Source organism: Heteronotia binoei, chromosome 13, assembly GCF_032191835.1.
Source record: "Heteronotia binoei isolate CCM8104 ecotype False Entrance Well chromosome 13, APGP_CSIRO_Hbin_v1, whole genome shotgun sequence".
Classification (NCBI taxonomy): Eukaryota; Metazoa; Chordata; class Lepidosauria; order Squamata; family Gekkonidae; genus Heteronotia; species Heteronotia binoei.
The window spans coordinates 59,106,416-59,391,124 of NC_083235.1; the positions used below are offsets into that span (position 1 = coordinate 59,106,416).

The 284,709-nt window shown below is 44.9% G+C and overlaps 4 protein-coding genes, 1 long non-coding RNA gene and 1 other non-coding gene across 8 annotated transcripts; 2 read left to right on the forward strand and 4 right to left on the reverse strand.

The window, feature by feature from the left end:
- Window positions 1-11,287: 11,287 nt before the first annotated feature.
- On the reverse strand, window positions 11,288-45,129 carry ENDOV (endonuclease V). Of its 3 annotated transcripts, XM_060252458.1 has the most exons (9): window positions 44,822-45,129; window positions 37,731-37,902; window positions 36,237-36,371; window positions 34,943-34,982; window positions 34,546-34,658; window positions 33,012-33,080; window positions 30,189-30,317; window positions 16,137-16,210; window positions 11,288-11,883 (listed from the first exon to the last, which is right to left on the reverse strand). In XM_060252458.1, exons 1-9 carry the CDS (start codon window positions 44,884-44,886, stop codon window positions 11,853-11,855), a joined length of 828 nt encoding a protein of 275 aa, XP_060108441.1. In that variant the 5' UTR covers window positions 44,887-45,129; the 3' UTR covers window positions 11,288-11,852. The 3 variants fall into 3 exon arrangements, with proteins under 3 accessions (XP_060108441.1, XP_060108443.1, XP_060108442.1); XM_060252460.1 differs by lacking the exon at window positions 36,237-36,371 and having other exon boundaries at window positions 44,822-44,913; XM_060252459.1 differs by lacking the exon at window positions 33,012-33,080 and having other exon boundaries at window positions 11,821-11,883; window positions 44,822-44,913.
- Window positions 45,130-49,235: 4,106 nt separating this feature from the next.
- On the reverse strand, window positions 49,236-236,833 carry LOC132581012 (E3 ubiquitin-protein ligase RNF213-like). The gene is made up of 67 exons (XM_060252031.1): window positions 236,571-236,833; window positions 232,310-232,451; window positions 229,884-230,074; window positions 223,068-223,700; window positions 222,167-222,324; window positions 218,962-219,120; window positions 214,283-214,479; window positions 212,932-213,212; window positions 211,577-211,830; window positions 210,899-211,108; window positions 197,106-197,298; window positions 189,564-189,619; window positions 183,013-183,166; window positions 181,927-182,079; window positions 178,658-178,756; window positions 176,355-176,483; window positions 174,410-174,593; window positions 170,586-170,759; window positions 164,370-164,528; window positions 163,248-163,849; window positions 154,518-154,683; window positions 147,098-147,315; window positions 143,971-144,111; window positions 143,110-143,271; window positions 138,684-139,824; window positions 130,520-130,713; window positions 129,601-129,753; window positions 125,540-129,130; window positions 124,122-124,258; window positions 123,733-123,828; window positions 123,276-123,394; window positions 120,504-120,638; window positions 120,240-120,322; window positions 119,364-119,511; window positions 117,159-117,294; window positions 116,271-116,462; window positions 115,651-115,790; window positions 114,258-114,412; window positions 112,032-112,250; window positions 108,389-108,570; window positions 107,105-107,225; window positions 103,352-103,452; window positions 102,614-102,796; window positions 102,283-102,455; window positions 102,091-102,199; window positions 101,493-101,604; window positions 100,513-100,723; window positions 83,356-83,546; window positions 80,557-80,679; window positions 72,318-72,428; window positions 71,778-72,020; window positions 71,450-71,531; window positions 70,583-70,617; window positions 70,220-70,314; window positions 69,609-69,768; window positions 68,545-68,725; window positions 66,382-66,473; window positions 60,161-60,412; window positions 56,461-56,593; window positions 54,843-54,926; window positions 54,281-54,461; window positions 53,967-54,168; window positions 53,757-53,834; window positions 53,203-53,400; window positions 51,966-52,055; window positions 51,683-51,861; window positions 49,236-51,509 (listed from the first exon to the last, which is right to left on the reverse strand). The coding sequence occupies exons 3-67, from the start codon at window positions 230,049-230,051 to the stop codon at window positions 51,302-51,304; spliced, it is 15,399 nt and encodes a 5,132-aa protein (XP_060108014.1). The 5' UTR covers window positions 230,052-230,074; window positions 232,310-232,451; window positions 236,571-236,833; the 3' UTR covers window positions 49,236-51,301.
- LOC132582019 (U2 spliceosomal RNA) lies at window positions 80,928-81,123 on the forward strand. Its single transcript, XR_009556157.1, has one exon. It is a non-coding gene; the product is annotated as a U2 spliceosomal RNA (small nuclear RNA).
- A 7,901-nt stretch (window positions 236,834-244,734) lies between the features above and the next one.
- On the reverse strand, window positions 244,735-246,658 carry LOC132581017 (uncharacterized). The gene is made up of 3 exons (XR_009556107.1): window positions 246,492-246,658; window positions 245,304-245,437; window positions 244,735-244,804 (listed from the first exon to the last, which is right to left on the reverse strand). It is a non-coding gene; the product is annotated as an uncharacterized LOC132581017 (long non-coding RNA).
- Window positions 246,659-247,443: 785 nt separating this feature from the next.
- Window positions 247,444-250,681, forward strand: LOC132581015 (caspase recruitment domain-containing protein 14-like). The gene is made up of 5 exons (XM_060252035.1): window positions 247,444-247,568; window positions 248,039-248,212; window positions 249,671-249,774; window positions 249,932-250,047; window positions 250,474-250,681. The coding sequence occupies exons 1-5, from the start codon at window positions 247,532-247,534 to the stop codon at window positions 250,679-250,681; spliced, it is 639 nt and encodes a 212-aa protein (XP_060108018.1). The 5' UTR covers window positions 247,444-247,531.
- A 3,577-nt stretch (window positions 250,682-254,258) lies between these two features.
- On the reverse strand, window positions 254,259-283,148 carry LOC132581014 (N-sulphoglucosamine sulphohydrolase-like). Its single transcript, XM_060252033.1, has 9 exons — window positions 282,980-283,148; window positions 281,397-281,557; window positions 281,132-281,237; window positions 279,376-279,526; window positions 275,934-276,090; window positions 275,615-275,696; window positions 263,269-263,472; window positions 261,493-262,196; window positions 254,259-255,115 (listed from the first exon to the last, which is right to left on the reverse strand). Exons 1-8 carry the CDS (start codon window positions 283,077-283,079, stop codon window positions 261,637-261,639), a joined length of 1,521 nt encoding a protein of 506 aa, XP_060108016.1. The 5' UTR covers window positions 283,080-283,148; the 3' UTR covers window positions 254,259-255,115; window positions 261,493-261,636.
- Window positions 283,149-284,709: the final 1,561 nt, after the last annotated feature.

Sequence of the window (284,709 nt, forward strand, 5' to 3'; positions counted from 1 at the left end):
CTTTGGAGGAGTAGACACAGTTTTCTTTTTGTAACAGGATTGCTACCTTTTCCTCTAGTACCTCTGTGCCCTTAATAGCTGCATGATAAGCAAAAAGGCAACAGGTGGAGTGTATGAACACATGAAGCTGCCCTGTACTGGTTAGTGGCCTCTCAAGTCACTATTGGCTGCTCAGAGTGGCAACAGCTCTCCAGGGTCACAGGAAGAGTTCTTTCACATTTCCTGTTACCTGATTTTTTTGACTGGAGATGCCAGAGACTGAACCTGGTTGCAACACAGGTGCTTTACCACTGAGCCGCAGCCCCCCCTCCCCTTTTCTTGGACTCAAGATCTAGTAAGAGGGAATGAGGGGTGGAATGAGGGGTGGAAAGTAGCATGGTATAGCCCAATTTCATCATATCTTGGAAGCTAAGCAGGGTCAATACTTGGGAAGCGAAACCACTGAGGAAGACTGAAGAGGAAGGCAATGACAAGCCACCTCTGCTTCTTCTTTGCCTTGGAAGCCCCTTGCTGGGGGTCACCACGAGTCGGCTCTGACTTGATGGCACTTTACACACACAAAAGGGGACGCTGCATCTGTTGAGTTTTCCCATCCATCAAGTGTTAAAGCCAAAGAACATTATAAAAAAAAAACCAGTTACCTGGAGCCTGTCTCTCATTTGATTCTGTGCAGAGCCTGGAAAGCCAGGCTTGAACGGTCTCCCTGGCACAGCTTATCTTGGAACTGAGAGCATGATGCTACCCAGCTGCCTTGGCTAGCTCTCCTCCTGCCCAGTGGATCCTTGAGTTATTCCTCATTTTAATTACTAGTTTTCCAGCTGAAAGAGCACGCACGCTGTGCAGCTGTGGTTCAAAGAATCCAGAGGGAAGCCACATGGGTATGTCTTGAATATCCTGGTGAAGAGTGCAGCATAACATGCAGGGGGAGGCTGCATAGCTAAGACCAGGTGGGTTTGATTCATTCCAAGAACAGGCAGCTGAGTGCAAACAGTGATAATTCCAAACTGAATCCCAGTGGCCTTCCTCCATGTCTGACTTCAAACAGAGACAGCTGTGCTCCATATTAATTTTGCAATCCCAAGGTTTCTAGCCTGGGGCATAACAGCAAAGGTGCTGGTGCCTCGTAGGCAAACACTTCATCCTAATCATATCCAAACAGGGAATGAATGCCTTTTTTTTTTTTGTTAGAAGAGGCATCTAACCAGGCAAGATCACCAGTGTTAACAACCAGACTTGTTAGTTGTACCTTCCTCTGTGGGCTAGGAGCAGTTAAAGTGACAGGACTGGCTTTGCGCGTTATAATCTGCCAACCAAATTGATAAGTGAAAATAAACAAAAATAAATCTTGACGCTGTTTGAACACAAATATTCCATCTCTTCCTATTATCGGCATAAATCCAGTGTCTCCCTTCTACTAATCCACTCTCTGTCAAGAAGACTGGGGGTCTGTGCATTTTTTATAAACTGGCAATTTAATACTGTTATATCATAATAAATAAAGTGAGGAGTACGGTTTCACTGGACAATGCTTTGCTCAACTGGAGCAAAGTTCCTCCCGCTGGGAGGAAGTCGTTGGCTCTATGCTGCTGCTATTATTAATTTTAATTAGTGCTTTAATAATTTCAAACCACAGAAAAATGTCTGCCCTCTCATTCAGCATCAATTAAAAATTAGTAATATTATGAATAGTACTAATATTGAACTGGCTGGTACTGCAGAGGTAGATTAGGTTCATTCTGTATATGAGACTGTGATCCTGCCAATAAGGTCTCTCCTTTGCCACCATCATATTGCTGAATGTGCATTCACAAGGAGCCAGACACCTATTAGTTGGAAGGCAGGCAATACACCTAGGCCTATTATGCCCAGGTATTTACCCACACTTTCACTGTGTAGGTTCATTGGGTTTTCTCTGTTGTTCTGCATTGGTTTTCCTCCCTTCAGTGCTCACTGTTCCCTTCAGTTTTCTGAAAGTGCTTTTGTGCCAATTTTTCCCTTGTTTTGCTTCCAAGCTGAAGGTAATTCAGAAGCATACAAAGTCCTTTGGATTCCCCCCACCCTTTGGCCATCCTCTGAAGATTGACTTCCTGCCCAAATCAAGGTCATTCTGCCCTCTCTGCAACTGCTGCCATCTTCCCTCTTCATTGGTGTACAGGCTCCATTTCCCCCTTATTTTAAAATTTGTATTTACAAGCAGCATGAATCTAGCAATATGAAACTATTGCTAATTAAGATAACTGAATACAAAATTAAAGGAAAGGAAAGGTCCCCTGTGCAAGCACCAGTCGTTTCTGACTCTGGGGTGGCGTTGCTTTCACAACGTTTTCATGGCAGACTTTTTACGAGGTGGTTTGCCATTGCCTTCCCCAGTCATCTACGTTTTTCCCCCAGCAAGCTGGGTCCTCATTTTACTGACCTCAGAAGGATGGAAGGCTGAGTCAACCTTGAGCCAGTTACCTGAACCCAGCTTCCACCGGGATCGAACTCAGGTCGTAAGCAGAGCTTAGTACTGCAGTACTGCAGATTTAACACTCTGTGCCTCAGGGCTCTTCAACAAAATTAAAACAACAATGCATATCTGGAAGTAAATGCAAAGTAAAGGAACTCTTAACATGTAAGAGAGGCCTTTAGGTAGGGTTGCCAAATCCAATTCAAGAAATATCTGGGGACTTTGGGGGTGGAGTCAGGAGACTTTGCGGGTGGAGCCAGGAGACATTAGGGGTGGAGCCAGGAGCAAGGTTGTGACAAGCATAATTGAACTCCAAAGGGAGTTCTGGCCATCACATTTAAAGGGACGGCACACCTTTTCAATTCCTTCCTTCCATAGGAAATAATGAAGGATAGGGGCACCTTCTTTTGGGGCTCATAGAATTGGACCCCCTGGTCCAATCTTTTTGAAACTTAGGGGGTATTTTGGGGAGGGGCACTAGATGCTATACTGAAAATTTGGTACCTCTAGCACAAAAAACAGCCCCCCCAGAGCCCCAGATACCCGTGGGTCAATTCTCCATGATTTTCTATGGGAATAAATCTCCATAGGGAATAATAGAGTTCCCACCAGAAATTTCCCTCCCCTCCCCCCGCTTTCTGACAACCCTGAAGCGGGGGGAGGGCCTCCAAACCGGGGGATCCCCTGCCCCCACCTGGGGATTGGCAACCCTACCTTTAGGGTCCTTGCAGACCAGCTTTTTGCAGCCTGAGAGTGTGTGGGAAAGAGAAGAATGAGGAAGGAAGCACCGCCCAATCAAAGTGGCCATCCAATAGTTCACTTGTTAGGGAACCAGAGGGTTGTCTCACCAGGCATCATGGAGGATATTAACTTCAACTTGAATGCCAACACCAAAGTGTGGAAACTGCAGGAGCTGGTGAAGAAGCTGAAGAAGCAGAATGAGCAGCTTCATATTAGTAGCACCGTTGGAGCTCCCAGAGGCATCCTTAAGTGGCTTCTCAGCAACAACAGTCAGCAGAGGGTCAGATGCTTACATGCCGCCACTGCTACTTAAACCAGCAGTGGCTTCAGCAGTCCAGGGAACAACTGCCATCCCCACCACTATCCCCACCCCACTGTTGCTGCCACCTTCATTGTCCCCCACCTCCAGGAGCAGCCAGCTGCCTCTGGGGATCAAGAACCACTGCCTCAGCCCCAAGGCTGGGCCCAGGCAGCCTCTGTCAAGTGAGGAGAATGTAGGAGATGGCAGCTCAGTGGTGGATATTGCAAGAGTGGCTAGGGAAAATGCCAGTGGCCTCCTGGCTGAAGTAGAAGCAATGAGGCCCAACAAACTAGAGTGGCTGGTGGGCTGCGAGGAAGATGAGACAGGGTGGTTATATACCTCACCAAAGAAAATTGTAGCTGCAGAATAAATATACCAGAGGAAAAAGAATGGTGTGTAAAGTGGGCACAGAATCTGAAGTCAAAATTAAAAGTTTACTGCTCTGATAATCTATGGTGAGATGTACATAGGCCCTAGTCTTGGGAAAGCATTCCCTGTGTGTCTTTCACTGTGAAGGCTGCAGTGTCATGTGTCAAATCACAGTAATTTTAATGTTCCTTACTTCTAAACCTATTAAGATAAATACCTGGCTAATCCTCCACTGTAACCAGAAGGACATGAATGGAGACCAAACAATTAGCTTTTGGTACTGAGAAGGCTTAATATAGCTAGTTACTTAATCTTATTTTACTTCAAGAAAACATTTACTTGCAGAATTTGATCACGCTCATTTTAATTAGGAGCAACATAGGGAATAATCGTATCAAGAATTTATGGAGCATGTTAAAAGAGATGACAAGAATGTAAGTGATGGGGAGAGAGTAGCACATTCCACTTGTTGATTTACTGGAAAATCTCCCAGGCTCCTCTCTAGTTTTCTCTTACTTCATAGAAGTTTTCAATAGCCTTGATCCTCAGCCAGGAAGGTTGAAAGCTTATTCCACCAGCTGGGGCATATACACCCTTAATGATCTCTTAGTTGCTTTTGTCCATTGTTTAATTGAGTCCATCTCTTTGTTAACTACTGCTTTTTTTATTAGGGTTTGTAGAATCTTTCGGGCTCAAGTGCCGTGTTCTACTGGAGAAAGTTTTCCTTCCAGACATTTCATTCTCAGCTGCGGAGAACATCCTCAGTGGCGTTGCAGCCGGAGCAGGCGCTCTGACCTTCTTGGCTGCTGTGCATTGCATTGCACAGCAGCCAAGAAGGTCAGAGCGCCTGCTCCGGCTGCAACACCACTGAGGATGTTCTCTGCAGCTGAGAACGAAACGTCTGGAAGGAAAACTTTCTCCAGTAGAACACGGCACTTGAGCCCGAAAGATTCTACAAACCCTAATGATGTTACCAGCCGTGAAAACCTGAAATCTTTGATACTGTTTTTTTTTATTTTATAAAAACAATACAAACACTGAGAAAGGTAAGATAAGATAGAAATACAACAGTGTTCATTTATGCATAAATAGTCATATTTTGGTCTACAAAGGCATAAAAATCAATGAATGAAACCATCATTTATAATCATCAGTATTGTCTAATAAATTGTAACAAATAACATTTTTCTATCTATAAAGTTGTTGAACAGATCTTACTTCGTTATGTACAGATTACTTATATACTTTTGTTTTGGTCTGGTCTACAAACAATCACATTTTGATTCTTAACATTTCTGACCTTGGGTCATTGTAAGCAAAAACATTATCCATCCATCCATCCATCCATCCATCCATCCATCCATCCATCCATCCATCCATCCAACTTGTATCCCGTCCTCCACACCAAAGCAGGCTCAGGGTGGCCTACATACCCATAAAATCACATAGAACCAATTTAAAACAGAGACAGATGAAATGCATTAAAAACATTAAAATATTTCTGGTGCTATAACAGTTTTACAATGGTAGTATATCATGGTGGATAGCTGCCTATACATTCTGTATCTGATTTCAATGTCAGCTGTTACAAACAGGTCAGGCCTGTGCTTTAGGTGGTTCAGATCACTTTATTCTTATTGTAGTCTCCAATCTTAAATATATGTTGCTCAAGTCTGTCTCTCAATCCTTCTGGACCTTATAATTTTATTCTTATTTTTCTTTTTAAAGCTTTTCAACCTAATTTTGATCAATATATGCAAAATATATTCAATTTTTCTTGAAATTTGGATTCTGGTCTGTTGTGCAATTAAGGTGTTAGCTTTGCCATTGTCATATAATCAGTTAATTTATTTTTCCAATCAATTCTGGGCATATTTCAGTTTTCCATTTAGATGCAAATACCACTCTTGCTGCTGTCACCGTGTATTTAAATAATTTGTTATGAATTTTTGATATATTAGATGGTAATATATTTAGTAGCATGTTTTTTGGATTTATTGGGAACTTAGCTTTTAATATCTTTGGTATCTCTTCATGAATCCTTATCTAATATTTTTTTTGTTTTGTTGCAGGACCACCACATCTGACAGAATGTTGAATCTGTACTCTCTTTCATGTTGTAATTGTGGTTTCAAAAGTCTCTGCTGAGTCGCAGGAGTTTAGTGCTTATAAGCCTTGTTGTAGCGTATGGCTGTTGCAGAAGCAACATGGCTATATGAGGACAGGTGCAGGGTTTTTTTTTGTAGCAGGAACTCTTTTACATATTAGGCCACACACCCCTCATGTAACCAGTCATCAAAGAGTGTACAGGGCTTTTAGTACAGGGTCTACTGTAAGCTCTTGGAGGATTGGCTGCATCAAGGGTGTGTGGCCTGATATGCAAAGGAGTGCCTGCTACAAAAAAAAGCTCTGGACAGATACGTGGAGAACTAGAAGAGATTATTGGCTTGCATGCATGGCAAGTGGACACATCAGCTCCTCTCCAATAGAGATGCAGCTTCATCATCTTTACGAGGAATTGTGTGTTCCTCAGGTTAGGATAAATTTCTGAGTGTTGGGCCACAAATTCTTATAGCCAGGAGGACCCCCTCCCCCAGCTGTTTCAGGGAAGGAACCTCTGTACTGAAGTTCAAGAGCTTAAAGGATCGGTGGTACATAGCTATAATGCCTGTATGTTTCCATAACGAAGTAGAGCTATGACAGTATATTGCTGCTGACCAGGGAAACATAAAAGAAAGGTGCCTTCCTGTTATTTGTGGAGTCACACGCTCTAAAATTTTAGACATTCTAGTCTCTCATCATGACCAGAGGTGGTGGAGGTTAGTTTTTGTTTGCCTGATGTGCAAATGCTAAATGATGAAGAGAATTTACAATATTACTTTTTCTAAAGATGATGATGATATTGGATTTATATCCCGCCCTCCACTCCGAATCTCAGAGCGGCTCACAATCTCCTTTATCTTCTTCCCCACAACAGACACCCTGCGAGGTGGGTGGGGCTGAGAGGACTCTCACAGCAGCTGCCCTTTCAAGGACAGCTCCTATGAAAGTGATGAGTCTGTCCTTTGCCTCATTCCCACCCCTGGCAGGGCTGGTCCATTGCCTGTGGGGAGGCAGGTCAGTGACTGTCCCTTTAAGAGAGTCTCTGACTAAGACACAGCCTCATGCTGCAGCTGCCGTGGTTGAGAAATTACAAGCAAGCCAGGAACGCTTTAACCCAGGGCAGATGGGTGTGCGTTGGCTGGCTCCATCATGTGCTGTGAGGTTGTTGTTTTTTTGTCAACACCCCCCTCTCCCCGCTGCCCCTGTCAGGACAGGACATCCCTGGCTGCAAGTGGCATGGCACTCCTTCCCAAGTGCAATGAGTCTCTTTCTCTGTTTTGTAGATGCGAATTCAACAGAGAGGCTTCCATGTGTGGCAATTCAAACTCCGCCTCCCCTCTACTCAGAGTGGAGCTTTGTGCCCTGCAAGACATTCCAACTTCCAACTGGGATGCTGTTCTACTTGGTTCCTGCACAATGAAACCTTAGATGTGCAACTACTTTGTCTCTCCTGCTTGACTTCTGCTCCACTCTGCCCTTTTCCTCCCCCTCCTTCTGCCACTCTGTCAGTGGGCTCCCCAAGAGAATGTCTCAGCAGGCGAGCTCGCTTGTTTCTTGGGGAGGGGGCAGGGGGGAAACTATGAGCCACCTCGCTGCTGCTGGGCTGGACAGGGGGAGGTCTTTGCCCCATGCATCCCATGGAAGGGAGGGTGGCTTGTGTCAGGTGCTGCACCTCAGCCCGGCTGGCCCAACAGCCTGCCCAACCCCACGGGGCTGCTGTGCTCATAGCACAACCTACAGTGAGGGGGAGGGTCTATTGGAGTGGATGCATGGCTGGTGTCTCACACTCTGAGTTCTGCAGCCCCTGGGGGAGGAGTTCCGTGCACACAGCAGGGGGCATCAGGGCATCACAGGAGGTCTCTGAGTCTGTGTTTGGGGAAGGTTGCCTGCGGGACTTGGTGGCATGCTGGGATTCTGTCTGTTCGTTCCCATACACACATTCAGGCTTGTGTCTTTGGAAATGGACTCCTGTACTTTGTGCTTCCTGTTTATTTGTGGCTAGCCAGGGGGTTCATGCCTCTGCCCTTCTGCCTGCCATTGGCATGAGTCTCTGACAGCACCTCCCCTCCCGGTCATGTGCAACGGACTGGCCAATCCTGTGGTCCTGCACTGCCCTGTCCCTCCCCCCACCTCTGCTTCAGCAGCAAGCCAATAGGGCACATATGGGCGGGATCACCATGGCGAAAGCTTCTCTATCATGCCCGCTCTTCCAGCTGCACTCCCTTCTGCTTCTCACTTGGCATAACTTCTCCCCTTTGGAAGCTGACTAATGCTGCCTAAGTTAGTTCTACGCTCGGGCGGGCCTCCACAGCGGAACTCAGGATTGGTCTGTTAATCTCTTAGTGAGGTCTTGAAATGGAAAGAAAGTATGAACCTCCTCCTTGGTTCTGTCCAAGAGAATCAGGTAGTTTGCAAATGTCAGGTGTCACTTTTGGTGGCCCTTTGGCCTGAGAAGGGCTGTATTTAGGTCCAACTCCAATCCCATAACTATTTTGGGACCCAAGCCTGAGGTGACCAAATTTTGACAATTATGGAAGCTCCCCCCCCCCCACTCCCGCCAGCTGACCATATATCAGTTCTGTTTGTTCATCAAAGAGACTTTGTGGCTGATTCATCTTGAAAATGTCAACTGAGCCAAAAGCATGCAGGTTCAGGATGAAACCCAACCAAAATAAAATGAGGGCTTTGATTCAACACTGGATAAATAACAAAAAATCAAAACAAAGAATGAAAACAACCCCAGATAAAAGAAAGGAGAAGTTTACAAGTGAAAAGTTCAGAAAGAGGGAAGTTCTGTTTTTGCTGCTGCTGTTTCTAAAGGGCTGAGGAGAACTGAATATGAAGGTACTTGCCCCGCCTGTAGACACATGCAAGAGGCAGAAAACATCTAGCTGACAAGAGGGGTAAACAGCTTGCATCTTTCTCCAGGTAAGTCAGCAGATAGGATGGAGAATTAGCACCAAACGGACCTCTTGCATAGCCACTGAGAGGAGGGGTATTTGAGCTTGAAACTTTAAAATTGTATGTATTCTGGGTCCCAACTATCTCAGGGAGCATCTTCTCCCATAAAAAGCTTCCTAGGCCTGAGAAATCCATTAGAGTTGTACAGTTGTCTCTACTAGCAGCAAGGCCTTTCTGTGGTGGCTCTAGCATTGAAGATGATGGTTCCCTAAGAGGTCCATATTTGTCCTTTCTTGGTCTCTTTTTGTAGACAAATGAAAACATTTAACCAGCTGTTTAGGGAGTAATGCAGATTCTCCCTGATTTTATGTAGTTTTAACCTTTGATGTATATGAGTTTTACGGTATTGTTTTTCTGTTTTACATGGATTGTTTTAATGCATATGTTTTTTAAAATGGTTGTGCAAGATCCTGTGGTGTTCTATAATACTGTATATTCATAAACCTCCAGGGGCCGCCTCCTATGATCACAGGACAGCAAGGCGCAGAAGCCATTAAAGGGGAAGGAGGGTGTCCTTTTCCATCGCTTCTCAAGCCCGCAGTTGCACCTTCCTTCATCAGTATGGACTTCTGCCTTTCATTGCTGTATTTCTTCCCCTTCCCAACTGTACTCTCTTTCTCTGAGAAACAGACTATGCAAGAAAAACCCACTGTACCCCACCCATTTCTTTCTGACAAGTTCCAGACATTTTCTCAAATGCTGCTCCTGCACCATGATAAGAGCTCCTCCATTTCCACAGGCACACCAGAGCAAGGAGCAGTGGAACACTGGAGTGATGGATGGACCCATCTGGCTGATGGCCCAGGGGCTCCGGCACAGGCACCTCAACAGCTGCGCACAGACAGCACAGGCTCACTCAGCCATATTGAATTTACCTTTCGAGACAGAGTTCACTAATTATACTTTGCAGATCCTTCTCTGTAACAGATTGATTGGGCAGCAGAAACTGCTTTACCTACCACCCTCGTGCCTCCCACACAACTCGGAATCATAGTTGAGTTCCCCTTTCCACCCGGGGATCTGTGATCATGGTTCCTATCAAAAAAAATTTCCTGTGGCATCACTAGCTGCAAGGGCTTTGGAGTCCTGCTGGTGCCTTGTCAGTGCTGGGCCTTCATGCTGCTTGTTAAGTGGAAGAAGATAGCTGCCAGGGAAAGCTGGCAACAGCACGGATGTTTGGAACATGGCAGCCTCTTGGATTCTGTTGGGTGGGATATTCCTTAAGAATATCTGTGGGGAAACCCAGACTGCTGGAACAAGGAGGCAGTTACAGCTTGGGCTGGAGAAGAAGAAGAAGAAATAGTGACAGAGCTGAAACAGCAGGCTGGAAAGGAGGGGGTGAACCACGACCTGGGATAGCAGATGGTTTGTGTGGGATGGGATTGAACAAAGAGGAGCTAAGAACTAGGCTTAGCTACTGGGAGGGGGGCTGCTGCAGAATGCAGATGCAAACAAAGAGGCAGCAGCAAAATTCAAGATGGGGAACAGCAGGTGGGCAGTGGGATGGGATTGAAAGGTGTTAGCAAGTCTGAAGGGGAAACCCCATGGCTGAAGCTACTAATCATGGCTAAGTGGAACTGACAGCATTGGTGCAGAGTAGCTTTTGGGACCATAACAGACTGAGCTTTAAGAAGAATTAGCACACTGAGGAAGAAGAGCCTGACTGGGTGTTCTGTAGCAGACCCTATTGGGAAACTGATGTATTCCCTTGAGCTGCATAGACAGGCTTTCTTAATACCTGCAACCAGTGCAATAAGACACTTCCCTCCTGCAGTACGTGCAATGTGCTACTTGTAGCTGTCAAAAGACTACAGTGCAGGTCACTGCAGCACCAACTGAGAAACGGGAAACACCAGTGTTCATGTAGGCTGCGGCATTACCCAGGCATCAGGCAAGATTTAAAGCTCCTCAGCAGCCCAAATCTCAGCCCCAGCTTCAGAGCCTCCTACAAAACAAGGCAGCAGATTGTTGGCTTCCACAAGCTACACACCCACCCGATACACAAAGTCCTCTCTCCATCCATCTGCAGGGACCATCAGGAGTTTGGGATTTAGCATCTGTTCTACAGGGAGGTGTGAAAGTGACAGCAATGATCACGCAGACACAGAGTGGAGGGAGGACAAGCCAGGAGTCGGAGTGACTTGACAGCACAAAAGAAGCTTAAGCGAGAGAGACTGAAAGTCGGGGGTCTGGATTGACAGGGAGATGCCGCTTCACTCACTTGTAACTCTTACAATTCCATTCTTGGAACCCCCGTTTCTTATTTCCCAATGAGCTCAGCAGGCAGTTTTCTTACCACAATATAGATATGTGGATTTATATTTCCGGCCAGGAAATGCACGGGGTAAATCTACACACATTGATAAGGATTAACAGGAAAGGTTTATTTCCAGTGTTTCACTTATATCCTAAAATATCCAGCTCTCTCATCCAGAAGCCACAGATTCCTTCTGCCGTGCTGTTCTTGTGCTGTTAGCAAAGTATCAGAAGCTGGGGTTCAGCTGCCTTACCATGCTCTCCCCATCCCTACTGCTCTCTGCTTCCATTGATTTCATTAAGGCGACCACATTACATATTTAAAAGGCACTTCATATGTTAATACAAACATGCAATCGATGATCATACCAAACGCGCATCCTACACACTTCCAGGGAGCTGGGACTAGTTGTATCTCCCAGCCTGGTCTGCACCTGGTTGCTGATACAGATTTTCTGCCACAGGGAGTATGAAACAGCCTCCTGGTCAGCAAAGAAATGAATGAAGCTTGCCCAAGTGTAGCTCTTGGGTCCCTAGCGTGGCAGCTCCCAAATACCCCCTCAGGCCTACTTGCGTTTTCCCCGTGGGTAACAGTGGCAGTAAAAAGCTGTCCAGGGTGGGCTGTAACTCCTCTAGACTAAAAAAATCTTGTAGACTGTCACTGATGTCACATCACTGTTCAGAGTCTGCATCTTCACTCATCCTAGAGAGGTGGAGAAAAAAAAGAGCAAGGAAATTTCTAGGGCTGTCAACAAATTAAGAGAGGTTTTTTTTTTAGAGCTCATCAACTGCTTTGTTGTTAACCAATTAATTAGCCTGTTTGAGTAACATTTTCATTATCTCAACAAAGGTATTATTTGGAAATTATGTATTGACTAGGAATAAGCCCTGTTGTAATGAAAAATACAATGGGCTCTAGAAAGAGCCCCTCCACACTCACTGTCTTCCCACCCACCCAAGTGAAGGCGTTCACTCCCTCCACTCTTGGTGTCTTCCCATCTCCACCCAACTCACCCTCTCCAACTACCACCCATCCTAACCACCTCTTCCTCTCAACTTCCCCCGCACCGGTGCCGCTCCACTACTCCCTCCACCTCGTGACATTCACTCATCCACCACCCTTGCTGTCTACCCCACACACACTCCCAACCCTTGGCCTTCACTCATTTCTCTACGCCTGCTGTCTTCCCAAACACCCCCAACCATTGGCATTCACTCACCATCCCTCGCTGTCTTCCCACCCACCCTGCAGGTGAAATAGATGCTGGCTTCCCACTCCCCCCACTCCGTGTGTGTGTCCCCGTGTCTGTGGTGGCTCAAAGACCTGAAACAAGCCCAGAATAGAGAGAAGAAAGAATAATTATGGGGGATGTGTGTGGGTCATGTTGATGGTCACAGTTGTGTCTGGGTTTTCTGTGCATTGAGCATGCATTCAGAGACTCAGTGAGCTGTAGGGCTGAGCTTTGGACTTGCAATAACAATGGGAGCAGGATCCTAGTTCCTCTGCTCCTTGAACCAATCAGGATTTCCCCTGCTGGTTCAAATGGACATATGGTGTGCCAGTGCGGGAATCTGATATGCATATAGTTGTCCCCATTGGCCCATCAACTAGTTCTAGTTCTAACTGATATGCTGTAATCACAATAAATCGAGCTGATCACTATGCAACATGCCTCCTCGTGTATCGAACCCAGTATTTAACCGTCATGCACAGGGCTTTTTTTGATAGAAAAGGTGCAGCAGGAACTCATTTGCATATCAGGCCACACCCCTGGTGGCACCATTGCCTCACATAGGACTTTTCTGTAGAAAAAGCCCAGCAGGAATTCATTTGCATATTAGGCCACACGCTCTGACACCAAGCTAGCCGGAACTGTGTTCCTGTGCATTCCTGCAAAAAAAAAAGCACTGGTCACCCAGATACTGAAGCTCAGCATTCCTTCTGTTTGCAGTGCATTGTTGCTGTCTTTTCCTGACATATTCAGCCTTGCGGCATTTAGCATCAGCATGAGCTTGTGGCGTGATCTGCATTTTTAAGTCTGGCATGGTTGTGTTAAGGTATACCATAAAGTATGCACCTCAAGGCAGAAGTTTTCTGTAGGGGAACTGATCTGACTTCAGCTTTCCATCTGCTCCCCCCTCCCTGCAGCCTCTACCAAGGAAAAGTGCAGTCTTTCTCCGCAGTGTGGACTAAAGCCACTTACATCATTCTCCTCTCCCCCTTTTGATCTGCACAACAAGCCTGTGAGGTAGGTTAGGCTGCAAGTCTGTGACTTGGTTGCCTAGCAACAGCCTCTGGAAATCTAACAGACATATTCTGAACCTTGTTGGTCTTCTATGAATGTATTGGAAAAATTGGGTTCCAGTGATAAATAAGCCTCCAAACTGAAGGAGGATGAAACGTCCTAATATCTAGAACAGACATCTTTGGAAAGGCTTCCTTTAGTTCTTTGAACTAAATATTGGAATATTGTTACTCCTTTGTGATTGGAAAAACTGTTTTTGAACTGTTTTCTGTGAATGTCTTTTTTGCTACATGCTCTTGTCTATTTGAAGTTCTATGTGCAAGCTTTGTCAGAACACCACTGACCTCTACATTATACTGTCTTGTTGTTTAAAATTTATGGTGTCTCTTAGCATTTTTTTATTTACATAGCAACAGCCTCTGGCTAGCAGCTTCCCCAGTGTCCTAATCCTTGTCTGTCCTGGGGCAAGGCTGAGGGGAGGAGGGAGAGAGGAAGTGACAGGAAAGAGGTAGTAGGCATGGCCTCTGAGGAAACACTCCTGGTGGGCCAGGTCTTAATGCCTAGTTGCATTATAGGAAAGGAGGTGGCTCCCTGCCTATTTCAGTGGCCTTCAGAGTTTTTGTGTGTTGGGAGGCAATCTGTGTGGGCCATTGATGGGGCGGCAGAGGTTTTGTTGCTGGTGGTGGCTGTGACACCTTTCGTGAGGCCACTGTAGAGCAGCAGCCCTTGCTGAGGCTGGTTGACTGAGAGGACAGAGAGAAGTGCCAGAGATGTGTCTGTCTCTGAGGTAAGACTGTTTTGGTAGTTTGTTCAACATTCCTGGGCCTGCAGTAGGTGGAGCAGAGGAGTTAGCCAATGGGAGGCCAGAGACTCTGACTAAGCTGTGATGGGTCAATTTTTATGGAGTGCATGGAATGCACCCCTAAACCAGTGAGAGAGCTCCATTTGGACACCATAATAGGGCTTTTATATATAAAGGACTGTATTGGTTTTTACAGAAGAATTCTGCATTTGTAATTGGATGCTTTACTGCCTAGAGAAAAAGAGGCTGCATGCTTACGAGAAAGTAAGCCCCACTTAGTAGGACTGAAGTACTGGCTGGCTCTGAAAGCATCCTAAGTCATCAGGCACAGGAAGAAGGCAGTCTTGAAGCCTGCTCAGTTCCTGTTGGTTTGTGAATGTTCTTCTCTCTTGTGTGGGTGGCTGGGATGGGCACATAGATTGGGAAGCCATCACGAGGCAAGGGAGAGACTCACCTTGCATGTCTTTTGTGAGTCATGAAAGCCCAGAAGACCTTTGCAGAGTGGAAAAGTCTGATAAACTCAGATTATAGTGAATAGTTCATGAACCTTAACTGGTTCCACTTTTCTGCCTTCATAAACAAACACCCACTCCACTACACATACATATTGCATGTACAACATTAGATATTACCACAAGAATTAGGTGTAACAATTTTTTAGAGTATGCTTTTTTAAAAATGCATATTTGTCCATATGGAAATGCAGCTTCTAGGTCCCACAAGCAAGTTGTCCTTCGTTATGCAAAAGGGTTTTGAAAGGTGGGAGTTACTAGAAAGCATAGAAAATGGGGAGAATGGGACAGCTAGGTATGAGAAATTTTGTTTGGGTTAGCAAGTATGTCCCAAATGGAAAAACGAGGGATAGATCAGAGAGATATCTATCTATTCCTCATTTCTCCATTTGGGTGACTAAAATGGAGACCCTCTGGACTAAAGCAGGATCCTTCATATATCAGCTCTCAAAGAAGAAGAAGAATTTGCAAGGTATGCAGAGGAACGCTGCCTGCCCATTCAATTTCCATTATCTTTTTTTTTTTTTTGTCAATGCTAATAGCCTTTTGATCTGGCTGGCACTGGTTGTGCTCACTTACACACCAGCCTGCTGCTGCCAAGTCTCTGATCCAAGGGACTCAAGTCCTGAAGAACTGAAGGCAACTGAGAAGTTACAGAATGAATGAACCTTAACAGGCTTTTACTGAGTTTCCTGAATTATGGACAGAGGTGGCCATAAAACTGTTGATTGTATAGTTAAACAGGGTGGAAAAGATAGCGAAAGAATAAGAACAACTGAAAACAAATGCCTGCCCTAAGGCATGCATTATATTTGAATTGCAGATCTGGACTTAGAAATTCCAATAGAAATGAACTGGCAGGTTTCTTGGGAGCTGAGGTTGGAAGTTAAAATTGGGGGGTGGGGGGTGAGAAAGTTTGGCCTAAATGACTAAGGCTTACTTCATTTTCTAGGAGTTTAACACCACTAAGGTTACTGGGACAACTCCAGATTTATGACAACATAGATCACATGGTAGAACCAATGCAAGAGTTGCCAGAGCTCTCTGTGAACTTTGAGGACTCCCTGCTCCCCAGATTCTGAGAGTTCTGACTCCCATATCTTTGCACTGCTGGAATTAGCATTTGGGTTTATTTGGGCTCGACTAATAGTGAGTTTCCCAAAGCAATGCAACTCAAATGATCCTGGCATGCTTGGGCAAGTCATATGATTTGCAAAGAACACGGTGTGTGAGATGGGGTTAAGCCAGAAATAGCCACTCACAGGAGTTATGTGGGCCTCGTTGTGATTCTGCCTTGTTACCCTGGCTCTCCCTTTAATGCCATTACCAAAGAGCATTAAAAAAAACCAGATTGTCTCAAGGGGACGCACGGCCATTCAGCCACCCACATACCTACCTCACTGGCTGAGATAACGCAGCTGAAGTAGCCTCCACATGCTTCCGGATGTATTCTCTGGATCTTATGTCTGCCTAGAATCAGGGGGGAGAACAGAAGATGATTTGTTTAGACTAGCTGGTGCTGCAGCTTTATCTGGGGAAATGGGTGAAAAGTCCTTGTGCCCTGACATCATCAAACAAAAATAAAAACCCACCACCCAAATCCCAGCCTCACCCGCCAACCAAAAGCAGTTATTTAACACAGCAGGGGTCAAGAAAGACTATGGTCCCTATTCTGCACTGATAGGTAGCCCACCAGCCTACCCAGCCAGTGTTCCCTCTAAGCTGAGTTAGTGTGAGCTAACTCACAGTTTTATAGCCTCTGGCTCACACATTTTTGTCTGAGCTCAGGAAAAATGGCTCCAAAGCAAACTAATTTATGCAGTAGCTCACAAAGTAGAATTTTTGCTCACAAGATTCCACAGCTTAAAGGGAGGACTCAGCAAGTCTTAATTACTTCCAAACTACACCATAAACTGGCCAAAATATTCAACCAGAAAACCACGTCCTTGCCATCTACCTATTATGGACTGCAACTTATCGAAACTAGGGTTGCCAATCCCCAGGTGGGGGCAGGGGATCCTCCGGTTTGCAGACCCTCCCCCCTCTTCAGGGTCATCAGAAAGTGGGGGGAGGGGAGAGAAATGTCTGCTGGGAACTCTGTTATTCCCTATGGAGATTTATTCCCATAGAAAATCATGGAGAATTGATCCGTGAGTATCTGGGGCTCTGGGGGAGCTGTTTTTTGGGGTGGAGGCATCAAATTTCCAGTATAGCATCTAGTGCCTCTCCCCAAAATACCCCCCAAGTTTCAAAAAGATTGGACCAGGGGGTCCAATTCTATGTGCCCCCCAAAAAGGTACCCCTATCCTTCATTATTTCCTGTGGAAGGAAGGAATTGAAAAGGTGTGCCGTCCCTTTAAATGTGAGGGCCAGAACTCCCTTTGGAGTTCAATTATGCTTGTCACAGCCTTGATCTTGGCTCCACCCCAAAGCCTCCTGGCTCCACCCCCAAAGTCCCCAGATATTTCTTGAATTGGACTTGGCAACCCTAATCGAAACCAAGCGCTGAAAATCAAGCCAAGAGACACATCCATGCCTTGTCTCAGTGGGAGGACTAATTCTGAAAACCTCTTTTCAATAGCCTTGAATCTTCAAGAGCAATAAAGAGCTCTATAGCAGGGGGGAAATATACTATTCCCATCTCTCCTAGCCCAGCTTGCATTTGCCATCAACAGCTCAGCAGGCAAAGTACCATGGGCCACAAAAATTCCTAAGTGGACCGATGTCAATGGGACAAAATCTTTTTCATGGTTCCTTCCCCGCCTCCAAAACTACTGCCGAATGCTGGAATTATTTTTTATTTATTTACTGATTTCTTTATTAGTTTAGCGGCCCCGTGGCGCAGAGCGGTAAAGCAGCAGTACTGCAGTACTGTGGTCTGAGCTCTCTGCTCACGACCTGAGTTCGATTCCGGTGGAAGCTGGATTCAGGTAGCTGGCCCAAGGTTGACTCAGCCTTCCATCCTTCCAAGGTCGGTAAAATGAGTACCCAGCTTGCTGGGGGCAAAGTGTAAAAGACTGGGGAAGGCAATGGCAAACCACCCCGTAAAAAATCTGCCGTGAAAACGTGAAAGCAACGTCACCCCAGAGACGGAAACGACTGGTGCTTGCACAGGGAACCTTTCCTTTCCTTATTAGTTTGCCTTTTCTTTTGAAATTGAGAGCAGATTACAAAATATAAGAAACAGTTCAACTGGAGAATATAAAATATCTAATAAATAATGCAATAAGACTAGGATTACAGCACTAGAAAACAATGTAACAAAAATCTCATCAAGAGGAAAGCTGCAGGGGGGCAAGGTGAGCAGACAGAACCACATTGCTCTCAGTTCCTCTGTTTGGAGTTAAACTCCATCCCCTAGGGCAGGGGTGGCCAACGGTAGCTCTCCAGATGTTTTTTGCCTACAACTCCCATCAGCCCCAGCCATTGGCCATGCTGGCTGGGGCTGGTGGGAGTTGTAGGCAAAAAACATCTGGAGAGCTACCATTGGCCACCCCTGCCCTAAGCTGTTGTTTCATTTTCCTGTTAGTCTGAGGAAGTTGGTTGAAATGCAGCAGATGGTTATATTCAGCAGCTTGTGAGTAAATTGTCCAAGTGAGATCACAAAAGTGTGTGCTTGCTAACTGTGTTTATTTTGGCTGCTTTGTGAGAGTGTGTGTTCACTTTCATTTAGGAGAAATTTAGCTGCTGGGGGACAAAGAAATGAAGACTGTATTCAGCGGAACTGCACTGCTGTATTTTTATTTATTTATTTTAGGGAATGGAAAAGTCTCCAAGCTCCATCCCCAGATATTTTCTGAGTTGGACCTGGCAACCCTACCCTTAACTAAGTCAGTTGCTGTCTGCAGTGCCCCATCAAAGACCTCAGATTTCCCAACTTGCATCACCTCAGTCTTGTCGAGATTCAGTTTCAATTTGTACATCCTGCTGGGAACATAAGAGAAGCCATGTTGGATCAGGCCAATGGCCCATCCAGTCCAACACTCTGTGTCACATAAAAACATAAGAGAAGCCATGTTGGGTCAGGCCAATGACCCATCCAGTCCAACACTCTGTGTCACACAGTGGCAAAAAAACAAACAAACCCAAGTGCCATCAGAAGGTTCACAAGTGGGTCTAGAAGCCCTTCCACTTTGCCACCGCCCCCCCCCCAAGCACCAAGAATACAGAGCATCACTGCCCCAGACAGTTCCAATAATATACTGTGGCTAATAGCCACTGATGGACCTCTGCTCCATATTTTTATCCAATCCCCTCTTGAAGCTGTCTATGCTTGTAGCCGCCACCACCTCCCGTGGCAGTGAATTCCACATGTTAATCACCCTTTGGGTGAAGAAGTACTTCCTTTTATCCGTTCTAACCTGACTGCTCAGCAATTTCATTGAATGCCCACGAGTTCTTGTATTGTGAGAAAGGGAGAAAAGTACTTCTCTGGTTCTGGTAGGGTACTGGTTTTGGTAGGTCCAGATCCTTCTTTCGTTTAGCAAAGTGCACAAAGCTTCAATGCAGCAGCTGCTTGTATTGAGTCTGAATGGACCATGTGGTTGCAAAGTTACAAAGTTACACAGAGCCAGTTTCAAATTGAAACTAATGAATATCTACTTTATTCTAGAAATACTTGATAGTGGAAGATTATGAGAAAGAGGTAGATCCAAAGCTAACTATCTGGCAGATGGGAATGGATACATAGAGGAACATCCTGCAGCCCCATCTTGTGGGGGTGGAAGGAGGAAGGCGGGGCGGGGGGGGGGAAAGGAAGTTGCTTCTCCCTAGGAGTGTTCATTTGCACTTCAAAGGGCGACTGTGACAAGAGAGAGTAAACAGGAAGGAGATTAGTGTGTGCCTGCCTGCCTTGTCTATTCTATGGTCACTTGCTTCTTGAAGGTCTGAGACATGGGGACATCACATCAGGGACTTCCAACATCCCACACATCCTTGGCCATTTAACCTCAACAGTCAGGCAGCAGTTCAGGTTCTTTACAGCGTCATCAGTTGATTTAGATAAAGAAGAAGGGGAGAAGAGATTGGAAAGAGATTGGACTTTCCTTTTACTAGTAGTCTCAGAGCAGTTTACAATCTCCTTCCCTTCCTCTCCCCACAACAGATACCCTGTGAAGTAAGTGGGGCTGAGAGAGCGCTCAGAGAACTGCTCTTGAGAGAACGGCTCTGCTGAGAACTGTGGCTGACCCTAGGTTACCCAGCGGCTGCATGTGGAGGAGTGGGGAATCAAACCCAGTTCTGCCAGATTAGAGTCTGCATACTTAACCACTATACCAAAATGGCCAAACAAAAAAACACACATAGAATTGGGTGTTGTCAGCATATTGATGAAACCTACTGTAACACAATGAATTATTTCTCCTCAGGGCTTGACATAGAGATTAAATAGTATGGTGGATATGACTGAGCCCTGCGGAACCCCGCAAAACAAGTCCCACCCTGGTGACTGCTAGTCTTCGACAGCAATCCTCTGTTCTACCCATAGGAATGTTGGGCCTCAACAGGTCTATGGTTGAGGTAACTGGACATCCTCATCCCATTATACCATCTAACTGGCCTCCCAGCAATGACTGTCACTTCAATTGGGGCCAATACTGTTGACTAATTACCCCCCCCATGTGTTTAAACCATCCATGCCATCTTAAATAATTAATTTTAATTTATTGGCTTAACTGTTCTAACTATTCTGATGTTTTATTGTTGATTTTAATGTTTTAGCTTGATGGAATCCGCCCTGAGCCCTTTATGGGAAAGGGCGGACTATAAATGTACAAAATAAATAAAATAGGAATGATTTCAACCAATCCAAAGCACATCCTTTAATAATCCTTTACTTCTATCTCCAAATGCCTCAATAAGATGGCATGGTGCACAATATCAGAGGCTGGTGATAAATCCAGTAAGAGCAACAAGGAGGCACGGCCCTTGTCTATACTTAAACAGAGATGATTGACTAAAAGCATCAGCACTGTCTCTGGCCCCTAACCAAGCCTGAAGCCAGAATGAAAGTGGTCTAGAGCAGATGAATCACCCAGGAAAACCCAGTTGTTTTGCAACTGCTCTCTATCATCTTGTCCAAGAAGGGCACATTGGAGACCTGGCAATAATGGCTACATCACTCTTCTCTAGCAAAGTTTTTTTTTTTAATTTAGTGGACAGATGACTGCCTGTTTCACTGACCAAGGAATGGAGTCTGGAATCAGTGACTGATTTATGATGGATATCAGGGCCTCCTTTATGTAATTCTTACATGATTTCAGCAACCAGGGTGGATAAGAATCCAAAGTTCAAGTGGTGGCCAACACATATGCCATCAACATAGTAATTGGAGGGTAGACATGCCATAGTTTGTACTGAATACTGGCTGGGCTGAACACGCAGTGGATTGGGGGAGGGGCATTAATTGAATTCTGTGATGAGTTCTGTGGGTTTGGAAAATGTCCATGTTCTTCTAGGCCACAACAAACTTTCACACAAGGCTCTAGAGACTCTGGCACACACTGATGACATGTCCCAGAACTTAGCAGAGCCTACTGCTGTGTGCTGTAATGCATCTCAGACTCTTCCTGCCACCCCTTCTGAGTTATTAGGGAGAGGGGGAGGCAAGGAGGGTCTTAGTTTGCACCATTCAGACAGGAGGAGGCTTGGAGGATGATGCTCACACAAGTGCAGAAAACCACTGAGGCCTCCAAGCTTCCTGCAGCCCAACCCCTGAGATGACTGTATGGCGCCAGCAGGGAAGGCTCAGTCTGCATGGCAGAACCTTGATAACATACGAAGGCCTCTGGGTGCAGTCCAAGGTATGACATCTAGTAAATATCCCGTTTCAGAATCCTTCTAGGTCTCCCACCAACAGAGTAAAATGCCACCCCCATCCAATAAGTGCACTGTTCTGCAGAATGCTTTCAAGAGTCTGTCCACTTTTAGAGAGATTTGGATTTTGAATTACTATACGAAATCCAGCCCTCATTGCTCCTGACAGCACAGCACACAGTCACTCCTCTCACAAGCCATCTTGACTGTCTCCTTGGTCACACTGAGCCCTCAGCAGCTCCATTTGTTGGTGAGGCAGTTATGCTTTTTCATCCTCCAGGCTCCTCTGGGGTTGCCTTCCTCCCTCCCTTCACAAGTCCCTAATCCCCTCTGGACCCAAACTCTGTGTATAAGGCCTGAAGCAAAATCAGCTTGCTTGCCAGTTCTAGCCGGCAGTGCTGAAAGGAAAATTCTTTAATTTTCTCCTTCTGCAGCTGAGTTCCTCACTAATGTTCTGCAATATCACTGCAGCTAAACTAATGGTTTTGAGAGAGAAGCTCACAGATAGGCAGAGGCAGCTTTCACTGTCTTGCATTCAATGGAAATGGCAGCCAAAGAATGGCTGGACTGATTCAAATCAGCCTCCTGTCCCAGTTCCTCTCAGGACTTCCTCAAGAGTGGCACAACAGAGAGAACGCTGCAAGGTGTGTCTTTTCTCATCACAAATCCATGCCTGGCAGAATTCCCCATCTGACAAAGGGAGATTTGACTCTTGAAAGCACATGCTGCAAAAATCTTCTTTGGTGCTACTGGACTGGAATTTAGAATTCTGTATGCAATTCTTACAAGTTCTAGAGAGAGCTCTTTTGGGATCTGGCAACACTGTGCTCCCTTGGCTCACAATTTCTTAATCTCCAAAGCTTCAGCTAATGTTATTCTCTTTGCTTGTCCTATATTGTCCTCTACCTTTTCCATTTATTTATTTTACAGCATTTACAGTCCACCTTTTGTAAGAAAATATTCCTTCCTACTGGGTCTCCTGTCTCTAGGTACTTTGTGAAGTGCTCAATAGCCCCCCACCACTCAGCACTGCAGTCCCTTTTTCTTGGATCACATTCTCCTCTGCCTTCCAGGGGCTTCAGGTTCATCTTCTTTTCCTTCTCCCCAGTACTTGATTCTCAGTCCATTGATAATGCTGCCCCTTTTCTTCAGCCATTCATGGCTTGGTTATTCTTACCTCTTTAAACTGCTGGGATCTATTGCCACTCAGATTTGCAGTCCTCAGCTGCCATATTTACCCAACAAAGTCTGTTCAATTCCTGTTTTCCCAGACAAACTGATTTTTCCTCCCAGAAACTGAATAGTTTGTGAACATTCCATTAATGACTGTTTCACTATTTTGGCTGCTGTAATATTTTTGAACATTGTACAAAATCACAAAGAAGGGAAAGGGTGGATAAGGCAGGCTGGGATGTAGATGGAACTTGGATAAAAAGCAGTTTATACCCTATTATATAGGAGATTGGATTGGGGCTTTTATCAATTGTTGAATAATGCAAACTTCCTTATTACCTACTCTTTATTGTAGTAAGTGCAGACTCCATGTAGCCTGAGGCTCACATACTCCTACAACAGAAGGTGGGCCAACAAAAGGTATCACACCCCTTGCCTGTTTTGCATGTCTCTATTTTGCCTTTAGGAGCCCTGTGGCACAGTGGTAAGATGCAGCACTGCAGTTCAAGCTATGCTCATGACCTCGGCAGAAGCTGGGTTCAGATAGCTGGCTCATGGTTGACTTAGCCTTCCATCCTTCTGAAGTCAGTAAAATGAGTGCCCAGCTTGCCAGGGGTAAAGTGTAGATGACTGAGGAAGGCGACGGCAAACTACCCCGTAAAAAGTCTGCCATAAAAATGTTTTGATGCAATGTCACCCCAGAGTCAGAAACAACTGGTGCTTGCACAAGGGATTACCTTTACCTTTATTTTGCCTTTAGAACAAGGTTCTGTCTCACTGTGACAGATTTTCATAATTTTAATTCTACATCCATCTCCCATAACCAAAATCAGGCTCTATCTTTTAGATTATGAAGTGCCTCTAGCAGCAAGCAGAAGGAGTCAGTATGACTCCAAGCCAGCTACATGTTCAGGGCAAAGAAATATGCTTAGTGAAGAATCCAGATGTGTTATACTCTACTGTGAAAAGCTTCTTTTTTAAGCCCCCTGAGGAAATAGACTCCAGTAATCAATTCCTGCCCAGGCTAGCTGATCTTATCAGACTTGGAAGCTAAGCAGGGGCAGACCAGGTTAGTGGTATGGGAGATCACAGAGTCAGCTGTGACCTGATGGCAAAAAAAGCGTAAAAAACCCCCAGTTCCTTCCTATTAAAAAGGGAGGGGGAGTGCTGCTAGTGGAGTTGATTCATTTCTTAAACCCAACTGACAAATAACTTTGCTGCTTTGAAAAAGAGGAGGTTTTGAGATCAATTTCATAACCACAAAACTTTAGTACATTCCAATATATTTCAGTAAGCCTAGGACATTTCATATGTAGTTTCTTTTAAGAAACGTATTATGTGCTGCAACAAGAACGACTTTCAATTTAACTTAACTGAAGGAGGAAGGAAAGTCCCCAGATACAAGCTGATTGGATACACAGCAAAAAGTCCTCTTAGACTGCAAATGTCTCACCAGTCTTCACTGCTAACACTGTGCTAAGAGTCAGCTTAACCCAGTTTATTATACTGAGAGGCTAATCAATAAGATGGATCATGTTGCCTTAATAATCCCCCCCAGATTCCATCTATTTTTGGATTGGACTAGCAGCAGCATTAGAGATGGAGGTTATGGTAGGAGTGTTTGGGGAAGAGATTTGGATGACTGTAGCGGGGATGCAGGCCAGGGTAGGTGGTTCTGCCACAACACAGGGAAAAGCAAGCAGCTGCTTCTTCTGGGGGCTGATAAGCGTAGAGCTGGGGACCAAGAATTCCACCTGAGCTTCCCTCCTGACCCCTTTGCACAGGGGACTAGATACCAGCGAGAGCGGTGAAAAAAGTAGCCTGCTAGAACAAATGAGGCATACTGTAGCAATCGGAAGAAGAAGAAGAAGAAGAAGAAGAAGAAGAAGAAGAAGAAGAAGAAGAAGAAGAAGAAGAAGAAGAAGAAGAAGAAGAAGAAGAAGAAGAAGAAGAAGAAGAAGAAGAAGTTGGATTTATATCCCGCCCTCCACTCCGAAGAGTCTCAGAGCGGCTCACAATCTCCTTTACCTTCCTCCCCCACAACAGACACCCTGTGAGGTGGGTGGGGCTGGAGAGGGCTCTCACAGCAGCTGCCCTTTCAAGGACAGAGTCTCAGAGCGGCTCACAATCTCCTTTACCTTCCTCCCCCACAACAGACACCCTGTGAGGTGGGTAGGGCTGGAGAGGGCTCTCACAGCAGCTGCCCTTTCAAGGACAGAGTCTCAGAGCGGCTCACAATCTCCTTTCCCTTCCTCCCTCACAACAGACACCCTGTGAGGTGGGTGGGGCTGGAGAGGGCTCTCACAGCGGCTGCCCTTTAAAGGACAGAGTCTCAGAGCGGCTCACAATCTCCTTTACCTTCCTCCCCCACAACAGACACCCTGTGAGGTGGGTAGGGCTGGAGAGGGCTCTCACAGCAGCTGCCCTTTCAAGGACAGAGTCTCAGAGCTCCTTTCCCTTCCTCACCCACAACAGACACCCTGTGAGGTGGGTGGGGCTGGAGAGGGCTCTCACAGCAGCTGCCCTTTCAAGGACAGAGTCTCAGAGCGGCTCACAACCTCCTTTACCTTCCTCCCCCACAACAGACACCCTGTGAGGTGGGTGGGGCTGGAGAGGGCTCTCACAGCAGCTGCCCTTTCAAGGACAACCTCTGCCAGAGTTATGGCTGACCCAAGGCCATTCCAGCAGGTGCAAGTGGAGGAGTGGGGAATCAAACCCGGTTCTTCCAGATAAGAGTCCGCACACTTAACCACTACACCAAACTGGCTCTCCTGCAGAACTGCAGAACAGAGGAGGGCTCCTGATTTGTGTCAGAGCGAGCTTCCTAGCAGCCTGGTTCATACATGCATGTGTGTCACGTCATCACGAAACACTTGATGATTCACAGCAGGAAGGGTGAATTGGTTCAACTGAAAGCTATTATACCTGAACCCCTCATCTGATGAAGTGTGCTTAGAGAGCACATGAAAGCTTATGTGCTGAATAAAACTTGGCTGGTCTTAAAGGTACCACTTGACTCCTGCTTTGTTCAACTGTTTCAGACCAACACGGCTACCCGCTTGGATCTGAAAGCTATCATGGTCAGGGTAATGCAAGGGGACATGAAAGCTCTGTCTCTGTTATGGGGCTCCGGGATTGGAAGTACAAACAATTTTTTCTGCACTCTCTGATTTGTAATATGTCTATCAATAGACTGGGCGTTGTGACTCCACTGAGACCATGGCAAGGTCAGCTCTGATTTTCTCCCTCTTAGGTTTCCTTCAGAGCATTCTGCCTTTTCCTGAAACCGGGGGGCTGTTTTGTAGAAAAACAGGTGGTGGAGCTCATTAGCATAACTCATTAGAATATGCCATCCCCCACCAGCCAAAACCAACCTGATGCAAGAAAGGAGAGCCCCAGGCAACCAAGGCTTGCTTGGGCTGGCTAGAGGTCCAGACAGCCCAAGTAGGTCTCACTCACCTGGGGCTCTCCTGGGCTGCCCCCCCCCCGGTCCAAAGGCCAGCAAGCCACCCACCATCCAAGATCACATAAGAAGTGGAGAAAGGCTGGTGCAGGCTTCTCCAGGGGTTATTGAGGGCTGCTGGGGGCATGGCAATGCCCCTGGTGGCTGGCTAGCTGCTCACTCTCCTAATCTAGGGATTATTATGCAGCTACACCTACTATTCAATGGACAAGGCAGTGGGGAAAGAGGAGGGGGAACCCTCAGAAAGGTTCAGGAGCTGTGCTTCTGTGAGCTCCTGCTGAATTCAGGGCCTACCTCCAACTAGCTTGTGCAAGGAGTTCACACTTCAGCTGCATCTCACATCAGCAGGCTCCTGCTTGGCATGGCCTTCAGCCCGAGCTGGGGGACCAAAGGGGATGAAAACATTGGAGTAGGTTGCATGCTATTCCCCAAGGTGAGTTGTCACCACAAAAGATATATCCCAGCAGATTCTCACTCTTCAGCTCATAATCAGTCCAGTCTTCAGGGGAATGCTGGCAAGTAAAGCAGGGCTGATGGGGCGGGGACACAACTGCTCAGTCATGTCCCAGTTAGTGCTACAGTTCACTAAGAAGCCGCTGCTCTGGAACTTCTCCCTGCTTTTCAGTTATGAAAGGCCCGGCTGCACCCTTCAAGGCGGCCTGCTGCCCAGACGCTACATGCCAAAGCTCTCATTGCTCCTTGAGGTGCAGGTGTGTGGTCTCCTGCTGCCATCTTCTGACTGCATCCCAGGTTGGCAGCCTCCGCAGCCTCTTGCAGAGTTCTGAAAATACTCAAGAGATCAGCACTGCAGTCAATGCAAGAGCTGATTTGTCATTAAAGAATCAGCAGGACAAAGCTTCTCACTGGAACTGCTGCTGGCAAAGTACTTCTGTGCACTGAAAGTGGGATGAAGCCCAGGAAGAAAGAGGCTCAGTGGGAAGTAGGGCTGGGCAATTGCTTCCACATCTTGGTCTTTGGAGACCTGCTGATGGACATGTGTACTCAGTGGCAGGCTGCACCTGTACTGATCACACATGGTGGCATCATCTTGCAGTCAAAGAATACAACTCATACGAGTCCTTGACTGGGGAACCTTATACATCAACATGAAGCTTTCTCTTTTGATGCAGGAGTGTGACAGACAGAGAGATTGATACTTATGCTAAGATGCGGACTGAGGGACATGGCTTAGTAGTAAGGAAGAACATATACTTGTTGAGATATTTGCTGCCAATGGAAGAATCTTAACTAGCTAATGTTCTTGTGAAATTGGATCAGGAAGTGAGAACCTCATTTTTAAAATCAGTGTAGTATTCAAGGCAGAGCAAGCTGCTAAAAGGAAATAGAACTTTACAGAAGCAAATTAAGGACAATTTCTAGCAATCAAGGTGGACTATTTCTTAACTCACTACAGCATGCGTGTGGTGAGAAGGAGACACTGGTGTGGTAGCCCTGCTGGACCTGAACGCCTCATTTGGCTGAGGCTTACGGCATAAGATAAAATATTTATTTATTTATATTTATTTACATTATTTAAAGTCCGCCTTTCTCACTGGGATGGGACAGTCATAAATAACAAAATAAGTTTTACATTGTAGAACCTACCAGAAATGTAAAAAAACAGAACTGAAGCAAAGCGTTAACACGGAACATTAAATGATGCAAAGCTACATAACAGGATCCAACTTACAACAAAGTATGCACAATAGTATAGACCAGGGGTGGCCAATGGTAGCTCTCCAGATGTTTTTTGCATACAACTCCCATCAGCCCCAGCCATTGGCTGTGCTGGCTGGGGCTGATGGGAGTTGTAGGCAAAAAGCATCTGGAGAGCTACTGTTGGCCACTCCTGGTATAGACCACAGTCCATAATAATTTATCCACGTAACTTTGTGAATACTTTTGTACAATGCTACCCTATTGCCTGCATAGGAAAGGCCTCCTGAATAGTTCAGTTTTGCATAGTGTGTGGAAAGAAGGGAGAGCTTTTCTGGCTTCCTCAGGCAGGTCTTTCCACAAGGTAGGGGCCACAACAGAGAAAACAGGTGTATGGAGCAATTTTGATTTTGCCTACAAGATAATGCATGGGATGGAGAAAGTAGAGAAAGAAGTACTTTTCTCCCTTTCTCACAATACAAGAACTCGTGGGCATTCGATGAAATTGCTGAGCAGAAAGGTTAAAACGGATAAAAGGAAGTACTTCTTCACCCAAAGGGTGACTAACATGTGGAATTCACTGCCACAGGAGGTGGTGGCGGCCACAAGAATAGCCACCTTCAAGAGGGGTTTAGATAAAAATATGGAGCACAGGTCCATCAGTGGCTATTAGCCACAGTGTATGTGTGTATATAAAATTTTTTGCCACTGTGTGACACAGAGTGTTGGACTTGATGGGCCGTTGGCCTGATCCAACATGGCTTCTCTTATGTTCTTATGTTCTTACTTGCAGATGAGCCCTGCTCAGATGAGCCAAGCTGTCACAGCAGAGTGGAGGGAGGGGGGCAGACAGTGTCAAAGAGATGAGGGTCCAAGGCCATGCAGGACTTTGTATGCGATGGCCAATACTGTAAAATGAGCCCAGTAACTGATGAGCAGCTAGCAGAGTGACTGCAGAATGGGAGAAATATGCATGCTCCATCTAGCTCCTGATAATACCTGAGCTGCAGCATTCTGTGACAACTGGAGTTCCCAAACTGATTTTGAGAGGGGAGACCAATGTACACTGCATTACAGTAGTGTAATCTCAGTGTCACTGTGGCATGGGTCCAGGTGGCCAGATCAGCCGTATCAAGGTAAGTGACCATCGTTCAGGCAAGGCTGAGTTGGAAGAAAGCCTTTTTTTGCAACTGCATTCATTTGCTTCTCCAGCTGTAAAGTTGGGTCCAATATAACCCAGAGGCTTTTAACTGAGTTGGCGAGGGTCACATACTATTAACTGTGAACTCTTTGGGGGAAAAAACATGGAATACAAATGTGACAGAGAAAAGAAGTTGTCTAGGCAATGCCATTAAATCAAAGTCAGTAGGTTGTGAAAGGGGTAACACCAGATGCATGTTCAAGTCTTAGGGAAACCAGTTGATGTACCTCAAGATACTACTGACAATCCTGCCCTTATAGCAGAGATACAAGAGTCCCCCCCCCCCCCAGCCTTGAAGTAGCTTAGTACTTTCCCTTATGCTAGCACTCCTACTGGAGCTAAGTGATCTCCTTCAGGGCCCATGACATTCTCCTTGAAAGCTCTAGACCATCCTAGCAGGGCCCCACAATCACTGGTCCTCCCCTCAAACACTGTCATTCTTCCTCTCAGAATAGGAAAACACTAATTCACAGCCCCCCCAGAATCTCAGTTCTTTTAACATCCCATAATAATCCTCCACTACTTTTCATTCAGCCTCTTGAAGGAGCTGTCTGATTGCAACCGTCCTCCTCCACCAATTTTGCAACTATGCAAGAGTGTACAGCCTGCTGGAATGGAAGTGGGGTAACAGCAGTAGGCATGAAAAACTGCATCTTCTTCCATAGTCATTAGGTTAGAAAAGAGACAGGCTGGTTCTTTGGGTTGTGACGTGGCAATCCAGATCCTTCCTTTCCAGTCCCCAATTCTGTGGATATTGAGAAATGCTTTTCAGACTGCTACGTAGACTTAAGACAGATGAAGTCTCCTTTTACGCAACACATGGTTAATTGAATGGAATTTACTATCACAATATATGATGATAGCTGCTAGTATGAAGGGCTTTAAAAATGGATTAGACAAATTCACAGAGGACAGGCTATGATGCTTAATAAAGACTCAGCACACAGAAGATCTGGCTGCCAGATATACAGGTCAAAGAGCCAGGGCCTGTCATTTTCACGTCCCCAGATGCATCTGGCTGGCTACTGTTAGAAGTAGTAGGTTGCAATAGATTGACCTTTGTCTAATTGAGCAAGGCCGTTCTTATTTTCGGATCATTTAACCCCTAGGCTGAATCTGTTGATAATGCAGAACCTGTATACCTGACGGATGGGCTCAGGAACCCTGTACTTGCAGCAGGAATGGACAAGGCGCACAGCTGACCGAAGACTCATCTTGTGACCCACAGAGATGTACACAGGTTTTGTGCTCTTGGCGTAGCTGCGTAGCGCCTATACAGGTAAGAAAGATTTAATTATATTGCCACAGAACAACGCAAAGAGCTGGTGTGATCAAGAGTGGTGGGCTAGCAAGAACATAAATGCCAGATCTTTGGCTTCATCAACACCATTATACAAGTAACATCAGAGACGCAGGTGTGATGCTTTAGAAGGGCCACTATACTATGGGTAACAAGCTTGTCTTCTCTCTACTTTCCATTTCTCAGAACCTCCTCTTCTGCTTCCTTTTAGGGAAGCATGCACGTTTAGTTGTCCCAGGAAGAGGCAAAAATTCAGGCTAACTTGCAGAAAGGCTCAAGGCAAAAGGCTTTATTAACATTTATTAATTGCTTTTCTGCAAGCACCCATGCATACCAAGGTTGAAGGGAATGCAGGAAACAGCACAATTAAGAGAAGGCAGCAGAGCTGGTGGCTTCAAAGGTTGTGGAAGATTGGTGGTAGCAGTGGTGGAATGCAAATGCCCAGGGCCGGCCTGGCCACTAGGCAAACTAGGGTGCTGGGAGGGGTGCTGCCGACTTGGGCTCTCCCCTCTCCTGGCAACCAAGACAAATGCCTAATTGCCGTGGTTGCTGGCTTGCAGCGGCAGTTAGATGGCGGTGGCGGGTAGGCCATCTTCCCCACCCACCCCTCGGCGTGCTCAGAGGAGCAACGCCAGCCTTGTGCTTACCCGTTTCGGTGAGCATCAGTAGAGTACTCTTTCTTAACAGAGAGCAGAATGAGGCTTTGCTCCCCACTCCCTTCCTCTTCTGGAAGGGAGGGGTGAGTGAAGCCTCCTTCTGCTCTCTATTAAGAGAACGGTCTACTGCGATGCCTGCCGAAGTGGGTAAGGATGAGACTAGTGTTGCTCCTCTGAGTGCGCCGGGGGGGGGGCGAAGGTGGCCTGCCAACCCCCCCCCCCAGCACACTCAGAGCAGCAACACTAGTCTCATCCTTATCCGCTTGGGTAGGCATTGCAGTAGACTGTTCTCTTAATAGAGAGCAGGAGGAGGCTTCACTCACCCCACCCTTCTGGAACAGGAAGGGAGGGGGGAGCAAAGCCTTATTCTGCTCTCTGTTGAAAGCGCTTTATTGATGCCCGCCAAAGTGGGTAAGCATGAGGCTGATGTCACTCCTCTGAGCACACAGGGGGGCGGAGTGGAGAGTGGAGGGGTGGAGTAGAGAGAAGAGGGGAGGGGGGCGGCCCAGGGGTGCTGCTGCAAGGGGGGCGTGGGCAGCAAGTTGGCCTGGGGCAGCATGCACCCTAGGGCTGGCCCTACAACTGCCAAGCAGGGCCAGTGCGTGGGAGTTTGTGAGGTTGGCAGCTGCCTGGGGCACCACCTTGCTGCAGGGGCAGGGGGGTGGGTGCCCCCTCCTCATCCCTGCTCTTGGCAAAGGAAAAAAGACACAGCCATTGCCCGCAGTCCAGCCAGAGGGAGAGGGATGGGCAAGGGCAGCTGAGCGAGAATGCTTGGCCCGCCCTTGTCCAGCCCTCTTCCCTGCTGTGGAATCCCGTTCGCAGCGCCCACTGAACTTGGCGAGCGTTGGGGAGGGGAAGTGCTGACTCAGTGTTCTTTCTTGGTTTTAAGGGGTCGGAAGAGCTCCCCTGACCCCTTAAAGCCAAGAAAGGATGGCACTTCCAGTCTGCAGCGCCCGCCAAACTCAGCGATTGCTGGGGAGGGGACACGCTAAGTGCCCCCTGTGCAAACATGCTTTGTGTGCAAAAAAAATGCAGGTTGGGGTGTGTGCACGTTGGGGTTCTGCCTCAGGTGACAGAAACCCATGTGCTGGGCCTGGTACCGAGGATTTGGTAGGACTGAATAGGTGTTCCAAATAGTTGCTGCAGAATGAAAACTACTGTTCTTGGGATTGCCTCTAGAGGAACATCCCCACACAGTTTGATATCAGTGACTACTGTGACAAAAGTGGGCCTCAAGTACATGTTGGTGACTGAATGAGTCCGTGCCCCCCTTCAAATCCAAGAATTTGTGCCAAAATATTCCCTAGAGAATGCTGACAGTTCCAAAGTGCATCTCCAGACTCCTTACTTCCTAAGAGTGGTGCCCTCTGCAAGTCTTTGAGACTACATCCTTTCTAGAGACACTTCTACAGAAATGCTTCTTCCTTTGCATTCAGGAGGCCAGGACAAGTTTGTACAGCATCTATTCTATTCTAGGTGACAGCATGGTTTCATTATCCACCATGTGGGAATGCTCTGTCTGTTGGATCTCAGATGCAAGCTCACTGGCAGCAAACAAAGGATGGAGTACAATATAGGACCAATAAACACCTACTCCCCTTTGGGCTTATATATTTGGCAGTGGCTCTCTGCTTCTTAGTCTTCTCACTTAACATAAGAAGAGCTCTGCTGGATCAGACCAGAGGTCCATCTCATCCAGCATCCTGTCTCAAACAGTGGCCAACCAGTTCCTCTGGAGGGCCAACAACAGGACGTTGAGACCAAGACCTTCCCCGATTTTGCCTCCTGGCACTGCTATTCAGAGGTTCCTTGCCTCAAATGCCTTTTAAAATCATCTGTACTTGAGGCCATCACTATATTCTCTGCCAGTGAATTCCATATTTTAATCACACACAGAGTTAAGCAGAACTTCCTTTTGTCCATCCTGAATTTACTGCCGATCAACTTTATTGGGTGCCCCCCTCCATTCTTCATTGGATGCCCCTGAGATAAGTAAATAGCCTGCTTACCATACCCAGGGTTCTTCCTGAAGTACTTGTTAGTGAGAATGTGTCTCCTCCTGCCTGCAGGTCCTGGATCTGGGATGCAAGAAACAGAAGTGACAGGATGGGTGACAGTAGAAGAAGAAGAAGCTATTGGATTTATATCCCGCCCTCCACTCCAAAGAGTCTCAGAGCGGCTCACAATCTCCTTTACCTTCCTCCCCCACAACAGACACCCTGTGAGGTGGGTGGGGCTAAGAGAGCTCTTACAGCAGCTGCCCTTTCAAGGACAACCTCTGCCAGAGCTATGGCTGACCCAAGGCCATTCCAGCAGGTGCAAGTGGAGGAGTGGGGAATCAAACCTGGTTCCTCCAGACAAGAGTCCACACACTTAATTACTACACCAAACTGGCTCTCCAAGCGGCCAGTACTTGGATCAACCTTCCTACAACTAATCTTGATGGGAAAGACTGGGATCACAATAGCTAACGAGGTGGACTGGGTCATTAAAAAGCCCAGGAGTAAACCTAGTACACCCGTTTCCATTATTGCTGTTGCCCAGGTCCAAGTTGAGCAGACCCTGCAATGTTGGCAGCACAGCAATGGCCATTTGGCTCAGCTTGCACCTGGCCACCAGCAGCCCTCCAGGAACTTTCCCAATCAGTTAAACAGCCAGTCTACTCCTGCTAGTCAAGCATTTCAGTTGTGGTGCTCAGTGCAGCAATCACTGAATAAAGAGTCTGGGACCCAAGTGGCCAGAGTTGGAGTCTCACTTGTAGGTCTCACTCCCTGCAGAAAAGTACAACTTCTTATTCAAGAGCTACTTCTCAGGATGCATTGTTAATATGCATGTGCAAACTGCTTTGTACTGGCATGCAAAAATGTAACTGGTGCATGCAAGAAATGGGCACATGTAAAATGGGCACCTGTGCCAGGGTACCTGTGTCCTCACTGGTGGACCTCCTGATGGCACCTGGGTTTTGGCCACTGTGTGACACAGAATTGGGCTTGATAGGCCTGATCCAACATGGCTTCTGTTCCTATGAAGTCAGGACTATATGGTGGGCAATACACATTGCTTAATGTATGAACAGCCAAAGGGTGCCCCCCATCCTAAGCCAGCTTGGTGTAATAGTTAGAGTGCCAATAAAGGTTTTGTGACTGTGAGTGCTGTTCTAGGATCTAGGAGATCTGGATTCAAGACCCCACTCTGTTCTGATGGTTGCTGGATGACCTTAGGTCAATCACTCTGTTTTGTCCAGCCCACCTCACAGGGTTGCTGTGAGGAAAAAAGGGAGGAGAGGAGACCTGAGCTCCTTAGAGGAAAGGCAGGGTAAAAATGTGCTAGGATAAACAAATAAATGTCCCAAACTACCATCACTTTGATTTTCAATAGATCTCTGCTGCTAGAAATGGTTGGAACAGCAGTTGCACTCTCTCTCTCACACACATACCCTTCAACTTCTCCCATAACTACAAGGCTCCATTATGGGGAAAAAAGCACCAGCACAGCTCCCTCTACTCTGTAGCACAATTCAGAATATGAAATCCACAGACTTACTTGTTCCTTATGTAGCTCATCATTGGCTAGTCCATCAACTTGCAGGAGATTTTTAGCCACACCAATACAAGGCAGACCTGTGAGCACACCAAGATGGCACGCAATGCCAAACCCTGTCAAGGGAAAAAGTGCCAAAGAGATGAGGTAAAAGGAAAGCAGCCAGGAAAAAAAAGATATCTAAATTGCTCCAGGGAGAAAATTCAGGGTCTGTTCCTGAGACAAGGAGAGCTATAAGTGTCTAGAGGAGAAGGGAAGCAGGCTTGGAAGTGCTCTCAGCTCCACCAGTGAGAAACAAGTCTGGTGACTCCTCACGCTAATGTCTCCAGAGCTCTCAGGCAGGAACAGAAACCAAACAAAGAAACCTGACTGTGTCTAGATGATTGTTCAGGAGCCTTACCTCTATGATGCAGGATGCCGTTTCCATCTGCAAAGAGGACCTAGCAAAGCCACAGGACACAAAAGTGAGAGATGAAGTAGGGTGGGAGACTTTTAACATGATGGAATATTTTGCATGCAGATGTATGCGTACAAGGAGACAAACGCTCTTTTCCCAGTGGCAGAAAGATGTGAGACCAAGTACTAGTCTCATGTAGTGGTGCTTTGGCCTAGGACCTAGGAGATGCCTGTTGAGCCATGCTCTGCCATGGAAGCTGGCCAGGTGCCCTTGTGGCTGTCACACTCTAACCACCTTGTGGTCTAACCACCTTGTGGCTGTCACAGCCTAACCACCTCACCACCTGGCTGTTGCAAGGATAATGAGAGGAAAGGAGAATGACGTGTTAAGTTGCTTTGTGTCTCAGGGAGAAAAATGTGACACATACATACATGAATTAAGCAAGAATGTCTGTGAAACAAAAATCTGTCTTTGGGCCTTGGGTGAACACCTTTCACTTCCTGATGACTAAATTTATAAGCAAAAAGGATATGGAAGAGCTCTGAAGTATGGAACCTCAACTTCTAGTACAGGGGTGGCCAAGCTTGCTTAACATAAGAGCCACAGAGAATAAACATTAGATGTTTGAGAGCCACAAGGAAGGAAGGAAGGAAGGAAGGAAGGAAGGAAGGAAGGAAGGAAGGAAGGGGGAGGGAGGGAGGGAGGGAGAGGGGAAAGAAAACAACGTTAACTTTAAATGCATTCTCTAAGCCACCAGTTGGCTTGGCTTTGACAAATGATTTAGAGAGAAATGCCTTCTCCAAACTGGCTGACAGGGCAGTGGGGGCTTCAAGAGCCACACAATATGTGTGAAAGAGCCACATGTGGTTCCTGAGCCACAGTTTGACCACCCATATTCTAGTATAACCTGTTTTCAGCCTTATTTTTTATGTAAGGGAACTGTAATAGCATCTCTGGGTATCTCTAGTTCCCTCATCTTTTGAGACCACCTGGATCCCTTTAGTCAAGTTCTGGGATGAGAGACTGCTCTGTGGCTTTCTACACATGCTTTGCAAAACCACACTGACATTGCAACCACACAGACTGGTATTGATGACAGAGGCATCTGGCTGTTGGATCAGTCCTCTCCAAAAGCTAACAATTTTCATGCTGCTGTGTTGAGCTGGCAGCCTGCCTAACACTCCTGTAAAACAGATCCTGGCCATGGGCCCAGAGTAACTGGGAAAGGCATAATTTACAGACAGACATCCTTGGCGGCAAAAAAAACTTCCCATTAAAGAAATGGAAAACATCACACCTGAGGCCTGAGGCTAGGTTGGTGTTCTTCCAGCCGTTTCACAGCCTCCACAAGGAAAGGGGCTTCTCGGAAAGCCAGGAAGCCTGCCACATAGGGAGCATGAACTGCCACCATGTGGCAATCTTCATATAGCACCTAAGATGGAGGGAGAATGAGTGATTTTTCTGTTCAGGGTAACTACAAGTTAGGGGAAAAAAAGAACAATGACTTGGATTTAACAGAATATTTCTGTGTGCTGACGAGTTTCTGCCCACCAAGCACAACCTTTCTCTGCCTCCCTTCTCCCACTGCACTCCAAATGTTGCTGTTGTGGGCCTGGAACCCTTAGGAACAGCACTGGGAAGACATTTTGCCCACAGTAAGCGAGGGGTGGACTCTGTGGGTAGAACTGGAAGTGGGTGGAGTCACTGTTCAGGTATCACAGTCCAAATGGACTGATCTTGTCCATGAAACATGATGCTAAGTGGTCTGAGATCCATGAACCTCACAGATCAAACGGACCACCATTTTGCTGGACCATGCACATCCCTACCTAGCACTTTGTTTGTCTGACAGTCTGTTCTCTAGGCACTTCTTTACCCAGATTCTGGAGAGCATCTGACAGATAAAATAGAACAGAGAACAGACCACATTCTGGGTTATTTGCAGCTAAAGCTGCATGAAATAGTGCCCATTTTTCAGTCCTTTGATTGCTGAAAGAAATGAAAACCAAACAAAAGTTGCATTCACTTGCAGAATGCTAAACAAAACAAAATTATTGAGAAACAAATTTCTTCACAAAAATGATATATTTTTGAACTTAACGTTTGTCAGCTCATTTAAAACACATAAGGTGTTCAGTTTGGCAAACAACCAGAGGCAAAACAACAAGATGTATTTGGGGGGTGGGGGGTTCCAAAGGTTTAGTTTTAGAAAGAGTTGAGAACATTATTTTTTAAGTTATCATCCTTCTTATGGAGTTCCTTCCAAGCACCTGCCCAGCTTATTTTTGAACAAATTTTAAATCTGTGAAGAAAAACTTCCAGGGTTAAAATTGGTACTAACTCAAATTCATGGCAAAATAAGACAAACAAACCTGTAACTCCAGATTTTGGGAATTCTTATAAAATGAGACAGATTAAATTGTGCAGACACTTGCAAATGTTTGAAAATGCAACATCTTGGGGAATATCAACCTGATGAAAGGTCATTTCAGGGAACAGGCATGTGTCACTTGTAAGCAGAAGGCAGAATTTATAGTCATAAACTGCTTAATCCAGAGTGAATCCTAACCATTTTATCACAATCATCCTGCTGTTTTATTCCAGACTCACTGCTACCATTTTACCTTCGGCTCTGCTGTGTAAACAAGTATTTTCTATTGCCTTAATGTTTCAAGACAGGTACCTTAATGTTTCATTTCCCTGTCTATGCCAACTTTTCTTGCAGCCCTCCAGTTCCCAGAGATTCCTGGTTATGCCCTAGAGAACAATATCCCAATCTCAAGATGGCTACCTCAAGGTCTGGGTAGCTCAGTACTACTAGTGAAGCACAGGCACTTGTGTCATCTCCTTTGACGTAAGACAGGTCCACTCCTCCAACTCTTTCCAACCCAGCAAAGGAGGGATTCCTTTGCCATTCCTCTGTATCTTGCTCAATCACATCTGCCTTCAGCTGGGCCTGATCCCTAGGGAATGCAATAGAAGTAGTTTATTTCATGGGTAAGAACAGGGCTGGGGACATGTAAGCGAGTTTGTTTTTAACCAGAATGCTGGTGATAATGCTATAGAGGCATCCTTGCTGACTGTGTATGTACTCATCCCACTGTTGCCTCTGCTAGAGAAATTTTGCAGGGTTTTATGGTGCTTAAAAGAAGCTGTTGGATTAGATAGGACAAAGAAACAAAAGAACTGCAGGCTGGCATACAACAAAGGGAATGAAGTTTCTATCATATATCTTTCAGTTCTTTTTTAAAAAAGTCGTTGCATTGTCTGTCTCTAGTAAGAAAACCTCCACGGGCCCAGAAAGTTTATGCAGGCAATTTATTGTTGTTCCTCCAGTTGAGATTGAATTAGCAAGACGGTAACATGGTGTATGCATGTGCACTGTGGTTTGGTTGTTTCCCATATCCAAGGGAAGTGGTCATGGTTCATAAGAACATAAGAGAAGCCATGTTAGATCAGGCCAATGGCCCATCCAGTCCAACACTCTGTATCACACAGTGACAAAAAATTTTATATATACACACACACTGTGGCTAATAGCCACTGATGGACCTCTGCTCCATATTTTTATCTAAACCCCTCTTGAAGCTGGCTATGCTTGTGGCCGCCACCACCTCCTGTGGCAGTGAATTCCACATGTTAATCACCCTTTGGGTGAAGAAGTACTTCCTTTTATCCGTTTTAACCTGTCTGCTCAGCAATTTCATCGAATGCCCACGAGTTCTTGTATTGTGAGAAAGGGAGAAAAGTACTTCTTTCTCTACTTTCTCCATCCCATGCATTATCTTGTAAACCTCTATCATGTCACCCCGCAGTCGACGTTTCTCCAAGCTAAAGAGTTCCAAGCGTTTCAACCTTTCTTCATAGGGAAAGTGTTCCAGCCCTTTAATCATTCTAGTTGCCCTTTTCTGGACTTTCTCCAATGCTATAATATCCTTTTTGAGGTGCGGCGACCAGAACTGCACACAGTACTCCAAATGAGACCGCACCATCGATTTATACAAAGGCATTATGATACTGGCTGATTTGTTTTCAATTCCCTTCCTAATAATTCCCAGCATGGCATTGGCCTTTTTTATTGCAAACGCACACTGTCTTGACATTTTCAGTGAGTTATCTACCACGACCCCAAGATCTCTTTCTTGGTCAGTCTCTGCCAGTTCACACCCCATCAACTTGTATTTGTAGCTGGGATTCTTGGCCCCAATGTGCATTACTTTGCACTTGGCCACACTGAACCGTATCTGCCACGTTGACGCCCACTCACCCAGCCTCAACAGATCTCTTTGGAGTTCCTCACAATCCTCTCTGGTTCTCACCACCCTGAACAATTTAGTGTCATCCGCAAACTTGGCCACTTCACTGCTCACTCCCAACTCTAAATCATTTATGAACAAGTTAAAGAGCATGGGACCCAGTACCGAGCCCTGTGGCACCCCACTGCTTACCGTCCTCCACTGCGAAGACTGCCTGGAAGAAGTTGATGGAATTCTCTCCGCTGCTCGCCCAACAACATGCGATCTGGACCCTTGCCCCTCTTGGCTGATTAAATCTTGCCAGAGGGAGCTTAGATGTCCTTTACGGGACATCATAAATAGATCCCTCCTAGAGGGGCGTTTTCCAACGCCTCTGAAAGAGGCCTTGGTCCGCCCCCTCTTGAAAAAATCAACAGCAGACCCGGCCGAATTGGCGAACTATCGACCGGTGTCTAATTTACCATTTTTAGGTAAAATCATCGAGAGGGCAGTGGCGTTGCAGCTACAGAGATTTCTAGATGACGCCTCTGTCCTAGACCCGTGCCAGTCTGGCTTCCGACCGGGCCACAGGACGGAGACGGTCTTGGTCGCCTTAGCAGATGACCTCCAACGGCAACTGGATCGAGGCAGTGTAGCAGTGCTGATGTTATTAGATCTGTCGGCTGCATTTGATACGGTCGACCATCGGCTACTGATCCACCGCCTCGCCGACATTGGGGTTAAGGGGTCTGCTCTACAATGGCTCTCCTCTTTCCTCACGGGTCGGGGACAAAGGGTGGCGATCGGGGGTGAACGATCCCAGAGGCGCACACTAGATTGTGGGGTGCCTCAGGGAGCAGTCCTCTCCCCGATGTTATTTAACATCTATATGCGCCCCCTTGCCCAGATTGCCAGGAGGTTTGGGCTGGGCTGCCACCAATATGCAGATGACACCCAGCTCTATCTGCTGATGGACGGCCGGCCCGCCCCCCCCCGAAAGGCCTGGATCGGGCGTTACAGGCTATCGCAACGTGGCTTAGACTGAGTGGGCTGAAGCTGAATCCGGCAAAGACAGAGGTTCTCTGTGTGGGTCGCGGCGCTCCAGGGGGGGAAATATCCCTCCCGACCTTCGATGGTGTGCAGCTAAAGGCGGCGCAGCAGGTGAAGAGTCTGGGTGTTTTACTGGAGCCTTCATTATCAATGGAGGCCCAGATAACAGCCACTGCCAAGTCAGCATTCTTCCATCTGAGGCGGGCAAAGCAGTTGGCCCCTTTCCTGGAGCGTCGGGACCTAGCAACGGTGATCCATGCGACGGTCACCTCACGATTGGACTACTGTAATGCCCTCTACATGGGGCTGCCTCTGTGCCGGACCCGGAAGTTACAGCTAGTGCAGAACGCGGCGGCCAGGCTGTTGCTCGGTCTCCCAAGATGGGAACATGTACGGCCGGGGCTACGCGAACTGCACTGGTTACCGATTGTATACCGGGTCCAGTACAAAGTGCTGGTTATCACCTTTAAAGCCCTATATGGCCGAGGACCAGCCTACCTGAAGGACCGTCTCTCCCCGTATGAACCCCAGAGAGCACTGAGGTCAGTAGGAAAGAACAGACTGACTACCCCTGGGCCAAGACAAATCAAACTACAGAACACTCGCTCTCGGGCCTTTTCGGCCGCAGCCCCACATCTCTGGAACCAACTCCCAGAGGAGGTGCGGGCCCTGCGGAACCTTGATCAGTTCCGCAGGGCCTGCAAGACCACCCTTTTTAAATTAGCTTATGAATAACTGAATTATACCGACAACGAAGAAAATCCGCCATCAGCATCAACTAGAAGAGCGTCAAGGATAGCGTTATAATATGTTTTAGTTAATTGTTTTAATCAGGTTTTTAAGGTTAATTAATGTTTAATTTAATGTTTCTAATGTAACTGTTTTATTGTTGGTGCACCATTGGTCACCGTATTGTTAGCCGCCCTGAGCCTGCTTCGGCAGGGGAGGGCGGGGTACAAATAAAATTTATTATTATTATTATTATTATTTATACTCACTCTCTGCTTCCTATTACTCAGCCAGTTTTTGATCCACAAGAGGACCTGTCCTTTTACTCCATGACTCTCAAGCTTTCTAAGGAGCCTTTGATGAGGGACTTTATCAAAAAGCTTTCTGGAAGTCAAGGTAAACAACATCTATCGGGTCTCCTTTGTCCACATGTTTGTTCACCCCCTCAAAGAAATGTAACAGGTTAGTGAGGCAAGATCTTCCCTTACAGAACCCATGTTCAGTGATAGCTTCTTTGCATACAGAATGTCCCAACCCCTGTGTTGTACCAAAAATAAGAGGAAGTTCAAATTTGAAGCATTGGGTCAGTTTCTTTATTCATTACACACAGCTGCATGGGTTCAGTCTCCTAACAGCGAGAACACCACCTACCCCTGCATACAAGCCTTTTATCTATTTCATACTAGGAAATAATTAAAGTAAAAGCTGGTTAGATTTTTACTGTTACTGGGGCTCATGTTAGGTTTTGGACTGCCGGAACCTACGCAATAATCAGTCATCATGCTACATTTGACGCAATAGTCAGTCATCATGCTACATTAGAAACTCATTACTTAAGCCTGTTAACATTTTCAAAGCTTGATAAAACAGGCCAAGACTAGTTCCTGTATCAATCACCTAATTTCTTCTTCCACCTCCCTGAAAACTTGACAGTCTCGCTCATTAGAAATGAAGCTTTAAAAATGAAAGTGGCATCTACACATGGCATTGGCAGTTCAAAGACTCTTGGGTGGCCGGTGTTGTGAAAGCATGCTCTCTCTGCCCCCAGAGAGCCCCTACCAATCAGAATAGACACTACTGAGCTGAATGGACCAGTGATCTGACTCAGTGTAAGGTAGTTCCAAAGTTGCCATAAACAGGTTATTCCTCTCTTACTCATAAATTCAAGCCTTTTAATTGAGGGCCATCCTGTTTGGATTCACTTCTCAGAGCTCTCCCACATTCCCCACTGTGAGTACAAACAGGCTTACCAACCTCAAGGAGGGGTGTGGAGTTCTCCCACAATTAGAGCTCATCTCCACAAATAGAGGGATCTCTTCCTCTGGAGGAAATGGATGGTGGATTCTAAGGCATCACAGCCCCACTGAGCTCCCTTCCCAAACTGCCCCCAAGTCTCTAGCAATTTCCCAAACTTGAACTGCAACCCCAATTGCAAACCCTTTTCCATTTGTCCCTCTCAACGTTTGGAGGGCTGTGCTAAAATCAAGATAGCCCTTCAATATGAGGGGCTCGGGCTGGGGCATGAGCTTTGCATAGCATTAAATTACATAGCCCAAACACACCAGTAGCAAACATTTCTTGGAAAGGTCAAAGCAAGGTAAGCCATCCGGAGCTTTATGCAAATCTGTAAGATTTGCATTAATAAGTTTGACCAGCTATAATAGGGAACACTAGAATGATGCTATTTATTGTGTAGCAGAGAGACATTTAAGATTGCAATCTCAAACCCATTTTCTAGGACTCAGTGGGAGTCACTTCTTAGTAGTCATGTTTATAATCGCACTAGACTTCATTATTTAAGACAAGAAAGGATTTTCTTTCTCTCATGTTAGAAACTTAATAGGAAGCAGATTCTCAGACTTTTTGCTCCCCCGCCCCCATTTGTACTGGTGGTGGTAATGCCTTTGACTGATGCAAACAGAAAAGATATACAACAAGAGAGATGAGCAAAGTGTGAGCAGTCGTGTATGTGTGTCATTGAGAAAAGCTTGCGTAAGTATGACAAAATTTGCAATTAAGTTCGTGTTAATATCATATTAGTAATCGGCAGACAAAGACGTCGTATTCGTGACTGACTTGAGAGCCTTGAGTTAGTAACCCCTGAAACCAGGCCCATAGCTACAAGGGGGCCTGTGGGGGCACAGCCCCCCCCCCCCCGACTTCTGGAAGATGCCCCCTGATTCTGGGGCCCCAACCAGCCACTGGGGCCTCTGCCATGGCTCCAGGGCAGTGGAGAGGTCGCTTGTGGGGTGGGGGGGCATAAGCAGTCCCAGCCTCCGGCCTGAGTTAAAGTGCCAGGCAAACAGCTGTTTTCCAGGCCCTTTAAGTTGAGGGGGGGCTGGGGGCCCCTTTTGCTGCTGGCCCTGTGCGCTGTCTTAGTGGCAGGGAAGGGAGGGCTGTGGCGAGCTCACCGCCGCCCTCTCTTCCCCACCAGTAAAATAATGCGTGGGCTGGTGGCAGAAGCAGCCCCCAGCCCCATGCAAGTTAAGTATGAAACGGCGGGCCCTTTAACTGGCGCAGGGGCTGGGGGTTGCTTCTGCCACTGGCCCGCATGTTATTTTACTGGTGGGGAAGAGAAGGTGGCAGTGAGTTCGCTACAGTCCTCCCTTCCCTGCCACTAAAACAGTGCGTGGGCCAGCAGCAGTCACGGCGAGCGGGGGAAGGAGGGGCGGTGAGCGGGGGAGTGCTGCGGCAGCGGGGGGGGGGGGGTGAGTGAGCGGAGAGCCGTAGCATGGGGCAAGTGAGCAGAGTGCCGCGGCAGCGGGTAGTGGTGCTGGGGAGGGTCGCCTGCCTAGAGCCTATTCGCCCTAGAGCCACTCTTGGCAGCAGAAGCAGCCCCCAGCCCCCCCACTACTTAAAGGGCCCACGGATCAGCTATTTCACGGGCCCTTAACTCGCACAGGGGCCTGCTTCTGCTGCTGGCCCGTGCATTATTTTACTGGTGGGGAAGAGAGGGTGGTGGTGAGCTTGCTGCAACCCTCCATTCCCTGCCACAAAAACAGTGTGCGAGCTGGCAGCAGTCGCAGCGAGCGGGGGGGGGGGGGCAGCGAATGGGGGAGTGCCATGGAGGCAGCGGGTGGCAGTGGGGGGCGAGCGAGCAGAGCGCCGCGACAGCAGGTGGGGGTGAGCACAGCACAGCGGCTGCCCTAGAGCTTCTCCTGGCAGCAGAAGCAGCCCCCAGCTCCCCCTCACCCGCTACTTAAAGGGCCTGTGGATCAGCTGTTTCACCGGCCCTTAACTTGTGCAGGGGCCTACTTCTGCTGCCCACATGCCCGTTGCTTTATTGGTGAGGAAGAGAGGGCAATGGTGAGCTCCGTGCAGCCCTCTACTCCCTGCCACTAAAACAGCCCATGGGAGGGCAGCAGAAGCAGTCCCCAGCCCCCTAAATTAAAGGGCCCGCGAAACTGCTGATCCAGGGCCTGGGGGCTGCTTCTGCCCCCAGCCCCGAAGCATGTTGGTTGGGGGAGCGGGGAGGAGGGTGGCGAGAGAGTGAGGCAGGCAGGGAGTGAGTCTAGAGGGAAGGTCATTTGGGGCACTGGGCGGGGCATCAGTCCGGCCCCCCTCCCCCCCCAAATTTAAATGCCCCGACCTTTCGAATTCTGGCTACAGCCCTGCCTGCAACCCGCTCGTTTACTCAGAAGCAAGCCTTGATGCGTTCAACCATTTACAAATACGAGGGGATGCGGTCACAGCCTTTAAGCGCTCTAAGCACTAGGAGGACAGCTCAGGAGAAAAGCGCAAGGAAAGAGAAACCGCTGTAACAGCAGCAAAGGAAGCACCAGTCCCAGAGTCCACAGCGACAGGAAGTGCCTCCGCCGCAGTGCTTCTTGCTCCTTATGCCCTGCGTTGGGACGACTTTTTACATTACCGCTCCCAGCAGCGCAACGTCTCATTCTTCGGTAGCTGCACCTCCATTGAAGTCGCGGTAGCCATTGCGTAACTCCTACGTTTCTATTTCCGCATGGCAATTCTCCCTTCCCAGCAGCGCTGACCAAGACAGATGGTTCCAGTAGCCAAGATGACTGGGCAGGCAAACGACCCTCTCACTTGTCGCTGCCCACCAGGGTGATGCACTCCTAGGATAAAATTAGGGGGGGGCGGGAAAGTAGCAGAGTTGTTGAAGCTCTGGAAGGAGCAACTGTTTTTGCTTAAACCCTGTGGGGCTGTAGGGAAGGGAACTGCCCCCCCCCTTCCAATACTCCTGCCTAGGGTTGCCAGATCCAATTCAAGAAATAGCTGGGGGCTTTGGAGGTGGAGTCAGGAGCAAGACTGGGACAACTATGGTTGAACTCTGAAGGAAGTTCTGGCAATCACATTTAAAGGGACCGTACACCTTTTAAATGCGTTCCTTCCATTGGATGCGTTCTTTTGGGGCTCATAGAATTGGACCCCCTGGTCTAATCTTTTTGAAACTTGGAGGATGTCTTGGTAAGAGGCACTGGATGCTATGCTGTAAATTTGGTGCCTCTACCTCAAAAAAGCAACCCCCCAATCAGTTCTCCATAGGGAATAAATGGAATGCCCAGCAGACATTTCCCTCCCCCCCCCTGCTTTCTGATTACCCTGAGGTGGGGGGAGGGCCTCCAAACCAGGGGGGGGAGAGGGGGATCCCCTGCCGCCACCTGGGGATTGGCAACCCTACACTCACTGCCTACCCTTATGCTGATTCTTTTAACAGCTGCAGTACAATTTGGATCTACAATTATGGGGAAATCTCTGAATGACGTCTAAAACAAATGATTCTTATTTCAATACACATTCCCAATTGATGATTTTTGTGAAAGGAAATACAATTCCCAGTAATGGAGGGAAAATTCATAAGGCAGCTTCTGCGATCAGTTCAGAAATTACTACTAATTCCTCCATTCAGTTCAGTGTTGGCATGCTTTATCAATAATTGTACATATGCTGGGGAATGGACTTTTAAGGATGTAAGGCCCAGGCTTTGCAAAGATTGTAGCGGATTGTGTAAAGCTGAATTCTTCCAGCAAATGTTTATGGTTTGTGAATGGAGGTTGCTTATTTTTAATTTAATCACTGTACTTGATAAGGAGAACAGCATATTTTACATAAATAAATTTAGCCAACTGGCATCATAGAATATTGATTCCATTGCTTGTCAGTACAAAAAACCCCTCTTTAATTACCACATTGGAGTCTCTGCTCTCAGTAGCCCAAATGAAGGATGAGAAATCTTCATTACACTTTGTTTCACAGCTTTGAAGGGGAAAAAAAACTTGTTTGTTATGCTCCTCTTTGCTCTACAGGCAGGGCTTGTGCAATTGATTTTTGCAAGGCTTCCCCATTGGTTGGAGATAAATCCCAGTTCATGACTTGCCAACTACCAAGGAAAATAGGTTCACTTTTATTGTAGGGAAAAGAACCTGTTAATGAAAGAATATGCCTGAGGTCTGCCCCTAAGGGGAAAACAAAAGGAGACCCCCCCCCATCCCTCTGCTGCCAACAAGGATACTGTCCATTCCACTGATGAGAAGAAACCCTCTTGGCAAGTCATTTTTTTTCTTTAGCAGTGGAAGATTGATTGGCATATTGAAAAACTGCAGAATCGCAAATGAGACCAAGAAAGGAGGAATCGCTAGGGGACAGCGTTTTGGAGGACTCTACTGTGGCTCAGCAAAGGCATATGCATCTGAACTGCAATCCTTCATAAAGGTGGAGGCTGAAACCAGTATAAACTGTCCTACAGATTTGTGTGTTTGAAGATAAGAGCTGCTGAGGTAACAGCCACCTTGGTATAGTGGGCAGTGACTCCTGAAGATGCGGGATCTTGTATGCCAAGATGATGCAGGCTCTGTATGGCTATGGCCAACTTAGATTGCCTTCTTCCTATATTACCAGGAAAGGAAACAAACAAGGAAGCTGAAAGTTGGAAAGCCTCTTGTTTGCTTGGCTTGAGGTGAATGCAGACTGCCAGTGTCCTTCTGGCATCAAATTCTCTTGGTCCCTGTAGAACAGAGTATATCTTTGGTATGGTCTGTATGTAAGGTCACAGAATCCTTCTGGAGACAGCAGAATTTCCTTCCTGAGACGGCTGAGAGTCCTGAGACCTTCCTTGCAAATGTGAAGGGCATAAGGAAGGCTATCTTGAAGGACAGTGTCCTCAGAGGGGCTTAACTCAAAGGTTCAGGTTTGTGAAAGTACTGTGTAGATCCATTAGGGACATTTCTTGATTAGGAGGGTTAGATAAAGCTGCTTCTCTGAGAAACCTCTTGACACGTGTTCCCTCTAGGATGTTAGTGTGAGCTAGCTCACAGATTTTTAACCTCCAGCTCACACATTTTTGTCTTAGCTCACAAAAATGGCCCCAGAGCACAATAATGTATGCAGTAGCTCACAACTTTAATGCTAGTAGCTCACAAAGTAGAATTTTTGTTCACAAGACTCTGCAGCTTAGAGGGAACATTGCTCGACACACCTGTGCTTGGATCTGGATTGGCTCCTGGTGGGATGGGGAACTAAAAATAGGGCCTCAGCCTGATGGATGGTGTCCAGGCTTCAGTCCATCCTGCAGAGGGAAAAATACCTCCGGAACAGAACCCAAAGAGCTTTGACAATCTTCTGCAATGCTTTACCTTTCCATGTGGTCTTGTAGGTTGTTTGGAAGGTTGCCTGGAAGCCAAGCTAGAAGGGACAGAATGCCTGAGGCTGGGAGCCAAGGGGAGGGCTGATCTGGAGTGAATTGGTAGGCCTCGAAGAGCTTTTGGGGTGCCCGGCCCTCGGATAAGGAGAATAGGAACCAGGCTTCTCTGAAGACAGACACCTATCTGGACTCCACACACTTCCTACTCCTCTTTCTAGGTGGAAGGCAGGAGAAGAGAGATAAGGTTGAAAAGGAGCTCTCATCCTTTCATCTGTTGCGCCTCTTCCTTTCTCACTTTTTAAAAGTAGGGGGAGCCCTGTCTGGGGAATACCATGTGCAGAAATGTTTCCCTGGTCCGTACCTGCTGCTGTGGAGCCACCAGGAGTTGGGGGGAACACCCTTGTGGTGCAGTTATTTGCTAAGGCTCCTGAGGCATGGCTGGATGGTTCCATCGCTGGGCCTGTCTGCTGTCAGATCCTCAGCACTGGAGGAGGCCAGCTGCACACTCTGTGTTCCTATTGAAGCCTCAGAGTCAGAGCAGCTACTAAAGGGCCCTCTGGTGCTTTGGAGGCTTGAGTTGGGGAAGGTGTCACAGACATATTGGGCTGTAGCTACAGCTCAACTCCATAGGAAGCTAAGTGCTTACAATGGGAGCAAGCAGGCCTCTTCATTATTCCTGCTGTCCCTGCAAGTAGCTGGGCAGCAGAAGAGATAGTCTCAGCTTCTTTTATTTTCTATTATTCTTTTGCAAGTGAGTTGAGGAAGCCTGTTCAGCTGCAGAATGGGCAGGGCATGGATGCGTTTTGCCTCCAAGAGACAGGAAGCCTTGAAAAAATCATTTGCATTAGCCCTTCCAATGCTGCAAGGAGGCAGCACAACCCAGTCTTAAGGATATATTCCTCTACTGATAGCGAAATGGCAACTCTTCCACTGCCCTTTAGCAAATGACAGAATTCTTGTGGTGTTTGACTAGGGTTGGGACTGCACATCTGTACAGAACTCTGAGTAGAAGAGTTCTGTACAGATGTATGGTCACTCCCCAAACACCCTGCACTTGCTGACAGCCTGTTAAAAGGGAGCAATGAAGAACCATAGCACTGCAATTCCATAGAGTGCACCAACTGTTATGACAAACTTGTCCTCCTTTCAGATACAGCTGCAAAAAAGGTGAGTAAATACGTAGATGGACATGTAGTCCATGTACCACCTTTGCATAAATAAGTAAAGAACAGATGATAACTCACCATGGATAAAAACTCTCCCCTTATTCAGTACAGAATGTTTTGTACTAAAGCCTCTCATACCTACAATATTTGAGGCTAAATCAGAAGACCTACTAGTTGCTCTTTTTATCAGTTGTTGTGAGCTTCAATATGAGCCAAACCTCACCTATCATCAAATCAGTATTTTCCTTAAGTGGTGTACACACTGGTGTAACAGGAAGAAAGAAAACAGCCCCAGTGGACCATTGTTGTCTTGAGTGGCAGTGGGGGATATATTCATCCCAACATTACAAGCTCTCAAATGCAGTGTCTGTAGTTTTACGGTTAAAATTCCTAGGCATTTTCTGGGGGCTTGAGACAAGCCTACAGTTTCAGACTGAATTCAGTATATTAACACTCCTCCAGAAAGATAAACAATTCGCTATACTACTGAACAAAATAACAACATGACTTCAGTAGCAATCACAAAAACAATTTATTGAAAGAAAGAAAGAAAGAAAGAAAGAAAGAAAGAAAGAAAGAAAGAAAGAAAGAAAGAAAGAAAGAAAGAAAGAAAGAAAGAAAGAAAGAAAGAAAGAAAGAAAGAAAACAAACCACACTTGTACATACTGGTTATTGTGTCAAATCAGACTGGTTATTGTCGCAAATCCTGAACTGTCAGCACAAAAAGCTGCAGCACTTGTGCTGGTAACGCTGCATCCCTGAAAGCACCCTCAAAATGCCCACTTCCAAAGAGAAGCAGGAGTGCTACTCATTCATTTTGTGCACAGATGTGCACATCCAACACATGTTCTGAGGAAGAGCAAGATAGCTGATACAGCACCATATTTACTTGTCTCTAATCACCAGAATATTAAGCTATCTACTGAAAGACTTAATAAAGTTTCAGAAGCTATCTTTGGTATCTACTGTAGATTCTCAGGTAAGGAAGACTGTGCAATTAGGACAGGCCAAGCTAAAGAAAACTATGCAGGTTGGCAGTACTGCCACAGCACCCAGGATTTCTGTGAATGTAGCTTTTGGAATATAAAAAATGAAAGCAAGTACTGCTTAGCTCTTTAAAAAGAAGCTGCACCATTAACTGAAGGAAGTGCAAGTATTAAGAAACTGCTTCTGGAGCACACAAGATTTTGAACACCAGCAAAGCAGGGCTGGGAAAGGTTACCAACAGCAATGGCTTCTACTTTTTCTTCCCCCTGAGAGATGAGTGGCAGCCAGTTAGTTTGGGCAATTTTTTAAAATGTAAACATACGTTTATTTTGTTCCCAACAAAAATTGCGTCCTTTCAGGTTATTAAGATCATGTCAGTTGACACAGTTGACGCAAGTATTCTCTTTCACTGAATTTGCTTATGTTGTTTCAAGAATCAGAAGAGCCAAAGCTACTGATCTTGCTGCACTTGGTTGACAGGCCAATTCTTTGGTTCTACATGAAATAAGACGGCAAATTTTTGGGGGGGAGCACAGTCTCTGCTTAGCAGATTTACAATGGCTTCCTAGGCAGAATAGTGCTTTTGTAAGCCCACTGAAGTCAATGGGCTTACAAGGTTGCCACTCTCCTTAGGAAGGCTCTATCAGAATGTTTTACTATTTCCTTCTTCAGCTTTATCAAAGAAATGTGCCAGAATTGGCATTTCAGTTATAAAACTGCTTTTCAGCCCAAAGAGGCATTTGTAAGCAGTCATGATCTTAGCTAAACATTTTAACAGTGGCAATGTGTCAACACTAACATGAAACAGTACAAATATACAATGGTATAAAAAGTCAAATAAGTTTGTCTGTAGAGGGATCCAGCCTCCCATCAGGTTATTAAAAGGTTTTCAACTAAACGTGAAGAAGGTTGCCTTAACAAGCAAGCAAGCTACTCCATACCAAGATGGACATAGGCTAGAAGTACCCTTGGCTAGAAGTTATCACCTCTTTAGCAGAACAAAAAGATCTCTTTGCCTAGGCAGTGGTGTCAAGTTACAACATTGGGGAACTGACAGTGTGGAATTTAAGGCAGCTAGGTGAACAGGCAGCTTGACAATTTGGGGAACAGTGTGGCAAAATAAAAATGGACAACAAAGTATGTCCGTGATAAGAGAGAGGCAGCTGTGGTAGCACTTATTGATAAAGACATGTAGAAAACTAGATGCAGAAGCAATTAATTCTTGCTTCCCCTCCAGTTTTCACCCCAAGAAAAAACAACTTCAGGTTTGTATCGGTATCCCAGGTGCCTTCCAGTAATATGTACCCCAAGATCCCTGGCTAGGCTTCTAGGAGTAGGCTACTGAAAAAGGTCTTTGTCTCCTTGTTGAATGTAGCTTGCATCTTTAGTTGTATTTTTAGAGAGAGTATGGAGGAGGTGTTCTAAGACATTTCAGCTTCTAAGGCATAACATCCTCTGTATTTGTGCAATCATAGTTTATTCGAAGATAGAGTGCAAGAATTCACAACCTCCTCGAGCTTGTGAAAACTTTTTGGCCCCAAATTTACTTTGCTCAGGGCAAAAAAGTCAGTACTGTTAAATCCAGTGATGCTACTTATCCTTCAGTGGTTAATAAAAAAGGGGGTGGAGTGGGAAGAATGAAGACAATGCGTCCACTGAGTCTTCGATCTCGCTTAAGAGCAGCAGCCGCCTTCCAGACAGCGATACACTGGGAGAGCTGAATGTCTTCTGGGAATGTATCCTCCAGTTCTCCAAGTACAGTCTCTTTCCTTTCAAGGTATGAAATAAGGACGTCCTTCAGGCTAAAACATAAGAATCAAATATAAGTATGATCAGCCACCCTGATGCATATGGCAACTTCCCCTCAAAACCCTTTAATGAGGAGCTTCCCACTCCACATTCAGAGGCCCCAATTCAAGGGAAGAATAAAATAAGCTCCTATGCAGGACAACTGGTCTGGCCTTTGCAGTCTTACCTCCAGTCAGGGTTGAATTCATCCCCAGCGTTGGCATATTTCAGTTTCAGGATTATCATTTCATGCAGCTCCTGGAGGAAAGTCTCCATGCCAGCCTGGAGAAGGAAAGTATTGAGGAGTTTGGTGTTCTCTGCACTGAGCTCAGCTTTATAAGCTTCACCAACCTCTGCAAAGGGATCCTGCAGGATACAAGAAGAACAAACAAGAAGCTTAGGTTAGGTATGGAGATGGGGAACACAGAGCTTCCAGTTACCCCACCCCTTCTCCACCTAGCCTTTCCTACCCGTTTCAGTTGCAACAGCTGCTCAGATTTACGGCTGGAGAGCAGCTGCCACAGGCCTATGGTGTGCTGCAGCTGACACCGACTCAGGGCCTGAGAAGAAGAAAGCAGAAAGCTTCTCTTTAGGACTGGATTCCTATAGAAGCATTACTTACATGCATTTTAGAGAGCCTAGGAATGCAAAATTCCCTTTTAAAATATCAGCATTTTAGTGTTGTGGGGTTCATTGGTCGTATGCTAAACGATGTGCCAGTGTTTCACATTTTGCTTTTTTTAAATTTAAATCTTGTTTTAAGAATTAAAATTAAATGTAAAAAAGGGTTTTTCGAAATCCCCTCAAACCCTTTGACGTCAGTGCTGATCTAGGCTAGATTGAAAACACAAACAACAACCAAGGGCTCATTTGGGACAGAACTGTTTGACAGGAGTGTGCAAACTTAGATACATCTCGGAACCTTCTGCAGCATTCCGGTGGATGAACATATGAACATATGAAGCTGCCTTATACTGAATCAGACCTTTGGTCCATCAAAGTCAGTATTGTCTTCTCAGACTGGCAGCAGCTCTCCAGGGTCTCATGCTGAGGTTTTTCACACCTATTTGCCTGGACCCTTTTTTGGAGATGCCAGGGATTGAACCTGGGACCTTCCGCTTCCCAAGCAGATGCTCTACCACTGAGCCACCATCCGTCCACAGGATACCACAGGGCAACTGCTGGACTACACACATGGCCGTGACTGTGCTGACAAGTCATGCATCAATATCCTCTGCGACATCACAAGGGAATCCGTGTTGCATTTCTTGGAGTGGACAGCACTAATCTATATGTCTTGGCCTGATGATGCTACTCTGTGTTGTGTGTAACTGAGGAAGTGTTGCAGCAGACTCCTTGTGACAAGGAGAGATGCCATTCGGTTTTGTTTTTTAAGACAGAAATTATCCAAGATGATGGTCAGCAGCTATCACTAGGGGAACCGCTATCAAATATAACCAGCTAAGTTTCTTAATTAAATATGCCTGTCTTTCTGTATGCCTTCCATAAATGCAAATGTCGGGGTCTTAATGCAAAGTGAACATTGCATAAACTACAGATTAGACATTGCTCTTGTCCACCCTAATAATATAATCTTCTAAGAGGTAAAAAAGGCTAAGTCACTCCTTTTGCTGGTACAATATTTTTGCAGTGCCTTACAGGCTGAGTGACACCTCCCCTCCATTTGCATTGAATCCTCTAACTCACCTTCAGGACGTGAATGTTTGTTTGAGTGCCCATTTGCAGGGTGTTTTCGACATATTCAGTCGTAGTCATCTCTGCTTCTCCTCCAGCCATAGCCAAGAATCCTAAGGTTATTTCAGTGACAAACAAAGCCTCACAGATGTCACTGTAGGACTGAAGCTCCCCGCTGATCATGCTAATTGTGGAATTTGGAAGGGAGCTCTGTAATTCAAGAGAATAAAAGCCAATCAGCATTCATCATTTCTGCCCTTTGCTGTAAAGAAGTGACTACATGCTGTGTGGGTATTTTTTTTTTTAGAAAACAGGCAACACAGAGTGCGGAGGCTGTACCAGCATTTTGTTCTGTCTCTCTATATTCCACTCCTTTCCCACATAATAAAGGTTATATCAGGCAAATATACTGGACACTATAGAACTCAGTGCAACTCGCTTCAGGGTAAACACGCAAAGAATTGTGCCGTTAAGAGTGTGAAGTTTTGATACCAATTTTAACAAGACATATTTAAAACACCCAGCTGGCTGTTTCATATGTGTTCTTCTTCTGACAGAGGACTCACCTGCTTCAACTTTCTCTTGATATCATTGAAGAGATGCTCATAGTTGCGGTCATGCCTGTACACCAGAGTGGGGATGCCCTATCAGGGTAGAAAACAAAGCATAGGCTAAGTAAGTGGGTGCTTTTTAGGAATACCCTCTTTTGCTACGAATTGGATCTCGTAGGTACCAAAAAAGTCAAAGGAGAGAAGTGAGCTGCTGTGCTATCTTACCGTCAGTTTGATAAAGGGTTTCCCCTGTAAGAATCTGCTGGTAATCTGCTGCTGGATTTTTTCCAGGTCAAATTCTTGGAGGGCTTCCCCTCCTTTTTCAATGCTGTACTGGCAATTGGAGAGAATCAGAGGGATTAAGTCCTTCTCCACCTCATATGTGATCACGTGCAGATCAGTCACTTCTGTGGGACTGACAGAGTAGCTGTTGAGAAGGAAGGGAGAGAATGGGACATCTCATTTCACTGCTGATTTGTCAACAGTAAAGCTGCCTAATGTTCTGGAAGTAGAAGGGATTCCTGCAGTGGCAGGCATACCTCTTGGCATCCTTTGTAGGTTTTTCTATGGTGTAGACAAAGTCGTTGTGCAAGCCAATGAGATAGCTAGCCAAAGCAGTGGAACACAGGCCCAGACCTCGCCTGCGAGGCAGAAGGATCGCAAATTCATCCTGCAGAGTGAGGTCAACAGCACAGTAGCCTTTGGGGAGTTTAATTTCACCTGAAATGTGAGAAGTAAACCTTGGTAAGCAACAGGCCCAGACATAATCGTAGGAGCAGCTCTCTTTTCATTTTGGTTTATTATTAAAATAATTATTACCAGCTGCCATCATCCAGTGTTACTCTAATACTTCTTGAGCTCAGGGCTAGAAGGCAGGTATTAAAAGCATGTTGGAATGAATCATGCTGTGCTCTATGGACTAGATAAGTGCATATAAGGCTAGAATATCAATGGCAATGTTTTCCCCATCATTCAAAAAAAAAAAATTGGGAAAACCTGGCCTGCTCAGAATACAAACAGCAAGCCCTTGCACTAGGTATTACCAGATAACCTCTCAAGTCTGCCACTCTGCTCTAGTCAAAGTGTGAACTGGCCACTCACCATTTGTTTCCAAGGATCTTCTCAGCTTGTTCCAGACAGACAGAAATGTTCCCACTTGTTTTTCCATAGTACGCCTTGTGACATCTGGAGAACACAAGTAAGAAACAGCTCCTGAGATCCTTGTTGATTTATGGAGATCTTGTTAAAAGTGCCCCAAGCTGAAGTGATTTGAGCTCATGGAATAAGAACATTAGATAAGCACTGCCGCATTAGACCAGGGCTGCAGATGTACAATTTAACTTTGCTTAAATAGCCACGTGCCATGAACTCAGTCTGGGAAAAGCTTGCATCTGGTTCTTCCCTCTTCCTTTCCCTCTTCTTGCACACAGCACGATAAAAGAACAATGGTTGAAAAGTAACTTTGGTTGTCCATGATATATGAATGCAGGTACACAGCTAACTTGGGTTTAGCTTCCCTTCACCCTGTCTGCCACAAGCATGGACTCCTCACCAGGCTTTCAGATCCTCAGTAGTAGAAGTAAAACTAACCCTGTTTAAGCTTCATGCCTACATTGCTATGTCACAGATAACCAGAGTTATCTTAAACCACCACTCCCTCATTAGGTTCTGGAGGGGGCAGTCAGGTGTGCATTCAAGCACAATAGCAGCTGTGCTTGTGCAGTTTTTTATTTAACTACAGTAAAACTGGACATCTGACTGCAACCCCATCTAGCCGAGCAGCCTACTACCAACAATGGCCAGCCAGAGGCCTCCTAGAAGCCCACAAGCAGACCATGAAGGTCTGGTTCAAAGGTTCTGTTTCATTAACATGAATCAGGTCTGTCTTGCATGGAAGGGTCTTAAAACTGCCCCTCCAACCACTGGAAATCACATATTGCAGCACTGAATTTCATTATGTTAAATATTTTCTAAATATCCTTTCTATACAAAGGATCCAAGATGGAGAACATCAGTACAACAAAACACATGTTCTGCATTGTCTGAAACATAAGCAAATTACACCTTGTTGGTCAGATGATGCTGACTTCAAACTGTCTGTACTGCGAAATGCACAAAACTGCCCTTCACTTTCCTGTTGAAAGCAGGGAAGTTTAAAAGTGCTTCACTTGTATAGTTTGAGGCCCCTCATGTCTTCATAGACATGATGATGATGCAGAGGCAGCACATGACATGCAACACAACTTAATACGAAAACAATTTTCTTTAGTTTGATTTTCACCATTTACGCAGCTATTAAGACAAATACTTGACACACGTTCACAGATTTTATGTTTACTGAGGATGGTGAACCTGTTTAAGGAAGCACCTTTGCACTAAACACTTTGCTTAAGAGAGCCAATTTGGTGCAGTTGTTAAGTGTGAGGACTCTTGTCTGGGAGAACCGGGTTTGATTCCCCACTCCTCCACTTGCACCTGCTGGAATGGCCTTGGGTCAGCCATAGCTCTGGCAGAGGTTGTCCTTGAAAGGGCAGCTGCTGTGAGAGTCCTCTCAGCCCTACCAACCTCACAGGGTGTCTGTTGTGGGGGAGGAAGATAAAGGAGATTGTGAGCCACTCTTAGATTTGGATTGGAGGACAGGATATAAATCCAATATCATCTTCTTCTGGCCCTTTTACGTTCAGTTCTCTGGTCCACTATAGCCCTGGCAATTTCTTACCTGAACGCAAACTGCGAAGGAAGTCGCTGATTCTATGGTATTCCAACTCAACAGCATTCTGGAATCTCTTCACCAGCTCTTTCTGCAGAGCCAAAATCTCTGGCAAGAACTTCACCAGCCTTAATTCGGCTTCCTAGAAATGTAGCAGAATCAGGTAGGTCAACTAAAAGCAGCCAAGAGGCTGCCCAAACAAGAAACTCACGTACAAAGAAACTCACGCACAAACAAGAAGCTCACGTACTCCACAAGTCTACAAGTAACCGCATTGAAATAAGTTTCCTAGAGGACTCAAATGTTTTAAAAGCAAATGTAGAAAAGCCGAGAGTGCTGGCAAGGCTTGCAAAACAGCAGGAGTCTTGGACAAAGCACTAACCCAGCAGGAGTCTTGGACAAAGCACCCAGCTTGGACTGATTATCCCCAGCTTCCAGTTTTTATTCCCTTTCACCCCTCAAAGGCTGCCAAAATGTTCTGCATTCTAGAAAGATTTCAGGATGAAACATACATAAAAGACACTTAGACAAAGTTGCATGATTTAATCTGAGCGTAGATTTACTTAGTGCAAAAGTGTGGTACACTCCATGCAAAGGTGGCAGTTCACATACAATATTTTTGTCATCATTAAACAAGAAACTGACATTCTAACCCAGGGTTCCCTCATATGGTACCCACCAGTATTTCCTTTGTTGCCCAATGGGCTTTTCAGAAAGTGGATGGGGCCATTGGATTGCGAGGTGTTACTGTCCTCCTTCATTCAAATGAGTTTTCCAATGGACAATGAGGCAAACTGGTAAGCAAATGGTATGGTTCCAGTTCCCCCTTTAGGGTTTCCTTCTTTCCAGGAAGTATTGTTTGGATCCACCTCCTGAGGCAAACATTTTGGATTTGACTCTGCTTCCTGGGGAAGTTATTTTGGGGTGATACTCACTACCCTATCAAAATTCCAAAGGTGCCACAGACTCAAAAGGTTGGGGATCTGTACTCTAACATATTCTATACCAGGGCGCTTTTTTGAGCAGGAATGCACAGGAACGCAGTTCCGACTGGCTTGGTGTCAGGGGTGTGGCCTAATATGCAAATGAGTTCCTGCTGGGCTTTTTCTACAAAAAAGCCCTGTTCTATACTAACTAAATAAAAATATAATTTGTCTTCTGCACCCTACTTTCTGATCCCCTCCAAATATTCAATCTGTCTTGAGAAAGGCAACCAGATGCCAAAAACCTGCTTATTGGACTTTCATTCCAGACTAGATTCTCCCTTCTTACTGGAAAAATATTCCATTCATTTTCACAGACTTTATATCTTCCTTGGGTACGAGAAGCACATTTCTGGTCAAAGGCAACCTTGCCCAGAATTACTTTGTAGCCTGGAGTTCTTATGATATGCCCAACATGAAGGAATGAAACAATATTTTAAAATCTTCAGACACTAGCATTGAATTTCTAACATAGGTCCATTGTCTAGTCATAACATCATAAAGTACTACTAGGTTCCCTAGGGTCCAGTCGCCAAAGGACTGACTAATACTATAGTAAAGTATGAAGTAGTATGAAGCTTTTATGTGCCAAGTTTTAAGTAGTAGAATAATGACTTCTGAACAGGATTGGGTAATTTATTTTTCTAAGAAGTGACCATGAAACGCACCAGCCAGGCAACTGCTTCCATCAGGGCAGTAATATCCCTGGCCCAAGAAGATGCACTACTGACTTTAAAAACAGCAACACTGAAATGTATAGCTGAGGGGATGGTTCAAATGTGCAGAGGATGTATTTATGTTGCTTAACCTTCTGGCCTTGATATGGTTTTCCAATCCAATCTAGAGATCCTGAATCTTTTTTTAATAATGTGCATGAAAGGAGAGGGGGATTTTGATCAGAAAAATGACATAAGAACTATACAGTTTTCCTCATTGCCTTCTCTAAAATCCACAGCTTGTAGCACCCATCAGCCTCCTGGATAGTATTTTAGATTAAAAAAAATAAGGTGTGGAGAAATGGATTGTGCATCTCCTGGCATCCTGTATGATTTGGCCCTAAGGCTGTGATCACACACACACTAAAGAATACACTTTCAATGCACTTTCTTTTGGGGCTCATAGAATTGGACCCCCTGGTCCAATCGTTTTGAAACTTGGGGGATACTTTTGAGAGAGGCACTAGATACTATACTGAAAATTTGGTGCCTCTACCTCAAAAAACAGCTCCCTCAGAGTCCCCAAAACCTCCATATTAATTCCCCATTATACCCTATGAGAATCGATCTCCATAAAGGGAATAATGAAGTGCTCAGCAGACGTTTCCCTCCCCCCTCCCCCGTTTCTGGCAACTTTGAAGTGACGGACTGGCATCTCTACTCACAAGTTGCTGCCAACTTCTTCAAAGTAACACAGACACACCATCCCAAGAGAAAGCCTTTCAATCGGAGACTGAAGCCTTCAAAGGCACATGGTCCTCTGGGGGCGGGGCTTCCCCCCCGCTGGCCAGCTGACTGGGGGTGGGAAGGAGCCTGGGAAAGTGGAAGAACCCCTGCTGGGACCTGGGGATTGGCAAGCCTATGCAAGAGAAGTTAACCTGTTCCTGGGTGAGAACTGTTTTTGGATAGGGGAGATTTTGAGCGGGAAACTGGCAGTTCAATTCAGTGAATGATTCTGGCAACAGTCTCGGAGTTTGAGTTGGAATATAGTCTTGGAAGGTATGGTTAGGGCAAGTTGTATATTAGGGAAAGGAGCATTTATCCCTACTTTCATTTATTACTTCTGTTCACCTTTTTTTTAAAAAAATGCCTGTAAATAGTTGTGTTTTAAATAAATGTTTGGTTTGTTTACTTTAAAAGGTGGTCCCTCTGTACCACCAAGGTTCCCCAACCACCTTAGACCACACTACTGTTAGAGGGGAGTCCAGGAAAGGCATACAGTTGGCAAGGGTGCCAATCCTCCAGGGGTCTCTCAAAGAAGGACTGTGGTCTCTGTGTTAACCAGGTACAGGGTTGGCAGAGGTCCTTGAGGCCACAGAACTAGCAAGGGGGATCGGGAGTCCTGTTCCTCTCAGTCAGGAACCCCTAAATTGAGGTGATGGCAGCGTGCCCAAGTGGCAGGAAGAAAATTAGCTCCCTCCAGGAGTTGGCAACTCAAAAGGGAGCTGACGGGACTGGATCTGAAGGCAGAATTGGGCCGGTTCCATCACAGAGCTTGAGGAAAGATAACTTTGTGTCATGCAGAAATGTATAACATAGTTGACAAAGTCTACAATACAGCACAGCAGCTGCAAGTTTAAATGACTCACTAACCATCATGGCCACTAGGAGTTGTCCTCAAGGTTCTTCTCCTTACTCTCAGCCATGTATGCATGAATAAAAGCTAGATTAATCATATTCTGACAATGCTCAGCACCTTTGGGATGCATAGTAAATTTTGGTCTCAGAATGGCTTCACTTCATGGACACACAAGACAACCTTATGCTGGTGCTGTGATTGTAATATTTCAAAGCACCCAGATGGTTTGATACTTACTGATGTACCTCAGCTTTTGACAAGAACTTGACAGGAGAGTTTCTGCCCTTAAGATCAAAGTCATCACACTCATTTTTTTTTAAAAAAAAGGGGAGGGGAGAGAAGAGACAATGCTAAAATGTGTGCTGACTTCATTAATTATGAAGAACAGCTTACACAAGATGGGACCATGGAAATCATATGGTAATGCTTACCTTCTGCAAAAATTTCCACAAGATGGGCACAGTATCCTTGCCACCTTTCTGCTGGACAACATGCCCAAGGTATTCCACTGAGATTCTTTTCCGGCAATTCCACATTTTAGAACAATGTACGGTTCTATTCTTTGGCAGTCCTGAGAGGAAGGTTGCAGGGTCATTGTATATAATTTTCACTACTGGGTTGGAAGAAATTCTCTCATCCTCACTGATTTGTTGATTCAACTCCAGAAGTGATTTATCCAAAAGCTGTTGGAAGTGGGGGGGGGGGTGGGAAGGAGGGCAAATCAGAAAAAAAAGGTAAACCTTTTGCAAGAAAAAAAAAGTCCATATAGATAATCTAGGTATGATCTAGTTATCTACAAAACTGTAATTGTGCCTTTAACAACAGAATCACTTTGTTTCCTGCAGCTTTCAAAGGCTGGAGTGCCTAGGTTAAAAATAGTTAAAACATGAGTTGTCTGTATAGATCATCAACAAACGGAACTTCTGAAAAAAAAGTTTATTTTTCAACATATATTCGTTCATTTAGAAGAACAGTACTTATCAAATATATATAAACAAACCAGTTGCTAGGATCCTGTCTACCTTCATATGAAAAAACTGAACCCAAGGTGAGCCTATGCAGAAGAGAAGGGTGATGCTGTGCAGGTAATAACTGGTTTTAATGGCTTTCCATGGAGATCTCTGGATCATGGTCCTGTGCAAAACCTGGTCGTCACTTCAAATGCTGCAATCTCCAAAGGCAGGAGGCAGAGCTACCCAACCAGCATACACATAGTGCCTTCAGTGTCCCCCATTTCTTTCCTCCCATACAAGTGAATGGCTGCTGATTAATTTTCAGGAAGAAGGTAGTGCAGCCATTAAGCTGTAATTGTTGTTTATCAAGTTGTCTTTTGTGCAGGCACACATTGGGACTGCACTTGTGCATGCCAGCCACTGGAGGGCTTTTCCAGCATTTTCTTAGGAAGAAAGAACTTTGGGGGAGCCACTCTGTTTCCCTCCTTCAACAGTCCTGTGTTCCAAGGGCGGGGGGGGGGGTCATTCCCCTTTCCCTCATTTCTTCTGAGCCACTGTAAGGTGTTTGGGTGTTTGAGAATAAGAGAGCTCACAGCAGGGCAGGAGGGAGGGAATGTATGCCTGTACAGAAGACATCTCAGTGAACAACAGTTACAGGCAAGCACAGTACTGATTTCATTTTCTGTCTTCTGTGTAGCCCCACATTGGGAGACTAACAAGCTACTCACCATGGAGGTGGGATGATACTCTCACTGGAACAATGAATGCAGTACACAGATTTACCGTATTTTTCGGACCATAAGAGGCACTTTCCCCCCCAAAAAAGTGGGGGGGAAAGTGTGTGCGTCTTATGGTCCGAAGGTACGTACCTTGGGGGGGGGGGATCCGCTGCCTCTGACTCCGATCCGGCGCTTCCCCCGCGCCTGCCTGCCTGGCTCCATCTTCTTCAGGCAAGCGCTGGGATCGCTCCACGTGGCCCCACCGCAAACCCAGCGCTTCGCAAGCGCCGGCTGCGGAGGGGGCAGCGTGCTTCCTCCTTGTCTGTCTGCCTGGCTCCACCTCTGATGCTTAAAGCAAGCGCTGGGATCGGAGGGCGGAGGGAGTATCCCAGCGCTTGCTTTAAACATCAGAGGTGGAGCCAGGCAGACCGACAAGAAGGAAGCACGCTGCCCTCTCCACAGCCGGCGCTTGTGAAGCGCTGGGTTTGTGGAGGGGGCGGGTGTTTCCTCCTTGCCTGCGTGCCTGGCTTCAGCTGTGATGTTTAAAGCAAGCGCTGGGATCGGAGGGCGGAGGGAGCCAGGCAGACAGACAAGGAGGAAGCATGCTGCCCCCTCCGCAGCCGGCGCTTGCGAAGCGCTGGGGCCACGTGGAGCGATCCCAGCGCTTGCCTGAAGAAGATGGAGCCAGGCAGGCAGGCGCGGGGGAAGCGCCAGATCGGAGGCAGAGGCAGCGGGTCGCCCCCCAGGAGGAAGGTGCGTCCTATGGTCCGGAGCGCCTTATGGACCGAAAAATACGGTATGTCTTCTAGCATTTATGTCTATAAAGTAATGTTTGACCAATGCGTCAGTAGCTGACCATGTGGCTACCTTGCATCAAGGGACTCCGTGAATGGAATAGCTTGTAAGCTTGTAAGCCGCCCTGAGTCCGCTTGCGGAGAGGGCGGGATATAAATGTAAAGTAATAAATAAATAAATAAATAATAAATTGAAGAAAAACAGTCAAAGTTGCCTGAGAACGTGCCGAGTGTGTTCGCATGTGAAGAGGGCAGGGCAACATGGCCTGTTCATAGTACTCTAATCACAGCAACTAGTATCCACCTAGCTATGGTCTGGGATGTAGCAGCCTTCCCCTTGGAGGCGACAGAATAGCAAGCAAAAAGCTGCGGAGTTCTACAGAATACTGGTGTCCTATTTAGGTAGTACAATAAAGCTCTTTTAACATCTAACAAATGGGAGTGTGCTTTCTGCCTCTGATGTGGGGGAAGGAAAAAAAGACAGGCAACACAATGTTCTGCACTGGTGGAGTAGGGATACCACCCTTGGGAGAAAATTGTAAGCTGAGGCATAACACTACCTTTTCAGCACGAAAACTGATAACGGGAGGGTTGGTTTATTAAAGGCACTAACTCCTCTTCTCTCCTGGCAGACATGATTACTACCAGAAACACTACTTTAATGGATAGGAGGTGTAGGTCACACGAAGCCAGTGGTTCAAAGGGTGACAGCATTGGCTACAGACAGGAACCACTGAGGTACTATATGTGATCTAGGAGGGAACAAGTTAAATAACTCTTCTAGAGTCTTTACATTTTTCCAAGTATTTGTGTGTGTGCGCGCATATATGCATGTGCTTGCATGCCTGGAAATCATTGCAACTTTGTGACTTCTGGCGACCCCTAGTGGGGCCAGGACATTTTTCAGTAAGGTTGTTTGTATCACCTGGTTTGTGTCCCAGCCCTGGTAGTCAGTGAAGGTCTCCCTTCCAAGTGCATGCTAGGGTCAGCCCTGCTTAGCTTCTGAGATCTCACAAGATTGGGCTTGCCTGGACTATCCAGGTCAAGGCAAGAAACCTTCCAGAGCCTTGATGGAGAAAACCATTCTACCATCAACCCGGGAATGGGAAGCAAATATGGCTGCCAAGTGGACTTTTATAGACATTGCCGCTAAACCTGAATCCCTTAAGATAAGGAGATACTTGAATATAAGGGGGAGAGAACAGGCAACTGCAAGAACTCCCCAAACACTGCCCACTCATGAGAAACAGGACAACTTTGCTGAATACACGTCTTGTGGAGAAGCATTCAGAAAAGAATGTTATACTGTTTAGTTATTATATCTGATTTTATTTTATATGGCAATGCATATATTCATGCTCTTTGGAATCTTTTGAGAAGACTGTTGATGTTCTGTTTACTCTTGCCTACTTTAATAAAAATATTTTTGGAAGGAAGGAAGGAAGGAAGGAAGGAAGGAAGGAAGGAAGGAAGGAAGGAAGGAAGGAAGGAAGAAAGAAAGAAAGAAAGAAAGAAAGAAAGAAAGAAAGAAAGAAAGAAAGAAAGAAAGAAAGAAAGAAAGAAAGAAAGAAAGAAAGAAAGAAAGAAAGAAAGAAAGAAGAAAAGAAGAAAGGAAGAAAGGAAGAAAGGAAGAAAGGAAGGAAGAAAGAAAGAAAGAAAGAAAGAAAGAAAGAAAGAAAGAAAGAAAGAAAGAAAGAAAGAAAGAAAGAAAGAAAGAAAGAAAGAAAGAAAGAAAGAAAGAAAGAAAGAAAGAAAGGAAGGAAGGAAGGAATGTTAGACAACCTATTCAGAAAAATCTGACCGTGCTGGTTCAAGAGCCGTGCTGTCAGTCACATCTGCAAACTTCATGGTGGAACAGGGTGCCCCTGCCCTGAGTAGAAGGTCTGGCCTGAGGGGTAGATGTATGAACGCTCCCTTGGACATTGACAACAGTACATGGAACCATGTCTGTGTTGGCCAAAAATGAGTGGTAAGGATATACTTGGTGCCCTCTGTTTGGGTCTTCGATAGGACTTTGCTGAGTAGCAGTGTGGGGGGAAAGATATAAGCGGCCACCCATCCACTGAAACGGAAAGTATTCCTAATGGAATGGTGGTCACTGCCATTCCTGGAGCAGAAATTCCGGGTCTTTGTATTATGAGTAGTAGCAAAAAGATCCACTGTTGGCATACCCATTGAGCAAAAACATCTGTCTGCTCAAAATATCTGCCCTTGAATTGACAGTGCCAGCACGTGTATGGCCCATAGCATGGTTCCTTGAGACACCGCTGCCTCCCAAATGGCTGTTGCTTCCCTGCAGGGAGCCAACAATGCCCTGTCCCACGGCCTGTTTACATACACCACCACTGTTGTATTGTCCATTTGAACTTGAACCAATTTTCTTTTTGTGAGAGCTGAGAAAGAGGTAAGGGCATACCGTACTGCTCTTAACTCTAAAAATTAATGTGTAATTTCCTTTTCCTGGCTAACCAAGTGTCTTGGGTGGAGTAGGGATAGCAGTGAGCACCCATCTCTTTAGGCAGGCATCAGTGGTGGCCATACTCTGTGGGGAAATAAGGTCGAAGGGGGCGCCTGCCAGAAGGCTGGTCTCATCTGACCACCAAGAGAGCTGCTGGATGATATATGCCTAGGGAAAGAGAATTTAGTATTCTGTAAATGTGCAAATGGGGAAAATTTCCTGAGGAACCAGTTTTGTAATGGCAGCTTCTTTAACCAGGCTGGAGGTACAGTGGCAGAAGCCATCAGACCAGGTAGTCTTTGGAGAACCAGAAGAAGAAGAAGAAGATATTGGATTTATATCCCGCCCTCCACTCCGAAGAGTCTCAGAGCGGCTCACAATCTCCTTTCCCTTCCTCCCCCACAACAGACACCCTGTGAGGTGGGTGGGGCTGGAGAGGGCTCTCACAGCAGCTGCCCTTTCAAGGACAACCTCTGCCAGAGCTATGGCTGACCCAAGGCCATCTCAGCAGGTGCAAGTGGAGGAGTGGGGAATCAAACCCGGTTCTCCCAGATAAGAGTCCGCACACTTAACCACTACACCAAACTGGTGTGGAATCTGTTTTTTGCTAATTGGTGACTCAGAGCCTTGATTTGTGTGGCTCTGTCCAAGGGGAGGAATGCGCATGTCCTGTCAGAGTCAAAGAGGGCACTGGTGAAGGTGGCCAGTTTAGCAGGAACTAGCACTGATTTCTTGTAGTTAACCACCAACCCCAAACCATTTTCAACCAACCCCAAACATTTTCAAAACGAACTTTACATGAGTCTGTAAAGGGTCATATGATCAACCAAGCAACTGAGGTACATGGAACATCCCTTGGAACTAACGTAAGCAGCCATCTCTGCCAAACACTTTGTAAACAACTCAGTGCTGTGGACAACCCAAAGGGTAACATCATATACTGATAAAAGACCTCACTGCGTCTGAAGTGTAAGTATTTGTAATAATCAGAGTGGATTGCTATGTGAAAGTAAGCATCTTGTAAATCCAGAACAATCAGTCAACAATGTAATGTTAGGAACTGCAAAACTGAGAGGAACAATAACATTCACAACTTTTTAACCTGGAGGAAAAGTTTAAAACCCTAAGGTCTAAGGTAAGTCTACAGTCACTGTCCTTTTTAGAGACCAGGAAGAATTTGAAACAAAAACCAGAAGTCATTGGGCAACCTCTGTGCTGTCCCTTTAACCTAAGAGGCAGCCAGCTTGGGGCCAAGTTCGGGCATGGTATTATTGGTTCCCAAGCAGAAGACTGTCGGGGAAGGGGGCTTTTTCCAAAACTCTACTCTGTTCCCAGATTGTACAATGGGCAACACCCAACTGTTGGAAGTGATGGCCCTCCAACCTATCAAAAACCTGGGATAGCCTATCCAAAAGAGTTGACAGGAGTACCCTCCTGTGTGCCTTTTGTGAGTGCCTTTAACACTCTCAAAAGGTCATGCATAAACACCATTCACAGTCCAACCCCTATGCACATTTGTTTCAGAAGCAAGTCCTACTATAGTCTTCACGGTCACTTAAGAATGCATAAGAAAGAATACACAAGAATGCACATTGCCTGGCAGAACCACATAATATTTTAACTTTAATCAGGGCAAGCAGCACTTCGTGAATGTTAACTTAGCTTACAAAGCATATTGAGTCATGAGCTACTCAAAACACTATTTAGGAGGCACATGCATCTTTTTACCTCTAGCTCAGGAACGATAATGGACTTTGCAACTCTTTCCCAATTGTTTCTGTGTTCTTTCTTAGAAAGCTGACCATCAAAGTGTGCTGGCCCTGCAAAAGAATATTTATCAGAATGAACAGGCTTGCTAATTCCCACCCATCTCCCAAGCATACAGTAATTTCAGAAGAGCCAATGGTGGAAGCAGCCGCTGCTGTCAGAAGACACACTCAGCACTTAGCAATTCCATGACACTCAGAGCAATCCTGAGAAGTGGGCCAAGATGTGTTCAGCGATCCAACTGGCCAAGATGTGTTCAGCGATCCAACTGTGCATTATTATGGGTGCATCATGAACTCACCTGCTATGGCTGCCTGCAGGTATATCTACCACTAGCATAGAAAGGGGCATGCCTGGAGGGTTTTTTTTTTTTTGCTCCTCCGGCCTCTGCAACCCTGGGAATACTCCCCATCAACAGGTTTCCCAGCAAAAATAATGGCATAGCCCATAGGTACCTATGAAAAGAGAAAGTCCAAGCACCTTTCCCACCCCCATGTAGCTTAGGATGCCAACTACAGCCTGCAGCCAATCACACCCTTTCCCAGAAGCCAGCACCCCTTCCATGCCCAATCACAGCTCCCCTCCCCAGCACTACATAGACCTCAGCCAGGATTCTCTCAGGCCTGTAAAGGATAAAGAATGTTATTGTGTATGATTTCTGGGTTGTAACAGCAACATGCAAGTCTTCTATGATTTCCTCCTTTTCCTTTTGGCCATGCAATGGGTCAAGTTAGCTTGAATCTTTACTTTTGCCTGTGTTGGTCAAAAATGAGTGGTAAGGATATACTTGGTGCCCTCTGTTTGGATCTTGGGTAGGACTTTGCTGAGTAGCAGTATGGGGGAAAACAGCTGTAGCAAATTAAGGCTTAGATGGCTTAATAGGCAGGCTTGAGGTAGCAAGTTAGTCGGAGCCAGAGAAAGCAGAGTTGAGAGGATGATTTTTGCAGCAGCCGGCAGCTGTGAGACTCTTAGAATTCGTCCCAACTTTATTACTCTTAATGGGAAATGGTCTCCTCAGAAGCCTGTATGAGGAATTCATTTGAAGGCTTGGACTGTTGCTGTGGTAACTGCTGTGTGGTTTTGGGCTTTATCTATACTAACTAATGGCTGTTATTTTGGCTTCTCATCTCTCCCCCGTTTGGTCCTTGGAACTATTAAATAAAGGAAACCTGTTTGTTTATTGAATGGGGAGTCCCTCCTTCGTCAGTAAACAGCTCACAGCCAGGACGAAGAACACTACCTGAGTGAGACCCTAAAGTGGCAACCTTCTTTACAAGGCGTCTGCTGTGTACACTCAGAGCATGCAGCATTATGCCTTGGTGCTAAGAATGTACAAAAAGGGTACTTAGCACAAACAACCAAGCAAGAAAGCAAATACTAACATCTCAGTTCAGAATCCTTACAGGTATTCTCCTTTCTGGAGACACAAGGGGTGACCTAGGATCTCTGACAGGTGAGCAGGGAGTGGAGAGCCAGCAGCCTCCAGCCAGGAGTCTGCAATTGCCTCTCTCTGCCCCCTTGCACCAAACCTGGTGTTGCCCCAACACTGCAGACTCTCTCAGCTGGGGTAGCGATCTGTGCATATAAGGGTAGCCTAAGGCTGGTCTACTCAGCAGTATGCCCCACATGATGCAATGAAGCATACTCCCCAAAAATACTTCCTATGAAGGCTGCCTACAGTGCCAGGAGTGGGGGAGGCCAGGGATACCAGGCTGTCAGCAGAATACTTTGCCAGGGCACCACTTCCTCTGCCTGCAAGAGACATATAGGTGTGTTTTCTGGCACAACTGCTGGGTGTGCTTTCTGGTACAACTGCAGTGTAGGGAAATTAGCCTCCCCCTCTCACAGAACTGTTGGCCAAACGGCCACAGCACCTCTCACCTTGCAAAATTAGTGCCTTGTGGAGTAACAACAGAAAGCAAAGGATGCCCTCTCTGAGTCCTCAGGTCTCAGCCACTTATTGAGGCATGCCACTTGAGGAGGGAAGGTATGGAGCTGAATACATTTGACAATATTGATTATTTCCCAAATCCTAATATCATACCAATATTGGGGTATACCCAAATCTGAAAAATGCCGACTTGTTTTTTGTGCACCTAAATCCTTCACAACTGGTCGACTTACACTGGTCTGGGTGCTGACGGGCTTCCTTGAAAAAGCTACACAAAATGAGATGGGCAACATTTGCGGTTTCATCGGTGCTCTTCCCAAGAGTATTCATCAATTGCTCCAAATCCTTGTGAATATGCTGCAGGAGAAAACCCACTGGATCTTGAACCTGCGGCTTTATGATCTGCAGTAGGGACTTGAACAAGAAGATTCAGAGTGACCAAACACCATTCTGTCATAAAGCTTAAAATCAGACAATAGGTTTTTAGACGAGTCCATGAACCTATCCTTCATCTACCCACACTTAAGAATGAGTGAAAATCTTAGGGAAGCTGGAACTGTACTAATGATTGTCCTCACCAGCATTCACTGTAATCTGATAATACTGAAGACAAAGATCCAATTTCTAGGAAGTCTCAACAATTCATGAAAACGTGTTTGCAGTCTTGCTTCTCCCTCAGTTCTGGACTTCAATCGCCCTTTATTTGTAAAGTTATTAGAAACTTATCAGAAATATTTTTGCAAGTACAACATTTTTTAAAAAAAATGGATTTACGTGTTTGGGTCTCAATCATGCATCGTGCACAAAGAATGACTCCAGGAGAACTACATGAGAACCCTCTTGTCATACTGCCAAAGGCAATTTGTATAAAACGAAGGCCTTCCCTCCCTCCCCTATAAACATCTTGCAGCTCACTCTTCCCTGGGCATGCAAGGTGCAGGGGAGCCAAGCCTTGCTTGGAGACCTGGGAAAGAGCAAGCTGCTTGATTCCTCCAGGAGAAGCGCAGGATGGTTTCCAATGGACTTTACTTAATTGCCTAGTTGCTTTAAAGCAGTCCTGAAACAGTGTGTCCAGCAGAGCAGCAGTTTGTTGGAAAGAATACTATAGGAGCCACTCTGCTCCTTGCTCTCAGTCGACACACTATGCAGGGCAGGGGCCATTTTTAAATGCTAATCATCACTCACAGAAAGAATATAAATGAGATGGACCAGCTACACTGACTTGTTAGCAGCAATACTGGAAGAAGTATTCCCCTCATTGTAATGCATGTAGAATAAGAAGTTTCCCCTAATATACCTTGGGATCTTTTGTGGCACCCAGAAGCAATGCCAAGTGAGTGAGCAAGCGAATCAGAATCAAGGCAGCTGGAGACATCTCCCTCTCAGATGCTACCACAGCTTCTCGGTTGCCAGGATTTCCAAGCACATGGCCAGTTTGTGTTCTGTCTGCTCCAACTCTGGATAAAAATGAATAGTGAATGTGCATAATAGATACAAAATCAGCGGTTTTTTTTTTCTAATTTTAAAATCCTAGGCATTGTTAGGCAGAAGTCTGACCATCAAAAGACACAGAATAGTTAATCTAAGGTTTCAAAAGGAAAAAAATCTCACAAACAGGGTTTATGTATTGCAAAGAAACTAAAATTCTTATTTGCTTTGACCAAAGAGGCCCCAGCACATAGAATGTGAAAGCACAGCCTATCCCAGAAGAACGAATACAGATAAGCAGGTGACCAATACAGAAGCAAGTGATTAGCGTCTTCCCGTTACAACCTAGAAACACTGTAGCCAAGAGCAAATACATTGTTACATCTGCCTGCATTTCATCTTGCAAATGCTTGAGATCTCCAGAAGAGAGATATAGTACTGTTCAGCATTTCAAGAGTTTAATGTTAAAAAAAGACATACTGAACATGAAGGAAGTTTGGAACTGCCCTGTAGTTGGTGCCTCCTATCTGAGCACCACAGTCAACACAGTTTCCAAGTTGCATGGGGTGACCACACTGAAAGGAGAACAGAATGTCAAAATTACAACCAAACATAAAAGAAATATTCCAACTTGTTTCTGCTCAGCCTGAAAACCAAATGGCACAGGATATCTCCTCATGCTTTTCAAGTCATTATGCAGTTGCAGAGAACCAAGGCAATGCTTGTCTGCAATGCAGTCTTGCATAAGATGTAGCATAGAGGGGTAGTGAAGGTGTATGCAAAACAGGAATGAGACCATTTCAAAAGAAATGTACTAAAGACACCATCAGTGCAGGCTCTTACCTCTCCAATAGTGCAGGGGTGACCATTTGGACAAGCTGGTTAAAAAGAACAATAAATTAGTATAATAGCACTGCAAGCAGGTCAGATAACATATCTAAACTATACTCAAAAATAGAACCCTCATCCTTCCCCCAATATCCATTGTCACATAGCAGACAGAGGGGTGAATGAATCCAACCACCCTCTAAAGATGTCTTACTTCTATTTAAGTGGGTCTTCCTCCAGCAGAAGAGACATACTGGCAGAAGGGTCCTTAGGGTGGAGGAAAGCGTCAAACTTTGCTTAGTGGAGTGGTAAAATAGGGATATATATGATCAACCCTGGACTATTGAATTTAAGTCAGAAAGAGTTAGATTTAAATCCCTATTTAGCCATGCATCTGAGTAGGAATTTGACACTGACTGCCATTTGGTTAGTCACTGTATCAGCTGTTAAAGAGGTTCTCTCACACTGCAGCACCAGAGTGGAATGGTGGTTAAAATGCTGGATTAGACAGTAAGATGCCGGTTCAAATCCCTGCTTCTTATGAAACTCTCTGGGTAACCTCACGATAGTCACTCTCTCAGTCTAACATATCTCACAAGGTTGCTGTGAGGATAAAATGAGTAGGGGAGAACCACGCTGGCCTGAGCTTCTCACAGGAAAGGCAGGATCAAATGGCATTTAAAAAACCACCAATTTGGATAAATAGGATATGCTGTGATATTCCTAAGAAATGCATATAAACTGAGTTCTGCATCTGAAAAGTCTTGGTTCTGTTAAATGCTTGGATTGGATCCTGTGAGGGAATCTTCATTCATATGCAAGTATTTTCCTATTTGATTCCATTATGCCTACCTAGCTCAGGAGATTAGGCTGAATACTTACTATACCAGTAAAGCCCTGCTGTTGCTTCCCACCTCACAGCCTGAGCCAGCAAGTCTTCTGGCATTGTTGGCAGAAAAGCATGCTGTAGAGAAAGAAATATTCCTCATCAAAGCAATACTGAAGTATCATACAGTTACATTTTTCTTATAGGAGACTCATTTGCTTTGATAATCCCCAGATACAGTTGACCCATTTTTCTCAAGAAACCAAACTGAAGCAAATACTAAGGACTAAGATGTACCTCCAGTTACTTCAAAGTGCAAGACAATTAATACAATTAACACAGAAATGATTTAAGGAACTGAGGGATGGGCATATTTTCCCTTACCTGCATTGTGTGGGGATAAAATGCCAGATTTCTTAGAGGCTCAAGGACTCGATTTTGGCCACACAGCAAAATTGCTCCAGTATGAACAACTAGTTCAATTACTATTCTATTGTGGCTAAAATCCAGCGGATTCACTGTCAGTGATGGGATACTGTTATCCACAAGGGATTCTGCAAATGTCTCAAGTTCTAGAGAAGGAAGTACTTTGGAACTCTGCATCATCTCTTTAAGAGCGAGACATTGCTGAAATAAGAAGAAACATTATGTTATGCAAAGCAAGATATTATTTTTAGCCAGATTAATTTCATTCTCTGTATGCCCAAATATTAGAAATGCAGAAGGGGGTCAATTAATATTTAATAATAAATGAAACAGGGCCTTTCGATGGATTTCAAAATAAAAGCTGTCAAGTGAAAATATTTCCTTCTGTGTAGGAAAATTACAATCAATCTTTGCTGAGAGTCCTCTCCCAGTTTCACTTCTATTGTCTTGCTTCTTGTACACTAGACAACTGTCTGGCAGCAGAACAAGCTATCTTACCTTCTGGGTAGGGTGAAGGTTCGAATCTCTACAGCCATACTGAGATGTGAACTCTCTGAAAACAGCCAAGAGAAAGTGAACAGACTGTGCAGACCTGGGACCATTATAATCCTGGAAGAAAAAGAAACTCATGAAGACTGGTCAGAAGGGAAATATCACCGGCAGTAGAATTTCTATTGCTGGCCAGCAGCACTGGAGATTAGTGAGATTAATGCAAAGGATAATAGTAAAGGTTTTTTTTTTACCATACCAAACCTTTAATGGCATAATAGATTCAGATAAAAATACACAGAATATAAAAATTTAAACATTGGAGATAAAATCAAGATAAAACCAAGCTTACAGATGCATTCAAACATGGTCAGAATTAAATTTAAGGATGTCAGCCAGAAATTTTGCCACAGCCTCACTAACCACCCCCTCAGTATCACTCAATAAATAATAACAGGGTGGCAGAATAGACAAATCTGGAGAGAAAAAAAGCTTGCTAAATAAATCTTTACGGAGGTTATGGTATAAAGAACAATCAAGCAATATATGCTGGATTGAGTCAGGGGTATTTGCTCCACAGGAGCAAAGTCTGTCGGCTAAAGGGACTCGCTGATATCTCCCTTGTAAAACTTTGGAGGGAAACACGTTTAGTCTAGCCAACATAAATGCCCTGCGATGACTTGGAGTGGTTAGGTCTGATAGATAATTGGGCATTCTGCCACAAAAAGCATAAAGACCTAAGGAAGCTGGAAAGCAAATATAAGGGTCAGTTGGCTGTAATTTCGTATCCTCCGATTCCCATAGTCTCAGTTTAATACATCTGAAGATATATGACTCATCAGCGGTAGAAAAATCATCTACCTCTAACCCCAATTGATTGAGTTTAGACAGAAGCACTGCTGTCCAGGATGAAATATATGGGTCTCTTTTCATACAATCAAGAAGGCTGTTGGGATCTGTTCTAAAATGAATTTTGAGCCAGAATTTAAACACTGCAAAGGTATTTGAATGCCTTTTATGACTACTGTAATTGTAATTCACTTACTATCAATTACACCAAATCTAAAGTAGTTGTCTTTTCAAACTGCTGGCGCCCACAGAGATGGTTTATTGGCAATTCAACAATCGAGCAAACAAAATTTTTTAAATACTTGGGGATCACTTTTAACCACAAGTTAAGCTGGGTTTCACATCGTAACAACACCGTCAACTTGGCTAAATGTTCAGCTGCTCAAATTAAAGTTTTTCTTTGCAAGGGGCAGCCAATTAGTTCCAGCAGCTATTAAAGTGTTCAAAGCCAAAACGCTTGCCCAAATCCTCTATGGTATCCCTATTTGGATCTCAGCTTTTACCAGTTTTTTTTTTTATGCAAGACTCCATGTGAGTTACTAGACACTGATTTTTTTTAACAGACCACTAATCAACATGTATCTATTGGGGTGTGCAAAAAAAAAAATTGGTTATTTCCCAGTATTCAGGAAATAATTGGGATTGCTGACTTTATTTGGCTCCATTATATGAGAACTATGAAAACCGTCCCCACAGGGTATAATAGAGAAGGGATTTAAATGTTAAATGCTTACTCAGTTGACTTGCTGAGTCATACCATGGCAGTGGTGTGACTCTGCAACTGAATTGAGCAAGCATTTAAAGTTTAAACCTCTTCTGAGTTAACTCGGGGAGTTGTTGCTATGAGTGAACTCAAAAGGCACTTAAAGGGACTATGGTTTCTTTAAATGTCTTCAAGCTGCACCCAGCAGGACTATCTCATTTGTATCTCTGATCTGTATTTGGCTGAATACACCCTCCCCAAAATACCCATAAGGTATTTTTTTGGCTCAGTATATACCTAACACACACCTCTAGTATTTATAGCAGGGGTGTCAAACTTATTTGTTATGAGGGCTGGATCTGACATAAATGAGACCTTGTCGGGCCAGCCCATTTGTGTCATAAACTCTAATGCCAGGTAGCGAAGATATAAACTTATTAAAGGACACAGAAAAACACAAAGGTTTTTTTAAAAAAAAACTTCTAAAGATGCTTAAAAGATTAATACTCTTGCAGTATTTTGTTTATTTAACAGTCCCTGATAACTGACACCACCTCTTGCTCTGAATTATTGCATCAAAATCTGGAGACGAAGTCTGTGCTGTAGCAATAAATCTATAAGTTGCAAACCTGCTTATGATTTATTGACATTCATTACAGAAATCTAATGGTCAATGCTTTGAGCCTGTGACCCAGAGGAAAACATGAAATGGCTGGGCATGGCTGGGAATTGCAAGTTTTGTACATAAGTTGCTTCATGTGCTGGTCAGCCAATGAAGGGGAAAGCAGCTTTGCTCTGTAGCTCTTGTGCAGTTGAGCAACCTGGCAAAGCAAGCTGTTAAACAGAAGGAAGCAAGAGAGAGAGAAGGAAGCAGATGACAGTGAGTTGCTCATGGGCCTGATAAGAACCTTCCAGGGACCTGATCTGGCCCTCAGGCCACATGTTTGACACCCCTGATCTATGGCCCTTTTTACACTGGCTGGATAATCAGGTTTTAGTCCTGTTCCTGAAATTTGATTTTACACTGAATTTGGACTTGACCTTGATTTTATCCCGGAGCAATATTTGCTTTTATAATAAACTGTGCCGAATCCTGTGTTGAACCCCCTTTGCCCTGGAGTATCTCAATCCTGATGCTCTAGGAGTTAGTTGCCCCTCTTCACCTCGATCCCAGATAAATTGAATATGAAACTGCAAGGGGGGGGGGGGGTTGCCCCTTTTCCTCCAGTTGGCCATCCTGCATTTCTGAAGATCTCCACTTGTTGGCACATGGACAGGTGAATTTCCGGTGTCTTGAGTCCCTATAAATCTCCCCCCTTCCTCCCCCCATTAATTGTTCTCAATCCGATAGCCCACCTCCGATAACCCACAAGCACTTCTTTGTTCTCCGTCCGATAGCCTACAAGCACTCACTATAACAACTAACGCTGCTGGCCAATAATCAAGAGCTTGCTTCGTTCACAGCATTTCAATTTGACAGTAAGTGTGATGCTGAGTGTTCTTGGAACACTGTGATTCTGGTTGGGTGGACATTTAACTGACCGTACACCTTTGTGGTTTGCTTGTGTGAATGGTGTTTAGTTCAACCCCCACAGATGTGAGCATCTCTTCTCCCCAAAATCACACACTGCCCCTTTGCTGCCCTCCCCCCAACCCTAAACAGTTCTCTCCTCCCACTGGGGAAATACCGTAGGGAAAGTGTCCTTTTTAACCCCCCCCCCAAAAAAATACAATTAACCCTGGCAAGGCAGCCCTCTACACTCGCCAGAGCTGCGACTGAATGCCTCCCTCCCCTTTGAGTTTCAAAAGTGTCATTCTTTGTTTCTTCTCTCTGGAAAAGTAGGAAACTACTTCAGTTGCAAGCCAAAGTTATGCAAATCACTGGGCAAATCACAAATGCAGAGGAACTAAGGTATTTGGTATTGGGAATCTCCAGATAACTCCTGGAGCTTTCCCAGAATGCCTGCCAGGAGGGCTACCAGGACACATCATCCAGAGAAATAATTTTCTCCAAGGGAACTAACCTGTATTGTCAATGTTTGCATTCTGATCTATGAGGTCAACCTGTTTGATTCTTTTATACAGAAATCTGAAGCCAACAAGGTCTGCAAGTTATGCAAGAAGGAAAGAGGGGGGGGGGAAGAGGGGAGAACTGGAGAAAAATTTTCCCAGCACCCTCTCATTGGACTGGTCTAAGGGTAGTATACATTATGATACTCATTTAAAGCTCATTAAAATGCAATAAAATTAGAAAACACAAAAATAATATTAATGACAAGGTGTGGCAATTCATTTTTGACTGACTCAAGGGTGGGGGAAAAGGCTTTTAAAAAGATGCTACAAAACCAGGGGCTGAAGCCAGGAACAAAAACCTTGCGGGGGGTCCACCTTCCACAATGACCATTTTCTCTAGGTAAGGTGATCTCTAAGGGCCCCATGGCACAGAGTGGTAAAGCTGCAGTACTGCAGTCGGAGCCCTCTGCTCACGACCTGAGTTCAATCCCAGTGGTTCAGGTTGACTCAGCCTTCCATCCTTCCGAGGTCGGTAAAATGAGTACCCAGCTTGCTGGGGGGAAAGTGTAGATGACTGGGGAGGGCAACGGCAAACCACCCTATAAAAAGTCTGCTGTGAAAACGTTGTGAAAGCAATGTCACCCCAGAGTCGAAAACGAATGGTGCTTGCACAGGGGACTACCTTTACCTTAAGGTGATCTCTATCACCAGGGGAGATCTCCAGCCATCACCTAGAGATGGTCAAGCCTTGGTTTCTTAGATCGTCTGGCTCATTTGGTGTAAAGGCAGATGTATTGGTTCAAATGCTGCAGTTTCTGTGGGGTGTGACCCAAACATACCTGGCCAGTGTGCAGTAAGCAGTTTCAGAGGCAGACACCTGATGCTGGGGAGGGGAAACATGAGGGAGAGGGTGGCATCCTTAGTGCCCAAAATGTAAGCACTCAGCATGCTGACCTCTGTTGGAGACAGGATGCTTGGCTAGGTTGACTTTGGCAAGATCCTTCAGGGCTCTTACATTCTCCAGTGGATGAGCCAGGAAAGGTAACTGGCAGTGAGGGACTGGAATCACACAAGAGTGTTTTGGTGAGCATCATCTCTCCCCCTCCCCTTGCCATTCTACTCCCTAGGGCTAATTCAGCTGCAAGAGAGAAGTGGGCACTGCTTCTGCATTCCAGGGGCAAGTCAGAAGGCCTCTTCCCCACCTCCTGGCCAAGCTTCCTTTTTTATTCAGGACCGGCCCTCCTCTCCCCTCCCCCCATGACCTTTCACAAGAATGCAGAGAGAGGAAGAGGCTGAGGCTGTTTGGGATTGCCTAAGAAAGCCCACTGCAATCAGCTTTTGCTTGTATATTGCACGTGTGGTGGAAAACAGAAACACATTTTAAAAAACCCCTACTTATTTTGGCTTATGAAGTGAACACACAAATGTATCTTCTTTGCAAAACAATAACAGCAAACTAACCTACAGATCACCTCCTTCCCATTCTTTGCGAAGGTTTCATTTCACTATGCTAAATGTTGCTTCCTACAGTTTGCACTGTTACTGCAGAAAAAAGTATTTTTCTTGTACTGTGCATAGCAGCTTAGCAAGATGTGTTCTTGGGCCAAGCTCAGAGAGGCAGCTCATTTCTCCCTCATTCATTCACTTGGCAAATTTGGTGGAGGAAAGTTCAATTAGGAAGCAGACAGTCTCACCTTTAGAAAGGATTCAATGTGGCCAAGTGCAAAGTAATGTACATTGGGCTAAAAATCCTAACTGTAAATACAAGTTGGGGTGTGAACTGGCAGAGACTGACCAAGAGAGAGATCTTGGTGTCATGGTAGATAATTCACTGAAAATGTGGAGACAGTGTGCAATTGCATTAAAAAAGGCCAATGCTATGCTGGGAATTATTAGGAAGGGAATTGAAAACAAATCAGCCAGTATCATAATGCCCCTATATAAATTGATGGTGCGGCCTCATTTGGAGTACTGTGTACAATTCTGGTCACCGTACCTCAAAAAAGATATTATAGCATTGGAAAAAGTGCAGGAAAGAGCAACTAGAATGATTAAAAGGTTGGAACGCTTTCCCTATGAAAAAAGGTTAAAACATTTGGGGCTTTTTAGCTTGGAGAAACGTTGACTGAGGGGTGACATGATAGAGGTTTACAAGATTATGCATGGGATAGAGAAGATAGAGGAAGAAGTACTTTTCTCCCTTTCTCACAATACGAGAACTTGCGTACATTCAATGAAATTGTTGAGCAGTCAGGTTACAATGGATAAAAGGAAGTACTTCTTCACCCAAATGGTGAATAACACATAGAATTCACTGCCACAGAAGGTGGTGGTGGCTACAAGCACAGACAGCTTCAAGAGGGGATTGGATAAACATATGGAGCAGAGGTCCATCAATGGCTATTAGCCACAGTGTATTGATGGAGCTCTGTCTGGGGCAGTGATGCTCTGTATTCTTGGTGACTGGAGGGGGGGGGGCAGTGGGATGGCTTCTAGTGTCCTGGCCCCACTGATGGACTTCCTGATGGCACCTGGGGCTTTTTGGCCACTGTGTGACACAGTGTTGGACTGGATGGGCCACTGGCCTGATCCAACATGGATTCTCTTATGTTTTTAAGGATCTTTCGAGAGATCTCTGCTCTGTTGACTGTTTCCCACTTGGAGGGGGGGGATGGGGATAGGCAGAAAGGTTCACCATTTGACTCTCGCCATAAGCTGCCCTTTGATGTTCCTGCCTCTTGCAAGGTGGGAGAAAGGGGAGGGAGGGGGAGAACCAGAGTATCAGCCTGGACCTCTCTTCCAGGTTAAAACGCTTGGGGCTCTTTAGCTTGGAGAAACGTCGACTGCGGGGTGACATGATAGAGGTTTACAAGATTATGCATGGGATGGAGAAGGTAGAGAAAGAAGTACTTTTCTCCCTTTCTCACAATACAAGAACTCGTGGGCATTCAATGAAATTGCTGAGCAGTCGGGTTAGAACGGATAAAAAGAGGTACTTCTTCACCAAAGGGTGATTAACATGTGGAATTCACTGCCACAGGAGGTGGTGGCAGCTACAAGGATAGCCAGCTTCAATAGGGGGTTAGATAAAAATATGGAGCAGAGGTCCATCAGTGGCTATTAGCCGCAGTGTGTGTATATATATATAAATTTTTGGCCACTGTGTGATACAGAGTGTTGGACTGGATGGGCCACTGGCCTGATCCAACATGGCTTCTCTTATGTTCTTATGTCCAGCATTTCCCCACCTTCATCAATCTTTGGGGAAAAACAGCTTTTAAAAATACCCTTTCCACCAAGTTGTGAAATACACTCTGTTGCTCACTGTGGATTCCCCCTCCCACAAACTACATTCTATTTTTGCAGCTCGGTTTAAATCACCAACCTCTCCTCTCTCTCAACAAGCTGGAAGGAGAGAAAATAATTTCTGCTTGCACCAGCACGCAACCAACAGATTGCACCCCCCCCCCCCCCCCAGAAACACTCTTTTCCTGTCCTCTTTGCACTAAGTGGTCCACAGCTTCTCCATAACAGGAATAAATGGTCAAAATCAAATTATGTTGGAAAGGAATTTGGGAAGCGCAAAAATCAGACAGCAAGCACCACCATGTGTTGATTGAGAAGAATACTACAAAGATAGGGATACTCCCTCAAAATATAAATTAAGAGACCAGCAGAAACAGAGCACTTTAGCGTGGGACAAGCCACGTTTAAAAATGGAGAATCAGAGGTGGACATGGAAATTTCTGGCACAGGAGTCAACACAGAAGTATCTCGCCAGTGTAAACTCAGAAGGCATTTAAAGAGACTGTGATTTCTTTAAATGTCTTCAAGCTGTGCCCAGCAAGGCTATCTGATCTGTATCTCTGATCTGTATTCGGCTGAATAAACACCCCCAAAATATCAACAAGGTATTTTTCGGGTATTTATTCATGTCAGTATATTCCAAATGCACACCTCTAGTATCTATCTGTGTTAATAATTTGTGGTCTAATGGAGAAAGGAAGATCCCAACTTTTGTAGAGCATCTTTGCATTGCCACCTAGAGACCATTTTTATTTGCTGTAGGAAACCAGGGAGGAGAATATTTTTATATCTGGACAATAGCTACTGTTTCAACTCTGTCCTCAGAGGCTTCAGTAACAGATTTTTCTCTACATTTTCTCTACCTCCCTATAGGTAAGCTCTTATCCCAAAATGTAATGCAAGATGTTCATAGGAAGCTCAGGAACTCTGGTTATGAATATGAAGTATAAATATTTTTAATCAGTTAACGGAAATAAAATGGCAGAAGGAGGAAAATATCTCTCATGATACAAACATTCCCTTTAATTATCTGAATATGGCATGCAGCAGGCTAAAGAGAACAGCATTTTGCTGCCCTTGATGCTCCATCAATGTGCCATGTGGCTTCTCACCTGCACATTCTGCCAACCCAATATTGGGTAACTGATCCTCTAAGAGAAGTCCTAGAAAAAAATACTGCATATATATGTCCAGACAAATGACAACTAAAAAATAATAGAAATTAATCAAGAAAACATATTTATCAAGCTCAACTATAAAAAGAGAAAGAAAAGAAACTAAACAGAGGCATGTTTTCTTTGCCACAAAACAGACAATGGCCAATCAACTTTCAGGCCGATCAAAGACAACTGTGCCATTTAAAGAAAAAGGCTTTACCTTCAGGGCTGCTTCTATGCTCTTCAAGTGGCCTTCTATCACAGCTTTTCCCACAGCATCACGCATCATTTTGTAGTTTTTGCCCCATGCCAGGAACCGATCAATCTGTCCAGGCTGATGCCTCTGCAGCCACAACACAGAAGAAGTCCCATTTTTTTAAAAAACTTTGAATATGAAATCAGACTAGAAAACACCATGATTTCTTGATTGCAATTAAGATCTTTCACACAAGCCCTGCTCTCTATCTATTTATTTATTTCATTTTTTTTGCCACCCTTCCTTATTTGCTCAGGCTCGGTGTGGTTTACAGCAAGTTATAACAACAAACGAATAATAAAATCAGACTCAATAATGTCAAAAACAGTATGACCATCGCTTCTTGGCTTTTTGGCTAAGATCAAGTGTAGTATCTGTTCTTATCAGTTTAAAAACAGTATGACCCCCTAGCAACAGATTCTAGAAATGCTGTTATCATGTAGGAGGGGTGAAGATGAAATGGAAGTGGGAGTGTCAAGATGGAACCATCCCTGCCCCCAACCAAATGCCTGGCAGAACATCTCTGCCTTTCAGGCCCCTTGGAATGGGCATAAGTCCCACAGGACCTAGGTGGAATTTGGCAGAGAGTTCCAACAGGTGGGGGTCAGGGCACGGAAGGCCCTAGCCAAAGACAGCCAGATATCTCTAGGGCCAGGGACCACTAGCAGATGTTGATCACTAGAGCACAAGGCTCTCTTGGGGGCTTCCAGGAGAGATGGTCCCAAAGATACAAGGGTCCCCGGCCATTAAAGGCCTTAAAGATCAATACCGGGACCTGGAATCTGATCTGGTACTCCACTGGGAACCACGGCAGTTCTTGTAGCACAGGCCACTGCATTCTGCACCTGCTGGAGTTTCCGGGTCAGCCTCAAGGGCAGGACTGTGTGAAGCAAGTTACAGTAATTCAGCCTGGAGGTGACTGTTGCATGGATTATAATGGCTAGGTTGGAGCGAGAAAAATAAGGGGTGAGCTGCCTGTCTTGATGGAGTTGGCAAAATGCCAGCCTGGCAACGTTGGAAACCTAGGTCTCCACTGTCAGAGAGGCATCCAGAATGCCTAGGGGACATCCTCTCTCCCAGTGCCACCTTCTGTCTCCAACCTGGGAGAAACAATGTCCTCACTTGCAGAGGTGAGACAGGTGGCCACCACAGGCAAGATTTTATAATTGGTGGCACTTTGACCATGGAAGACTCTTCCACTTGAGGTTTGCCTGGTATCTATCCTACTCACTTTTAGGTGGTAGGCAAAAACATTTATTTTACCCAGGCTTTTAACTGAAGTCACTGATTTTTAGAACTGTTCTCATAGTCTGCTTCTAGCCTATGATCTGTTTTACAAGGAACTTTTTAGGCTGCTAAATGTGCTGGGTTATAATATTTTGGCTGGGGTTTTAATACCGTATTTGCCGGCGTATAAGACGACTTTTTTGCCCTGAAAAACATGCCTCCAAGTGGGGGGGTCGTCTTATACGCCCAGTCGTTTTATACGCCGGCAAATACGCCGGCAAATATCTGCCCAAGAGTGCTTGCGCATGAAAACTTGGGCGCAGAATCAAACTTCCTTGGTCTTAAAGGTGCCACCAGCCTCGCCTGCTGCTCTTGAGCAGCACTGCTCCAGGAACACTGACTTCTGAGCAAGCATGCTCACCACCGGCCTCTTTTAGCCCCGCGCTTCACCATTTAGTTTACTGGAGGTGAGGATAAGGAAGAGAGAAAACTCCACGGCGGGCGGGAGGTGAGCGAGGGGTGTGGCGGCCGTTGCCCTCTCCAGGCGTTCCTCGCGGGGCGGTTGCCCCTTTAAGAGCCGGGCTGGGCTCTCCTGGAGCGGCCGCGAGGAAACCAACCCCGCCGCCGGCCCTGTTTGGCCCTTCTCAGCACCTCCCTCCATTCCTCTTCCCCACCGCCCCCTCCACCAATTTCCCACAGCGCGGCAGCAGGAGCGCGCTCGCAAGGGCTGAGGAGAAGGCAAAGGAGCAGCAGAGGGGGCGCGGGGAACGAGGCGAAGCCGTCGCCTCGGGGGCGCGCATTGAGCGGCGGGGTTCTTCTCCCCTCCCCGGAGAGGCGCTAGGGCACCAACTGCCGCTCTCGTGCCCCCTCAGCGGGGCCTGCGTGGCTTTTTTTCTCTTCCCCCCGCCTTTTCTTTCCCCCCTTCCTGCTTTTGCCGCTGCCTGAGGGGAAGTACCTGAGGAGAAGGAGGAGGGTCGATGAGATGAAAGTGACAGTGTGTTTTGGCAAGACGGGGATAGTGGTTCCCTGTAAGGATGGACAGATCCGGGTCAGCAGGCTCTTCAGAGATACTTACAGTATTTGCCGGCGTACAAGATGACTTTTTTGCCCTGAAAAACATGCCACCAAGTGGGGGGGGGGGTCGTCTTATACGCCCAGTCGTCTTGTACGCCGGCAAATACGGTAGTTTGTTAACGTCCATGATTTTAAAGTTCCTGCATTAACTTAATTTTTAGAAGGGTGAATAAGCCTATGGAGTAATTTGGCCCAGGCTCATGTCAAGGACTTTAAAGCATCCTGGCAAATACCTTCTCACTCATTCCTTGATTCCACTTTACTTGCTCTGAGCTCAGTGATAACCAGATTCTGCTTGGGCAGCCAAGCTTAACATAACGGAACCCCTTTTATTCTGCTTTCAAATGTCCCCCGTTAACAGATTCTCCATTTGCCCACCCCACCCCCCACCCACACTAAATCACTGCCCAATAGCCAACAGTTAGATGTTGTAAATAGCTGATAGAGATAAATTTACATTACCAGTTGTTGCTGAATTATTTCTGTTGGAAATATCCAGTGATACTGCTGTTCTTTGGAAAGGCTCTGTGTGAACTCCAGGCCATACTGGTTAGTAATCTTTCGGACAAAGTAAATTTTATACCAGTCATTTAGTCTGCAAAACTGCATCACCCTCTGCAGGTAGATCATCTTCTCATTATCTTTAGAACCATCTACAGAGACAAAGGAAATTTGGTTGTATTTCCTAACCATGGTAAGCTACTGATTTTCAATATTTTGAGCAGCACCCAAGCAACCAGAACAATGTATTGCATAGATTCACAACTGAAAGGAGGAAACTCTCTAATGGTAGTACAAGAAAAGTCAGGGTTGCACTTACTTGTAACTGTATCCTCTGTGCAGGCACACATTGGGACTGCACAAGCACAGCCCCATCAAAGATAGAAGCTTCTGAGGGAGCACTCTTCCCCCATCCAGAGCAAGAGTGCAATGGTTTTTCCTGCCTAAAGCATCATGTGCTCTGGAGAAGTGGTACTTCCCTCCACATCCTGCTTGTCTGCTTGACTCCCTTCAAATAAGGGGAAATAGTAAAACAAACCAATAATATAGATTCAGGTGGGAAGCTGTGTTGGTCCGAAGCAACAGAAAGACAGGTTGCTTACCTGTAACTGATGATCTTTGAATGGTCATCTGTGCATTGACAACTGTGGGATTAGGGTGCCTGCGCTGACTCTGATCAGTACATAGCAAGCCCTGGATATTTGCGCCGAGACTCAGTGAGCATAAGCAGAAGCCCCACCATGCATGCTCAGCGGGCCAGGGTGGACATCCCGCCAGTTCCTTCTGACTACTAGAAGATCCTGACCTAGGGAGGACAGACAACAGTGGGAAAGGAGGGCAGATAGTGTGAATGCACAGATGACCACTTGAAGATCATCAGTTACAAGTAAGCAACCTGTTTATCTTCTACATGGCCTCTGTGCTTCACACCCATTCTTTCTGGGCACTGCAAAGTAGCAGGAATAAAAACCTTGGCCTCTGAACCTGGATGGAACCGGATCTATTGTTCTTTTTGGTGGGAAATTTTGTACTTCTTCCAGGAGCGCTGATGACAGAGGCGTTGTGACGAAAACCGGGGACCTGAATGAATTTGATTGTGTAACCCTCCTCAGTGATGGAAAGGACCCACTTGTCTGATGTCACATGCCTCCAGGATGGTAAGTATGGGTAGAGGCCGTTGGGTCCTGAGGAGGGGGGGGAATGTGCTTTGGCCGTTCCTGCTTAAAGTTTTACAAAACATGGACTGTGGAAACAAATTTTTAAATTACTAGAATCCTTAAAATGCTAGAATCTTAGTGAAGAGTCCCAAGAATGCTCAATATCGCCATTATTATTTATTCTAGCAACGGAAATAATGGCCAATAAAATCAGACAATATAATAGGATTACTGGAATAAAGGAAGATTAGGAAGAATTTAAGATGAAAAGCTATGCAGATGATGTTGTTATAACAGTGACAAGACCTCATACTTATTTGAAATACATAATGGAACAAATAACTAGCTTTGGAACTTAATTCTGGATACAAATTGAACAGAAAGAAAACCAAGATAATCTTGTTAAAAACAACCAATGAAGAACAAGAAGAAACACAGAAAAAACAGGTTGCTTACCTGTAACTGATGATCTTCGAGTGGTCATCTGTGCAGTCACACACATGGGTCTTGCCGCAGGCAACGGATCCGTACCTCGGAGCTCCAATAGCTCGCCTATAGCGTCTTTTGGCGCGCTTTCCTCCCGCCCTGGGGAGCAGGCAGCGACTGCGCATGCCTGGAGCGGGGGGAGAGCGCCCATTCCACTCAATTTCTTCCAGCCGCCGTTGGCACTGACATTATATAAGGTTAAGCAACAACTACAGGAGGCCAGCAGCGGGGAAGGCTGGGTGGGCGTGTGTGACTGCACAGATGACCACTCGAAGATCATCAGTTACAGGTAAGCAACCTGTTTATCTTCTTCGTGGTCTCTGTGCAGTCCCACACATGGGTGACTAGCCAGCTAAATGTCCTGGAGGAGGGTGCTGGTAAAAGAAGCAAGTTAGCTACATAAACAAGTCAGAGCATATTATAGAGATGGAAGCGGATGCACTCACCCCTGACTTCAGTGGAAGATGGATCTGAGGACCGCTTGACCAAAGAAGGCGTCACGTCTCGCACGAACGTCTAAGGCATAGTGGGAGACGAACGTGGATGGTGAGGACCACGATGCAGCCGCACAAATGTCCTCTAGGGAGACGCCTTGCAGGAAAGCCGAAGAAGTCGAGACCGCTCTAGTAGAGTGGGCCTTAAGACCTTCGGGCAGAGGCTGTTTAGCCAGTTCGTAACACAACCTGATGGCACTAACTACCCATTTAGATAGTCTTTGGGTAGAAATTTTGTGTCCCCTGTGAGGGTTTCCGTAGGCCACAAACAGATTAGGGTCCTTGCGGAAAGGTTGTGTACGATCAAGGTAGAAAGATAAAGCCCTTCTAACGTCCAGGGAGTGCAGGGCTCGTTGACCCTGGTCGGATGGGTTGGAGAAAAACGTGGGTAGAGAAGTTGAAGTCGATAAGTGGAACTGGGAGACAACCTTCGGAAGGAACGCAGGGTCCGGTCGGAGGACAACTTTGTCCTTGTGGAAAATGGTGTAGGGGGGATCGTGGCGAAAGGCGCATAAGTCACTTGCCCGTTTGCCTGAGGTAAGGGCTACCAGCAATGCTGTCTTCCAGGAAAGAAGGTTAAAGTCTATGGTAGCCATAGGTTCAAAGGGCACTTTCATCAGGCAGGAAAGAACTAGTGACAAACTCCAGGTCGGGACGAAGGGCTTAACAGGTGGATTGAGGTGCAATATGCCCTTAAGAAAGGACTTGGACAAGGGATGGGAGAACACAGTTTTGCCATCAACAGGGTTATGGAACGCAGAAACCGCAGATAAGTGAACTTTTAAGGAGGAATAGCAGAGTCCTGATCTCTGCAGAGAAAGTAGATAATGGAGGATCAGGTTAAGGGGCACTGATTCTGGCTGCAGATGGTTAGATGCCGCGAATGAGCAGAAGCGCTTCCATTTGCGTTGGTACGAAAGTCTAGTGGAAGGCTTCCTTGCGTTGAGGATGATGTTGGCTACCTCTGTGGAGAGGCAGGCGGATGTATCCTCCAGGCTGCCAAGGCTAGAACCCGAGGGTTGTGGTGTAGTACCTGCCCATTGGCCTGGGATAAAAGGTCGCCCACAGGAGGAAGACGGCGGTAAGTGTGGCGGGACATTTGGAGAAGTCTCGTGAACCACGGTTGCCGAGGCCACCATGGAGCAATGAGGATGCAGTCGGTGCCATCTCGTGCTATCTTTACCAACACCCGTGTCAGAAGGGGGGTTGGTGGAAAGAAGTAGTGAAGGGGACCTGCCCATCTGTGAAGGAAGGCATCGTTGCCCCTCCTGGAATAAAAATGAGGACATTTGGCATTCTCCCTGGAAGCAAAAACGTCCACCTTGGGCGTTCCGAAGCATTGGAAGATGCGCCGAAGGTAGGTCGGATTGATGGACCATTCGTGGTCGTCTATGCGAAATCTGCTGAGGGAGTCAGCCAGGATATTCTCCACACCGGGGAGGTGAATGGCAGTCATGTAGATGTTGTGCTTGACACACCATTCCCAGAGCAGTACGGCTATGCGGCACAGGCGGAGGGATCTGGTGCCTCCCTGTTTGTTTATGTAGTAAACTGTTGCCATATTGTCCGTGGAAATTTGAACGTGCCGGTCCCTGATGAGAGGGAGGAACGATTGGAGGGCCCTGTGTACAGCAATCAGTTCTAGGCAGTTTATGTGCATGGCCCTCTCGGAGGGAGTCCAAAGCCCCCTGACGGTCTTGTCCTCTAAGTGGGCTCCCCATCCCCACTTGGAGGCGTCTGTTGTCACGACAGCCATTGGAGGAGTCGGTAGAAACGGCATGCCTGCGAGCAGGTTGTCGGGCATAGTCCACCAGGTGAGAGATAGAAGTGCTCTCTGTGGAACAGTGAGTAGAACGCTCTGCGGTTGCGCCTGAGGATGGTAGGCTCGTACAAACCAGAGCTGTAGTTGTCACATCCGAAGCCTGGCAAAATAAAGGACAGATGTTGTGGCGGCCATGAGGCCCAGCAGGCGTTGGATTGTGAATGCAGACTGACGAGGCTGTTGTTGAACTGACTTGGCTAAGGCAATGATAGTTAGTGCCCGATCCAGGGGGAGGAAGGCACGATGGAGAGAGGTGCGCAGAAGGGCCCCTATGAACTTGAGGTCCTGGGTAGGTGTGAGGTGCGATTTTGAAGCATTTACACGAAGACCCAGGGATTTCAGAAGGGTGAGAGCTCTGTTGAGGTTGCTCTGCAGCTGATGTTGAGTCGGAGCAATGAAAAGCCAGTCGTCGATATATGGGAAAACTGGGATGTTCCGGATGCGAAGAGCAGCTGCCACCACTGCCATGCACTTGGTGAAAACGCGGGGCGCAGTGGAGAGGCCGAATGGTAGGGACACATATTGGAAGTGGTCCTGACCCATGGCGAATCGCAGATACCTCCGATGTTGAGGTCGAATGGTCACATGGAAGTAAGCGTCCTGGAGATCTAGGGAAGCCATCCAGGAATTCCTGGGAATCAGGGGCAAGATGGACTGCAGGGAAATCATTCTGAACTTCCTGTATTCGATGTATCGATTGAGGTTTTGCAGATCTAGAATAGGACGCTTGCCTCCATCCCTCTTGGGGACCAGAAAGTATCTCGAGTAGAAGCCTGTCCCTCGATGTTGAGGAGGAACGGGTTCTATGGCATTTTTCTGGAGCAAGTCCAGAATTTCCTGATGGAGGAGTGAAGACGGAGGGGTAGAAATGAAGTAGTGGTGGCGAGGTGGAGAAATGAACTCGATTGCGTAACCTAGGCGCACGATGGTCAGCACCCAGGAGTCGGTTGTGATTGAGTTCCAACTGGGAAGAAACGGAAGGAGACGTGTGCTGTAGGACGGTGGAGTCTGGAGGGCAAGTGGAGCTGTGAAAGAGTCAAAGAGACTGCTTGGTCTGGAGAGAGGCCTTCTTGGTTTGCTGGGGCTTAGGTCTCTGTTGGAAATGAGGCTTTTGTTGCTGACCCTTCCGCCTCCAGTAGTCACTTTGTTTTGGTGACCGTTGTCGTTTTGGAAATGATGGTCTCCAAGTTTTTGCTCGATTGAACTGCTGGGAGTTTGGTTGGGAAACTCCCAGGCGTTTGGCGCGTTTGTGGCCATCATCGACAGAGGTTAACACTTCGTCCGTGGACGCATGGAAAAGGCCTAGGCCATCGAAGGGCAAGTCCTCTATCTTCTGCTTGATGTCGGGCTGCAGGTTAGTAGAACACAGCCAAGCATGACGGCGCAAGGCGACGGAGGAGGCAAAAACTCTCGAAGAGCAGGAAACAGCATGTCGTACGGTGTTTATCTGCTGTTTGGAGACTCTGGACAATTCTGAAACCAAATTGGAGGCCATTCTCTGAGATGTTTCAGGGAGAGAAGGGATCAAGGGTGTGAATTGATTGGCTAGATTGAAGACATAGGCAGAAAAATAAGCCAAGTAGTTGTTGAGCTTAGAATAGGTAGAGGCCAGAGTGAATAACTTCCTTGCCAGGGTGTCCAGTTTTCTCCCTTCGCGATCTGGTGGTGTAGGGTGTCGTGAGGGCTTGGCCTTAGTTGCAGAGTGAACAATAATGGAATTGGGTGCAGGGTGAGTCGCCAAGAATTTGGCATCTGGGGCATGAACCCTGTAGAGAGAGTCAAATCGTTTGGAGGTGGGCGGCACAGAGGCCGGCTTGTCCCATGCCTCTCGCAACCCTTCAAGGTGTACGGGTAGCATCGGAAGGAGTGACCCTGGTGGGAAGTCAGCCTGTACCAAGTCATGTACAATGTCTGACACCTTAGGAGAGTCAGATGGCAGGGCAATCTGGAGAGCGTCAGCCATAGTGGTGATGTGGTTCAAGTATGCTTTAGAAGCGTCTGATGGTGAAAGGCGCAGCTGTGGTGTAGATTCCGAAGCGACAGAGCCAGGGTGATCCTCCGAATCCGATGAGAGGGAGGATTCCCGATCAGAGTGGGAGTCGTCAGCATTGGGTGAGTGATGCGGAGCGACCGACTCTGAAGCTGAAGCCCGAAGCTTGGGAGTGTGAGTGTCCTGAGATGGTCGAGTCGGAGAAACCCGGATGGGAGCCGTGGGGGTTGTAACAGGCTTGTTGAGGTCCCGAGGGCGATCCCGCAGTGGAGACAGAGCCGGCTGTCGAGGGAGGTGATCGGATCCTCGGGGGTCGGAGAGGTCTCGGAGTCGATCGGCGTCACGGGTTCGAGGAGAATGTCGATCGACGTCACGGGTTCGAGGAGAATGCCGGATTGGAGGAAGGTCACGGAATCGACCGTATTCTCGGGTTCGGTGAGGATCATATACTTGGGATCGAGGAGAGTCGTCATAGCGGATCCGAGGGGCAACGACATCACGACCGAGGTCTGGATATCTGGAGTGGTGAGTTCCCTCGTAGGAAGGAGAGCGAGATCGGCGATGACGGGACCGAACCCTTGGCGAAGGCGATCGTGACTGCGAAGAGTAGTCGTAGCGTGGACGAGCATACGGGTCATACCGGTCATAGTAGGCGGAGGAGCCGGAATCGCGGTATCCCCACGGGGAGCGAGAGCGATACCAAGGAGGCATAGGTGTCGGGGAACGTGATGGAATCCGACGCGGTCTGTGTTGGATCTCTGGAGAATGCGAACGGAGTCGATTAGTAGAGCTTTGGGTCGCTGAATCCCTATAATGGGGTGAAAGCGCGACGTCCTGGAAAGATCCAATTCGAAGTGAAGACTTCGGGTGGTGTTGAGTAGGATCAGACGGGTCGGGTTCCAAAAAGTCGGAAGGAACTACGCTGTGGACCGACGGTGAACGAGAGTGGATAGGGATAACTTCTACGGCCGTAGAAGACTGCTGAGTGAGCTGCGGCATGTCAGTGATTACTGAAGAGAAAAGTGAGCTAAGGAGGAAACGCAGCGAGGTAGGTGCTGTCCGGGCGGCGGTAGGGAAGAAACTGGGTGGAATGGGCGCTCTCCCCCCGCTCCAGGCATGCGCAGTCGCTGCCTGCTCCCCAGGGTGGGAGGAAAGCGCGCCAAAAGACGCTATAGGCGAGCTATTGGAGCTCCGAGGTACGGATCCGTTGCCTGCGGCAAGACCCATGTGTGGGACTGCACAGAGACCAAGAAGAAGATCTAACTGGATACCTTGTAACCAAAATAATAATAATAAAATATCTGGGCATCAACATAACAGGACAAAATAAAAGCCTATACAAAGACAATTACCAAAAAGTATGGACAAGCATTATGAAGATCTGCAAAGATGGGACAAACTGAAAATTTTGTGGCTAGGCAGAATCGCCTTATCAAAACTAACTTTTTTGTTTCAAAGGTTGCCAATTGATATAAACGAAAAGGTTTTTTAAGATTGCAGAGAAGTATAAACCACTTCATATGGAATGAAAAAAAGTCAAGAGTGAGGTTTAAAATAATGCAAGATGAGAAAAAGAGAGGAGATTTGGCAGTACAGAATGTTAGGCTATATTATCAGGCAACACAGCACTAGTTTGGATATCAGAATGGACTACAAATCCAGATGAGAAGAATATTAAATTGGGAATAGCTAATATTAAGGAAGGAATTCACAATTACTTATGGAGCAAGAAGTCATTAAAAGCTATTCAAAAACAAGATGGGAGTCATAGAGTGAGAGATAGACTGCTGAGAATATGATTTCAGTGCAAAAACAGAATAAGCCTACCTACCTCTCAATTGACATCTCCAATTAATGTCTACTGTGATGTAAGTACCAGGAAAAAAAATGTTCACCTAACATATGATCACATGATAAGACATGGAAGAATCAAATAAACAGGTTTCCTACCTGTAACTGATGATCTTCGAGTGGTCATCTGTGCAGTCACACTGATGGGAGTAGGCGCCAGCGCCGATCTCGATCGGTAAACTTAAAAAGCTGCGGATTTCCGCCCCGACGACCCAGTGCGCATGCCCGGAGCCCCCCCCCCGCGCATGCTCACTGGGACAGGAGCGGACATCCCGCCAGTTCCTTCTGACCGCCACGTCAGCCCCTCAGGAGGGACCGTCAGCAGCGGGGAAGGTCGGGCGGGTAGTGTGACTGCACAGATGACCACTCGAAGATCATCAGTTACAGGTAGGAAACCTGTTTATCTTCTTCGTGGTCTCTGTGCATCACACTGATGGGAGACTAGCAAGCTCAAGCCTACCTGGAGGCGGGTGCGACGGTCCATCACGAGGAGACGGACTGCAATACAGCGTGGCCCACAGAGGAAGCTCTTCTCCGTCCCAGGTCCAACGCGTAGTGGGACACGAAGGTGTGAGCTGATGCCCAGGTGGCAGCCTTACAGATGTCCTGCAGGGGCACTCCCTTCATGAAGGCAGCCGAGGTTGCCATCGCTCGCGTAGAATGGGCCCGCAGAGGGCCGGGCAGCGGCCTCTTGTGGAGCATGTAGCACAAGCGGATCGTCCCCGTGATCCATTTGGACAAACGCTGCGAGGAGATCCGCAGACCCATGGAGGGTCCAGCATACGACACAAACAGTCTGGGGTCTCTCCGCGACTGGCTTGTGCGGTGAAGATAGAAAGATAGCGCCCGTTTAACGTCCAGGGCATGAAGGCGCCGTTCTGAGTCATTAGCCGGTGACGGGAAATAAACCGGCAGAAAAATTTCTGAATTTAGGTGGAACGATGATACCACCTTGGGTAGAAATTTAATATCAGGGCGGAGCATCACCCCATCCGCTGAGAAATTGAGGTAAGGGGCGTCACAGCGCAGCGCCGCCAGCTCCCCCACCCTCCTTGCCGAAGTGATGGCCACCAAGAAAGCTGTTTTCCAGGCCAACAAGTGAGGAGAGCAGGAGGCCATGGGCTCAAAGGGTCTCCCTGTTAGGGCCCTCAGGACCAGGGACAAGTCCCAGGCTGGGGCAGGGGTCCTGATTGCCGGGTACAGTCTTGCCATGCCCTTGAGGAACCGCTTTGTGTCCGGGTGCGTGAAGACCGACCGGCCCTCTATACGCTCATGCTGAGCCGAAATGGCTGCCAGGTAGACCCGCACGGACGATTGGGCGAGGCCCTTGTCCAGCAACACAATTAGGAAGTCAAAAATCACGGGCAGCCCCGCTCTACCGGGAGGCACAGAGCGACTGGCCGCAAACTCCGCGAACTTCGCCCACTTAGCTGCATATGACTGCCTCGTAGATGGCTTTCGCGAGTTCAGCATGACAAACTGCGCCCTGTCGGAAATCATAGGCGCCATGCCGTCAGCCGTAGGTGCGGCACATCGTGATGGAGGATCCTGCCCTGATAGGAGAGGAGAAGGTCCGGGGCCTGGGGGAATCGGTGATATCTCCCCTTGGCCAGTCGCAGGACCAGGGGGAACCAGTGTTGCCTCGGCCACCATGGTGTCACCAAGATCCCCCGCGGGCGCTCCCGTAGAAGTTTCTGTACGACCTTGGTCAACAATGGGATGGGAGGAAACAGGTACACCGTATGATGGGTCCAGGGGATTAGGAGACCGTCCCCAAGGGCCAAGGGGTCCGCTCCCCCCCGGCAACAAAACAGGTCGCACTTCGCATTGTGCCTCGTGGCAAACACGTCCAGCTCCGGTGTCCCCCAGCTGTGGAAGACCGGATCCAGGAACTCTGAGTTCAGTTCCCACTCGTGAGACAGGGCTCCTCCGCGACTGAGGAAATCTGCCTGCCCATTCTTCACTCCTGGCAGGTGGGCTGCTTGCAGGGAAACTCCCAGCGATCTGCACAGCTCCCACAGCGAGATGGCCAGTTGGCAGAGGCTGCGGGATACCGTCCCCCCTTGCCTGTTGACGTACGCCACTGCCGTGGTGTTGTCGGTCATCACCGCTACCGCTTTCCCCTTTAGAAGGGTCTGGAAAGAGAAAACGGCGTGGAAGATGGCCAGGAGCTCCAGCAGATTGATGTGCTGCTGACTGTAGCGACTCGGCCACCTGTCCCCCACGCATATTCCCCCCATGTGAGCACCCCAGCCCCACAGGGATGCGTCCGTCGTGATCGTTAGTACTGGCACTGGTTTGTGGAAGGGGGCCCCCTCCACTAGGCACTGTTTCTGACCCCACCACCGTAGGGACTCCAGCACATCCGGCGGCACCGTTAGGAGGCGGGAGTACGGCTCCAGGTTGCACTTGAAACTCCGCAAGAACCAGAGCTGCAGAGTCCGCATCCTCAGCCTTGCGAAGGGGAGCACCGCCGTGGTGGCTGCCATAAGTCCTAACAGTCTCTGGATCTTCCGTGCTGAGACCACCGGATTCCGCCAGAATGCCGCTACCATCCGCACGATGGCATCCGCGCGGTCTGGAGGGAGGAATGCCTTGCACTGCCGCGTATCCAATATCGCCCCTATGAATTGTACGCGTTGTGCCGGCTGGAGATGGGACTTCTTCTGGTTTATTTGAAGTCCCAGTTCTTCCACCAGGGCAAGGGTGATTTCTATGTGCCGCAGCAAGGACTCCCTGGACTCCGCCACCAGGAGCTAGTCGTCGATGTACGGGAAGAGCGTTACCCCTTGTTGTCTCAGGTGAGCGGCAATCACCACCATCGCCTTGGTGAACACCCGCGGGGCCGTGCATAGTCCAAAGGGAAGAGCACTGTATTGGAAGTGCTCCTCTCCGACCGTGAAGCGGAGAAACTGTCTGTGGAAGGGATGAATTGATATGTGAAAATATGCATCCTTTAGATCGAGCGTGGCCATCCAATCCCCTTGTCCCAGCAGCGGGAGGATATACTGCAAGGTTGTCATCCTGAACTTGTCGCATCTCACGAACAAGTTCAAGGCCCGTAGGTCCATAATCGGCCGGAGACCCCCGTCCCGTTTCGGGACTGCAAAGTATCGGGAGTAGAAGCCACGCCGGAGCTGGTGCGCAGGGACCCTTTCGATCGCGGCCTTGTCGAGGAGGGAGCATACTTCTTCCCGGAGAGTCTGCGAAGGAGGGGTGTAAATGAAAGTCGGGGTGGGTGGGGGGTGGGAAAACTCTATCCCATAGCCCTGTTGAATAATTGACAGCACCCAGCGGTCCGACGTGATGCGGGCCCAGGCAGGGAGGAAACGTGCCAACCGGATACTGTGCAAGTCCACAGGGCCATTCAGAGGTGGGAGGCAGTCAAAGGCCCTGCTTTTGTTTGGAACCCTTCTGCCTGGGTCCCTGGGTAGAGGGTGGCGAGTACTTAGGCTTCTGCTGGTACTGGGGCCGCGGAAACGCTGGCTGCTTGGAGCGCCATTGCTGCTCTGGCGACTTTGAGTAGGGCTTCTTGTGCCACGCCTTTGGCCACTGTCTCTTAGCTGGAGTGCGGGGACTTGATACTCCCAGGTTCCGGGATGTCTTCATACTTTTGTCTAGCTCTTGCAGAACCGAGTCTGTGTTTGAGCTAAACAATCCCGAACCGTCGAACGGTAGATCCTCCACGTAGGCCTGCGTGTCGTGCTGCAGTGCCGTGGACCGGAGCCAGGAATGCCTGCGGAGGGAGATGGCAGTGGTCAATGTTTTGGCACACGTGTCTCCCGAGTGTTTTGCTGAGTTCAGCTGCTGTCTTGCGAGGGCCATGCCCTCTTTTTGCAGCTTCCTCAGTGAAGTCTTCGCCTGCTCCGGGATAGAACCAAGAATGGTGGAGACCTGGTCCCATAGGGCGTATTGATATCTGCCCATACAGGCCGCGTAGTTTGCAATTTTGACTCCCAAGGAGCCTGTGGTATAAAGCCTTCTTCCCATTGCATCCAGTTTCCTACCCTCCTTGTCGGGGGGCGTGGAGTGGGTCTTCTTCGCCTTCGACGAAGAGGACACTACCACAGAGTTCGGTCTCGGGTGTACGTACAGGAACTCGGCTGATGACTCCTGGATTCTGTACATATGGTCCAGCCTGCGGGAGGACACAGGCGTGGACGCCGGCTTGTCCCATGAGGACTTGGCAGTCTGCAACATAACGTTGGTCAGCGGCAGTGCCACAGCGGTGGAAGTGTCTTGTTGCACAATGTCGAAAACCGTATCGGTAATGACCGGTTGTGGCTGAACCGTCAGGAGCGAGAGAGTTTGAGCCATCCTCTTTACTAGGTCGCCATAGGACTTGAGGTCCTCCGATGGCGAGATTGGCTGCTCCTCCGAGGTCTTTCCCGGTGGCGATGGCTCGTCCAGTGACGACGGTCCTCCGTCGGGAGACGAACCTCCGGGCGACCTGGGAGACTCGTCCGGGGAGTCAGACAAATCCGACGGTTGCATCGGCTTCGGAGATGCTGGGGCTGTCGGGGTCGACCTCGGCTTCACCGGTGGGGTGACTTCGTGTTCCTTCGCGCGTGGCTCTGAAGTTTTCGCCGCCGACGCCGACGGGGCCGCCTTCACTGTGCGAAAGGACGTGCGGGACCGGTAAGATGTTTCAGAAGCTTGGTCCCATTCGGGTCGTCGCAGCGGCAACCATTGGTAATGTGGTTGTACTGGATAAGCCCCATACAGGTACTGCCATTGTCTCTGGTCCCACGGAACGTGGGACGGGGCTCCACGAGGCGATCGGCCTTCCTCCTTGCCGTGAGGAGATCGTGACCTGCTGGGTGATTGGTCTCGGGGCCGATCGCTCGGTCTAGCCAATGGGCTTCGGTGTCGAGGGGTGCTTTGGCTGAGAGGGCTACGGTCGGTACCGATCCTCTGGCCCGGCTCTATGTCTGAATCAGAGTCCGAAATGACCAACTGCGTCGACCTCGACTCCAAAGGGGTGCCAGAATGGCGTATCGGGGACGCGAAGAGCTTGAGCGGGGGGACTATCGGAGCCGTAGGGTCCACAGGAGACACCGGTGCGGAAAGCGGCGCCGATTTGTGTCTCTGTTTCTTGTCCTTCTTCCCCTTCACAACTGATGCCCCTTTTTCCTCCTTGCGCCGTTTAGCTGGCGTCGAGGATTCCGGACTTACCGCCGCGCCCGACTTTTTCTTAGGGCGATCGGCGTCGGAAGGGGTCTGGTCGGTGTCGACCGACTTCGGTGCCGACTGGTCGGAGTGACCGGAGGGCTGTTCCGTCTGCTCCGCCTGCTGGCGACGGGGAGAAAGAGCCTGCTCCATCAGTGCCGCTGCAAGTCGGGCTGCCCTGTTCTTCCTCGTTTGGCGCGAAAACTTGGCGCAATGAGGACAGGAGTCAGGACGGTGCCTCTCGCCCAGGCACAGCAAACACAGTTCGTGCCCGTCCGGAGGGGCGATTTTACTCCCGCACGAGGAGCAGCGGCGAAAAACCCCCCACCGTCTTTCCATACGAGGGAAAGCGAACGGCGGGAAAACGAAAGTAGGGAGAGGGGCCCCCGAAGGGCGGGAAAAACTACCCCGCTCTCCCGCAGCTACTGCTAACTATCTACAACTATACTACAACTACAACTATAACTACAACTATCTAACTAGTACTAATAGAAGAAAAAAGTTTTCCAAAGATAAGTTCACCGACCGTAGCAGAGAAGATCGACTGATCAGCGCGGCGGTCAGAAGAGAACTGGCGGGATGTCCGCTCCTGTCCCAGTGAGCATGCGCGGGGGGGGGGGCTCCGGGCATGCGCACTGGGACGTCGGGGCGGAAATCCGCAGCTTTTGAAGTTTACCGATCGAGATCGGCGCTGGCGCCTACTCCCATCAGTGTGATGCACAGAGACCACGAAGAAGATCTTGGCAAGATATACAAAGCAAAGGAAAGAATATCCAATGGCTGACATATCATCAAATGGCATCAAAATATAAAGAATAGCAAAAGGAGGCCATCTATGACAGAAAACGGCTTATGAACAAATGATCAGAAGTGATCTAAAACATCTATTATGAAAAATATACAAAATGATATTATATTACAATATGACACAGAAACAGAACAAGTGAAGGACTGTATATCAAATGGATTAAGAGCTTTGGACAGAATATTACTATGAGTCAGTGGGAAAACTTATGGACAAAAGAAATCAAGTTCACTGAATTCCAAACACTAAGGGAGAATTGGTACAAAATGTTACTTAGATAGTACATCACAGCCAAAGAAATTGCAAAAGCAAGCAAGAGTTACAATGCCACGTGTTGTAAATGCAAGAGTACAGATTCAACCTACTACAATATGTGGTGTCTTGCAACAAAGCCCAATATACTGGATAAAGATCCATGAAGAGATACGAAAGATATTAAAAGTTAACCTCCTGATGAATTTTTAAAAAATGCTTTTAAATATATTACCAGCTAATATACCAAAACGTAATAATGAACTATTTAAATATATGGTATGGTGGCAAGAGTGGTATATGAATCTAAATGGAAAGCTGAAATACGTACAGAATTGATTGGAAAAATAAATTAAATGAGTATATGACAATGGCAAAGCTAATATCTTACTTGCATAACAGACTAGAATCTGAGTTTCAAGAAAAATGGAATCTATTTTTTTGCATATATTGACAAAATTAGGCTAGAAAGCTTTAAAGCAGGGGTTTCAAACTCATTTGTTCTGATGGCCGGATCTGACATAAATGAGACCTTGTTGGGCCGGGCCACAAAATGTAATGCCAGGTAGAGGAGATATAAACTTTACAGGATACAGACAAACACAATTAAAGATTTTTTTAAAAAAAAACCTTAAAATAAAACATGCTTAAAATATTAGCACTCTTGCAATGTTTTATTTAACAGTCTCTGATAACTGACACCTCTTGCTCTGAATTATTGTGTCAAAATCTGGAGACAATGTCTGCGTGTTGTTCGGATGTGTATGTCTAAGTTGTAAACCTACTTTTGATTTATTGACATGCATTCCAGAAATCTCATGGTCAATACTTTGAGCCTAAGACCCAGAGGAAAACACGAAATGGCTGGATATTGTGAGCTTTTGTACATAAGTTTCTTCTCGTGCTGGTCAAGAACATGTGAAGGCACCATGACACAGACTGAGGGCTATGTGTTTTGTCTACAAAACTATAGTTTTCACCAGAGAAATAATTACAACTCCTATGAGGCAGTGCAAGAATACAGAGACAGCAATGTATAGTGGTCAGTATCAGCCTATTTATATGGGAAGCCTAGGTTAAAATCCCCAGTCTACAATCCCCAATGCTGGGTGAACTTGATCTGAATACACACTCTCAGCCTAATCTACCTCACTGGCTTGTTATTCCTAATCTAAATAGTTCACATTGCTTTCCTAGTGAGAAAGTGGACCATGAAGGCATGAATTCAGAGAAAAAGTAGAGGCAAAACCCAGTTGCATGCAGGAGAGTCCCAGCATAACAAGTCAACAAAACACACACATAAACTTTCTCTATCTCTCTTGGGCCTGATAGGGGCCCTCTGGGGGCCTCATTCAGCCCCCAGGCTGCACATTCGACACCCCTGCTTTAAAGAATAAAATAAGAATAAAATGACAAAGCCTAAAAGGATTAAGAGACAGAACTGAGCAACATATGTTTATAATGTTTATGCTTACAATGAGCTAAGGTCAGAAACATTACAATACATGATAAGCCTAGAAGCTCCTATCTTGACAATGGCAAGAAAAGGAGGGGCACTACTCCTCCAGCTAGGAAAAATCTAGTCAGGAAAAACTATTGTGCTCTCACTCTGGAGGTGAAAGGCACCCCCTTGGTTCAAAGGAAGAAGATCAACTACAGAAAATATACTGTAGGTGTAGCTTTTGAAACTCATATGTGATCTGATTGATGGTCTTCTTACAGCTGTTAAAACTGCTACAGCATCCTTATGGAAATCCGACACCTTACCATCACTCACACTCTGGTTCACAAAAATTCATCATGGAGAAAATCACGGCTCAACTTCATATGTCCAAAATATATTCCAACTCCCAAGACCACATCTTTTGAAGAAAAATGGTTTTCTTTTCTGAAATACACTACTTCTCATTACCTCCTAACTCGGAATATAACTTATCTTCACTTTTTCTCACTTTAACTCTGTTATTCTAAACTCTCCTCTCTCTCTCTTTTTATTTGCTTACTTCTTTTTGCTGGGCTTGGGGTGGTGCAAGGTATTATTTTCAGCTCAACTGCCAATTACTTTAAGTTACAACATCATACTATTTTATGTATTGGCAGTATGGACTCTGTATACCTCAGAATACAACTTACCTTCACTTTCTCTCACTTTAACTCTTTGTTATTCTAAACTCTCCTCTCTTTCTCTTTTTATTTGCTTACTTCTTTTTGTTGGCCTTGGGGTGGTGCAAGGTATTATTTTCAATTCAGCTGTCAATTACTTTAGTTACAACATCATACTATTTTATGTATTGGCAGTATGGACTCTATATATCAGAGGTGTCAAACATCCAGCCTAGGGGCCATATCAGTCCCCCGGAGGGCTCCTATCAGGCCCGCAAGTAACTGGCTGTCATCAGCTTCCTTCTCCCTCTCTTGCTTGCTTCTGCATCACAACTTGCTTTGCAAGGCTTGCTCAATTGTACAGGAGCAACACAGCAAAGCTCCTCCCTTGGGGAGGAAGTAGGGGAAGGAGAGCTAGCTTTGTCAGGCTCTCTCAGTCGCACAGTAGAGCTCCTGAGCCAAGCCTCTCTTCCTTCTATTGGCTGAGGCTCAGCAAGCCAGTGAGGTGGATTAGACTGTGTGTGTTTGTCTGTGTCCTTTATAAAGTTCGTATCTCCCTGACCTGGCATTACATTTTATGACACATGACCGGCCCAACAAGGTCAAGATCCGGCCCTCATGGCAAATGAGTTCGTATATTATCCTTCCATATAGTGTTCTCTACAGTTATACCTAATCTACCTCAATGTCATATGCAATATCTATGCACAGTTGACTTTGCTTGTAAACTGTATCAATCTATTTGAGATTTCTTTAATTTTTTAAGGAAAAAGTTTTATGTACAACTTGGAATTTATCAATAAACTTATTTTAGTTGTTTTAAAAAGTGCAGCTTTTGGAGCAAGTTTTTACCTGAAGCACAAAAGACATAGGTTTCTTTCTTTTGCCCAGTACTCGACACTTAGCAAGAGTTGTATCAGCAAAAACTCTCTCATATGGTAGCTGTTTGGTACATTAGCACCTCATTGGTATACCATCATCCCACTTACTTGCTGTCCCATGGAGTCTGTACACCAGTTCTGCAGCCCTATCCAAGCACATCCGGATGCGAGCCACTCCCTGCAAATACTCAATAGAAATTTCCTGAGCGGTATCCTGACTGTTCCACTGGAAATAGCTTGCCAGGAAGCGTCCATCATCCCTCATTAAGGTTATCTTAATTTCCTCAGCAGACACTGCTGATTTCTCACACATGGAATCCTGAAAGGAGGACATTTAGATTGATTTTAGAATTGCCCAGTAAGGCTTCTAATTGGCCACTGGGAATCTGATTGGCTGTGAAGACTTTTAAAAATTTTGCTTTCGCAGCAGCAGCTATCAAAACACAAGGATCTTCACTATGTGACCGAAGGGAATCTGTGGCAGCTGTTTTGTGGCTGGCTTCATCTCCTGCAGCAGCCATTTTGTGGCTGTGCCCACCATGCTATGCCAGAATTCCAAAGATGCCTGCAGGTTCAAAAAGGTTGGGGACCCCTGACTTACAGTACTTGTAGCACAGTGAATGCTACATTCCTGACCTTGATAACTATGCAACAGCTTGATAACTATGTAATTATAATGCTGGAGAAAGGGTGGGTGGGAATCTGGCTGGATATTAAGGAGAAAGGCCTGTTTAGTTCACTTGCCTTAACCTTCTTTCCTGTTGCCTAAATGGTAAAACTGACTAGTCCAGATCAGAAGCAGCTTCTGTTCAGGTCCATCCTTTCCCTCCTGAAAAGCAACTGCCTGCATATGACTTGAGATTTTTCCCATATGAAAAAAAGAAAATGAAAGAGCCTGGGAGGTGTGATACAGGTGCAGATTGTTCAGAATTAAAATAAATGGTTTAAAATCATTTAAAGGAGAATAGCAGACTCCACATTTGGAAAAACAAATGAACAAAGGAAATGTTAAGACCATGAAGTCCATATGAGTCTCTGAGGGTTCCAGAATTACTTTATGACGTACCTTAGGGAATTATAAGTCTTACCTCAAGGCAGTTCACAAATAGGGTATAAAGTTCTGTTTTATCGTCTTCGTATAGGATCCAGTTTTCGGCTTGTGATAAATAATCTTGCATGTAGGCTTTCACGTCACTGAAACTAAGCAAACAAACACAAATCCTTTGTTCCTTAGTAATGGGGGGGGCCTCTATTGACATTAATTGTGCATTAAATAAAAATAAAAGAAGGGTGCATTAGTTAATGGGAACGGGGAAAGAACCAGCAAAGTTTCAGAAGTGATAGAGACAAAAGGCCAAACTATATGTGATGGTGTCCCACGGTCTGACCCATGGACACCCATGCTCATTAAAAGCCTACTGAGGCAATTTAAAAATGCTGTAAGGGTCCAATTCTGACCGGCTAGCAGCATGGTAGGGATGCTCTTGTCCCCCTTCCCCCCACACCTTTTCAAATGCTGGGAATAGAGGAAAGCAATAATTGAATCTAGAACATATTCAGGTTTTTATGCCAATAAAGGTGTGTTTGTGTATGAATGAATGAATCTAGAGCAAACATTAAGTGGCTACCTTTAAAGCAGGAGTATACGTTTACCAAGCTCACATATCCTAATCTGACGGTTCTCACCTGTATTTCAAAAGCAGCTTTAACACCACAGAACGGATTACAGGAGTTTTATCTACTACATCATCAAAAGGGGACAGAGATTTTGTGTGCACACTTGGCTTTCCGGAACCTAAAAGTATAATAAAACCCACTTTAGAGAAACTGTAAGGTCAATGTATTTGGGATAGAACTGAAAAGAGTATGCAATCATACCTCTCTGGCATCCTCTCAAAACCGCCTTATCATGAGCAAACAGCAACTTCAACAGCTCTTGAATCACAGCTTTTTCAGGAGGCTCATTGTCTTTGAAACACATTGTAGAAACCAGATCAATAAAAAAACTATTGCAAAACTTGCGAAATTTGGAGTATTTGGTGATGATGTCACTGCAGGAAAAATGGGTGAGAAATTACTTATCTAGCCAATTGTAGAATCTGCACCATAAGAAATACTTGTCCAACAGAGTGATGTAAAGTCATCAGAAGATAAAGTCTCAAAACTAATACCAAAGTTACAATCTGGTAGAGCAGAAATAAGGATTTACCTGAGCTTCTTGGACACAGTCAGTGTGTAGTCATTTGGCAGGCTGACTAGGCAGAATGGACACAACATCTGTGCTGGTACCAGCCACTGGTTGATGCAACTTTGACAAAACACGTGATCACAAGGAAGGCTGACTGGATCCTTAGGATCTCCCAAGCAAACTGGACAAGGCTTCAAACCATACCTGTAGATTCAAGAACTGAAGTCAATGTAAAATATATGTATTTGGATTTAGTAGGAATTTCCTTGCATGGAACAGTTAGTTACGGAAACATGTATTTAAGAATAGTATTCCTGAATTCCTGCCCCCACCCCCAAGTACCAGCAACCCTAGCAACATTGTTATTTTCCCAAGACAAAGAGAACCGGGTAATGTTTCTTCACCAAAATTTAGTAGATTAGGAATTTTTGTTCCAGAATGAATTCTCTGCAAGAGGAGGGACCAAACAATTCACCTCTGCTCTCCTTACAACAAAAGGAAGTCCCATGCTTGAACTTTCAGGTGAAACTGAAGAGTTTTAGGAGACAGCATGGATGTGATCATGTCCATGAGAGAAAATATTTCTAGAATATATATATTTTTAATCCTGTTTCTTAGGACATCACACTGTTTATAAGCCAACATTCTTTACAGCTTCATATACCTTACTAAACTACAAAATTTGGGTTCTAAGAACAAGGACAAATTAAGGCACATTTTTGCAAAATGAAAAAGCACTCATCCTGAAAATGTATTTACCTGCAACATGCAAAACTGACATCTTCCTTGCATTGGGACAGCACTTTCATCACAGCCATGAATGTTTTATGCATTTTAATGTCAGAATCCCACGGGAAACACTGAAAAGAACAATTCTGTCACTCTCTAGGCAAGGGAAAAGGCACTATTTTCAAATATCACCACATAACCATAACTATAAGGAAAACTGGAAAAGGACTGAACATGCTTAAGAAGGGCTGGAATGTTAAGGGCAGTTGATAGAGTGGGATAGAGTGCCTGGGCCGATCCCCGAATCGGTACCTAAACAGCCCGGGATCTTTTCGCGCTCGGCACCAGTGGGCATGAGCAGGCGTCCCAGTACGCATGCTCACTGGAGCCAGTGCAAGGATCCCGCCAGTTCCTTCCTGACCGCTGGAAGCCCCTACCATAGGGAGACCGTCAGCAATGGGGAAGGAGGGTGGGTAGTGTGAATGCGCAGATGACCACTCGAAGATCTACAGTTACAGGTAAGCAACCTGTCTATCTTCTTCGTGGTCTCTGTGCTTCACACTCATGGGAGATTAGCAAGCAAGACATACCTGGAGGCAGGAAGACGGTCAACCAGAAGAGACAGCTTGCAGCACCACAGCTCCCAAACGAGTCCTCTGCTGAGCATGCACATCCAACGCATAATGCTTCATGAAAGCATGAGGAGAGGACCAAGTGGCGGCCTTGCATACGTCCATCAAAGAAACACCCTTCAGGAACGCCACCAACGTCACCATCGCTCTAATAGAGTGTCCACGAATGGGTCCAGGCAACGGCTTCTTTGCCAGCAAGTATCGGAACCGGTTCTATGGCTTGTTTCTGCAAGAGGTTGCTCACTTCCTCTAGCAGAGGGGGGGGGGAAGGAGGTGTGGTAGCAATCACTGACTGAGTCAGAACCTGAACAAAGTCTATCTTGTAACCTTCTGCTATGATGGAGAGGACCCATCTGTCTGTGGAGATGGACTCCCAAGCCAGTAGATGATGATGGAGGTGGATGTGTGAAGGAGGAGGGACGGCAGAAAAGTCAAAGGGCCTGCTTTTGAGGGCGGGAGCCCTTGGACTTGTTGGTGGCTGCAGAGGCTGAGGCAAATCTGGACATTATTTCCCCTATAAGGAGACCTACTCTCCATCTGTGAAAAGCAAGGTCTCCAAGATTGGTCAGGGGAAAATTTCTGATAAGGCCTCTTGGGCCAAGATTTGTGCCACTGCTTAGGCTTGCCAGTCCTAGTAGACACAGGGATGCCAGGATTCCTTGAGGTTTTAATACTTTTGTCTATCTCCTGTAGGACACTATCAGTGGTGGAACTGAAAAGACCTTCACCCTCAAAAGGACGGTCCTCGACGTAGGCCCTGGTGTCAGGATGTAGAGCTGTAGACCGCAACCAAGAGTGACGGCACAGGGAGACGGCAGAAGTGAGGGTCTTGGCAGAGACATCCACCATATGTTTTGACGCAGCCAGCTGTTGTTTAGCCACGGCAAACCCCTCTCTTTGCAGCTTCTTCAGTGAAGCCCGCTTCTGCTCACTCATGGACAACATCAATGGCGTGAGATGTTCTCAAATCGAATACTGGTAGCGAGCCATACATGCAGCGTAGTTTGAGATTTTTACTCCCAAAGCTCCCGCTGAGTAGAATCGTCTGCCAGCATTGTCGATCTTCTTGCCCTCTTTATCAGGTGGGGAAGAGTGGTTCTTACGCGCCTTTGAAGACGAAGAAACCACCACCAAACTGGGTTTGGGGTGGGAGAACAAAAACTCAGCACCAGCCTCCTGAACGCGATACATGTGATCCAGGCGTCGTGTGGAAATTGGAGTGGATGCAGGCTTTGCCCAAGGCTCCTTCACTGCCTGCAATATAACTTTGGTCACTGGAAGGGCCACAGCCGTCGATGTGTCTCTCTGCATTATGTCGAATACAGTATCATCGATGACTGGCTGTGGTTGAACCACTCGAAGGGAGAGAGACTTTGCCATGCGCTTCACAAGGTCCCCATATGACTTGAGATCCTCCGAGGGGGATATGGGAAGGTCCTCAGCTATATGCGAATCTGGAGAAGGTTCTACTGCCCTGTCTGGATCATCGGTACCAACCTCAGAGTCCGATGTTGAAGACTCTCTTTTCATAGAGTGTTGAGATAACATCGGCATCGAAGCACGTTCAGGCGACCGGAGCGATACCGACAGATGAGCCTGCAGGTCCCCAGACCGCTCCCTGTGTCTCTCAGGTGGAATCGACACCGATGCCGAAGGTGCACGACGAATGCCGGAGTGATGCGAAACCCTCGAGTAGTGTGAGGCTTCCGACCGTTGGTCCCATTCCAGGAATTCAAGGAGATGGTACCATGGATATGCATGGATATGCATAAGGTCCATATGAGCAAGGCCACTGACGTTGGTCCCAGATTGGAGGTGGTGGGAAACGTCGCCTCATAGCACCCGACTCAAGATCTCTCTGTCCTGTAGTAGGCTTAAGTGGTGCTAAAGGTTCGCTCAGCGCCGAAGCCGATACGGAACCACTGTCGCTCCGACAACACGACCCCAACCTGGACGAATGAATCCGCTGAGTTAGGTCTATTTCCTGCTCCGATCCCGAAAAGTGGGTCGGCTGCGAGCCTCGTCTTCCCTATATCGAAGGACTTCGAGGACTGGGAGACGCCAGAATCTTCCGAGGTGACACCGACTCCATCGAAGCATCCCTAGCAGGGGAAGGAGTGAGGGAAAGTCTATCCTTCTTCCGCTTCTCCTTAGACTTAAGCTTCTTCGGGAGGGATGATCAGGTCCCTGAGTCGTCCCGACGTTTCTTGGCTGGCGTGAGCACTACTAACCTTTCAGAGGGTCGTTTCGTGGGTCGATCCCGCTCAGTCAGCATGCCCGTCTGTACCGGCAACGATGGATCGACCGATGTCGAAGCCATAGACTGGGTAGCGTCACCCATCGATACTGACGGGCCCACTGCCATTTTCGGCGGACGACGAGCCGATTCGACTAAGGCCGCCGATAGCCTTGCCGCCCAATTCTTTCGGGTTTGCCTCAAAAACCCGAAATGAGCAATGCAGCCACGAGTCGACATGGTGTCCCTCGCCCAGGCACAATAAGCAGAGGAAGAGACCGTCAGGGGGTGTGATCTTGCTACCACACTTCAGGCAACGTTTGAAGAACCCCCAACGTCTTTCCATAGGCATGGAACCTATGAGGGAAGAGGGAAAATAAAGCCCCGAGGGGCGAAGTCCAACACAAAGGGTTTTTTTGTTTTTTACCAACAACTACAATAACTAGGGGAAAACAAAAAACGGGCAAAAAAGGGAAAATCCAGAAGGATTACCAGGCACCGACCAGAGCAGTCCAGGAAAGATCCTTTCAACGCGGCGGTCAAGAAGGAACTGGCGGGATCCTCGCGCTGGCTCCGGTGAGCATGCATACTGGGATGCCTTCACATGCCCACTGGTGCCGAGCGTGAAAAAATCCCAGGCTTTTTAGGTACCGATTTGGGGATCGGTGCGGGCACTCTATCCCATGAGTGTGAAGCAGAGACCACGAAGAAGATCTGGATCAGTTTCCCAATATTTTGTTGCTCCCATGATTCTTCATGGACCCTCTATTTATTTATAATTAATATAGATTTCTTGGTATTTAGTTACCTTGGTCAGAGCAGACACAACACTTAAGGTTAACAGAGCAATCCTCAGCATGTTTCATATGGAAGAGTAAGCCCCAAGGACTTGCTAAACAAGAATAGGATTCTTACATTGACAAGATGTAAAGTGTATTTCTTTATCAGTTCTTGCATCTCTGGCATTGCTGTTTCAACTCCAAGATGGACATGTTCCACGAAGAGGGACACTGAGAAAACCCGATTCCATTGGCTCCTGTGTCAAAAGACAAAACACAGTGAGAACCTGTTTAATAAAAAGTGAGAAGCATGTGGTGAAATACCTTCCACCCCAAAGTTTAATACCAAAATTTACAGCACCACTGCTAATTGTTGAGGTTATACTATGTGCAAGAATAGAGGCTATAAACTGCTCCTTTCTGGCTAGCAGGAAGACAGTTGAAAATAAGTCAATATGAATCACCTCCCTAAAGCATTCAGAAATACAGATGACCTGGGCCACAGAAATACAGATGACCTGGGCCAGAGGTCAAAGTGGACCCTGAGGTGAGGACCTTCTGGCAGACAGGAAAAGCCCTTAAGGGGAGTCTGTTGGTGGGCAGTGAAAGGCAGAGAAATAAAGCTTTGTAATTTATTGAGTTGAGAGGGCATTCTGTATATCTTCAGGAGGAAAAAGGAATCCACCTCAATCCAGATCCCCAGGTCCTGAAATCAAGATAATGGATGAGCCAAAATGAATACAACCAGATCTAAAGAGCCTCTCTCTTATTAACATGACAGAGATAAGCGTTTAGACTTACAGAGAGTGGATACAAATTTATATCTATTTTAATTTTTTCTTGCTTATGCAGTGTGTGCTTTTAATTTTAAACTCCTTTTCATTTTAAACATAGTCAATCTGATCTCTATGAACTACATTAAGCCCAATTTGGTCTACATTTAACAGCACCTCCCCATTCATGCTTTTGTTAAGACCTACTCGCCAAAAGAGCTCCCACAAGATAGACTGGTCCACTTTGCAGCAATTTTGAGAGGCAGGGAGGATCAGAGAGAGAGAGATATGCAAAAGCGAAGAAAAGCTTTGTTGGGAATTAGCAGCTGAAGACCCAGAGTAGATGAGTAACATCCTTATCTTGTGCATCAAAACAAGTACCAAAACAGAGTTCGCAATTCCATTCAGTTTATCTACCACAACTCCTAACTTGTGGTACATATAGGTAAGTCATGCAAAATGCTATACAAAAGTCACTATAAAAGACAAAGGGCTTCCCTGGTTTGAGGAGGATACAACTGACTCAGCCTCACTGCAATCAATGTAAGGGCTGGTGCTTGGCAAGGAGGGAAACACTGATGCAGATCCACCCCCACACAAATAGCATTCCTAAACTCTGAAATCCTTACTTGGCCTCTATGACCTACCTGAGTCGCTGAAGCAATTGGTAGCATAGACTGGAATTGCTTTTAAAGTCATTTGCTGCACAAACAAGTTCAACTGGCGTTTGAAGATTCTTCACCTGCTGCAGCCATATCTTTGGGTTGCATTTCAACAGCTTTCCTTCTAGCATTTCAGTGCAGGCTAAGGCAGCTAGCACATCCAATACCTAGGTAGTCATGAATGGACAAGGTTTCACTACTAACACAATTATTTCACTTACTAACAATAAGGAAACTGATCTGTATCATACAATGGTTAGGACTGAACTTTAGATTAAAGATATTCTACTTTATTTCTGAAACTGAACAATCTCTAGAGGCTTATTCTAATGTAAGCTTCCATGAGCTAAAGCCCATTTCAAGTCCATCAGTCAGCAAACACAGGAGGTAAGGGTAGTGCCATGGTTCAGCAGAGTACAGCACCTAGATCACAGATGCAATCCCTGCAAACACCTAGAAGATCAGGTACTAGATGATGTGAAAGACTCCAACTAGAGACCCTGGAGAGCCACTGCCACTATCAGTACACATAACTGACTGACACAAATACCTCTTGCCTTTCATAGCATTTTAACTTCCATTTTGTAGTGTTCATTCCACTGAAGTGCCACTTCCTGAATCAAGCAGACAAAAGTGTATGTTTCAAATATATAACCTTTCCGAAGCCACAAGACTCCTTGCTGCTCCCACCTTTGTTATTCTAATTTCCACACTTAGAATTGTCACATAAGGTCAACATGTACACAACAAGAGATTTACAAGTGTGCAGTGTCAGCCATGCAAGTGATGAGGTACATGAGAGCAAAGTTCTCTGTGTTTTTCAACAAGATGGCAAGCATAAAGAGAAGCAATAGTTCTCAAAACTTTAGGCTGTGGCCCAAACAGTTGGTTCATAACTCTAGCAAGTATGTTAAGATGCTGAAACTCCTGAGCTGAGGGTGGATGTTCCAGGCTCTCCTCCTCACAGCCATGCAAAAAGAAGAAGAGAGCTGAACTGCTGTTTATTTTCCTTAATCCTTACACTCTTTCTAAGGGTATGGCCCACTTCTATGTGCCAGCAGTGCAGAAGGCAATGGGCATGCCCTATGTGTCAAACCTTCCCTTCCTGGGTAAGGTCATAGAGCGGGCGGTGGCGACTCAGCTGCAGGGATTCCTGGAGGACACTTCCGCACTGGATCCATTCCAGTCCGGCTTTCAGCCAGGTCACGGGATGGAGACAGTTCTGGTCGCCCTCATGGATGATCTTATGCGACATCTGGATCAGGGCGGCTCTGCAGTGCTGCTGTTATTAGATCTGTCAGCCGCTTTTGACACGGTTGACCACCAGCTACTGACTGACCGCCTCACCGATGTGGGGATACAGGGATCTGCCTTGCAGTGGCTGACTTCCTTTCTCCAAGATCGGGGACAAAGGGTGGTGATAGGGGAGGAAGCATCCCAGAGGCACTCCCTTAGTTGCGGGCTGCCGCAGGGAGCGGTCCTATCCCCAATGTTATTTAATATCTATATGCGCCCCCTTGCCCAGATTGTCAGGAGGTATGGACTGGGTTGCCATCAATATGTGGATGACACCCAGCTCTACCTAATGATGGGTGGCCAGTCTGACTGTACCCTGGAAAATCTAGACCTGGCATTACAAGCCGTGGCCTCCTGGCTCAGACTGAGTCGGCTGAAATTGAATCCGACGAAGACGGAGGTTCTCTACCTGGGTCGGGGCGGTCCGGGGAGAAAGATCCAGCTGCCGGCCCTTGACGGGGTGCCACTAATACCGGTCCCCAAGGTCAAGAGCTTAGGCGTGCTCCTTGAGTCCTCCCTTACAATGGAGGCTCAGGCGGCAGCCACTGTTAGATCTGCCTTTTTCCATCTTCGGCAAGCACGGCAGCTGGCCCCTTACCTGGACCGCAGCGACCTAGCGACGGTAATCCATGCTACGGTCACCTCAAGAATAGATCACTGTAATGCTCTCTACATGGGGCTACCCCTGACGCTAACCCGGAGACTACAACTAGTGCAGAACGCTGCGGCACGGCTGTTAATGGGGCTACAACGACGGGAGCACATTCGGCCAGTGCTGAGAGAGCTGCACTGGTTGCCTGTTGTGTTCCGAGTTCGTTTCAAGGTGTTGGTATTAACCTTTAAAGCCCTTTATGGTCAGAGACCTGCCTATCTACGGGACCGCCTTTCCCCATATATCCCCCAGAGAGCACTGCGATCAGGGACAAAAAATCTGCTGTCTGCCCCTGGCCCAAAAGAAACCAGGCTATGCGCAACAAGATCTAGGGCCTTCTCGGTGGCAGCACCAGAACTCTGGAACACCCTCCCAGAAGCTATAAGGGCCCTGCGGGATTTGTCGGCGTTCCGCAGGGCCTGTAAGACCGAACTGTTTAGACAGGCTTTTCTGGTTGACTGAAAATGGGCTGCCACCGGACATCCTATAGAAGCTGGTGGTCATAGTCAGAACCCAATACCGCCAGACTGGATTGAGATAGCGTAATAGTTTTAAACTGATAAATGTATTATGGTTTTATATGTTTTATGGAATTGATTGTTCTATGATACTGTAAGCCACCCTGAGTCCGCTTGCGGAGAGGGCGGGATATAAATGCAAAGTAATAAATAAATAAATAAATAAATAAATAAATAAATAAATAAATAAATAAATAAATAAATAAATAAATAAATAAATAAATGTCTACCTCCTGAACCTGCAAGGCTACCACCATGCAGAACCTACAGTGACAAGTCCACAAAAATTTAGAAATTGGTTTAATTTCTGTCACGCCCGATGGGTCCCACCACGCCCTACTGTGGCCGCTGCTCTCCTGGTGACCTGGCTCGGGCCTGAGCCCGTCTTGGCGTCCCAGAGGTCTCAGAATGCGGGAGGACAGAGCAGGGTTACTTCACCCGTTCTTGCTCGTGCCCTCCCGGCTGTGCTTGGGCTCCTTTCTCTCTCTCTCAGCTGCCCTACTGCAGCAGCAGCCTGCTTCCTCCCTGACCACTCAGCCTCTGGCCTTTTATTCTTCCCCCGGGCCCCTCCCATCCTCCCAGGTCCCACCCCTGGTTAGCTCCGCCCCAGCTTATAAGCGAGGACGCTGTGGAAGGACTTCCTGGGGTATGTTCTCCATGGGGCGGCCAAGGGGGTTGGGATGCTGGCACTGTGTTTGGGCGTGGTGGTACCAACCGCCACGGCTCAAAGCTCCTGACTTCCTGGCCCCCTCTGTAGGGCGTCGTTCCAGCCTTTCCCGCTCCGCGGCCACAGCCACTGCTCTGCCACTTCTCCTGAGCCTGGGGACAGGCCCTCTGGCTCCGTGCACCGGCGGGTGTGTCGGACGGACCATGCCGGGCGGTCGGGAGGTATGTTGGGGCCCCGGGGTGTGTGGGAGGGGCTCCCGTTGGAGTCCCATCTCAGCCGAGACAGGACATTTCTAAAAGGTTAAGAGTCACTGCTATAAGGAGTGCAACAGATGCCTATTTTATTACAATATATGACTTCCAACATCACCTCTTGAATGGATTAGCACTTCCCCTAATTCTTAAGTTTACACAAAACGAGTAGAACCATTAGAACAGAGAATAATGCATTATGCAGTAAGATTAATAGTTACAGTACACCAAGTATCAACAGTACCATTTGGTGACATGGAATGCTGCCTTCTCTCCCAGCATGGCCAGTTAGAGCATTGACTACATCGGGGCACACAGCAAGAATCCTAGAGAAGTTCTGCAGCCGACTCCTAAACTCACAGTAACCAAGGTGGATCCAGGGGAGGGGCAGCACGTTCTGTTCTGCACTGGAAGAGGCTGCCTTCATTTCTTCAATACATGACAAGAGAGCTATATGCAGAAACTGGAAATTTAAATACAAGTCTAATTCAAATATAAGTAATTCGTTTTAATAATCACATGCCCAAATGTAAAATTAAATTCTAAAAAATGCCTTTAAATCTAATTAAAATAGCAATCAATCAAAATATTGTCATATTTACACCTTCTGGTATAGATGAAGCTTTCTTGGATAAAAAGCTTAACACATTCAAGAAAGAGGCAAATGTTTGTTGCTGGACTGGTAAACAAAACAGAGTCGTACCTACCTGTAATTGTTTTTCATCAGTGTCTTCTGTGCAGACACACATTGGGACTGCACCTGCACACAAGCCAGCCATGGAAGAAAAATTCATAGCTTTCAAGGATTTAAGAGAAGCACCTCTCTCCTCCAGAGCAGATGTGACAACTTTTTCCTGCCTAAACCATCATGTGCTCTAGAGCAGAGTACACCCCTTTCCCTCAGTTCCTGCCTCTCTTCTGCAAACTCTTATAATGACCAAGGGGGAAGAATTGCAATATGATCCCTACCCTCTCATTCCCTCTAATCACCTCTAACTTATATTATATCCCTATTATTTTATTCACTGAGATTGCTGGATTGCTTTGATACAACCAATAGACATGATACCTTAGTCCTGGACCTGGTTAGCACAGAAGGCTGGACAGAGAGCCAGTTTGGTGTAGTGGTTAAGTACGTGGACTCTTATCTGGGAGAACCGGGTTTGATTCCCCACTCCTCCACTTGCACCTGCTGGAATGGCCTTGGGTCAGCCATAGCTCTGGCAGAGGTTGTCTTTGAAAGGGCAGCTGCTGTGAGAGCCCTCTCAGGCCCACCCACCTCATAGGGTGTCAGTTGTGGGGGGAGAAGATAAAGGAGATTGTAAGCCGCTCTGAGTCTCTGATTCAGTGAGAAGGGTGGGGTATAAATCTGTAATTCTTCTTCACAGTGGGGCAGGAAGGAGGGAAAGTGCACCTGCGCAGAAGACATCAATGAAACCAAGAGCTGCACTTACCTGTAACTATCATTCATCAACAACTTTTGTCAGACATACATGGGGACTGCGCAGGCCACATACATTTTCTTCCTTGATGATATCTCCCAGGGGAACCCAAATGTTAGAATTAATAAACCAGCTGGATTGCTTTGATACAACCAATAGACATGATACCTTAGACCTGGCCCTGGTTAGCCCAGAAGGATGGACAGGAAAATTAAGTTCACTCTACCTGATCTAGAGGGACAAACTCACACATTCAAGATACATGCTAGGTCAATGAGTCTCAAAAGAGACATATGGTTTGAGTTGTTGACACAACTGTGTCGAAATACCACTGGTGCTGAAATCCAGAGTGTCTGCAGAGTGGCAGGTATGTTTGCTATCAGAACACAAAAGAAAAACTGCCACTAAAAAAGACTTCTTAGCATCTGTGAACAAAGTCATTAAGTCATATGCCAAATTCTGTGCTACCCCTTGCTATATAACTTACAACTGATCCTGGGCAACTCAAAAGATCTCTCCAGATTGTTACCCTTGTACAGAGCAATATCCTGAATAAGAATTTGATGTGTGTGCAACATAACCTAGTTGACTGTGCAGAAATAAATGGGGGGGGGGGGGAACCCACCCCCAGAAAAAGAGCAAAAAGCACAAAGCCAATAAGCATCAAAGATTCCTACAATGCAGCAAAGCCCTACCTCCACAGTGGCAGAAAAGGAACAGAGAGAAAGAGGGGTGCTCTCCTCTGGAGCATGTGATGGTTGGGCAGGAAAAAACGATCATGTCTGCTCTGGAGGGGGAGAGTCCCCCTTAAGTTCCTGAGAACTAGGAATTTTTCTTCTGTGGCCAGCTTGCATACAGATGCAGTCCAAAGGTGGGGCTGCACCGAAGACAAACCTCAGTAATAGCTATCTATTGTAACCTGATGAAGCTTGTGTTCTGTTCAAATGCTACTGCACACAACTACAGGGCATCATGAATAACACATACTTAATCCCAAGCACTTTCACAACTCTTATTACAATACTGACCTCTAATTCTCTAGGAGAAGATACACCCATTGTCAGCAGGATGAAGTCCCTGAGGTAACAGTGGAAAAGGGTGTCCCTCTCTTTTTCAGAGAGTTCAGCAAGATATTCTCCAAGTGGTGTCTTCTGAAATACGTCAATAAACTTTTCTTTGTGGCCTGTAAAGTGGGTGAATTTGGTTAGATGAGGATTTCAACTGCTACTGTATCTTTTACCTCACCATCCACAACAATGGATGCTTAAAGTGGCAAGTTAAGACTCTACAGGGCTATGCCAAGTTTTACATAAAATATTGAATAGTTAAAAAGAGAAAATGAGATCATAAGACACAGACAAAAATTCATTTTAGACCCTTCAGTTTAGCTCCATAAGCTACCTGCACTTTGTGGAGGATTTGCAACATATGTTTTAGTGGGGTTTTCTGCTCCAGGCTTTTCCTTATTAGCTTTTGGAAACAGAACACAAAAGCTCCTCTCTGTGGTTAGTTACTTGAACACTAGAAAGGAAGGCCAGAGAAAGCTAGCGGCACACAGCACGCTTTTGGTGAGGTACAAGTATATTAGAGTTATATTAATTAATAAGCAGTAGCTTGCTTCCTCCTTTACTATGCATTTATATGGATTAATATTTAAGCTGGTTCTTAATGAAATACAAATATTCTACAAATTTATTTGTTTAGACAGTTTGTATGCTACTTCTCCAGGGAATCTACCTGAAACATAAGTAAAACATAATAAAAACATAAAGCACCATACATTATGAATTAAAAGCAAATCAGAGCATAAAACCATAAAACATTGAGGAGATTACAATGAGCCTCACACAGTTCTTAGGCTAAAAGCGGGCTGTAAAAACAATGTTAAAAGATCAAGCCTTAATTAAAAGCCAGGATAAAATGAAACAGAGGGCGTTTTCGCACTGACCTTCAAGTGGTGCGACCACCCTCCTCACGCCGGCGGATCTGCAGGGATTTCGCACCAGAAGCGCCGGCGCACCCAAAAGAGCCGGCGACTTCCGTCGCGAAACCAGCTCAAACGTTTTCCTGCTTCTTGGCGGTTTCCGTTTGAGCTGGTTTCGCGACGGAAGTCGCCGGCTCTTTTGGGTGCGCCGGCGCTTCTGGTGCGAAATCCCTGCAGATCCGCCGGCGTGAGGAGGGTGGTCGCACCACTTGAAGGTCAGTGCGAAAACGCCCAGAGTGTCTGAGAAAGACATAAGCTTTGAAGCCCACTGATTGGGAGAAAAGTGGGATATAAATATTTTAACTAAATAAAACTAAAAGGCAGCACCATAACGTGTTGGCACCTTTACAGTATTCTCTGATTAATCTGAGGTGTGCTAACAGTCTAGGCTTTCCCCACACCTGGTGCCAGTTGCACCAGCCCCCCTGCATTCTCACCTTTATTGCCAGGGATGTACCGAGCTTGAGCCCAAAGGTCTTCTAAATAATCTTTTATCCTCCAGCTGAAGGGCATTTCATTAACAGCAGAGATAGTTCCCTGAAAATAACTCTGCACCAGAATTGTTTCAGTCTGGGAGCTGGAGAAGAGACAGCGAAAATGTGTTTTGCAAACTGTATACGTTTTCTACCGAGAAGAAAACTATAGTCTCATTTCAGCATGGAAAGATGTTTTAATTACCAGTCATGAGAAGAAGCAGGAGAAATTAAAAACACAGTTCCAAGAATAAACCCCACTGAATAGACTAGAGTAGGATTCTCTGTAGACCTGTTTAGGATTGCTCTCCTAGTGTTACCTAGCAACAACCTATGCAATTTCATTTGTCTCCAACAAGACAAAGACTTATGGCATGAATCTTCTGAGAAGTAGTCACTAGATCTCTCATAAGTGAAACCACTCAGAAAAAGGGCATCCAATTTATCTGGACTTATTACTGCAATACATTTCCAAACAGAATCAGAAACCTGAATGATACTACTATACATGGACTTAAAATCCAATTCACAGGCAAACAGAAGATTATTTCAAACCATCAGTACAGTCATGTTACACAACTCACCTGCCTTGGCCAATAACATACGGGATATTCAGAAGCTTCAGATCATTGAAGATGAACATCCACAGACCCTTCACACAGTTTTCTGTTCTTGATCTGACCAGTAAATCCAGATTAGCATTTCTGTCTATGACAGATACCATATAAGCCAGAAATGGAGTCACCACATTCTGGACCCGCTTCCACAGTGTGCACCTGTGGAAACATAAACAGTGAAAACAATACATGAAAAACAAAATGTTAAACACCAGAAGCATTCTAGTAAAACTGTTATGTATGAAAGAAGAATATATTGGGGGGATGGGGGGGGAAAGGGTAAAACCCCCAAACCTCTATTTCAACCCAACTTCTTTAGATCCAGAGGGATTAACCACATTAGTCTGTTGCTGCAAAATAGCAAAGAATCCAGCAGCACCTTTAAGACTAACAAATTTTATTGCCGCATAAGCTTTCAAGAAACACAGCTCTTGGTCAGATGAATGGAGGGTATGTAGACACTGGCCAGAGATATGTAGGTGGTAAGGGGGGGGGGGCTTGGATGCAGGAAGTGAGTGCCATATAAATGCAAAGCAGCTGACTTTCGCAATTAATGCTATGAGGTGAAACAGACACGTTTCCTTTCAAACTGGCACACAGATTAATTCAGGAATAACATTTCTATGCAAAACTTTGTTTCCAATACTGCATACAACTTAGATCATTGTGTCCAAAAGCTAAAAGTTTCTGCACAGGCATAAAACCTATCAGTATGATGCAGAGACCACAAAGTAGTAATCAGACATTCCTCCTCTGTGGGTCAAGAAGTGTCTTAGGATACATATGGGGTTTTGTAGATAGTGCATTGTGTTTTTAGATCCATGAAAATGTAGTGATGTTAATTAGTGCCAATACCTGAAAGTTCCTGCTTCCTGGAGGGCACTAAGGTTTGATGCCGACCGCTGCACCCACTCTTTCATGGTGCAAGAGTTTTCCTCCTGCTCCCTCACAAGACTTAAGAGACGACTCTTTGTTATCTTCAAAAAGGAGGCTGAAAAAAACAAAAGTTTTCTAATTAGTACTTGCGACAGCCAGCAGGCATATGCATGCTTAAAGACAGTGCATATGACTGACAGCTAATGGAACTGTAAGTGAGTAACAGCTAATGGAAGTCACTCTGATTGGGGAACTGCTTCTAACTGTCAAAAAGGAGAGGGACAGTTCAGCAGTTGGAGAATGAAATGACCAGAAGTTGTTGCTTTGAGAGGCTCTCTAATATAAGGGCAGTCCAAACTGGCAGTGGAGTCTGTGGCAGAGCCAGGGTGGTATGGCTTTGAATACTGGAGACTCTCAGGGAGTTCTCCTGTATTAAGTTTAGTGCCCAGGGTGGAAAGTCTGGAAGATCAGGATTTGGGAAAGGATTTGAGGTGGCATTGAAAGGCCTTCAAAGTGCCAAAGGCCCAGGTTACTTACCATAAAGAATATAATAATGATCTTGCCTGCGGAAAGGGGTCTAGTGACAGACTTTAGTCTTAACCAAAGGGATAAAGCTGAGTAAGCTTAAGACTGTGATTGTAACATGTGAAATTTAACAGGAAATTCAGAATAAATAACCTCTAAGAACAAGCCTCATAATATCTGCAGTGCCATTAGTGAAAATATAACTTTAAATCTAATACCTTCTCTTGTGAAGTCAGCAACTTCAGATTTTAACTGTGTTTTAACTGTCTGCCTACCTATTCCAGCTCCCCAAACTCATGTAATTATTGATTCCCTTCCCTGCCAATTTGTTCAAATAAACCAAAAACTTTTAAAACTGTTACCTGTGTCATTTTCTGAAGGGTACATTTTGATGACAGAAGTAACTACGGGGTAATTGTTTTAGTGGAGTGAATACTGAGGTGGTTGCCTTATTACATTACTCCTTATAAGTTGAGAATCCATGAGGAATAAGCAACTTGAAAATTTTCCCCTAACCTAAATCTCTCCGCCGTACTATAAATACTTATAAACCTGTGAGTGACAGTTTCTCATTCCCCTTTTAATTGATACTCTGAGTCTCCAACAGAAGAAGAATTGCAGATTTATACCCCAACCTTCTCTCTGAATCAGAGACTCAGAGTGGCTTACAATCTCCTTTATCTTCTCCCCCCACAACAGACACCCTGTGAGGTGGGTGGGGCTGAGAGGGCTCTCACAGCAGCTGCCCTTTCAAGGACAACCTCTGCCAGAGCTATGGCTGACCCAAGGCCATTCCAGCAGGTGCAAGTGGAGGAGTGGGGAATCAAACCCGGTTCTCCCAAATAAGAGACCACGCACTTAACCACTACAACCAAATTGGCTCTCTAGAGCACGGGTGGCCAAAGGTAGCTCTCCAGATGTTTTTTGCCTACAACTCCCATTAGTCCCAGCCATTGGCCATGCTGGCTGGGGCTGATGGGAGTTATAGGCAAAAAACATCTGGAGAGCTACCACTGGCCACCCCTGCTCTAGAGCATACTCCAACCTTATTTGGACAGCTCTGGAGAACTTCCTTCCTTCCTTCCTTCCTTCCTTCCTTCCTTCCTTCCTTCCTTCCTTCCTTCCTTCCATCCATCCATCCATCCTTTCTCTTTCTCAAAGTTACAAGTAATATTTTGCTTCATATTTGAAGTGTTGTCCTCCCCCCATCTCCAGTATGCAGAAGCCCTATCTTTTTGTGAGTCCATGCTTACCAAAGGAAGCAATGCTGCTTCAGCACTTAAGAGTTGGCCAATAAGACAAAAATACATGACTGGCAGCTAATTTACCTAGATTTTATGAACATCAGTTGAGATGTCCTGATTTCTGAAGCACCTGACTGTCATTCATGAAATGGCAAATATGCATTCTGTTCTGGAATGCTTTCTACTGCATCCAATTAACTAGTACCCCAAAGAAGAAGACATAGCAAGTAGTACTGGCTGTACCTAACTACACATAACAGAAATGGTATTTCTCAGCCTTTACTATTTGTCTATGCCTGTTAGTTAACTCTGGGACTTCACAAACTGTGGAATAAACTTATACATAATGCATTCTGGAAAGTTTGCAAGAACACTTCCATTTTATGGGGAATCAAGTGCTTCTAGTAATTCATACCTTTTAAATAATCTGCCTCACATAGGAGACTAAGGAGGATTTCAATTCTCCTAGTGCTGCGGTTACAACCCTCATTTTGGTCCCTCAGCATTCCCACAGCACTCTGCACACAGGTTCTCAGAAGGATGGTGGTGTCTAAGACATGGATCTTTCCCAGACACAGAAAAGAGGGGGGGGGGGGAAACACACCCTGTTAGTATCCTGAAATTGTTCATCTTAAAACCAAATTCATTATTCCTTCTTAATTGAGTACTTTATTTATTCAAAACATTTTATTAAATGTAATAAAGCCCACTTCTGCTTGCAGCGGCTCCCTAGTCCGGCACCAGTGGAGGTAGTAGCAAAGGTAGTAATAGTGGAGCATTCCCCTTGCAGCACTGGCAGTTAGCCCAAGTATCTGCTCTGAGAAGAACACTCGCAAAGCTAGAGAAAGAATTGGTACAGCAAAGCTCTGTGAAGTGGAACAGCTGTACAGTGCTGCCGGATATGGGAAGACTGGCAGTAATTGTGAGTCTTTGCTACAAAGCTAGAAAATTAAGAAAGAAAGTTGCAAGGACTCTTTCACTCCTGCACCAGTATTCCTAAACTGTTAAAGTGTGGAAGATTTCACTGGGGGAAAGTGGGATATGCAGATATCTCTCTTGTGAATATATAGCTCCCATAACATATAGAAGATTTTTTTCTCTATATAAGACACAGGTCAAGAATAATCATGACCTATAAATTAATTCCCAGAGTTGGAAACAACTGGTGCTTGCACAGGGGGCTACCTTTACCTTTATAAATTAATTTATGATTTGTTACTAGCATTTGTAACAAATCCACAATATTTTCCCCCAATATAATTAAAATACCACACACTGGTTCTGAACTTACAGGCTTTCTTTCTTGTTCAAGTGCTGTTGCTCCTTCTACCTCCATCTCCTCTTCTTTTTCTTCTACTCTCTCTGGGGATACAACTGCAATACAGAACGTTTCAGAGGAATGAGATTTGCCTACTGGTAAGCTTGGAGAGTCTGGGCATTTTTAGACTGCCAGAAAAAGCGTGTTCAAGACACATTTACGCATGCAAACACATATACCTCCCCCTCCGCACACACATACCCCTTCAGATGCCTACTAAATGACTAAAACTCTTACATCCAAGATTTCCTGCAGGCTCTCTCATGTGCTCCAGAAACAGCTCGCTGATGGTGACATCCCTCAAGGCAGTTACATCAGAGACCATATCCTGGGATCTCCTCAGATCATCAATGTGAACAGACTGCCACAGCCCTAGTGAACAACATTTCAGGATTATAGTTTGCACTACAGTGAAGCCTTCTTAGAAATGGACAAGTAGGAACCTTAAAGGACTTGTGGGAGGCATTTCATTTTCCCTTCCCCCACTATTTTTTCTTTTCCTGAAAGCCTCCATAGCCTCTCTGCTTTTCCTGCTTCCTTCTTTCCTGTGGGTTTGTCAAACTGGGAGTTCTTTTGGAATTACTATGATCTTCCAATTATAGAGATCAGTTCCCCTTTGGGTTGCCTGCTCTGAGATGGGAAATTCCTGGTGAATAGGGGGTGAAGCCTTGGGAGGGTGAGGTTTGGGGAGGAAAGCAACCTCAGCAGGATATAATGCCATATAATCTAAAACACTGGCATCCTTTATCAGACGTACCAGGGTGTAGGCAGCCTCCATCTATTGGGGCTTAGGCAGACTAAGAACCTTGGAGATATGTTGGTCCAATCTGATTCAGCTACTGAAGGAGTAGAAACGGTAATAAGTTAGGGACAACAACCTTGTGCAGGATGTAGTATATGCCATATGGCTATAGAAACAGTAGTGCTTGTTTCACCTGGAACTAACTACTATCCTTTTACATTTTTACAATAATTGTAACTCTTGCTGTGTGGTTTACATTCTGATATGTGGTGACTGTTCAAAGATGTATGTTGGCAGTACAATATGCCCAACAAAGATTTGGGTGCTGGGACATTCAGCAGTGCACAATAAAATTCCTGAAGTGCTTCTCATCTCACGCATACAGAGACTCAACATTACATTGAGAGTATGAGGCATATTGTTATTTATAAGCACAGGAACCATCCAGGAATATCTGTAGTGTGTAACTCTTCTACATGAGGAGTCCTTCTGGACATACAGGTTGGACACCTTGGCCCCCAAGGGTCTTAATAACTGCACAGACTTACTTTTTATAAATAATTTGTCCTCATACTTTGTATTGAGCACAGTGGAAGTGAATTTTAAATAGCAGCATATCACTGTGTATTACTGGTTTTGTCTCTAATTGCAACAACAGGTGTGATTAATAAGAGAGTTTGCCATTTAATGTTCCGGTGTGGTAACTAGGATTCAGAGCTTTTTTCTCCATAGAAGATTATCTGTGCTTGGTATGGTATGTGAATGTATTTAAATGGTGAGTGTTCATGCTATGAAAACTTGTAAGCATTTGGGTTGTGGGAAACTTGGAAATATTGTTGGAATATTATGTGTTGCTATATTGTGTATGTAGGTTTGGAACTTGTAAAATTGTAGAAAACTATCCACCCCTCCATGAGGAAGGCTGACTGAAATGTGCTGACCAGCTAGTGAGTAACATTGGAGGTGGTTCTGGGGCATCCCATACAAGATTTCAGAATTGACACCATTTATTAGAAACAGAGGAGACATCGTACAAGCACTTTATTGAATTGGGTGAGTTTATTAGTGTTTAAACATACAGGAAATACTTGGATTGATTGCCACTTGAATGAATTTTCAATGAACCTGGCGATTTTAAAAGTTTTTGAAAAATATTTTGAAATATATTTTGGAAATAGCTAAATTTGGATCTTTTCAACTGTGGTCTGTAATTGTGTATTTGCTAATCATTCTGTGGTTCTCCCCATTGTTTGTCTCACCAAGGGGTTGGCAGCCCTAGGTACTCTAGATGAAATGACTCCTTAGGAGGATGGAGTCTATGGCATTATACTCCTCTAAGGTCCCTCCTCTCCTGCAACCTCCCCAGGCTCTCAGTCTTTAAGAATTTCCTACCCTCAAGTTGGCAACACTATCTCAGTGCCACCCAAGGGCAAATCTACGTTCATCTGCCCCTCTGTCTTAAACTGTCATTTCCTCACACTGTCTTTGGCTTCCCCACCAAGCCATAAACTGAGTAATGGGTTTTTTTTTTTTCATACTGAACTTCTTATTTTGAAGTACAGATGCATGTAATTCAGACTTTCATTTTCTCTAGTCTTGTCATTAAATGGCTCCAGAAAGAAAGCCAATGATAAAACCTCTCTTTGATTACTGGCTCAGTACTTCTGGCTTTGGAAGAGACTGTGATTAGACTTTTTTTTTAAAAAAACCCTTTCAACAGATTGGATTTAAACAAGTACCATTCAGCTTTGAATTCAGCATTTCTAGAGAAAATACCAGAACAAGTGGCGGCTGAAACACTCCAGGTGCTCATGGGTAAAAGTGATACTCTGGACTTCATTCAGTGTGGATTCTGACCTGGCCATGGTACAGATACCACCCTGGACACCCTGGCAGATATTCTATATTAGTCTACTGAAGGAGGTAGTACGCCCCTGATGTTTCTCCTGAACTTTACAGTGACACTGGGTAACACTGACCATTATATCCTTCTGAATCACCTAGCAGGAACATGCCAGGGCAGGACAGTAATCTTTTCTAGAGGCAACAGTTCAGAAGGTGTAGTATAAATACAATGAATGTTCATACTTGGATGACATTCTTTATTGCTATACCGAACATTAGCAATATGAAATGTTTATGAAACAAATACATTTTCTATGGTGGATGGTACAGATGGAGCAGCATGGTGGTTTATAATGGCATTGATTTCAGACTAGCAGGAAAATGAAACGTTATTCTACAGCCCTCTCTACAGGTAGTCCTACCTCCATGAAATCCCACATAGGAGCTTCCTCCTTCAACTCGTGGCAGCTTAGTGATGAAGCACACAAAAACAGAGGCCTGATTCAAATCAGTTTTGTTGATTTCATTGACAGCTGAGTATCTGTAAGGCAAGGGAAAGGGTTGCAGTATTACAGAACATCTTCATCCCCTACTTATTATTAGTAGCTTCCATTCAATCAACTTTCCCCTTTCATTATTTTAAGAACAATAAGGCTCATCTCTCCACAGCCCAAAACTCATAGAATTAGTAAAATTAGTGGATTCCTGTAGCTATGAACCAAGCTTGCACCCCTCCCCACTTTTGCCCAGAATATGTGCTGGACCCCTATAAACATGATCTGAAGTACTGGTCACTTCAGGTACGCCCCACAGGCTCAATAATGCTTGAATTATGGGTCTAGAGAGCACACCATACATGCCACCTAGCATGAAACATACTTAGCTGAGGCGACAAGTTGGGCACTGAGAGATCCATTTTCAAAGTCAGTCTGAATAATCAATATTTTATTTCCAGGTGTCGCATCAAGGAAATTCCTGGAAGAAAAACCAGTACATGAGACAAAATAAGGTTAGACTGTGTTTTTGGCAGGGTGGTGGACTGCTAAACATGCATGCACAGGAGAGTACAAGGGCCAAACATACATCCAAAATCTATGCAAGATGTTCAGCACAGCCCTGCCTGCAGCATGAGGCAGAAAGAGCAACCCTCAGAAGGAAAACACCCCCCCCAGTGGTAAACAGCACAGCAACCCCATCCTTCCTTTCCACCCCTTCTTTCTACCCTGCTGGCCCTATAAAACTTGGGACAGTGAAAGGCAGAAGCTCACCGAATTTCTTTCAAAAAGGAATGTTCTGTGTCAAACTGCTGTAAGGACAAAACTCTGATGCTCTCAATATCATAATGTAGTTCTGCCTTCAAAGTTTCCATGTCTGCTGTTGTCAGGAGCCTGGAGAAAGTAGTGATCTAAAATGGTAAAGAAGAATGCAAGTTTGTTTACCAAACATAATTAAAAGATTTTAAGTATCTTCCTGAAAAGGGAAGTTGTTGCCCAAATCTTGAAAGTCTGACTTGGACACTGGAAGGGAGTTCCACAGGCCCTGAAACAGCAGGCCTCCCATCCCACCCTTGAAGCCATGCCATTGTTAAAACCAATGGGAGTCATGCAGATGTATACCAGGGATCCTCAACCTTCTTGAGCCTGTGGGCATCTTTGGAATTCTGTCACTGGTGGGAACAACCACAAAATGGTCATTGTGGGAGACAGAGCTCACACACACACTCACACACAGAAAAAACCCAAGTGCTGAAGACAGAAGGAGTAAGTTTCAAAGATACACTGGGAAAAAGGAGTGAGATGGTGAATAAAGCCAACACTGTAGTGGCAGCTGCCACTGAAAGAATACTATTTTAATCCCACAATCACACATCCAATGGCCAATCAGAAGGCCTGCTACACATAAACCCCACCTGGCTCCACATACTTTCTAAAAATACTTGTTGGGCAACAGGAAAGATGTTAGTGAGACTCATGGGCATCACACTGGGGACCTCTGCTGTATACTCTTTGATTAAAAATATTTTCCCTACCGCACACACTGGTTGCATGCAGGCTCTTGGACATGCCTAAGATACCACATTGGATGCTCACTCTGGTTACTAGAAAAGCTCTGAGTAATGCTTCCAGTCATCACCGGGCCAAGCTGCTGACACAGTCTGGATGGGATTCAGTTTCCTATTTGCTCAAGTGAACTCCCCAGTCTTAAGACAATACAAACTTAGTGAAAGCATCCCACCTGGCTGCAATCGTCAAGTGCCATTCAGTCCTGCCCGGTTTGTTAATATCCATAGGTAGATCAGGCAAAAAGAAGGTTTTGAAACTAGAATTGGACAACACAGTGTCAGGATTTCCTTGGGGGAGGGAGGAAGATGCCTGTATACTGTTCCTAGATGACGGAAGTTTACATTATCTATTGCCACCATGTGTTGTTTCCCTCCCTCCCTTCATTTGCATGTTCCTTATGTGGCTCCTGAGGAGTTTGAATCCTATCCAGACCATAGGATGTGTCAGCAGCTAGGCCTGTGATGGTTGGAAGCATTACTCAGAGCTCTTCTAGTAACCAGGGTGCGTATCCACTTCTTTAAAGCTATGAGATGTTCCCACGCTTACAGTCCCAGGGGTAAGCCTAATGCCATCTCATAAGACCTCGGAATCTTTAAAAAGGAAACAATTTTTTAGCAACTTGCCTCAGTGAAGACTGTGACACCCCTGGACTCTGTGGAAATGCAAGCATGGAGGAAATCTGCTAGAGAAATGTGCTGCTGTTGCTGAAAGTAGGTTCTAGACAAAATATCAGCCTGAAAGGGCCCCAGTTGTGAATTATCAAGCCGAACAACAGAATCTGGGGTTGCACAATTCAAGAGGACTAGTATGGCCTGGTTTTGTATTTCTAGCATCAGTTCCCCAGGAGGACAATCCTTTTTCAGTTTCTCTGTCACTTGCACGACAACCGAGGCACAGGTATCGGGATGATAACCAACAAAGGCATCAGAAGGACTGTATTTTTGTTGGCCCATAAAATGTTTTTCTGTATCCACTGCTATGAAGTTGTTCACCCATTTCTTCAGTTCTTCCACAATGTCGCTTTGCAATTTGTTCAACACAGTATTGATATCGAGGTAGTGTTTCTCAAGTCTATTGATTAATGGAATGGGAAACTGTTTATACACCACTTCCTTCTCTTCAATGACAATCAAACGGAACTTGGGATGCACTCTGCACTTCACTCGATGGGTTCCCAAACCCAAGTCAACATATTTTTGACCAGCAAGCTGCACGTAATACTGGTTGAGGGCATCATAGAGACTTTCATACAGATTCTGCAAATTAAGAAGGACCACCATCTGTCCTGTCTCCATGCAGATCTTCACTCGGTTAATGTTTCTGCAGATCTGAGTATATTCCTGGTCTTTTGGAAAGCTGGAACCAAATATAATTTCTGGTTGCGATTCACCATTGAAAAAAGCTTGCTGGAGAATCTGCAGTGCTGCATAATTCTGTGTTAACACTAGCAGGTATCGGCATTCACCATCCTGAAAATCATTGTGAATGTTTTGTTTGACTAGATCAATTGTGTTGATGTCCTCAGAAATGACATCCCCTTTCTCTGGGATCTTAGACATAAAAATGTCCAAGGCCTTAACATCTTCTTTGCCGCTGAAGTTACGGAGAACAGCCTCTGCTATGTCATGGGCAGATGGGTCTCTCTTAGATGTTTTTGTCAAAGCAAAAATCATTTTTATGAGGCTGTAATAGTCACGCAGCCCAAAAAACTCCTTACTTTGGATCTTGCAAATTTCTTCATATGCATTTGCAAAGATGGGGAAATAACGTTCAATTTTACGCAGAGTGACACGTTCCGAAGAGCAAATGCCCTGTGCGCTTTTTATAAGCTCCTTTTTGTTTGGGTCTCCACGGGACACAAAGATACCCCGATTCATCTTGGCAGGATCCAGAGCCCAGTTAGATATCCCAATAAAGCCAACTTTTTTATGAGGGTGTGGATCATCATCAACACATCCATCTTCCAAGAGAGGGTGAAGGGTCTTCAGAGGCATTTTGGGAGAGTCTTCAGCCAAGCCAATTTCATCTAAGACTACCACAGAGACATACTCCTGCAGGTTCTTCCCTTCTTGGAAGCGAGCGCAATGCTTGAAAGTATTTATGATACCCTCAGGAGTAGAGTGTGGGCTGCACTGAAAGGACACCAAATGGATCTGTTTCAGTTCCTTATACAACTCAGAATATGATGCCTGACCTTGCATGGCATCAGCCACAATAGTTTTGGCAAGAGATTTGGAACTGCCAGGTTTCCCAATAAGAAACAAAGGGATTTTAAGCTCTATGCAAATTACCATCATGAACACATTTTCCTTCAGTGCCAAGTTCTTTGCTATTGTTTCCCTCAGAGGTACACCATTCAAGAACAAGTCCTGAATTAAGTTGATTTCTTCAAGAATTTCCTTTTCATTGTCATATGGCTCTGGAAGGACTTTGCTGATGACTCTTCGATATTTCTCCTTCTTTTCCAGGGAGGCATGGTAACAGACACCGACTGAAAGTACCAAAGACCAAATAACTGCGTTTCTCTTCATGTATTTTTTATCTGTTTTCTTATCTGCGAGATACTTTGTCAAGTGTTTGATTAGGAGATCACTGTGATTATGAAACCACTTGAAGACTTCCACACAGCGTTCCACATCTCTGAGGCTGATAAAACTACATTTATTGCTCTGCTTTCTCATATAAATCTGAGAGTTATAAAGCACTTCTGTTATTGTCTTGATGTCAGCTGTAGACATTTGTATTGAGTGAGTAAGTCTCTGTACAATCTGCTGTATATATAATTTTTCAGTAACATTGTTCAGTTGCCCAAAATCCCACACAAGAGGTGTCATGCTAGGAGGCAGCGCATGGACACGGTATACAAGCTGCCTAAGAGGAACGGAACCAAGCTTTTCCTGAGTGTCCTCAGCTTTAACATGATAGCCTAAGCCAGCTGATTCCAGGCGCTCAATCATTTTTTCAGTGTGCTTACGATAAGGATTGCATGCAGCTATGATCTGCAAGCCTGAGCTGTGGGTCAAAGGTTGTCCCTCTACTGTGTGATCACATAGGATTTCCTTTATACTGTTGACAGCTGCAGTTGTGTTAGCTTCATCAAAAAATAAGATTGTGTCAAATAGCAAATTATTTTTAATAGCAAGTTGTTCAGCTTCCCTGACTTTGTTATAGATTGCATCTGCAGTAGTCCCTCCATGGACTTTGACGAGAGTCATGTTCTCGGTATTAGCACCGCACCTACGCAATTCACACAAAAATTTTATAAGCCTGGTTTTTCCACAGCCAGTTTCTCCCATGAGGACAACAGGAATCCCACATCTGAATCGCATCTCAATAGCCAGGATCTTTAGAATATTGTCTGTTGTAAGCTCATAAGTTTCATCAGGGTCAATTGGCCATTCAATTCCTAAAACCATGCAGAGTTTTGCAATTTTCTCACTTCTGGGCAGTTCATCAAAATTAATATTGAAGGGAATTCTCTGAAGGACCAATCCTTGGTACAGCTGAGCAGACATAACATTCCTTTTGATGACAGTGCCATTCAAGGGATTAATGGCATCAATCCCACCATTAGCATTGGCCTGGAGATGAAACCCAAGGAATGTCATGGATATACCGTCATGATTGAAGAAAATGTAAGGGTGAGGCTCAGACTCCCACTTTTTCCGAATGCGGAACGGAACAAGATCTTCTTCAGTGACCCCTTCCATGTCAAAGAACTGTCTTCCAGGGCTTTCGTCAGAAATATTAAGTGAAGGTGTTGCAAAATCCCTGGCCATCAAAATCATGAAGGTGACCACAAAATTTTTGAAGCCTTGCAAAGTGTCTTGCACAAAACAAGGGTTACAAAATACAGATGCTTCACAATTTTTAAGCTGAACATTTAGAAACGAAGCAAAGTTTCTCAGTTCTGACCATGAAGGATCTATTACTCCACAATGTATCAGCAGCAACTGTAGACATTGTACGGCAGTGCCTTCAACACTGACAGGTTCATACTGAAACATATCAAGATTATCGCCTCTATTAGATCTTATTAAGTACTGAAATGGTCTCTGAAAGGCCTCGCTACTGAAAATTTTGTCATCCATTCCTGGGTCTGAGCAGCCATAGGATGAATTTCTCTTAGTATCCATGTCTAGTACTTCTTTGGGAGGCCTGCACATTATTTTGGGGAACACATCAAGCAGGTTGTATTTTAATCCAGGAGGCATCTATAAAAAAACGAACAAGAGGTTATAAAATCAAGGACACTGCATCACTTTTCCACAAGATTCTAACTCTGACCTGCTGGCAGGGCTGACAATTCAATACAACCTCCTTACAGTGAGTGACAACTCTATTAAGTTGCATTTCAACATTTCAAAAGATTTCTGTATTTTCTTAAAATGATCAACTAAAGAGTACCTAATCAGTTCATGGCTCTTGAAATCAGATTAAATTGACTGAGTACTTGCTCCATCAAATACAGTTAGTAGCTATTTATAAATATGTTTGTTCATTCTAAGCCTAAAACATCCTCCTGTTTGAGACAACCAGTTATCAATTACTACTGCAAGCATTTATAAATGTATTGGTATTTTTCTAGGCAGTAAATTAATACAGCCATCTTTGCACATTGTATGCATTTAATACAAACAGATACCTTTAAGTACTTAATACTTATACAGTCCCATTGACTTACAGCTCTTGTTTGCTTTTCTGGTGACAGAGATGTTTCAAGAATTTCTATAACATACAAATGGCATTGCTTCCGCAGCCAGAGTTTCCCATCTGTATCTCCCAGATAATGTAAAACTAAAAGCTTGAACAGAAATTCTTGAATTCCAGATTGGACCTAGAAAAAGAGAACAACTTAACGGGAAGTATTCATTTAATCAGTCTCTCTCATTCTTACTTGTATACTTACGAAACAGTTTATTGTGGGCGCAGAGGTGATAAGGGAGCAAGGCTGAGCAAGGAAGCACCCAAAGACATTGGTTTGGGAAAATTATGGCCACAGCTTTTATTGAATACATCTGGACGAGAACTGGCACAGGGTGAGGACAGATCCAGCATCAGGCAACCTGCTTGTGGTCCAATAGCTCCACGCCCCAGCCTACCTGCTGGGGGGATGAAACCATGGAGTGGCAAGCCCTGGGATCCATGTGTGAGCCAGCTGCTGCATGGCTCCCTTGCCACCTGGTGGTGGGAGCCAGCTGGCAGCCCTAGAGCTGGGCATGGAACTGAATGGCTCTACCACCAAGAACCTTCAAGGGAATCACAACAAGCAAACATGTCCTGATTCACAACCTGTCACAAGCGAAATGCAAAGGGAGGAGGACAGAAAGCCAGCAAAACTGGGATCAAGTTGGCCACAAAAGCGCATTTTAAAAGAAGAGGGGCAGCCGGAGACCCGCTCCTCTGGGCTGGCTCAGGAAGATGCTACTAGCTGGTCCAGGCCATGCAGTCAGTGCAAAGTCAATGGACAGCCCTCCTCAGCTTACCCCAGCCCCAGGCTGCAAAGGTGGAACTTGGGTGAATTATGCCACTGCCTGTGATGAGGCAGGGAGGGATATTTTTGACTATCAGAACGCTTTCTGCCAGATCTGCAGTATACTCACTGAAGAGGTAATATCAAAATGAAATATCATAGGCTGCTTCTGATGCTGATGATTCAGGAACGGGAGGAGAGCCTTCAGCACTTTGCCTTCATCAACATGGGAGTCTATCAGTCGAATAGTTTTTAATGGCACTTTATCATCATGAAGTTTTACCTTCAGTTTCTCATGAAGTCTCTTTATATAGAGAGATTTTCCTGTTATTAATAACAACAGCATATTCATTAACAGGCAGAAGAACAGATATTACATACCACATCAGATAGGTTATAAACTAAGGGCAAAAGGTTCTGGATTCCTGATCAGCAAAAACAACAGATGAGATACAGTTTAGTCTACATTGAAAGATATTTCCACATCAGTTATTTCCCCTGGATTTATTCCAGGATGCGCCAGTCACTGCTGTTACCAGTTGCACCAGCTCCATGGAACTGTCAATGGTTAAATCTCCATTCTGGATTCTGCAGTGGAAGACTCAGCACCTCCCGCAGCATTCCTTACAGCAGCATAGGATTATCATTGAGAGCTGGTATATCAGCAGTGAACAGATTTACTTATAACACATCTGAACCTCAATACTTCCTTGCTGAGTTTTGCATTCCTTGCTGAGTATAGCATTTGCATACACACACAGCCAGTATACAAGGAATACCACAGAAATTAAAAAAAACAACAAAATAAGTAAAATACTAAAGAGGCATTCTTGTGTACAGAAATTCAGTTCTCTTCCCAGAAATTCTGTGACCACTACAAAAGGATTCTTCTGGGCTACAGAAGCAAACCATTTTTATACAATCTCCATAAGGGTCCCCCTCCCCCTTTTTAGAATTCCTTAATGTTTCTCAAAATAGCATGCAAGTTCCTCAAAACAGAATGCAAATTCCTTAACCAATCTCCGTATTACTTCAAACCAGAACAGATAACAAAGTCTATTGCAGAAAAGCATTAAAAAAACCAGGTTGCTTACCTGTAACTGATGATCTTCGAGTGGTCATCTGTGCAGTCATACACATGGGTTTCCGTCTGGAATCGAACCCAACCTCGGAGAATTTAAACCTAGCCTATGCGTTATTTTTGGCGCGCATTCCCTCTCGATCTGGGGAGCAGGCATCCACTATGCATGCCTGGAGCGAGGGGGAGGCGCTCCACCCACCCAGTTTCTTCTAGCCGCTGTGCAGAGAAGTTTGTTGGTAGATAAAAGAAAAAAACAGCAGTGGGGTAGGCTGGACGGGCGTGTGTGACTGCACAGATGACCACTCAAAGATCATCAGTTACAGGTAAGCAACCTGTTTATCTTCATCGTGGTCTCTGTGCAGTCCCACACATGGGTGACTGGTAAGCTGAAGTGCATGGAGGCGGGTGCTGGTGCTGTAATAGAATAATACATGTTAATCATGCATAAAAGTAACAAAAGATACAGTACTCACAGAGCATGCAATTGGTATCAGTCAAAGATGGAATGAAGTACAGCCTGTCCGAAGGACACGTCACACCGAGCACGAATGTCTAGGGCATAGTGCGTGGCGAACGTAGATGGAGAAGACCAAACTGCAGCGGCACAGATGTCCTCCATCGATACACCCCTACAGAAGGCTGATGACGTGGAGACGGCTCAAGTGGAATGAGCTCCCAAGTGTTGAGGTATGGGTTGTTTGGCCAATTGGTAGCATAAAGTAATTGCAGCTACAACCCACTTTGAAAACCTCCGAGTTGAGATTTTGTGTCCCTGCTTGTGCGTTTTGTAAGCCACAAAAAGTCTAGGGTCTTTACGGAAGGAACATGTCCTTTCAATATTAAGATTGTGATTGTATAGGATCCGTTGCCCCGCATCACTAGGTTTTTGAAAAAAGGAGGGTAGAGTGGTTTACCTTCCCAGATGGTAAGGTGAGACGATTTTCGGTAGGAAAGTAGGGTCAGGACGTAGAATCACTCTGTCATGGTGGAAGACAGTGTATGGGGGATCTGTCCGAAAAGCACAAACATCGCTGGCTCTCCTGCCAGATGTGAGTGCTACTAGCAGTGCTATCTTCCAAGACAAAAGATGCAGTGGAATGGATGCCATTGGCTCAAAAGGAGGTTTCATTAGTTGGCTCAGAACAAGAGATAAACTCCATGAAGGCTGCAGTTGCTGAATTGGAGGTTGAAGATGTAGAATGCCCTTAAGGAAGGCTTTTGTAGCAGAATGAGAGAAAACAGTGCGTCCTCCAATATGTGGATGAAGGGCTGAAATACGGGCCAGATGAACCTTTACAGAGGAGTAGGCTAGGCCAGAGTTTGAGAGAGACAAGGTGTAAGACAGGATTTGAGCTATAAAGGAAGATGAAGGAAGGAAGTTGTGTTGAACAGCATACTCCGTAAAGCGGTTCCACTTTTGAGAATAAGACTTTCTGGCGTTTAAAAGAACATGCGACTTCTGCGGGGAATTCTAGAAATTGATTCTCCAGGCAGTCAGTCGTAGAATTCCCGGATTGTGATGTAGGACCTTGCCGGCTTGTTGAGAAATGAGGTCCCATGCTTGAGGAAAGCGATGGAACACACTGTTGGAGAGAAGGAGGAGTGTGGTGAACCATGGCTGGCGAGGCCACCAGGGGGTGATAAGGATGCAGTTGGTCCGATCCAACCTGATTTTCTGAAGTGTTCTTGTTATCATTGGAATAGGTGGAAACAGTGTAGTGGTCCCAACCACTGATGGAGGAAGGCATCTCCCGCAGGCTGCGCTGATGGAGGGCCGCGAGTGTAGAAGTGTGGGCATTGGGCATTGGTCCTGAAAACTGGTTGGAGGTAGTAGCGGTTAAGGGTCCATTCGTGGTCGTTCACAAGGTGGCGACTTACCGCATTGGCTTGGGTATTTTGAATTCTTGGTAGGTGTACGGTTGTTAGGAATATGTTGTGAGCAATGCTCCAATGCCAAAGGGCTAGAGGTCATTTGCATAGGCGAACAGATGCAGTGCCCCCTTGACGGTTGATATAAAACACAGTTGCCACGTTGTCTGAGGTGACCTGGATGTGCAGACCATGAAGAGATGGTAGGAAGGACTTGAGCACTCTGTGGACCGCCAATAGTTCCAGGCAGTTGATATGGAAGGATTTTTCGTAAGTCGTCCATTCCCCTTGTACCATTAGCATACTGAAGTGGGCTCCCCAACCCCACCTCGAGGCATCTGTCACGACAACGGCTGACGGGGGCAATCTTATGAATGGCATTTCCGCCAGAAGATGACGTTTCAGAGTCCACCATTCTAGCACTGGAAGAATGTGGTGTGGAACGGTGAGTAAAGTCATTTGGTGTTGTCGATGCGGATGGAATGTCTGTACGAACCATAATTGTAGAGGTTGCAAGCAGAGTCTCGCGAAGCATAGGACAGAGGTCGTGGCAGCCATAAGTCCCAGCATGCGTTGAAAAATGAAAGCTGTCTGGGTAGGATGGGATATGATGGTAGCAGCCAGGGACTGAATGTGATGAAGCCTGTCTGCAGGGAGATAGGCCTTGTGGGATATCGTTGATAGGCATGCGCCTATGAATTGGATGTCCTGTGTTGGAGTAAGATTGGACTTCGTAATGTTGACTTGAAGGCCTAGTGAAGACAGAAGGGATAGAGTGGTGGAGATATCCTGTTGAAGTTGCTCTGGAGATTGTGCCACAATCAGCCAATCGTCTATGTAGGGATATATGGAAATTTTTTGTTGGTGAAGTGTTGCCGCCACCACTGCCATACACTTCGTGAAGAGTCTTGGTGCGGTCGATAGACTGAAAGGAAGGGCGCGGAACTGGTAATGGTGGTTCCCAACAGCAAACCTCAAGAATCTTCTGTGATGATGACTGATGGTAAGATGGAAGTAGGCGTCTTGAAGGTCTATTAATGCCATCCAGGCATCTTTTGGGATCAATGGGAGAACAGACTGCAGGTTAATCATGCGGGACTTTTTGTACTGGATACAGCAGTTGAGCTTGCAGAGGTCCAGTATTGGGCACTGCCCCCCATCTTTCTTTGGGACCAGGAAGTACCGAGAATAGAACCCCGTGCGATGGTATTGTGGTGGAACTGGTTCTATGGCTGCCTTGGTTAGTAAGGTGATCTCTTCCTGAAGGGGCAGGGATGGAGGGGAGCGAATGAAGCGATGGAGCCTCGGGGGCGAATCGAACTCTATTGTGTAGCCCCTTTGGATGATTTTTAGAACCCAAGAATCCGATGTTATAGATTCCCACATGGGGTAAAATGGAAGCAGTCTTGTAGGATTTAGTAGATGCTGCAGTTGATATGGAGATGGTGTCACAAAGACAAAGAGACTGTTTTGAAACAGGAGTCGTCTTTTTAGTAGCCTGTGGTCGTGGTCGTTGATGGAACGGTTGTTTAGCTGGTGGAGCTTTGCGCTTTCAGTAGTCAGCTTGTCTAGGTGAGTGGGGACATTTGTAAAACGATGGTTTCCAAACTCTTTGTCTATTGGGTTAAGGCTGGTGTTGACTGACTCCTAGTCTCCAACCCTTTTTCTACTGTCATTGACTGTAGTCAAGATGTCATCAGTAGTCGCATTAAAGAGGCCTTGGCCATCGAAGGGAAGATCTTCAATTTTGAATTTAATGTCCAGTTGCAGTGATGAAGAGCAGAGCCAGGCGTTCCGGCGTAAAGCGATGGAGGTGGCCATAGTTCTGGAAGAACAAGCAACAGCGTGGCGGCCCGAGTTGATCTGTTGTTTGCTTACTCGGGAAAGAAAGCTCTTACAGAATTGTGATGCTTGCTTCTGTGCAGAGTCAGTTAAGGACGGAACCAGTATAGTGAGTTGAGACGTTAAATTGAAGGTATACGCTGAGAAGTATGCCAAATAATTATGGATCTTTGAAGTGGCAGTCAAGAGGGAGTAAAGTTTTCTTCCCAAGGTGTCCAGGTTCTTTCCTTCCTTCTCAGGTGGGACTGGGTGACGTGTTTGCTTTGATTTTGCAAAGGAGTGCACAATTATAGAATTGGGTGCAGGGTGATTAAATAAAAATTTTGAATCCGGTGCATGTATCTTATGTAAGGATTCAATCCTCTTGGACGTAGGTGGTACTGATGCAGGCTTCTCCCAAGCCTACTTTAAGCCTTCCAGGTGAACAGGAAGCATTGGTAAAAATGACCCTGCAGGTAAGTCTGCATGGATCAGGTCATGGACCACATTGGATACCCTCGGTAGGTCAGTGGTGAGTTTTATATTGAGGGCATTTGCCATGTTGGTAAGCAGATCTAGGTATGCCTTGGATCCCTCAGATGGTGAGAGGTCGGTCGGTTTGGTAATCTCCGACGTAGGTGATGTTGGTGAAGATATTGATTGCGAAGACTCTGAGTGCTTAACTTCCGAATCCACGGGGGCATTGATGGGAGTCGTAAGGCAGTCATGTGGAGATCTGGTAGACAATGGCAAAGCCTTACTTGGGAGAGTAGGTTGGGCAGGTGTAATGTTTGCTGTTTCAATGGAGCAAAAAAAGCAGATGTTGAAGGAGCCGGTGATGGTTGTTTCAGTTCCTGGTTGAAATGTCAGGGTCGATAGTAAGACTCATGGTACTGAGGACGGTATGTATCTTCATGGTTCCGAGGTTCATGGTGCCTGTGTCAATGAGCTTCCTCACGGTACCGAGGTTGGTGGAATTCCTCACGGTACCGAGGTCGATGTTCCAGAGATGGTGACCTAGGTCTGTAATGGCATTGACTTGGGAACGGCGATCTGGATCTAGACGGGCTATAATAATAGCAATCCCTTTGCGGACTTGGAGACCATTCAATGTACCGTTGAGTTGGGGACTCCCGATGGAGTGGGGAGACAGCGGAATCCTTGAAGGTACGGGGTACCGTCACCTCACGGAACATATGCACCCAAAGTAGATTGGCTCGTTGAGCTCGTAGACGAGGTGACCAGTCCAAAGACTCCATGGCAATGATGTCCTCGGGCAGGGACTCATAGATAGACAGGGACCTAGATCGGATGCGGATGACTTCGTCGGTAATGACATCAATAGGGATCGAGAGTTCAGCTGGAACAGTCGGGGCCGTCGATATCAAGACTGAGGTGGAGGTCGCCGGATGCGAGGTCATGGTATGGTCCGGGGGTCTCAGGTCCAAGTGACAATCCGTCTTCAATGTAGATTTCGAAGATATCGACTCTGAGTGTCGTTTCCACAAAGATTCCAAGCGGTGTTTTTTTCTTGGAGTCATCTGACTTTTTGGTGTGTTTCCCGGACTTAGGCTTACTGAAAGCTGTGCCACGGAAGCTGCCGGTTTAACCACGTCCCTATGCAGAGTTAGGGAAGGTGGCGAGTTTTGGGACCCAGACGCATAAGACATCACAGGCTGCAGCGAAGACTCTAAGAGATGGCTCTTTAGCCTAGCAGCACGATTCTTTCTGGCCTGCTTCCCGAACTGGCTACAATGGACACAGGTATCGGTTCTGTGGGCCTCCCCCAAACACAATAAGCACAAAGAGTGTCCCGTCTGTTGAAGGAATTTTGGTCCCACACCAGGTACACTTTTTGAAAGTCGTTTTGGAATCCTTCCCTTCCAGATGCCCGGGGGGAAGACGGAGTGATAGCCGAAGATAATTTTTTTTTTTACTATACCAGTCGAAGAAGAAGACATAGCAGCACGATTTTAGTGAAGGCAAAGCAAGGTTGAGAAGGCTAGACGAAGCTGAGGAGACGCAACGAGGTGGGACTATCCCAAGCAGCGGTTAGAAAGAAACTGGGTGGGTGGAGCACCTCCCCCTCGCTCCAGGCATGTGCAGTGGATGCCTGCTCCCCAGATTGAGAGGGAATGCACGCCAAAAATAACGCATAGGCTAGCTTTAAATTCTCCGAGGTTGGGTTCGATTCTAGACTGAAACCCATGTGTGGGACTGCACAGAGACCACGATGAAGATCATTAGTATCTGGCAACACCTAATGGGGATAAACAGAAAGCTCTGAAGTGCTCCAGAGGGGACATTTTTTATCAAATAAATCAAGATCAGATTATTAGAAAGGAAACCACAAAATCTGGATGCTAAAACCCTGCCCATGCACACACAGAGGAATGCATTCATGGAAGAATACAGCAGTAGCATGATCAGCTCACAGTCCTGGCTTCCTGTAGGTATTACAAAACTATGGCGAAGTTTTAATGATCCTTATTTTAAATAGATCTTCATATAAAGTGAAAGATGAATCAGATTCTGAAGCTTATCAACTGTACATGCGTCATTCCAAAACAGTAAATTCAGCTTTGTTACTGAAAAAAATACTGGGCAATTAAGTACCCTAGTTTGTTGCATAATTAAAGAGGTCACATTCAAAAATACTGCCATATGTTGAATCAGACTCCTGGTCAACAAGTTTAGCACTGCCTACTCTAACAGGCAGGTGCTTTCCAGAATCGAAGGTAAAGGCTTTTCACATCACCTACTACCCGATCTTTTTAACTGGAGATCTCAGGGATTGACCCTGGGATCTTCTGCATGCAAAGTAGATGCTCTAGCACTGAAACACAGACTCTCCTGTCATGAACTTCAACACTTGTAACCAGTGATATCAAGAAAATTAAAAACTTGTGTGTCATCTCAATAACTTGAAAGGACCTACTGATTACATATATTGGGCACTGATCTTTCAAATACCAAGTTTTAGGCCCAAGTCTACACACACACAGAATAATGGTAATATGATGGCAAAGTGCTGAGGTAGTAGAACTTTGAACTGCAGTTCAGAGATTACATTTTTCAAAGCCCTCCTGTCTTCATTTCATTTAAATGGAAAACTAACACAGCATGTAAAGGGCTAGGAATAGAATATGATGTGCTAGTGTTGTATTTGCAGAATGTTTTAACATGCTGGAGCAATAAAAATGAAATGTCTTCCCTGCACTTTTTCACCACATTTTTATTCCACCCTCCCTCCAAGGACAGTATACGTGATTCTCCTCCCTCTCCTCCACACTAACAACCCTCTAAAGGATGTTAGGTTCAGAGTATAGGACTGAACAACTTTGGGCTAGTGAGCTTCATGACTGAACATGGATTTTGACTTTAGGTCTCCTGAATCCCCCTATCCAGTGCTCTAACCATTTCTAGCTCTGAAGTGATACAGAGTACTCTACCAACTAATTGTGCTGCTTGTGTACACCAAGCCTTTAAATCTTTGGAAATTATTTGAAAATGTTTCTCTCACCCACTCCAGCTCTTGTGGAGGATACAATCCCAACACACATTTCATCCTTGAAGATAGAAGCTGATGAATGTGCAGACTGCATAGTTTTGTAATGATTCCCAAGATATCTTTGAACATTCTTCAAGGGCTGCTGAGGGATCATGTGAACTTTGAACTGACTGAAGGCAGCAGGGACATAGCAGTGCTCTCTCTCACAGTTACACAGGATCACCAGTCGATATTCATCCTGGTGTTTCAAGTGAAGGTTTCGGAACAGTTCCTCAAATCTGTAGCCAACATCATAGCTCAACTCGTCTGCATACAGTATAGTATAAATCTTCTTCTCTCTGCAGCCCAGAGCGAGGCATCTCCTCAGAAACAATGCCACTTGCTCATAGCTGGTCTGTGGTGTACAGAGCAAGACCTCATCATAGGAAGGTGGCATCTCCTCAGGACTAACCATGTAGATGGCCAAGGCTGAAGCCAACACTTCAGAGCGAGGACAGAGGATGAGATTGGGCCTGTCACTATGAAGGCCTGGTGGGAATGTTCGCAAAACTCTCCTGTTCTCCATACCTGCTAGACAGTCCAGGTAATCGCCAAGTGTATCAATGTCCAAGCAGCCTGGAACAAAAGAACTCATGCTCTTCATGTAGGATTCCCAGATATCTTCCAGTTGTTCAGTCAGCTCTTTCTCTGTTACCATTAAACCAAAGAGATCATCAAGACTGTTCTCTGACTTTCTGGACATCAGGTGTCTGGAGACGTCTTGGACATTCTGTTTGCTGCAGTTGTGCTTTATGAATGAAAGCATCAGTAAGGCTGCTTCACTGGGACATTTTGAGCCAAGCTCTCTGCACAAGTAAACAAGCTGCTCAGCCATGTAATAATTTAAGTAGAAATACTGTGATCGCTTTTCAGCCATGAAACACTCCCACCTCTCCAGGAAGCTCTCCATCTTTCTACATAAGGCTGGAAGAACATCTATTACTTTTCCACTTCCCAAAAAGTCTCGTATAAATTTCAAATTGAAGTCCATGACAATACAGAACTCGCTGTTGGGTGAGCAGTATATCTGAGTGATCCAAGATCGGAAGAGCATATTGCCAGCAGAGTAAAGTCTTATGAAGGACAGTGCTAGTCTCTGAACACTAGAAAATATCTGTATGCAAAAAAAAAAGAAAAAATAGTTCTAGTAAACAAATGCTATAACACAAGTGATGCAAAACACAAAATGGTTGTGGAATTATACCATTGTCAATAAACACACACAAAACTAGGAGTCTGTACTCATGCCTTATGGTTCAACAGCTTTGCAGACAAGGATCCTTTTCAACTCTGCATTACACTGAAGGGACAGAACAGTTCTTTTCCAGGAATCAGCTTTAGCAATAGGACAAAATGTCATCACATTCATTCAACTTTTCTGTCTATTTTTCAGGGAAAACAAAACCAAGGATGACAGGTAGTGACAAAATATTATAACTGTTACTTTTTCCTTTCTTGGTCTCCCCCTCTCTGGCAAAAGGTTTGTCTCCTTGAGTCAGCAAGCATATAGGGGCTGTAGACTTTGAGTTTTCAATCATTTCAGTTTAAATCTTTGATTTTTAAAAACTTACTGCTTACCCAAAAGGGTCTTTCAGTGACTTACAACATTAAAACCAATAAGGTAAAACAACATAAAAATAAATATAAAATACTAACGTTAAAAAATTAGATTATTAAAATGTGGCTATCATCATAATCCTATTAAAACAGCTCAAACATATGGTTATTCTCCAAAGGCCAATAAACAATTCAACCTTGCATACCCTTCAAAAACAAAACAAATCTGGTAGGCAGGGGTGTCATCCAAAAGTGCATTTCACAGGGTAGGGGCCACAACTGAGAAGGCCCTTCCCTTGGTGACAGCTAACCAAGCCAATTTTAAAACATGAATATCTGCAAAGGTGAGCAGGCCAAAAGAGTCCCAAAAAGAACCAGACACTGCAAGCAGAGTCCCCATCCTGCTACTTTTATCAAATTCAGCAGCCAACTGCAGGTGGAGATTAGAGACTTTAGAAATCAGTATCAATTTTAGGACACACCAAAGGCATAGTCAATTGCTGAACCAGTCAGAATAATTCAACAGGATTGTGAGGTGGCAGACACAATGGAGGTAGTGAAATTATATTTTTTCCACCGCTTTCACTGCTACCTCATAGGTCTTCAAATTGGGCTCTATGCAGGGGGTGTTAAACATATGGCCAGTAAGCCAGAACCGGACTGTCCAGAGCTCTTGTTTGGCCTGCGAGCAACTGGTCATTACCTTCATTGCCAGACAGAGGCTTTTTTTGCATTTTGTCGCTGTATACTGTCCCAGTGCTAATGAGTAACTGGCGGTGGAAGTGGGAGGGTACATATCACAGAGACACTTTAAGGAAATACTGTAAGACTGTTAATGTTTTAAGCATGTTTGTATTTTGAGTAAAAAATAATATCATTAAGTGGGTTTGGAACCCACTTTTTATGGAACACATGGCCCAGCTCAACAAAGTGACATTTATGCCAGATCTGGCCCTTATAACAAATGAGTTTGACCTCTCTGTCTTATAGTCACCAATTCCACTCCAGCCTTATGAGCAACCTTTTAAAATCTCTTAGACCCTCATTATACCAAGGAGTCACAAGGACATGAGGGTGTGAGGGAGCAATCTGACTGAGAGCTTCCTGAAGACCTCTATTACAAATCTCAGTTAGCTCAGTTCAGTCCAGACCTTTATTGGCATAAGAGCAATAATAATCCACAATCAAAAGTAGGTACAATGGCCTGAAATATAGTAAGAACAATACATAAACAATCAATTAAAATAGCAGCCAATAATACTAATCAAGAGTAGACATCCAGCAATTAAAATACAGTAGTATGCCTAGATTTAATTTTACAGGCTTCTACTAAGAAGTTTGCAACACATGTAGTAATGTGGGGATTAACATCTTCTAAAAGGTAGGATAGAATTTTCCTTTTAGTAAATACATTGTGTTGGAGATATTCAGCTAAAAATTGTCTACAGTGTGAGGCCAGGACAGGACATTCTAAAATAATATGGGATATAGAATCAAGGACTCCTAATTCACACAGACATAATCTATTTTGGAGAGGCATCTGTCTAAACCTACCATAGAGAACTGTTGATGGGAAGGCATTTAAACATGCCAAAGTAAAAGTATGATGATGGAATGGGGAGTCTAAAGTAAAAAAATAATGGGGTATCTTCCCATGTCTTTGGGGTATACCTAGATTGGCTGCAGAGCAAACGGGGGAATGTGAGGGGAACACATTTTGGTATTCGTGATCCATAACACAATGTGAGGGGAACACTTTTTGGTATTCATGATCCTTATTTGGATTGTTCTTAAGATATATACGGTAATTCGTCACATAAGAAAAGAGTGTCCACCTCAATATTAAGCTTTTGTAGTTTGTGGGTAAATGTAGAGTGCCAAGTAATGCTATGCCTGTCTTTCATCAGGTAGCGTAATAAACTTCCTGAATCCATTCTGAAATGAATTTTTAACCCAAACTTAAAAGCCATAATCCAGGCTCTGGTTCCCAGTCAGTTTATTCAGTGAACTGCCAGCAGGTCCAGATAAATCCTGCAAAGCAGGATCCATTAGTCTCTGCAGGAGAGCATAAATGCTTATTGCCTGCACAGGGGGAACGGCCACCCCCAAACATACCCTTACAATGAAATGGTCTGACCATGGCACCAGTTCACAAACAACTGTGCTATTCAGATCAAGCCTGGCACAAAAGACCAAATCTAGTGTGTGGTCTATGTGGAATTCCATGTGAAATTTACTGCCGCAGGAAGTGGTAGTATCTACAAGCATAGGCACTTCAAGAGGGGATTGGATAAACATATGGAAGGGAGATCAAACAGTGGCTATTAGCCTCAAGGTATAGATGGAACACTGGCTGAGACAGTGTTGCTCTATATTTTTGGTACTTGGGGGGGGGCAACAGTAGGAGGGCTTCTGGAGTTCTGGCCCTGTTAGTTAACCTTCTGATGGCACCTGAGTTTTGGCCACTGTGTGACACAGTGTTGTACTGGATGGTCCACTGGCCTGATCCAACATGGCTTCTCTTATATGTTATGCCTGCTTCATGCATGGGGGTTCAGTCTGTCTATATGACCCAGCCTGATTTCAAAGTCAGACATGCTTGTTTAAGGACAGAAGACAGACATCTTGTTTCCAAGGGAATATCCTCTCTCCGACTTAACACATTTCAGCAATAAGCAGAGAACGCAAAACAGCTTCAAACTTTATTACAGATGTTTGAAATTATTAGTCTCCATTATCTTTTAAGGTTCTCTGGAAATGCAACGTGCTTGAAAGTCACTCTTTCTTCCTCAGCAGGCCAATATACAATAAAATACACTTAAAGGTAAGACTAGAAACTGACCTCAGAAAACCTCTCCACTTCTGCACCTTGTTCTACTTTGCCTGACATCAGCATCAGCTTGTTCATCAGTTCTTTCAGCTCCTCCAGTGAATAACGCCGCAGCTCTTCTTGGCCACTATGGCTTTCTGAAATGGTCAAGGACAGAACCGTCTCCAGAGAAACCTTTCAAATAAATATGGGTTGCAGTTTACTTTTTATGCTTTGTATTCAGTCACAGAGATGCTACGCAAAAAATCCCTAGTCTTCAAAACTCACAAATAAGTTACCTCCATTAATGGCAGGGAAAGCAGCTGCACAATGCAAATCTCACAAGTATAAAAAAAATTTTTTTCACAACAATAGTAGTAGGAAACAGCAAAATCACAGTATTTTCTGACTTATAGGCTGTCTCCTATTACTACTGTTGCAAATGGTCATTTGTATCTAAGCCTTGCAAAGAAAACTTCATAGATTGAATGTTTTGTATTTCCTTGCCTTTTGATGCACATGGTTACAATTTCTTTTCTTTCTACGCACACATACCACTAAAGTTTGGAGCCATAATAAATGTGTCAGTCTTTCAGATGTCAAAAGTCAATTTTGTTTGGTCTGCATCCAAAAACTACTATTGAGAATGGCATTACCACAGTGAGACACCACAAACTGATAATGAAAGCAGTTTACCAATAGGTGTGCTTACAGGCCATTAGTCACGGAAAGTCATTACCAATGTGACTAAACTTTTTTTTTGCATGGGTCCTTTTCTTTGCTAACTTTGTTTACAGCAGGCTGCACAGTGACACACTAAGCAACACAATGCCTAGAGAAAGGTAAGAATCAAGGACACAGATAGTGCTCTTGGCATTTTCTTTGTGGTCTCACCTTCTGACCTTCGACAGGTGCTCTAATTACATAGATTCCTTTGCTATTGATTGTAGTCGCCAGGGATATAGATGATAGTTCCACAGAGCCATGGCTCTCTTTTATGGTTTTTAGCCATTCCAAGTATCTGGCAGAATCACGCTGTGGGGAGTAATGAGAAGATATAAATCAGATTAGTCCGCCTAACCCTCATACCTTTCCACAGTTCAAACAACACAGGGATGGAATAACAATGTGGTGACAGAGAGTCCTGAACCAAATAATCTTTTAAAATACTAAGTTGTTCTTAACCTCTATGATGTACCTCATCCACTTCCCTCCCTCTGAGGCTAGATTTTCCCTCCATTTCTATTTGTCCTCTTATTGACTGAGCAGCCCTAGTAAAGTGTTTTCCTTTCCTGGGTAGAAACTTTGACTTTCCCACCCTGTCAGTAAGATATATTTTGATTATTTACTCAGCCCAGGAACCTGAGGGAAGGGGTAGGATCACCCTTTGAAATCACCCATGAAGTGACGGCGTAGGGCCCTCAGGAGGTCCGTAGCTGAATTCAGGGCCGAGAACTGATTCTCAAACAGGGTGACATACCATTGGGCAGCTGCCCCGCAAAGGCAGCTCCCAATATATACGACCTTCGACTGCTCCGTCGAGAAGTTCCGTGCCCACACGCTGAGGTGCCCTCTCACCAACACTATAAAATAGGCAAGTTCCGCTAGGTTCCCTTTGAATCTCGCTGACTCGGGGCCCGCCTGGAACCATTGGTTCCTCCGGCCCAGGCTGGGGTTGGGGGGCTGGGTAACCCCCGGCTGGTGGATCTCCCCCCGTTGTGGGTTCTCCTCCTGCAGGAATCAGTGGTTATTCGTCCTTCCCTGGAACCAATTGCCTGGGGGGGTGCAGCCGCAACTCGCTCTGCCACTGATTGCACCTGTCGGGCGAGATTACGCATCTCCTGGATCACAAAGGTGTGCATGGCTTGCATCTCCTCGCGGAGCTGGGCGCTCTGGCTTGCGAGGGCTTCTTGCACCCAATCAGTGGTGCAGTTTCCCGTACTGCTTGTCCAGGTATATTCCCCGTCACCCTGGAACCCCCCATGGGTGATAGGAGTGCTGTAATCCCAAGAGTTGGTGACGTTGTTGGGGAGCCTCTCTCAGATCTCCAATAATACTCTCCTGGAAATCCATGGCACCACAGTCCTTTTTCCACACCGTCAGGAGTGATCCATGGCCCTTCAGGCTTTGGTTCCTTCTCCTCGGTGGTTTTGGTTGTTTTGGTTGTCCCCGTAGCCGGGTCCATTTCACCAGCCATCGTTGGTCTGGGTTTGGGCCGCTCAGGGGTAATGTCAGTTCCGACAAAATGTCAGACCCAGAGGCAAGGAAAAGGCAAGTATAGTTCAAGATCTTTATTCCAGCATCATGAGCAGATACAGGCTTTGTCGGAACTGGCTATCCCGCCAGTTCCTTGCTCTTATAAACCTTTGCCCTGACCGTTATAATTCAAGCCAAGCGAACCAAGCTAAAGTGGGGGATTTTGCGTGGGTTCACTACTATTCTGTCATCACCGCAGGTGTCCATTATCAGCCCCTCGGTTACATCTCTCCAGCTCTCTTGACCTTGGTTGCGTAGTAACTAGCCAGTTCCCAGACATGCCACCCTCTCTTCAGATAAACAGCAGAAATGCTTCAAAGACAGGATAGCAAAGCACAAGCGTTACCATTGTACAACTGTTTAGATACATATGGCAAGAGGAACAAAGATGGAGTGACTCTTGACAATGACTAGGGATCTCTTTACTCCTCAGAGAGAATTCTCCCTGGTTGGCTGGGTAGGGAATCTTCTCTCTCTCAAGATCTATCCCATTTCCTTTGGCCTGAATGGGAGTCTTCTCTACTACCCACTTCCTTACAAACCTATCCCCAGAACTCCTGTGTTCAAACTGCTCTCAGCTATGAATTCACACCATGGCTGCAATCACATACACTAAATAATCAATTTTCAGTGCCCTTTACAACTGGATTTTACTGTGCGAACTGGCAAAATCCAGTTGGAAAGTGCATTGAAAGTGGATTATTTAGTGTGTGTGACTGCAGCCTGTGTTCAGACATGGCTGAAATCTGTCAGCACTACACTCCTCTTCTCTGTCAGGGCTATTCTCAGTGCACATCTCTTCTTAGTTAAGGCAGGAATATGACTGAATCTCCTCAGCATTCAGTTTTCTCAAGACCTTTTTTTTTTTTATCAGCCGATACCAACCAATCAGATTGCTTGGAGTAGCCTGTCATTCAAGGTTCTCTGTCTCTGTAAAGAATTAACCCAAGTCCTTTAGTTGTTGGTACAGCACTTCTAAGTTTAAAAAGATCAGTCTGTCACAACCTCCTTTATCTCATTGCCCAAAACAGTACAGAATATTTTATGGCTTGCTGGAAACAAAGCTTTTACCTGTCCAAGGGTCAGCATATACACTCAAAAACATATACTGTAGCATACTTTTCATGTACAAAGCATACAGTGCTAATTATTTATTATTTCGTTATCTTCAATAGTGACAATGTTTGGCATCTCTGTACTTCAGTCAGTAATTCTGCACTGTATGGTGGTGGCCATCAATCCATGTGCTGAAGCCCTTTGAAGGCTCACAAAACCTCACCTGTTGGACTGAAAAGCCATCCCCCCCCCCCCCCCCTGCACAGCCTCATGGAAGAATCTGAAGCTAGAATGCATATACAGAGAGCAAGGGTCCCACCATTCCTGAGCTCTTTAGCATGAACACTCCGATAACCAACAGGGCAGTGAAGGGAAATCAAGTTAGCAGAGCCCAGGATTCCTTCATGGCTCTGATCCTTGGCTTGTTCTTCACTGTGGTACATCTCCTGTTGCCTTGGCCTGTGTTTTGTGTCCCCAACTATCTATACTGCCCACAGCCCTAGCCTTGCAATTGCAGAGTTTATCACACTGGCTACCCCCTTCTTTTTGTTTTGTGACTGTGACATGCAGCTTACTGAGTCCCAGGTCTAGAAAGGCTGAAAACCATTATTATGATAATTCAACAGTAAACTCACATTGAGTGCAAAGAGTTAAAACCTTTAACAAATACACAACAGCAAATGGACTAAAGTGCTGATGGAGGAATTACCAATTTTGGGGGAAGATTGCTGTCACTTTTCAGGGCTTTCCACAATTTCTTCAAGCACTCCATGAATTCCTCAAACCCAGACTCCTGCTTCAGCTCATACAGAAGAGAAGAGTAGCCCAATACAGCATCATGGAAACATGCAACACGATCTACATCCATGTCATTCTCTCCCGCAGAAATAGAGGCAAGGTCCACAAACACCTTCAGCTCAGTTATATCTAAGGGGAATCAAACAAACTCTCAATTGACAAATAACAGATATTGGTAGCATTCTCAGATTCCAGGAGAAAGTCCTTCTACCTATTTCCTACTTGTACCATCTTAACAGAATAACTGCTTACAACCCTTGTTTCCCTCTCTACCTACCTCACACACAAAAATTTATGTAGCATAATTATGGGGAGAAGCCAACACAATTCTCTTTATTTTATTCTCTGTAAAGGTTTAATCCTTGTTAGTAGCCAAATCCAGGTTTGTTATGGAATCCTACAGAGCAGTTAGAAGCAGTATTAAAGTCTGTCATGATCTGAGGTTTACTAGGTCTGAGTTTGGAGGTTTTACAGGGACATGCTGGTTCCTATGAACTGGATGAACCAGCAACCCCTCTGACTTGCCTAGGGCTTAAATAACCTGAAAGGGAAGGAGGCCCCTTCTGTTCCTAGCCTTCAGCCAGCTAGGACTTAGAGTTACAATTCTGCAAGGAACTGCATACACTAGAACAGGGCTTGATTAGAGGAGCAGAGGACACAACCAGGCACTTCACCACTGTGTTGCTTCTTTGCAGGCCAGCTCTTTCTGCTGGGCTTCTTAGGGGGAGAGAGATCCTGGTGTGCTGGTGGTCTGATGAGCTGGCATTGTGATTTTGAGCTGAGGCATCTAAGTCCAAGGGGCCTGGTGATGCTGGGCATCCCTGATCTCCTCTCAGTGTGATCTCTAGTTCCTCCTAATCATTCCATAAGGAGTCTGATCTTGTGTCTGAGCCCAGTCTAGGAGGCATCCTGAAACTTTTTTTTTGTTAGAAGGTAGTATACTATAGTAACACTTTGCTATAGTAACATGAACCAATTTTATTAAGACCTCTGACAGTCTCTTGATTGAATGGATAAAACTGGATGGCTGTGCCACACTACTGTGGCTCACATTCCTAACACATTAATACAATTATTTGCTTCTGCCAGATACAAACTCATCAGGTAAGAATAGGCTATTCTATATATCAGTGACAGTTACAGGTAAGCAACCTATCTTCTTCGTGGTCTTTGTGCTTCACACTTATGGGAGATTAGCAAGCAAGACATACCTGGAGGCAGGAAGACGGTCCACCAGAAGAGACAGCTTGCAGCACCACAGCTCCCAGACGGGTCCTCTGCGGAGCATGCACATCCAGAGCGTAGTGCTTCATGAAAGCATGCGGAGAGGATCAGGTGGTGGCCTTGCATACATACGTCAAGGAAAAACCCTTCAGGAACGCCACCGACGTCGCCATCGCTCTAGTAGAGTGTCCACGAATGGGCCCAGGCAGCGGCTTCTTTGCCAGCAAGTAGCACAGTTTAATAGTCTCAGTGAGCCACTTCGAAAGCTGCTGAGATGAAATTCTGGAGCCCAACTTAGGAGCAGCGTAAGAAACAAAAAGATGCTGGTCCTGACGAAAACTTTTAGAATTACTCAAAACAGCAACTCACGCTTAACATCCAAAGCGTGCCATCGACGTTCCTCATCCGAGGAAGGTATGGAAAAAAACGTGGGTAACCAAACATCCAACTTAAGGTGAAACTAGGAAACCACCTTAGGAAAAAAAGAAACATCAGAAGCCAACGACACTCCAGACTCATGAAAAACTCAATATGGGTGGTCACAGCGCATAGCCATGAGCTCCCCTACACGGCGTGCCGAAGTGATTGCCACCAAAAATGCAGTCTTCCAGGATAGAAGCTGTAGGAAAAAGGTTGCCATTGGTTCAAAGGGACGCCGAGTCAACCTGTCCAATACTAAAGGCAAATCCCACAATTGTGGGGGTGATCTTGACGGGGGATGCAATCTGAGAAGTCCTTTTAGAAACCTCTTCGAATGAGGATGAGCAAAAACTGAATGCCCCTCAACGGACTCATGATACGCTGATATAGCTGATAAATAAACTTTAACAGAAGAAAAAGAAAGTCCAGCATACACTAAAGATAACAGAAAGTCAAAAATCACCGATAGGCCCACCCGCTGGGGTGAGACCGTAGGGTCACCCAAGAACTGAAGAAACTTCCCCCACTTCCTGTCATAGGAAGCACGGGTAGACAACTTTCTACTATTTAGAGAGACGTGTTGGACTCTGCTGGAGAACTCACAGGGTCGATGAACCACGCTGTCAGCTTCAAATGATGCACAGTGTGATGAAACACATGTCCATCCTGGGCCGACAGACGGTCTGGTTCCGCCGGAAACTGATAAAAAAAAACCCTCGCTAATTGAAGTAAGATCGGGAACCAGTTCTACCGAGGCCACCACGGTGTTACTAGAATGCACCTCAGTCTCTCTCTTGCAATTTTGTTGACAACTCTTGTCAGCAGAGGCGGAAACAGATATAGGAACCAATCGTTCTACGGGAACATCAGGCCGTCTCCCAATGACTCTGGATCCGTGCCCCCCCGGAACAGAACAGAGGACACGTCTGATTCCAGGCTGTGGCAAACACATCCACCTGAGGATACCCCCAGAGCTGAAACACGGGGTTGAAGAAAGCGCCACTGCATCTCCCACTCATGCGGAAACGCTGCTCCTCTGCTCAACAAATCCACCTGCAGATTGAGCACCCCTGGAAGATGCGCAGCCTTTATGTAGATGCCGTGCTCCAGGCACTCCATCCACAATTCTATTGCTAGCGCACAGAGTCGTTGAGAGACTGTCCTGCTCTGCCTGTTGACATAACAAAGGGCTGTAGTACTGTCCGTCAACGGGGCCACAACCTTCCCCGCCACCATGGGACGGAAAGACCAAAGGGCGAAATGAATTGCCAACAGTTCCAGATAGTTTATGTGGCAATGAGTCAGCTGCAGAGGCCAAAGACCCCACACATGCAGAGCATCTATGTGAGCACCCCAGCCCCACAAGGATGCATCTGTGGTGATCGTAACTGTCGTTACAGGTAGATGGAAGGGAGCTCTCTGACAAATGTTGTCTCTGGATTTCCACCATTGCAAGGTCCGGAGGATCAAGGGTGGGATTGTGAACCTCTTTCGAGGTGAGTCCCGTAAAGGCCGAAACTGTCTGAGAAACCACAGTTGAAGTCCTCTCATTCTCAACTTTGTAAACAGCAGCATACTTATAGTCGCTGCCATCAGCCCCAGCATCCGCTGCAGCTGCTGTGCTGTGCCCCATTTTCGACTTTGAAAAAGATGGATGAGATTGATAATGTCTATCGCTCTCTGCTGAGGTAGAAAAGCGTGGTGAAGGCTTGTGTCCAGCAAGGCCCCTATAAATTGAACTGTCATCGATGGTGTCAGATGAGACTTTGTCATGTTGACCTGCAGACCTAAAGTGTGAAGAAGACGAAGAGTAGTTGCAATATGGCTGGACAGACGTTCTTCTAACTCCGCCATGAGGAGCCAGTTGTCGATTTACGGAAAAACGACTATGCTTTGGAGCTGAAGTTGTGCCGCCACGACACTCATCATCTTGGTAAACACCCGCTGTGCAGTGCACAGGACAAATGGAAGGGCTTTGAACTGGAAATGGTTGGAGCCTATCGCAAAACAGAGGAAGTGCCTGTAAGATTGATAGACGCTGATATGGAAGTAGGCATCCTTGAGATCCAACGCTGACATCCAATCCCCTTGGTTGATGAGGGGAATGATTGTTTGCAGAGTGGACATCCTGAACTTCTGGTACACGATAAACTTGTTCAGATTCCGAAGGTCCATTATTGGTCTCAACCCTCCATCCCGTTTGGGGACCAGGAAATAACAAGAATAGAACCCCCCTTTTCTGGCCTCTACAGGGACCGGTTCTATGGCTTGTTTCTGCAAGAGGTTGCTCACCTCCGCCAGCAGAGGTGGGGAAGGGGGTGTGGTGACAATCACTGACTGAGTCAGAACCTTAACAAAGTCTATCTTGTATCCTTCTGCTACGATGGAAAGAGCCCACTTGTCTGTGGAGATGGACTCCCAAGCCAGAAGATATTGACGGAGGCGGATATGTGATGAAGGAGGGGCAACAATGCATGCTACAGAAAAGTCAAAGACCCTGCTTCTGTGGGCGGGCACCCTTAAATTTGCCAGTGGTTGCAGATGCTGAAGCAAATCTGTTTTTGTTATTTCCCCCATAGGGAGACCTACTCTCTTGCGACGAGCGGGGTCTCCATGGCTGGTCAGGGAAGAATTTCTGGTAGGGCCTCTTGGGCCAAGATTTATTCCATTATTTAGGCTTGCCAGCCCTAGAAGAAGCTGGAACACCCAGGTTTCTTGGGGTCTTTATGCTTTTGTCCATCTCTTGAAGGACACTGTCAGTGGTTGAACTAAAAAGACCTTCACCTTCAAAAGGAAGGTCTTCAATGTAGGCCCTGGTGTCAGGCTGAAGAGCTGTAGACCTTAGCCAAGAGTGATGACGCAGGGAGACAGCGGAAGTGATGGTCTTGGCCGATACATCCCCCATGTGCTTTGCTGTAGCCAGTTGTTGCTTAGCCACAGCAAAGCCCTCTTTTTGCGGCTTTTTGAACGAAGATCGCTTCTCCTCGCTCAAAGAAGATATTAGTGGTGTGAGCTGCTCCCAAATGGAGTATTGGTAGCGAGCCATACACGTGGCGTAATTGGAGACCTTTACTGCCAATGCTCCAGCTGAATAAAATTTCCTGCCCGCATTATCTAATTTCTTGCCCTCTTTGTAAGGTGGAGAGGAGTGGGTTTTATATGCCTTAGAGGATGAGGAAATCACCACCGAGTTAACCATGGAGTGGGCGAACAAAAACTCAGCACCAGCCTCCTGGACGCGATACATATGGTTCAGTCTTCGCGTAGAGATTGGTGTAGATGCCGGCTCTGCCCAGGGGTCCTTCACCGCCTGCAGTATAACCTTGGTTACTGGAAGGGCCACAGCCGTCGATGTGTCTCTCTGCATTATATCAAAGATGGTGTCATCGATGACTGGCTGCGGTTGAACCACTGCGCGGGAGAGGGAGTGTGCCATCCGCTTCACCAGGTCCCCATAAGACTTCAGATCTTCCAATGGTGATATCGGAAGGTCCTCAGCAATATGAGACTCTGGCGAAGGTTTCACTGCCCTGTCAGGATCGTCGGTATCGACCTCAGAGTCCGATGATGAAGAGTCTCTTCTCACCGAGTGCTAGGAAAGTATCGGGGTCGATGCGCGCTCGGGTGACCGGAGCGATACCGACGATCGAGCTTGGACTTCCTCCACCCGCTCTCTACATCTCTCGGGAGGGATCGACGCCGATGCACGATGCGTGGAGTGATGTGAAACCCTCGAGAGATGCGAGGCTTCCGACTGCTGATCACAATCTGGAAAGTCACATGGAGGATACCATTGGTATGGCTGTGGGTATGGGTATCCATAGGAACAAGGCCACTGACGTTGATCCCACAGCGGAGATGGGGGGAAACGTCAAATCATAGCAGCCGGTTCAAGCTCTCTCCGTCCCCTAGTCGGCAGAAGTGGTGCCAAGGATTTGTTCAGCACCGAAGCCTCAACATCCAATACCGAACCATTATCGCTCCGATGACGCGACCCCGATCTGGAGGAATGTGAGCGCTGGGTCAGGTCTATCTCCTGCTCAGATCCCGACAGATGGATCGGCTGCGAATCTCAGCTTCTCGACACTGAAGGACTCCGTGGACGTGAAGATGCCAGGATCTTCCGGGGTGGAGTAGTTTGAGTCGACATAGGAGCATCCCGAGAAGGGGAAGGAGTGTGGGAACGTCTGTTCTTCCGCTTCTCCTTAGATTTAGATTTCTTCGGGAGAGACGACCGGGTCCCCAAATCGTCCCGACGCTTCTTGGCCGGAGTCACCACTAACCCTTCAGAGGGTCGTTTTGTGGGTCGGCCTCACTCGGTCGGCATGTCAGTCTGCACTGGTGATGATGGATTGACCGATGTAACCTGCGGGGTCTGGGTAGCTTCCCCATCAATACCGACGGGCCCGTTGCCATTTTCGGAGGACGAAGAGCCGATTCCACAAGTGCTGCTGATAGCCTTGCTGCCTGGTTTTTGCAGGTTTGTTTCGAGAAACCCGAGCAAAGCGGGCACGAGTCGACTCAGTGTCCCTGGCCCAAACACAATAAGCCGAGGGAGTGACCGTCAGGAGGTGCAATTTTGCTACCACACTTGCGACAACGTTTGAAAAAACCCCAACACCTTTCCATAGGCATCGGAGCCACACAGAATGATTTCTGAGGGAATGGGGGAACAAATAAAGCCCCGAAGGGCAAAGTCCAACAACAAGTCTTTTTTTTTTTAAACAACAACAACAAACTATAGTACTTAACTACTAACTAGAAAAAACAACAAACGGTCTATATAACAGTGAAAAAATCCAAAGGATTACCAGCACTGACCGGACAATCGAAAGGAGCTCCTATCAACGCAGCGGTCAAAAAGGAACTGGCGGGATCCTCGCGCTGGCTCCGGTGAGCATGCATATTGGGATGCCTGCACATGCCCACTGGTGCCGAGCACGAAAAATCCCGGGCTTTTTAGGTACCGATTCGGGGGATCAGCACAAGTGGTATATCCCATGAGTGTGAAGCACAGAGACCACGAAGAAGATGTAATAGTTTTGTTGTTGTAGATAGAATAAGAAATTCAAGAAACACTGAAAATAAAAGACAAAGAGGACAAAAATCAGAGGAGTTCAGATGAAGGAGAGAACACAACTAGGTATGGACAATATGACAGCTGAAAAGGAAATGAGAGAGAGAGCACTTTCTTCTCAGCTCCAATGTGCACAGTCAATACCTGCTCCCCAGAGTATGGGGAAAAAAGAATGCCAAAACATCTGATATCCTCCAAGGTAAGGTTTGCATGCAGGAACTGCACAGAGATTGTGCACAGAGTCTACAAAGTTTGGAGGCAGAGTTGCTTGCATATGTGATAGTCCAAGGTTGGTACACATGAATGCTTATGTATGATAGAAGGAGAGGCTGTACAAGCATATTAGAGGTTGTATGAAATATGGGAACAAAATGGGAGGAGAAACTCAGAAATGGAGAAGGTGATGGGGAAGAGTGCAGAGGAAGAACACCATCCAATTTATTTCTGAAATGATTTCTTGCAAGTCTCAATACAATAAGCATAAAAGGCTGAAAAAGTGGAGGTGTGACAACTACTTGGTATATCAAATATAAATGAAAATCTTTCTGAATATATAGAATAATTTCCAATTAATGCCAAGAAATAAACTCATCAGATTTGCTTGTTTTACCTTCCAGGGCCTCTCTGACCCAGTTGACAAAGTCCATCCTGAGAGTAAGCTCCTCAAGGCACCTGCGACGTGGCTCAGTGATGCTCTGCAATAGTTTCTTAGCACTTATCAACTGAGGACTCATCCAGGAGAGTTTTTCTTGTTGAAAGGATTGAAACTCATCGCTCTGGAAAGCAAGAAATGCACAGATGAACAAGAAATATTGCACACTATGGTTGTGCAAAAATTGTCCCTTTAACTTTAATGGGGTTTCTACTTTTCTGCCACATAGTCTTTGAGATTCCATTTACTTTTTAAAAAAATCAGTGCTTTTTGGAGCTACATACATAACTTGGATGCACATGCAGATGTGCATGGAAATTGGATGCTGTTAATTATTTTTACCAGAATGGAAATCCTCATGTATTCATAGATCAATAATCTTTGTACTTTATTTTTATTCAAGGGACAAAAAAACCCAGACAGATGCTGGGTTCAGGTTAGTTGTCTGTCACAGGAGAATGATATTCATGCTAGATACTGAACATGATAGATTATGTTAGCATCCATACTGCACACTTCATTAACACACACTGGAAATAATTTCAAGTAATGTATTGTGAAAACTGTAAATACTAGGCATGCAAAAAGGAAAAAAATTCACAGGATTTTGTCCAATAAGGATAGCTCAAAAAGAGGATCTATGGATATATCTAAACTTGCAGTTTTGCAGGCATCACTGCAGAATATACAATTCCATGGCAGAATACACTAGAAGCCTTTGTTTACAACAGGTCTGGTCAGAAAGTGGAGCAAAAATATGACCACATCTCCACAGTCAATTGGAACTGGATGTATTTGCTTCATAGCGTGGCCAGATACTATAAACAACCAGCTCCTAACATAATTTGCATGTGCCCCATGGAAGACTCCCATGCAACTGCCATGTGATAACCAGTCATCTCTACTACAGATGATCACCACGTGCAATTACCCTTGCAAGCAGACACCATGCAATCAACTGTGTTTGTATCTTGCCCACTGATACTAGAATTCCACTTGTTGCAGAGGGCAGATGTGGAGTTGAGCATGAGGAAGGACAAAGGTTGTGGTAACCATAAGACCCAGAAGGCACCGGATAGTCCACATTGAATGGGTTGGGTCTGCGCATGCCAAAATGTAAGGACCTGAGGAGAACAAGAGATGGAGGAGGGAAATGGACTCTATGGCATACCCCACAAGAATGATGGTGAGGACCCAGTAGTTTGTTATAGCCTCCCAGTTGGTAAGGAAGGGTTGTAGACAGGTCCCTACAGGTGGAATGGTGGTGGGTACAGGAGCATTTACAGTGTGAATCTGAAGGTCAAAGAGATTGCTTCCTTCAGTGGCTGGGCAGACTTCTTGGTGTTGGAAGACTTAGGTCTGTAAGTGTACATCTGGGCTTGAGGCTGCCACTTGGAGGAGAAAGACTTTTTCCTCCAGGTATCCTGATGTTGGCACCTTGAGGACTGAGACTTCCACTGACATGATTTCAGTTGACGCTGGGACGGTGGATTAGTGACTCCCAGATTGCAAGCATGTTTATGATTATCATTTACTGTAATCAGGGTAACAGTTGTGGTGTGGAACACTCTCACTATCAAAAGGCAAGTCTTTTCTTCAGTTTTCTTCAGTGAAACCTTCAGTTTCACGTCTGGCTGCAACATGGTGGAACGCAACCAGCCATGTCTTCTGAAAGCCACTGCAGTGGCTAGGGATATGGAAGAGTAGGAAACAGCATGTTGAACACTGGAGATTTGCTTATGAAATCTCTTGAAATGTTGAGAAGAGCCAGTTTGGTGTAGTGGTTAAGTGTGCGGACTCTTATCTGGGAGAACCAGGTTTGATTCCCCACTCCTCCACTTGCACCTGCTAACATGGCCTTGGGTCAGCCAGAGCTCTGGCAGAGGTTGTCCTTGAAAGGGCAGCTGCTTTGAGAGCCCTCTCCAGCCCCGCCCACCTCACAGGGTGTCTGTTGTGAGGGAGGAAGGTAAAGGAGATTGTGAGCCGCTTTGAGACTCTTCGGAGTGGAGGGCAGGATATAAATCCAATATCTTCTTCTTTAGAAGTCTGCGGGAGTTCAGATATTGAAAGCAGTAACTGGGATGACAAGTAACAGATGTAGGCAGCTGTATAAAATGCACAGCAAAGCATTTTGGCTGAGATGGAAGTGTAAACGTAGAGTTTCCTTGCTATGGCATCAAGCTACCTGCCCTCTCTGTCTGGGGGGCAGTCAATGCCTGGTTTGACAGGTCAGGGAAGATGAATGCACAATCACCGTTCGGCTGTGGACGTTCACAGAGAAATTTTGAATCTGACACAAAGACTTGATAAATCATTTCATGGCATTTAGAGATAGATGCTGTCGATTCCAGCTTATCCCATGCTTCTTTCAGGGCTTGTATAGGTACTGGCAGCATGGGAAAAATCTGAGCAGGAGGGAAATTGGACAGTAGGACTTGGTGTTCAATGTCAGTAACCTTAGGAATCTCTGTTGTAATTTGTATATTCAAAGTTGCAACCATCCACTGAATAAACTCTAGAAAAGCTTTGGATCCTTCTGACAGAGACAGGTCCCCAGTTGAGTGATCAAAGGGGGAAGAGCTGATTAAGGAGCTTCCCCGTCCTCCAGTTTCGAGTTATTGGACAAAAAGATGGATCAGTCTAAGCATCTTCAGGTGGAAGACTGAGCTGAGTTGGAACCAGTGGATATGTGTGAGTTGTGGAAGTATCAGCCATCTGATTGGATGCCGAATTCGAGGGTGGAAACTTGGAATTCAAAAATTGTCCCCGTCTTAAAGAGTGTGGAGCGGAAATAGCTGATGCTGGTGGAAGCATCAATTGGTGTGCTAAGCATAGCAGTGCCATAGCAGTGTCAAGGTTCATGAACGGTGACGGTCTTGGAACGAAGAACAGGGAGATGGGGAAGAAGAGATCCAGTGCCTTTGATACCTGGTGTGGGATTGAGTTGGTGATTGTATCCCTGGACGGAGCCCAACCTGAAGAAACACATGGAACCGGCCTCGGATTTGGCGTAACAGCAGCTATGGAGAGATCCATGGAAAAGGGTAAAGTGTTGTTGGGATGGAGTGTGGTGCCAATCCTGGCAGCTAAGCACAAGTCTGGCTTGCTGTTTTGGTAGGTGGCCTTAGGGTGTCTGTTAGGCTAATGGTTCCCACCCCCCAACATCTTTGCCTTTTCCTGGGAACCCCAGGCAACATTTCCCAGCTTATTTTACCCCCAGCTAATACCATCAGTAGATTGTTCCAAGGGGCAATCACATCACCTGCTACAGGACATAATTTTCCCTATAAAATCAGCACCCAGAGTTTAGTCTGTGTGTGTTTTCCCAGATCCCAACTGCACACCCAAGATACTGGATGTCTTGCTCTTCTCCTGGACTGACAGCTATAACTCCTCCAAACCCCTGTTATATATTCCCTCACATCTCTTTATTTCTGACATCTTGCATGTCTGTTTCCAGTGTGCATTTATTCTCTATATGTGTGTATTATTTTAGTATTATGTTCTCTTTCGATAAAACAACCTCTCCTGGTTAAGCAACAGTCTGGTTCATTCTGAGAGTTCTCTAGAGGAAAATCCTGGTATACAATTTGTGGAGAGATCTTGCTGTTGCCTACTCTTGCTAGGCTTAAAGTTTCCTTTAACAGTTAATATTTTCCCCAAATTTTAGGCAACTATCCTTTTGGTAGGAGGCTCAGAAGTACTGGCAACAGAATCCAGTGGCGCAGTCTGTTTAGTTGAAGAAATTTTTGACCACAGTCCAGTGATTACTAGCAGAGCTATTGCTGGTGGATATGTTGCCAACAGCTGGTTTGGATATTTCGGTTTCAAACCCAAGGGTGTCAAATCTGAGAACCATTTGGAGGAGTGCAACAAATTTCCCCTTTTGGAGGGAAACAGCATGAGCTGAGATCTTGGACTCTATGCCATTGGAATTCTCAGTGAAGACTCTATCAGAAGACTTTTAAGTCTCGCAACCCACTTTCTCCTTACCCGTTTCAGTGAACCTCAAGCAATATATGCAGGAGTCTACTCTGTGATACTCATCCAAGCAAATTAAGCACAAATTGTGTCCTCAGTACCACAGGACTTGCATTTTTAAAAAATACATTGATCCTTCCATAAGCTGCGGTCACCCAAGGAAAGTAAGTGGAGCAGAAAGTGAGGGAAAGAGGGTGGAGTTAGAGTGAAATAAGAACTTGAGAGGGATTTGAAAGAAATTTTTCTTGTTGTTGTTTTAGAAACTAGAAAGCAAAGGAATTTGGGGCAGGGATTTTCTCCAGGGATATCCCCTTTCACTTGTCTTGTTGGGAAGGTTACTGCAAGACATGGCCAATCCCAGCTGTGTGGTCTAAGAAGGCTGGTTTGAGCCACCTCACAATGTCATTCCTTTTGCCACCTGGTCATTAATTCCAGAACATTCTCATTTGTACCTGTTCCACTAGGAAAGTAGATGACTGGAGGCATCCAGTCCCATATCCAGGGTATTTGGGTGTGAAGTTGATAAGTGCTTAATTGGGAGCCTTCACTCTGACAAGGTGGCAATGTGGGCCAGGCTTCCTTCCAAGATGTAGTGGGGTGTGTGTCAGATGTTGAATGACCACCAGCAGCAGTAACCCAGGCAGGTCAGCTGTATTACACTTCTACCCAGTAATTCTTCTCTCCTCCATGCTTGCATGTTTTTCTCCCCAACACCTGCTCTGCCGGCAGGGTAACTAAAGGCTGCTGGTGCAGGGCCATTCCTTCTGCAGGCATTGGTTTCACTGTGGCCATTGATGACTGCATCCATCCCTCTTACACCAGCTGTAAGCTGGAGTCCGGGTGAGGGACAAGACACAGCACATAAGGGACTCTGAGGGGGTTTTCCTTAATGTTCTTGATCCATGTGAGGAGCCATATTTCAGACACTGGCAAAGTGACTGCTAGTGATGGATCATGTGGGTCCTTCCCTGGGGTGTTTGCTGTTGCTCGACAGGAGGAATATGTCCTTTTATACTGGTTGTGGGTTCCATTCCAGAGTCAAGCTGATTGGCAGCAGGTTTGAGCCAGAGCCACCCCCTCCATTTTCATGATCTGTTCTCTTACTGGTGGCTGTGGTCTGGTGGCAGTTGGATTTGGGTGTTTGTTGCACTGAGCTTCGAGCTGTCCTATAACTTGACCCGCTGGGTGAAAACGGTGCAAGGCTGCCCATATTTGCTCTTATCAGTACCTGCCTTGAGGCATCAGTCACTGAGGAATGGCGTGGATTGGTTGTCCGTGATGGACTCAGTTTAGACCTAATATGTGGAGAGCCATTGCTGGATTCTGCCTTGGATGGCTTCTTTGAATGGAGTCCAATAGGGCCTCCCCATGTTTCATGGCTCCATCTCCAAACTGGCAAGATGATTAACCATAGGGCATCGACAATCCACTCAGGACATGTGGATGTTGCATCATAATGCGAGGGCTTTTAGTCACCCCCTTCTCACTCATCCCATAGGCTAGGTGACCGTGGGGACCAAAATCTGACTTCCAGTTGGAAGTGTCTTTCTTCTCATGGAGCCATTTTCCACCCAGGCTACATTGTCCACAAATCCATCCCCTTTTAACTCATACCACTGGAAAGGTGACACCAATCCCACAAGTTGTGGGCATGTGAGGGTTTCTGATTTCAGTCAACCTCAAATTTCATCAAGAGGTGGGGTTGTGACCAGAGAAAACTTGTGGGAGTGGGACTGTTCCTCCACCAGCAATTACCCACCAGTCATCCCCTTTCACTTGCACCGAACAGCTAAGTCCAGTGCGAGGCCAAGGCAGGTTAACCAAAGCCTAGTTCCCCGAGCAACCTATCTTCCTTCCCATGACTGCCTTCCCCATCCAGGCCACACAGTCTTCTCACATCCATCCCCTTTTGCCCACACTGTCTGCAGGGTGACCAGTTGCAACTTCTGCCATCCATCCCTCTCTTTCTCCTTCTATGTGAAGGTGATTGCCATCCCCACCAGTAAGACTTATTGCCCACCTGCTTACAGCGGAGGAGGGGGGTGTCCATCCCACGGAGTCCGCTGCAAGTTTGATTCCACCTCTTTACTAGGTTGCACAGGGTCCATCCTGTCCATTCTATGGTCCACAACCCATACTTGACAACAAGTGCTTTCTGGGGGTGGCTTCTTTGAGGGGGGGGCATAACTCGGACCCCCAAGTCAGGGCACATAAGGGGGCATCTTGGGGAGGTCCACTATCAGTTTGACGCCTCTAGTTCACACAGGGCCCATTCTATATACACTCCTGAACCAGTGTCTGTTATTTCCTCAGAAAGCAATTTCCTGGCAGCAGCTTGTTTGAGGGGCCATGACTCAGAGACCCCAAGTCCAATGCACACATAACTAGGAAGTCCATTACATGTTTGATGCCTCTAGCTTGCACAGGGGCCATTCTATACATTCCAGAACCCATGCCTGAAGTTTCCCCCAAAAGCACTTTCCTGGGGGCACCTTATTAGGGAAGCCATAACTCAGACCCAAGTCCAATCAGCACATAACTTGGAGGACATGTAGGGGGGCATCTAGCTCACACAGAGTCTGTTCTATACACTACCGAATCCACACCAGACATCCTCCCCAAAAGCACTTTCATGGGGGCACCTCCTCTGGGGGGCCGTAACTAGGATCTGCTAAGTCCAGTCTTCACAAATCTTTGTAGGTAGGTAGAGGAGAGTCAGCTAGAGAGCCCTATGATTTTGAAATCTCTAGGGGGCCATCCCGCAGCATCCCAAACCGGTTCAGTATAGTGATTTCATTTTGGTGTGGGTTCAGGATGAGCTCCCAACTCAAACTAAGTTTTTCCAGTTCATGCCCATCTCTATACAGGGACATAAACATATGATAGTAAAAAACAGGTGATCCGAGGAATGGGAGAAAAATGAATTTAACAACTTAAAAACAGGTCATCTGAGAAAGGGGAGAAAAAATGAGTTTAACAACTTTTAATAACTAGAGTTAAAATGCTTTTATGGGAAAAGTCTATTTAAAGGTAGTTTTAATTAAGATACAGGTCCTCAGTTTGCAACCAAGGCTGTTAAAAAGCAGAAACTGTTTGTAAGAAGATCTCGCTTGCTGCAGAAAAGCGACGCACCAACTTGTAGCTTTGGGGCAGCTTGTGCAAAAACCGAGAGAAGCACTAAGAGCAAAAGGGCTCTCCATCGGGAACAAGCCTAGTGCAAAATCGGTCTAAGACATTTTTGGAGGTCACTAATTCATAGAAGACCCATAAATAAGAAGCAACAATGGCACATCACATATTCACACACGTGGACTGCTCAAGCATACCTCATCATAGAATAGGGATTATTAATGCATAATTTGACAGAACAAGACAATATGTTTATGGAATGTTTATAAATAGCTTTGTAAATGAGTTCCAGTAATTTACGGATTAGAGGCCCAATTTCATTCTGTTCCAGGAGCTCCCATAAAGATTATTTAGGTTAATTTTTTCTATCTGCCTAACAGGATTTAGTGCTCAGTCTAGAACAGGGGTGTCAAACATGCAGTTCGGGGGCCGAATCAGGCCCCCAAGCAACTGGCTGTCATCTGCTTTCTTCTCCATATCTCTTGCTTCCTTTTGCATAACAGCTTGCTTTGCCAGGGTTGCTCAATTGCACAGGAGTTATAGAGCAAAACCTCTATTTTCTCCATTGGCTGAGGCTCCTCTCTTGGGGAGGAAGGGGGGAAGGAATAGTTTCCTTTGCCAGGCTCTCTCAATTGCACAGCAGAACTACTGAGACAAACCTCTCTTCCTTCTGTTGACTGAGGCTTCCCCCCCCCCCCACCCAGTCCCTGGGGAAGGAAGGAAAGAGCCAGAGCTTCCTTTGCCCAGTTCCCTGGATCCCATGGAAGAAATACAAAGAAAGCACCTTTAAGACCAATGAGTGCTAATGTTTTAAGCATGTTTTAAGTTTTAAAATATATATATTTGTGTTTGTCTGTGTTCTTTATAAAATTTATATCTCTGCTACCTAATCTTAAATAGGTACACACATGGACCAGCCCAACAAGGTCTCATTTATGTCAGATCCAGCCCTCATAACAAATGCGTTTGACACCCCTGGTCTAGAAGATACCATCACAGATTGTGAATTTTTTATTTCCAAAGTATATAACTTCTAAAAATAAAACCTGCATCATTCTGTGTTGTGCACAAATATTATAATTTATAACAACCAACAGGAATGGACTTTTATACAGAAAGTCAGTCTTCCTGATTAATGTTTTAAATCTATTTGATTAAATAAAACAGACTTGATATTTTTGTCCTTATACTGCAACCAGAACTGCCATATCTAGAGGTAAGGTTTTTAAAAGGTATGCTTCTGTTTTATGGATAACTTTTATGCTGCTTATGCTTTAATATCATTAAGGCTGTTTTATCTGTAAGCCACATCGGGCAGGACTCTAAAGAGGCAGCATAAAAAATATCCCATTGAATAACTGGATAAAGATATAGGGTTGCATAGAAAAGGACTAAATACAAATTTCTCTTTGGATGACTTACTGAAGATGTAATTGACTGGTACATTTGAAGTCAGTTAGCTGTTTTGTAAAATAATGTCTATCCTGCCTTTCTCCAAACAGAAGCAAAATAACTTTACGAAGCACAGGTACTTATTTGCCTGTCTGATAGGCTGCTATTTTGAAGAACTATACTTACGAAGTTTAGCAAAAGTTGCAAGACTGTGAAGTCTCCAGATAGACTTAAACCTTCCTTGACCTTGTTAATAACTTTAGCTGAGTCCATAGCTAAATGCAATTCGTGATACTGCTGGATCTGCTGAACCCGGTTGTCTATCCATTCACCACCATCTTGACCATATTGATTGCACATAACCTTCAAATCCCTTTTTAGTTCTTCGTAATTGTCAGTAAAATCTCTAAAGAGACTGTCCACTTCAGCAAACATGAGCTCTCCAGATTTCAGTCTACTATAGAGTCGGCAGAATTCACTGTAGCAGGGCTCATATACATATTCAAGTACACCATCAAGGCACAAAGTGGCAAAATCCTCTTCCTCAATTAAATCTTCATTGTCATCCAGCAGGTTTTTGGCTGCCCATTCCCAACAGTACCGGAAGAGATGGCTCTCTTTAAAATCATGCACAATGTTAGATGTCTTCTTTAGGGCCGGACTCAGGTTGTAAAAGGTCTCTATTTCACCATCACTGTAGTCACCTGGATGTCTCACAGTCACAATCTGATTCAATGCTTTAGAGCTCAGATTTTCACTGAGCTTCTGTTCAATTTCAGAAATGTCCACTGAAAAGTGAAAAGACAGCCATAATTTACAACGCACACATTCTCAGTTTCTCTCCTGGTAAAACAAATCACATTTCCGCATCAAACACCAATCTCAATAATTTCCCTAAAAGACTTAACAAGACAGTTTATGTGTTCAGCTTTCCATATGTGACAGATTTTGCTACCTTTTCATGCAGCAAGTTTTTTAAATGAGTATTTGTGTATGTGTGTGTGAGTGCGCACATGTGCCTGGAGGTCATAGTTGACTTCTGGCGACCCTTACTGGCGCTTGGACATTCAGAGAGGTGGCTTGCTATTGCCTGCCTCTGTGTCCTGGTCCTGGTGATCCTTGGAAGTCTCCCATCCAAGTACTTGCCAGGATTGACCCTACTTAGCTTCCAAGTTCAGGTTTGCCTGCTCATGCAACAGTTTTGTTCCACTTCTAACATTAGAAGCACATTCACCATAGCAACATGGGCAGTTCGCAATAGAAAACACAGTACTTTTGTTTTCAACAGGTTCCTACATAAACCATTACCTTTTACAATATCTTGCACCTTCCTGCACATGTCCAAGAAGGATCCCAATATTTTTTGCTCTCTCTTGACCGATAAGACTTCTTGAAATCTCAACTCAAGCAATTTTTCTAGTGCCTGCCTTTGATCTGTCTTCTCCATGGGTGAAAGACACTTCTTTTCTGAAATGAAAACTTTAAATTACAAGACAGTACAAACTCTTCTCCATGTCTGCCACCTGCAGAAAACTGCCTCCAACCTGGCTTTACTAGTTTCCAAAGTAATAAGATTCTGAACTCTGATGCCCAGAAAAACCTGGGCTGCCCAGGCCAAGGTCTTAAGGAGGTTATCAGCATCTGCAGGTCCTTTCCCTCCTGTCTGTTCCAGTCAATTTCATTCCAGGGAAAAACAGGTTGCTAACCTGTAACTAATGATCAAGTTGTCATCTGTGCAGTCCCATAAATGAGTACTGCTCTGGTGCACAGGCCCAACCTCAGAGAGATTGACAATCTAGCCTCAGTCTTTGTGGCACACTTTCCTCCTTGCTCTGGGAAGCAGGCATTGACTGCACATGCCTGGAGCAAGGGGAAGGTGTGCCTCCCACTCAGTTTCTTTGCACCACCACTGTTAGGTCTAAAAATCAAGCAAAAGAGTGAAAAACAGTAGAAGGCCAGCAGTGGAGAAGGCTAGATGGGCAAGTGTGACTGCACAGATGACCACTCAAAGATCATCAATTACAAGAAAGCAACCTGTTAATCTTCTTCATGGTCTCTGTGCAGTCCCACACATGGGTGATTAGCAAGCGCCAAACAGAGGAAGGTGAGAGATGGCAAAGTGTTAAAGCATATAGACAACCCAAACCAGAGACATTTTGCAGGAGGTGCTTTGCACTTCCAGTACTCGGAGTGGTGTGGTGAGTGCAGGTGTTTGTAGTAAGACTGTCTCCAAATTTTAGGCTTGAATGATCACTGGGTGGAAGGTTGGGTAACCCCTAGATTTTTGGCCCTTTTTCAGCCATCATCAACATTAGTCAAGATTTTATCCATGGTAGAATAATTCCAGACCATCAAAGGGGAGATCCTTCACTCTCTATTTAATGTCAGGCAGTGCTGTGGTTCTGAGCCAGGCATGATGGCAGAGAGCAACAGATGAGGTCAAAGCTCTAGAGGAAAAGGAAACAGCATGTCGTACAAAGTTAATCTGTTGTCTGGTGACCCTGGAGAGTTCTGCAATGAGATCAGGAGTTTTTCAAGAAGGCTCAGGAAAGTCAGCGGGTAGGGGTGAAAACTGGTAAGATTGAATGGATAAACTGAAAAGTAGGCCAGATAATTACGGATCTTGACCATGGTAGCGGTCAGGATATACATTTTCCATCCCACAGTCTCACGTTTTCTACCCTCTTTGTCCAGAGGGGCAGGGTGCTTGCCCTGTTTAGACTTAAACGCCGAATGGACAATCACTGAATTAGTTGTTGAGTGTGTAAAAAGGAATTTGGAATCTGATGCTTGAACCAGTACAGAGATTCAAAATGTTGGGAGGTAGGCAAGATGGAAGCAGGCTTGTTCCAAGCTTCATGAAGTTCTTCCAAATGAACAGACAACACTGGCAGGAGAGAGCCTGGGAGGGCAGCAGAATAAACAATATTGTGGGTATCAGAAACTGCAAGTGAGTTGGATCATAGCTAGATGTTAATAGTAGTCGCTAAGCACGTCAGAAGGTCTAAGTAGATGTCAGAGCACTCAGACGGAAAGAGAGCGCCTTGATGAGGTATGTCCGAATCAGGTGAGATAGGAGCATTATTGTCAGGTGAAGAGTCTTGTTTCTCAGAATCTGAAGAATCAGAGTAGGCATCAGATAGTCCCAAAATATGAGTGAAAATTTTTCTATAATGTGCATGGAGAATGGTGTGGCTGATCTAAAGTAACAGGTGTCAGGACTGGGGACGCAGGTACACTAAGAGGCAGAACCGAAACAGTAGCAGAGACAGTAGTCAAAAGACCAGGATGGTGCCAAACTATGTCATCTCTAGGCACCGAGGTCAGAATCAGAAATATATTTATTTATTTATTTTCTTTTATTTATATCTTGCCCTTCCCACCAAAGCAGGCTCAGGACGGGTTACAAGATTAAAACAATCAGAATGGTTAAAAATAAAACAGGATTGAATTGCAGTACAGTCAGCTAGAAGCCCATCTAAAAATTCTGCCTCAACAGATGTGGTGATGGTGTCAAGATGGGTCTCTATAAGGGTCATCAGGGCTCATTTTGTAGCAGAAATTCCTTTGCATATTAGGCCACACACCCCTGATGTAGCCAATCCTCCAAGAGCTTTCAGCGTTCTTATCACAGGGCCTACTGCAAGCTCTTGGGAGGATTGGCTACATCAGGGGGTGTAGCATAATATGCAAAGTCGCTCCTGATACAAAATGAGCCCTGGGGGTCATATGATGAAGACCAATGGGGGTGATAGTCCCATAGAGAAGGAGAGCAGGAAAGAGAAATCATAATAGTAGCGAGGTCAGCAGAACAAATGAAACTGTCTATATTGGATTGGAACCAACTGGTTGGCTACGTAACAGAGTTGTGTTTGATGATCGGAATCACAGTACAGGTTGAAATCACCTAAGTCTTGTCGAGCTGCAGCATGATGGACCTGAGAAGAATATTTGGGCTCATAATGAGAGTCACGACAAGAACACCTAGAGTCATGATGAAGTACGAGGAACTTGGGCAGACGTGAGCTGGTGATCTGATTCAAGGAAGTCTGAAGGTGATCAAGATAAAAGATTGACCACCTGAGCTTGAAGTTGGTCCAGCAGCACACTGGAAGGTGGATCAGTGATCACATCAGTCGGAGTAGAGAGTTCAAGAGGAATAAACAATACCATGGCAGATGGAACTGTGGTTACTGAGGGTCAAGCCAATACAGTAGCAGATGGGACCGTGACCATCTGAACCTGCATTGAGGAAGTATCAGAGTGATGATGATGAGTCTTTTTCAGATGTGCAGAAAGATCTGAGTGTTCAGAGGACTTGTCAGGCTTAAGCTTTTTTACTGCTGAGGAAGATGAAGCTTCTGAGCCCACCAAACCCTTTTTCTGCTGGGGGAGGTGGAGACGGATGAGACCCTAAGGAGTGAGACATAGCCAGTTTGAGAGAGTTCAACAAGATGGCCTAAGTATCTTGGCCTGATTTTTTCGTGCCTGTTTGGTAAAGGCAACGCAATGAACGCAGGAGTCAGTCTTATTGGATTCCCCCTAACTGTCCGTCCGATTAGGGGAGTTTACTCGCACATCTACAGCATTGTTTAAAAGTCTGAGTCCCTTCCTTACAGTCCAGGAGGAAGGGATTTGGAGGGGAGGGGGGGAAATCCATTTTTTTCTTTTACAGATGAAGTAGAAGGGAGAAATGGAGAAAAACAATACCAGAAGGAAGAAAAGGAGAAGACCAAGACGAGGCCACTGAAGAAAAGATACAAGGAACTCAATGAGGTAGGTTTTTCCACATTGGCAGTAAAGAAGAAACTGAGTGGAAGGAGCATCTCCCCCTTGCTCCAGGCATGCTTAGTCGATGCCTGCTCCCCAGAGCAAGAAGAAAAGTGCACCAAAAAGATCGAGGCTAGCTCTTCAATCTCTCTGAGGTTGAGTCCATGCACCAGAGTAGTACCCATGTGTGGGACCGCAGAGACTACAAAGATCAAGAAAAAAACCCTTTTGGGTGAGCCATCACACCTCTTTTAAATTCCCACTTTTTATGGGAGTTTGCTTCTACTGTCTTGCTAGTGAATTTTGCAAATTCAGCTAAGTAGTATTTGCTTTATGTTTGCTAATTACTGGGAATTATAGAAGTTATTTAAATTTAAAAATTTAGCTTCTAAGCAGATTGCTAAAATATATTAAAAGCCAGAGTCCTTTGAATGGCTGTGAAAATCTATCAACAATGAAGAAGATATTGGATTTATATCCCGCCCTCCACTCCGAAGAGTCTCAATAATAAATAATAAAATGTTGCAGCTAAAAGAGTGATAGGTCTGCTATTATACAGTGATATAGAAGCTGATGAGTTTGCCCTAAAAATTGGGCTTATCATTAAGGTTTCTTCACATCACTGGAACGGAAAGTATCCAGAATTAGGTAACCTCCCACCTTGCCAGCTTGGTGTAGTGGTTAAGAGCAGCGGACTCTAATCTGGAGAACTGGAATTTATTTCCCGTTCTTCCATATGGAACATTTAGGAGAGGGAGGGAGGGAGACTATGAGGGGGAGTGGCCCCTCAGTCAACACTTCCATTTTTCCCTTCTGCTCTTTGGAAGATCCACTGAGAGGCCTTTAATGACCTTGCTGATAATCCATTAGCAAATATCAGGTGTAGGGACTGGGATGTGCACCAAAAATCAGCTTTTTTCAGATTGGGGTCAGTTGCACATGAGAAATATCTGCATTTCATAAATCCCAATATCAGTAGGATTCTGGTAAATAATTGGGAAACCTGAATTTATTCAGCATTGAAATTTTATTTATTTATTTATTTTGTAGGCTTATTTCGCCCTTTCCCATAAATGAGCTCAGGGTGGATCACAACAACATGCCTTTTATTTTACTTCTGGAGTTACATCCCCACAGCAGCACACCTCCATGAGTGCAGGTAAATTAAATGCCACCCCCCTTCACTTGCAGAGGCATCCTGCAACTCCAGGAGTGAAGAGGGGTAATTTAAAATGGCTTCTCTTCACTTGAGGAGTTGCACCACTGCAGTATGCCTCCAAGAGTGAAGGGAAGTGGGTGAGCTTGCTGGGTACTCACAGTTCAAGGGAAGGTGGTGGGGCTTGCAAAAGTCATTTAAAGGGATGTTACAAAGCCATGCTGCTTGCTACTGAACTTCAAAGTGGCCAGCGAGTTCACCTGGAAGTGAGCCACTTCTGGGTAAGCTTGCCATTTCAACTTTAGATATAGCTTCCCGCAGGTCTCACTTTGGGCAGGAGCTCACAGGAGCAGAGCTCCGGAACCTCTAATCTTTACTGTGCTCTTTCTTTTTTTCTACCATCCTCCCAAATAATTGCTTCTGAGCTCGACTGGTCAAACCCACGTGAGAATTTTACTGAACTCTTCAGATTTGATAAACTTTCTAATATTTCCCCCCCACAAAAAATTGGAAAATAATCAAAACATATAAAGCAGACAGACAGAAATCTTCATCATGCCAATATGGCCACATAGGAGAAAGTAATTTAAAAAGTACGATGGAAGTAAAGTTTTGTTATGCCAGTTATAATTCAAGAAGCATTTTTAAGGTAGAACCAAAGACTCAACCACAGAGGCTAATTTACCACAGAAATTAAAGTAACCGATTTAGCAGGAGACTGACGCTCAATCCAGACCCTAATTCTGCAACACTGGATAACAAAGCTATTACTGTATTTTACAGTACATCTCTCTCAACTTTTTTCCGTATGAAACTTTTGTGATTGTTATTGGTATCATCTGGGAAACAGTGATACACGAGCCAGTTTGGTGTAGTGGTTAAGTGTGCGGACTCTTATCTGGGAGAACCGGGTTTGATTCCCCACTCCTCCACTTGCACCTGCTAGCATGGCCTTGGGTCAGCCATAGCTCTGGCAGAGGTTGTCCTTGAAAGGGCAGCTGCTGTGAGAGCCCTCTCCAGCCCCACCCACCTCACAGGGTGTCTGTTGTGGGGGAGGAAGGTAAAGGAGATTGTGAGCCGCTCTGAGACTCTTTGGAGTGGAGGGCGGGATATAAATCCAATATCTTCTTCTTCTTCATCTTCTTCATCACAATCCACCATTTAAATTTTTATTTTCTTTTTTGGAAAATAACCAAAACATATAAAGTAACTTTCCATCTGGTGTACTGCACTGATCAGCTATTTTACAAATGACAGTAAATTTTATAAATAACAATAAATGACTGTCCTGGCTGCACCTTTTATTTCCTCTTCCTATGCAAACCGCTGTGAGAATCCCTCGCCATGTGCCTCAGCTGCTCTGACAATTGCATAGTTTCTGGTGACCACACACAAGCAAGTCTCAATTGCCACTGCAGCCTGATGCCTTATTCCAACACATATTCGCCTGGCGTTATTTAAGGGCTCCAGAATAGGTATCCTTCCCACGTTTGTCTCAAACAAATAATAGTAATAATAGTTAAACCCAATATAAACCTGCTGTTTTAATTACATTTACCTATCACACTTCCATATACAAGCAAAAAACGCATACTTACTTAGCTCCCAAATGGACAGAAACTGTTTCTTGTACTTAAAAATTAGCTCCAAAAGTTTAACTAGGATATGGCCTGAATCAAGATCATCAGAAACTTTTGAGTATATAGAGTCAGCAATGGTCATGCACTCCTTTGCTTCATCAGTAAGTTGATCCAGAAAGTCCCCACCGGTTCCTGTCAAATCAATAATGTATTTAAACAAATTAAAACCAAATAATCTTGTTCTGAGTTCTGAAACTGTTAGAATTGGCTTCCATCCCCATGGAGCTAAAAGCAACCCACCTGCAAGGTTTGTCCCTCTCAACTTCTCCATGGCTAGTTTGCAAATCTGCCACATTTCACCTTGCCAACCTCCTTTCTACAAGTGCATCACAATTAGGGATGGGCTCGAATTGGATCAGAAGACAAAATTTGACATGAACTTGAGCTGGTTTGCAGCTCAGGCACTGACATTTGGGGAAGGCACCTTCCCCAAACACTTACCTGACATTTGGCCAATTTGGTTCAGCTGTTCAGGGCCAGCCATTTAAACCAGGTCTGCTCCTCAGTTGCTATGTTTAAATAGCTGGCCGGCCATCATTTCACCCTTTAGTTTTGCTCCCCACTTGCGGGGGGGGGGGGAGCCAAATGGTTAAAACTGCTGCCAGCCATTTAACCCTTCCTGGGAAATCCTCACCCCCTTTCTCCTGACCATGATGAGCCATGGCCAGGAGAAAGGGGGTGAGCCACAGCCAGGAAATAGGTGAGCCACAGCCAAGAGATAGGTGGTAGGGAAGACCCTTCCAGGGTGGTCTCCGCCCACTTTCACCCAGCTGTGGCAAGCCAAGTCCAGGAGAAAGGGGAACCAAACTTACCAGACTGGCTCATTTTTGAGCAGGGCCTATTTGGTTTGTGGTTCAGTTTGTGGATCACCTCGAACCAAGCTACCCTTTTTAGTTTCATGTCCACTCCTAATTACAATGTTTTGTTTTTAAAACAAAAACAATCGACCACCAGCTGTTGTTGCACTGTCTTGCCAACACAGAGATTCAAGGGTTCGCCCTTCGATGGCTTACCTCTTTTCTCCAAGGTCGGGGACAAAGAGTAGCCATAGGGGAGCAATCGTCCTGGAAACACCCACTTGTGTGTAGTGTGCCTCAGGGGACGGTTCTTTCCCCAATGTTATTTAACATCTATATGCGCCCCCTTGCCCAGATTGTCCCAAGATACGGGCTGGGATGACATCCAGCTCTATGTATTGATGGGGGGCCAGGCAGGCTATGTCCCGGAAAATTTGAACAAGCCATAGTGAAATGGCTCAGGCAGAGTTGACTGAAATTGAACCCAGCGAAGACGGAGGTTCTGTGTCTAAGATGATGCGGCCCGGGAAGAGAGATCCCTTTGCCAATCTTTGATGGGCACCTTTAGCACCAGCTTCTAGGGTCAAGAACTTAGGGGCGTTCCTGGAGTCCTCATTGACTATGGAAGCCCAGGTAGCAGCAACTGCCAAATCTGCATTTTCTCAGCTTAGGCAGATAAGGCAGTTGGTTCCTTACCTGGAGCGCAGCGACTTAGCGCAGCGCACCTTGAGAATAGACTACTGTAATGCCCTCTACATGGGGCTGCCCTTGATGCGAACTGGGAAGCTGCAACTGATGCAAAACATGGCAGCCAGGTTGTTATTGGAGCTATCTTTATGGGAGCACATGCAACCTGCGCTGGAGATGTTGCACTGCTTGCCTGTGGCGTTCCGGGCTCGTTTCAAGGTGCTGGTTATGACCTAGGTCTGAGACCTGTCTACCTCCAGGACCGCCTTTCCCCATATGAGACTCAGAGAGCACTATGATCAAGCTCACAAAATCTCCTAACAATTCCCAGGCCAAAGGATGTTCGGCTGTCCACCACCAAAGTGAGGGCCTTTTTGGTGGCAGCCCCAACCCTCTGAAATGCTCTCCCTGCAAACATCAGGGCCATGAAGGACTTGCCACAACTCCGCAGGGCCTGTAAGATGGAATTGTTTAAACAGGCTTTTAACATCTAATGGAGGCGGCCAGTACTTCACCACTCCACAGCATTGATATCCTAACCCAACCCAAAGAGAAACGTAATGTGCTAAACAATATCCTATATCATGGTAAATAGCGCTAATTGAGAACTAATAATAACACCATCTAGGGATTAGAATTGTATATGTTTGAAATGTTTTAAAGATTTTATTGTGACGATTTAATTCCATGTTGTTTTAACTGCTGTTAGCTGTCCTGAGCCTGTCAGGGGAGGGCGGGATATAAATATAATAAAATAAAAATAAATGAATAAAAAATAAAAAGAAGCATCACATAAAACAAGGAGCACAAAAATAACAAGTGCACTCCTCCACTTAAATCATCCATGAAATCATTCCAGATTCTCAAGTCAACCTAATTACTATCTATAAGGCTATGTCTTATGTGACTTTCCCTTTTTATAATACCACACTTAAGTTATCTGCAATTTGAGCTGTTGTTGATATTGAAAAATGTGCTTTGCACCATTAAATGCCCTGGACCAGGGGTGGCCGAACTGTGGCTTTGGAGCCAGATGTGGCTTTCACACATATTGTGTGGCTGTTGAAAGTGAGAGGAACGTAATGCAGGCTTTTTCTCAAGTAAGCACTCATAGCATTGGGACTTTAGTCAGCCTTAAAGCTCTGACCCATAGGTAGGCTACTATCACCACAGAGCTCACCCTGAGACCTAGTGTGGGGAAAGAGAGTGCAAAAGCTGAGGGAGAAAAGCGAGTGCCTAGTGGAGGGAAGCCACTGGGCACACCGCTGAGTCCAGCTAGCCATGCACTTGGGATTCTCTCCCTTCCCTGCTGGAGGGACAGAGTGACCCAAATGCAATCACTGCCAAGAAGGGCAACCAGATCAAGAGCAGTGAATGAGGAAAGGAATATGAGATGAGCAGCAGTGGTAGCTCTTGACTAGGCAAGTAACAACGGTGGCAGGACTTGGGGGGGGGGGGGTGACAGCTGCCCTCTCCCCTTCTCTGCAAGGTGCACTGGGATGTCCAATGGCAGGCCCTGCAGCCTAGCTGATAGAGGAGGTTTGCCTCCTCTAGCCAGCTGGTGCAGGCCTGGTAGCCAGGGACTGTAGCTGGCCAAGCACTATTGTCCCCTGACAGGTTTGTGGGCCTACTGAGCGTGGGGGAACTGCTATATTCCCCTCCTGCGCGCTGGGCTTTAGAAGTAAGTGGATTAACTAGTCTTCCACTAGGTTCCAGGCAGCTGCAGAAATGGCACTGAAGTTGTGGTTTGCCTGTGGTAACTCTTTTGCACTTTTTTTCAGGTGCCTCCCCCTGTTAAGCTGTCCCACTGGAAGGAGGAATAGAATTAAAGAGGGCAGTGCAGAGTTCCCTCTTAGTTTCATAGCTCTTGTAGGAACTGTTATTTACTAACCTTGGTGTCAAGGTAAAGAGAGATGTATAATGATGCAAACGGTGGTCAGTGATTTCTATGGTACATGTGTTTCCTTCTCCTACTGGTGCCAAAAAATAATTCCCTAACCGTTCCCTATGCTGGTCTTATAAGGACTGTCATGCCCAGCTTTTGTTTTTAAAAAAGTCTCCTTCGAGCATGGTCACTTTGTAAAATGCATACATGTGTACTTTATCTTTCTGTGAAAAGAAAGTATTAAAGATTTTAATAAAAGCATGTGTAATATCTGTTCATGCCTTGCAGTTCTCAAACATCTGACATTTATTCTATGTTGCTCATATATCAAGGAAGTTTGGCCACCTCTGCCCTGGAAGATTTCCTTCCTGCCCCTAGAATTCTGCTCCCAATTAAATGCTATGCATAAGTACCATTGAAGATGAAAAGATGTTTGATGTCTGGCCAAGTGAGAAGATGATTCAGAGCACCTTCCAAGTCACTCATAGGCTCACCAGCCCTGTCACGTGGCCATGATTTTACAATGACAGCAGATACAAGGGTACCCATCTTGCTCAAGTTGTAAGAGGACACAATGTCAAGGAGATTTTTCTGAGTCTAGATAAAACAAAGAAGTATGTTCAGTGCTGGAAAACAAGGAGTTCATCATATTGCAGAGCTGATTCCACAAATTTGCATTACTTGATTTCTCGGAAGGTTGTCATTGCGTTGCTCTGTCCCGCCCAAGTTCACCAGTTTTAACAAGCCTTGTCATAGAATCCACCTACCTAAAATACAAACTTTTACAGTTTTTTGTGTTTTCTGATTTCGATCATATCTCAAAGCTAACTTACTGCTACCACCCTTTTCACAAGATGCCCTTCAGAAGTAATTGGTGAAAAGAACACACTCTTGGGGGCAAAGTCTTCGACCTCCCACCCTTTTTTGAGCATAGGGGTTCTCTATGTTCCCCTGTACCCACTGATCTTGAGTCCTTCACAGGAAGCATTTGGACAAAAAGTGAATTTAAGATGGCAGTGTATTAGTTCAAAGTCTCCCTTTTTTAAAAAAAAGAGACAAACAAATTGGATAAAATGCTTCCAGGTTCTTTACATTGATGGCACCATGCTGAGCTGGTTCTAATTCTTAAGCAAATTGGATTCAGATATTCACCTCTCTGTTTGCATTAATAAAGAATAGGAATTTCCTTAAAAATGGCAATGCCATGAAAGCTAAAAGAGATTTGATGTATGGCTATATAAGCAGACCTTTCACTTTAAGTCATTCACATTCTGATGGCAGCACATATGAATCTGCCCAGTGTGCTCAGATTAAGAGAGAAGGGATCGTTTTGTAGAAAAATAGGTGGTTTTGCTCATCCTGGGATTGTTATGCAGCTGCACCTACTATTCAATGGACAAGGAAGTAGAACTCTCAGGAGGAGGTGGAACTCTCAGAAAGGTTCAGAAACAACTTCCTGACAGAGTGGTACCTCACTGGAACAGGCTTTCTTGGAAGGTGGTGGGCTCTCCTTTGCAGGAGGTTGCTAGATTAGATGGCCGTTTGACAGCAAAGGGGGAGGTACTTGTGATTTTCCTGCATTGTGCAGAAGGTTCGACTAGATGACCCTGGAGGTCCCTTCCAACTCTATGAGTCTATGATCTGGGAGACTAATATCCAAATCCCACGCCTGCTGTGGAAATTTATTGCGTCATCTTGAGCTAGTCACACAAACACAAGCTAATCTACCTCACAGGGTTGTTGAGAGGATAATATGGAGGAGAATGGTGTAAGGTACTTTAGATCCCCATGCTGGAGGAAGGCTGAGTATAAATTAAGTAAATAATAAATATAGCTGAAAATGGGGAGCAGATATAAGGTTGGTTGGCTGGTGGGCAGGAGAGGAGCAGTAGAGAAAGTTGAGGATATGGGGGCTTCCAAGATGGAAGAAATAATATTGGAAGAGGGATACAGGAGAAAGTGAGGTGCCCCTCATAAATCATTGCAGGTTCCTTACGAGGCTCAGACTGGTGGGTGGCACTGCACAACTCAGCCTGAGTTTTCCTGGGAGACGGTGCCAAGGAGAGGGAAGAAGGGAAAGCTGAAGACAGAGGGGAAGATAGGTTGGATGATGGGAGGGAAGAAGGAAACAGAAAATGGAGCAAGGCCACAAGAGAATTCAGGGAAGCAAAAAAGGAAATAGTGGGGAAATGAGATGCCCCCTGCCAATCCTTGCAGGTCCCCTACCTGGAAATATTCTACATACCTAATTCTCTGTATAACTTATTTCAGCTGAAAAAAACACACACTTTTGAACAATCGTATATCTTTAACAATACTTGGTGAGATAAATATTCACAGATTTTTCCAATATGCTACCTGAGAAGCTAAATTAACAGCATCAATCGCACAGTTTTCAAAGGTATTTCCAATCAGAGGGTGAAGTTCCTCAAGCTTAGTATGGTTTAGTAAGTCACAATAGACTTTAATCTGTCGAACTTCATGTTCCTGTAAAGGGATCAGAAAGCACCATCATTGGTTTCAGATACTAAGGAATCTCAGAAGAAAACATGGACCTGGAAGAAACTTATACTTCTTCATTGTTAACCATTTTATTTATGTAGGAAAAAGAAAGTTTTACCCCTCCAAACTGACAGCTTCACAATGAAAAGGCTGTCTTTTACGTTCCTAAGCAACCTAACTGACAATCAACTAAATCTATCCCATCTTCAAACACCAGTGTAAACTCCTGGAATATTTTCAAATTTGTAATACCTAAAGCCAAAGACAAATTAGAAATACCTTCTACGCAACATTTACAGATATCCTTTAAATTGTAGGTGTCACTAGAAAGTGATCAAAACCAAAGACTTGGCTATATTTTTAATGATGAGAGAACAGGACAAACACAAAAAGTCACACTCAAATGCTTTCTAATTGGGTTTTTGAACATGAACAGAGAGATAGAAATAAACTGCACATTTTTTAAAAAGTTATAAGCTTAACTATAACTTCCGGTGATAGTAAAAAATGACATCAAGTCATGGCCAGCTTATGAAGACTCAGTGGGATTAGCTTCTGAGATGGTAGATTTTCAACAGCCATTGCTTTCATGTATTTTAACTGCAAGTTTGCCTATTTTATAACCATTATTTAAATTTAAGTTATCCAAGAAAAATGTATGCAACACTCCTACCAATGTTGTGAAATTCAAATGTTTCTTGTGTTTATAGAAGTTATTCTCTATTTTTAATACAAATGTAAGAACATAACTATTTGATTGCAGAGAAAACGCACAGAAGTTGGGGAAGCTGGGAAAGCCACCTCATTTACTTCTTTTCTAAAGTAGAACAAAAGCAAAACTATTTAGCTGAAAGCTTTCGATTTCAAACCTGAAGCACCTTTCTCTCAAAATACCTTTTTTATTTTTCCCAAACATTTTATTAGAGATTAAACTCAAAAGGAAACATACATACAATAACAATACAATAAGAATACACCTTAAAAGCAATATGCAGAAAAACTGGCAATGTAATAAAGATAAAATACATTGGTACATAGGAACTGCAAAAGTCACAAGAACCTAATCATGTTGATGGCATCTACTGTGGATTTAAATTCTTGCTTAAATGATAGAAATTCCAGAACAGGTAACCAAACAGTCACAAAGGATCATGAGTATGGGTCTAATTCATTTTGTGATATAGAATTCGCAAGTTTATCCATAATACAAAACGCCTTCAATTTCATAATCCAATCAGACACTGTGAGCCTTTTATCACAGTTCCAAAATTATCTCACAAATACTGTTTTAGAATTGAGGGATTCCCTCCCAGTTTGGGAGTTTATTTCAGTGGAACATTTATCCTTTTAAGAAACACATCTGTTCATAAACATTAATCACCTTCGGTTTTCTTCATTTCATAAGCACAGACCAGTAAATCCTATTCAAAGTCCCCACATTCTGTCTCTGCCAATGGCTGATGTGAGGGAATGAACAAAGTTGGTATTTTAAGCTTGTGAGATACAGGTTTGGACAGCACATCTGACATATGGAAAATAACAGACATGTGGAAGAAAGGTTTGAGAAGATCATTCTATTCTTCCACAGCAGCAAAGAACTGAACTGGCACATGTGAAGCAGGGAAGAGAAGTGCGTGAGCAACTTTGCTGGTCCTTTCTTTGGCTATTTATTGCAACTCCTACAACAGCAGACCAATTCCAAATGGCTTTTAACATGCACCTCCTAAGTGACCACTGAGAGACAGCATGGTGGTATTAACATCAAAGAAAATGGAGAGGGGCTGGCTAAATAAAAGAAAAAATGCAGCCCAGCAAAACAAAAAGCTGTAAAAAACAAACTTCTCCAACTCAGAGTTTCTGCAAGAGTTCATCTGGGCACCAGCAAGAAAGGGAAGGGAACAGCCACCATGAGCCAATAGGAGTCCCCAAACCAAATTAGCATGCTCCATAACCCACAGGTTGAAAAATGTTGTCAATATTTTATTTATTTATTCATAATTTGTATCCCGCCCTTCCCACAAGTGGCTCAGGGCGGCTTCCAAAAATTAGTCAAACATAAAAATTAAACAATTTAAATAAATAGACAAACATTTAAAACAGTTAAAACCTTAAAAAACCAGTAAACAATATATAACACTACTTCCATATACAAAAAGTACCTGTTTGATTCTGCTTCTCATCTCTGAAATTAAAGTTGTTTTCCACTGCTGTGTGAAATTCTCATCAGGAAAATTAATTTTCAAGAAAAAATCCCATGCCTATGAAAGAAAATATAATTTTAAGTTTTAAAAAACCCCTTTTAGATAACAGATAGCACAAAGAGAAAAGAAAGGCATTATATAACAAACAATGAAAAAATTTTCCCCAACACCCCCTTCATTACATTAAAGAATTTTTGAAACATTATGAGGTACAATAAAAATAACTTCTGTTGCGATACATTTATATTCAATATTTTACATTTAAACCTACTTCTTGTTCTGCTTCTTCAGCGTAATACTTATATATGGTAAACTACTTATTCTACATTTGTCTACAGCTTTCATACACATAATACATGCTCTGTCTCTCCTCATATTTGTAACTGATCTGTTTTTCAAATAAGTTCTTAGTTTTGCCATCATTGCATACTCAGCAAGTTTATTCTTCCATTCTTCTAATCATGGGCAAATGTCTGTTTTCTATTTTGCTGCTAAAATAATTCTAGTCACTGTCACCATATATCCAAACATCTCCTCCATTTTTTTTGACAAATTATTAGGCTTAGATTCCAAGGGGACTTTAATCGTTAAAATATTCTGTATTTCTCCATATATTTCTTTCCAGCACCTTTTTTATTTTACATGTCTATCACATATGAAAGAAGGTTCAATCTGTAACCTGACATTTCCAACATTTTCATTTATAATTCCCTCCTTTCTCTATGTCCTTTGGAGTAATATACCATCTTGTACCAATTTTCTCTTAATGCTTGACTGGCCATGAACTTGATATCTTCTTCCCATAACTGTCTCCACTGATGCATAGTTATATATTATTTAATCATACATGTTTTCACATATTCTTTTGTTCTAGCTGGAATAGTAAGTTATAAATCCATCGTAATAAATGCTCTTTTTGTTTTGTGATCAGCTGTTCAAATTCAGTCATCTCTCTTAAAGCTCCTCCCTTCAGTGTTAATGACTTTCTTTAATCTCAAGGCTGATGAATGATATAACAACTACTAAATGTTTATTCCTTTAACCCTAATGTCTTGCTGTGGCCTGATTTTTCCCTGATAATTTATCATGATACTGTATGTTAGGAAATCATTTTTATTTCTGGTATTTTTATTGGGGTATGCCTGCAGTAAGGACATAATTGGAGAATTTGGAGGGCTCAATAAATTCTGGCATGCAAGCCATATTCTCAACAATCTATCTCTGATTATATGGCTTTCTTCTTGTGTTGTAATTATTTTAGTTTATTTCTTGATTCATAAATAATTATGTAAACCTTGAACTAAATCGGCTGATTTCAGTTTTACTATTATTTGTCTGGTGTCTTTAATCCAATCAGCAATCCAAACCAAGTCACCCCTTGGTACCCTTGGTGTTCCCTCTAAACCAGGGGTGTCAAACTCATTTGTTTTGAGGGCCAGACATGACATACATGAGACCTTGTCAGGCTGGACTAGGCTGTGTTAGGCCAGGCCATGTGTATACCTATTTAAGATTAGGTAGCAGAGATATGAACTACAGACAAACACAGATAATTTTTTTTTAAAAACAACCTTAAATTAAAAATGCTTAAAACATTGGTCTTAAAGGTGCTTTTTTTTATTTCTCCCGCGGGATCCAGGGAACTGGCAAAGGAAGCTCTGGGTCTTTCCTGCCTTCCCCAGGGGACTGGGAGGGGTAGGAGCTTCAACCAATGGAGAAAATCGAAGTTTTGCTCTGTAGCTCCTGTGTGATTGAGCAAGCCTTGCAAATCAAGTTGAGATGCAGAAGGAAGCAAGACAGAGGGAGAAGGAAGCAGACAAGAGCCAGTTGCTCGGGGGCCTGAGAGGAGTCCTTCAGGGGCCTGATTCGGCCCCACTTCGCATGTTTGACAGCCCTGCTCTAAACTGTGTTACGAGGCGTGGACACATAAAATTTTAGCTGGCTGCTCAGGGAAGACAGAACAAATGCAAAACCTGCTACCTATCAAGCCCATATAACATGCCAAACATAGGGCTGAGAAGGACAAAAGGCAAAAATCATTCTACAGATATCTGTGGATGCCTCTTATTTCCTAACTGGAGGGAATGAAATATCATAAAGTGGGAAAATCCCCTCAAATATTGTTCAATCTATATTTCCTATTTTATTTACTTAAATTATCACAGAACTTAACATCATGATCAAAGTTTCTCCTCCACTATATTTGTTGTGTTCTATTTGATTCTATGTATGTTGGAATTGGTTTTGTTCAGACACTTGTGGTTTGCTAACATTTTCAGACTTATCTGCAACTATAAAAGACCAGAAACTTGCTTATAATAAACAAAGCAGCAATTATGACAATAAAATTTCTCCACAAATTCTTCACAAGACAAGAATCCCACATGGAAATGACTGAGGTTCAGTAAGCATGCAGCAATTACTTCTCCAGAATCTTCTATTTTACCTCTTAGGCCTTGCCTAATGTGCACACTCCTCCTAGGTCCTTTTTTCTACCAAGCATTCTCATCTAGCTTTTATGGGATCTACATGACAACCCTTCCCAATGTTGATATGAAATGCATCAAAATTTAAACTTTTTTCCGTCCTATCATGAGGCTATTTTACTGCTTGGCAAAGCAAAAAATACTGGGTTCTTTGCTACAGGTGGAAGCTATTCTGTCTTGTAACCCAAGTCAGCTAGTGTGATTATAAATGCAAGCAGGGCTTTTTAGTAGAAAAGGCCCAGCAGAAGCTCATTTGCATAGTAGGCCACACCCTCTGAGGTTACCATTGTTTCACACAGGGCTTTTTTTTGCAGAAAAAGCCCAGCTGGAACTTATTTGTATATTAGGTCACACCCCCAACACCAAGCCCTACATTCCAGCCCTGAGTACAAGGAAGTTTAGCAGCCACCCCTCTCTGTTGAGTCAGTCAACATTTACAAATCCAGATATTTCAGCAAACTGGGAGTGAAATTCCTTACAAGATGCTTTTCTTTTACTGCCAGTAACTCCAAGATGCCATTCAAGGTAATTATGGAGGAAGGGAGTGCTGGCTCTTTTTTGCAGTTGTGTCTCAATAAACTATAATAATCATCCAGCAAACATTTACTGTAAGAGGAAGCAACTGAACCATTTCTTTGGGAAGGAAGCAAAGAAGAAAGGAACCATGAAGCTAGTAGAATATATTTTCCACAAACTTCCAAGACAAAATTTGAAAATAATATACAGTTCCACAATACAAACCTCAAGTTCCTCTCGAAAAGCAAGTGCTATAACTAAAGTTTCTTTCAGCAAATGTTTAGGAAGAGCTTTACGAAGCCAGCTTCTGGTATCTTCACAACAACGTTCGAATGCTGTCGTCATTGGAGTATTCTGACTTGTGCTCTCTCTGAAAATCTTATGCAGAAAAGGAAAAAAAATAAGCAAAAAAAGTTTTTTAAAAAAGTCCTAGGAGCTGCTGTACCAGTTGGAGCACATTGCTCCACACAGCACAGGTGATGCTGGCTGGGCTCACTTCTCCTGCAGTCTGGGCTGCACAAGGAGTGAGCTACAGGAGCTGCTGTGCTGCACGGAGCACATTAATCCTGGCAGCACAGCCAATCCTGGGGCTGGCTTCTTCTGCAATCCAGCTGAAACCAGGCTGCATGAGAAGCCAGCTCCAAGCTAAGCTGGAAGGATCAGTCTTCTTCTCACTGGCACAGCTCATCCTTGGGGATGTCTTCTGCACTCCCTTAAAACTTTAAAGGGACTGCAGTAGAAACCCAACACCCACCTGAGAGGTGGGAGCAATTTATTCCTGCCTCTCAGCTGTTCAAGGCTCATCTAGTTCAGCAATCTTTTTTTTTCAGTAACAGCCAGGCACACGCTTCTGGAAGCTCAGAAAGTTTGAAGGAGACAGCCTTCCCACATCTACCCCCCAGCAACAGATAGCCAGAGGTACAATGTGTGCCTGAACACAGATGTTCCATTTAGCTATCATAAGTAACAGGCCCCCCCAATGAAATTTGCCTAGTGCTTTTTTAAAAGCAATCAAAGCTTCACTACATGGTGAGGCAGTGAGTTTCATAAATTAATTACATGTTGAATGGGGGGGGGAGACTTTACTTTGGTCTTTCCATGTCAAAAACGGAATTGGTACAACTGGCTGGTGATGTCACAAATGCTCCAAGAGCAAAAGGAAATCAATCACAGGGAGAGGACATTCAGTATGTTACCTTCCACTCCTGAGCTTTCTAATAATACCATTTCAATATAGGCTGGTGAAATTGTTTAGAAGAATAAAGGCAGAGTTGCAGGTTGATATATAATTTTAAGCAAACAGATGCTCACCTCCAAAGGTGCAAGTCCCAGAATCTTTGAAACAATTTCAGCAGATGTTGCTGGTATCTTATAGTTCTTTACTATTTTGACATTATTACATATCATCTGATGCAGTTTTATGCAGACTGTCACAGAGGCGATCCAAATGTCCTGATGTGGTATCCTAAATCATGGAAGATTTTAATTACATTTGAAATGCAAGAAAACCTGATTATAGCGAATAAAAAATATCTGAATACCAAACAAGTCCAGAATAATGTCTTCTTTACTAGATTCTACAGAGCGCAATATTTTGCTTTTCACCTCTTCTAGGATGCAGTCTAAAAAAAATTACTGCCATGTGAACAATTACCTTTCACTTACAAAGAAAACAGGAAATGTACCTGAAAACCTATGCTATGTTGAATACAAGTGACAAAGGATGAAGTCCTAGAACTTTAATTAAAAATGTAACAGTATTCACATGGGGCAAAATGACATCAATGAAAGAATTCTTAAAAGAGCTCAAAAGTGAGATTGTTACATTTTTGACTACTGGAGTATTTGCAAATGGAATTCAGAGCAATGACATTTATGACAATTTTAGTGTGTGGAGCGACTCATAAGAAAAGCAACATTAGTAACCTAGCCCAAGAGTATTTACAGAGATACTGATCCCTATTATTGGTTATTCTTCCCAATAAAGGGTTACAAAGAGAAACCTGGCAGGATATAACAAACACTTCATCAAAGACTAGATTACTTGAAACCTGCATTATTAATTAAAGAGTCACTGGATTGATGAGGCAAACACAACTGGAATGGGAGGGAATCTGACCCTTCAAAACCGAAATATGAGATCCATTTCTGAGGATCATTGCCAATTCAAGCATTAAAGTCGCCTAAGATCAAAAATTGTGCTGTATGAAATTCCCTGATCAACAACAAAACGTAATCAGAAAACTTCACCCAAACCACATCAAGCTCCAGCTTCTCACTAAGGGGGGCAATCATATATCTTCAGTCGTATTAAGAAAAAATCATATATCTTCAGTAGTAAGAAAAAATTACGCAATGCAAAGAAATTTAAATTATGCCCAGCTAACCCTAATGTCTGCTCTCCAGCTACTTTAGGTTTGGATATCTGCTGCAGTAAGATGCACAGATATTTAACTGATTTAGTGATCCCTACATATTGTAGGCTTTCATGTTGGCCAGATTAAATGCATTTCCCTCCAAGGCCATGCAGGGGAGGTATCTCCAAATTCCTTTTCATGAAATACTCTGTTCCTGCGGTGCAAACTTTCCTGATACAATTTTTTTAATTATTGAATAATTGTCATCTATAAGAAAAACCCCATCAGGAATTGTTTTGCAGATTCTCCCCTCCTACCGTCAATCAGAATGATTTGTCCTTGTCAATTTTTCCTGAACGACTCTAATTCAGAAATTACCTGTGCTGTTGCAAAATTTTTGGCCACCATTCTCCAACACAACTCTGGCTATGCTTGATTTTATCTCTAACCCAAGTTCAATTCTGACTTATCTTATCCATCCAAATCTTTTTCTGTATTTTATGCTATGCCATTAGAAGAAGATATTGGATTTATATCTCGCCGTCCACTCCGAAGAGTCTCAGAGCGGCTCACGATCTCCTTTACCTTCCTCCCCCACAAAAGACACCCTATGAGGTGGATGGGGCTGGAGAGGGCTCTCACAGCAGCTGCCCTTTCAAGGACAACCTCTGCCAGAGCTATGGCTGACCCAAGGCCATGTTAGCAGGTGCAAGTGGAGGAGTGGGGAATCAAACCCGGTTCTTCCAGATAAGAGTCCACACACTTAACCACTACACCAAACTGGTTTGAAATTGAATAGATTACTTTCTCAAAAGATCCTATTCAGGATGAATTCATTTCTATGTTTCTATTAAAACAACAACAAAACCCATGAGTGAGAAACTGAGGGCTAATCACCGACTTTCATCACTTACTAGGATCTTTCATGCAGCCATTTTTATTCCATCCAAATGCTGCTCTTCAAGTTTCCAAGTTTGGGGAAGGGGGCCTGGGGAGGGGGCCAATGTATGCAGCTGGGAGTACTGCTGCCATTGCCACCAGGAGTGCCACCACTGTCCACCACCTACACGCACTTTCTCAAGGATTCTGGGTAGTTGGGTGCACAGGTACATATAGGTGGCAGGGGAGGAATTTTGGTGGTGGCAGGGGGGGTCAGTGGTAATAGGTCCCAACAAAGTCCTATGTCCTGGCAACTGTCCCACCTCTGCTACCTGCCCTGTCCTGAAGATTAAAAAATCCTCTGGAATATTATCAGTTCTGAAACAAGCGGATATATTAGGCACTAACATTTTTTAAAAAGTTGTGGGGGCTTCCCCTTAGCCATCTTTTTCCCTGCTTGAAGACATGTGTCTCAGATCACCCCCACTTCTGTTGCTGTCCTTTGATTAACTGATGGGGCCATGGCAATTCTATGTTGTTTTCAGCATGCAGTTACACTATACGGAATAAGCCATAATGAGAGAGATAGAGTGAAAGGATGAGGATTGATGACCCTGCAATAGGCCATGATTACAAAACTTGGGATTTACAGAAGGACGACTGTGAAAATACAATTGCACAGGAAGAAAAGCTATTCTTATCTTTATGTCTGCCTCCCCCCAAAAAATGTTATAAGTCTTTGAGAGTAAATCTGTCTGTGTTGAGGGCGTATATGGCTATGGCCCCTGTGGTCCTGGTCCTGGACATGAAGAGATCCACCTGGTGATTGTGTTCTGAGGCGAAGAGGTCTACCCCTGGGTTTCCGAACTGCCTGCAGATCTGGAGGAATGTGAGCCGATGTAGAGACCATTCCGCTTGGTCCAAGTCCTGTCGACTCAGCAAGTCTGCCACCGTGCTGTCCCTTCCTGCCACGTGTGGCCTTGAGAGAGAGAAGATGGACTTCCGCCCACTAGAACAGAAGCTCCACCTCTAACCGAAGGGCCTTGAATCTCGTGCTCCCTTGGCCTGTTGACATATGCCTTTGCTGTCAAGTTGTCCGTCTGGATGAGGACGTGTTTGCCTTCCACTTGTCTTGCCATGTTTAGTAGAGCAAGTCTTATGGCCCTTAATTCTAGCAGATTTATGCTCTCTGTGGACTCCTGTGCAGACCATCGGCCCTGAGTCATTGTTCCTGCTAGGTGTGCTCCTCACCCGAATAAACTGGCGTCCATTGTTACCACCAGGCTCTTCGGGTCCCTCAGCGTCTGTCCCCTGAGAAACCGTTCAAAGTCCAGCCACCATCGTAGGGCTAGGTGTAAGCCTTTGGGAGCGAGATGGGAATCCACCTCCTGAGACTGATCTCCCTCTGAAAGGGCCAAAGAAGGATTTGGAGGGGTCTGGAGTGGAACTGGGTTCAATGGACCATGTCCTGACAAGACACTATCATCCCCAATAACTGAGCCAAGACCATGAGATCCACTTTGTCCTGTAATAAGATCGCATTGATTAGATCAGTGATTTTTTGTCTCCTCTCATGGGTCAAGAAGAATCGGTCCGCTGCTGAGTCTATTCGCACCCCCAGATGCACCAGGCTCTGAGTTGGTTGCAGGGAGCTCTTCTGAACATTTATGATGAACCTGTGAGTCAAGAGAACTTCCATGGTCCTGATCAAGTCTCTCCTGATCTGCTCCAGGGAGGGAGCCTTTACTAAAATGTCATCCAGATACGGAAAAAGAGAGACACCCTGTAGCTACCACTAGGGTGGCACCAGGGTTCCACTAGGGTGACTAGGACTTTGGTGAATGACTTGAGTCCTAAGGGGAGCACCCGATATTGGAAGTGACGGCCATCATATACAAGGCGGAGGAACCGTCGATGCTGCGTCACTATTGGGATGTGGAGATAGGCCTCCGACAGGTCTATCGAGGCCATGAAGTCTCCCTGTTGGATAGATGCTAGTATTGATCTCAGAGTTTCCATTCTGAACTTCTTCATGGCCACCCACGTGTTCACCCACTTCAGGTCCAGGATGGCTCGAACATCTCCGTTCTTCTTTGGGACCACGAAGAAGACCGAATAGACTCCCTGAGACCTTTCGTTCTGTGGTATTGGTTCTATGGCCTCTATCTGAAGGAGATGTTCTATAGCCTGAAGCAGGGTCTGGTGCTTTTCTGCTGAGTGAGACCTGGGGACTTCCAGAAAACGATTCCTGGGTATTAGTCGAAATTCCAGTGAGTAGCCATAGGATACAACGTCTAGCACCACTTGTCCATGATCGTCTGCCTCCATCTGTGTGAAAACTTTTGAAGCCTTCCCCCTATCTTGGTTGGGGAAGAGGTCCCAGTCCAGTCAGGCTGCAGGTTTTTTGGGGCACTTGGAAGTCTGGTTTTGTCTCCCTGAAAATGAGGATCTGTTGTCTCTTGACTTGGGTTGCCATTTAGCACAAAAAGGCTTGTAAGAGGGCTGCCTTTGGTCCCTCCTGTTGTCGCAAAAGGGCTGAAACCTACGTTTGCCTCTATTCCGCTTCTTGGATGTCCTTAATGAGGAACCTGTCGAGAGCTTCTCCTAAGAGGAAACCTCCTTTAAACGGAACTGCTGCCACCTTAGCTCTGGCTGAGGGATCTGCGTCCAAGTGCTGTAGCCGCGTGTTCCATCGTGCCGTGACGCTTGATGCCATAGCTCTGGCAGAGAGCTGTACAGCTTCCAGGGTGAAGTATGCTGCAAAGGCTGTAAGGGTGATCTTTTTCAGTGCATCCTTCACATCTTTGGAGAGGTCCTCTTTTTTTGCCAGCTCTGACAGCCATATGTATAATGCTCTGAAGAACAGAGAGGTCATAGCTGACACCTTAAGGGAGTCGAAGTCCCATCTTAGCGCATGTTCTATGAGCTTGTCAGATGGATCCTTAGGCATCCCACCTGCATCCACTGGTAATATGGAGTTAGAGGCCAGGCTATTGACTGGGTCATCCACTACAGGCAGCTTGAGGCGCTTAGAAGCCTCAGGGATAAAGGAGTAAAATTTTGAGAAGGTAGAGAAAGTGGCCTTTGGCTTTGCTGGGTGTTCCCACCCAGATCTAATGATGGAATAAAAGCCGGCTGAGAGAGGAACCTGCAATGGTTTGTAATCCGATTTTGGAATAATTTCTTCTCCCACTGGTAAATCCACTTCCTCTTCTTCTTTGGTCTTGGGTGTGTGCTGCAGCTGTAATTCCTAATTACCTTGGGAAGTAATCGTGAGTAAATGTCTTGGGGAAAGAGTGTGGAATGAGTTGGTGCTACTGCTTCCTCCTCCTCTGAGAGTTCTGCTAGCTCATTAGGAGTGGAGGCACCAGATAGGTCTGAGTCCTCTTCCTGATCGGAAGAATAAAGCTTTTGAGGTACAGAAGGAATAAGGCTTGTCCTTTTCCTCTTGGGAAATCTGGGGGAGGAGTATTCATCTTCCCTGTCTTGCTCCCTATGCTTCTGTGGCAGAGGAGGGGTTGATCTGATGTGGGGGGAACCTGGGGGACCCGCCGCTAGGTGCGCTGTTCTTCCCTCTTCACTCCGGCAGCTCAGGAGGGCAACACAAGGCTGCAAATCCTCTCCCTGCCTGAGGTAGCTCTGTGCATGCTCTACGAGCCCCCAGGGTACCTCAGGACAGGAGCGGGGGAGCCGGCAAACGACCGCAGCCTCCCAGCTCACTGCGGGGCTGCTAGTCGTCTCGGGACAGCTCCTGCTCCGGCCATCGGGAAGGATCCCACGTCAGCAGGGAGACGCTTCCCTGCTGTGTGCATTCCTTTCTGTTTTTTTTGGGGGGGGGGGGTTTACAGTTCTCCAGGCCAAGAGCTTTAAGCTCGGAGGGCCGGGCTGAACAGACTGGAAGCCAAAGGAACAAGCACCTCCCCTCCGGGTTCAAGTCTGTCAGCCCTGCCTTCGGAGAGGAGGAGCTATGATCCCAGAAGTAAGGAATGGACCACTCCTGGGACCACTGGAGAAGGGGCTAACAGTGGCTTTTTCTGAGAAGACTCTCAAGGCGCAAGGCTGTGGTTCTGCTGAGGAATTCTGTCAGAGCCAAAGGGCAGACAGTAGCCAGGCTTAGCTGAGTAAAAGTCAGGTGGCAACACGCTGCCTGGTTATTGCTGCTGGGCCTGGGCCCCAGTGAGTCCTCAAATGCCAAAACAGTCCTAGGAAAAACCCTGCCTCCTCCCATTGCCACTTATTGGCAGAAAACAAAATCTGGTTCCTTAACTGTAGTGGTTGTCTAGCAATGGCTATTAAGGACATCCGTTTCTTAAAGCTACAGGCTCTTCTCTTACCATTTGGGTTGGTTTTTCTTTTTTAAAGATTTCAGACTCTTCTGCAAACCTGGGATGGTTTTTACATCTGCTGAAAGATGTGGCTTATCTGTTCACAACTCCAGTCTCCAGATTTATGTATTTGCAGATTTGGTCAGGTTGAGAATTAGAATAGTTTTAATTAATACACACACACATATAAAAATATGTAATGTCTTAGAGTCAACATATTTTACATTCCAGTGCTCCATAAATAAAATCCCATTTTAACTATTCTGTTTGACAAATGTATTTACTTTTATTACACACTTACCTGTTTTGATTATTCCACTGGATGCACAATACCTTCTGTAGAATTTTTTCTACCACCTGAAAAATAGTTACAAAAGTTATCAGACAACCAGGGTCCAGGACTATTCTTCTCTAAAATAGTATCATTCATGCTTAAATTGCATTTGAGGATACAGGAGGAGAATTTGCAAGGGATCCCCCCTACTTTTTTGTAAGAATGTTGGCTCACTGGATTGATAGGTTGTCTAGAATAAAGCTCAGGGTACAAACTTAACATCAACGTATCTGAATCCAGTTCATCTGGCCTTGTACCTCTTTTACCTACCTAGCAGCCTTGCAGCCTTATTGGGCCTAGCTGAGGCCTCATCTCCATATAAGAGTCTGCTGCTTCCTGAAAAGTCTGTGTTGAACTGAATCTTCCAGAAGTTTATTCATGGAATGTGCATCTTTGTCAAGGCTTTCCAGAATAGGTGAAAAACAAAACTGATACTGGCAAATAGGAACAAAGTTCCAAGAATCCTGGAAAATGTAGAACAATGCAGAACAGACCCTTTCCACATGGCAGTTGGTGTTTTACATAAAACACATAGAAGGGCCAAAGAAGGAAGGTGCAAGAGCTACGTGCTGAACTGAGCCTAGCCTCTGATTTGTCAAGATGTGTGATGAGAAAGAGAAAGACTGGGTTCTGCTGAACTACAGAGTAAGATTCTGCTGAACTACAGAATAAGAAGCTGTCACTGCAATGGCTCTGGAGAATAAGAAGCTGTCACTACAATGGCTCTGGATAATTATGTAATTATCTTCTCTGTGTCTCTGTACTATCTGTTTCCCATGTTTGTTTTACACCTACATATACCAGCCTGTATTTCAGGGGTCCCCAGCCTTTTTGAGCCTGTGGACACCTTTGGAATTCTGACACAGGATGGTAGGCGCAAACACAAAATGGCTGCTGCAGGAGGCAGAGTCACACACACAGAGGAAGCCTAAGTGAGAGAAGGATGATTTTAAAAAATACACCAGGAAAAAGCAGTGAGAGAAAATAGCCAGCACTGTTACTAAAATATTGTTTTAATCTACCCTGTCAATCAAATCTTCAATGGCCAATTAGAAGCCCTGCTGGGCAAGTGTCCCACCTGGCCCCACCCACTTTCTAAGAACTCTTGACAGGCAACTGGAAAGCTGCTGGCAGGCACCATGAGGCCCTTAGGCACCACACTGGGGGCCCTTGCTATATCCTAACGCTTAGTCCAGCAAACTATCTTCTAATCTGAAACAGTATCATTCTGCTTAAATTGCAGCAGAGGACACTGGAGCTGAATTTGAAAGGTTTCTCTACTTTTGCTGTTTGCTTTGCTTCTGCAGGACCTTCTGCATTAACAGCCCACCATTCTCCTTTAGGAGGGTAAAGACAGAGAGACTGAATATAGCCAAACGGTTGCAGACTAGAGTTATAGTTTCAGGACTTACTTGCTGCAACTGCCATTAGCAGCACCTCTCTGCACACACTAAAGGGTCACACTAAAGGGCCTCAGACTTGGTCCTTTGATAGGGAAACAATGGTTCAACTGCCAGGAATGTGTATTCAATTCTAGATTGCTTTGCTAATATTCCATTCGATCAAGTAGGTACTACATTTGGTACTGACTGTCATTTCATATTTAGGATCATTTATAGCAGTCAAGTCTTATTGCATATTCTAATTATTAAGTAATCTAGAATGGCAATTTTTCCAAGAGCAGTTCCCTTTCCTACTCTACTGCCTGGATCCATAGTAAAATCTAACATTCCCACAGGGCTCCTTGTTCCTGTAACACCTCAGCACTTCCAAGCTTCACTGTTGGAGACACACTCTTCCTAAGCCTCCCTACCACCCTATTGGATTCCTTGTTGACTAGCCAGAAGACTCAATGGGAAGCTGGGCAAGGGATTCAAGGACACTGTTGCCTGAAAAACATAATTGGGGGACTATGTAGGTAATACGTTGTTAGAAAACAAACTGAGCTTTTGAAATGTTAAGAGTGTATTGATAAAAGCTTTTACTTTATAGATCTTTCCCCAGTTGGGGGAAAGGTGGGCATCGGGTTATAGCAATTTTCAGATCAAAGACACGTAAGCCACCTGCCTACCAAGCAGTGCAAAGTGCTGTTTCCTCATTCTTTTAAAACAATTCTGTCACTTGGGACTCCTACCCATGAATGATACAGAACACCTGGGCAAGAAGCAAGTTAGCCAAGCTGCTCACACTACTTCATACAAATGCTACCAGGGCAGCCAGAGCGGTGCACTTTTAAGTGTTCAAACCCCTTCCTGCCATGAAAATCACTGGGTAGTACATTTGGTACTGAAAAAAGGGAGGTTCAAACTCCCTTCTTGCCATGAAAATCACTGGATGATGTTGGGCCACTCTCTCTTTCTTCAGGCTACCACACATGAGGATAGAATGGAGGAGAAGAGAGCCATGCACACCACCTAGAGTCCTTTGAAGGAAGGGTAAGCAGAAAATGCACTAAATGAATAATACACCTGCATCATGCACATCCAGAGATGCTTCTACACATGAACACTGAAATTCTTTGCCACTGTATGGGGCCCTCTCCACAGTGCTACTCTATAAAAGGGTCATTTCTGGTCACCAGAATTAAAACCTTATTTGTACCTTCATAATAGCCAGGAGCCAATGTATTGCAGGACCATCTCCTCCATTATGTCCCCGGGAGGGTGTTATGCTCTTTGGACCGTAATCTGCTGGTGGTCCATGGCCCTAAAGACCAGTAATCTGCTGGTGGTCCCTGGAAACCGGCTGTCTTCAACTTGGGCTAGGGCCTTTTTGTCCTGGCTCCAACATGGTGGAACTCTCTATCAAATTCTATTGGGGACCTTATGCAATTCTACAGACACTGCAAGGCAGAGACATTTTGCCAAACTTTCAGTTGAGGCCAGTGATGGTTTCCATCTTGGCTGGCATTCCCCTCTGTTCTTCAAGCTTTCTTTGCCTCTTCCTCCCTGCTAGCAGTGTGGCCAGCAGTCTGCAAATCTGGATAATTAATGTATTGCTATCTGCCATCTATTTTTATAATTTATTTCTATTTTGCTTTATCTGGTAAGTGTTTTTAATGTTTCTGAACATCACTCTGTGCATGTACTTTAGCACTATTTATTTATTTAGAATATTTCTACGCTGTCTTTTCTCAGTCCACCTTGAGGCAGCTTACAGCTAAAACCCACATTTTTTAAAAGCCATTAAAAAAGCACAACCGTTTGGGTACAGGCAGTAGGGCAAGAATACAGACTGTAGGCAAAGGTGTAGACTCATTTGTTATGAGGGCCGGAGATGACATAAATGAGACCTTGTCAGGCCAGGCCATGTGTGTCATAAACTGTAATACCAGGTAGCAGAGATATAAACTTTAAAAAGGACACAGGCAAATACAATTAAAGACTTTTTTTAAAAAAAAAACTTAAAACATGCTTAAAAGAGTAGCACTCTTGCAATATTTTATTTAACCGTTTCCGATAATTGACACCTCTTGCTCTGAATTATTGCATCAAAATCTGGAGAAAATGTCTGTGCTGTGGCAATCCTGAGTATGCTGTTCAGGGTGTGTGTGTGTGTGTGTAAGTTACAAACCAACTTCTGATTTATTGACATTTATTACAGAAATCTCATGGTCAGTGCTTTGAGCCTAAGACCCAAGGGAAAACATGAAATGGCTGGACATTGTTAGCTTTTGTACATAGGCTGCTTCATGTGCTGATCAGTCAATGAAGAAAATAGCAGTTTTACTCTGTAGCTCCTGTGTGATTGAGCAAGCCTGGCAAAGCAAGCTGTGATGCAGAAGAAGCAAGAGAGAGAGAAGCAAGCAGATGACAGAGTTGTTCAGGGCCTGATAAGAGCCCTCTGGGGAGCCTAATCCAGCTCTCGGGCCACATGTTTGACACCCCTGAGTAGAGCTTGAGAGTTAGATCTTAACTAACAGATGGAATAGTATGGGAGGAGACATTCCCACATGTACCTTGGCCCCAAGTCATTCAGGGCCTTAAAGGTAAACAGCCCTCTGAATTATGCTCAGAAAAAGATGAATAACCAGTGCATACATTTCAGCATGGGTGTGACATTAAACCCATATGCTGAAAGGTTGGGAAAACATACTCACTGTTGAATTAAGAACTTGCCCAACTGCTATGGTCACCTTTGAAGGCCGTGCTTTGGAAGCCCCCATTATTTGAGATTAGGAGGGTGACAATCCAGAAGGCCTCCTCAGTCATGAAACCAAGATTTCTAGAACTCTCTCCAGGAAGTTTCATCTGTCACCATCTGTTGCCATCTTCTAATAGTGGGTGGAGACTTTGTTTCATTTGACATCCCCTCAATGATCTTTCCTTCCACATTTTTATGTTTTTATGTTTTGTATGTATTTTAACCCTGTTTTAATTGTTTTAATGATGTGCATTTTGGGGGAGTGTGACTTTAATGGTTTTTAAATGAATGTTTTAAATTGTTAGCTGCCTTGGTAGCTATGGTGAGGGAACAACAGCAGCATATAAATTTTGCAAATAAATTAGAAACCATGCTCAAAAATGAAAAAGAAGGGTGCATTCGAGCTATAGTGCACATTGCAGTTACTAATATTCCCAGGCATTAATGCCTTCTTTGTGGATCAAATCATACACATTGCTTTACATGTACAGATTTTAACACTTGATTAGGTTGCACACTCTGGTTCATTAATATGGATAGTGTTAAAATCATCACCTAAATATTAACCATGGTTAGCTGAGTAAAGGGAGGAAGGACCTCACTGTACAATATGACAATACAATGGGTAGAAAACCCAGTACATAGTTCATTCTGATGAAGTATACAGACACACTTTCAACTTCTTGTCAAAGGCATGAGATTGTTTTAAAAAATCCATATGTGCCACATCTTTTATCTTCTATAGGGGTGTAAGTCTAGTAAATCTTCGTTGTTCAATTACTCTAACTAAGCCTACTTCTCAGAAACAGATATTAGCATCAGCTTTAATAGCACAGAAACGGCACACAAAAAGTTCTCCCAGGGAGCAAGTAACAATTTTAGGTACCTTTTACATCAGAGGTGTTGAATATGTGGCACAGGGGCCGAATCAGGCCCCCCAGCAACTGGCTGTCATCTGCTTCCTTCTCCCTCTCTCTTGCTTCCTTCTGCATCACAGCCTGCTTTGCAAGGCTTGCTCAATCTCACAGGAGCTACAGAGCAAAGCCTCTATTTTCTCCACTGGCTGAGGCTCCTCCATTGGGGAGGAAGGGGGAAGCAGAGCTTGCTTTACCAGGCTCTCTCAATTGCACAGCAGAGCTACTGAGCCAAGACTCTCTTCCTTCTATTGACTGAAGCTCCTCCCCCTCCTAGTTGCCTGGGGAAAGAAGAAAAAAGCCAGAGCTTCCTTTCTCCAGTTCCCTGGATTGCATGGGAGCAATACAAAGAAAGCACTTTTAAGATCAACAAGCGCTAATGTTTTACTCATGTTAAGGTTTTTTTTATGATTTTTTAAAAATTGTTTGTGTCTTTTCTTTAAAAAATTGTGTTTGTCTGTGTCCTTTATATCTCTGCTACCTAATCTTAAATAGGTACACACATGGCTCAGCCCAACAAGGTCTGTCTCATTTATGTCAGATTTGGCCCTCATAACAAATGAGTTTGACACCCCTGTTTTAGACTCTGCTCAATGATTTTTAAAGGTAAGATTTACACAAATTAGCATTATTGCAAAGATCAAATCTTACGTTCCTACTCTCTACATAACAAAAGCGAAGCTCTACACTATCATAACCCACAAGGATTTGCAGGCAACATCTCATTTTGGCCTCCCCCATTTTTTCCTCTTCCCCTTTCCTGAAAGTCCCCACAGCCTCTGCTTCTATCTCTCCTTCTATGGTTTCCATCCTCCAGGTGGGGACTGGAGATCTCCTGGAATCATGACAGATCTCAACTGCAGAGACCCACCACCACCCCCATTAGTGTTGCCAGCACCACACTGGGAAATTCCTTGAGATTTCAGAGTGGAGACTTGAGAAGGAAGCAACCTCAGCAGGGTATAATGTCAGAGCCCACCCCCCCATCAAAGCAGTCATTTTCTCCAGAGGAATCGACCTCTGTCACCTGGAGAGCAGTTGTAATTCTGGGTGATTTCCAGCTATCTGTCTAACCCAACAGCCAAACTACTTTTATCAGCCTCTCTGTCTTAAGCTGTCTCTCTTCCCTTGGCAGCTTCTGCCTAGGAAAACTCTGGTCCAGTTGTGTGGTGCTGGCCACTGGGCTAGGCTCACTTCCATGGTATGGAAACCTCAGGCACTTCATTTTCCCCTATATCCCCCTTTCCACACAATTTCCGCTTTCCTTCCTCCTGGCAACCCTCATATCCCCTCCCCTTTACCTGCCTTGTTCTCGTCTTGTCAGCTATTCACTAAACTACCTTTTACCTGCCTCCCATCTTCAGCAATATTTATTTCATTTATACTTCAGTTTTCTCTACAGTGTATATCAAAGCACCTTACTTTATTCTCTCATCATTTTCATCTTTACAAAAACCCTGCGAGGTAGGTTAGGCTGAAAGTATGTGATGGGACCAAAATCACCCACTGAGCTTCCACAGCAAGATGGGGATTCGAAACTGGATTCCCCCCCCCCCCAGACACTACCCTGATGCTCTAACTTCTATACCACACTGGCTTTCATAGGGTGGCTGCTGTTGAACTTTAAGCCAGCAGCCAGGCCTAGTTGAGTCATGCAAACTGGAAGATATGAAGTCACCCAGACGTTGCTTCTAGGCCTAGGGTTCCCAATATTTCCCATAATTACTGCCAATGTTCCCTCTAAGCCCTGTTGCCTTGTGAGCAGAAATTTTACCTTGTGAGCCAAAAGATCTACTAGCCTTAAAGCTGTGAACAGGCCTACAATTTGTGTTTGTATAATTTCAGTCCACAAACATAAAAAACTTGAAATATAATTATTATTTGTATTGTAAATCATTATGGAATTTATCACTGATGTCTTTAGCTGACACTATCCTGTTAAAATTTGCATATTCCTATCACTATTTCATTTAGCAAATTGTCATTCCATTATCCAATTTGTTCTGAGTCTTCAAAATGGGAACATTAACCCTCTAAGTATGCCGACAATATATATTTAACTTGCATTAAAATTGCGGAAAATTTTAACCAGGCTTTGCCCAATTTAATTACAGGCTGAATGTTAACATGTCAACCCAAAGGCTAATAAATGCCATCCTGACCAGACTATGAAGTCAAATCATTACATGTCTCTAGTCTACACCACAGGGTTGCTATTGTAAAGATAATATGGAGATGGGGAGAATACTGTTGTATGCCAATATGGGCCTCAATGAGAAGTGGTATAAATATCTAAATAAATAAATGTTGTTACACATTTTATCCTGTACCTCATACCTATAAGCAGTCCACAACAGAGTGACTTATAACCACGGCTAACTGGCATACTCTAATCTGTACTGAAGGCAAATTAAGTTTCAAATAGATAAACAGAAGCTGAAACAAAACAAACCTCATAGTCGTGTTTGATTTCCACATTCTTCAGTCTATGAAAAATTCCCAGAAGACAGTCCAAGAGATCTGTGGAAAAGTCTGTGATAAATTCTACCAAGTCCTTCAGAGGCAGCAAGGAGAACCATGACCTGAATAGTGCTCTGTCTCCTTCCATCAAATGCTTTTTCTCTTTCATTAGTTGCAGTAAGACCCTGCAAAAACAGATCAACTTTTTATACAGAGGAGATTGCCAAGTACACTTGGTACTTGGTAGAAAGTTTTTTGTACTTTACCAGGATAAATGAAACAGAAAAGCTGAATTACCTGCTCCAACGCAACTGTAGTTAGCCTTAGCAACAGTCAAGGAAAATCAAAGACATATCTACCCAAAAGTTCTTTTTTGACAAAAAATTCTGTAAGTACTTATAGACCACTGGGGGGGGGGATATCAGCCTCACAGATTATACATTGTCTCCAACAAGGAAATGAGAATTTATCAATAAAACATTGATCACTTACTGTGAAGATTCCTCTGATATTGAATTTAAGTGCATCCTTTGAAGCAGAAAACAAATTGTACTCTTTTGATTCCTCCTCCCTTGTACCTGTTACTATATTTTGAGACTTCCAGAGCATCAACAGAACTTACTATTTTACTTTAAATAAAAAGGGGCATTCTGTCACATGGATAACCACAAGATAAACATTTCAGAGAATCATCCAACAAAGAAGGAAATATACTGAAACACAGTAGCAGAGAGAGACTTATGGGAAGTGAACATTAGCTCCCCATGTTGACAAAACAACATCCTCCCTTAAATCAGAGTGGGACAAAATGATGCCCTCAGGTTCCAGACAGAAGGAGCTTTTACAGTAAGAGACAAATGTTCCATTCTCATCTGGAACTGAGGGCACAATTTTACTAGTTGGGATGTCCAGCAGTTGGTACAGGAATCCCAAGATGGGACCACTTATTTTAAAATATATATATTATACAACTTCCTTTAGAATGCTCCTCCTGAAATCTGTGTCAGCTGAGCCTACAGTATCCAGTTTGCATTCCTTATAAATGTAGACACAAAAGCCCATGTAGCTGCTCTACATACGTCTTTGGAGAATTTTTATCAAAGGCACTGGATGTGGCCACATTATGCAGTGAATGTGCTTGTGATGCTCTGGTAGAGACATTTTGCTTCACAGGCTGCCACTATCAATGCATCCATCTGTTTGGCATTTTAAAGAAAATTACATCATTCACAAGGTTACAACTGTCTCATAGCACAAATGATACAACTATAGAAGATCGTAAGAAGAAAAAACAAAAATTACTACAAGTTGGTTGGAAAAAGAAAAGGCAGAAGCAACAATAAACGCAATACTTTCCAGTTGGAGCCCAGAAAAAAAACATTAAATCAATAAATTGCATTTCTGGCTTCAAGAAAAGAACTAAATACCGTATTTTTCGGTCCATAAGGCGCTCCGGACCATAGGACACACCTTCCTCCTGGGTGGCGATCCACTGCCTCCACCTTCAATCCCGGCGCTTTCCCCGCACCTGCCTGCCTGGCTCCAGCTCTGCTTCCAGCAAGCACTGGGATTGCTCCACGCTGCCCCCACCGCAAACCCAGCGCTTCGCGAGCGCCAGCTACGGAGGGGGCAGCGTGCTTCCTCCGTGCCTGTCTGCCTGGCTCCAGCTCTGACACTTACAGCAAGCACCAGGATCGCTCCCTCCGATCCCAGCGCTTGCTCTAAGCATCAGAGCTGTGTAGCTTTTTCCCACAGGGTATACTGATAATGGTGTACTGATACTGATAATGGCTCATGCATGCTGCGTAGTTGGCCGTTTTTATCCCCAACGCTCCAGCTGCGTAGAATTTCTTACCCATTCCATCAAGCTTCTTCCCTTCCTTCTCGGGTGGTGAAGAGTGTGTCTTCTTGCTCTTGGAAGAGGATGTTACTACCACAAAGTTTGGCTTGGGTGACTGAAAAGGAAACTGGCTTCAGCTTCTTGGATCTTATACATATGATCAATCCTTCTTGAGGAGATCGGTGTGAAGGCTGGTTTATCCCAATGCGATTTGGCAGCCTGAAGAAGTACTGAAGTCATGGGAAGAGCTATCGGTGTCAAGGCGTCCTTTTGTACGATGGCGAAGACCATATCTGTTATGCTGGGTTTCGGTTGCGATACCAAAAGCGAGAGGGTTTGCGCCATTCGTTTGATGAAATCGCTGTAGGCGCTGAGATTTTCAGAGGGGGAGATGGAGCCCTCCTCCAAAGGTTGCTGAGATAAAGAGGTTTCCGTGCTTGTCTCTGGGTGCTCGGACTGATTGGACTCAGCCTCTGAGAAAGAAGGTGTCATCTCGCCTTCTGAGAGCACCAGTGGTCAAGGTGGAGTGCTCGGTTTCGGAGTCGGCTTCAGTGGCTGAAGGGTATGGTCTCGTCTAGGTTTCTTTGGTACCGACGTCTCGGGTGGCGGCCTGTCTCGGTCTCGATATCTTAGAGTGGTGAGACATCATCGAACATCAGTCTTGGTATGAGCGAAGCATCCATGGGAATGGCATGGGGCAGGTCCCATACATGTACAGCCACTGTGGCGGGTCCCAGCATGGTGGTTTCAGAGCTTCCAGCTGTTTCAGTGTTGGTTGCTCCGGGTTTGGTTGGGTCAGTGGCTTCGGTGTCAAGGGAGTATCCCGTGATGCAGGGTCTGCTGGTTGTGTGGGAGAATTGTTCGATCCCAAAGAGGTAGATCTGGATGATTGTTGGATCAGGTCGAAACTAGTGTCCTGGGTGTCTCCCTTCTTTCTCGACAGTTGGTGTATCGGAGAATGCAGTGCCGAGAGAGGGCCTGCTGATGGAGGCAGGCGCGAGTTTTTAGCAGAGTCATTCTTGCACCTTTTCTCCTCCTTCTTACGCTCCGTCCTCCCTGCATCTTTTTGCAGGAGTCGGGGTTTCCAATTCGGACGCCGGGGTTGAGCTTTTTGGCACCGACCATTCGGCATCGGATCAAGTGGAGGGCGTAGTGGTCAAGGTGGAAGCTAGCCTGGAGTTGGATTGTGACAGAGCCGTGGACTGCGCAGTAAGCACAGATTCCATGAGGGCTGTTTTGAGTCTCGCCGTATGGTTTTTTCTCGTTTGCTTTGAGAATTTTGCACAATGTGTACAGGAGTCTGATCGGTGGGCTTCCTCAAGGCACAACAGGCAAAGTTCGTGACTGTCTGGAGGTGGGATTTTACTGCCACACCGCTTGCACCTTTTGAAGAACCCCCAAGGTTCTTATTTTCAGGAGAAAAAAGTCAACAAAAAACGTTGAGAGGAGAAAAGGAAGGTGAGTACCAACAAGCGAATGAAGAGGGAACTGATCTGCGTGGTGGTCAAAGGAAACTGGCGGGATCCTCGCGCCCGTCCCAGTGGGCATGCGCGGTGGAGCACCAATCGGAACCGCGCATGCCCACTATACGAAGCACCAATCGGAACCGGCACAGGCACACTATATCCCATCGGTGTGACCACGAAGAAGATCTAATAGGCCAGGGATGTCCAATGCTCAGGTGGACACAGCATCCAGCAGGGCAAGTGGACTTTCTGCTGGTGCAAGTAGGCGGTCGGTATACCACCCAGATTGCCAAACTCTCCTCAGCTTCCCACACTAGGCTGACACACTCAATGCTGGCGATGTTTGGGACAGGAAGCATCTTGAAAGAAAAAGAATCCTGGACAAATACAGCAACTCCCCCCTCACCCATTTGTCCGAGACTGGTGAAGGACAGAGAACCTGGCCGAGGTAAGCTGGTGGTTCAAGGCAACAGTGTCACCTTCCCACAACCAGGTCTCCGTCATACATGCCAGGTCCACCAGCTGCTCCACGAGGAAATCTCATAGAGTAGCAATCTTATTGATGGACTTGGCATTAATCAGCACCAGTGTTGGAGATGGGATCTTCCTAGCCCAACAATCAACATGCCTCGGGATGGGACATAGGTGGGAAAAGGTCCGAGCATTTCCATATCTCTGGCCCTTGTCTTCGCACTCTATGCCCACCACCTTGCCCCTCAATGACTGATATCCCCGACCCTAACATGGCCTCCCCAGTGTAGTGCTATCAGGCCAGGCAATGCCCCTGCTAGCATTTACTGGTGAGCCAAAACGTGGGCCTTCTATATCTCAGCCCACTTCCCTCCTATACCCACTCCCCACCGACCCCTGACAATCACAGTCTACCCTCCTCACTCTCCTAACAAATTCAATGCACTAGCTACAAAAAACAACTTTACAATTTATAATTAAAAATCCTAATTTGATCCCATTAATATGTACATTAATCAATCAATTTCCACAGCCATATTTCCCTAATTATAATCTATCTTATCAATTAACTAACAATTAAAAGTTCCAATTTAATCAATTAATAACAATAAATTCTAACACAATCAATAATAAATAAATAAATATGGGCATCTGCTGCCTCACTTGAAGGCCTGGCAGAACAGCTCCGTTTTACAGGCCCTACAAAAAGGTAGTAAATCAGGTAGGGCCCTAATCTCTAATGCAAGCATGTTTCACCAGGCCGCAGCCAGGGCAGAAAAAGCCCTGGCTCTAGTCGAGGCTTTTGTAGAGTCTTCCATTCAGTGCTCACATCACCACCTTGAATCCAAATATGGGACTCTTAAGGCAAGAGATCTTTCCCCAAAGGCCAAGGATGTTAGAGACAGCTCTACCATAGTCAACCAGCAATGAGACACAGATTACCTCCACCACCTCCAAAATTATATTTTCTAACATGTTGGGGATGGTCAGGAATTGATAACAAATCAGCCAGTATCATTAATGCCCCTGTATAAATCGATGGTGCGGTCTCATTTGGAGTACTGTGTGCAGTTCTGGTCGCTGCACCTCAAAAAGGATATTATAGCATTGGAGAAAGTCCAGAAAACAGAAACTAGAATGATTAAAGGGTTGGAACACTTTCCCTATGAAGAAAGGTTGAAACGCTTGGGGCTCTTTAGCTTGGAGAAACATCACCTGCAGGGTGACATGGTAAGAGGTTTACAAGATAATGCATGGGATGGAGAAAGTAGAGAAAGAAGTCCTTTTCTCCCTTTCTCACAATACAAGAACTCGTGGGCATTCGATGAAATTGGTGAGCAGTCAGGTTAAAACGGATAAAATGAAGTACTTCACCCAAAGGGGGATTAACATGTGGAATTCATTGCCACAGGAGGTGGCGGCGGCTACAAGCATAGCCAGCTTCAAGAGGGGATTGGATAAAAATATGGAGCAGAGGTCTATCAGTGGCTATTAGCCACAGTATGTGTGTACATATATAATTTTTGGGGGGGCCACTGTGTGACACAGTGTTGGACTGGATGGGCCACTGGCCTGATCCAACATGGCTTCTCTTATGTTCTAATCTTGTGAGAGAACAATGATTGGTTTTTCCCAAGGGAACTTTCCTCTCTCCTTATGCTAGTTAGTAGTCCTTATCTTCAAAGGCCTGGGTTGTGTCTCTCACCAATTGGATACCAGGTGCAAGATGGCCTGACAGGGCTTTTTTTATAGAAAAAGCCCAGCAAGAACTCATTAGCATATTAGACCACACCCCGACATATTAGACCGCACCCCGACATCACCATCACCATACTAAACTGCGCCCATGGCTGCATGAACTGGTTAGTGTATTAGGCCACATCTTCTGACATCACCAGAAGCGTAGTCATCGAGCCATGCCCACCTCAGAGTTTCTGGTGATTGATGCTAGAAGTTTTAGAGCAGGGGTGTCAAACATGCGGCCTAGGGGCCGAACCAGGCCCCCGGAGGGGTCCTATTAGGCCCCTGAGCAACTGGCTGTCATCTGCTTATTTCTCCCTCTCTTGCTTCCTTCTAACAGCTTGATTTTCAAAGCTTGCTCAACTGCACAGGAGCTACAGAGCAAAACCTCTATTTTCTCCATTGATTGAGGCTCTTTCCCCCTTGGGAAGAAAGAAGGGAAGGCAGAGCTTGTTTTTCCATGCTCTCTCAATCACACAACAGAGCTACTGAGCCAAAGCTTCCTTTGCCCAGTTCCCTGGCTCCAAAGGGAGAAATACAAAGAAAGCACCTTTAAGACCAATGAATGCTAACATTTTAAGCTTTTAAAAATAATAATTGTGTCCTTTATAAAGTTTATATCTCTGCTACCTAATCTTAAAACAGGTACAAATATGGTCTGGCTTGACATGGCCCAGCCCAACTCGACAGGGCCTGCCCAACAAGGTCTCATTTATGTCAGATCTGTCCCTCATAACAAATGAGTTCGACATCCATTTTATAGTGTAAAGACACCACAGCCACTCCAGCAGACAAACACCACATGTACCTTAGCTTTAAAGCAATTTTCAACACAGTTACCAGGTTGCCATGTTGCTAATTTTTTAAATGGAGAAAACAGAACACTGAGAAACTCAGGGCTGTGTGTGTTTAAACTTCTGTAGGAGCTCTGAGGAATAAAGGAAGCTGACAGATACAAGGCCATAGAAGAGTTTTTCATACACCTTCAAAAGATGCAAAATTAATTATAAAGCAAAAGTGTAAAAAGGAAAATCATGTTTCATTTAAAATCACAAGCCCCACCCCCAAATACTCCAGAATACCTGGCTCTTTGGCTCAGTGATAAGGATCCTAAGAAAACTCTAGCGATTGCAAAATTTGTCTCAGTCTTTTTAGCACTTGCATTAAAAAAATGAAATAAGTCTCTTTTGCTCAAGAAATCAGTGTGCTTCTAAGGGTACAAAAGAAAAAGGAAAGAAAATCACAAGGCACTAATATTGGTGGAAAACACAAATGGTTGGCTGAAGAGAAGCTTGCATCCGTACTTTGTACATGTTATCAATCCTTCTAGAGGAAATTGGTGTTGATGCTGGTTTGGTCCACGGAGCTTTACTAGCCTGCAGGAGAACTGAGATCACTGGGAGCGATACCGGTGTGGAAGCGTCTTTCTGCACTACATTGAACACAGCATCCGTTATAGTTGGTTTCGGTTGCGAGATAGGAAGTGAGAGAGCGTATGCTATGCGCTTGACAAAATTGCTATAAGCACTAAGATCTTCTGAAACAGAACTCTCTTCCAGTGGCTGCTGTGGGAGAGATGGTTCAGTACTCATGTCCGGTTGTTCGGAGTGGGTTGAATCGGAGTCGGATGATGGCACTTTGTCCTCCGATAGTCCTGGTGACCATGATGGGGTCTTCGGCTTTGGGGATGGATTTGGCAGCAGTGGGGTTTTCAGAATGCGATCCCATCTGGGCCATTTCAGTCCCACCTTTGGTGGGACATCATCAAGCAGGTATTCCAGTCCAGATGTGGATGGGGCATCCATGGGAAAGAAGGCATGGGGTATGCCCCATACATGTATGGCCATTGTGGTGAATCCCAGAGCGGTGGTGGTGGTTTCGGATCATCCAGTTGGTTTGTCCAGGCTCAGCTCGGTTGGTTGCTCCAATGTCAGGGGAGCTTCTCTCGGTACCACTTTGGGTTGTATTGGCGAGTCATTATTCGATCCCGAGGATGTGGAGCAGGATGACTGCTACGTAAGATCGATTTCGAAATCGGACATGTTGGTGTTCTGGGTGTTGCCTGTCTGTCCCGATAGTTGGTGAATTGGAAAGTGTAGGAGCTGGAGTGGAGGTATCTTTCCTGGTACCAGGATATGCCCCAAGGGCGATGGAGCATGTCGCGGACTCTTATTGGAGTCTTTCTTGCGTCACTTCTCCTTATCCCTTTTCCGCTCTTTATCCTCCCTGTGTTTTTTGGCAGGAGTGGAGATTTCCTATTCAGAGGCAGAGTAAAAGCGTTTCAGCACTAACTGGTCAGCATCAGATTGAGCACTTGTCAAGGGCATCATCAGAGTCAAGGTGGAGGCAAGACTGGAGTCGTGTTGCAAAGCAGCCTTGGAAGGTACGGTGAGGGCGGCTTCCAGAAGAGCTGTTTTAAGTCTTACAGCGTGGTTCTTTTGCATCTGCTTGGAGAATTTTGCACAACGTATGCAGGAATCCAGTCGGTGGGCTTCCCCGAGGTACAACAAGCAAAGTTCATGTCTGTCTGGTGGGGGAATTTTACTCCTGCACCTACACCTTTTAAAGAAACCCCAAGGTTTTTCCATGCGGCAGCCGGTTTGCCATGCCACCCCAGAAGGACAGGGTGGGGGGAAAAAGGGGTTTTCCCCCGAAGGGGATTGCGCACCCAGGGTAGATAGTTCTTACCCTGTTCTGAAAAGTTTTTAATTCCTTGCAGAAATCCGATGAGGAGAAAGAGGAAATACGAAGGTTTCAAGTAAGTACCGACGAAAGGCTGAAACGGAACTGTGCAGCAGTCAGAAGGGAACTGGTGAGATCCTCATGCCCGTCCAAATGACCATGTATGGTGGAGCCCACACGCATGACTGCTGGGAGGGGCGCGAAAATCCTTCTCTATAGGCTTTGAAGTACCAATTAAAACCGGAGCAGGAGCACTATATCCCATCGGTGTGAAGCACAGAGACAACAAAAAAGTTCCTAAGTTTTAGGTATGCAAGTCGTCTCAGATTCTGCCAGGCTTTGCTGTATGTGTATATACTCAAGGCCCAGCTGATGAAAGCTTAGCCTGCATTTCCTGTAAGTTCAGATGTTTTATTAAAAATCACCTTGTAAACAAACCTAGATCTCATGTATCATTTTCTTGGAATTTCTGTGAACCTTGGAGCTCCTCGGCCAAAAGTCATCACAGGCTCCCACTCTCCTGTCTATCCACAAACTAGACAAACCTGAACTATTCAAGAGGGCTTTTCTACACATGAAATAGGGTAGCACTGTACAAAATGATTAGTTGGATAAATTATACATGTTAACACTTATGTTTTCCTTCAGTTCTGTCTTTTAGATTTCTGATGGGTTCCAGACTTCCACAATCCTCATACTACTTACTACATTGCTTACTGAATATTGCATTTTGTTGATCGTACTGACTCATTCTACATAATCTGGATTGAGTCCCTCTGAGAAAGGCAGACTATAAATAAAGTAAATGTAATTAAAAGACAGTGAGAAAATGTAACAGATCTCTCAGGTTTCCTCACTGACTCATCAGAGACAAGAAATACTTAGTAAAACCAACTACAGGGAGGCAAAGCTAAAGAACTTTACCTTGTTTTCTGTCTCATAGGATAAGGTCACCTCGAGGTTGGACTACTGTAATGCCCTCTACATGGGGCTGCCCCTTTGCCGAACCTGGAAGTTGCAGTTAGTGCAAAATGCCGCCGCCCGGCTGTTATTCGGCCGGGGCTCCGGGATCTGCACTGGCTGCCAATAATATACCAAGTCCAGTACAAGGTGCTAGTTATTACCTTTAAAGGCCTATATGGCCTAGGACCTGCCTACCTTAGGGACCATCTCTCCCCACATGTTCCCCAGAGAGTACTGAGATCGAGCTCTCAAAATCTGCTTGTAATCGTGCAGTTTCCGGTAGCGGCGGGGCGAGACAGCAGCGTCCTCAAGCAGCTGAGCCGAGGGCGCGCTGAACGAAGGCTTTCGGGGGGGGGCGTAACGGTCCGTGCAAGTCCCAGTTTGCGGGGCTAAAGCACATAGAAGGGGCAAGGGGGCGGCTGGAGCCATTTGAGCGACACCGTTCTTCCTTAATACCTTAAAATCCCGAAGCCAAGCGGCGTCGGCAGACGAGATAGCCCCTGCCTTCCGGAGCACGGAGGTGGAAGGTGGAAGAAGATATAATCTGCTTTGGTGACATGAAACTGTTATTATTGTTTGTCTAAGTTATTTTTTTTTTGATGGACTTGACATACTGGCATCTGGCTCCCACGCGTTCAAGACCCTCCCATCCCTCGGATGGAGTTTGTTTCTCTTTGTGTGGAGAAAGGCGGGACACGGCTGCGACTACGAGGAACAGAAAGGAGGATCAGTAGAGGGGTGGCTCTGAAGAGGCTTGGCGTTGCGGCGGTGTTTTGGAGGTTGGAGGGCTGAATATTTTTTTAAAGATAGTCTACCTCTTTGGAAGAAGGACAGAAGAAGGACAGGCGACACTGGGGTGGCTGTTGCCAGAGAGAGAGGTGGTCTCTACGGGACGCTGAGCTGCAAGAACGACTTGGTTTGGAGTAGGTGCGGCTGTTTCCGGTTTCAGAGCTCCGGAAAGAATTACCATTGGTGAAGATTGGGTCAGACTGATTGAGACTGAACTAGCTCAAATTGGAGAAATTTAAGACTTTCTCCTTCTCCCCCTTTCCCTTTCATAAGTGGTATGCTGTATGTTGTGCATTGAGTGTTCTATGCTGTTTCTATGTTGTTTATAATCTGCTGTTTGCTTAATGCCTTGGCTTAGAGCAGATCTACCTCCACATTCTTTCAGATTTGAAGTATAAGTAGTAGGATTTTCTCTTTTGGTGGGGTGGGGTAGATCCTGTGCTAACTTTATTAACAGGCAACAATTTATATTGATATTTAGTAAGGAAACGACTTGATTCAATTAAGGATTGAGTGGTGATTTAAGAAGTTAATTCTCAGTTAAAGAGAGAGAGTCAGACCGGCTATATTGTTAAGTTAATACGGTTAAGTTAATCTTTAAGGAGGCGGAATGTCACAACAGGTAAAATCGAAGTTGTCACCAGGTCAACCGAAATCAGTCGGCGCAGGTATTTCACAAGATGCTCTTAGAGATGTACACCATTCCTTCTTGGAGGCGTTGAACCAAATGCAGGCATCCTTAACCGCTCAGATGGAAGGTTTAGCATATAAGTTGGAAGGTTTGGATAATAAGTTTAAGGATACAAAGAAAGACATTTCAGAAGTTGTCATGATCACAAAGTCAATTGAAGATAAACTTAAAATAACAGAAAGGCGGTTAGGAGAAATTGAGCAAAACCAGGAAGATTTTACAGGCAAGATAGTTCAATTAGAGATGGGTCAATCGGAATATATTCTTAGATGTCTTAATATACCGGAGGAGAAAAACGAAAACCTAATCAAGATCCTGGGGGAGGCCCTAGCAGACTTATTGGATATGGAAAAAGACGAGATAGAAAAAGAATTAGATTTTGCCCAGAGAGTATTTACCCAATATGCTAAAAATAATGGACTACCTAGAGAGGTGCACCTGAAATTCGTTCGGAGGTGTATGAAAGAGAGGGTTTGGCGAGTAGTTAGAGACATACCGCTTAGGGGGGTTAAAATTAAAGTTCTGAAAGAGACCCCTTGGCTAATAAGATCAAAAAGAAAAGAGTACATGAAATTGGCAACTTTACTTCAAGAAAAAGGAACTGTTTATAGGTGGTTGATTCCAGAAGGGCTAGTGTTTAAAACTAAGGTGATCAAGAAAGTATACAACTACCTGACCCAGTTAAATTTAGAAGACGAAATTGTGAAAGATACTATGATTAGATGGGCTAAAAATTTAAAAAAGAATGTTAACCTAGATCAGTGGTCTCTATTTTGGAAATTGAATTGTAAGATTCTGAAACCAGTTAATTACAGGGAAAATGTTTTTAAATTATTCCATCGATGGCACATCACTCCCATACAGCTATCTAAAATCAATTCCAAGATTTCAGCCATGTGTTGGAAATGCGGTGAGAAGATAGGCTCTTATTTTCATATCTGGTGGACATGTCAAGTAGCTACAAAGTTTTGGGTTAAACTGCATGAAATGTTAAAGGAAATTTTGGATGTACCTCTAAAACCGGAGATAATGTTGCTTTCGTTGGTAAGGGGTGAGATTCCAAGGGCAGATGAATATTTAATTATCTATATTCTTACGACGGCTCGCATTTCCTTTGCCAAGTATTGGAGACAGGAAACTGGTCCTCCGCTGGAGGAGATTGTCGATAAAATTTTATATGCAGCGGAGATGGACGTTTTATCTAACCGGCTGAAAGGGATGCCAAACGGTGATGCTCTTAAAAAATGGGAAAAATTTTATATATGGATAAAAAATATTTCAAAGGGGGGATAAGAAAGAGACTTGAATATGTGGTATAAACTGAACTATTGTTTTTTGTTGTCTTAATTCCCAATTATGCAAGTTTATGAACCTTTATTTTATGGTTGACCACATCCACTCTCCTTCTGTATATACAGCTCAATATATCCTTATAGTTTTTTTTTGTTTTTTTATTTTGAAATGTACGTTTGAGCTATTTGTTGATATGTGTTCTTGAAATAAAGCATAAAAGTAAAAAAAAAAATCTGCTTGTAATCCCCGGGCCAAAGGAGACCCGTCGGAAATCCACCAGGGACAGTGCCTTTTCGGTAACGGCTCCTTGCTGGTGGAACCAGCTGCTGGAAGAGGTGAGGGCCCTGTGGGACCCTGGGCAGTTCCGCAGGGCCTGTAAGACAGCCCTCTTCCGGCTGGCCTATAACTAACTGACATTGGAAACTTTATGGAAGGTTGTAGTGTAGCATTTTGACAGATCGTTTGTTCTATATGTTTTACTATTTTATTGTTTTAAATTGTTGCAAATTTATGTATTTTTAAAACCAAACCCTATGTTAGATTTTATATGTTGTGAGCCGCTTCGGCGGGAAGGGCGGGATATAAACTGAAATAAACTGAAACTGAAATAAGAAGTCTCCCAATTACGCCTTTAGTTCCAGTGAGAAAGCTCAGTTCAGCAGGTAACACAGAAATGTCCCTTTTGCTGCAATGAACTTAGGGCGATGCCCTAGTTACAAGGAGCAATTGGCTAGATGTAGACTTACACTGAAGATATGATTGCTTCTTAGTGAGATCTTGACCACAACCTAGCTGGGCAAAAACATTCAGCTATCTGGTGATGAAAAGAAACCTTCGCTTTATATCCTATGTTTATTTTCAGTCAGTAGAGGAGGCAGTAACTTTGGAAAGAATCTCAAAATGTTACCCCATCCTAGGTAGGAAATGCCCAAGGAGCCTATGGGGAGGTTGGAGGGGAGAACTTGCTAGAACACCTGCATACCACACACTACTTCACCAGAAGCACAAGTGACCAGCTTGAAGTGTTAAGTTTTAAAGTGTTCTGGGTTTTTTTCCTGTTAATATTATTTTGTAGGGTTTCTATGTAACTATTTCTATATATAAATTAAATTAAAAGATCTGAGAGCAGGGTATTCATGGTCACTAAACAGAAAGGGAGAAAGGTGACTACAGAGTGTAAGGGGAACAAGAAGTATGCAAGCCCATGGTTCATATATATACCATGCTCAGGAATTACACCTAAACACAGCCAAAAATTTTTAGCCTGTATTTCAGTGCAATGTACACATGCCAGGAGTAAAACATAATGTAATTTAGATAGAATATAAGAAAATTTAGGGATCAAGAACTCTAAATATTCCAGCAGGTCATGTAGTCTATATTTCAACTATATTTACTGTGCAATCCCCCCTCTCCTGAACCCAAAATAAGGTCCAACATAGTAACCCTTTTCTCATTTCTCATTTTTCCCTGCACTCAACAGAAAAGAGTAGAAAGCTCAAAAGACATTGAAAGATACAGGACAGAAATATGACCTACAACAGAGCAATATATATATATATATATATATATATATATATATATATATATATAGCTTAAAAATAAAAATGGTTCCTATGTAGCAGGATATAGTTAACAATAAATACAATCTGAAAAAGCTAAAGGTATTCCAAATTAATATTTCCTTGGCACTCCCTTTATAGCAAATTGAATCATCACTGACACAAAGTTGCTTCACATTTGGAATACAGAAAAGATAACCACACTTCACAAGAAACCTGAGATTCTCACTGAACATAAATCCTTCAGAAGGAAAGAAAAAAATAATCAGACCATCCATTGATACTTACTTCTGACTAGAGTGTTTTTCCCTATAGCTTCTGAACATGATGCCTTCCAACCCCGAGTACCTCTCTTCAGATTCAAATAGAGAATTCACCCGGTCATATGCAAAGTCAACAGAAGCACTGAAGAGATGACAAATTGGAATTGTCCAGAGCCAGTCGTGGATTTCCTTTTCAATACAGTTGTTGTACAAGGCAATGAAACAGCACTCAATACTGAAAGAGACAGAAGAAAGCAGGACCTGAAATGGCTAAAATGTGGTCTATGGTTCCAGAACTGAAAGATAACAATGGTTCATTAAACAGAACTTTGATAACAACACTACACCCATATTAATGTCCAGTCTCCTTTTATCAACTTCCTCCAAATAGGCCAATCTGCATAATTATTTTGGTTAACTTTGTATTTTTCTCTATCCACGTTGTAAATGAGGCAAAGAAAAGTAAGAGCCACTGAAGAATCTATTTAAAATGCAGCTGTAAGAGCTGCTCTTTTAGTTTGCTATCACCTTTTATCTCAACTTAAGAAATTTGAAAGATGTATCTCTACTGAGATACAGTTATGAGGACTTTTGCCCATAAGAGTTTCAATTTCACAACCAAGTAATTCAAAGACACTGTAATTAGTCATTTTACATACACTTCAACTCCAAGCCTTTAACTTTCAAATCCTATACCACATACCGCAGCAATTCTTTGACAGAACGGATTTCATTTACTACATCTACTTGAGGCTTCTCTAAACAAAGAAGTTTGCATAGCTGTTTCAGGTCACTTTTTAATATTGGAAGACTGTAGAGTTCTCCTAACAGAAGGATGATTAATGTCAGGCCAAGTATGTTATGGACTACTGTGCTGTGAGATGAGGAATTTGTACGGTTCTGGTCAGAAACCTGATGAGCTGTTTCTTTTAGGTAATCCAATATCAACTCTTTCACCTAAATAAAAGATGAAAATAACAATAAAACCCCATTCCATAAAACACCTTTCTCTAGAGCTAATTTTGCTTTTTGATCTAAAGGTCTTAACGAGACTATCACTCACTGTACTTTTAAGCAGGACATATTCCTGAAGTCCTATCCTCTTGAGGAAGCTTATACGTACTGGGCTGCATTCAGGTATTTATTTAGAATATTAATATGCTGTCTCTTCATAGTCCAGCTTGAGATAGTGTACAGTTAAAATAAACTCATAAAATATTGTTGAACATAGTGCTGTCATTTCACTATAGTAACGCATGATGCAGCTTTGAAAAGAGAGTGCGAGAGAATAAGGTCAGCTGTTCCACAACAAATGGTTCCACCTAGTGGAGGATAACAGCCCCATGTTTCAAGACTCCCATCTTGCAGGGCTTTAAAGTGCCATACCACTTCACACCTACTTGACATACATCTCTAATAAGATTGGGACAAGAAGTAGAGCCTTGATCTGGATAGCCCAAGCAAGCCTGATCTCATCAGATCTCAAAAGCTAACCATGGTTGACTCTGGTCAGTGCTTGGATGGGAGATCTCCTGGGAACACCAAGTTGGGAAGACAGAAGCAGGCTTCATGGAGCACTCTCTCTGAATGCCCTCCAGGTCTCGTAGTAGGGATCAGTCACCAGAGGTCGCCATGGCTTGCAGGAGGGAGGGAGGGAGGAGTAGCCAAATAAGCACATACTCCTCCACCATGACACAGTGGTGAAAAGGCAAAGAGGAGCTAGCAGTAATCCACAACAATTCTCCTTGCTTTCTGTTTCAATTTTGCACAGAAGGTTCTTTTGTCCATTTTCTTCTCAAAGTACCCACTCCTTGGCTAGTTTTCTGCCAACTACAGCCTTTCTTCAGTTGCTTCTTAAAGAAGGCAACTGTGCTGGGAAATGGCCTGTAAATTTGCTCAAAAGGCAACAATCACAGGATTGTTCTACCTGCATATCACAGAAATCTGACTTATTAAATTCAGTGCAAAGAAAGAAGGGAAATGACAAGCAACCTTTTAAAAAAGCATCAAAAGAAGAAAAACAATGCTTCTTCAGAAAGCTTTATTACAGTTACTTACCTGCATCTCTCCAAACTCTAAATCTGTCCATTCTTTTGGTACCCCCTCATATACCAGTTGTTTTCTATTCACCAAATAAAACTGACGCAACTGCTGAAGAAAGTTCTTGACATTGATAGGAGTCCAGGGGTGGAGCATACTGAAGAGGCCCTCCAGCATTATTTTTGCTGCAATTTCTTTCCCTTTCACAGTTTTGTTCTTTCCAGGAAAATGGTCTTTTAGACGGCTCCACAAAGTATCAGAGGATTTAGCGCATACTATATCATCATACTGATGCCAGTCTGTTAAAACAAGCATTTTGTTCAGATTTTATATCAGGAAACGTAAGGCCGGAAACCACAACTCTGCTCAGTTTAAAAAGTAGAGCCTTCTTGTTGGTAGAAGAAGCTCCTTTTCACCAGTGGAAAACCAGCCTACTTGCTGAACAGAGTAGAAGAAGATATTGGATTTACCGTATATCCCGCCCTCGACTCCGAAGAGTCTCAGAGCGGCTCACAATCTCCTTTACCTTCCTCCCCCACAACAGACACCCTGTGAGGTGGGTGGAGCTGGAGAGAGCTCTCACAGCAGTTGCCCTTTCAAGGACAACCTCTGCCAGAGCTATGACTGACCCAAGGCCATGCTAGCAGGTGCAAGTGGAGGAGTGGGGAATCAAACCCGATTCTCCCAGATAAGAGTCCGCACACTTAACCACTACACCAAACTGGCTCTCCAGTAGAGGGGTCCAACTCTGTTTTCCTGTGAAGTTCCTAAGCTTCCATTATGCAAGACAGGAAGACACGTTGAGCAGTTCATGACCACCAAAATGGACACGCACATCACCACCTTCCAGTAACAATTTCAAAACAGCCGTTTAATACACTTTCAAGTCCTCAAGGTGTGTATTAACATGCATACAGACAGACATATCTAATCTCCCATGATGTCTGCAAGCTCCTTCTGGGCTTCTCGTTTCCCAGACATATAGTGACATAACTATATTATGTCCTTAACAAATCAGACTTCTATATTATTACTGTTCAGCAGCAAGTCTTTCACTTTCTCTTGCTCTCTGGTTGACTTTTAAATATACAACAATACAGCTTATCACAACAGATCTTTCAGGGATACAATCATTAAAACAAAATATAGTAACTATACACAACTGATTATAATAGAGTTCTTTCAACAAGAAGGATCTTGTCTCAATGGATACACTGAAAAAAACCAGCCAATTTTCGAGTGACAGGTAGACTAAATATGCCATAGCATGCCACTGTTTAATTCTTTGTTTCAGTTTCCATTTACTTGCATATCAATTGATCTGTTTCTATTATTTAAAATCACTCACATACCAGGAACAATTTCTTACCTGTACCACTTAGTTCATCTGAGTTTATGTACAGACAACGATTCACAAACATCCCTTCATGACAAACTTTGTAAATGAATTCGTAGTCTCCTCCCTTGCCACGGGAAACATAGTATTTATAGGGAATGGGTTTATTCATGTTATCTTTAGAAATGGTCACCCACCCATCAAATAAGTGACCATGCTCGCCAAGATTCCTGTTTGAAAACAGAATGGATATGTACATATGTTTACATGCTTTATGAAAGGATAAAAGTCAAGCAATACATCTATTGTTCTAACAAAAACTTAGAAGGAAAAGAGCTCTTGGGTTGGTTTCCTTCGGAAGAGGTGTCACTTTATTATTTAGCATTTCAAATCCCTTAGAAGGCTTCAAGCTTCAACACTATGTGATTCTGGAAAGGCGGGAGTGTCCTACTGAAGTATGTGGGTCTTGGTTCATGAAACCATGCCACCCATTGAGATAATTAATCCTTGTGAGTGGACTGATAGAGATGACTCAACTTGATTACTGTCATCATCAGTGTTCCCTCTGAATTAGCATGAGCTAGCTCAGATTTTCAGCCTCCAGCTCACACATTTTTGTCTTAGCTCAAAAAGGATGACCCCAGAGCACACTAATTTATGCAGTAGCTCACTACTTTAATGCCCATAGCTCCCAAAGTAGAATTTTTGCTCACAAGACTCTGCAGCTTAGAGGGAACATTGGTCATCACCCTGCCATTGTGGGCAGAAAGGAATATCTTGCATTATACTGAGTATGTACACTCAAGTATACAATCTCCTAAAATGGAATGAGCCAACTCTTCAGACAGTTTCAGAATCATTTTCTGCAATAATCTTTGAGAGTCTACAACTTTAATTTTCTGTACCTCATTTGCTTGTTGAGGAACTTGAGATCCAGAATGGCCCCATTGCATTTCAAGGCCATGAAGAAAAGTGAGTAGGCATGTAAGCATCTTAAATATTTTGGAAATGGTTGGATCGCTCCAACCTTCTGCAGTTGATCTATGGTATCCATGATTTCCTGCAGCTTTCCTGGAGCCTTGGGAACTGGGGAGTCAGAAGTCTGTCTTGTGGGGTTGAGGCAAATTCAACTGAGTACCCATAGGAGATGGTCTATTGTGCCCACCTGTAAGAAGTGGAGAGGTTCCAGGCTTGGGTAAAGAACTTCAACTGCCCTCCCACCAGCATTTGTTTGGCATCAGTAGGATGGTGGATATTTGTTTTTCTTGCCCATTGTTAGTTTTAACTGGAGGAATGGGCTAGAATAAATGGCCCATACCTGTCTGGATCTTGACTAAAAGGACTTCATGGAGCCATTATGATACCTTCTAAGGAATATTGTGTCCAAAAAGACTGAGAGTTATCTTTAGATTTAGGGTCCCCTCTCAAAACTTGAGAAGGGCATGGCCTCCTTGTCATGGTTTTCTACTAAAGTTTACCTCCTAGAAATAGCGAAATTAGCATTGGCAAAAGGTTCAAATCTTCAGTTCTGCAGATTGTAACTGCAGAGTCCATGCTCTGGCTGAAAACTTTATGGAGTTCAGGTTGGCACCTGAAATTAAGCATACTGCTCTCTCGACTCTGTGGACTGAAGCTGACAAGCAAATACTCAAGTCTGAATATACTCCCAGCTATTTTTTTAACCAAAGGACAGAGGCCCTGGTTATGATGGAAGCGGCTGCTGATGCCTTTATAGATAAAAACTATTGCTTTGCTGGATCTATGGAGTGTGGCATTGTTTATTCAGTCAATGGTATCCTTCAGAGATCATTCACCCTTCCTGGGCAGGTCCAGGCCAGAGGCCAGATTTGCCACTGGAGCATCCATAGTGGGGACTTGGAGGAGCCTTGTAACTTTAAGACAGAAAGAGTATAGCCTTTAAGAATGGCCTATACGGAGCCTCTAGGTAACTGGTATGGCCAAATCCTCTTTAATTTCTGAGGTGAAAAAATGAGGGGAAGAAAAAGCAGTTTTTCAACAACCTAGAAATAGTCAGAGGAAACACACATGAAGTAAAAAAAAGCAACCCAAGAGCTCAAAGGAATGAAACATTGCAGAGGTCTCTGGAAGTGCTGCATTTGCAATCAGCAGGAAGCAAAAACTGAAGTTCCCAACTGGAGATGGAAAAGTACAACCTACTTCCTGCCTCCATGGATCATGGGATGGAGACTTACCCTAAGCATTTCAAAGCATCCTCCTCTATGCGTATAAACATCTCTTTAAAACACACGCGCACACACAAACACAGCCCAAAGTTAAACAGAGTAAAGGGTACTAAATAAACATAGGGCCAAAATGCATACCAGGTGCTCAAAGAGACTGAAAGACTGGACTTACCTTGAGGCTTTCTTCAGTAGAACAGAAGGTATCATGAAATTGTTTACATTAGGAATGTGTGTTCAGATATTTTTGGTCTGAACACATATTTGAAAGATACCTTATCTGAAAATTCATCCCCCCCCCCCGCCCCCAATATATTTACATGTCTGGATGGTATCTGGGATACTGGTAAATGGGTCCCAAAAATTCAGAAATGGAGCCAGTATTTTAATTCTCCCAAGACGGGGGGGGGGGGGGGGGGAGGAGTTTCTTTCATTTTGCTGTGTGTGTCAGTGTCTTACCAGGGCTTGTTATCAGCTTGCCAGGTAGATTTGGCTTGGATACTGTGTTTCGAAATTGGTTCTGTTCGTCTTGCACAGGGGTGGCAAACTGCAGCTCAGGAGCCACATGTGGCTCTTTCACACATATCGTGTGGTTCTTGAAGCTCCCATCATCCTGTCAGCTGGCTTGGAGAAAGCATTTCTCTCTTTAAATTACTTCACCAAACCAAACAAGCTGGGAGCTTAGAGAATGCATTTAAAATTAAAGTTGCTTTCTTTCCACCTCTCCTTCCCCACATCTATTGCCTGTCTTGCCTGCCTCTTCTAAAACATCTGACGTTAATGTCTTGCAGCACTCAAACATCTGACATTTGTTCTTTGTGGTTCTTATTTTAAGCAAGTTTGGTCTTGCAAGTTGTAACGCTGTGTTCTTTGCTCGATTTGTTGGATTCTTGGGTTTGATTGGCTTGGGTTCTCTGGTCTGACATTTGTTAAATTAGGCTCACTATTTTGTGATCTCACAGTTCTGCACTGGTTTTGGTGGCGGCTGGTTTTGTTTGCAAGGGAAGACTTTTGCCAAGTGACTGATTTGCTTGCTCTTGGGTTTCTTGCAGCTTTTACTCAAATAGGAAACAATGGAGAATGGCTGGGGGCACCTCATTCAAGAGCTCACTTAAAACTCAGGAATTACTTAGTGGAGAGGCAGCAGTTTTGTTGCAATTTTAATTCCATTTCCTTAAAAAACTGCTCCTCCAGCTCCCCACCCCACCACTCCATAAAGATTAATAGAGAAGAATATCAGAATCCAGAAAAGGTCCAGGTCCAGATCCAAATACCAAAATGGATCTGGTATTTGGGATCCAAATAATTGCATACTGGTATTTTTCAGCCCCTGGGAGGAAAAAAATCTAATTTTTCTATGATGCATGTGGAGAAACACCATTTTATTTGCGTTTACCTGTGAGTGGGATGGGGACAAACTGTCAGACCTGAGGCAGGCCTTGGCCTATCTCTTCCTCATTCCCCCCTCCCCTCCTGTGTGTAACCAGTAAACTGAGGGCAGCTCCATAGAGAGAACAGGAAGTTGATCAGGGGTCTGTACCAGAATGCTGCAAGAGGGTGGGCCATTCCTAGGGGGAACTGTAGTTTATATTAGTGGTTTGGGGGCAGGAAAATTCAGTTCAAGGCAGTTGTCAGTTGGAGCTTGCCACAGAAGGCAGACAGAGTCCCAGAGTCATTCTGGAAAGTATGTTCAACCTTCTATTTCTGAGTAACTAAGTAAGGTGCCTGCCCTGTGTACCATCTAGTTAGCGCATAAGTTTAAAGGAGAGAGATGGAGCATTTTTGCCAACTCTGATTTAATTCTTCTGTTCACTTATGTATATGTCTGTATATAGTTATCTTTAAAATCTTTTGAATGTTAAGAGATTGAGTTCCTCCGTACCACATAGGTCGGTTTCAGACTGGGAAATTGACACGGTAGTATCCCAAGGCGAAAAAACCCAATCCAGTCAGGTCCATTTTAGAGGGATCAGACAGCTGCTGTTGAAGCGGCAGGATCCCGGCAGCCGTCGGTGGTTGTGTGTTCACATGGCTAGCGTGGCTCAAGTACCCACCACTGCTGAAAGGGTGGTTTTTCTTAAAAAGTCCCCCATATGTGCACTCATGCAGGGAAGCACAGAAGCACACCTCCAAGAACATCTCATGGGGGGGGAAAACGGCAGTGCTGCAAACAGCTTGGCGTGATCACACAGCTCTTCCGCCCATGAGTCGTGCCAGGGTATTCAGACAGCAGGGGATTACGCCACCTACATCTATTCTCATAGCCTATTCTGGATAGTTGTCATTAATCAACTTGATTAGCACATACAAGCTTCGCCTGAGGTTGTTAAAAAAATTAGCTAACACAACCTAACGAATACCACATTTGAAGCAGAAAGTAGAGCATTAGTCTAAACAGAGGCACTGAAAAAATACTATCATAGTAGAGAACATAACCTCACCAAAACTTTTTAGAAGTTTTGACTTGCTACTGAATCCTGGATATGCTTGAACATGCAGAATTGTACTTACTTCGAGCAAGTCAGCTCACAGACATTATCCTTCCAGTCCACATAGCCAGAAATACTTTGTGCCCTAACGAACACTTTATGATTCTTAAGATCCAACTTGAAGTCCTTAGACAGTATGGCATGAAAGTATACTGTAATACCATCTCTGAAGTTCACTGGGCTGCAACAGTAAGAAAAAAAACAGCATAATTTGTTAAGGCAGGTAAGTAAAATAGTTTGGGTAAGCTCATAGACAAATAATTCACCAGGTGATTCACACAGCATTGAAATTTAATACTAAAACTCTGTATTTTACACAAATGCTAAGTATACAGCATCATGGTATGGAAAACAGACAAACTTTCAGAAGCTGCAAGAGAAGCTCTAGTAAGAATTCAGATAGGAAAACCGACAGATATTCGTGCAATGAAACAATAGGAATCAAAGTCCTAACAATTCAAAAGTGTAGCAACATTTATACAATTCATAAGATGTGTAGATGTCTTCCAGATGGAGACAGGTTTGTGTCGTTCCCCCACTGCTGCTGCACCTGCACCAGCTGATACAGCATAGCAGCAGCAGGGCTTCAGCACAGCAGATCCTTCTGTAGTTCTCTAACTCCTGGCTTCAACTTTTTAAAAAGCCCCAGCCCTTTCCATTGAAAACATATACATTTTCCTTTATATTTCTGCAATGCAATGGTCTAGAGAGATTTACTTTTATTTTTAAATTAAAGCTGGAATGCCAAAGAACCTGAAACATGAATTGTTGTAGTGATATAAAAATATTCCGTTCAATTGCCATTGGCAGGAGGAAGAATAATCACTAGAGAAACAGGGCAGGAAAACAGTTGTCAAGTGGGCTGGACCAGGAATAGTACCTTAATATTGTTAAGGTAGCACAAATGCACATTTGCTGGGAATGAACAGATGACGATGAAGATATTGGATTTATATCCCGCCCTCCACTCCGAAGAGTCTCAGAGCGGCTCACAATCTCCTTTACCTTTCTCCCCCACAACAGACACCCTGTAAGGTGGGTGGGGCTGGGAGGACTCTCACAGCAGCTGCCCTTTCAAGGACAACCTCTGCCAGAGCTATGGCTGACCCAAGGCCATTTCAGCAGCTGCAAATGGAGGAGTGGGGAATCAAACCCGGTTCTCCCAGATAAGAGTCCGCACACTTAACCACTACACCAAACTGGCTCTCCACAGTGTCTTCCTCCAAAAAAGAAAACTGAAGTACCAGACACTTTAAGACTGGATGTGGGTTCATTGTCATTAGCATAACCAACTGTAGGAAAAAAATTGGACTCATTTAATGGAACAATGATAGCACACTTTGGAATTTAAGTCACAGAGAAAGGCTGCGGGGAAAGTTGTAGGCAGTGCCCAATATGGTAGCCCCTTTATGATGGCCTCATCTACACTATCATTCAGCCTGTATATTGTACCTGCCCAGGGTGAAAAAGGTACACCTATTCTGATGAGTTATAATTTTGGCCAAAAGTGTGGGAGAAGACACTGCTAACTTACTAGCTGGCTTGGCTCTGGTAAATGTATCATACCACAACGAGCATGGAACTACGGATTTTGCTCTCATGAACTTTACTAATTGGGTTATGTCACTAAGGAAGACAGACAAGATACTTTAACAGAGCTGTTGAACTCATTTGTTACGAGGGACAGATTCGACATAAATGTCACTTTGTTGGGCTGGACAATGTGTGTCATAAAATGTAACGTAAGGTACCAAAGATATAAACTTTATACAGATTATTTCAAATGCTGAATGGCAATAGGAGTGATTGCATAAGGTGTGATATGCAGAGGAGTATTCTCAGCGTTGCTAATGAGACAGGAAACCTACATCTCAATTTGGTACAGAGGATTCAGTCCAGGAGGATGCAAAGAATAAATGGAAATAAGCCTGAACAAGTGAGCAGTACTCATGAAAGCACATATCCTATCACAAATGTTGTTAGTCTTTAAGGTGCTACTGGAATCTTACTCTTTTTACAGCTATTAGAAACCACAATGTTCAAAAACCAGTGGGGAGAACATTTTAACCTTCCAGGACATTCAGTTGCTGAACTAAGAGTACAAAGGAATTTCAAAGGGAGACTAGAGACTGCTGAATTGCAACTGATAATGAAGCGCAAGACAATGCATCCTCCTGGACTGGACTGAGACCCCAGGCTTCTTCTCTCATTACCACTGCCTGCAATTATTATTCAGTGTCTGAAATCTCTATCCAAGATAGATGGACTCACATTCTGGAGGTATCTGAAGAAATAAGCAGTGATTCATGAAAGCTCAAGCCCTGCCACAAATTTTGTTAGTTGTTAAAGAACTACTGTTCTCTTGCTCCCTTCCACTAATAAAGAATGCAATCTGTATTCTCCGGTTTCTCCCACCCCCTATCTGTTAGAACTAGAAAGGGGAATCTCTCCAAATGCCATGGGACACCATCTTTCTCTCTCTCTGGCATGCTCTCTGGCTCCTTCTTTCTTTCCCTTCCCCTGCCCTAAAGAAGCGTGTAGGCACACAAAAGCTTATACCTGGAATAAAACGTCGTTGGTCTTAACAGTGCTCTCTCTCTCTAGCTCTTTCCTTCCCCCTCCCTCCCCAGAGGAGGAGGGGGAAAGAGCCCTCAGCCAATTGAAGGAAGGGAGGCTTGGTTATATTTCTCTCCCCTGCAAAGCAGGAAATAGGAGAGACTGGCAAAAGCCAGCTCTCATGCTGGAAGCAGGAAGCAGCACAGCAGACAACCAGTTGCTTCCTGACCTGATTGGAGTCTTCAGGGGCCAGATGCTTGACACCCCAGCTTTAAGTCCTGGCTATTACCAACTTACTCCTTTTAGGGAACCGGAGTTTTTTTCCAAACGCAAACAAAATTTGTGAATGACCCACCAACTGTGTTTTGAGGTTTATCCACTGCAGTCTTTAAACTCAAACATACACACCCCATCTTGTTTAACAGGTAGCTTTCGACATTTGAAGCGTCTATGAATGTCACAAAAACCTTACAATCCCAGTCTCAAATATGCGAAGTACAATAAACCCCCAAATTATCCAACCCACCTACAGCCTACTTGATTAAATAGCTTCTGCTTTTTAGCCATGCTTGGGAGGCGGGGTTTAAAAAGGATTCAGTATTCATTAAAATACTGCTATTTTTTTTTATCCTTACTATAATTATTCAACAGCACTTCTACAAACGTGATACCTTTTGTTTTTCTGTTGCTTCTCATTGTTCTGATTTGATTGTTGCTTTTTCTGATTTGATGCAGCAGCAGCTTTCCCCTTCTCTTTATTTCCTTCTGTTTGAGTTGTTGGTTTTTTACAGGTATTCCCTTCTTCAGTTTTTTCTTCCAGCTTTACTTTCTGTAATGTATGTTTTAACACATGCTTAAAAGTAGTAAGATAGTTACATAAACCTAGCCAAGTTAAAAACCTTATTTGTGATACGTAACTATATAAGTTTCTGTGTTTCTCTTTAGGAATGGGCACCAACCCCATTTTTGCAGTTTGTTTTGGTTTGTGATTGAACCACAAACAGATACCAACTGGGAGGTTAGTTCGTGAACCGAACTGGTTTGTGACCTCTGCTTTCTGCTTACAGCAAAAATTAGCTGAGCAACAAGGAGCAGAAAGCAGAGGTTTAAGAGCTATGTAAACCCCTCCTTTCTGCTCTTTATAAACTACAAACTGCCTTAAAATTCATGGAAATTTGTGACAGCTCTTCAGTTCAGTTTGCAAACTATGAACCAACCAAAATTTGTCACTAACTTATGTTTGTGAGCTGGTACATGCCCATCCCTACTCGCCCTTGCAAAGCCAATTAAAAAGCTGGTTAAGAAGGTACTGGTTTCATTAGAGCCAGTCAATGTGAAAATTTGAGCCGTGTCAACATTTACTTTCATACTGTTGTTGAACTAAGAACGCCACAACCAAAAACCTGCAGAAAATGCAATAACTCAATCTACTGCAGGTTTAGGCATGCCTACTGATTTTCAGTAACAATCTGAATGCCCCATAATACAAGAAGCAATTCTAAAGAAAAATATTCATTGCTCCACAGCATCCCTACACGATCAGAAAACAAATTAAGACATTACTGATCTTACTTTTGTATCACAATCTCTTCTCTGTTGCTTGGCCCCTTTTTCAATTCCTTTTTTAAAAGTTTCTTTTGTTTCAGATTCTGGCAAATTCATCTTAGTCAAATTTTGATCTTCTGCAATGGAGTTTGCACCTGTATTTTCAGATGAGCCCACATTTAAGTGAAGGTCTGATATGGTCTTTGCACTTCCTGTGCAAATGCCCGGATTTGTATTTTCCAGGGTCTTTTCCATCGCAGAAGAATGTTTGTTATTTTGTCCTCTGCTTGAACCTACCTGTTCAACTACAACATTTATTTTGGAGTCTTCCTTCTCCATCTTTTCCCCTGCAGCTTCTGCACCATTTTTATTGTCCTTTTCAAGCACTTGGTCTGCGTGAATCATGATATCAATGGTACCACTCTGATTTTCTGTCCCATTTACTGAATTTTGATCTAAGGGACTACAACTTTTATTCTGATGTCCATCATCCTCAGCGGGCCCCCTTTCTGGTTTGGTCACTTCAGCTAGTTCAGCTTGACTTTGTTCTGCTGGATTATTTTCATCTGCTGTTTCAGTGTTCAAAGAATAATTAAGAGTGGATAGTGCTGAATTTAAGGAATCCTGAAGCTCAGAGTCTGAAGCAATCATCTTCTTTTTCTGTGTGATGGAAGGGTGGGATGGAGCTACACACTTTAGAATCACAGAAATTATTATGTTGTCCTCATTAGATAAAAACATAAATTAGCCTTCTCAAGCACATTATCTGTTATGCCCTCGATTTCAGCTTAAAGAATTGGAGTTGAAAGAGTGACACACATATATCCTCTTTCCTACTGTGAGCCATCCTACCACAGACCAGGCTATGCAATCCGAACCACACTGACATATACAAACAGCAGCTGTACTGAAGAAATTTTCTGACAGAGCATATCATTCAACATGAATCTTACAAGCAAGCTCATGCCACAAACTGGAGGAAAAGCCGCAACTGGAAAGAAAAATAAAGACTGCAAAAGAGGTGAGCAATCTATGAAGCATTTGAAAAGGTGTATCTGACTAAATTTCCAAGCATCATAATTCAAACCACCTGCATGTCCTCCAAAACAGGGTGGGAGAAGAGGTGCATCTTTACAAAGCTGTGATTCAAAAGGACAATATATATTGTACCTCTGAAGTGAATTACACTCCAATAAAAGTAGAAGAAGCTATTATAAAGGTGATTTGCAACATTCTGGAGGAACAAAGTCCAGATGCATATAAAATCCACTGGTTGCCAAGATGTAAGCCGTTATTAAATCCTCACAGCCAAAATCTGAGCTCGAATTTCTACTATTCTCTACAGGGGCCTCCACAAAAGAACCAATATTTCTACTCAAGTTTCTTTTCTTATTGTCACTATCTCTAGCATTACTTATTCTAGACTGGTTGCTCACTAGTAGTACAACCCTAAGCAATCTTACAGCCTTCTAAAGCCCATTGAACTCAATGAGTTTAAAAGGATTTAATTATGTCATATTTTAAAGCCAGATCCTGAAAATATAGAATCAGTAATACTATACTGACCAGTAGTTTTGAACTTTGTTTAGCAATGTTGCCAAACTCAGTTCTAAACGAAACTTAGGAAGGGCCTAAACACAACTAGTACTACTCAGCTTCTTATGTTCCTAAGGATGCCTTTTCCTTACACTCCTATAGTACTCTCAAATGGGACTGGGAACACTTCTGGCAAGGGTTAAAAGGACTCACTGATGAGTGAGATGTTTGCAGGTTCTAGAGCCTGCAGTTCTCCCTTCTCATCAGTCTTCCAGTCTTCTCACCCACAAGCAGGAAGCTATGGTTCCTACACCACACTCTGCCTACATTTCCAATTCTGCAAATACAGTTGTTTACAATGAATATTTAGTAAGGGAGTACATAAGGGTTTGGCTACCTGACAGGTGCTTGAGATTTCCCACCATTACTCTGGTCTCTCCTCAGCTAGTACAGTCAACAGATCTATTTAGAAACAAGTTCTCCCAGCCCATTTCAACTATTAAATCTTTTGTCCCAGTTTACTTCCAGGGCATGTTCAGAACACTCACATACTTAGTACAATACAGCAATGCTATAACTTCAGGAAAACAGCAATTTTCACATAGAGTTAACATAAACTGCATTGCCCAAAATTCTTATTTTCCTACAGGCAGCTTCAACTAAGTCCTGAGTGAAGTTTGAAAGATCCCAGCAACTTTGTCAACATTGTATTTCCAGAGGTCTTTGTATCTTAATACGTTTATAAACTAGCTCTCCTAAAAGCTCAAAGTAGTTTGCTTATAGCTTTAACCTCAATACCTTCTCCCAAACAGATTCAAGCAGACAACTCAGTGGTGGTAACTGTTGCTTCACACTAGCACACTTGCTATATCTCTCTCTCGCCTCTCGGCTTGACTTCGCGAACGAAGATTTAAGAAGGGTGCAGTAGTCCACGTCTGCTGCAGGCTCGCTGGTGGCTGACAAGACCAATGCGGGACAGGCAGATCCGGCCACAGTGGCTGCAGGGAAAAGTCTGATTTGGGGTTGGTGCTGTAGCAGTGCGATTCTTCCTCAATCTCCTTTTGTCCTCAAGACCAGCTATGCGTGCGTTCTCAAAGGAAGAGACAGCCTGGTGGATGGTGTGCCTCCATGCTTTGCGATCTGAGGCTAGGTCAGACCACTGGTCATGGTTGATGTGACAGGTGCCAAGGGATTTCTTCAAGGAGTCCTTGTACCTCTTCTTTGGTGCCCCTCTATTTCGATGGCCGGTGGAAAGTTCACCATACAGAGCAATCTTGGGAAGGCGGTGGTTTTCCATCCTAGAAATATGCCCTGCCCAGCGTAGCTGCGTCTTCAACAGCAGTGCTTCGATGCTTGTAACCTCCGCCCTCTTGAGAACTTCAGTGTTGGTCACAAAGTCACTCCAGTGGATGTTGAGAATGGTGCGAAGGCAGAGCTGATGAAAGCGCTCAAGGAGTCGCAGGTGATGACGGTATAAAACCCACGATCGGAGCCGTAGATGAGGGTTGTCATCACAACCGCTTTGTAAACATTGATCTTTGTGCCTTTTTTCAGATGCTTGTTGCTCCACACTCTTTTGTGCAGTCGGCCAAATGCACGATTTGCTTTTGCCAGCCTGTTGTCAATCTCCTTGTCGATCTTGGCATCTGAGGAGATGATGCACCCCAGGTAGCTGAACTGCTGGGACTGTCTTCAGAACTGATTCACCCACAGTGATGCAGGGAGGGCGATAATCTTCCTGGGGTGCAGGCTGGTGGAGAACTTCTGTCTTCTTCAGACTAACTTCTAGGCCGAATAGCTTGGCAGCCTCTGCAAAGCAGGAAGTCATATGCTGCAGAGCTGATACCAAGTGGGAGACGAGTGCAGCATCATCAGCAAATAGTAGCTCTCGGATGAGTTTTTCCATTGTCTTGGAGTGAGCCTTTAGTCGCCTCAGGTTGAACAGGCTGCCATCAGTGCGATAGCGGATGTCATCATCTAGATCTACTGCGGCTCTTTGAAGCATCATGCTAAAGAAGATCGTAAAGAGAGTTGGCGCGAGAACACAGCCTTGCTTTACACCTGTGCCTATTGGGAAGGGCTCTGAGAGGTAGTTGCAGTGTCTGACTTGGCCTCGCTGGTCTTCATGTAGCTGGATGATCATGCTGAGGAACCTTGGGGGACATCCTAAACGTTCCAAGATTTGCCACAGGCCTTTCCTGCTAACGGTATCGAAAGCTTTGGTAAGGTCGACAAAAGTCACATATAGACACTTGTTCTGTTCCCTGCATTTCTCTTGGAGCTGCCTGAGAACAAATAAAATAAATAATAAATAAATAAATAAATAATTTTTTTATTTATATCATGTCGGTGGTGCTCCTGTTAGCTCTGAAGCCGCACTGGCTCTCTGGGAGGAGTTCTTCTGCAATGGTGGGCACCAGTCTGTTCAGGAGTATTCTGGCAAGGATTTTGCCTGCGATGGAGAGCAGGGTTATCCCCCGGTAGTTGGAGCAGTCTGACTTTTCTCCTTTGTTCTTGTGTAGAGTGATGATGATTGCATCGCGAAAGTCCTGTGGTAGTTTGCCTTGTTCCCAGCAGGTGACAAGTACTTTGTGAAGTGTGCTATGTACTACTGTGCCCCCATGCTTCCAGATCTCTGGTGGGATTCCATCAACTCCCGCTGCCTTGCCACTTTTCAGTTGCTTGATGGCTTTAACAGTCTCTTCTAGGGTGGGGATCTCATCCAACTCTGTTTTCACTGGTTGAAGTGGGGTGAGGTGGATTGCTGAATCTTGAACTACGCGGTTGGCACTGAAGAGAGCCTGAAAATACTCCGACCACCGGTTCAGTATGGATGCCTTGTCTGTGAGGAGCACTTGGCCATCTGCACTACGCAAGGGACTCTGAGCCTGATATGATGGGCCATATACTGCCTTCAGGGCTTCGTAGAACCCTCTTAAATCACCAGTGTCTGCACACAGCTGGGTTCTCTCTGCAAGCTTGGTCCACCACTCGTTCTGAATGTCTCGAAGCTTGCGCTGGAGGTTGCTACATGCAGCGCGAAAGATTGCTTTTTTCCCGGGACAGGAGGGCTGAGCAAGATGTGCTTGGTAGGCAGATCTCTTTTTCGCTAGTAATTCTTGGATCTCTTGATTGTTCTCGTCAAACCAGTCCTTGTTTTTCCTTGTGGAGAACCCGAGGACTTCTTCAGAGATCGACAGGATGGTAGTTTTTAGGTGTTCCCAGAATGCTTCTGGAGAAGGGTCTGTGGGGCAACTGGGGTCCTCAATTCTTGACTGGAGTTTTGCCTGGAAGGCAGCTTTAACTTCGGCTGACTGAAGGCTGCCAACCTGAAGCTTCCTCCGAGGGATACCTCCTCTCCTGGGTGTGGGTTTAAAGTGAAGACGGAGATTGCAGCGTACAAGACGATGATCCGTATGACATTCCGCACTGGGCATTACTCGGGTGTGTAAGACATCTCGAAGGTCCCTCTGGCGCACCAGAATGTAGTCGATAAGGTGCCAGTGCTTGGACCGTGGGTGCATCCAGGTTGTTTTCAGGCTGTTCTTCTGCTGAAAGATAGTGTTGGTGATGGTGAGCTGGTGCTCCGTGCAGAATTCTAGCAGGAGGCGCCCGTTATCATTGCAGTTGCCAATGCCATGTTTGCCAAGTACTCCTTTCCAGGCTTCCGAGTCTTTACCTACTCTGGCATTGAAGTCGCCAAGGATGATCACCTTGTCCTCTGTAGGGGTCTCCCGTACGAGGTTGCGTAAATCAGCACAGAACTTGTTCTTTTCTGCAGGATCTGCTTGAAGGGTTGGGGCATACACACTGAAGAGTGTTGCATGTTGCTTGTTTTGAAGTGGGAGGCGCATGGACATGATGCGATCTGAGTGACCTGTTGGCAGGTTTTCGAGTTTGGAGGCAATGGAGTTCCTGACCATGAAGCCAACGCCAGAAAGGCAGCTCTCAGCCTTTGACTTTCTCAACCAGTAGAGGGTATAGCCAGCACCATGTTCTTGAAGACTACCTTCCTCAGGGAAACGGACCTCACTGAGAGCTGCTATGTCAATATTCAACCTGAGAAGTTCGTGGGCAACTAGAGCAGAGCGTCGTTCAGGGCGACCACTGTCTACTGTGTCAAGCATGGTTCTGATGTTCCAACACGCAAGCTTAAGTCTTTGCACACTTTGTGAGGCAGGTGCATGCCTTTTCTTTGTTGTTATTTTTTGACCGCAAGTAAGGATGCCCGTTGGCCGCGGCTAACCAACTGGGGTGGGGGAGACGAGCTTTGTTTAGGCCACCTTTTCTAGGCCCCTCTCCGTGTGGAGCAAGCAGTGCTGTCCCTAGATAAGGCTGCTTGGTCGTTCAGGGTGCTGCCGAAAGATGCTTTCGTCTCCGGGTCAGCATCAGGCGAACAATACCCTGAACCGCCTACATGCAGGATCGGGATTGCGGCTTCCAGTGGCATCTTCCACCTGCCGTTTCGCCCCTTGCCCATCGTTGCAGGACTTGGTGTATTGTGGGTTGTGGATGTGGATATGCCCTTCAGGCCTGCACAGAGGAATTTTTAGGTGAAGCACAGTGTGTGCGGTACTGGCTCCACCCTTTCACCTTGGGGTCATCTGCCATGGCCCAGTAAGCGAGTCCTCCAGGTGGTAGGTGTTACATTAACGAGCTCTATCTGCCCGGGTTTGATGTTAGAGTTTTCCTTCTCTTGGCTGGCGAAGTTGGTGAGCCCAGCCTGCCCATCCGGTTATACCGCCGGACATTCGGTCGCACCATGACGTGGCAAACTCTGTGAGAAACGGGGGGGACCAGCGGGAAGGTGTTGCCACGGATGCAGTAATGCAGGAGAGGCCATTGCAGTGACCATCTGCCAGGCATAGCCAGACAGTGACCACGCGGCGTTCACTACACCGGGAAGGAGAGGCTATGTATTGCGCATACACTTTCCCGGGGGGGGGCAGGATACCCAAGAGGGAGCCCACCCCTCCCCCCCAATATATCACATGCAGGAAAAACTACAGCTGCAGCCCTCATACAGGCCTGGTTTCTCCCATCTCCTTTTTCTGGAAGGAGGGTTATCATCTAACTCATAGCAAACTGCAATGCTCACTACTGCCTGCTGAAAATAGCCTTGCTTTCAGAGAGAACCACAGCAGAAAGCAAAACAGGTTACTACAAACGCTGTCAGCAAGCACAGCTAGTACTGCCACAATGCCAGTCACCAGAAGAGGGTCATCAGTCATTCCTACTCTCTTAACTAAGGGAATGAGAAAGATCACTTGAACCACAGTGAGCAACCTGTACCTGAAGTATACTCACCTTCTTTGGTGAAACCCAATCCTGATCCCCAGTGCATTCTGGCAGAGAATCTTGCAGTTCCTTCTGTACCAATTCAGTGGGGGGGTGGTCACCACCATCAGGTTTCAAAGGGGGGATGCTTTCAACCTTCAGCTCTCCCCCAGTTTCCATCTCTTCCACTGAAGTCATTTTTGGATCTCTACTCTCTGCACCTGAAATAAAGACTTTCATTAATCTATAAGATCAGAGAAGTCATCAAAATTGAAAAATACCATGGACTCAAAAGATGCCAATCTGCCAGTTAATGTACTTGAATCAGCAGCTTTTCAACCATTCAGGCATGCATTGTTAAGGGTGAGGGGGTTAAGGGAACAGCCACAGGGGAGGGGTGATTTCCATTACCTAATGGCAGGTGGGAGATGGGAGGGGGATGCCAACCTAAGCTTCAACATTATCATCATCTTCACAGATGGATATGGATTTTATTACATGAATGATGGTAAGGGAAATATCTCATGGCATTCCTTCAGCAGAGTGGGAGAGGCTAAATGGCTATTAGCTCTGTAAATCGAACTTGGGGGGGGGGGGAGGGGAGAACCCAAGTCAATCTTTTTTTGCATAGGGTGGATAATAACATTTTAGTGGAAGAAGATTCAATTGGGTGGGACTATAGAAGACCTGAAGCACATGGGAGGTGACTGGCAAGTGGGAGCAGTGTGATACTGTACTGAAGGATAAGCTTTCTGAAGTTGGCATTAGCAAATATTACCAGTTTTTGGATCTGAATTACTCCCAAGGCCCTTGCTTCTACATTTCTGTCAATGTAGGTCTGTGAACAGTTATTTTCTGTAATGAATGTCAATACATCAAAAGTATGTTCTCAGCTTTCAGATACACACACCTGAACAATATACTCAAGACTGCTACAGCGCAGACATTTATTCCAGATTCTGATGCAATAATTCAGAACAAGAGGTAACAGTTATCAATACTGTAAGAGTGTTAATGTTTTATACATGTTTCTATTTTGAGTAAAAAATATTGTTTCTTGGGTTTGCCTGTGTCCTTTATAAAGTTTACATTCTCCAGAACCAAGCATTACTTTTTTATGACACATGTGGCCTGACAAAGTGGCATTTATGTCAGATCCAACCCTCATAAGAAACGAGTTCAACACTCTGGTCTAGAAGCCCCCTCATGAGCACAGATTAACTATGTAGTAGGATATGAATGTTAGAAGTAAAATACAATATGCATGTACAATGTAGGATCAGATACATCTTGTAACAGGTGCTTAGAGCATAAATGCCTCAGATTATAGATCCTACGCCTCACTTCAAGATAGCAGATTATCTGCTATTAAAACAAATTGCGAAGATAAATGTACATGACCATGTAATAGGGTTTCTAGTAGCTGGTTTATCAACAGCAGTATTCTTGTTTGTTTTGTCAAGCCACAAATCTCCAGTCTAGACCACAAGATAGGAAGACAGAGCAGCAGCAGTAAAATTATTCAGTGTCTCAAACTGAAGAGTAGAGAAGGCACAAACAATTTGCATTTTTTATTAGTCACAGATTCTCACCTGCTGCGGACTTACTCACTTTGGACTGGAAGCTGTTTGGGGTGGGGGGAGGAAGTAGACTAAGAATTTAGAGGAGCCCAACAGATGTTAGGGGTATTATGCAGAACCTGCCCAGCTGGTGAAAAAACTGCTGAAAGGAAAAAGGGGTGGGGTGTGTTTATTTAATGAGGTTTCTGTGAGGAAGGGGGCCTAGTGAGTTTAGCAGTGCCTTAAGCACTACTTTTATTTACCATAAAGAGAAGATGAAAATGGGGGAGGGGTTTAAAATGGAGCAACAGAGCTAAAAATAGATAAACTATTGGTAGACAGACAAAGCAAGGAAAGCCTTAAAAGAATGGCTTTACTGATTAACAGAACAGAAGAAGAGTTGGTGCTCATACCCCACTTTTCTCTACCCTAAAGAATCATAGAGTTGAAAGGGACTGCCACGGTCTCAAAACAGCTTACAATCATCTCCCCCTCCCCTCCCAACAACAGACACCTTGTGAGGCAGGAGAGGCTGAGAGAGTTCTGAGAACTGTGACTGGCCCAAGGTCACCCAGCAGGCTTCTGGTGGAGGAGTGGGGAATAAATTCTCCAGATTAGAGACTCCCACTCTTAACCAGTGCACCATGGTGGCTCTCCATTTTGATTGTGTCTACTTCCTGTGTAGACATTATAGAAATACAGTAATTAAGACATCAACCATACCAACAAGAACTTCTTGTGGTCGTGAAGTAATGGTAACTTAAGACACAACAGTGGCCCCAGACGAATTCATTAATATACTTCTGAAATTTTCCCATGACAATCATGACTAATAGGATGCAGCTACATTGCATGAAATGATTTTACAGATTAGGATTCCTCTGCATATTTTCTTACTTTGCACATTGGCAGAATGAACCAATCTTTCTCCACAATTACCGCAATACTTGTGAGACACATTTTGAGAGTTGTAGCTGCATTTTGGGCATTTAATGCCCTTCTTCTGCTTCCGCCGCCCCAGGGTGAAGGTTCTCCAGGCCTGTTGAAAGACAACACAAAAAAATGGGCAGAAAATTAATCATATGACATGCCTATGTGTCTCTCTGGAAAAAGAAACTGAAAACCCAGGAAGCTATATTTAGTAACCTTTTATCATTTCACATACTGTTAGGGAGAATAAATAAACGTGGTACGTTCATCAATGCAGAAGAATACAGGCACTATATATATATATATCAAACATACTACAGAAAAGCCCCAGGAAACCCCCTCACTCAAAGATAAACACACCTATTTAAACAAAGTAGTTACAATTTTAAGTTAAAACATTTATACTTTGCTTTTTGATCAGTTAAACTCCAAGATTATTTACAATAAACTAAAGCAAAACAAGAAAGATGGCTCCTGGTTCAAGCTCTTAGCAATTCCATTTCCCAAACATATGGCTGGGAGGAGACAGATGGAGTGTAATGGCAGGGTCTTGCTTAATTACTCTCAGATTTCCCCAATTAAAGATCAGTCTCCCATTTTGACATATTTATTTCCGTCACTATGTGCCCCACCCCCCGAATTAAACCCAAACAAATGGTAAACATAAACTAAGCTATGTTGAGCACCTTTATTAGGTTGTATGCTAATTTGCTGCTCATCCTCTATTTATACGTATGGTTTGATAACTTCCATTTCAATGTATCTGAAGAAGGGTGTGAGCACACAAAAGCTTGCACCTTGAATACAACTTTGGTGGTCTTAAAGGTGCCACTGGACTCAAACTTCGTTGTACAGCTTCAGACCAATACAGCTACCACTCCTGAACCTCCCCAAACATGTTAAAGCCTCTTCCCAGCTCACTGGTGTCCCTGTTGCTGCCCTTATTTTGTGCATAGCTAGTAGTTTTCCAGAAGGATTAATTGAAAAAGATTGATACTTAAAAAGCAACAACTTTTTCATGAGATGTTTGAAGTATATTTGGGAGAAAACAATTTACAGAGATCTTAGCAAAGGATTTTGGGAAAAGTAACAAAGAAAGACACAGACAGGCATTGCCAAGGGCTGGATCCCCTGGGAGGACCTGTCACAAGCAGGGGATCAGGGACGGCCTTCTCAAGGCTGCCACCACTCTGGTACAGGCCTGTCTGAGAGGGCTCAGAGTACCCACCCAATCCCTGTGTCTTTCCTTGCAAATATCTTTTATCCTTGACCAAAGAGATGTGAGGAGTCTCAGAGTATAACAATAAGTTTATTGTAAGTGCTCAAGAACAAACAAGTGGGTTTTAACAGTGCAATAGTGAAAGGGAAATACAGTAAAAGTGGTACAAAGAAAACAAAAGCCCTGATGCTACTAGCTAAACCTTCTCTTTTTCTGCTTCCAACTCACTCACCCCCTCTTTGGATGAGGAAACTCTCCTGCTGCAGCCTCTCTCCAGCTCAGCCTTTCCAAAGAGAACACTTCCCCCTCTCTAGCTAGGCCTCTTATCCTTTCCTCCATGTGCCACCCCTCTATTCTCCATTGGGCAAGTTTTTCTCTCCAAAACTGATGTCCACCCAATTAGAGGGACAGAAGGGACCCTGGGAGATGTAGCCTTGATTGCTCCTCTAATACAGGCTTCCTGGAAGCCTACAGGCCACACTAGGCCTAGGATCATGACAGGATCTGATATCACCTAAGCATGGTTTTGCGCCTCCGTTTGTGCTCCACTGCAATACAATAAATACTACAAGAATTCTGTATACAACTGGTGAGAATTCACTAAGCACTGCTCTGGAAATTGGGATTGCCTTCTATAACAGTCCACATTCCCCTATTCCACCATAGTGGTAAACAATGTTGGGAAGTCACCCAGACCTCAGAATAAAGAGGGGAGGAGGTTTTAATCCATCCTTGGCTGCCTCCTTGCAGCAAGACAAACCTTCTACACAGTAAGACTCACCAGCTTCTCTTCCTCCCTGGACTGTTTTCAGGAACTTCCTTTTATACCCTTCCCCTTCCTGCCCCTTAATATCCCTTGCTTCCCATGACTTTGACCCTTAACTGGTTGCTCTTTATTAACAGAAAGCCAGGACACCTGCCTATGCTTCCACCTTCTTTCAATGGGTCTGGCTCTTCCTGGCATGAGCTTCACCTGAGGAGGGAGTGGAGTCAGAGACTCTTGTTGCTCTTCCAGTTTGCTGTGAACTGTTGGGGAATTCACCCACCTTCCTTCCCATCAGGCTGTCCTTGGAGTTAGGTGTCATTGGTTTGGGAAGGAGATAGGCTTCCCCTTCCTTGTCTGGGTGATAACTTTGGCCAAAGAGGCTTCTTGGAATATCTCCTCTCCATGCCTGAGTAAGTGGGGTTGAGTCCAGGCACTGGAGCTTTGTTGGGGTGGGGTTTGGAGCTATACTGAGCCCCATCCTGATAGAGGGAATTATCTCAGAGCTTGCACACTCTGCAATGGATCGGCTAGACATCCAGATGAATCCTATTTTCCTCTGCAGTCCTCAAGTTGTGCCATTCAAAGAACGTCCATCCCACCCCACAATGTTGTTGCCTTACAATGTCACATCAATCACTGATCAAGGGCAATACTGTGTCTCACTATCAACAGCTGTCCAGGGTCTCATGTAGAGGTCTTTCGTATCATCTCCTACCTATACTGTGCAGTTACAGATGCCACCAGGGATTGAACCTGGGGCCTTCTGTATGCAAAGCTGATGTTCTACCACTTAGCCAGTACTCCCCCCCACCCTATACTTTCTGCTGCATAGATGTTCACTGGATGCCACTTTCCCAGCAGAGAGGTATTGTCATCCTGAATTTCTGCTTGCCATATGGCTGTTACAAGGTGCAGGAGACTATCAGGTCACAAACAAGCAAGCAAGGGTTAACAACCCAAGCCACAAGAGCAAAACCCTCAGTTGCTATTCTTAACTATACTAGGCAAAATTTTAAACTGGGATACTGAAGTAACAAAAACCAATCTGCCAGCACAGCACAGAGATCGCCCGGACACAAGGAAGAGGCATATAAAATTCCCTTCGCTGTCTACAAAGTAGTTGCTTCTTCTCCACAACCTCCAGGCCTCCTCAACCCTAAGCAACAGGCTCCTAGAAAAGGTAAGAGTGTGCTGAAGCCTGACCACCATGTTTTCTCTCCCTGGAGGGACCAGCCGGGTAAGAGTCCAATCAGCAACCACTATGCAAATAACGGGTGATCATTGTTCATTGCTACACGCCTGTCTCTCGAGCCCACCTACGACCGGTAAATGTCCTCGGCCAATAAGAAAGCACTGCAAAACAAGAGTTTCCCACACTACAAATCCCAGAATTCTTCGAGGTTATATTTTTCAATAGGTTTCCTATATCGAAACCACTTTGTGCAAGGCATAGTATTTGCATGAATCCCCAGAATCTACCCTCCGTCGCTACATACACAACCCTGCCTGCTCTCCTACGATAAAGAAATAAGAATACCACGGCAGAAAACGTATTTCCTCACAAGCGCATATATTTCTCCCAGCCGAACGGCTTGGGCAAGAATGCGCAAAAAACTGGGGTTTTTTTGTTAAAGCAAAGGCCCCGACTAGCAATTGCCGGCATCTGTGCTACAACGTCACTTGCAATTCTGCCTAATCACCGAAGCAAAACCAGATCAGGGGACAAGCGAAGGCTAAAAACAAACCATCACCGCATAATTGAACTCATTAACTAATTTCATCGCCCGGGGGGAGGCAGATAACAATACTGTACAAACGAGAAATATAGCGTCACAAATCGATGCCACACCCATCAGCTAGCGAAGGCAAAGGTCCTGGTTTCCAAATCGGAGAGCTGTGCAGCCCGCAAGCAAATCACACTACGTTGCGTACTCCCTCCCTAGCAAATACTCCGTGTTATAATATCAATACTAGACTTGCCCTGTCTCCATCCGATTACCACAAATCGGAAAAATAACCCGTCCCCTGCCCAGCTACAACAGGGTTACATGCAAAAACTTCAGCAAATGGCGACATCAAAAACAGAGACCACCCGCGACAACGATCCCGCAAGAGCTCAGGCTCGTAACTTCCCCCGCAGCCCTGTTCCAAAAGGCTTGAACGGACCACCCTGAGAACACGAGGCAGCGCAACTAATTGATTGGTTGCATTAATGCGTATTCTAAAGAGCGCGAGCGACTCACCCCAACCCAGTTCCGAACTTGTAGCCGCCGCTGCCCGAAGGAAGGACCAGTTCTCTGCCGGATGAGTAGCTGCCGCCTGCAAGCCAACTTTCGCTTTCTCGCCAACTCCGCTAGCTTTATACGCTGTTTCGTTTCCCGCAGGTCACTCGCCCTCCCCCTCGTCTATCTTTGCTTAGCTATCCGCCCAGCCCCCTTCTCTTGCCGCTGGCTTGTCGCCTGTGTGTCCGGAAGAGGGGAGTGCGAGGTTTCGGTTTCTCAGCCCTAAAACAAGTAGGAAAGAGCATTTCTTTTACCTCATAAGAACGTAAGAACATAAGAGAAGCCACGTTGGATCACGCCAACGGCCCATCCAGTCCAACACTCTGTGTCACACAGTGGCCAAAATTTTTATATACACACATACACTGTGGCTAATAGCCATTGATGGACCTCTGCTCCATATTTTATCTAAACCCCTCTTGAAGGTGGCTATACTTGTTTGTGGGCTACACAGCTAAAATACAGGTACAAAAACATAAAACCAACAATTAAAATATAGGAGAGAATCACCAAATGAAGCAAAACCGTCTTCACCACTAGTGGCAGAGGGCAATGAAAGGGGGAGCGCTGTTGTTTAACTCTAGTTCTGTAACCATGTGTGGTTACTATGGAAACTAAGTAGCAGTAACAATGGTTGGAAGGAGAAGAGGGGAGGGGGGAAGATTAGGAGTGTTATACTTTTAAAACCTGCGCGCGTTGGTGCTAGGCAAGATTGTGAGGGAATTCACCAATCACTGAGTTCCACAGGGGGTTTGGCTTAGGTATATAAGGACTGTGCTGCGACACAGAAGGCGGAGTCGACGGGTGGAAGCTAATCTATCCGGGCTCCCCGTGCTTTGCAAACCACGTTCTATTAAACAATCCTTGTTGGACCCTCCCGTGTATGAGTCATTGTTTAACATACAACATCTGGACAGGCTCTACACGTAACAATTTGGTGGCAGAGGTGGGATACGCGTCTTCCTAACGGGGGCCGCCTCAGCGGTTCAGAGGAAGGCCCCTCACGGGCCCCAGGACCATTTGTCTTTTTTGAGGGGTAATCTCCCCCTGACCGCTGTGCAGACCACCCGAGGTTGACAAGAACCGCAGAGGGTCCTCCAACGATTGTGGGGGGGGGGGGCGCCAGGACTCAACCAGCGACGGAAAGTTGGTGAGCGGGCGCCAACCAGCGACGGAAAGCTGGTGACCAGCGACGGAAAGCTGGTGAGTATCTTGTTTAAACAAGACACAATGGGTCAAAAGGGATCCAAAAATAAGGAGCGCCGGGGAGACGTCCCCAAAGGACAGGTGCAAGGGACTGGTAAGCCGGCAGTACAGGGGTGCCAGCGGAAAGTGGAGTTCCCTGTGGGAACCCCCTTGAACCGCATATTAAAGGCTTGGGAACGATTTAAAGATTATGGCCTAACCAAAGAACAACTGGTTAAGACATGTGTTTTAGAATGGCCGGCCATCCAAGATCTTCTGTACGGACATCATTGGCCAAAATATGGTACCATTAATGAGGAAATAATTCTAGGCATGAGGCAATATCAGCTGAAGTTGGAACCGCGCCCGGAGGTTCCTTTTAATTTAAATTGTGTTGCTATTTGGACTGATTTTGCAAAAAATCCTTTTTCCACTGCCATTACAATGATGGCAGTTGAAATAGAAGAAGATGAAGCACCCCCTGTGTGGGATCCTAACGACCATGTTACAGGGAGAAGGCGCCCTCTGCTTTTACCAGAGCCTATTGCGCCAGAGCCCGCCAAAAATAACGGCCAACCAACTAATTCTCCCCCACCATATGCTCAGGAGGCAATACCACAGGGAGCCACCTCTAGGGGTCGAGGAGCATATGCTGAAGTGTTCGACCTTTTAAAACGAACAGAAGATTGGGGCCGCCAGGAGGGAGAGGGGGGGACAAGATCTGAGGTAAAAGCAAGCAAGGTTCATGCTCAGTCAGCAGACAGTGTACAAGAACCTGAGAGAAACTTATTAGCCCCCCTCAGGCAAGTTCCAATGGGAGAAGCAGTGGGGTATGTGGAGGTTCCATTAACTAGTACTGAATTACGTGTTATGAGGAATCAGTTGCCTCCTCTATCTGAAAATCCAATAATGTTTAGGACAAAATTGGATGGCTTACTGGGACCGTCCATATACTCCCCAGAAGAAATGATACACATATTAAAACAAGTGGCGGGAAATGAGGAAGCAATCGAAGCACTTTCAACTGCTAGAAAACAATGGGTTAAAGGGGCTGGAGATAGAACAGATGAAGGAGCCCTGGTGGTTCTTCCTGATGGCAATCCACCAAACCTAGATATTCAAGCAACTGCTGGACGGACTTTCTGTTCTCAATACAGGGGAATGTTATTGGATGGGTTGGTAAAAATGATTCCCCCAGTGGTTAATTTTCATAAGGCTTTTGGAGAGCCCCAAGGCTTGGCAGAGCCCCCTTTTCAGTTCCTAGAAAGGTTAAAAAATAATATGACCACGTTTACAGGACTAAATCCTGAGACAGAAGAAGGGAAGGCAGTCTTAAAGTTTCACTTTGTGGAACAAAGCAACCCAGATATAAAGAAAAAGCTACAGAAGCTAGATGGTTTACTTACAAAGCCCCTGACAGATCTGGTGGTAGAAGCGCAGAAAGTTATAGCCCGGAGAGAGACAGAGAAGGAAGCAAAGACAGTCAATTTAATGGTACAGACAGCAAAAGAGGTACAGAAGCGGGAAGATAGAGAGAGAGGAGGAGGTTGGAATAACAGAAGGAAAGGAATGCGAGGGAGGGGTTCCCGCCCCCCATGGGAAGAGCAGAGGGACTCAAGAGAAGAAAGGGGACCCCTACCCAGGGATGTGTGCAAGTATTGCGGAGAGAGGGGACATTGGGGAAGAGAATGTAGAAATAGAAATAAGGAAGAGTGGGAAGGATATAGGGCGGCAGCCATGTATGAAGATGGAGAATAGGGGTGTCACGGGCTCCTATATTCGGGATCCAGCCCCGAAGAGCCCTTGGTAAAACTAAGGCTGGGACCGAAAAGAGAAAAGATGTTATTTCTGTATGATACTGGGGCTACAAGATCAACATTACAAAAGTTACCACTAGGTGCCAGATTGGGGCCACTGAGTGTTATAATGCAAGGAGTCAAAAACAGACCGTTCCAAGCACCCATCACTGAGGAAATTGAAGTAATATATCCAGGGAGAAAAGGGACAGTGAAACATACGTTTGCCCTGCTGGGGAGGGAGGGAATGAATTTGATGGGGAGAGATTTGGCTGACAAGATAGGCATCATGAATATTATAAAGGAGGGCCGATGCATCGTGAGTTTAGCAGCACATCAGAAGAAAACCAAAGAGAAATTTCTCCCAAAATATGGGCAGCCCCAGAGAATTCAGGCCGAATGAATGTGACCCCAGTTGAGATTGTATTACAGGATACTCGGCCCATTTATCAAAAACGGTATCCTATGACAAGAGGACAGCAGAGTTATATGCACTAAATCAGACTTTGAAAGAAAGACAATAAAGAAGTGATACCCGATTCAGCTGCAGACAATTTACACTTGATAAAAAAATGTGTATGTACGTGAATATGTGCTGGCTTTGTCCTTTCTCCTTAAGTCCAATAGGGAGCAGGGACTCACACATCATACTCACACTAAGTAAGGGGCAGAACCGGAAAACTGGACCAGCCAGCCGGTAAAAGGAAAACCCCTGAAGCTGCAATTGATGAATGTGGAACTAACTGACTCAAACAACCCGTGTGGCCTGGAGAGTGGATCACAGAAGAACTGACTCTTTGGAAAGGGCCTTTTCTGCTGTCATTGAATTTCTGGCTTGTGGGGCAAGCAGTAGCTGCACCCTTGTTCTCTATTTTATTTAACTTTACAGCAGGCGAACTCTTAGTAAAAGACTCAAGTTTGAAATCTATAGGAAAAGGGGAGGTTACGGTATGGTAGGGAGGGGGAAACTGGGAGGACTGCTAGAGTCCCTATGGGCAATTGTTTTATTTTCAATTGTTTTAGGAGGATGGGAGCAAAATATTTGGCACAAAACCATGAATACTGTGGTGAAAGAAACAAACCTTACTTCATGTTGGATGTGTGCCCACCCCCCTTCCTCAAGGAGGAGTGGGTGGCCCATGGTGGTCTCGGCTGTGATCTCACTGCATGGGTGGAATGTAACAGGGGTTGCTGGGGCTCTCAATGGTTCTGGGATCCCAGGAGATAAAGGAAGGATTCCAAAAGATAAGAGTCAGGTCTGGTTAGCCAGACACCATCTCTGGCCAAAAGCACCGGTATGTTTCCAATGGCATAGTCAGTCAGAGTATCATGTAATTACAAATGCCCAACAAACTAAGGTGAGGAGAACATTGGTGGGAGACTATCCTGAGTGTAATCTAACAATCAAGGTAGGACCTGGGTTGGAAGAAGGAGCTAATGAAGGGAATTGGAGCAGTCCTTTTTCTACCTCAGGGGAATCAGATAATAGCCCAATTATAGAATTATACCAAAGCACATCAAGGTCCCAATTATTCTACGGGTTGCAGGAACGAATATATTACAATGCTGGATATTATCTATATGGTCTGCCACCAGGAATCTTATGGGTTTGTGGAAATTGGGCAGGGAGGGTACTGCCCAGGGCTTGGAATGGAACATGCACAGTTGGGACAATAGCTCCAGGAGACATTGCCTTTCATTCCAAACAACAAAGCCAAGACACATGGGACCCTCACATAAAATGGCATAGGGTTAAAAGAAAATACGATGCTGACCTGGGATATGATCCAGAAAACACTTATTTAACAGAGGGAGAGCGGTTTGCTGCCATTATGTTTTCAGGACTGGGAGTAGCCTGGAATGTAAAGGCCATAAGACAGCTAAGCTACACTGTGGAGAAATTAGCGAACACAACGGCAGAAACAGTGCAAACACTACAATCAGAGATTGAATCTTTAGGGGCAGAGTTATACCAGCACCGCCTGGCCTTAGATTATTTGCTTAGTGCTCAAGGAGGGTTGTGTGTATGGCTAAATGTTACTTGCTGTCACTGGATAAATGAATCAGGAAAAATAGAAACAAATGTGAAAGTCTTACAAGGTATAGGGATACAGGTACGACAACTCTATTCGAAGAATACAAGGAATCTTTGGGATTGGCTTACAAGTTGGTTGCCTAACTTCAGTTGGTTAAAGGGTTTGTTTACTGTTGTTTTAGTCATTTTATGTATGGGGATTCTGGTATGCTGTTGTATGCAATGCTTACCAATATGTATCAGCTTTATTAAGAACTTGAAACCAAAAACACAAGTAGTTATGGTTTTGCAGCAAACACCACAAGTAGAATATGAAAGCATCATTATAAATACGAACTAGAGAAACAAGTATAGAAATAAAAAGAGGAGGGACTGAAAGGGGGAGCACTGTTGTTTAACTCTAGTTCTGTAAGCATGTGTGGTTACTATGGAAACTAAGAAAAAGTAGCAGTAACAATGGTTGGAAGGAGAAGAGGGGAGGGGGGAAGATTAGGAGTGTTATACTTTTAAAACCTGCGCGCGTTGGTGCTAGGCAAGATTGTGAGGGAATTCACCAATCACTGAGTTCCACAGGGGGTTTGGCTTAGGTATATAAGGACTGTGCTGCGACACAGAAGGCGGAGTCGACGGGTGGAAGCTAATCTATCCGGGCTCCCCGTGCTTTGCAAACCACGTTCTATTAAACAATCCTTGTTGGACCCTCCCGTGTATGAGTCATTGTTTAACATACAACATCTGGACAGGCTCTACACGTAACAGCAACAGAAACTCCCGTCGCAAAAGCCGCGCAAACGGAAACTGCTTTTTGGCGGTTTCAGTTTGAGCGGCTTTTGCGCCGGGAGTTTCCGGCTCTTCTGGCTCAATGTTACTGGAGTGCAATGAACTTTAGAAATAAATTATAGATACCAAGAGGAAACCATAAGTTTTCCAACTGGAGGCACTGCTATCGCAGAACAATGGCACCTCAGCTTCTGTTGCACCTGCAACATTAGGTTGTCTTTGAATAAACTTTATCTTCATTTCTTGAAGAAATCTTCATCCTCCGCAGTGAACTTTCCCACCTGCTGAGCTGCTTCAGAATTCCAGCACAATGCCTTAAAGTGCACAAATTAACAATACAAATCACTATGGCATCTGAACCGCATCTCCATGCTTAGTTTGGGAACTTGCATAGGCATTAATAGCTCCATGTTGTCACTGAATGATTCCAGATGTTGGCAGTACGTTGTTTTTTGTTTTTTGGAAAAAAAAATTTATTATAAAAGAGATAGATATACATGACAAGAAATAAGCACAACAAAAAGAAACAAGAAAAGTGAAACATAGACATATATCAACACACAATCAAACCACGAATAACAATAATACAACACATTTGCCCACACCCACACCCTGGGAGATGGAAAGGATGAGATTACGAATAAGTTTTTATTGCTCCAAATCAAAACCTCTGCTTTTTGCCCAATTATACACGGGTTTCCATTCCTCCTGACATTTTTGCAAATTACCATCTCTTAATCTTGTGGACATTAAATCAGATTCGGCGGTATCTAACGACTTGTTAATAAATTCCTCCCTATTAGGAATATTGTTCGTCTTCCAGTATTTAGCGTACAAAATCCTGGCAATAGTGACTATATATAATACCAGCTTCAATTTTGGTATAGGGAGGTTTTGTCTACAGATACCTAACAGATACAATTCTGGAACATGGTTAAGTTGTACCTTTAAGATTTTTTGAATCCAAATATTAACTTGAGACCAATATTTTCTCGCTCGATTACATTGCGTACGTTGTTGCCGCCATCAAACAAAGCTTAATTGGCTCTGCGTGACTCCTCTTCACAACTCTTCTCTGCAGAAGGGAGGGAGGGAAAGGATGTTTAGAAGAATGATTCAGCAAGAGATGATCCCTCAGATTCACAGATCATCTATAACAAGAGTTTATGATTAAATGAATACACCAATCTGTCATTGCTAAAGAAAGTACAAGGCAGCTGGTAGATCTGGTGACCTTTATTTCAATTTGAAGCAACTGATAACGAATTTAAACTAACTTCATCCCTTCTCACCTTCATCTCCTAATTTGTCAGTGTGTTCTGTGTTATCACTTGATGAAAAATTACAATCTTTGTTCATTTTAAACCCTGTAAGTTGGCATGGCTGAAAACAAATGGTTTGCCCAAAACTATCTAATGAATTTCAAATGTAGATCTGTAAATTTTATATCTAAATGAAATGCTACCCACTGTATTACACTTGAACACAGAGTCACAGATACACACAGACTCTGATGGCAACACAATGCTTTGTAGAAAGTAGTCGTTTTGGAGATCTGCTTTGTCTTCAGCATGCCTGATAAAAAGGAACATAACATATGTCCTGTATAATAGATTTTAATTTTTGTAAGACCAATCCAACCTGTTCCCCATAAATATGTGATCACTCTAATTAAAGATGGAGTCAGGAGACAGCCATAATTGCTGCAAAAGCATTCCACTGCAAAAGCATCACTGTGATTGTCAGGAACAAATTCCTGACAGTGTTTGCTTTCATGATTGCTGTTCTTTAACTGATGTTGGTATTGCTGATATTACTGCCCTGATATTATTATCATTGCCTACTAATGAATCCAGAGTATATGTAACCTATTTCAGGATTTTATATGATATTAACTTCACTGTGTTAACTTGTGTTCCATGCTAACACTTGGGAAGTTTCTTTCTTGATTGTTAGTATGATGTAGGATGCTCCAAGTGGAAAGAGGCTGCAGGGAGACAGTTTTAATCTAATTTCCCTGGGAAACGCTGATAGGCACCAACTGAAGAGAAGATTCGACCTTGGCTGCAAAAGCCTGAGAAAAAAATGTATAATGTTCCAAGAGAACTTTCAAAAGACTTTTGGCGGGCATGGGAAAGTGTATAGCCGCCCCCTTCATCTATAATAGCTCGTAACTTTTGATTGTACGCCTGTCTGGCAAGACCTGGACTGTTAACCGCTTGCCATGTAATGTTTGCTGTTAGTCTCATCATTAAACCCGTGACTGGACCTGGGCAAAACCTTACAGTGATTTAGTGATTTCCTCCAGTACCCTTCCAGCCTTGCCCACCTGCATCCTCCAGGCTGGAAACATAGAATCCTTTCAGATCAGCAGCCAGCAAGACTTGATGCACATGAGCCTGTGGAAAAGGAAGACAAGGGGAAACAAGTCAGTCACATTCCAAGCTTTTTCACACAACTTGGATAAGTTACTAAACATTAAGGAGGTCTGAAGCAAAATCAGCCCTTCAATGGATGGAATGAACTAATGGTTCAGGAATGGACCATCATTTTCATGGCTAAAATCTCAGCTTCACTCCTTTGCATTTCTGGTTAGAAGTATCTCAGGCAGCATAGTTGACAAAGACCTCTACCTGAGATCAGAGACTCAAGAGAGCTTCAGCCAGACCAAACAAACAGTAGTGAGTTAGGTGTATAAGGTAGCTGCAGGTATCTTAAACAGACAATCTGTATTCTGAAATGAAAGCTTGATCATTTCACCATTTAGAAAAAGTTTGTACATATGTTTATTTTGTGAAAGGAGAGATGCTGGGGTGTGAGCCTGCCTGATTAGTTTAAACATATAATTATCCAGCCACAATGTGTGCACCTTTCTCCCATGCCAGAGCTCTCACACACCTGCATGTTAACGAAGATCAGAGAGATTCTCCTGTGACGGAATTGTTGAAGGAGCTCTGACAGCCCCATAACCACTGTATAGTCGATACTAGTGACATGAGTACAGTCCAGGATGACAGTGCACAGTAGAGACACTGAAGGCAGACAACAGTATGATCAGGAAAGAACAAATACAGGCAAAGTATTGGTTATATATATTAGTTTTACATATATAATATGTAACATATTACATATTACATTACATATATAATATATAATATAACTAATATAATTCTGGCTGGCTGAGACTTACAGGTATATTTCAAACCCTGAGCCAATCCCATTAGCTGCATTGTCTTCTCTCAGCTTAAGAGTCCTTCCCACAATCCACTGTGAAATTCCAATAGACTATGTGGAAGTTACTGTGAGAGAAAAGACCAAGACAGCATATCTAAGGGTATGCACCATACATACCTTTTTCCCTTAGTAGAGGACTGACACTGTATTAAGATTCCCCTGCATCACATATAAAACATATCCCATTAACAGCTTCCCCATTCCATCTGCAATACTGCCAATGGGACAATGCCAAAATGTCAGGTTAGTGGCTCCATGAAACCCTGAAGGGATGAAAATGCCGCACTGCAAGATTGGCTCTGTGGCTAACTTGATGTTGTCAGGAGCTGCCTTTGGCGTTCCCTTCACAAGACAAACAAAGTCCCTGTCTAGACACAGGACCCTTGACTGCACAGCGCTCACTTTATAATTAAAATCCATGTAGTAACAAGATTTGGTGAGACAATGGGGTTGGATCCAGTCAGCTCTTCCACTCAGTCTAATTCACACCCCTACTACAGTGCTCATCCCACATGACTTCTGAACATGCAGGTCCCATAATTCTTGGTGTCATCTTTTTGAGTGGTCAGAGAGGTACCTTCTTCCTTTTTCACCAACAAAAAAGCTGGTTGGATCTAATCTATTTTTAAAAAGGAACTGGGGACCAGGAACATATGCTGTTCTTTAAAAGGTGTTTATCGTCCCAGGCTAACACGTCTGGCCTCAAGGGACAGTTTCTGGTTAAATAATATCTTATGCAAAGGACGCCTGGTCATTTTGCTCAGATTTTATTGAGAGATTTTTTACCTGTGGAAACAGTTCAGTTCCTCACAGCTAGCACCCATAGCAAGGGTGCTTAATTATACATTTTACCTGATAGAGCTCGTTTGTACACAGTGTCACGCAGGAACTCAATGGCTGGAAAACACAGGCCACTGGAAGGCTGCAAGAGTATTGTCTCATGCTCAGACACCTGCAGGAGAAGTTGGGAGGAGGTTTGGGTGTGAACATAAGATGACGTTTGTTACTCTCCAGTGATTTACATCCTTGTTCTCTTTCAAGTCAAAGAAGAAGAAGATATTTGATTTATATCCCACCCTCCACTCCGAATCTCAGAGCAGCTCACAATCTCCTTTATCTTCCTCCCCCACAACAGACACCCTGTGAGGTGGGTGGGGCTGAGAGGACTCTCATAGCAGCTGCCCATATGCTATCGCTGCTTGTACTGAAGTTGTTGTATCAGTTCTCTATACAAAAAATCTCAACCAAGTTGAAAGTTGGCTTGATGACAAAAATAGGCATACATGTTAAAGAAATTCTACTATTAATACTTTTGCATTACATATCTTTTTGATCCCCTCTTGCTCCAAGGTGAACTGCCTGCTTTATTTATTTTACATGTGCCCAGCTGGTTTGTCCACTCTAATGTTTGTTTGGTGCCTTATTTTTCTTTTAAAAGTCCCCCATTGTCTATTTAAACCTTTGAGAACCACAGCTCTCTTTGCCAATACTATCAACCAATACTACAATACTATCAACCAATACACAGCTCTCTTTGCCAATAGTATCAACCAATACTACTGTGCCCCTATAGCAGGGTCCTGGGATATCACTGCAGCTAGATTTGGGTCCAGCAACACCTCTTAGAGACTAACAACATGATTTGGGGGGTGGGGGGAATAATAAGCTTTTGAAAGTCAAAGCTCCCTTCATTGGATATCAGTGGTTTCCAATAAAGGCTTGACATTGTGGCCTCAAAGAGCAGCTAGTTCACTGAACATAGAATGCTAATCACTCAGACTGTAGCCTACATGTTCAGAGGTTATTCTATCTTGTAGAATCCTGGGACACAGCCAAAGTTGGTACGTATCATTAGTACAGACAATAAGAAGATCAACCCACTTTGGTCATCCATGGACTGCAATCCTTTGGACTCTAGCAAGCCAGATGGTGAGTTCAAATTGGCAGATTGTTGATGTTGCTGTGGGAATTCTTCCTCTTATTTAATGATGGGATGTATCTTGGAGCTAATCTGCTCCAGAACAGTGTACCTGGCTTATTTCTTTGGAAATTGGTGAGAGTGGGCATGTGCGATTATGGACACATTCATGTTGCTTTCCAGTGCCCATTTCATTCTCCCTTTCTTGGACTGGAATGAACAATATAAATAAAAAAGAAACTAAGGCCCAGTGATTTGTCCATCTCTTCAAAGGAATTGTGTTTCATTGCTGCAACATGCCGGTTAGAGGATGCCTTCCTTGTAAGATACTCCATGGAATCCCAACATTTATTTATTATTATTTCTGTTTTGATGGATGCCTTCTAATTCCTCTTTCTGAAAACAGAGTCAGAAAGACATGCAGCAGATGAGATGCTGATCTCCTCCATCCTCATATCCCCTTCTCTTTTTCTTCCTCTAGTGTGCCCCAGGGTCAGCCTCCACACAAGAAGCTGTCTCACTCTGATGCCCTACACTCTAGTCAAACCGTGTAGGCCTGGCCGGCCGCGGCCAGTGCTCTTGGTGCCAGCACTTTCGGGGAGAATCATAGCCGATAAACTGTGCCTTTCCAAGAGCTTTGAAAAATGCCCAGCAGGTAGGTCACAGCTCTGACTAGGCTAACCTAGTAGGTGCTTTCAGTGAGACATTGTAGAAGTGTTACTGGATAAGGCCTCGGTGCAGGAGTAATTCCACGGGCCCCCTAGTCTTTTTGGCCCAGGTTCCCTGAAAGATTAGGCAAGTTAGGATGTCTAGTGTGGGGTGTCAGCTTCTGTAAGAGCTACTGCCTTATCCCAGAACACATAGTCCATCGTATCTTCACATTTCCCCCTTTTTCACCACAGCTCTGTCATTGATCAGATCTCAAGGTCAAGGAGATTCAATCTAGCATGGCTCCAAAATAGTTCAGAGCAAAATTGGTCATAGCAAATTCAGACTACATGAATTTAAGGTTTGAAAGAATAATAATTTTGAGTCTCATGGAAAATCTGGTAAAGATCATCAAGTGTTGAGTTACAAAGAAGTAGTTTTAAAATTTGGGAATAAACCGCTATTATTTCAGATCAGACATTTGGCAGACACATTATTGAGAAATTATGCTGGTTTAAGTGGAAAAAACAGCCCTTAAGTTTATAATTACTGCTGATCAGGTATCCGGTGGTTTGATTGCTGAAATCTATTCCTTGTTACTAAATCTGGAAAATGCTTCTTTAATTTATGTTAGAAAATGGAATAGGGACTTACAGATCAATACTGATTCAGAGGAACTAAGGTAGATTTGAAATTGTGCTGTACCTAACTTATTTCTATGAGTTTAAAAGGAATTTTCTTTAAAATTGTGTTGCAATAGTTATCTCACTTCGAGCAAGTTAGCCACTATATGTAGAACCCAGGGCTTTTTTTGTAGAAAAAGCCCAGCAGGAACTCTTTTACGTATTAGGCCACACCCCCTGATGCCAAGCCAGCCGGAACTGTGTTCCTGCTTTAAAAAAGCCCTGGTAGAACCATGCAGGATCAGTGTTGGTGATGTGGCTGATCTCTGAAAGATGTTTTTGACATATTTTTGGTTCATGTTCCAAAATTCAACCTATTTGGACATTCATAGTTCAGTGTATTAATGAAATTTTTCATTGTAATGTCCCCCATGATCTAAAAATTATTCTGTTGGGTTAGGTAAAAGGTACAGCACTCTTTCAGATGCAGAATGTTCTTGAGCCAACTTATAACAGCTAAATTGGCAACAGCAGTAAAATTTTAAAAAGATAGAATCTCCCTCCAAAAGTGACTGGTTCCACTGTGTGTGAAATACTGCCTTATTATTATAAATAAATGTATTCTCAAAGGGCCCAGAGAAGTAATTTCCAATATTCAGATAATGGCATTGTTTATAATATTCTGAAGTTAGGTAAGAGAGTGTGTGCTTATGTATTTTATGTTAGTATAACTTTTTTTTTGCAGTTGTGTGTGAAATTTGTTGTATTATACATTTTGTGTTGTGTTTTGAAAAATCTAATTTAAAATTGTTGTTTGGCTAACCTCTTTCCTGTTTCTGCAGAGCTTCAGAATGAAACACAGAGCAGAGATGTACTCCCTGACAAGAAAGGGACAAATAGCAGCTGTTGCATTCCACGACAGGCTCTGGAGGTGCTAATGGAGAAGGTAATAGAGATGGGGCAGATTTGTGTTGGGGTGTAGATGCAATTGTCTCTACTGAACTAGATATCCATTCCACTCACCTAATACCTGCAAATTCTGCTCAATGTAGAACAGCACTGTAATATACATGCCCTTTAACTCTCTCCTTGACCAACTCTAGAAGATTCATGGCTGGCTGGACATGGACCTGGAAAAAGTTCAGGAACTGCTGGCTATGGAAATCTATCCCATCATTATCCTGGTCATCATCACTGAGAAGAATGGAAAGAAATTCAGGTAGGTGTTGCTGCTCAGAAGAAGCCAAAGGGTATAGCTTCCTTCTTTCCAACCATGGTACAATTCCAGGGCAGCCCCACCCTTTGTAGCCAGGGTTAAGGGATGCACTGTTACAGGTAATGTAGACTTTTACATATTTGGTGACATATCTGAAGGCACAGAGATAAGCTGTAGGCAGTTACATCATGCTACTGAAAGGGAGTTGGCCAGCAACTGTACCAGTCACCTAAATGGACAGACATGTCCTCCACTTAGATAGCAGCTTCTTCTCTAACATACCCATTGATATAGCTAGCCAGGGCAAACTTAGTCCTGTGCCTCAAGTGAACTCTATATCATCTTTTCCCTGTATTCCTTAAAACAGAGCTAAATATCAGAGGTCTGGTTTCTGATTTATTTTTTTCATACAAATTGCTTGCATTTCAGGAAAGCCTTACAGCGCCTTGGAGTGACCGAGGAACAGCTTTTGGAGAGTGCCCGGAAAGAGGAGGCTCAGCTTGAGAGAGTGCCCTGCTTGTATGGCACCATCACCCCTGATGCCTGGAATGACCTCGATGCTCTGGTCAGCTGTGTCAATGCAGTCATCTCTGATGAGCAAAAAAAGGTGGTGTGGGTGGAACAAGTATCTCACTGACTCCTTGAGCAACTTGGGAGATGTCAATACTGATTCTGATTTAAGTTAAAGGATGACTACGGCAAGTGCTAGCCCAGCCAGCTAGGAAAAGTTAATAAACAAGCTGTTCACATAGTGAACAGCAAAGAAGCAAATTATCAAACTTTTTGACCTGTTATAGCTAGATCATCTTTTGTACAGGCAAGAGGTCCTAGCAGGTTCATGTCCACTTAAAATGGTCAGATAATAAGTTATGTGAAGAACCTTTGCCTGAGACATTGGGCAGGCATAACCAGTCAGAGTAGAGAATACTGATGTTGATAGACCAGTTGTCTGACTCATTATAAGGCAAGGTCATATGTTTACCTCTCACAGCCTGCCATGGAGCACTAACTGTCTGTTTAGTAGGGGAGAATGTGGAGGAATTAATAAAGCTGCATAATTTATGAGTGGTGATAAACAGACAAGGGGTCTCAAGGAGGCCATGGTTGTACTGCTCTTAAAAAAAACCCCTTGGATCCTTTAGATGCAGCCAATTACTGCTCAGTTTCAAATCTATTGTTTCTGGGCAAGGTGACTGAGGGTGGTAGCTGATCAGCTCAAGGGCTTCCTCGATGATATATCGATGCTGGATCTATTTCAGTCCGGTTTCTGCCGCAGCCATGGGACAGAAGTAGTGCTGGTCATCATGATTATCTCTTTAGATAGCTGAATTGAGGCAGCTCAGAGCTGCTGTTGCTGCCTGACTTCACGCCAGAATTCAACACAGCCAGTTATGGTCTTTTGACTCAATGCCTTACCAATGCAGGAATGTGTGGAGTGGCCCTTCAATAGCTTTCCTCATTTCTCCATGGTTGGGGACAGAGAGTGAACGCTGGGTAAGGCTGTGTCCTATAAGCAACCTTTACTACATGGGGTCCCTCAGGGGGCACTCCTCTCCCCGATGTTATTTAATATCTATATGTGCCCCCTCACTCAGCTGGGAGGAATTTGGGTTTGGGTGCCATCAATATGTGATGACACCCAGCTATATCTGTTATTGGATGGCCAGCTGGCTATTGCCCCACAAAATCTGGCTGAGGGACTGGAGGCCATGGTGGCATGGTTAAAAAAGAGCAGACTGAGACTGAGCCTATCAAAGATGGAGGTTCTGTGGCAGGGTGCGTATGTGGTGCGATTGAAGTTCAGGGTTCCAAGTCTTTTGAGAGGGCACCATTGACACTGGTGCCATCCATCAAGAGTTTGGGTGTGAATTTGAATGCCTCTTTATTGATGGAGGCTTAAGTCATGCATATTACGAAGATATTTTTCTGTCTCCGCCAAGTTCTGGAGTTGGCTCCTTTCTTGTCACACCCTAACCTAGTCATGGTAATCTACACAATGGTCACCTCCAGATTTGATTACTGTAATTTGCTGTGTGCTGGACTGCCCTTGAGACTGACCCAGAAACTCTAGATGACCCAGTATGTGGAAGCATGAGCCCTGATGGGAATGTCATGGACATCATACATTCAACCTGTGTTGTGTCAGCTACACTGGTTCCCAATGGAGTACTGGGTCAAATTCAAGGTTTTGGTATTGACCTTTAAGGCCTCAAGCAGTCTGGGACCAACTTATCTACAGGACTGTCTTCTCTGGTATGTCCCCAGGACAGATTTATGCTCCACAAATAACAACCTACTGGTGATCCCTGGCCCTAAAGACATCTGGCTGTCTTCAACCAGGGCCTTTTTGGTCCAGGTGGTCTTTGGACCTGGTGGAAATCTCTGCCAAATATCACCAGGGCCCTTCAGGATCTTATGCAATTCTGCAGGGCATGTAAGGCAGAGATGTTCTGCCAGGCTTTTGGTTGAGGGCAACATTTTTTTCTCATTGTCTGGCACCTTCCCCCCTTCTGTATGTTTTGTTGGCGAGTTCCCTCCCTTAGCCTGGAAAATGGCCAGGCAGACCAGAATTGGGAGAGAAAATTTATAGGATGCCATCTTACTTTTTTTATTCTAGTTCTTAGTTTTTATCAATTTGTATATTAAATTTTAAATGGTTGTATATTTATTCTATGGCATCATGCATCACCCACAGCTTGGCACAAGTTGGGATAAGGCAATAAATTTATGATGTTGATATACTTAAAGTGAGAAATGTCCAAATTATCCCTACTATCGTGGCCAGTTTCAGTCCTATTTCATCATCTAGTTCAGCTTGAGAAGGAAGTAAGGTTGGCTAGGTGTTAGGGCTTCAGAGGAACTGGGATGGAGTCCGGGGCTGCCGTGCTCTCTGGCATTGCGTTTTTCAGTTCCCATTCCAGGAACACCCTCAGAGGCAGTTGCCTCTTCCATGGCCTCTTGGGAATTGTCTGGCCCTTCCTCCTTGGGCCAGCCTAATAAAGGATTTCCTGGAGCTGGGCAGACCATGGACTTCCTCAATGTCTTCTCTTTAGGGGCAGGCCCTTGGTTGGGATCTCCCTTCTCCTGCTGTGCCCTCTTGAGGTTTTAAGAGGCTGTTCTGTCTACCTAAGCGGCCCCGTGGCACAGAGTGTTAAAGCAGCAGTACTGTGGTCTAAACTCTCTGCTCACGACCTGAGTTCGATTCTGGAAGAAGCTGGATTCAGGTAACCGGCCCAAGGTTGAATCAGCTTTCCATCCTTCTGAGGTCAGTAAAATGAGTACCCAGTTTGCTGGGGGGAAAGTGTAAAAGACTGGGGAAGGCAATGGCAAACCACCCCGTAAAAAGTCTGCTGTGAAAGCGACGTCACCCCAGAGTCAGAAACGACTGGTGCTTGCATAGGGGACCTTTCCTTTCCTTCTGCCTACCTGCATGGTTTCCCGTGATGTATGAATTTATTCAATACATCGTTCAATATTGTTACAAGTTTAAGTCACATTGATTTTTCAGCATTTAAGATGTGGTAGCTTGTATCTCTTAAGACTTTACTTAAAATGAAATAATTTAATAAATATATTGCTAATATTAAGAAGGTACTCTTAAGATCTCATAGAATCAGAGTTGGAAGGGACCTCCAGGGTCAACTATTTCAACCCCCTGCACAATTCAGGAAATTCACAAATACCGCCCCCTAAATTCACAGGATCCTCATTGCTGTCAGGTGGCCATCTATCCTCTGTTTAAAAACCTCCAAGGAAGGAGAGCCCACCACCTCATGAGGAAGCCTGCTCCACTGAGGAACTGCTCTAACCATCAGGAAATTCTTCCTAATGTTGAGCTAGAAACCCTTTTGATTTAATTTCAACCCATTGGTTCTGGTCCTACCTTCTGGAGCCACAGAAAACAATTCCACAAATCTCACAAAGAATACCATTGCATATACATTATAATGTACAAATAGTGACTATTCTGTTTGGTCTTGTAGTCTCTTCAGATCCTTGTGACCGTGTGGTCTCTCCTTTACTGTACTGGGTATCCCAGAATCCCTTTGCCCATCAACCTCTGCTTCTAAAGAATTTTGTACTGTTAATATGCTATAGATGTGAACACCAGAGATTGTAGACAATGTACAGAAAGAAAACAACCAAGTTCTATAGTCTTTGTCTCTTGGTTCCATTTTCTTTGTATGTTATCAGTTTGTTTTTGGAGATCAAGCTTTAAAAAAATGTGTCAAATTTTATTTCATTTTGTAAAGCAGCATGTAAAGAGATGGCTCTACCTGAATTATAATGGCATTGAATTAAAATTCTTGGTATCATTTCATATATTTCCTGCTTCTTGTTGGTGTGCGCACCAGTGACTCTGAGCTACAACTCTGAGTTTTCACCTTCTCCCTAGAACAGGCAACCATCAGGAGCCATCAGCTGTTCTTGTTGCTGTTCCCATTTTCAGCAAAGGAATGACGCAGTGAAGCAGCCTGCTGAGAACCAGCGACATCAGCATTGTAACCACTTGCTTCCTCATTTGTTGACTCAGTGGTTTTAGCTACATGGTTGCTTAGTCTAGGATTCACTTCAATAGCCCAACTGAACTACATTGCTTTTAATATGGATCAGCTGTCTTATGTGCCTGTACCACCCCAGCTTGCAGACAAAGGACTGCTTGCTTTCAAGCATGCTGCCTTCTCTCCACCAGCTTTCCACATATGCAGAAATCTGAGGAGAGAATGCTTTCAAAATAATGTTCCCATGTATGTGTTCTAAGGTGGTGCAGACTGCTGTGAGAGGACGAAGAAGTGCTCCTGTGAAGTTTTGAGCTGGCTCTGTCCTTTTCAGATTCCTAGAAAGGCACTATTTTTGATAAACCACAGTCTGGATGGCCCATCTTCTACTGATCTAGATGGGGTAAGTGCTGCCTGCAGAATGTTCTGCTCCATCTGGCAGCTATCTTATCTCTTTGACAGCAAATATTTTGGAAAGGGTGTTCTGCCTGAGTTGGTGGATATATTTTAGTTCTTAGAACATCGGCTTCCCTTTCTGTGGGCAGAAGCCACACTCTGGCATTTGACAACAGCTCCATCTTCATCGTGGTCTCTGTGCAGTCCCACATATGGGTTTATCCGCCAGGATCGAGCCCATCTCGGAGAATTCAAAGCAATCCTTAGGCGTTATTTTTGGCGTGCCTTTCCCCTCGTCCCGGGGAGGGGGCAGCGACTGCGCATGCCCAGACGAGGGGGAGGCGGCCAACCCACTCCGTTTCTTCTTTACCGCCGTCCGGAAAACACCTATCTCGCTGATCTCCCGCTTCATTGCAGTCCTTTCACTCTGATCTTCGTTCCCGATTCCTCCTCTCTTCATTCTGGTATCGTAAAAAAAAAAAAATCTTTCTCTTTACTTCGTTTTTCGACCTCCTCTCCCCCCCCCTCTCTTTCCGGGCGGATGGAAGGGAAGGAAAAAGAAAAAATTACTTTCAAGTGGTGCGTTCGCTGTGCAGCGAAAATACCATCTACCGACGGGCATTCTCTTTGCCTTTTCTGCCTCGGGGAAGCACACCGAACAGAGTCTTGTGTGCACTGTAGCCAATTCGGCAAACAGGCGAGGAAGAACTGCGCGGCACGACTCAAAAGCCATTTGCTAGAGTCATCCCTACGCCCGCCAATGGCGCAAGCTTCAGTCTCGCAGTCCTCGCCGTCTTCCCAACTTCTTAAGGGAATGACTCAGCCGGTTGCTTCTGTGGCGCAGGCTCCCAGCAAGCATAAATCCGGCAAGCATCACAAAAAATCAGACGACGCCAAGAAACGGCACCGTACCGAGTCGACCCCGAGGGACCCGTCGATTTCGACTCCGAGCGACCCTTTGAATCCGAAGTCTCCCAAGAGGCAAAAACTCGGCCACAAGGCTCTTGAACCCGTCGCCACGATTCAACCTCCTCTCGAACCCGTCGTCACAATTCGGTCTCCTACACCTCAGCCTCCTACACCTCGGCCCTCCACAGCTGCTGCTGCCTCGACTCGGACCACCCCGGCTTCGAAATCCACCTTGACTCCGGCCATAACTCCACTGGAAATCGTATGCATTAGTTCGAGGTCTCCATCGGTGCACGAGTCGCTGCCAGACCAAATCCTAGGTACCGAGTCTCCGACTTCGATCAGGAGTCAACGCCTGATTCCCCTCGAGGACCGCTTCCGTGAGCTCCCTACGCTCCAGGAACCCCTCGACTCCGAGAGAACCTCCTAGACTCCGAGATGATAGATCCCGAAGTAGACGCAGGGACCACTATTATTATTACTCTCCTTCGAGGTCTAGATCTCCATCACCTCGCAGATACTATAGATACCCTAGATCACCTTCTCCCGGCTTCTACAGGCATCGCACCCGGGAGCACTCTCGGTCCCGCGAAGACTCCAGATTTCGAGAGAGGCCCTACTACAGGGATCACTCCCGCGAACGTGACCACCCTCGGTACCGAGAACGGTCTCCTCAGAGGCCCCACCATGATCACCATCAGTACCGTGATCACAGGCCTAAACTACCTTCTCCTATCAATCCGGCGCAACCTCCTAGACTCGAACCTCCTGCACCAGAGCAAGTTAGAAAAACTCCAGAAGTTGATACCATCGAGGAATCAGAGGCCGAGCAATCTGTATCATCCAATTCCTCAGCTTCGGACCTCCACTCTCCGGACTCAGACATTGCCAAGCCAGCAGACCTCTCACCATCTGAAGGGCCTAAGTCCTACCTGGACGGGCTATCTAACATGGCTACATCTCTTAATGTAAAACTGACAACAGACGTACCAACAGTCTCTGACGTAGTCTATGACCTGGTACATGCAGACCTCCCTACAGGATCATCCTTTCCCATGCTCCCAGTCCATCTAGAGACTTTAAAGGAAGCTTGGGACAAGCCAGCCACCGTACCCCCGACGTCCAAGAGAGTTGAGGCACTCTACAAGGTGCATGCGCCAGAGTCGAAGTTCCTCTTCAACCACCCGGCTCCCAACTCTATGATCGTCCACTCTTCCTCAAAATCTAAGCAGACGAGACACCCTGTTCCTCCTGAAAAGGAGGGCAAGAAACTAGACACCATTGGGAGAAAAATTTACTCCCTCACCACTGCCACTACCAAGATACATAATTATATGGCATATTTCTCTGCCTATGCCTACAACCTTACATCTCAACTGACTTCTCTGGTCACAGCCCTTCCAGAAGCTACCCAAAAGCAAGCCAACCATGCTCTACAGGAGCTCTCAAGAGTGACCAAACAACAAATTAACACTGCTCGCCATGCAGTCCAATGCTTCTCCAGGACCCTAGCTTCAGCCATCGCTCTCCGCAGACACGCCTGGCTCAGGTCTTCTTCTCTGCAGCCGGACATCAAATTCAAGATTGAAGATCTACCATTTGATGGCCTAGGCCTGTTTAATGCTACAACAGATGACATACTCACCAACGTCGATGATAGCAGAAAAAGAGCGAAGCGGCTAGGAGTCACCCAGACTCAATCCACATCCAAACAAAGACCTTGGAAACCTAATTATTTCAAACGCTCCAGATCTCCGCGCCAAAATGAGCCCTGGAGACGCAAGCCTACTCAGACCAAGCAGCCATTCCAACAGAGGGCACGCCCGGAGACCACGAAGAAAACTACACCGACCAATAAGCAGTCTCTTTGACTCCCCTGCTCCTCTCCCAATACCTCCTCGCTCGGACATCAGACTACAGCCGTTCTTCCACAACTGGGAAACCATAACATCCGACTCCTGGGTACTCTCAATCATTCTAAACGGGTACTCAATAGAGTTCAATTCGACCCCAACTCACCGCAGGTTCATCACTACTCCTCCGTCACCCCATCTTCTCCAGGAAGTAGCAACCTTGCTGGCCAAGGGGGCTATAGAACCAGTCCCCCCCCAATACCATCGCACCGGCTTCTACTCCCGCTACTTCCTTGTTCCGAAGAGGGACGGGGGCCTGCGCCCTATACTAGATCTCAGAAAACTCAACCACCATATTCATCACAAGAAGTTTCGGATGGTCACACTCCAATCCATCCTCCCGTTGATCCCAAAACAAGCTTGGATGGCCTCGATAGATAGGAAGAAGAAGAAGAAGAAGAAGAAGAAGAAGAAGAAGAAGAAGAAGAAGAAGAAGAAGAAGAAGAAGAAGAAGAAGAAGAAGAAGAAGAAGAAGAAGAAGAAGAAGAAGAAGAAGAAGAAGAAGAAGAAGAAGAAGAAGAAGAAGAAGAAGAAGAAGAAGAAGAAGAAGAAGAAGAAGAAGAAGAAGAAGAAGAAATTGGATTTATATCCCGCCCTCCACTCTGAAGAGTCTCAGAGCGGCTCACAATCTCCTTTACCTTCCTCCCCCACAACAGACACCCTGTGAGGTGGGTGGGGCTGGAGAGGGCTCTCACAGCAGCTGCCCTTTCAAGGACAACTTCTGCCAGAGCTATGGCTGACCCAAGGCCATGCTAGCAGGTGCAAGTGGAGGAGTGGGGAATCAATACTTTCATCTTTCCATCAGCCATCATCACAGGAGATTCCTCAGATTCGCCATAGGGGATCTACACTACCAATTCCGTGCTCTCCCTTTCGGCCTCTCTACAGCCCCGAGAGTATTCACGAAGTGCATGGCTGTGGTAGTAGCAATTCTGAGACAACAGCGCATCTCCATTTACCCATATATAGACGACTGGCTAGTCGTCTCCCATTCCAAGGAACAGCTTCAGTCCGATGTCTCCGCGACCCTGTCCCTCCTGGCCACTCTGGGCCTTCAAGTCAACACTTCCAAATCGCACCTAACCCCTACTCAATCCATTCAGTTTATAGGGGCTCATCTTTCGACTCTGTCCTGCAAGGCGTATCTACCAATAGACAGAGCTCAGCACATCATGCTTCTGGCCAGAGACATTATCCGACAGCGCTCCCAAACAGCTTTCATCTTTCAGAGGATGCTAGGTCTCATGGCCGCCTCTGTGCTCCTGTTTGCCAAACTACACATGCGTCCTCTTCAGCTGTGGTTCGTGAGGACTTTCCACCCTCAGCGCCAACATCAACTCACTGTGCTCACTATTCCATCGCACATCATTCCCTCTCTCAAATGGTGGACAGTACGCCATCACCTTCTCAAGGGGATGTCCTTTATTCAGACTCCTCCCTCGGTGATTGTCACTACGGATGCTTCAAAGTGGGGATGGGGAGCCCACTTAGGACAACTCACAGTACAAGGCCAGTGGACAGAATACGAACGCTCCCTTCACATAAATTGCCTGGAGTTGATGGCAGTCCACAGAGCCCTGAAATCTTTCCTTCCGTCGCTGCACAACAAACATGTCCAGGTCACGTCGGACAACATTGCGACTGTCTTCTACATAAACCGGCAGGGGGGCACTGCTTCCGTCAGACTCTGCAAGAGAGCTTTGAGTCTATGGCATTGGAGCATTGCCCACGGCATTTTCCTATCTGCAGTGCATCTACCCGAAGCCCAAAATATTCAGGCGGACACTCTCAGTCGACACCCCATCAACGATCACGAGTGGTCCATCAACCGTCGTTATCTCCTTCCGTTATTCCAGAAGTTCGGTGCACCGGACATAGATGCCTTTGCAACACCAGACAACACACAATGCCCACGGTTTTTCACGCGAGGCCAGCCGTCTCCACTGTCAGCAGGGGATGCCTTCCTTCAATCCTGGAGCGGCCCAATGCTGTACATGTTTCCACCAATTCCTCTCATTACGAGAGTATTGCAGAAAATCATGACGGACAGTGCAAACTGCATCTTAGTGTCTCCATGGTGGCCACGTCAACCGTGGTTCACCACTCTCCTCCTGCTATCCCACGGTCGTTTTCACCGCTTCCCACAAGCTCAGGACCTTCTCTCTCAGCAGAGGGGCAGGGTCCTCCATCACAACCCTACTCTCCTCCACCTTACAGCATGGAGAATCAATTCCTAACCTTCACGCCAGAGGTCCGTCATATGATCCTTAATGCTAGGAAACCTGCTACCAGGAAATCCTATGCCCTCAAATGGAGACGCTTCTCTAAATATGCTGAATTACATTCTTTTCGACCTGAGTCAGCCAATATCAATCAGATTTTGACTTACACCCTGACTCTCTCTAAGACCGGACTATCTCACTCCTCCCTGAAAGTACACCTGGCAGCTATCTCTGCATTCCATCCATGCATTGATGGCTCCACTGTATTCTCACACTCCGCCACCAAGGCCTTCCTGAAGGGAATCCTTCACCTCCACCCTCCAATCCGCAAAATACAACCTGCTTGGAGCCTATCCCTAGTCCTCAGTCAGTTGATGAAGCCACCATTTGAACCCATGGCTTCCATCTCTTTACACCTTCTGACGTGGAAAACTGCCCTTCTAGTGGCCGTTACTACTGGCAAACGAGCCAGCGACATCTGCGCTTTCAGGGCGGACCCTCCATACACTGTTTTCCATCATAACAAGGTAGTGCTACGCCCAGATCCCGCCTTCTTGCCTAAGGTGGTATCTCCTTTTCATCTAGGGAAACCTTCCGTCCTGCCTGCGTTCTTTCAAAACCCTACAGACGCGGCCCAACGAACTCTTCATCACCTAGACGTACGTAGAGCTCTGGCCTTCTACATCGACAGAACTAAACAGTTCCGACAAGACAATAGACTTTTTGTATCTTATGCTACCCATAATCAGGGTGCTAGAATCTCTACCCAAAGATTCTCCAAGTGGATTACATCCACCATATCTTTATGCTATGAACTGGCTAAGCAGCCCGTACCTGAGCACTTGCGAGCTCACTCCACCAGAGCGGTCGCAACATCAACAGCCTTCTGTAAGGGCGTTCCGATGGAGGACATTTGCGCTGCTGCGGTCTGGTCGTCCCCATCTACCTTCGCCTCGCACTACGCTCTCGACGTTCGTGCCCGGCGTGATACATCTTTTGGGCAGGCTGTGCTGAGATCGATCTTCGACTGAAGTCATCTGCGCCCTTTGTGAGTACAATTTATTCTACCTAATCTACTCTAACCTGCAGATCTTCTTTACAGATCCAGCACCCGCCTCCTGCAAGGTAGCTTGCCAGTCACCCATATGTGGGACTGCACAGAGACCACGATGAAGATGGACAGGTTTCTTACCTGTAACTGATGATCTTCGAGTGGTCATCTGTGCAGTCACACATACCCACCCAGCCTTCCCCGCTGCTGGACTTTTACATCATTGCATTTAATACACCTACCCGGCGGCGGGAAGAAACTGAGTGGGTTGGCCGCCTCCCCCTCATCTGGGCATGCGCAGTCGCTGCCCCCTCCCCGGGACGAGGGGAAAGGCGCGCCAAAAATAACGCCTAAGGATTGCTTTGAATTCTCCGAGATGGGCTCGATCCTGGCGGATAAACCCATATGTGTGACTGCACAGATGACCACTCGAAGATCATCAGTTACAGGTAAGAAACCTGTCCTTCCCCTAACTGCAACCTCATAAGTATTCAGTTGTACATACTGCAAAGTTTGCAAGTTAAAACAGAAGCCTGCTTTAGCTCTTTTCCTTCTGCTGTTGTTTTGCATGAGGAAGTCATAGCAACCACAAGAAACTCAAATCACAGTTCATTGTGGAGAGGCCGACACTGGGGGCTGGGCTTATCTTCCAGGACCCCGTCAGGCACACACACCCAGGGGTCATCCGTTTCCCACTGCCACTTCAGTAGAAGCCCCTGTAGCTCCTGGAGAGCCTGAGCATAGCGAGGGTCAGAAGCCAAGTTCCTGCTTTCAGTGGGGTCCGTGCTGTGATCATAGAGCTCCCAGCGTTCTCGGTAATAGTAGCTGTGCAATGTCTTGTTCCAGTGGGTGGGCTGCCCTTCCTGAGTCCTATTCAACAAGTCTTGGAATGTGGGTGAAACATAGAAATCTTGGTCAATGGGGAAGGACACGCGGTTCTGCAGGTTGTGGATAAAACGCAGGGAGCCACGCTGCACAGCTCTCATGGGGTAGTGCATAGTCACCTCGTGCAAGCTCTGGCTCGCAAAGACAGTTGCCCACGATGGCTCTGACAACAGGGCTGGCAGCAGGGACTTCCCTGTGAGTTGCACCCTCCGCTTCCCAAAGAGGCTGTAGCTGGGATATGGCACAGAGAACCAATCCAAAATGGTAGGGGTGATATCTGCAGAGGGAGGGAGAAGGGGAAAATATGATGCAGGAGGCAGGGCTGGAATCTTGCCAACAGGCATGGCCTGATAAGGAAGGCACTAAATTGGATACCTGGGGGGGGGGGGTCTCCTCAATGAAGCCCGTTACCCCATTCCAAGGACTTTTGCATAGGCCATTTCTTTGCCTGGAAAGTTATCTGTTGTTTGTGGATCTTCGGGAATACTGACCTATGAGCTGATTCTAATCAATGTTCCCTCTAAGCTGCAGAGTCTTGTGAACTAAAATTCTACTTTGTGAGCTACTGGTATTAACGTTGTGAGCTACTGGCATGAAAGTTGTGAGCTACTGCATAAATTCTTGTAAAAATGGCTCTGGGGCCATTTTTCCTGAGCTAATACAATGGCTCAGTGGTAGAGCATCTGCTTGGGAAGCAGAAGGTCCCAGGTTCAATCCCTGGCATCTCCAAAAAAAAGGGTCCAGGCAAATAGGTGTGAAAAACCCCAGCCTGAGACCCTGGAGAGCCGCTGCCCGTCTGAGAAGACAATACTGACTTTGATGGACCGAGGGTCTGATTCAGTATAAGGCAGCTTCATATGTTCATATGTTCAACGTGCGAGCTGGAGGCTAAAAATCTGTGAACTAGCTCATGCTAACTCAGCTTAGAGGTAGCACTGATTCCAACCCTGCGTCTTCTCCCTTATTGCCATTCAATGCTGCCTCACTATTCAATAAAACCTCCATACAAGAACAAGTACTTTGCTACTACTACCACTTAGGCTGCCCCCACCCACTGCATACTTCTCTCTCCTGCTGCTCATGAGAATGGGAAACACAGGCATCAGAGCCTGCACTGCCTTCCACAGAATCTAGCTTCTGAATGCAGCATACATCATCCCATTCAATCACTGTGGCAGCAAAGAGAACGTGATAGCATAAGGGAAAGGGAAGGAGCAGCTGTCCCACAAAGCCTGGAGCAAAATACCTTTCTGTTTGATTCCATAAAGGCCCTTGCATTCCCTATTATGCATTCTTTACTTCCCCACCCACAATGTAAATATACAAGTAAGTTTTTGAACAGCTCTTACCCAGAAGACTGGCATAGGCATTGCTGACCTGCCCCCAGCGTGCAGGATGTTCAGGGGAAGAGATGAGGAGGGGTTCAGCTGTGCCTGACCAATACAGGTTGGTTCTGCCACTGGGGAAGGGGATGCCGTTGTCTGATGTGTAGATCACAAGTGTATTGTTGCTGAAGCCAGCATTGTGCAGCTCCTCCAGGACAAGGCCAATACCTGCATGTCCCAGAATAAAAGAATCAGTGGTGCTTACTAAAGATCTTCTGGTTTACGCCCATTTGTACTATTTACCTTCCTCATATGGCAAGGAAAGACACCTTTGTCTTCAGAATCTCTGTCTCACTTGCAGACGGAATTTCACTGAACGTCCACACCATAAACACAGATGACAAAATAAATCTCTAGAATAATTGCCATTAACTGATTAGCTGTCACTAGCTAGCACTTCCACCTACATGGGGTAACACTGTTAACCATAAATGCTGGAACTAACAAAGCACCTTTTACCCCCCTCAAAGACATCCTACCTTCATGTTAACGCTGTACCTAAAGCCACATGAGCCTCCTCCTCAGTGGGGAGAGAGGGGTATAAATTGAACTAAACATAAACACAAACACTTTCTTGAAAGTGGAGATTTCAGGTTCCAGAAATGCACTTAAAGATCACTGCATGCCTGTATTTAACTCTCACTGAGGATAATTTTAATTTCCATCCTTTCCCTTAGAGCAGATGATTGCCCAAAACATCTGCTTTAGGTTTAACAGCTTAGGAGCAGTGTTCCCTCTAAGCTGAGTTAGTGTGAGCTAGCTTACAGATTTTTAGCCTCCAACTCACACATTTTTGTCTTAGCTCAGAAAGAATGACCCTAGAGCACACTAATGTATCCAGTAAAAAGGTAAAGGTAGTCCCCTGTGCAAGCACCAGTCGTTTTCGACTCTGGGGTGACGTTGCTTTCACAACGTTTTCATGGCAGACTTTCTATGGGGTTAGGGTTTGTAGAATCTTTCGGGATCAAGTGCCGTGTTCTACTGGAGAAAGTTTTCCTACCAGACGTTTCCTACCAGAAAGTCTCAGAACAACCAGCAAATTCCACAGAACAATCAGCACAGTCAACAACCATCTTTCTTATCTTCAAACCCCTTCCCACCCTCCCAGCAATTAACACGGAACAATGGTCACATTCAACAGCCAGTTTCCTTATCACTACCCTTCCAGGAAGCCCAACCAAACAATGGGCACATCCACAAACCAATTGCCCTTTCATCACACCCCCTCCAGCCTAGAAATAGCAGCTCTCCAGCAGCCCTGGCCCCACTCAATGCACAGCAGCCAAGAAGGTCTGAGCGCCTGCTCCGGCTGCAACGCCACTGAGGATGTTCTCCGCAGCTGAGAACGAAACGTCTGGTAGGAAAACTTTCTCCAGTAGAACACGGCACTTGATCCCGAAAGATTCTACAAACCCTAATGATGTTACCAGCCGTGAAAACCTGAAATCTTTTCTATGGGGTTGTTTGCTATTGCCTTCCCCAGTCATCTACACTTTCCCCCCAGCAAGCTGGGTACTCATTTTACCGACCTTGGAAGGATGGAAGGCTGAGTCAACCTTTTTTTTTTTTTTTTTTTTTTATGTCCAAAAACTTTTTTATTGAATTTAGTAAACATACAAATAAAGCAATCAATGACTGTATCTGCAATCATTCTTTGTGTATAAGCATAGCATACCAGTAGAAAACAGAATATATATATATACACAAAATACAAACAAAACAACACATACATACATTCACACATACATACATACTTGGCAGCTGAATTAAAAAATAAGTACTCTGTCCATATGTTAATTACATCAAATTAATAATGTCATAATATCTACCAGGAATACATGTACGCATCTGATCTACAGGACTAAAAGAAAATTTAAGAAATGGAAGCCACTTGTACATCAGAGAATCGTTACCTTCTGAATTATTTATATTGCATAAACTATCTGCTATCTTGTCCATAGCATAGACCTCCCAGATTTTAGCATACCAGGCTTTAACTGGAGGAATATTGGGAGATTTCCAAAATTGGGCTAACACCATTTTAGCAGCAGCTAGTAAAAGGGATATCAGGGATTTATTGAGAGAAGTAATAGAAATACCTTTCCAACAGTCAAGCAAAATGAGTTCCAATCTTAAGGGTAAACTATAGCCCGTGATATCCTTGATTTTTGCCACAATTACTGCCCAAAACGACTGCACCCTCGGGCAAGACCACCAGCAGTGTATAAATGTGCCCACCTCTCCACAATTTTTCCAACATTTGGAGGATTGATTTATCGCCATATGGCTTAATCTCTGAGGTGTTAAATACCACCGGAACAAAATTTTTTGAGTTTGTAATTGTATATTCAATGATTTTGAAACAAACGAAGGAGATGACCAGATTTGTTGCCAAACATCCTCCTGAAAATTAATTGAACTATTCCTTTGCCAAATTTCTTGATAGGATAACAAATCAACAGCATCAATGTCTAGCAAACCCTTATAGATAAATGAAATCAGTCCCTTCCGCTTTAAAAAAGGAGATTGTAGCAAGGATTCAAAGAAAGTAAGAGGTCGATTGAAATTGTATTTCTTTGAGAGTGATGTCACCAAGTTGTTAATTTGCAAGTATTCAAACCATGGGATTTTTGTCCCACCAGTTTTCTCTTCTAAAGATTTTTTGTCGAGCACTTTTCCATTGGACAAAATATCCACAAACCTATAAAAATTATATTTTTTCCAAATTGGAAAAGACTTGTAAAAAAACCCCGGTTGAAACCAAGAAACATCCATAAAATGAGATAGTGGAGACATAGGAGGGGCTAAAAAGAGGCGGCGTTTGTCCCAAATCTGAAAAATGGCTTTAAGGAAAAGGTTGGAGGAGATATTAGGAGGTCTCTTCTTTGGAAATTCCCATAATGTAGATTGAAACGATTTGTTATTTAGATAGGTATCTTCTAGGACCTTCCAGCCTGAATTTAAATCAGCATCATGGTATCTGACAAGGCCTCCTAAAATGGCAGCTTCATAAAATTTATGCAGATCCGGAAGAGCCAGACCACCTGAGGATTTAGAACGAATAAGAGTTGCATACCCTATTCTAGATAAGCCCTTGTTCCAAATGTATCTTAAGAACGAACGACGCCAACCCACAAATAAGTCCTCAGGAATAAGAATAGGAATGGCTCGAAATAAAAACAGAAATTTGGGAAAAATAAAAGATTTAATAATCTGAATTTTTTCATTCCAGGGAATGAGTGAAGAATTTTTATTCTTTTGCATAGTAAGAATGTCCTTAATCAATAAGTGATGATTGACTTTAAAAATATCTCCCAATTTTAAAGGTATATTGATCCCCAAATATGTCCAATATCTATCCATTTTTTTGAAGTGATAATTTGAGTAGATGGAATCTTGGAGAGCATCTGAAATTGTGATGGGATAAAGAATGGTTTTAGATGGGTTTACTCGAAGACCCGATATAGAAGAAAATACAGATAATAAATCAAAGACAGCTGGTAAAGAAGTCTTAGGTTTTGTAACAAAAAGCACTAGGTCATCTGCAAACAAAGACACCTTAATTTGTTTCTTTCTAATAGGGATACCAGCAATAATATTGGTATTACGGATAGCATTAGCAAGAGGTTCAATTGCGATTGCAAAAAGCAGAGGAGACAAGGGGCAACCTTGCCTCGTCCCTCTGAAAAGATTAAATTCTTCAGAATCCAAATTATTAATAGAAAGAATAGCAGAAGGCGACTTATATAAAGAATGGATTATCTTCAGAAAATTCGGGCCAAAATTCATTTTCTGCAGTAAGGTTGTAAGATAAGGAACTTCAACGGAATCAAAGGCTTTTTCAAAATCAATAGACAAGATAAAGGAAGACTCAATATTAAATTTCCGGCAGTATTGAATAACATCAAGGACCATTCTAGTATTGTCCGTTAACTCACGGTGTGGGATAAAGCCCGATTGGTCAGGATGAATGTAGTTCCCTATAAAAGTATTAAGCCTAGCCACCAGGGCTGCTGTAAAAATCTTGTAATCGCAATTAAGGAGCGATATCGGCCTGTATGAACTAGGGTCTAGCAAGTCTTTGTCTTTCTTTGGAAGAAGAATGATTTTTGCCTGTGACCAAGTAACTGGAAAAGAACCAGACTGTACAAACTGATTACAGGCGTCCGCCAAGATGGGAGCCAACAAAGTATTAAAAAATTTATAAAATTCTGGTATAAAGCCATCTCGGCCTGGAGATTTATTGGATTTCATAGACTTGATAGTCTCCTGTATTTCAAGTGCAGTAAAAGGTTTGTCCAAAAGGGATTTAACCTCAGGAGAAACAGGCTTAATAACTGAGTGAGTGTCTAAAAAAGATGAAATAAGGTCTGATGCTGGATGCTGGGAGGAATATAGAGATGAATAGTATTTTTTAAAAACTCCTACAATATCCTTAGTGGAATGTTTCAAGGTACCGGATTTAGAACGAATGGAAGAAATAGCCATTGAGGATATTCTCTTTTTAACCTTCCATGATAGGAGTTTAAGGGATTGAGGAGTTCGAAACCAATATTTTTGTTTTATATAAGCCATTTGTTTTTGAATCTTGGAGACGTCAAAAGATTCTAATTTTTTCCTTTCTATAAGAAGTTTTGAATAAGTTTTTTTGCTACCAAATTTTTTAAATTTCTCTTCCAATTTGGTAATGTTGGCAACCAAATCTGATCTAATTTTGTCTTTTTCTTTTTTATACGAAGAGGCAATAGCCAAAAATCTGCCACGAATTACAGCTTTAAACGAGTCCCAAACTATATGCTGAGGTACTCCACACTCAGTATTGAATTGAAAAAATTCTTTAATGTCTTTTTCAATGGAATCTGTAACCGATTTCATAGACAGTAGTTTACTATCCAATCTCCAATTAAAAGAAAAAGATCTTTCAGTGATTCCTGACATATAACCTTCCAACCATGCATGATCAGACCAAATCATTGGGCCAATGTCTACTTTAAAAAAAAGGTTAGAAATAGAATCCGAAACTAAAAGAAAATCTATTCTGGAATAAGTTTGATGACGAGAAGAAAAGAAGGTATAGTCTCTTTCTTTTGGATGCCTGCTTCTCCAAATGTCTGACAGATTATAGGATTGAAAGATTTGAGCTAAATCATTTTGGCCATTCGAATCTTTTGATTGAGACCATTTATTGGCAGATAGAGGTAGCAGGCTTTTTTGAGATCTATCTAAAGAAGGATTGACAACATAGTTGAGATCTCCTCCCAAAATAATGGGCCCTTTATGAAAAGTTTGAAGTTGTGACAACGTTGTTGGAGCAAGAATCTACATAAACCCAGTCTGACAGCTACAGTATGACAGCTGGTGATCTAGCTGCCAGGCTAGGTCACAGTGACCTGATCAGCAGACCGGCTTGAGCCGGCAGAAGCCAAGTGACGCAATCTGCTGAGTCAGCACGGCCAGGATTGGCTGCTTGGACTATATATGATCTGTGTGTGCATCACACAGGTCTCTCCCTGTGAGATGGTGGTTAGGCGAAGCACTTTGTCCGTGGAGGTGATATTGTATAGACTGCACAAGAGAGCACTTGTCGTGTATATATGTTAATACACCTTTTGGCACTAGTTGCACGCGTCTGCCTGATTTTCTTTCCTGAAGCCCTGTGTCGGGCAAGTCATCTCCCTCACTCTGCTACTCCCGCTCCGACAGGGTTATGGGCCCAGGGCGGTTCCGCTGCGCGGAGGAGAGAGTTGAGAGTTGAGCTGACTGTGAGTTTGGAAAGAGCCGGAGGCGAGGAACGCCGGTGAAGGACACAGAAGCACCACCGTTCTCTGTTTGAGAGCCAGAGGGACGTCGGCAGCCAGCTGTGAGGAGGAGTCGGCACGATGGCTCAGCAACAGCTTGGAGTAGCCGTTGAGAAGCTCACCTCAGCCAACTACGCGGTGTGGAGCCTGAGAATGCAACACTACCTCAAGCGTGAAGGGCAATGGCTGTTCGTGAGTAACCCCCCTGCTGACTTATCTCCTGCCGAGACTGTGTTATCGGATAAGGCACTGGCCAACATAGTGCTATCTATAGGAGATGACCAGCTGGTTTATGTGCGAGGGCAGGACACTCCCAAGGCTGCCTGGGACGCGTTGAGTGCGGTGCATGTTAGCACCACTGCTGGTTCCCTCATGGCCTTGACAAGGAGGATGTTCCGCACCGTTATGCCGGCTGGAGGGTGTGTGAAAGATCACATCAAACGGCTAACGGACTGTTTCGTTGAGCTGGAGGCAAGAGGCAAGACTGTAGCTCCAGACGACAGAGTGTACATTTTGCTGTCGTCGTTGCCACCTGAGTACACTCCCCTGATAACTTCTCTGGAGACGGTGGACGTAGCGACCCTGACCATGGAATACGTCTGTGCCCACCTGCTTGACTTCCAAGAGAGAATTGCGGCCGTGAGCTGTCCGGGGGTGTCGGCCGGGCAGCGTGCTGTTATCGGTGTGTCCGGGAAGACAGCCAAGAATGAGCCAGCTTTTGCTGCTGGCAGGCGTCCGAAGGTGGAGGAAGTGGAGCCGACTGCGTTTGCAGTCCGTCGCTGCTATGGATGCGGGTCGTCGCAGCACCTGCTCCGAGCTTGCCCTGAGAGGGAGAAGAGGCGGGGGCGTGTGCGGCGAGAGCGGAGGACCGCCAGCCCGTGTGAGGAAGCAACCCGGCTGGTCACGTCTGCAGTAGAGAGCACAGGGTCTGCTTGGATTTTAGACTCCGGGGCAACGAGCCATCTCTGCTGCGAGAAGGAGTTGTTGAAAAACATTGACAGTCCTGAGCATAAGTATGTGAGATTGGCTGATGGGACCACTGCCAATTCTGTTTGCTCAGGCAATGTGGAATTTCCTGCACTGAAATGTATGTTGCAAAATGTGTTGTATGTACCCTCACTGCAGTCTAACCTGTTGAGTGTTAGCACACTGTTTGACCAGGGATACCAGGTGAGATTTGAGAAAACCTGCTGCAAAATCCTGGGAGGTGGGGGAAAGTTGCTTGTGACAGGAAAGAGGGAAGGTAAACTGTATGTGGTCCAGAGTGATTGTGCCCAGGTGGCTCAGGTGTCGAATGAGCCTGTGCACAATAATTGTATACATTTGCTCCATAGGAGACTTGGGCACTGCGGATTTAGGGCGTTAAAGAAAACCCTGGAGCTTGTGCCTAGTTTGAAAGTAAATCCTTGCAAATGTTACTTGGATTGCCAGGTCTGCAAGAAGACCAAAAGCAAGGCGTGTGCTGTTGCTAAAGAAAGCTCAAGGGAAAGCACACGAGCCCTGGAACTAGTCCATTTAGACGTTATTGGCCCATTGCCAAAGAGTCTGTCGGGGAGGAGATACTGCTTGGTGGCCACCGACGACCACACGAGGTACGCGTGGGTTTTCACCATGGTGCATAAGTCTGAGGTGTATAAGACATTCACCAAGTGGGTCAAAGCAGTGGAGAGACAATTAGGGGTTAATCTCCTGGCTGTACAAACCGACAGAGGGGGGGAATTCTTATCTAACCAGATGAAACGTTGGCTGGAGAACAAGGGCATCGCCCACCGTCTGACGAACCCGGCAACGCCCCGAGAAAATGGGCATGGGGCTGTATTGCAGAATGTGATGTATTGCATGTTAGAGGATGCACAACTGCCAATGACCTATTGGGCAGAAACCATACATGCAGCTGTTTTTTTGCAAAATAGGGTTTGGTGTAATACTGTGAAAAATGTGCCTTACAGGTTACTGTTGAACAAGACCCCAGATTTGAGTTCTTTAAAAGTCTTTGGGTCACGGGCTCGGGTTGGCATCCACTCCACGAGTAGCGGGGAGGGGGATGTCCGGGCAGAGAGCCTAATTTTTCTGGGCTACAAGCCAAGGGCCAGGTGTTATCGTTTCTGCAATAGCAAAAGCAAGATAACACTTAGTAAGAGTGCCCAGTTCAATGAAGAAAGCAGCTGGCCAAGGTTGCACTCCTTGCAGAAACAATTTGTCCTGCTGCCAAGTAGCGATAACGATGTTGGAGCGCAGCCCAGAACTCCAGCCCAGGAGGTGGCACCCAGTGGGGCTGGAGAAGGTGAGCCGAATGCTGGCACAGAGCCTGACGAGCAGAGTCAGGAGGCAGAGCCTCAAATGCAGGAACTGGAGGTAAAGTGTGAGAGTCAGGAGGTTCAACACCCAATTACAGGGGCAGAGCAACCAGCCCAGGAGGTGGGAACAGAGCAACCCGAAGAAGACAAAGCTGGTCCAAGCACAGGGCCACGGGTGTCTGCCGGGTCCACCAAAGGCCAACGTCCCGCTAGGTACAAGTGTCCCTATGTCACTCTGACTGTCAATCCAGACCCACCCGGATTTGAGGAAATGTTAAAAGAAAAGGCTAAGAAATGGAAAGCCTGGGTGGCAGAGTGCGAGGCAAGGGAGAAGGAGGCTGAAGCCAAGCGTCTGAAAGAGCTGGCTGAACAGGAACACGATGATGTGTTTTACAATCATGATGAGTTCCTGAACGAATTCCGGAAAGGGTTCCGAGCTACGTAAATATGAACTGTAATGTTGCTGGTGGACATGTATGTAAACTGTGTAAAGTGTTTTGGTGCACTGGGTTTAAATAGATTAGGAGGTGTGTTGGAGCAAGAATCTACATAAACCCAGTCTGACAGCTACAGTATGACAGCTGGTGATCTAGCTGCCAGGCTAGGTCACAGTGACCTGATCAGCAGACCGGCTTGAGCCGGCAGAAGCCAAGTGACGCAATCTGCTGAGTCAGCACGGCCAGGATTGGCTGCTTGGACTATATATGATCTGTGTGTGCATCACACAGGTCTCTCCCTGTGAGATGGTGGTTAGGCGAAGCACTTTGTCCGTGGAGGTGATATTGTATAGACTGCACAAGAGAGCACTTGTCGTGTATATATGTTAATACACCTTTTGGCACTAGTTGCACGCGTCTGCCTGATTTTCTTTCCTGAAGCCCTGTGTCGGGCAAGTCATCTCCCTCACTCTGCTACTCCCGCTCCGACAAACGTATCTTTAATAAATGCAATTTGTCCATCATTTGGAGCATACACCGATGCCAGAGTATAAGGGCTACCATTAAAGACCCCATTGATAAAAATATACCGACCCCTAGGGTCAATTGAGGAATTTTCAAAAGTGAATTGGACTGATTTACCTATTAAGATGGCCACACCTCTTGCTTTGGAGGACCCGTAAGCTTGAAATTGATGAGCAAAAAATTTTGACTGGAAGACCTTGGGCTGGTTACCCTTAAGGTGAGTTTCTTGCAAAAAAACTATATCTGGTTTCTGATGAGAGATGGCAGAGGCAACCCGTTTTTTCTTAATTAAATTATTTAGCCCATTACAGTTTAGAGATAGAAATTTCAAGTGGCACTCTGCCATAATTGAAAGAGGAAATAACCAAGGTTATCAAAATTATTGCAATTCATAGCTTTGAACCCAGGTGCCACCAGGATAGCTAGAGGCGAATCCTGTAGATCAAATTTCAAAGGTATGAGGACAGATTTCAGATCAAAGGCTTTAAAAAACTTCCAACTAAATCCATAATAATTCAATACAGTTATGCTGCCCGTAACACAAACAAAAAACCATAACCAACACCAGTGGTCTAGCATTAACAGACACTAGCCACTAACTCACCCTCCAACTCTGTTAACCCAAACTTGGGAAAACAACAACTATTTACTTAAAAGGATAAATTTGAAGCGGAAGTCTTCGTTACTGAAGACACCACACAACTAGCAACAACTACCAAATGGAGCTAATTAAAAAAAACTGAAGTTCTCCATTCTCCCTCTCTGCCAAAAATGCTTATATTTAACACTATCAACCCAGCAAAAATAAAATTTATAAACAGAATAACAGAGCCGAATGTATAGAAAGTTTATAATGAAAGGCCAAACAAAGCTGATCGAGTCAAGGCTAAAATGCCTAGAAAGCCACATATAATAAAACCTGTGCCTTTTACCAACTCAGGTTAGTGAATTAAAGATAATTACAGGCAAACTAATATACCATGTGTAACAGCATCAGATCTCGATCACAAAGTTATTGTAAGACTTAAGACACTATGATAAAAATACAATGAAACTTTAAACAGAACTATGAACGCTATTAAATACTGGTCTCCCCAAACACTCCCCACCAACTATCCTTCAGCCACTTATAAGCCTATGTAGGGAGATATGATGGTGAGGGAAACAAGTTTCCAAACCTTCATAGTAGCATAAGGCACAAACTGACACACACATACATTCCCTACCCACCCTCTGTCTCACAGATTCATTTCCATTCAACAATTCACACAGGAAGGGAAAAGGTCCTGACAATTCATTAACTCATAGTAGAAAGAAATATATTGATATAAAACCCTAATCATACTATTCAAGTTTCTCACTCTGATCTACCCCCCCTCACTCACTCTCTCTCCCTCCCTCTCTCCCACTCCCTCACTCAACACCCAGCCTCCCCATTCCAGCTCCTACTCAAACTATATATTCCAAGTCACCCCATTCTTCCAATCATGCATACCCAATCAACCAAGAAGATTTCCTTTAATGAGTTGAATTGAATTAATAACTCCCTCACATTCATAACATTGTGTTCAAAAGATATAAATAACCAAAAAAAAAAAAAAGGGGGGGGGACCCCCCAATTTCGTATATAAACATTGCTTCATAGGCACGAAACAATCATCAGCATATTTCTAAGCCGTGACAGAGTTACACGTAGGCAAAGCTTATAAGTCAGCAGTTCAGTAGGCAAAGCTTATATGTCAGGAAAAAAAAAAAAGGGGGGGACGTCAAGAATCCACACAAAAAAGGGAAGATTTCTGCATAGCAACAGTTCCAGTGTTTAGCTTCTAGGAGAAACAGGCCGATCAGGACGGTTCATAGGCACACGACGCCATCTAGTGTCTGAAGTTATTGAGTGAACATGTGAAACTGCTTCTATAAGGCCGGTGGGAACAGGAAGATTCAAATCTCTCAGCATGCTTAGGCCTGAGTCAAGGCCTCCAGCGACAAACGACCGATCCTGTACAGTAACTTGCAGCTTGTACGAAGCAACCCATCGATATCTGATGTTTTCCCTGTTCAGGATTTCAATAATTGGCTTCAAAATTTTCCGCCTTTGCAAGGTTTCAGAAGACAAATCCTGTAGAATTTGGATGTTGTAATCTCCTAGCAGAAGTGGATTTATAGCCCGGGCTTTTTGCAGCAGCTTGGATTTAACTGAGGCAGAAGAGAAACGGACTAAAATGTCCCTAGGCAACGAAGTTTTCTGTGTGCGCAAAGGGCCAATTCTATATGCAGCCTCCAGGGCACAAAGATCAGATTCAGAAAAACCCAATGCCTTTGATAGCCAGGAGGCTATAAGAGATTTTAGGTCAGAGGGAGAGGCAGAGTTCTCGGGGAGCCCGCGAATTTTAACATTCCCCATTTTCAGTTGGTTCTCAAGTGCAATAATTTTATCAGTGGCCCATTCATCTCTTTTATAAAAATACTGAGTGTCCTCCTGCACAGCACATGCCATGTTAAAAGCAGAATCTGCAGTCTCTGCCACCTTCTCTAAGGACGTTTTGAAACCCTCCAACTGAGCAGAAAGGGGCTGGATCATGGCAGATATTTTGTCAGTCATATTTTTTTCCAGTTTTTGAAAAGCCTCCATTACCTCAGAACGAAATGAAGCTAGGTCTGCTGCTGTGTTTTCCCCTTCTCCCGACGCCATCTTGCTTGCAGGGCTGCTTGCTTTTCCTGAGGCCTTAGCCTTAGGCTTTTTGGGAAAATAGTCTTTAACAGAGTTCCTTGGGTTTCTTTTTGATCTGGATTTTTGACCATCTACTGTTCCCATACTAATTAAAGAAAAAAAAGAAAACAAACAACAACGCTGGGCGCTTGCTTAAGTGGATTTGGCAGGGGTAAGTAAGGAGCTCTGTTTTCAGGCGTCCATTCCCTATGCGTCGGCTGAGTCAACCTTGAGCCAGCTACCTGAACCAGCTTCTGCTGGGATCGAACTCAGGTCGTGAGCAGAGGACTCCGACTGCAGTACTGCAGCTTTACCACTCTGCTCATAATGTATGCAGTAGCTCACAACTTTAATGCCAGTAGCTCACAAAGTAGTATTTTTACTCACAAGACTCTGCAGCTTAGAAGGAACATTGCTTAGGAGTAATCAAATGTGCAAAACCACTATACTCCTGTGATTCTGCTCTTACTTCAAGAGCACTGCAACTCAAACCTTCTCCCCCACTCCCTCACACAAAATTTCTCCGATTCAGTAATGGTTTACCTTGATCCATGCGGCCAATTGTTGTGTACTGAGCAGCCAAATCTGAACGAGCAGCTGGCGTATCCTGCACAAAATACGGTACCTGAGATGGCAAAAAAGAGAAACAGTTGTTAACCAGAAATCCGAGCAGCAGTATGAGGGGCACTAAAAGAACACTGGCAAACAGAGCTCCTGAAAAGCTGCAGCAGCTATGTCAGCATCAGGGGTACAGGCAAAGCTCCCTTCATCAAGCATGTGGAATCTTCTGCACAGGCCTTGCAGTGGAGAAGGCTCAGGGGTGTAGTTTTCTGCAAAATGCAAATGGTCTGGGAATCCACACCTGCACTTGATCTGGGCTGTAATGTTGTGGTTTCCAGTCTGGGATCCAGCCCATGCCAGTCTCTCCATTGCCGAATTTTTCACAAAAGGCTCCATACTGGGGTTGAGAGTGGCCACAGCGGTGAGGATCATGGAAAGCAACATAGAAGAAAAAAGGCCTGAAAGTTGAAAAGGCAGGTGTGAATGTATGCAGAGGTCATTCAAATACACTCTCGTGGTGCTGTATGCCTTCCGCTTGCTTTTAATAGAAGTACTTTGAAACACCTTTCTCATCCGCCTTACGTCAGCTCTATGATCCTCCACATTCACACATTCCAGTCTTAATTCTGCTAAATCACTCCTGTTCCTCTGTTGTCCTCTGCTGAGTCTCCTGCAATCCTAAACTGCAGTTCCCCAAATATGTCCTGCATCCACAGACTACCTACTATGCTATTGTTGGGCTCTCCCAAGAAGCATCACTAATGGATACCAGCCCCTGTATAAATTGATGGTGCAGTCTCATTTGGAATACTGAGTACAATTCTAGTCGCCACACCACAACAAAATATATCATAGCATTGGAAAAAGGTCAGAAAAGGGCAACTAGAATGATTAAAGGGTTGGAACACTTTCCCTATGAAGAAAGGTTAAAGCACTTGGGACTCTTTAGCTTGGAGAAATGACAACTGAGGGGTGACATGATAAGAGGTTTACAAGATTATTTGTGGGATAGAGAAAGAAGTACTTTTCTCCCTTTCTCACAATACAAAACTCATGGGCATTCAATGAAATTGCTGAGCAGTCAGATTACAACGGATAAAAGGAAGTACTACTTCACCCAAAGAGCGATTAACACATGGAATTCACTGCCACAGGAGGTGGTGGCAGCTACAAGCATAGTTGGCTTCAAGAGGAGATTGGATAAACATATGGAACAGAGGTCATCAGTGGCTATTAGCCACAAGGTATAGATGGAACTCTCTGTCTGGGGCAAGAGATGCCCTGTATTCTTGGTGCTTGGGGGGGGCACACTGGGAGGGCTTCTAGTGTCCTTGCCCCACTGGTGGACCTCCTGATGGCAACAGGTTTTTGGCCACTGTGTGCCAGAGTGTTGAATTGGATGGGCCATTGGCCTGATCCAACATGGCTTCTCTTATGTTCTTATGACCTCAACAGCAAGCCACATCCACCAGTGATCCCGTCCTTGGGCTCAGTTCTCCCCTTGAAACAAACTGCTATCTCAGCCTACCATCTGCCAGTTCTGCAGGACTTGTTGCAGTTCCGCAGAGTCTGTAAAATGGAGCTCTTCCACCAGGCTTTTAGTTGAGGCAGCAGATGTCACATATGGTCAGCCCTTCCTGCTCAAATTATCATAACGTTGTTGTCAGTTTTGATATTTGGGAACCCAATAGATCAGGGGTGGCCAACGGTAGCTCTCCAGATGTTTTTTGCCTACAACTCCCATCAGCCCCAGACAGCATGGCCAATGGCTGGGCTGATGGGGAGTTGTAGGCAAAAACCATCTGGAGAGCTACCGTTGGGCACCCCTGCAATAGATCAAACCAGATCTATTAAAACTTGAAACAATTCTATAATGCCATCTTAATGCTGTTACTAGGTTTTTAATTGCTGTATATCAGAATTATGTAATGTAATGTAATGTAAAATTTTATTTGTATCCCGCCCTCCCCCGCCGAAGCAGGCTCAGGGCGGCTAACAACATTTAAGGTGAACAACACAATAATAAAACAATAAATTCATATTAAATTCACATTAAAACCAATCAATGATTAAAGCATTCCTAAACCTGATACTGGCGGTAAACATTATTAATCTGGCGGTAAACATTAATTTAGTCATTGGTGAACGCCTGTTTAAAGAGGACGGTCTTGCAGGCCCTGCGGAACTGGTCTAGGTTCCGCAGGGCCCGCACCTCCTCTGGGAGCTGATTCCAGAGTTGTGGGGCCCCAGCGGAAAAGGCCCGAGTGCGGGTGCTTTGAAGTTTGACTTCTTTTGGCCCAGGGATATTCAGTCGCATAATCCATATGTTGTAACCTGCCCTGAGTCCACTTTGAAGGGGAATGTGATAGAAATTAAACTAATAAAATCAATAAAATAAGATGTCCTTTTGCCCCAAGCCACAACTACCAGATAGTCCCCACCAATATGGTTATGTTCTAAATTGCAGTCATGAACTCTCCTTGTAAATCCACCATTTTATGATCCCAAACCATAAGAACATAAGAACATAAGAGAAGCCATGTTGGATCAGGCCAACGGCCCATCAAGTCCAACACTCTGTGTCACACAGTGGCAAAAAATTTTATATACACACATACACTGTGGCTAATAGCCACTGATGGATCTGTGCTCCATATTTTTATCTAAACCCCTCTTGAAGGTGGCTATACTTGTGGCCGCCACCACCTCCTGTGGCAGTGAATTCCACATGTTAATCACCCTTTGGGTGAAGAAGTACTTCCTTTTATCCGTTTTAACCTTTCTGCTCAGCAATTTCATCGAATGCCCACGAGTTCTTGTATTGTGAGAAAGGGAGAAAAGTACTTCTTTCTCTACTTTCTCCATCCCATGCATTATCTTGTAAACCTCTATCATGTCACCCCGCAGTCGACGTTTCTCCAAGCTAAAGAGTCCCAAGCGTTTCAACCTTTCTTCATAGGGAAGGTGCTCCAGCCCTTTAATCATTCTAGTTGCCCTTCTCTGGACTTTCTCCAATGCTATAATATCCTTTTTGAGGTGCGGCGACCAGAACTGCACACAGTACTCCAAATGAGACCGCACCATCGATTTATACAGTGGCATTATGATACTGGCTGATTTGTTTTCAATTCCCAACGGACCAACGGACTCCCCCCCCCCCCCACTTTTCCAAGGACTCTCTTCTAACTATAAGTCTTGGATTACTTTTGCAATGTCTCACCACTGAATCTAAGTGCCTTAATGTAATGTGCTCAGATATTTCCTTTCCTTTAATGATACAGTAGCCCAGATATTTAAGGAAGCTACTCTATTATGTAATCATAGAGAGAGAGCAAGTTTGGTGTAGTGGTTAAGTGTGCAGACTCTTATCTGGGAGAACCATGTTTGATTCCCCACTCCTCCACTTGCACCTGCTGAGATGGCCTTGGGTCAGCCATAGCTCTGGCAGAGGTTGTCCTTGAAAGGGCAGCTGCTGTGAGAGCCCTCTCCAGCCCCACCCACCTCACAGGGTGTCTGTGTGGGGGAGGAAGGTAAAGGAGATTGTGAACTGCTCTGAGACTCTGTCCTTGAAAGGGCAGCTGCTGTGAGAGCCCTCTCCAGCCCCACCCACCTCACAGGGTGTCTGTTGTGGGGGAGGAAGATAAAGGAGATTGTGAGCTGCTCTGAGACTCTTCGGAGTGGAGGGCGGGAAATAAATCCAATATCTTTTTATCTAATCTTAGCCACAGCTGCTGGGATCTTACTTTTCATCTTGGCTGCGGAGGAATTTCCGAACAAGTAGCTTGATCCGAGTGATATTCCTCCCGACCTGCAAGACAGAGCCATTCTCCTCAGTGTAGGCAAAGTCAAAGGGATACACAGCCTCCGGTCCAACATGTTTCTTCCCAATGATCCCTGTTGCAGACAAGCACAGTCAGTCAGTGACTAATGAAACAGAGCTAATGAAAACACACAATCTTCTCCTGGTAATTTTGATTCTAAGAAAACGATCAACTGCCCTCAGAGCTGGAGAAAAAAACCAACCAGGCAAATACATTCCACAGCAATCTAGCACAAGAGCACTGAAGTCTGCAGACCAATCAGTCTAAGTTACTGATTGCCACCCAAGGTCTGTCTCCCTCAATACAAAGCATGCTTTTTTTTTTTTAAAAGAGAGGTTGCTCAGAACCACATCCTAAATTATTACTATTGTTTTAGAGAAGAGGATAAGAGACTGGATTTATACCCCACCCTTCACTACCCAAAGGAGCCTCAGAGCAGCTTACAATCTTCTTTCCCTTCCCCTCCCTATAGCAGACACCCTGTGAAGTAGGTGGAACTGAGACAGCTCTAACAGAAACTGCTCCAGAGGAACAGTTCTCTGAGAACTTGTGACTGACTCAAGGTCACATCAGCAGATGTATGTGGAGGAGTGGGAAATCAAACCCAGTTCTCCCAGATAAGAGTCTGTGCACTTAACCACTTTTATGGCAAACCACTGTGCACTCAGTGCTTTACATAGTAATATAAAGCAAGACATAGGTCTGTACCCCACAAGGGGCTTACAAACTATTTTTTGGCTGAAAGGCTGGGTTAGAGCTTAAGCTGGCATGTGCTTAAGCTTTGTTTCAATGGGAGAACAGTATTTGTCGCTGCTAGCTATGCAAGAGCTGAGCCACTGCCTTTAAACACACAGGAATGCATATTTGTTCCTTCACAAGAATCTCTGGCTTAGAATACTTGGTTGGAATATAAATCCTGGTGAGCCTTGGCTTCAATTAAGCTCTATTTTTAATTAATCCCTTTCTGTTTGGGGCTGCTTTTCACACTTAGTGCATTTTATCCCCAAAAGTAGTATACTTTATATATGCTATACATACAAAAAAATAAATAGCGCGGGGTGCATAAATACTAAAAACTCTGCCTTCGCCTTTAAGATTCAAGAAAGTAGTGACCAAGAAACAGACAAGCAGAACTGGCAACTGAAGCATATATTCGATCTTCATAGGCAATGCAATACATTTTGTAGTTGAGTTATCCGTAAGTGAAAGTTAGTCAAGAACAGTATATATTCAGCTTGTTGTTCTGCTATAGAATGGGCATGTTCTATGGCAGGGTTGGCTGCAGCTCCTGCCTTGATGTCAGTGGTAGAAAAACATTGGAGGGGGTATGGTGGAGTGGGAAGTGCCATCAAGTTGCAGGTGACTTATGGAAAGAGGAGGCTTGCAATTACTTGCCTCTACATAGCAACCCTGGACTTCCTTGGTGGTTTCCTATCAGTACTAACCAGGTCAAACATCTGATGAGACTGGACTAGTCTGAGCCATCCAGGCCAGGCAGAGGGAGCACAGGGGTGGGCAAAACAGAGAGACTTGATCTTCTTTCCCTACAGCTAATCTCTGTATAACCACAAAGTGTGTTATAATCAAGGTGTGTTATAATCAAGGGAGTAGAGCAGGTACCATCTAGGAATTCCAAATTAATTAGGAAGGAGAAATTCTGCTTCTGTAGGCAGCTTACCTGTCCGGATCCCTGCCTTGCTGAGCAGTAGAGGAAGGCTACGAACACGGTCAAAGGAGTTGAAGTGATGTACATCCTGATGGAGCCCATACATCCCATTCTGGTGCTGTGAAAGAAAGAAGAATAATTCACAGTGTGAGCAGAACTGGGAAGAAATCGTTAGAAACAAAGGATCTTCCACAACAGAGTTCCAAGGACACGGGAAAGGACTGAGTCATTTGCTTGCACTGCAAGTTCTTCCCCCACCGCATCTGACAAGCATTACCTGGGGCAGGCCTGTCAGGAGGCTGGCCCGGCTGGGAGAACAGCTGCTGACAGAGGTAAAGGCATTCCGGAAGATCAAACTATGCCGGGCCAAGGCATCCAGGTTTGGAGTATTGATGGCTGTGTTGTTGTACGCACCGCTCTCAAAACCACCATCATCAGCTGTGATGGAGGGGTGAGAGGTCAGCTTGTAAGATCAGGATCCCTTCAGCATATTTGCTCTCATCCTTATGTGACTGGAAGTAGAACTGAATTCTGTAGCTCAAACTGAGCGTAGCTGAATGAAGATCTCAGATTCAAATCTCTGCAACTCACCCAAACAGTAAGTTCATCCTACAATAAACTACATTGTTCTCAAATGCTCTCGTGACAAGAACATAGCCACAGTCACAGAACATAGAACTCTGAGTCACCTAATGGTATCATGAACACAAAGGTTTCATTAATTCAGTCAGCAGGATATTCGAGAAACTACAGAGGAAAAAATAGAGAATAGAGGAAAAAATACCACTGATCTTGCAATTCTAAATCTTTCATAATCCTGTTTGTTCTGATCCCACTCCACTAAAGCATATAGGTTCAACCCCCTCTAATTCAATACTATCCACCATTGTTTCCTCTAAGCTGCAGAGCCTAGTGAACAAAATTTTTACTTTGTGAGCTACTGGTATTAAAGTTGTGAGCTGCTGCATAAATTATTGTGCTTTGGGGTTATCCTTCCTGAATTAAGACAAAAATGTGTGAGCTGGAGGCTAAAAATCTGTGAGCTAGTTCACACTAAATCAGCTTAGAGGGAACACTGCTATCCACACATTTCCTCCTTTTCTTATAAATGATGGTTATGACTTTCCATCCAAGAATACAGCCTCACCCAGTGCTCACTGCAGAAGTTCTTAATGCTCACAGGCAAAATGTCACCTTTTTTCTAACAGCTCAGATCCATAACAGGCTTTCTTTTTTTCTGGAAAAAGAGGTGCCAGAACTCCCAAGAGGGAAATTAAGAAGAAACACATAGGTGCCCCTTGTGAATGTTTAGACTTTTGAGAATTTTGCTTCCATAAAGAGATCCAGAACTCAGTTCCACTGTGTTCCCCCAGAAAAAAAAGCCGTGTTCCACCAGGCAGAAATTCAAAAGCAGTGCCTTCCACATGACTAGATTTATATGCTGGGAGGAAAGCAGCATGCTTGGGATTCCCTCCCAACTACTTTTAGTGGGGCAGTTCCTGTACCAGCCGAAAAGACGGCAACACAGTCTGAATCTGAATGCTTGGTACCCATACCGCCTGTTTAGATAAGGGAGCTCAGAATGCACCTTTCCAACAAGACTCACCCACCCACCCTCCATCCCACTTGCCAACTCTAAGGACAGAGAACTATTTGAGGTCTGGCCACCTTCCATCCCGCCCTCTACGAGGCCTTTCAGTAAAACAACTTGCTGATTAGTGTTCCAGATATTTATCTCCCGCGCGCGATGCCTCCTGGGTCGCTCTCAGTGCAAGGAACAGCGAGGAGCGGCTGGCCCTTGTTTGCGCGCATCTCTGCAGAGCAACGCGGCCCAGCAGGGGCCCCAATCCCCTCGCTTACCTACAATAAGGAGAACATTGCGAGGTTTGCCAGGTGGCTTCCGCGCGTAACAGAACCCCAGCAGTAGTGCCAGTGGCCAGCCTTGCGCAAGCGCCCGCATAGCGAGACCCTTCCTTAGTCGTGGGAACAGAGAAAGAAACGATCCCGGACCCCGCCCGGGAAGGGGGCAGTCTCCGTTTAATAGCAGCTCCGCCTCTCGCCTGGGTCACATGAGATGTGTCGGGGAGCAGCTGGGTGGATGGGAGCGTCTGGTTTGGAGTTTCCTCCGTGTAGGGGTGGCGGGGCTTCCAAGTGTGGTGAGTTCGAGTAATCGGGAGCGGGGAATCGAGCAGAGGGGACCTGAGAAAGACCCTCTGGTAGCTTTGGAGAGGGTTATGGGAAGGAAATCGGCTATTAGGCCGGCGAGCCTACAGAAGGTCCTGCGGTCTCATTTTGCCGGACCATGAGTAACTCTTCGTCGTTTGTTTGTTTAAAAGCCTACCCGGTCCGCTGTGTCTAAAAGCTGAATTGCCCGTCATTGGTTCTGGTGTTGCGGGGTTCTTGTTTCTGTTCTAGAAGATGGCATATGGAGCGAAAGCTCGACCACCAAATCTGTTTTAGACTTTAGTTCGGTAACGTATAAGTAGCGTGTAGGCACTTAGGCATATGCGGAGTGTGCTTCCCTTATCACTGAGAAGATACAGCCCTCTCATCTGGGACAAGAGGGACGGGTTTCTTGGATGAATGGCTGGTCTTGAGCAACAGTGCTTCTTAGATGCTGAGAGGACCCCTTTCTTTCTTTTTTAAATGGCAGTACTGCAGTCGTCCTCTGTTTTAGAAAGCATATAGCAGAAACTTGAAATTAGGAGCATCCTATTTAGGCCTTTTCCCTAGGGATGTTATTTATTTCCAAATATTTTATGGTGTTTTTCTATTTACTGAATATGCAAAATGGTGTATTTATACTGATAAACCAAATCTATGCTGGCAATAAATGCCGCGGCAAACAAGGGGATTTACTTCTAAGTACTCTACTGAGAGCCAGTTTGGAATAGTGGTTAGGAGCATGGACTCTAATCCGCAAGACCCAGGTTTGATTCCCCACTCCTTCACATTCACCTGCTGGTGTGACCTTGAGTCACTCACAGCTCTCTTAGAACTGTTCATGAAAAAACTCTCTCAATGCCACCTACCTCACAGGGTGTCTGTTGTGGGGAGGGGAAAGGAAAGGAGATTGTAAGCAGCTCTGAGACTCCAGATGAAGGGCAGGGTGTAAATCCAACCTCTCCTCCTTGAGTCAACAATAATTAGAAATAATTTAAACAGTTACAGTTTTCCTTTGAAAGAAGGTGTCACTGTTACTGTTGTTGGCAGGGCCTAGCTGATCTTTGGTGCCTTTTGTTTGCAGCTATAGCAGCTACTTTGACCCTGGCCTGCCTGTGCAAGTAACCTCAGATCTGTGCAGCAATATTTTTAAGGATACCTAGGGAATTATGCCCCCAGCATTGTCTGTGATACTTTAAGAGACGCTGAGAAGAAGCTCCCCCCCTTGTGGCACTGGCACTGCAGTTCGGGGTAACACAGTGTGGTGTGCTATTATCACTGGTTAAGACAGAGAGAGATTTCCTTTTAGTGACTCCTGAGGCAAAAGAGGAAAGAGAGAAATTATTTCTGCAGAAGCAAAGTTCATCTTTCTCCTGGCCAATGCACTGAAGTCCCTTTTGCTAAACTGGTGATTCCTGTTGCATTCT

Coding starts and splice junctions, on each gene's coding strand:
- ENDOV (XM_060252458.1), bottom strand. CDS start 44,886: ATGGCTACCGCGACTTCAATGGAGGTGCAGCTACCGAAGAATGAGACG. Junction 34,983..36,236: donor AACCTAGCCTCAGGCCTCAG/GTGTGATGTTTT, acceptor TGGCTTTGCTAG/GTCCTCTTTGCAGATGGAAA. Junction 16,211..30,188: donor TTCCTGAGCCCATCCGTCAG/GTATACAGGTTC, acceptor CCCTGATTCTAG/GCAGACATAAGATCCAGAGA.
- LOC132581012 (XM_060252031.1), bottom strand. CDS start 230,051: ATGACTTCAGTGGAAGAGATGGAAACTGGGGGAGAGCTGAAGGTTGAA. Junction 102,797..103,351: donor GTCAGTTTTGCATGTTGCAG/GTAAATACATTT, acceptor TTGAATCTACAG/GTATGGTTTGAAGCCTTGTC. Junction 70,315..70,582: donor ACCCCTGCACTATTGGAGAG/GTAAGAGCCTGC, acceptor TTCTCCTTTCAG/TGTGGTCACCCCATGCAACT.
- LOC132581015 (XM_060252035.1), top strand. CDS start 247,532: ATGGACTGCAATCCTTTGGACTCTAGCAAGCCAGATG. Junction 247,569..248,038: donor GGACTCTAGCAAGCCAGATG/GTGAGTTCAAAT, acceptor TTCTTCCTCTAG/TGTGCCCCAGGGTCAGCCTC. Junction 248,213..249,670: donor CTTTGAAAAATGCCCAGCAG/GTAGGTCACAGC, acceptor CTGTTTCTGCAG/AGCTTCAGAATGAAACACAG.
- LOC132581014 (XM_060252033.1), bottom strand. CDS start 283,079: ATGCGGGCGCTTGCGCAAGGCTGGCCACTGGCACTACTGCTGGGGTTC. Junction 281,558..282,979: donor CAATGTTCTCCTTATTGTAG/GTAAGCGAGGGG, acceptor CCTCCATCACAG/CTGATGATGGTGGTTTTGAG. Junction 263,473..275,614: donor AATTGGCCGCATGGATCAAG/GTAAACCATTAC, acceptor TGGGACATGCAG/GTATTGGCCTTGTCCTGGAG.